This window comes from Phodopus roborovskii, unplaced genomic scaffold, assembly GCF_943737965.1.
Source record: "Phodopus roborovskii unplaced genomic scaffold, PHOROB, whole genome shotgun sequence".
NCBI lineage: Eukaryota > Metazoa > Chordata > Mammalia > Rodentia > Cricetidae > Phodopus > Phodopus roborovskii.
Window position 1 is genome coordinate 57,344,304 of NW_026126407.1, and position 254,231 is coordinate 57,598,534.

At 43.4% G+C, this 254,231-nt stretch overlaps 3 protein-coding genes and 3 pseudogenes across 4 annotated transcripts; 3 read left to right on the forward strand and 3 right to left on the reverse strand.

The window, feature by feature from the left end:
* Window positions 1-35,508: 35,508 nt before the first annotated feature.
* On the forward strand, window positions 35,509-36,205 carry LOC127218772 (40S ribosomal protein S2-like; annotated as a pseudogene).
* Window positions 36,206-71,601: 35,396 nt separating this feature from the next.
* On the forward strand, window positions 71,602-77,064 carry LOC127218773 (zinc finger CCCH domain-containing protein 15-like; annotated as a pseudogene).
* Window positions 77,065-103,979: 26,915 nt separating this feature from the next.
* Window positions 103,980-166,972, reverse strand: Txndc11 (thioredoxin domain containing 11). Its single transcript, XM_051181422.1, is given in 13 exon segments — window positions 103,980-104,163; window positions 104,166-104,701; window positions 109,381-109,461; window positions 113,882-113,991; window positions 114,350-114,492; window positions 117,344-118,136; window positions 121,892-122,092; window positions 124,196-124,308; window positions 146,276-146,369; window positions 153,357-153,486; window positions 158,536-158,633; window positions 161,869-162,085; window positions 166,588-166,972. Coding segments are annotated over 13 exon segments (2,832 nt in total). The 5' UTR covers window positions 166,836-166,972; the 3' UTR covers window positions 103,980-104,095.
* A 2,934-nt stretch (window positions 166,973-169,906) lies between these two features.
* On the reverse strand, window positions 169,907-208,266 carry Zc3h7a (zinc finger CCCH-type containing 7A). 2 transcript variants are annotated; one of them, XM_051181419.1, is made up of 23 exons: window positions 208,202-208,266; window positions 197,162-197,263; window positions 195,694-195,733; window positions 193,837-194,034; window positions 192,112-192,270; window positions 191,862-191,942; window positions 191,734-191,772; window positions 190,329-190,362; window positions 189,825-190,108; window positions 186,685-186,892; window positions 185,576-185,640; window positions 184,850-185,036; window positions 184,312-184,473; window positions 183,161-183,357; window positions 181,885-181,985; window positions 180,649-180,830; window positions 180,050-180,126; window positions 179,175-179,308; window positions 178,699-178,804; window positions 175,873-175,981; window positions 173,997-174,130; window positions 172,357-172,520; window positions 169,907-170,812 (listed from the first exon to the last, which is right to left on the reverse strand). In XM_051181419.1, exons 2-23 carry the CDS (start codon window positions 197,227-197,229, stop codon window positions 170,623-170,625), a joined length of 2,919 nt encoding a protein of 972 aa, XP_051037376.1. In that variant the 5' UTR covers window positions 197,230-197,263; window positions 208,202-208,266; the 3' UTR covers window positions 169,907-170,622. The 2 variants fall into 2 exon arrangements, with proteins under 2 accessions (XP_051037376.1, XP_051037378.1); XM_051181421.1 differs by lacking the exon at window positions 208,202-208,266 and adding an exon at window positions 207,449-207,592.
* A 5,257-nt stretch (window positions 208,267-213,523) lies between these two features.
* LOC127219916 (uncharacterized) lies at window positions 213,524-213,616 on the forward strand (annotated as a pseudogene).
* Window positions 213,617-221,164: 7,548 nt separating this feature from the next.
* Window positions 221,165-234,490, reverse strand: Rsl1d1 (ribosomal L1 domain containing 1). The gene is made up of 8 exons (XM_051181430.1): window positions 234,388-234,490; window positions 233,678-233,814; window positions 231,270-231,405; window positions 229,717-229,865; window positions 229,533-229,634; window positions 227,271-227,487; window positions 222,940-223,206; window positions 221,165-222,146 (listed from the first exon to the last, which is right to left on the reverse strand). The coding sequence occupies exons 1-8, from the start codon at window positions 234,460-234,462 to the stop codon at window positions 221,910-221,912; spliced, it is 1,320 nt and encodes a 439-aa protein (XP_051037387.1). The 5' UTR covers window positions 234,463-234,490; the 3' UTR covers window positions 221,165-221,909.
* Window positions 234,491-254,231: the final 19,741 nt, after the last annotated feature.

Genomic DNA, 254,231 nt, shown 5'->3' on the forward strand with positions numbered 1-254,231 from the left:
GGATGCTGTGGCCTTGTAGTCACAAGTTTATGGTCCTGCCTATTGTTTGCCTCACTGCACCTTGGCATGTAGACCAGGCTGTATCACATGGTATGAAGCTTGCCAACACCTCTGAAACAAAGTAATAGTCAGAAACCCCCTTTGTTCTCTAGATTTGAGGGGAAGTGTAGCTCTCTCCTCTGGGGGCCTCACTGTGGCTACCTACTCAGGAAGCTGTGTCTGACCTAATGAAGCCTGAAAGTTCACTCCGCCTCTTCCAGGTTCCGAGTCCTAAGTGTCTTTCTGAAGGGCGTTCTCATGACAGCTCCTTTCCATGAAATGCAACTTTATTCTAAGCAGAGGGAATTTGGAGAGTTCAGAGTGGCTAGAGGAGTAGAAGGCAGACACCCACAGGAGTCACAAGCCTTTTCAGTGGAAAGAGTCCCTGAGAAGCAAGGCCTAGCACCTGAAGCTGGCCTAGAAGGAGACTCCGCAGGCTGGAGGCATCACTTCCTCTGACTCCTGCACACAGAACTGTGGCTCTGAAAGACAGGCTCTAGTTCTCAGGGCCTGGAGCTATCAGCTACTGGGTTTAAAATTCCAGCAAGAAGCCCGTGACAGTAAGAGGTTAGGGAAACCATCTCTGGTTTCATTGGAAAGCAGAAGGCCCTGGGCAGCCTCTGCCCCTGCTTTGGTATTGATTTGAGATCTTCCTCCCCTCATGCAAACCAGAATATACACTCTTTAGGTCAGTTGGATGTTGTGTTGATTTTCAGCCAACTTGACACAAGCCAGAGTCACCTAGAAAGAGGTCAACTGAGAAAATGCTCCCATCTGGTTGTCCCTATGGGGAAGCCTGTGGGGCAGTTTCTTAATTGATGTGTGGGGGGGGTCTTGTTCAGAGGCTGAAGCCAGGTGAACTGAGACCAGAGGGAGACAGTGGCTCCCAGGGGTCCTGCCCTGGCCACAGAGGTTATGGGTGTGATTCTGTTTCTATTTAAAACACACACACACACACACACCATGATACAGGATACAGTGTGAGCTTCAAACAAGAGAAGCAATGGTGGCTGGGGGGAGGGAAGGACATGAGGAGAAGGAGGTGTGAGTTCTTCTCCTGGCAACAATGCCCCTTTATACAAATGAGAGAAAAGGAGGCCCAGAGAAGTTAAGCTCCATACAGGAAGGAGGTGGCTGGAGATTAGGCTTGAGCCAAGTGGGGTGGGGTGGTTCTTCAGGTCCTCTCTGTCTCTCTCTCTTTCCCTCCCTCCCTCCCTTCCTCTCCTTCCCCTGACCTCCAACTGTTTATTGCTTTGTGTGTGTGTGTGTGTGTGTGTGTGTGTGTGTGTGTGTGTGTGTGTGTTTGTGTGTGTGTGTCTTGGGCCCTGGCTCTATGTCTGGAACTAGGGTGAGGGGAACTGCCGATAATCTCCATCCTACAGCTGTCATAAGCACTCTGAGCAACAGCAGGCTGGGGAGGAAAGGGTTTGTTATAGCTTACATCAGGGCAGGAACTTGAGGCAGGACCCTGGGCAGGAGCAAAGAAGGATCACTGTGTACTGGCTTGCTTTCATGGCTTGTTCAGCCTGCTTTCCTATACAACCCAGGACCACCAGCTCGGGGACAGTACTGCCCTCGGTGGCCTAAGGCCCCCCACAGCAATCAAGAAAATGCTCCACAGCCTTCCCCATAGGGACAACATGATGGGAGCATTTTCTCAGTTGACATTCCCTTGTTATGAGCAGGTTTTCCCGCCGCCCTGGTCCCACAGCCACGCCAGCCCCACTGAGATGCTGTATTAGATATAAAGCTGTTGGCCTGGTACTAGTGTTTCTTATTGGCTAGCTCTGTCTTAAATATTAACCATTTCTATTAATCTAAGTACTTCCACGTGGTCTCAACTTATCGGAGAGAGGGTCTGGAGTTCTACTCCGTCCTCCATGTTGAATCTCCTCCCTACTACTTTGAATCTTCCTTGTCTCCTAGTCCCACCTCCTGTTTTCCTATTGGCCAGCAGTGCTTTATTCATTAACCAATAAGAGAAACACATTTACATAATGACATTTCCCATCACTCCCTCTTTCTAGGTGAGGAGGATCCCAAATCAATACCAAAGGAGAGCTGGGTGTGGCTCAACAGGGACCACTTGCCTTGCATGTGTGGGGCTCCATCTTGTACCCCTAACACAGCACAACATGAGCAAATAAGTAGATGAGAACTGTTGACTTTAGAGTCATCATCTGGTTCCTTCTGTAGCTTCCAGAAACCATGCATACCACAGTCCAGTTGAATCCCAATCTGAGTTCCAGACTAAAGAGGAGCAAGTTTGGGGGGGGGGCAGCAGGGCTGAAACATGACTCATGGGGCCATGTCTATGTCATAAACAGTCAAGTGGTCCACCCACACATGGCTGTCTCAACAACTCTACAAGGGAAACAGCTTACTTTTACAGGGTTAGCAATTGAAGCCCAAAGAGGTTTTGCAAACTGTCAAGAGCCACACAGCTACTAGAAGCTAGTAGTGGGATTTGAACCCAGGCTGTCTGGCTCCACATGGATACTTAGTAACCAGCTTGTGGAGTGTCATGGTGGAAGCTTCACCCTAGCACCTGGCACCCATACAACCAAAGAGTCTGGAATGCCGTTATGATGCAAGTTCCTCCCAAGACCCCTTCCATTATTATCTCCCTCCAAACCCTGCTGCATCTCAGAAAACCCAACAAATGATGGCCCCTCCCCCAGAGATGCTCAAGATCATTCCCACAGGATAATTAACCTGCTTCCCAGAAAATAGACTCATAGTTTTCCAGTCTCTCTCTCTCTCTCTCTCTCTCTCTCTCTCTCTCTCTCTCTCTCTCCTGTCTCCTGGGGGGGTGATGGAAGGCCATCCAGAAACATTGTATCCATTAAACACTGCCTTTCTATAATTTGGTTTGATTTGTTCTGATTTGGATTGCTACCTCAGCAGAGAGTCTTATCCAGGTGTAGAAACTTTGCATGGAGGGCTTGTTTATCAGAGCTTATGGATCCAGACCTGTGGCTGCTGGTGCCTGTGACCTCAGGACCTTTCCTTGCAATGTCATCTCACCCATTGTCCCAGCCTACAGAACAGAAGGAAGCTGTTGGGCACATGGGAGTCAAGAACTGACTAGCCCAGCTTCCTTACTTCACAGCTGGGGCCTAGAAAGGGGCCAGGTGTTGGGCTCCATGGCCAGCGCAGGAGTTGAAAACACACCTCAACACATGGGTCTTCATGGGCCCACAGTCTCTCCAGGGCCCGGGGCCTGTTTTGCTGTGGTACCCCCAAGCCAGACTAACAGAGGGTCATCATTCTATGGCTGTCTGTGGGATATACCTAGCTGGGGCATTTCAGCCCTATGCTTCTTGGAATTTGACCCTAAACATCAGTGTTTGTTCATGAACCCTAGGGCACCTGCAGCTGGAGGTTCAAGACCAGTTTCTATTTCAGAGACCAGAAGCACAGGTGTAGACAGGCCATGGAAACCCTCACATTGTCTAATCTCCTGGGGCAGGGCCAGGCTCCTGTGGATGTAGGAAGTGTCCCTAAAGTAAAAGTATCTCACTTTGTCTTTGAAGATGTCCTTCCACAACAAAATCCTGGGATTACAAGCATTTGCCACCACATACAGTTTGTGCTGTGCCGATAGAACCCAGGATTTGGTGCAGATTTGGGCAAGCAATCTACCAACAAGCACATCCTTGGGCCTAGAGACATTTTCTTATTAAATGCCTTACATAATTCCATTTCAAAATAAAAGATGACCCCAGGCAAGGAAGCCACCCCTCCCACCCCATCTCATGATTTAGTTTCTCTGTAGTGGGGGAGCTATGAGCTAGCACCTTCTTTCCACACCTCATCACTATAGACATAGTCACTCTGCTCTGCTGTGGGATTTTTTGGTTGCACTCTGACATTCCCGAGACTGCCAGGAAAGTTTACTTTGAATTAGAGGACAGAGACAGCTACTAGCTGACGAAAATTAGCCATAGAGGTTTGAAGGACTAAGGACAGATAAAAAGACTTAGGAAGTAGTAGGGAGGGGCTTAGAAAGATTATTAGCCCTTTTGGATCAAGGAAAGAGAGCGAGAGGTCACTGGTTGCTTCTCATCAATCAGGTTCTTACCTCAACATCTGACTCCTGAGTTTTTATTGATAATTAATAATTAGATAAATGCTTCATCTGGTATCCAACACAGGACATGAGATTACAAGGCAGCTGTTTTGCAGCTGACTTTCCCTCTCTGCCCGCCCCCCCCCACACACACACAGGGTCCTCTCTTTGCAGTCTCTCTACAGAAGCCGCTAGCTGCTGGCCAGCTCCTGCCCCAACACCACAGGTGGCTGGGCCCCAAATGTCCATGGAGTTAGTTGCTCATTGATGGGCTCCGTCATTCTGGTGGCCCCCATGCCCTTGCTTCCTGCCATGTGGGCTCCTTCTGCATGTCCTCCTGTATACAATTTTCAGAGGGCTCAATATTTCCCTGTGGGTTGCAGGCTTCCCCTGGGACCCCTCCTTAGGCCACTGCCATACCAGGTTGGCTGCCATGACACCCGCTCAGGCTTTACTGCTGCTGCCACCACCATATACTTTCAGTCCCCAGTTGCAACTGCCCTCAGCCAGGCCATGCACCATCTTCATTCTCTACCCAGGCATGCTACACAGCAACAGCCAAGCTCACCCTTTGCTGTCATCATCAGAAGATCTGGTAAAACATCTGGATTTTTTTTTCTTTCTGGGTTTTCTAGACAGCATTTCTCTGGTTTTGCTGTATAACTTTTGGGGCTGTCCTGGAAATTAATTTGTAGACCAGGCTGGCCTCAAACTCACACAGATCTGCTTCCCACATGCTGGGATTAAAAGCATGTATTGTGGGTTAATAAGGCTCAGGAGAAACAAATAGGCCAAATAGATGTTTATTCAGGGAGAAATAACTTACAACATATAGATGAACACCGGCAGTTTCCTCCCGATGCTCTCCTGTTACTGTGCTGCAAGCAAGAGGGTGCTCCCGGGCTCCTCCTCCGACCTAGTTCCCCCAGGTCACTTCTGTACCTCTCTCTACCCCCCAATGGGCGTAGTCAGTGCCACAGATGTGGACAAAGTGAATATCTCACTACAATTCCCCTTTTAGTCTAAAAAAAAAAAAAAAAAGATTTAGGCTTGATACAAAACTATATACAAAACAGTGAATAATAACAAGTGTGCTCTAAGAAAAGGAAAATCGAGAACATACAAACTTAGGACCTACATATCTAGTCCTAGGGTGAAGGCAAAACAGAGTTTACAATAGAGTTATCCTAAGCTAGAAAGCTTAAGTCTAGTACCCACTATATCTAACTAGGAAGAGAGAACAATAGTTGTGATAGTTTAATCTTCAACATCATCAAAGACCTGAGAAGGAAAATAACAATACTAGGGTAGACAGGAACTGCAGATGGGCAACTTCCAAAAGGTGCAGCAAGGACAGAAACAGCAGGCTACCTGGACAGTCACCCTAGGTCTCACAGCAACGTTGGTACACCCAGTTTTGGATAAGGCCAAGATTACCTGACAGACCACAACAACAGCAGGGAGATAGAAAGGCTATGTTACCATGAGTTACACAAAACAGTGGTGGAGGTGGGAGCAGTTCTTTGCCCCAGAGGCCATTAGCCGAATTGAGGACGGACTCCAGAAGGAGCGACAACAGTGTCCAACATTTTTTGGGAAAGTGCATGGTGCTGTCAGGAGCAACAGTGACTCATGTCAATGGAATACTAATATTAAAACATTTAAATGTCATGTTCTGCAGGTCTATGAAGTGACTGAAGATTAAGCATCTATGTCTGACTAATCTCATAGGTATAGGAAACAGAGGTAAAGATAATCTGTAATACTCAGGAACTTAGCTAAAAAAAAAAAAACTGATTGAAACTTCCCTGAGTAAAGCAGGGACAAATACCTAAGCAATATAACTATGTATATATGTAAATCCCTAAAACAGAGGTAGAGTAGAAATGTCTAGAGCAGAGGTAGAACTATAAAGTGTGAAGCATGATAAAAATATCCTAAATTGTATCCATATACAAAATGTCTTGAACATAAGTAAAAGTATACATACATAGAATATGTTAAGAATAATGTGCATAAAACATCATAAACAGAAAGATTTTACACAATGTGACAAAACATAATATACAATTCTTCCAGGAAGAGAATATAAACTTAATTTTACATAGGTTACCACATTTAAGAATCTATAACAATGTAAGCTGTATAATACTAATATCTCATTGTTACTAAAATAGTAAGAAGAAGATAGGCAAGTTTACCTATATCCCATCTAAACCATACCTTTCCCAACCATACCCTACCCCTGTCTAAAAGAGATACCCGAGTCTAAGCATCACCTTCCATACCCAACCCTAAGTAAGTAAAATCAACCCTAAGAAGATGAATATTATCCCTAAATGCCAAGAGTAGGGAAAGGGGGCATCGTTATCTTAAGATTACTTCCTGCTGAAATGGGATGGTAACTTCTCCATGGGATCCTGTAGGAAGAAAGTTTTTAGCAACCAAATTTCTCAACAGGGCTGGCTGTGACATATGTAGCTAGTCCCTGTGTGGCAGGAAATGCTTGACTGGAGTTCTATCTGAAATTCTGGCCAGGGTGTAATAAGAAGGTTCACCATTAAAGCTAGCTAGTCAGGAGTTGTCTTGAGCAAAACAGTCTCAAACTTGTTTTAGGGTGATGTTTGTAGTCTAGATGCATCAGGTTGAGTCAAGTGGAAATGACAAAGTCGGGACCCTTCTTCTTTCTGGAGAGTTCAAAGATTGCTGCTAGGAATTGTTATTATTCCTTGTAGAAAACTTAAACATCAATATCAAAGTAAAATTTTCAAGTTTTAAGGTATGCATAGAGAAAAAGTCAACAATAAGCATTAAAATGTATATGAGAAAATTAGGATTTTAGAAAGAAAATTGTGTATAAGCAAATGAGGCCCCAGATTTTGTTTTCTTCTGCCTTGCACCAATTGTCTTCTTGATATAAGGCAGAAACTGTGAATTCAATCTTAACAACATGCTTGAATTTAGGGAAGGAAAGCCAAATCCAACTCCAAAGCCAGCACTGGTTTACATGAATTGGGACTAGAAGAATACTAGATAGTAAAGAGAAATAGATTCCTGCATAGAAATAATTTACTAGAATTGAATTTTTTACCATAAATCAGATTCCTTTTCATTAAGTGATTCTTTCTGGAGAGATATCTTCTCTTCTGTAGGTACCTACATGTTCAGTGTCTCTAGGCTGTTTGAAGATGGGTGTTCTCTGTTTTCCTGTAAGGACAAGAACAGAACACTTCCCCTACCTTTGAGAGGAATTGGCACATCTCATGGGAACCAATTTGTTGGATGACTTGTCATTTCTCTTCATTAAGATGTTTCTCTTGTTCAAGTCAGAGCTTGATCAACTTAGATGGTATCCATAGCTTTTCTTCTCCTGTAGATACAAATCCCTACCGCAACGTAACACATATCCCTGTTTCCATACTGAGGTCAATACATCCTTGAAGTACACAGGCTGAATTAGTTCATAAGTTTTTTCTATTGTCCAGTGTCTTTCTGCAGCTGTTTTTCCTTTTTCATCAGCATTAAGAAAGTTTAATGTTACAGCGCCCCTTACCAGCAGGAAGTAGTTTGGAAAGAACAATGCCCAAATTCCCAAATATTGTCTATAAATGTTTGTTTTCATTTAAATGGACTTAGTTATATAAAATAAATTTAAAAAAGGTTATAAAAAAGAAAGTTTAATGTTAATAAAGCATTATGTAATCTGTGTTCGGGTGTCTTGGTTCCTCCTGCCTGTTTTTGGAACATTTCTTTTTAAGTATGATTGGATCTCTCAACTATTGCTTGTCCTGTAGTACTGTGTGGTATACCAGTTATGTGCTTTATGTTATAATACTCACAAAACTGTTTCAATTTGCTGGAGACATATGCTGGAGCATTGTCAGTTTTTATTTGTGCAGGTATGCCCATAATGGCCATTACCTCTAATAGGTGTGTGATAACAGATCAGCCTTTTCAGAGCTCAGAGCAGTGGCCCATTGAAACCCTGAAAATGTATCTATAGTGTAATGCATGTATTTTAATTTTCCAAATTCTGAAAAATGAAACACATCCATTTGCCATATTTCATTCATATTTATACCTTTAGGGTTACTGCCTGCTGGTAAACGAGTTTGGCTATACAATGAGAGAGTAGGACATTTCCTTACTATTTCCTTAGCTTGTTGCCAAGTGATGGAAAAATCCTTTTTTAAACCTTTGCTGTTCACGTGGTGTTTCTTATGAAATTCCGAGGCTTCTAGCATACTTCCTATTAATAACCAATCAATTTCATCACTACCTTGTGCTAGAGGACCTGGCAGACCCTTATGGGATCTGATGTGTGTTATATATATAGGATGAGTCCTATTTCTGATAGTATCTTCTAACTGTATAAGCAATAAAGTTAATTCTGTGTCATCAGGAATAAATTCTGCAGTCTCAATGTGTAAGACGACTCTGTCTGCATATTGAGAGTCAGTAACTATATTGAGGGGTTCTGTAAAATCCATAAGTACAGATTTGTAAGGGCTTTGAACTACTTTACTTATTTTTTCCTGATTTATATCCTGACTTACCAGGATACCAGGATTTGTTTGTATCAGTTTAGAATGTAGGAACTCCAGAGATAGGTGTTTTTCTTACAATGCATGGAAGGATCTTTATGAATTTGATTCTTTCATTTTGGGATAATTGTTGCTAATCATTTCCAAAAAATTACTGCATGCTTTCTGCCAATATTCATTATCTTTCCATAAGGAGGAAATTTCCTCATTAGTTAAAGGTACTATAATTTCTGCTGCATCCCTTCCTGTCAGTTGACAAAGTCTTAATTTACCTTTTATAATCAAGTCAGAGATCTTTTCCATATATGTTTTTAGTTTTTTATTCTGTTTATGTGGTAAAAATATCCATTGTAATATGATATCTTCCCTCTGCATCAAAATCCCTGAAGGATATTCTCTAGATGATAATATAGCCAGAATACAGTCTAGTTTTGGGTCCACACAGTCCACATGTGCTTCTAGTATCCTCTTTTCTACCCATTCTAATTCCTTTTCAGCTTCAGTTGATAGTATTGGTGGACTATTCATGTCCTTGTGCCCTTTTAGAGCCATTTTCAAGTTTTTCAAATCATGCCCTTCTACTCCAATAATGGTTTGCAGTTGAGAAATCTCTCCTAGTAATTTTTGAAGATCATTAAGAGTCTGATAGCACTCTCTCCTGGTCTGTACTTTTTGTGGTCTAATTTTCTATAGACCTATTTTATATCCTAAGTAGTTGATAGAATCTCCTTTTTGTATTTTTTTGGGTACAATTTGTAATCCTCAGCAAGGTAAAACTTCCTTTACTTTCTCAAACATTTTTTCTAATATTTCTACTTTAGAATCAGCTAACAATATATCATCCATGTAATGGTAAATTATGGATTGTGAAAACTGTTTATGAATTATTTCCTACGGTTTTTGCACAAAATATTGGCACAGGGTGGGGCTGTTTAGCATTCCCTGTGGCAAAACCTTCCATTGATATCTCTTCACCTGTTGAGAATTATTGTAATTAGGTACCGTGAAGGCAAATTTCTCTTTATCTTGTTTTTGTAAAGGTATAGTGAAGAAGCAATCCTTTAAGTCAATAACTATAATAGGCCATTCTTTAGGTATCAAAGAAGGCAAGGGCATTCCAGGCTGTAGAAAGCCCATTGGCTGGATAACTTTATTGATGGCTCTCAGGTCTGTAAGCATTCTCCATTTACCAGATTTCCTTTTGATAACAAATACAGGTGAGTACCAAGGGCTGGTAGATTCCTCCATATGTCTAGCATTTAGCTGTTCCTGAACCAGGTTTTCTAAAGCCTCTAACTTCTCAGAGGTCATAGGCCATTGCCCTACCCAGACAGGTTCATCTGTTAGCCATTTTAAGGGTAAGGCTTTGGTTTCCTCTGTTTGTTTGGCACTTGTATTCTGTTTTTGTACAGCCTGCATATTTGGTGTCTGTCTTGTATGGTACTTTATAATATTTTTTTTCACAATCATGAGGCCGTTTATGGTTCTTATCTAATACTGGAGGAATGTTAATCTGTGTATTCCATTACTGTAATAGATCACGACCCCATAAATTTGTTGCTATATCAGCCACATATGGTCTCAACCTTCCTCTCTGTCCTTCCGGTCCTATACATTCAATCCACCTCGTGCTCTGTTTTACCTGAGACAGGGTTCCAATGCCTAAGAATTGAACATTTAACTCTTGCAGGGGCCATCTTGGAGGCCAAGATTTATTAGTTATGATAGTTACATCGGCACCGGTGTCAACAATGCCTCCAAACATTCTTAGTCCTTTGACTGTTTATAAAGGTTTGCCAAAATATACGTTTTTTTTTTTTTTCCTTCTTTCATGCTTGATTCAACTTCCATCACTAGTTTTTCATCCACAGCGGCATGAGTTTTTACAACAGGCAGTGGATTTTCTAATCCTCCTGTGGGAGATTGTCCTCCACAGTGACTAGGAATGTCCTGACCACCTGTGGCATGGGGGCCTTCGAGAGGCTCCCCAAGCAGTTTCCCGATTGTAACAGTTTTCTTTGCTTGTCTCTGATCAATCTACCTTCATTCGTCCAGTGTCAGCCTTTGCCACACCTTCTATATAACCCTGGGAGTGTTTCTAGAAATGCTTTGCCTACAATTTCTTTTTAGATGTCCTCTTACCACAGTTAAAATATCTGACATTTTTATATCTTTTCAAATCTTTGGAGATGGCTTCTCCTACCCAAGCTTCTATGTCACCATAATTAAGATCTCTGTTACCTTGATGTCTTCTCAGACCTTTAGATATGGCTTCTCCTACCTAAGCTTCAGTGTTATTGTCATTATACTCAATGTTGACTGTATATAGGACCCATTCATCCAAAGGTGCTGATCTGATTTTTAAAGGCCAAAGTACTTGTTTGCATTGTGGATTTGCATTCTCATAAGCTAATGATTCTATGAGTATTCGCCTAGAATCTGTGTCTGCTACCTCTAATTGTACTGCCCTAGACAACCTTTCTAGGAATACACTAAAGCCTTCTCTCAGTCCTTACCTTAACTTGGTATAGGATTCTATCCTCTCCCCTAGTTCATGAACATTGTCCCAAGCATTCAAAGCTGCTGTACTGCATAGAGACAAGATGTGTTAGGAGTTACTGTGCCCATGATTCTATCAATTGCTTCATATATGGTTAGTGCATGCCATAAGAGACTACTGCTTCCTTTATTCCTTTTAAATCTTTCATACATATTGGTTCCCACTGATATGCAACGCCACCTTTTGGGTGTTTTTTTCATTGCTGGTTTTTCATTAATAGATATAGGGAAAGCTCCCCTGACCATAAACGGTGTAGAAAATTTTAAGTCTCTTTCATGCCCTGTTACCTGTAGTTCTTCTTCTGATGTATCAGATTGAAGGTCTTCTAAGACCTGAAATCTATTCACCATTTCTTCTTTGAGTGTCTGAACTTCTTGAATCATATAACTTTCTAGAGACTTCACTGAATCAGTCAGTTTCTTGCTTTCTCCAACTACGAATGATTCCATGTTTTTAATATTCTCATCCTTAGATATTATCTGAATGGCATGTAAACTGCCTTCCAGAAACAATGTTCTATTTGCTAGCTTGCCATTATCCTCAGACATGGAACAGATTCTATCTGCTAATCTTTCCATCTGATGTTCCAGTTTTTTAACCTTATTAGTAGCTTCTTGAAACCAGGAGCAAACTGTTTCTGCTAGCATGTTAATGCATTGCATTGTTTCTGTTTTGGTTTGATCATTTTTATGTTCCATGTTTTATGTTCTACCTGTCAGCTCTCTATTGCCATCTTCAATATTCTGAATCTTTTTTTTCTAAGCATTCTATGTTTTGTGTTCTAATTTTAAGCTCTCCATTGTCATTTTCGATATTCTGTGTTCTGTTTTGTAGCTCTCTATTGTCATTTTCAATATTTTGAATCCTTGTTACTAAGTCTCCTATGGTTTGTACAAGTTCCTTGTTGTTTGCTCTAATCTCAAACCATTTCTTTAAGAATATCATATTAATGATGAAACCCATTACCATTACAAAAAAAATGTATATATTGGTTAAATCATGATTGTCTTCTGCTAAAATTCCTCCTATATATGAAGTAAAAGAATTCCTAAAGTCCTGTATTGTAAGATTATCTGTCATAGGTATGGAACAATTGATCTCAGATATTTTATCAGCTTAAATTAGAAAGGATGTTGCAATTACCTTAGGTGTAATTCTGCTGTTCTGGAACTTGGATGCTTTTAGTTGTAGATCTCAACTTGTGCTACTTACGCCTGGAAGTGTACCACCAAATAGCGTCTGGCAGCAGAGGATCCTTCTGATACTGTTCCCTGTAGAATATCTCTTAACAAAGTAAGGCAAGTGAAATTTTGTTAAATGAAGAAGTGAAATGAGCCTTGTGCGAATTGCTGGGACCGCAGGCTAACAAGTGTCGCCTCCAACTGGCACCGCTGGGCAGCAGGAACACACAAGCAGGGCAGGCCCAGAGGACCGGCTGTGCGTGGGAAAACACAAGGCGGGTGGGAGCTGCAGAGCTCTGTGCGAATGCAATGTGGACAAAGTGAATATCTCACTACAATCATGTGCCGCCACCACCAGTCAACATCTGGGAATTCTAATTTATCCAGTTGCCATTCAAGAATGACCACCAAATGATAGGCACCCCCAAGGCTACTCAGAAGTTAACTGGAATTCTGTAGAAATCTTAGATTTAAAGAGATTTAAAGAAGCAATGGATTCATATTATATGCACTCACCTTTTGTGAAACAGATGTTAAATTCAAAAACAAAATTATTTCACAAGACTGGAAAGATTTAGACACATCAGTATTGGAATCTGGTCCTAAGTTACAAGGGAATACATGGTGGAGAGAAGAAGCTAGGGTCATAGAACAATGAAGTGGAGCTAGAGGTATGGAAATTTCCCAAGAACAACTTCTTGATGAGGCCCAGTTTGCTAATTTGCAAGGACAGATTACATTTGATGATCACACCTTGGCCCTATGCCATACAACAGCTTTGAATGCTTGGGACAGGGTTGAAGAATCAGGGCTGAGTCATTTACTAAAATTATAAAAAGGCCCCAAAGAAGCCATCACTGATTTTGTACAAAGATTGACTTCAGCTGTGAATAGAATGATATCAGATCCAGAAGACATATAAATATTAACTAAATCCATGGCCTTTAAAGGAAAGATCAGCACCCATAGATGAATGGATTAGAAATACAGCTGATAGTGGATTTCATACTTATGATAGTACTAGAATAGAAGTGATTTCTAGAAATTTTAAGAAAAATCAAAAGGTTAGATGTTATTATTGTAGCAAACCAGGTCATCTGGAAAGGGATTTTAGGCAAGACATTCCTAGGAATAATGTTTCTTCTAGAGATAATCCAAACAGAAGGACCCCAGCCTTCTGGAGTATGCAGAAGGTGCAGTGAAGGCTGACATTGAACTAATAAATACAGATCAACATGGGACAGGCAGGTAACCCTTTGCCATTTAGAAATACTCTATAGGGCCTCTCACAGACCCCTGTGTCAAATGTGGTTCAATCATTCCATGACAGCATTGGAGAAACTCCTCCACAGAGCAATTTAAAAAGCTTAAGGCCATACTATTCTGGATGACATAACAGCTTCATTAGACAAAACAAAATTTTCAGGAGAGACAATAAAACAAATATTTTGGCAAATTACTACAAATGATCAGACACCAAAGCTACAAATAGAATAAATGGCATTGAAATTGAGGGCTTGGTAGACACAGGTACAGACATAACAATCATTTCACCAAAATCTTGGCATCCAGATTGGCCTCTTCACTAGGTAAATATTCAGCTTATAGGGACTGGAACTTTATCTCAGGCAAAACAATATGCAAGGTGGGTCAAGTGTATAGGGCCAAGAGAACAAATAGAAAAAAAATAAAGCCATATGTGGTTAATATAGTCATGAATTTATGGGGACGTGATTTGCTACAACAATGGAAAACCCATAATAACATTCCTCCAATCTCAGAAACAACCCATAAAACAAATAATTCTTCTGAGAGAAATATTAAAAGGTATTATCAATAAAAGTCCCAGACTTCTCTGGTTGTACATAAACAAGGCACAAGAGCTATTGACCTTTTAAAGATACGAACAGCCCTACCTCTAAAATGGTTAACTGTCAAACCTGTCAGGGTGGACAATGGCCTTTGACATCAGAAAAATTACAGACACTAGAACAGCTGGTAAAGGAACAGTTAAATGTTCAATGTATTGAAGAACTGACCGTCCTTGGAATTCTTCTGTATTTATCATTAAATAAATCAGCAAAAAGGAGGATATTAACAAATTTAAGAACCATAAATAATTCAGTCAATGGTCTCTGTACAGCCTGGAATTCCCTTGTCTTCACTATTACCTAGAGAATGGTTTATTGATACTGATTGATTTAAAAGACTGTTTTTTCACACTACCTTTACACTTACCTTCACAGTGCCTACTTATAATAATTCCAAGCCTGTTAAAAGATATCAGAGGAAAGTCCTTCCACAAGAGATGTTAAACAGCCCCACCTTGTGTCAATATTTTGTACAACAGCCATTTGAAATAATTTGTAAACCGTTTCCTCAATCTCTAATTTACCATTTATATGAATTATATCTTACAAGCTGATTCAGGTGCAGATACCTTAGAGAAAATGTTTGAAGAGGTAAGAAAAATGTTGCCTCGTTGGGGATTACAAATTGCTCCTGAAAAAAATGCAAAGAGGAGATTCTAATAATTAGGTTTACAAAAAAATTCAACCACAGAAAGTGTAAATCAGGAGAGATCAATTATTAACTCTTAATAGTTTTTTTAAAAATTGCTGGGAGGTCCTAACTGGCTAAGGCCCACAATTGGATTGACAACTCACGAACTAAGCAATTTATTTCAAACCTTACAAGGTGCTATGGACTTAAATAGTCCAGGAAAATTATCAGATGAGGATGAGAGAGAATTGGTTTTAGTAGAAAATAAATTACAGTATACACATGTGGACCATTTGGATCCAGAGCTGGATTGTATTCCGGTTGTGTTACCTTCTACACATTCTCCTATAGGAATTCTTATGCAGAGGGAAGATAATACCTTAGAATGGATATTTTTTGCCACACAGACTAAAAAATAAGACCTATGTAGGAAAGGTTTCTTAGTTGATTCTAAAGGGAAAATTGAGACTTCATCAATTAGCAGGAATTAGACCAAGCAGAATTTGTTGTATCTTTTAGTAATGCTGAAACTTCCCCATTATGAAAAGAAAATGAACACTGGCAAAGAGCTTGCAGTAATTGGAGAGATTAGCTATAAATATCCCAAAGCAAGAAATTTCAGATTATAAAGAGAACTGATGTTATCCTTCCTCACATTGTATGGGGAACACCAATTTCCAAAGTCCCTACTATGTGACACAAACAAATCAGAAAAGGTGGGTTATAAGTCAGGATATTTAAGTGAAGTGGCTCAAAGCCCTTATGATTCTGTTCAAAAGTCAGAATTATATGCTAATATCATATTATTAGATTTTCCAGAAACTTAATATAGTAACTGATTCAATCTGCATAAAGAGCTGTTTTACATATTAAAGCTACTGAATTTATTTCAGATGATTCAGAATTAACAAAGTTATTTATTCAATTACAAGAAATAATCAGAAATAGAAATCACCCTGTGTATACAACACATATCATATTCATACTGGTCTACCAGGCCCCCTAACATAAGGTAATGATGAAATTAATCAGCCATTGGTAGAAAATATGTTAGAAGCCTCCAAATTTCATAAGAAACACCATGTTAACAACAAATGTTTGAAGAAAGATTTTTTTCTCTCACTTGTCAACAAGCCAAGGATGTTATAAGAAAATGTACTAGCCTGGCAGTGGTGGCGCACACTTTTAATCCCAGCACTTGGGAAGCAGAGGCAGGTGAGTTTGAGGCCAGCCTGGTCTACAGAGGAAATGTCCTACTTGTTTTTGTATAACCAAATTCCATTTGTTGTTCTTTTGTTACAGTTATAAGAATAAAGGCTGGAAAAGGTAGGTGGAGGGGGGTGGTCCCGAGTGAGGATCCCAAGTGAGTGGGGTCCCAGGGTAAGGGACCACGTGGGAGAGCATAGCAGGTTCCATAGCAGGTGAGGGTGACCAAGGCGGAGGGAATAACACGCCAGGCAGATAGAGCTTGAATGAGGAATTTATTTAGAAAGGGGAGTGAGAAGGAAGAGAAGAGACACAGAGACACCGGGAACAGAAGAGGAGGGGGGGAGGGGGAAAGAGAAAAAGAGGGGGTAGCTGGTGGCCAACCGAAGACAGGAGAGAGAGAGAGAGAGAGAGAGAGAGAGAGAGAGAGAGAGAGAGAGAGAGAGAGAGAGAGAACAAAAGCGAATGTAAGTGGGCAGAGGTCTGACTTTTAAAGGGGTCCTTTACACCTGCCTGCAAACTAGTACTCATGGAACCCTGGGCTGACCAGAGTACTGCCTGAGAGCATTCTGCCAGGTGACAGGGGGCAGGCCAGTGTAATGCCTGAATCCTTATACCATTACCAGCAGGAAGTAACACAAAAGGTACCCAAAGAAATAAAATTCAGCAAATGGATGTGTTTCATTTTGTGGAGTTTGTAAAATTAAAGTATGGCACTATACCATAAATATATATTCAGGAATTCAAAGGGCAGCTACTTTGATTTCTGAAAAGAATAATTCTATAATTACATATTTATTAGAAGTTAAGGCCATTAAAGGAATACCTTGTACAAATTAAGACTGACAATGCTCCAGTATATGTCCAAAATCTCTGTCTCATATCAGAAGAATCACTTGATATGAGACAGAAAAAAAAATTAAGGGACTATTCAATTACCAGTAATCTTATGATCTTTTGACTTTATTTTGACTCTTTAAAACTTTTCTTAATGTATAAATATTATCTCAAAATTTATAAGATCACTCTGTATGTGTGTGTATGTGCGTGTCTGTGTGTTCATCTGTGTGTATGTGAGTGTGTGTGCACGTGCATGCATGCATATGTGTGTATCTGTGTCTGTGTGTCTGTGTCTGAGTGTGTGTGCACGTGTGTGCATGAGTACATGCGTGTGCACGTGTGTGCATGAGTGCATGCGTGTGCACGTGTGTGTGTGTTTTATAATGATATTAATGGTCATATAGAGCACGAACTAATTCTAGAAATAGGCTTCATCTAGCTTCCTGTACATGATTTCTGACTTGAGTCTGAAGCAGGTAACTAGGAATTAAGTTCATGTACCTGGGTTGCATTTAACAAATTGTGGTCCTTTAACCTCTCCAAGATCTGCTGCATATGACATTTAAAATGTTTAAGCTTTCTGCAGTAAACTGTGGCCATTCTTAATAGTGCCCTTTGAAGTATCCAAAAAGATGAGCAGGCACCACAATGACAATTCCACCTGGCTTGTGGTAATGCCACTTGGCTGACATGCCACTGAAATATCAATTTCAGACTACAAACTGCTCAGAAAAACTTCAAAGCTACTAGCTGAGAGCACAGACTACCCCAGCTGGCTTCAGATAAGTTCCTCACTTTCCCATTACACAGAGACTGAACAACAAATATTGCAGCTAGTTTTCCCATGACTTGAGCATTACTCAATTTCCTCAGGGTCCCTAAAGATGCCGTTGTCCCCAGGCAACAGGAAGTAATTTTAAGAGCATAATGCCCACATTCCCAAGAGGTGGGATGGGTGTTTTTGGAAAAGTTCCTCTACAATACAGATGTGTGTTACCACATTTGGTTTGTGCAGTGTGGAGCATCAGACCTAGACTTTGTTCATGCTGAGTGAGCATCTACCCACTAAATAACTTCTCTAACCCCCTTGGAGTTTGTTTTGGTATTTGGTTTTTTGAAACAGGGCTTCTCTATATAGCCCTGGCTGTCCTGGAACTCACTATGTAGAAAAAGCTAAACTAAACTTGGCAATCCACCTGCCTCAGCCTCCCAAGTGCTGGGATTAAAGGCATGCACCACCACCTCCCGGCACCCTCTTGTTTTTATTGAAGAAATGTCACTATGTAGCCCAGGCTAGCCTTCAACTTGCCATCTTCCTGCCTTGATCTCTCAAATGCTGGGATTACAGGTACACTTCACACCTGGCTTCTTCTGACCCCTTCCATATGCCTCATTCACAGGTGCTTAAACCTTGTAGGGGTGGAGAACAGTGGTAGAGACATTGCGAGGCATGCACAAAGCCCTGATTTCCACTCTCAGTATTTCAGTTAAGAGCATTGTCTGTTCTTCCAGAGGACAAGGGTTCAATTCCCAGGGTGCACACTATCTATCACTCCCTCTAAGAGAATCTAACACCCTCTCCTGGCCTTGTAGGTATTACACACACCTGGTACAAAGATGTACAGGCAGGCAAAACACCCACACCCATTTAAAAAAATTAACAATAAGTGGGCAGTGGTGGCCAACACCTTTAATCCCAGAACTCAGGAGGTAAAGACAGGTGGATCTCTGTGAGTGAGCTCAAGGCCAGTCTGTTCTTCAGAGTGAGTTTCAGCACAGCCAGGACTGTTACATAGAGAAAACCCTGTTTTGAGTAAACCAGGAAAAAAGAAAGAAAGAAAGAAAAGAAAGAAAGGAAAGAGAGAGGGAAAGGAAAAAGAAAAAATTATTTATAAATGACTCTGGGGCTGCATATTTGCTCCAAATACTTATTTTAAAAAATAATAATATGGGCTGGAGAGAAGGCTCAACAGTTAAGAGCAGTTGCTGATCGTGCAGAACACGCACATGGTGGTCAATGACCATCTATAACTCCAGTTCCAGAAGATCTGTACTATGTTCCGACCCACCTTGGGCACACGTGGTGCACATGCATACCTGCAAGCAAACACTCCTACACATAAGTAAGAAGAAATTAAATGTTTAAAATAACAATGGCTGCAAACACAAGCCAATGTTCAGCCTCATACCCCACTAACTTGCTTAGTTGCCACAAGAAAGCTGAGGTGGGAGCTATCATTACTATACCTGTCTGAGGCAATCAAAACTCAGAGAAGTCAAAGTATTTGCCCACAGTCACACAGCTAGTCAGTTCAAAGGCAAGGCTAGAGCCAAGATAGGTTCTTGCCTGAGCTTCCCCATAAAAATACTGCTTATATATGAGGACCAGGCTTTGAAATCAAGAGAACCCCAGGCAAAGTGTCTACTCATTTCCTGCCACTTCTGGGCCCCTGTCTACCCCAGTGCATGAACATTAGACGCCACTTCTGCTCTCTGCTGGGAAAGGTCTGCTACCAAGGGTCACTTCACCAAAACCCTAAAGTGACATAATAGGAAATGAGAGAAGAAAGGAGAAATGATGGGGGATGTTTTTCTGTATCTATTTCAACTCTTGTTTAGGTATTGTGTTTATACAGCACATTTAAAATGTATAATTAAATACAGATTATAGATAGTCATCTACAATAGTCAAAACTTATGTTAGTTAGGTTTTCTAGATATATAGAGAAAAATTTCAAATGGATAGATATTCTCCAAACATTTCAAAGACCTACAGAATATGGTATTTAAAATGGTGTATTAGGGTGTTCCATGATAAAGAGATACAACTGCTCCTGGCAACATCAATTATGTCAGAAAGGAAGATGAGCATCAAAGAAACTCGTTATGGAGTTTGCCTTCAACATGGCAGAAATAGTCATTTGGGTAAGAAACTGCTCTTGTCTGGACTGTTTGATTGTATGCTGTATAAACTGGACATGCAGGACCCACAGGAAAGTGACTGCTGAACATGCCAAAACAAGAAGTACAGTCCTGCATATTCCTACTTTATGGAGGAGTCTTCCAGACAGTCTGCAGGACACAGAGAAAAGTGACTGACAAACTGACAATACAGGCAGACAGTTTAAAGTTTCCTGTTTCACTAAGAAGTCTTCCAGACACACTATGCCTATGGGCTGAAGATGGATGCTCTAATGTTACAGAGGAACTTTGAGTGACTAACCAGGCAGTAAAATATTTCTGTCAATTCTAGAGTTTACACATTATCCTTCTGTGGTCTTTGATAGAGTTGAAGACAGATAGTTATGATTATAGCTTTCCTTAATTAGGATTAAAGATAATTTACATATAGAACTTTAGACTCACAAAAATAAGGTAGATCACAGAATATTTTCTTCAAATTTTGCCAAATGTTAATGGACTACTGTTAACTATACTTCTTGCTGGATAACTGTTTTACTATGATAAAGTTAAAACTTTTCTTTTTATTTAGACAGAAAAGAGGAGATGATGGGGGATGCTCTTCTGCATATATGTTTTTCTTATTGGATGATGAATAAAACACTGATTTGTGGGACCAGGCAGGACAAGAAATTCCATCTTCAGAGAAATGGCCTGTGTCCGTCCAAAACCAGGATAGGCAGTTCTCAGCACCACAGCAGAGTCCTGGGGTCAGTCTGGGGCGTTGGGAGCCATGAGTAAGGAAGCCCAGGTGACTGGAGATGGGCCAAGGGTCTTGTTTTCTGGTGTGTGTGTGTGTGTGTGTGTGTGTGTGTGTGTGTGTGCACTGAAGACTTGAATTTAGTGTGTAACTGAGGATGACCTTCTTCCTTCACGCTTCCTTTTTCTGAAAGCTGGGATTACAGGAGTGTGCTACCATGCCCAGTTTATATGGTAATGGGCATTGAACCCAGGGCAAAGCAATCATTCTACCAACTGAGCCATATCCCTAGCCCTGTGTGAGGTGTGGTTGCTCTTATTTGTGTGTGTGCATGTGCGTGCGTGCCTGTGTGTGGTGTGTGTGTGTGTGTGTGTGTGTGTGTGTGTGTGTGTGTGTGTTACAGGTCAAATCATGGGGAAGTCTGTGAATAATTTTTGGTGAGGAGACAGAGGTGGAGAAGGGAGGCTGCTCCTGCTCACCACCACCACCATCCCCCTCCAACACCACACCCTGCCACCCTGCTCCCCATGAGATGTTCTGTTCCCCTGGGAGGAGGAAAGGGCCTGCCCAGGCCGTCCATGGAAATTCTAGGAAAAGTGGCTGTCTGGTAAGTCCCACATGCAAAGCTTAGTTGCAGAAAAAGGAACAGAGAGCCAACCTTGTGTGTCAGCACCAAGCAGCTATCTCTACAGGTCACACAGTGATGGGTCATGACATCAGCAGGCCCTGCTGAAAAGCAACTCCCCACCCCCACCCTAGACAATGTTTCTCTGTGTAGCCCTGCTGTCCTGGCCTGCTATCCTGACCAGGCTGGCCTTGAACTCACAGATCTGCCTGCCTCTGCCTTCTTGCTTCAGTTAAGGGCCTGTGCTACCACTGCCTGGTACAGCACCTTTCTTTTTAAACAGAAAGAAACAAGAGAATGGCAGCTGGGCACTGATGTCCAGAGTATCACCACTTCCTAAAATTTCTGCTTTAGTTACATGCAAAGCTGTGTGTACTGGGTTACAATGTAAAATCCGTTCTTTATTGGGTGGCTTGTAGCTTAAGAACACAAATTTAGTTTAGAAAATTTGGATGCAAAATATCTAAAAGAGAAAGCACAAATAGTCCAAAGATGGTTCCCTGGGATGGGAAGAAAGTGTCAGGCAATGGACTTCCCAGAATTATGTATAGTTTTGTTTTCAAGGAATGTACATGTGTTGCTTTTGCAGGGGAGGAAGCCTGTTTTCAAGGCTTTTAGGACAAATGAACAGTCTTCCATCCTTGGAAAGAACTGTGCACGGGGCTTTTGGCTGTGAAAAATGTTGACTGCACCCCTTGCCAACACTGCCCCCAGGGATCTGCACAGCCTCCTGGCTTTTCTTCTGCATCCTCTGCTTCACTCTCCAGGAGTCACTCAGAAAATTCTCCTTCATTCTCAAAAACAGACCTAGCCCCCTGGAAATTCCACCAGGTCTCAATGCGGTGGAATCATAGCGTAGACCTCCCAGCCTGATTGAGCTTGGCACCAGGGAAACTGCTATCCATACAGCATTGCCATGATTACCAGTCACACACAAGTGCGTTGTTAGACTTTGTTTTCTCTGGTTATTTTGCTTTTGGTTTGTTTGGAATTTGTTGTTTTGTTTTTGAGACATGGTCTCATGTTGCCCAGGCTACCCTCAAACTGCATCTGTAGCTGAGGAGAAAGTCGATCTCCTATTCCTCCTGTCTTCACCTAGGGAGTGTTGGCAGTCCATACTGAGATGCCTGCAGTGTGATGCGGCTAGGGACTCAAAAGGGCTTTGTGTGCATAAGGCAGTGCTCTCCCAGCTGAGCCCCAGTCCCGGCCCTACTTTTTAAAAAGTTTGTTGTTTTGTTTTGGGTTTGTTTCTTTAGTTTTTATTTTTTATTTATTTTGAGAAAGTCTCATTGTATAACCAAGCTGGCCTTGAACTTGAGATCCTCCTGCCTCAACTTCCCAATTGCTGAGTTCACAAATGTGTGCCACCACATACACACACACACACACACACACACACACACACACACACACACACACACTTTTCTTCATTTCTACATTTGCTGTGTTTGTTTTTTGTTTTGTTCAAAGTCTCATTCTACAACTCAGGCTGGCCTGAAGACATTCAGATTGTGGCCCAGATTGTTTGCCTCAGCCTCCCAGGTCCAGAACAGCAGTGTGCTCCATGCCTGACTTTTCTGTTTTTAGGACCCTGTCTTTAGGCAAATTCCCCGAAGTGTAACTGCTGAGAAGCTCTGCCAGCCTGCTGGGAAAGGGGCGGGGCATTTGCCTTTCCAAGGACTGCCACGCCCAGCAGCTGTAAGATGTCCTCCGTCATGGGATCTGAGACGTCTGTTCTCTGTGTCAGGAACCAGAGTGGAGCAGGAAACAGAAGGACTTTCCCTCCCTCTTCAGAAACTGGCCACTGGACATGAATGACGGCAGGAGCTGGCCAAAGGCCCTTGTTGCAAGGAGGAAACCTTTCTCTCCCTACACAGCTCCTGATCTTGGCCCTCCACACCCACTTGTGGGAAGATTGATGTTTCTTCCTGTACTGACTGATCCACGAAACTTCTGAGGAATGCCTTTAACGTCACTGGCCTCCCATGTTCCCTTAATAACGTGGCCACAGCATGTGGTATGTGCCCTACAGCTGGGTGGGGCTGGTCTGGTATCTTTGTACTCTCTGAGATCTTAGGGACACCTTCCACCCTCTAACCCCCAACCCAGGCCAGGTCCCTGGGCAATCACACTGCTTCTTGCTCCCAGGCAGGGCCTTGCCCCTCTCCTGAAAGGACAGCAAGAGAAGGAAGTCATCAACTTCCTGTGTCCCCAGCCAGAGACTGTCTTGACTTCTCCCCAGCCCTGGGTCCCTACAGTTCAGTGGGGCAGGAAGTGGATCCTGGGGTTAAGAGAGTTGAAAAGATAGTGGAGGAAGGAAAGGAAGCCACCGCAACAGCAAGCAAGACAGAAAAAGAGGAACCAAGGAGGGTCAGGACCTGAAGGAGAGGCTGGCAGAGAGGAAAGGCAAGCACAGGCATCGCGAGCACCCTAGTGGGTAGGCAGTGGAATGCCCACATCTGAGGGCTTTCAACGCATCTCATAGCCCTCTGAGGCAGAGACCCTTGTCCCACAGCAAGCCACCAGCAGCTGCCCCTTAAGGATAAAGCCCATGCAGTCATAGACTGACTCTACGCGGGTCTACCCAGTTGGTAATGTTGTGTTTTGCTTGCTATGGAGTGTCACAGATACACACAGAGAACAGTAAGCCTGTCCGATACTCACTGTTCACTGCCCGTGCGTCTCATGGTTTATCCCATACAGCTACTAACCCCAAGTTTAGGACTTAGCAGCAGAAGAGTACCTTGGCTGATGGGGCCAAGGAATGCTGCAGAAATTATACCATGCAACAGATCTCATACAAGTGATAATGAGGGGGGTACCTCTGAGTGGGGACAAGAGAGAGACCTTTTAAAGGGTAGGAGGGTCTCATTTGGTGTCTGGTAATGGAGCAGTTGCTGGTGCTGAGTGGCTGAAGGCAGGTTGCTAATATTCCTCCCTTCTGTTTATTATAAAAAGTGAGGAACTAGGAAGGGGTGATGGTGAGGCAGGGGTGGGAACACCATGCTTTTTAGATGGCTTCCTCTTGTCTGGGGACATCAACATCTTTGGGGACCCAAGAAATCTGGAGTGCTGACCAAGTCCCACAGAGCCTGACAGCTGTGGGACTTGGTCAGCTGAGGCTGTCAGGCGCTGTGGGACTATGGATGGCTAGGGATGTGCAGGCAGCAGTTGGAGCAGTTTGTGAAGCTGGGGATAGTCACATTGAAGTTGTCTGAGGTGCAGATTTTGAGGGAACATCTGGGGCTGGGGCTGCAGCAGTTTGTAGTTGATTTGGGATCTCCTGGGGCAGATAGAATAAGAACAGAAGGTAATGTTAAGGAGTTTAGGGGAAATTTCTTTTCTTAGGTGTGTACATTTGAAACTTTTAGGTCTTGGTTGTTGGAGGAGGGGACTTCCAAGACCAGGGAAAGGGGGGGTTAATTCCCACCCTCAGGAATAAGTAGAATAGGAAGGTGAGGAAACAGGCTGTTGATTGACCATACTTAACTGGAATCTATTTGACCCATGAGAGGTATATTCAAGCCAATTTCTTGAAACTTACAAGAAAAATTTTAAGTTTACAGAAAGGGGCAAGTTTCACGTATGTTAGCATTTCCACTGTCTGTAATGTGTACTGAAAAGCCACACTGTAGACTCACATGTCCAAGTCATAGTAGAAAGCTAGGGATCCAAATGATTGGGCTAGAAGTGTGAGACTCTTTACTCTGTCCAGAACACTGGGTGGACAAAGATAGGACAGAGAAGCACTTCTAAGTCTGTGCCTAGAAGAATTTAAAATCTTGAGCTTGTGGCTATGATAATAGTAGTCAGTGCTCCAGACCTAGATCAATAGCTGTTGTCACTTTCTCATACTTTTAGAAATTACATCTACACACTTTAAACTTTACACTTTTTCTATCCAATCATTTACTGTGAGACATGGGTGATTGGTTACTGAGAGTAGTCATTGTAAAACAAGTTCCTTTTAAAAATGGAATAGTGAAGTTATACTGAAATCTGTTTTATGCATATATCTCTCTTTTGGAGTCTGGTATTAAGGCAAACTGTGTCTAGACCTAGTAGTAGCTCTAGTAGTGAGTCCTGTGGCCTGATTATTGAATAAGAAGAGAACTGAGAAGCCAGCTGAGGCCTTGGTTGCTACTGTTAAACTGACAAAGCTATCACTTGCCTAGTCTCAACACCATCAGAGATCTGAGAAGGATGAATTTCACCTGAATAAGCAGGAAGTAGACACCAAGCAGCTTCTGAATCTACTAAAAATTATATTTAAATTTGTAGTTTAAAATTTAAATTCTGAATCTATAAAAAAAAATCTATTAAAAATAGAGACTTACTGGCTACCTAAACAATCACCCTAGTTCTTCCGTGGTCACTGGGGGCTGAGGTCCCAGGACAGGGTCAGTCTTTGGCCATCAGGCCCAGAAAATCCAAGAGACTTTCCTGTGAAAGAGGAACTTGGAGGTTCAGCCTACCTTGCTTAGGCAAAGTGGGAAAATCCACTCCCCAGTGTCCTGCTCCATAGTTTGGACAGGGTCCTGGCAGCATTTGAGGTGGAGGGCAGTTTAGGTGGTTACCTAGCAACCAGCTTTGCCACCTTTAAAGCAGGCTCTGGGTGGAGCTCTTCTGTGTCCAGGGTCTCTTTGGAGAAGATCTTAGGGCTCTGCTGCTCTCTATCATGGGAAGCTTTTATATTAAACATTTTAAAGCTATACTCAGCAGATCTCTGAATAGTTTGAGAACCTTCTGTCTATTGAATATATCTGAGTAGACCTTTAAACCTTAAAACTGTATCATCATATACAGTATATTCTAAAGCAGAGCTGAATTATATATATATATATCTTTAAATTGTTATTGAACTTCTTCCAGTGTCGTAGAAGCCATGAGAGTGCAGGGGCACTGCAGAACTTAGCAGGCAGCTTCTGGAGGAGGCTAGGAAATTTGCAAAGTAAGGGCACAGGAAGACTCAGAGAGATAGAGTAGGTAGCTCCGTGTGGAGGGGAAGGAAGAAAAGGAAGGAGTCTTAGGCCGCTGCAGATGGGGCTGCAGCTCCTGGGGAAAGGGATAGAGGGGAGAGAGCAGGAGAGAAGGGAGCTGTCCACATGGGTGCAGCAGGCCTGAGGCTGCAGTAGGCTGCAGGAGCCAGAGAAGAGCATGGGTGCCCACACGGAGGGCACAGCAGGCCAGACGGAAGCAGCAACTGAAGAACTGGACTCTAAAACTTGAACTCAAATTCATAATCAAACAATTAGTTCATACCTTTGGAGAGTTCGACCAGCAGCTTGGTTCAGTGCAGAGAACAGGTGTGTGCTGGGTGTGTGCATGCTGCAGCAGAGAACAGGTGTGTGCTGGGTGTGTGCATGCTGCAGCAGAGAACAGGTATGTGCTGGGTGTGTGCACACTGCAGCTGGCCTGCTCCTTTGTCTTTTCCCTTCCTACTATCTCTGGGCTCCCAGTTTGCAATAATAATAACTTAAGCCAATAAATTTAGAGCCCTTTAGGTCAGGTGCCAGGAGAGGCTGAAGGTTTTCCTATGAATGACACTGTTCCTATAGGTGAGGAAGAGGGGAAGGTCCAAGGCCCAAAGTCCAAGGCAACCTCAGGACTCAAGGAGATGTAAAGAGAAGACACAGCCTTTCAGTGGGTCTTCATCTCACCAGACAGGGGTTGGAGCTAAAAGTCCAAGGAGACATGGTGCCAGGACTTTCGAATGAAACCAAAAGGCAAAAACCACCCTCCAAAACAAAGCCTCACTCAAGAGAAAGGATCAGAGGTGGGTACCTCTGCCTCTAAGAATACCAGAGATTCAAGGAAGCATTTATGCCACTGAGCAGGATCACTGATTGCTAGTGGTGGATGGAGGGCCAAGCGCTCAGTGGGTCAGAAGGTGGATCTGTTGTGGGTGAACTAGATGTAATAGAGTTCTAGTGTGGCTTAGAACTCCCCCCCCATGGGGAACACAGGCACAGGATGTCCTACCTGGGTCCCGCACAGCACCGTTGTTTAGGGGTTAGCAGCAGGAAAGTACTTTGGAGGACCAGGGCCAAGGAATGCCTCAAAAATCACACCACAAAACAGATCTCACAAGAGATTTATTGGGGTGGGGGTGAGGATGAAAAAGGGAGAGAGAAGGAGGGAGGAAGGGAGGAAGAGGGACGGAGAGACAACAGGCAGTGATGGCAGGGAACTTTTAAATGGTAGGAGTGTCACATTTGATGGCTGGTGATAGTCACTGAAGTTATGCTGGGAAGGGCAGGGGTGGGGTGGGAGGCACCTGGTTCCTAGCACCAAGGACCTCAGATCTTGATTTTATTTTGTTTATTTTTATTTGTTTTGTTTTTGAGACACGGTGTCACTATTTATCCCTGATAAGCCTGGAACTTTCTATATAGACCAGGCAGGCTTCCAAATCACAGAGCCACCTGCCTCTGTCTGCAAGTGCTGGAATTATAGGGATGTGCAACCACAACCAGCCTGGTTTTTAGATTTCTCTTGATTACTATTAGTAGTAGTAGTCTGTGTGTGTGAGAAGGAGGAGGGCACATATTAGTGCTACACTATCTGTGTAGCAGTTAGAGGACAGCTTTCAGGAGGCAGTTCTCCCTGCTACTGTGGGATCCAGGGATTGAACTTGGGGTGTCAGAGCCACTATCTGAGACAAGGTCTTGATCCCCTGGCCTCTACCTCCCTAGTACCAGGATGACAGCTATGGGGCACTTGGGACAGAACCCAGACCTTTGTGCACACTAGGCAAGCACTCTGCCTGACTGAGGTACTCAAACTCTATTAATCTTCATATACATAATGGACGGGTGCTATTATCAGCTCAGAGAGGTTTCTGGGACAGTCCCCAACACACAGCTACTAGGGAATAAGCCCAGGTCTTGGCCTAGGCATCTGGCTCCAGAGCCTCTGCTCAGTCACTCTTCTGAGCTGCCTATAGTATGACCTGCTTTCTGTAATTAACTGGGACAGTGACACCCACACTAGGGCAGGTGATCCATGTACAGCTCCCCTTAGCCTAGATGGCCTCTGCTTCCACCTCAGGCCTCTACCTTTGCCATGCTTGCCCTACTGTGTCCCCTGCCTGGCTGCTGTTGAGAACAGTGATGTCAGCTCCAGCCTGTTACTCTGACCCACAGGAGAACTCAGGCCTGAGTCCTGTAGGCCTTTGAGAGCTCTGCTGTTTCTAACATTAAGATGGTGGTGGGGGGGGATATCTCAAAAATGATCATGTTTCTCTTTTTGCTCTGGCTGCTAGGAAGCTCAAAGTCCATTGCAAATCCTACCCCTGCACATCCCAGTGTGTTTTAAACTGTTTGTCATTTATGTTTGGTTTAATTTCCTTGCCTTGTGTTAATTTTAACCACAATTTCCTCATTTCCCATTTGTTTTGTTAGCATCTTTATAAATTACTTCAAATTCATGCCAGAAAGTGGCAAAATATAGATGCACAAGCCGTGGATACATTACAAGCTCCCCAACTGGGCACAGTTCACAGCTGGGACTGTCAGGTGACCTGTGTGTTGTGAAGTGTTTGTTCCCTGGCCCCTACTTAATAGTTGCCATGCATATACATACCACATACTACAATAGTGACCCAAGATATTTCTGGGTGATGCCAAGGAACCTCTAGAGACAAAAACCTGGGCTTCTTGAAGACAAGCTAAAGGACTTACAGCAACATTGGTGGGGCCCAGCATGGGTGGACCCTGAGCAGGGACCTCCCACTGAAGCCATAGCCAGTGTCTCTATACAACCCTCAGGTTTCTCAGTCACAGAATTCTTATGTCCATAACTCTCAGTGCAACCCCAGGGATATAACAGGGTCCTTGCTTCTTAAATGTTCTTCAGTAGAGTTCATAGAGGCCAAACCTGTGGCTAACCACTCTGCAAGTAGACAACACCAAGGAAGAAAAAGTTGTTTGGGGGCAGTAATCCCTAAATCAAACTTGTCTGTGTGTGTGATAAAGTCTCATGTCCAGGCTGGCCTTGAAGTGGTTTACCTGCCTCACTCAACCTTCCAAGCTAGGAAGGTAGGCATGTGATCACATCCATCCAGCAACAACCAGATTCACCTAGAGCATCCTGGGTAAGATGGCCATTGTGTGAATAGGAATCTGAGCAGCCAGCTGGAGTGGAGAGTCCAGAGATAGTGAAGACACCTTCTACCATCCACACTAGAACCTGTGCATTTCTTACAGCAACCTGATCATCAAAAGCCCAGGCTCCCATTACCACAGAGACACACCAAGTGATGCACTGATGTGTGCCATGTGGCATCTGAAACCCTAAAACTTTGGAAGAAGAACAGACCCGGAAGACTCAGAGCAATATGCCCATGAGGACCACAGAGAGCAGAAGGAGCCAGCTAAGAGAATCAAGGGTTGGGTTGGAGAGATGGCTCAGAGGTTAAGAGCATTGGCTGCTCTTCCAGAGGTCCTGAGTTCAATTCCCAGCAACCACATGGTAGCTCACAAACATCTGTAATGACATCTGATGTCCTTCCATTCTGGCATGCAGTTTCACATGCAGATAGGGCACTCATAGGCATAAAATAAATAAATCTTGAGAGAGAGAGAGAGAGAGAATCAAGGGTCTTTTGTGAGATGGAATGTTTTGGAATGGACCATGGGGCTGTGCAATCCTCAGTATATGAAAAGCTATTGACTGCCTATTTATCTTTGCAAAAGAAGAAAGACAATTTTTATTTGGAGTGAAGCAATCGTGCAAATTAAGGAAGACTGACAGCAGACCATGTGGGTAAGGATACTCAAGGGCTGGCTGTCATTTTAAGTAGGTGAACTGTATCTCAGTAAAGCTATAAGGCAGGGAAAGATTCATTCCAAGGCACTGGCTGGAGTGGAAGAAGAGGGAAGAAAGGGAAGTGTCCAACTTCTGGGTGTGTCTCCTTTCCACACCTTTCTTTGCCAGAATTCTCTGAAGGCTGGTTCCAGGAGCAGACGAGACCCTACAATCAGTAGACACCACTAGAAAGGACATTGAAGCCTTCCCTGTGTCCAAGTTTGAGTCCCTCATCCACACCCAATCCATCCTCCCCAAACCCGTTGTAGCCTGCCATTTCTGGTTTTAAGAAGTGTTTAGGCATTGTGAGACATGTATGTAAATCCAGCACTCAGGAGACTGAGACCAAAAGATTGCTGTGAGTTTGAGGGAAGCTGGGACGCAAAGTGAGTTCTAGACCAGCTAGGGCTTGTCTCTAACAAACTACCTAATTAACTGACTAGATAAAATGAGTGAGTGAGTGAGTGAGTGAGTGAGTGAGTGAGTGAGTGAGTGAATGATGGCAAGTGGCCCTATGGCCATCAGCATCTTGGTCCTCAAGTCTATTCCCACTGATATGTTAGCTTTGGGGACCTTGAGAAAGACTACTAACAACTGTCACTAATCCTGCATGGTCATCCAGGCTGACAGGGCAGTGTGGCTGGGAGCCACAAAGAGGTAACTGTGCAAGAAGCTGTCCTCATACAATGGCCCTTCAGAAGGCAGTCCCAGGGGAAGAGGATCTCAATCAACAAGGCTGAAGAAAGAACTGTCTGTCTCCTTTTGGGACCCACCCCCACAGGCACAGGGCCAAGAATGCAGCCAACATCTATTAAGTTTCTAAAATTATGCCTAGGCTGGGGGTGGGCATGGGTGAGGTTGAAAGAGGATGTAGGTGGACGGGTGGACAGGCAGGAAATTGCAGCCCTGCCCCGCCAGTGTTAGCTGAGTGCTGGGTAGTGGGCAGAGAGCACCTCCTGCAGATGTCACATGGGCACAGAGAATTAGAAGCCTTCTGTGTGTGGCAGCTGGGTGCTGAACTCTGCCCAGACATTGCCACTGTGCCGTCTCAGGTTACTGGGCTTTCAGGAGAATGAAGGAGGAATGGAATGGTGACCTTTGGCCGCTCTGTTTAAGAAGTATTTGAAGACAGATCTCAGTGTCAAAACCAGAAAGTGGAAGCAGGGTCAGAGTTCCACAGGGTAAAACCTACAGACCTGTTCCAAGTGGCCCATAATACCCTAGGAGGTACCAGGAGCCCTGTGTAGCCAGGTCCTCACTCTTCCATGGGTCTGTGAGCATGTGCTTCAGTGGCCAACAGGCATGTAGAAGACAGAACAAAGCCTAGCCACAAACAAGAGTCCTCATTGAGTACCACACCCCTCTGCATCTAAGGTGGGGGTGGGCAAATTCAGGGGAGGTCCTCAAAATGCAGGGCAGTTCTGCTCTTTGGGCATGTTGCCTGTTTCAGTTTGTCTGGTGGTGATGGTGGTGGTGTACATGCAATCACTCCTCCTTTGGGTAATTTTTTGAGGGTGCATATGGAACGAGGGGCTTCACCTCTGAGTGTTACCACACTTTCTTCTCATTTGTCCCCCCCCTCGCTGCCCTCTTCATCCATACCCTCTGAGTCCCTTCCTTCTACAAGTGCCTTCTCTACCCTCCTGCCACATGAGTCCCATTACCCCTCCCTCAAGCTCAAGACCCTCTTTCTCATTTTCCAGCCAGCAAACACGCATGTAGACACATACATGCACATATATAGATAGGAATACATTCATGCATATAGGTAGGCATATGTACACTCATATAAAAATAAATATATGCATAATATGTAAATAGATACATATGTATACACATACAAGTAGAGAAATGCATGCATACATGTATATAATTTGCACATATATAGATATATACACATATAGATAAAGATATACATGTTCATATATAGATACATATATATGCACACATATGTAAATAGAGGCATATATGCACACAAATACAATAGAGGCATACATACATGCATATATAATTTTAAGTTTAGGTTCAGTGTATAAGAGAAAACAGGGGGTGTTTGTCACTCTGAATCTGGTTTAGAATTCCACTATGTGCATGTACACATTGTTTGTCCATTCCTGTGGTGTAAGGCAGAAGAAAACAAAATCTGGGGACTCATATCTTATATGCAATTTTCTCTCTGAAATCCTAATTTTCTCACATACTTTTAATGCTTATTGTTGTCTTTCCCTAATGCATACCTTAAAACTTGAAAATTTTACTCTAATATTGATGTGTAACTTTTCCACAAGGAATAATAACGATTCCTAACAGCAGTCTTTGAACTCTCCGGAAAGAAGATGGAGCCCCACATCATCGTTTCCACTTGACTCAACCTGATGCATCAGAACTACAAACATCACCCTAAAACCGGTTTGAGACTGTTTTGCTCGAGACAACTCATGACTAGCTAGCTGTAATGGTGCACCTTTTTATTACACCCTGGCCAGAGTTTCAAATAGAACTACAGTCAAGAATTTTCTGCCACACAGTGACTAACTACATATGTCACAGCCAGTTCTGTTGAGAAATTTGGTTGCTAAAAATTTTCTTCCTACAGGATCCATTGGAGCAATCATCGTCCCATTTCAGCAGGAAGTAATCTTAATATGACTATGCCCCCTTTCCCTACCCTTGGAATTTTGGGATAATAGTCATCGTCTTTGGGTTGGTTTTAGTTATTTGGGATTGGGTGATGCTTACACTCAGGTTTATCTTTTAGACAGGAATAGGGAATGGTTGGGAAATGTATGGTTTAGATGGGATATAGGTAGATTAGCCTATTTTCTTGAGAATTTGAGTAAGAATGAGATAGTATTTTACAGCTTACATTGTTGTGTATTCTTATGTGGTAAGCTATGTAAAATTAAGTTTATATTTTGTTATATTGTGTTAAATATTTCCACTTACAATGTTTTATGCACATTATTTTTTACCATATTCTATGTCTGTATACTTTTCTTGTATTCAAGACATTTTGTATATTGATACAATTTGGGATATTTATCTTGCTGCCCTTTATAGTTCTACCTCTTGTCTTGACACTTATACTCTACCTCTATTTTAGGGATTTACATGTATGTATATGTAAATAGTTATATTGTTTAGGTATTTGTTCCTGCTTTACTCAGGAAAGTTTTAATCAGTCTTTTAGCTAAGTTCCCAAGTATTACAGATTATCTTCACTCACATTTCCTGTACCTATGAGATTAGTCAGATATAGATGCTTAATCTTCAATCACTTCATAGACATGCAGAACATGGCATTTAAACGTTTTAATATTAGTACTCCTTTGACATGAGACACTGTTGCTCCTGACAGCACCGTGCACTTTCCCGAAAATATGTTGGACACTGTTGTTGCTCCTGCTGGAGTTCAATCTCGCCTCAGCTAATGGCCTGTTGGGCATAGAATTGCCCCCACCTTGACCACTGATTTGGACATGCAGTCCTATGTGCTTGCAGGAGACAAATATAGAAGACTGCTTGACCTTGCCAAGTCAGGGTAAGACAGCCATTCTATTTCCCTGCTGTTGTTGTGGTCTGTCAAGTTCTCTTGGCCTTAGCCAAATCTGGGTGTACCAACGTCGCTGTGAGACCTAGGGTGACTGTTCAGGTGGCTTGCTGTTTCTGTCCTTGCTGCACCTTTTGGAAGTTGTCCATCCGCATTTCCTGTCTACTCTAGTATTGTTAATTTCCTTCTCAGGTCTTGATGAGGTTGAAGATTAAACTATCACAACTATTATTCTCTCTTCCTAGTTAGATATATTAGGTACTAGACTTACGTTTTCCAGCTTAGGACAACTCTATTGTAAACTCCATTATGCCCTCACCCTAGGACTAGATATGTAGGTCATTTTGTTCTCGATTTTCCTTTTCTTAGAGCACACTTGTTATTCACTGTTTTGTATATAGTTTTGTATTAAGCCTAAATCTTTTCTTTAGACTAAAAGGGGAATTGTAGTGAGATAGTCCTTCTGTAGCACTGACCACGCCCATTGGGGGTGGAGCCATGGGCGGAAGTGACCTGTGGAAGGAGGTCGGAGGGGGCCAGGAAAGGCTCTCTCTTTCTGGCGTGACTCGGACAGGAGAGGATCGGGTTGAATTTCCTGGTGTTCATCTGTCTAGGTTGTAAGTTATTTCTCCCTGAATAAACATCTATTCGGCCTATTTGTTTATCCTGATCCTTATTACCGCAATAGATGGGCACATTGGCTGCTTCTGCTTCCTGTCAGTTGTGGCTAGAGTAACTGTAAACATTGATAGGAAGCATCACTTTGGTAGTTCTTCCAGTATCCACCCAGGATACTGCCAGTACAGCAACAGGCCATGAGGTTGTGTGCTTCCCCCCACTGGTGTGTGTGGGGAGGGGGGGACAGAGTCCTGTTAGAGCAGCAATAAATGCCCATAACTGCTTCTGGTCAAGAGAATAGAATCTCTGTCCTGAGTGAGGAACTTCCAATAGGGCCATGTCAGTCACTTGGCTAAGGGACCATATTAATCCCATGGACCAAGAATAAGACCACTACCACAATTTAAAGCCAATTTTGAAGCAAGCTTTAATTAGACACTGCCCAGGTAGGTGGGCTCTGGCTAGGTCTATACCCAGATTCCCAGGAAATGGCCCAGGATCAAGTATGGCAAGTGCTTAAGAAGGAAAACCCATAATTCATTACATTTCCCATCAGGTCCAATCAGGGGCAAGCATACATCCTGAGGTATTTCCTGCCTATGAACCTCTCAGTCACATGTGACCAAGCACATCTGGTGTAGATGGGTCAAACAAACTTGTTTAGGGGAGTGAAAAACATGTGACTAGTAATCTCACATAAAAAATAGCCTCCAGCATTTCAGAAACTACCTGTTCTTGGGCAAGGGGCTTGAAGATCAGAGGCATTTTTGTTTCACAGATCCCTAAGGTATAGTAATTAAATATAACTTTGTGTCTCACAACCACCCCTGAGGAGGGTGGGCTCACTCCTCACCTTAGTCATGCTAAAGAAATAGGTGTAATTTCCTCTTCTTTGGAAAAACACCAAATGGCAAATGACACCGGTGCAGCTGGAGGACCCAGGCTTCCTTGGAGGGCTCCACAGCAGTTTGGTTGTGGTTGAGGCTGTGACTGTTGTTGTGAAACAATTCTTTTCTATGCTATGAATATGTATTACTCTCATTGGTTAATAAAAAGCTGGGCACATAGTCAAGGGGGGGAAGCCAAACTGAGAATGATGGGAAGAAGGAGGGAAGAATCAAGAGAGATGCCAGCCAACCATTGCCCAGGAAGCAAGACATGCTAGAGAACAGGTAAATCCACAAGCCACATGGCAACACATAGATTAATAGAAATGGGTTGATTTATGTGAAAGAGTTGGCTAGTAACAAGCCTGAGCTATTGGCTGAGCATTTATAATGCATATAAAGCCTCTGACAGGAAATGTCCCATTATAGACCATGGTGGAGGCTACAGGCTCATGGAGGTAAAGTCAAAGACAAGGGATGGGTACCCATCACCAAGTGGGGCAAAGACATGAAGAACATACCTGTTCTCCCTGCCCATTAAGGAATCTGAGATTATTGACTTTTTCCTGGGTAAATCCCTAAAGGATGAGGTTCTAAAGGTCATGTCAGTGTAGTATCAGACTCAGGCTGGCCACCAGATCCAGTTCAAGGCTTTTGTCTACTGGGACAATGGTCATGTTGGTCCAAGGAGGTAGCCACTGCCATCCGAGGAGCCATCATTTTAGCCAAGCTTTCCATCGGCCCTGTGTAGAGAGGCTACTGGGGGAACAAGATTGGCAAGCACACACTGTTCTAAGCAAGATGACAGGCCACTGTAGCTCTATGTTGGTGCGTCTCATTCCTCTAATCCCAGGCACTGGCACCGTCTCTGCTCCTGTCCCCAAGAAGCTGCTGCCGATGGCCAATATTGATTACTGCTACATATCAGCCAGAGGCACTGCCAACTTGGGCAACTTTGCCAAGGCCACCTTTGGTACCATCTCCAAGACCTGCAGCTTCCTGGTCCCTGACCTCTGGCAAGAGACTATTTCACCAAGACTCCTCATCAGGAATTCAGTGACCATTTTGTAAAAACTCACACCGAAGTCTTTGATCAGGGAACCACCACATAAGGGTTTTTATACAAGAAAAATAAAGTGAATTAAGTCTGAAAGAGGGGGGTACAATATGAATAAGGCAGTTTTCCTTTCCAGAATCCCTGACTCCCAGCACACTCCTACACAGGGCAGCCATGTAGCTGTGACTCAGCCTGCTTTTCTGAATCACCGGGAGAGTGTAGCTTCCTTCTCTTCCGGCTCCTCTCTAAGCATTCCTTCCCTAGCACTCTGGGCTTCCTTGCTGTGATCTGTGACTGTTACTTTTGTCAACCTGACACAAGCTCAGACCATCTGGGAAGAGGAACCTCAACTGAGGAAATGCCTCCATTAGATGGGCCTGTGACTGAGTCTGAGGGGCATTTTGTTAATGATGGATGTGGGAAGGCCCAGTCCACTGTGGGTGAGGCCATTACAGGGCAGGTGGGCCTGGGTGATGTCAGAAAGCAGATTGAGTAAGCCTCGAGAATCAAGTCCTGTGGCCTCTGCTTTGGCTCCTGCCCCCGGGTTCCTGCACTGACTTCCCTGGGTGGTGAAGTGTGACCTGAGACCTCTGAGATGAAGTAAACCCGTCTTCTCTGAGTTGCCTTAGGTCAGTGTTTTACCACAGCATTAGGAAGCAAACAGAGAATATTGTTTTTCGAATATTGTTTTTCTCTGAAGCACCCTCCCTGACACGAGGCTGCTTGTCTGCCATGTGGCTGACCTCTATGCCAGTTTAAATCAAGCAGAAGGGCCTTTTCCCCATCTCTCCCCTCTCTGCCTTCCAGCAGCTGCTAAGGTTTGCAGTTAGCCAGCACTGGAGGGTTTTCTCTGCACTCTAATAAAGTAGTCCTCCAGCTTCCTTTTGAGACCATTCTTAATTCTCTTATTAATGAAACTAAGAACCCCAAAGTCCCTCTTACTATATAGGCCGGGTTGGCCTGGAACTCACTATGTAGCCAAGGCTGGCTTTGAACTCAGGGCAATCCTCTGCTTTGACCTCTCAAGTGCTGGGATTATAGGCATGTGACAGGGTGTCACGCATGATACCCAGATCAATTTGAATGCCAGGTTAACAATGATTAATTTCTAGTACCAAGGTTGCCTCAGTGTGACACACTTAAAAAGCCATTCGTGGGGCTGGAGAGATGGTTCAGCAGCTAAGAGCACTGGCTGCTCTTCCAAAGGACCCAGGTTCAATTCCCAGCAACCACATGGCATACTGTCTGTAACTTCTTTTCCATGGAATCCAACATCCTCACACAGACATATACGCATACAAAACACGATTGTATATAAAATACAAATTATATATATACATACACATGTGTGTGTGTGTGTGTGTGTGTGCGTGTGTGTGTGTTGTGTGTATATTCCTTAAACCCATTTTTTGCTGTCAGGCATAGCTGGAGGTCCTGTGTTTTCATTAATCCTAGCACCCCCAGGGCCAGGCCTGTGAGGAGTTGCCAGGAAATACCAGTAAACCTACAGCTAATTAAGAGCAAATTCTCCCCCCCCCCCCCCCCCCCCGGCATCCCACCTTTTGAGAACAGCAAATCTCTCTCTCTCTCTCTCTCTCTCTCTCTCTCTCTCTGTGTGTGTGTGTGTGTGTGTGTGTGTGTGTGTGTGTGTGTGTGTCACACACACCTTAGTGGGCTCTTTCTTTCCCTTGGTGATTGCTGATGCCTGGCTCCAACTGGTTCATGGGGACCAAAGTGTTTGCAAACCAATCTTTTAAAGTCCTGCCCAGACTTCCACCCAGGGCTGCTTCTGAAAGTCATGTCAGGTGACCTACCAGGACAGTGCCATGGGCATTCTGGGGCCTGAACCTGGGACAGGGCTGTGGGGTCCACTGAAGAGGAAAGGCTCCTCCCTTTCTGGACATATGGGATAGAGGAGGAAGGAACCGCTCAGGTAACTCCAGAGCTGTTTCCATGGCAATGGCTACTGACTTGGGTGGGAACACCTGTGGTCAGAGGACACTACATACTTGTGGCCAGGAAACTCAGCTGGACAACTACACAAGGCTATTTCCTGGGTGGAAACAACCCCAGCCTGCCCCCCACTGCCCCAACCTCTGTGGGGCATCTGCCTGTTCCAGCTCCAGGCCGTCTGGCTTCCCTTTGTACCACTCCCAAATCTCTTTGAGCTTGACTCTGAGAGGACAAAGGGACAGAGGATGTGTTTAGAACATGACTCAGCTACTCAGGATTCCTCTGCAGGTCAGGCTGGACCCAAGTGAGCACTCAGCTGATACCTCTGACCTAGTGGCTTCTCAAGCCCTTTGAGTCCCTTGCTATCATCCCAGAATTCTGATCTCTGGGGACACACTGGGACACTTTGTGTTGGGCTACAAAAGTGACTGTCCTGTGTTGGGCAGTCAAAGCCTAGGGTGCTCTCCTCCAAGGGGACCCTGTACCATCCTGACAGGAGCCAAGCAAGACACGGTGTCCCTCCCTGCTCCCTTTGGCTGTCAGACCATTGAAACAATGTCCCCAAGAAACTACAGCTCCCAGGGACCTCATGCTAGAGGACAGGAAGGGCTGAAGCCAGACACATTCAAAGGAACTTGTCTCCCAGGAAGAGATTTTACATAGTTGTGAACTTGCCATTCCACCTTCAGGAAGGACTAGGGCCCAGACAATGAAAATGGGCAGGACTGCCCTGGATTTAAACTTCATGTCAGGATCCTGAAGATGACTTGCCACAGGACCTCTCTGACCTTCTTCCTGTCTCTGCTTTTCACCCTCACTTGTCTGTTTAATTGTCCTATTGAGGATGGGAAGTCCTGGCCCAGGCTCTGGCCCTGGAGCTGTAATACCTACACCAGCCCATCTAATGCTCAGCTGTTTGAATTTTTTTCAGTGCTGGGGCTGGAACCCAGAACCTTCTCCAGGCCAGGCATCAGCTCTGCAGTAAGCAATACCCAGGGAGGAACAATCTAGCTGGATGGTGGGTCCCAGGCACCCTCTCCTGATGGTGGAGCTCCAGATGCCCCTGTGGACTGGCAGTCAGGGAAGGCTTTCTGGAGGAGGCTATTCTTGAAGTGTCAACCTTCGTGACTATTGCCACTGGGGCCAAATGGCATGTGAGGTAGGCACAGGTCACATTCCTGGCAGTGCAGACAGTGAGACCCATCACAGAGTGGTGGTCAAGGAACCAAACAGGATCACAAACAGAGAGCTGGCCATGCCCTGCCCACGCTGTGCCATGACAGGCAAGCCACTCCCTGAGCCTCAGCTTCTTCATCCCATTCACTATCACCACTAGCTAGTGGATGAGATGGGTCAGTTGGACAGACTGATGATGAGGGCAAAGGTTGAGAAACCTGCCTTGGGATGAAGGTGCCAGCCTGCCCACCCCTCCAGGAGACAAGCAGCGGCTCCCTGCACCATCCATGGGCCCAGCCGCATAAACAAGCAGGCTGAGCTCAGGGCTGTTGTCTTGCTGGCAGATAACAAGTGGGACATTTAAATCACCCAGCATTTGGGAGGTTGTGAGTTGTGGACCAGCCTGGATTGCAAAGTGAGACCTGTGGTGGTTTGAAGGAAAATGGCTCCCAAAGGAAAAGTCACTTAATAGTGGGCAAAATTGTGTCACTGTGGAGGTAGGTTTTGAGGCCTCATATGTGCTCAAGCCACACCCAGTTTCTCAGCTCACTTCCTGTTGCCTGTGGGATCAAGATGTAGCTTCATCTCTGCTCACCACTCCTCCAGCACCATGTCCAGCCATGATGATAATGGACTGAATCTCTGAACTGTAAGCCATCCCAATTAAATGTTTTCCTTTATAAGAGTTACCATGGTCATAGTGTCTCTTTATAGCAATAGAAACCCTAAGATAGACCCTATCTCAAAAGACACAGGTCAGGGCTGAAAAGAGGGCTTAGTGGTTGAATGCTTGCTGTATATCCATGAGAGCCTGGATTCAGATCCCAGCAACCACTTAACAAACCAGGAATGTCTCCTGCTCACCTGCAACCCAGGGCTGTGAAGGCAGAGATGTCAGCATCACTGGGGCTTGCTGGTTACCAGCCTAGCTAGGGGGAAACAAAATGTGAGCTCAAGATTCAGATGGAGACCTACCTCAAAGGAACAGGTTAAGGAGAGTGGCAAAGGAGAACCCAGACACTCTCCTCTGGTCTCTACACATGCACACACAGACACACCTGCATACATGTGCATATACCACACACATACACCACACAGACATTCACCAAAAACCATAACTACAAAAATAAAAGTCAGATGTGGTAGCACATATTTGCAATCCCAGTTCTTTAGAGGAAGATCCAAGAGTATCAAGAGTTCAAAGCCAGCATGGGCTACACAAAGCCCTTTCTCAAAACAAGACAAAATGTGTTGTGGAATAATCTTTTTGTACACTGTGAAGATGTGTCTCTCAAACTGGTTTAATAAAAAGCTGAATGGGCAATAGCTAGGCAGGATTATGGGGGGCAGAGTGGATGCTGGAAGGAGAAGGGAGGAGTCACAGCCAGATATAGAGGAAGCAGGACATGCACGAGATGAGCCAACAAGCCACAAGCCACATAGCAGGAAGTAAATAGACAGACATGGGTTAACTTAAGTTATAAGAACTAGCTAGAAGCAAGCCTAAGCTATAGGACAAGCTCTCATAACTAATAAGAAGTCTCCATGTGGTTATTTGGGAGCTGGCAGGCAGGACAGAAAAAGTCCATCACAGAAGTGTAGGAGGCAGGAGTCCTCAGTAAATGTGTGCTGTTGACATGGGCATAGACTCATGGGAAAATGGCAAAGCTTTTATTCTGGTCCTGTGTGAAGAAAATGACCACTATAGCACCACCCCGGTGTTTACAGCCTGAAGACTGCTCTCCCACAGTGAGTGTTCCTACCATGACTAGCTAAAGCTGTCTCCTTGATTCAGCTGTATAGCATAAACCCTGCCTCCTGTTTGCCGGTGTGTAATAGTCCTGCCTACTGTTTACTTGTGTGTAATAACCCTGCTTCCTTTCACCCAACTCCAGCTTTCCTGTGTCTGCCTGTGTTTGTCATTTCTTCATATCCTCATGAAGCCCAGTCAGGGCAAGTCCCAGAAGTGGTAGTGGATGCAGCAACCAAAGGCCAGTTTTCTTCCAAAGGACCATGTTGGGTGGCTCATAGCCACCTTGTAACTTCAGCTCCAGAGGACCTGTTGTCTCGCACCTGCACTCGGGTGCACAGATACATACATACACAAGATTTAAGGTAATGAAAACAACCAAATCTTTTCAAACCAGATGTGGTGGTACGCACCTATAATCCCAGCAGTGGGGAGGCAGAGGTAGGTAGACTGCTTGATGCTACTGTCTCCACTCTTCGAGTGCTGGGATTGCAGCTGTGTACCACCAGACCTGGCTCAGCTTTCGCCTTCCCTGCCTCTCCTCCCACCCCCCACTGGGGCTTTCTAGGACCCAGTCTAGCCCTATAAACCAAATGTCCCAGATTCTGATAGGTCCTCTCAGGCTTACCTGGGGGCTGGGAGGGGAAATTGAAGAGTCAATAGCTTCAGATATACTTATTCTGGGTAGGAAAGTTGGTGAGCCTCTCTGATTTTTTTTTCCAAGAGAGACCAAAAGGTAGAGAGAGGTTTCCTGCAAAATCCTCCAATTTTTAAAATCTTTATGAGCTGTCTGTGGTGGTGTTCACCTTTAATACCAGCACAGGCAGGTGGATCTCTATGAGTTCCAGGCTGGTCAAGGGAGATCTAATAAAAACAAACAAACAAAACAACAACAACAAAATAAAAAACCAGCAAACAAAAATATATTATTCCTTTAGCATGTTTGTGGTACACCTCTCTCTCTCCTCCCCACCCCCCTCTGTGTGTGTGTGAGATGGAATACATGTTGAGGTCAGAGGACAATTTGTAGGAGTCTGTTCTCTTCTTCCACCATGTGGGTCCCAAGGATCAAACTCAGGCCATCAGGCGTGGCAGCAAGCACCTTTACCCACTGACACATCTAACTGGTCCCCAACTCCTCTAAATTTTAATTGCCAGTTCAAATTAAACAATATAAAATGAAATAAGACAGAGCCAAACAAACACATCTGTTGGAGGCTTGCTAGCACTCTGGCAGGATGCAGGGGGGCTAGAAGTGTCAGGATGTAGTAAGAGGGACAGTTTGGGAACCTCAATGCAACCACGGGAGGTTCTGGGTACACCGAGCACCAAAGCCTGGTCACTGGCCCAGCTGGAAGTTTTTGTAGGGAACAGCATGGCCACCACTGGCCCCTGGAGACCTAGAGTAAACAGTCAGCTGCAAAGCTTTCACACATGTGCACTCCATGCTGTGCCATCAAACCCTGCTTCCTGGGTGGGAGACCCTGGTTCATCTAACTTCCAAGCTTAAGCCCAAGAAAAACAAGCACGGGCAGCCAGGGCTTCAGGCAAGCACAGGGCATGAAAGAGTTACTGCCAAGCTGTACCAGCTCCTGTGAAAATGGAGATGACTATCCCTTCTTTACCACACCTCAGGTCAGATGCCATTCCATCCAATACTATAGATACTAGTACCCGCTGGAGGACAGCCCTGGAAGATTAGAAATCTTGACTTTAGATTTATGGGGGAAGGCAGAAAGTAAAGATCTTAATAGGTTTGTCATAGATAGATCTTTTTAAAGTAATTCATTGTTTTGAGTATTATTAAAACCATGTTATGTAGTACCGGGAGGATGATACTCAAAAGCCTAAAATAGCCCACTATACTTTCACTTTGAGCTGGCAACATTCTAACTCTTCACACTTGATGCTATCCACCCCAGAAGCTTTAACAAAGCAGGTGAAACTTGCTGAAGGTCCAGCATGGATGTGGCTTCCCTTTCAAAGCCTGATCTTTGTGGCAGCCCATATGCCTATGACCAGGAGCTTATCCTTGAATCTAAAAAGACTGAACTATCAGGAAGGTAGATCAGCAAGACAGAGAAATAATTACCTAAAATCACTGAGGAAGACACTTCTGGAATGAATTGTCTATTAGCCACATAGTAATGAAGGTTCTAATGGCTGTAAGATTGCAGGGAAATAGGTCTGATCTTCCTAGCTCAAACTGAACCCTTCCCTCTTTTCCCCTCTCCTCTCCTCCCCTCCCCTACCTGTTCTCCTTCCCTCCCCTCTCTTCCCTCTCCTCCCCTTTCTTCTCCGCTATCGCCTTCCCTCCCTTCCCCTCTCTCTTCCCCAAAGACAACAAAATAGGAGCATCTTTCAGGATTGGTCATTTAAAATTGTCACTTTTCTGTGGGCTCTTCAGAATGCCTAATCCAAATGTGAGAAGTTGGACCCTGTATGGTAGCACACACCAGCATTTCCAGCTCTCTCCAACTCTTGACTGCTTTCTGCTGTGACCATCTCATCCTCATTAGGCCTTTCCCCTGTGACTGCCAAAATTGTCCCTCATAGCCCCAGAATTCCCAGTGAGCTGAGCATTCCCATAGAAAGAACCTTTATTTCCCAACTATCCCAGCAAAAGTCATATTGGTCCTATGTGGGCCGTGGGCCTATATTCTCTACAGTGACAGGGACCAAATTCCTGATCACATGCCTCTCTTGAATTTGAAAGGGTCAACCCACTATAATGCAGGGGGACACAGGTAGCTATAGTCCCAGAAAGGATGCTGGACATTCAAAAATAACAGATTGCAACTGGATGGTGGTGCCATAGGCCTTTAATTCCAGCACCAGGAGGCAGAGGCAGGCAGATCTCTGAGTTCAAGGCCAACCAGGTCTACAGAGTGAGTTCCAGGACAGCCAGAGCTACACAGTAAGACCTTATCTTGAAAACCAATAATAATAACAACAACAATAATATGAACAAAAGATTGCCACTACAGTGCAGCATTTGAGAACAGGGACCCACATGGCAGGTTGTACACAGTACTTACCCAGAGTTCCTCTTACATTCACTGCCACTTAACATTTACTTACACAACTGCCCCACATATGACAGGGTCTTTCCTAAGGAAGGAAAATGTGACAGATTGAAAAACATGACAACAGTATTTGGCAACCCTTCCCATCAAGGCCAGCATCAATTTCCTCACACCCAAGCTGGTTTAGTGACCCACATGCAAACTCTATGGAATAGAACCCATGCTTGAGACACTGCAGATGAGCCTGAAGCAGCCAGTGGTGGTACACATTGATCATCTGAGCACTCAGGAAGCCAAAGCAGGAGGGTTGCTGTCAGTTCAAAGCCAGTTTAAGTAACAGGAAGGCTGTTTCCTGCCTCAGAAAACCAAAAGAAATATGGGTATGGCCATGGGTAGAGTGCTTGTCAGGCATGAATAATACCCAAGGCTTAATCCCAGCATTTTATAAACCAGGCATGGCGGTGCACATCTGTAATCCCTGCACTGTATAAACCAGGCATGGCGGTGCACATCTGTAATCCCTGCACTGTATAAACCAGGCATGGTGGTGCACATCTGTAATCCCTGCACTGTATAAACCATGTGTGGCGGTGGACATCTGTAATCCCTGCACTGTATAAACCAGGCATGGCGGTGCACATCTGTAATCCCTGCACTGTATAAACCAGGCATGGTGGTGCACATCTGTAATCCCTGCACTGTATAAACCAGGCATGGTGGTGGACATCTGTAATCCCTGCACTGTATAAACCAGGCATGGCAGTGCACATCTGTTACCAAATACTTGGTACTTGGTTCAAGGTCTTTCATGGCTACATAGTGAATTCTAAAGTGATCTGGGCCACAGGAGATCCCTGCCTCAGAAGAAGGAAGAGGAAGAAGCTAGGGAATGGAAAAGAGGAAGTGAGAGTGAGGGAAGGAGGGGAAGAGGAGGAGAGAGGATGGAGAGGAATAGAGGAGAAGAAAGGAGGGTAGGAGGGGAGGGGGAAGGGGCAGTGGTAGAGGCAGCAGCTCCGTTCCAGCCGGTCAGGATCCCATGGACCTGTAATTCCAGCCCTTAGAAAAAGAAGCAGGAGAATCATGAATCAAGGACCAGCCTGGGATAATAGGAATATCCTGTGTCAAAACCCAGCTCAAAATAAATGAGTCTGGGTCCCACTGTGACCCTCTGCACATGCACACTGAGAGCAGCATTCAAAGAACAAAGCTGTAGCAGATGAGAAGCAGAGGGAAAGCCAAGGGGCACAGCAGCCCAGCTGTGGACAAAAGGACCAGGAAGGGGGCAGACTACTGGGTGAGCTGTGCCATACTGCATCATATAGCACATTGCATTTCCAAATTGTCCTTGTATGGTGCCCAGTCAGAGCTGACAAGGAGAAACAGGAGCAGTACAAGTCTTTGGAGGTCACAGCAACCAGGCACCACAATAGTGTGTCACAGCCTGTCACCCAGAACTGAGTCTGGGACAGAAGCCCCAAGCTGCCCCTTGTAGAAGGGAGTCCTCACCGGTGCAGAGACGGCATCAGCCTTCCCTTCTAACTGTTCATGAATCCATCCATTCATTCACACATTCATTCACTCAACAAGCTCCTTGCCCGCCAAGGATAGTGAGCCCAGAGCTGTGAGTTGGCCAAGCTGGAACTCAGCCTCAACATACACACAGGTCACTTAGCTCCGAGAGCCTCACTGCATCCTTGCAATGGTCACAGGAGGCAGGAAATCTCAGAGTCCCCCCTCCTCCTTTTTTCATATAAAAAAAACCACAGGCACAGAGAGTCTGATGAACAAGCCCAGGGCTCCACAGGTCTTTAGGGCAGAGGTGGGATTTAAACTCGAGACTGCCCCCAGCTACCAGGTTCCTAATCAAGTCCACAGTAGTTTCTGAGACAAGGACAACAGAGGACAGTCCCAGATGGAGAATTCTCCCCACAAATGGTGTGAACTGGTTTCTTGGCATTTGGGAGAGAAATGACTTTTCCAGACAGGTGAAATTAAGATTTGAGACCATCTTCTAGGGAACAGGCCTTGACCACTTAGAAGCCGCCCACCTCTGCCCTCCTGGAAACCTGGCCTTAGCTATGAAATGAAGTGTTTTTCTTCCTGGGCCCAACCCAGGATCACTTGCTGCAACCAGGCTGAACTTTCACAGTAGCCTCTCCTGGGACCTCTTCAAGAGCTCTAGGCATGCCACACAGTGCCAAGCCTCGGCTGCCCTCCATGATCCCTTCATGCCTTCAAAACCAACAGCACCTGGGTGACTCTTACACTGCCAAGTTCAGCTGCCAGCAAGAGGTACAGCCTTGGTCTCCTCTAGAACCCACTTGTGTGTGCTAACTCTGATGAAACATGACCCACATTTCTTCTCAATGATGCTGGTCTCCTCTTAGTCACAGCTATTTCCCAGCTTCAGCAGACCACCATCAGTTGTCCTGGTAAAGCACTTTAATGGTAATAGTTGCTTGTTAATCACAGCCAAATCTTTAGCCCTATTTTTAATTCAAAATATGCAACCCAGGCTCTCCAGTCACACCCTGAATGCAGCTATGTCTGATGATGGCATGGCCTTCACTCTCCATGCAGCCACAGCTGGCTGATGCTGGCATGGCTTTCTGGATCACCTAATCCAAGGGCATGGGATCCAAATCCCACTGGTGAGACTGGACCCTGAGTCTCTTCTCACCTGAGCCCCTGATCAAGGACATTCTCCCCTAGGCCAGTAGGAGGCTATCTTGGAATGTAAAAGAACACACTCACCCAGCAAGTGAGACAGGCCCCTTGAGGAAGTACAGATTTTTATTGTTTGTTTTTATTTTGATTTGTTTTTTTTTTTTTTTTTTTTTTTTTTTTTTGAGACAGGGTTTGGAAGTACAGGTTTTACTGTTGCTGCCGGAACCCTGGATCCAGTCATGCATCAAGATAGCCCATCGCCAACTCCCCATGATATACAAGATACATTGTGTTTTCACACAAGACACAAGCATGTTGGTTCTTCACCAGCCCAAAGCTAACACAGCTGCTGAGAATGTTTCCCATTCTTCTGGGATGAATCAGCAGATAAAAGTAGCGCCTGCTGGTTTCCCAGCCAGGTCATCTTGCCTGAGAACCCATGTCAGCCCCAAGCAGTAGGGAGGGGCCAAATGCTGGCACACTCAGAGCCTTCCCAGGACTTCCACACTCTGCCTGCCCTAGACTCAGCTCCCAGCCTCAGGAGCTGAGTTACGTTTTAGTTTCTCTGTTTTATTTTACTTTGTTTTGAGACAAGGCCTCATGTAGCCCAGACTGACTTCAAACTCTATGTAGTCAAGGATGACCTTGAACTTCTATTCATCCTGTCTCCATGTCTCATTTACTAGAGTTGCATGTGTGTCATCATGCCTAGTTTATGTGGTACTGGGGATGGAACACAGGGCTAGGGCTTTGTGTATGCCAAGCAAATGTTCTCCTGCCAGCTACATCTCCAGCACAGCAGTGGATTTAAAGCTTCCAGAACACATCTTGCTTGTTGTCTTAGTTAAATTTCCATTGTTATAATGGAACACTATAACCAAAAGCAAACTGGGAAGGAAAGAGCTTATCTGGGTTACACTTCCATGTCATGGTTAGTTAGTGATGGAAGCAGGGATTCAAGGTGGCAATGGTAGACTTGAGGAGAAAAACCATTTCCACGGCTATCTGATTAGAGCAAGCTGTATCCAGAAGTGCGCAATTGTCTGGTCAGACAATTGCCTCCCCCTGGGTTGGGATTTCAGAGAGCAGCCCCTCACTGGCTTTTGAGTTTCCTTTTATGGGGAAGGGTTAGGGTTCATAGAAAACAGCTGTCAAGACAATTGGCTGTTACATGGGGCAGACTTAGGGTTCAAGGCTGCCTGGGGGTAGATAACAAGAACACATCTTTGAAAGGGAGTCATCAAGGCATCTGGGAAGACACATTTCATAAGGGAAAAGGGATGGGCCTATATCACGGGGTTACAAATTCAGAATTGGTTGAAAACGTGGTTTTCAGGGTACATTTGGCTTAGGAAACAGAAACTTACTCTTGTAAGTTATGGAGCCTTAATGACAATGTACAACAATACAGATCCTATTTTGGTTTCACAGCAAAGGGAGCAGAAGCTATGGAGGAATGCTGTGTACTGGCTTGCTCTCCTCACTTGCTCAACCTGCTTTCTTGTACATTTCAGGACCACCCGCCCAGGGATGCACTGCCTTCGCATCAGTGATAGATGATCCTACAGTCTTGCCTGCCCTTCAGCCTGTGGAAGCAGAAGCATTTTCTCTGCTGAGGTTCCCTCTTCTCAAATGCCTGTAGGTGGTGTCAAGCTGACAAAAACAAACAAACAAACAAAAACAAAAACACCCAGTCTAGGCTGAATAGAGACTGGAGATGCCCATACTGTACAGAAGGGCCAACAGGACTTCTACGGGAAGTTCTGGTACCAAAGAACAGGCAGACGTTGGCCTTCCCCTTCCCATCAAGACTGGGCTCCCATCAAAGCCCCAGAAAACCTGAAATCAGACAAGAAGGGACAGTTTCTGGAGGCCTCTGAGAACGTTTAATAAAACACAAGGCTGGGGACATCAGACATGATGTCATTTTATGCTGGTTCTCAAGGGAACATGAGGGTGGGAGCCAGGAACTCAGTGGGGGCCAGCCCAGGAGGATCTCACTTGATCTGATTCCAGGTTGGATCTGCAAGAGACTTTGTCCAGCCATCCACTGGAGGAAGGGTTCAGGGCCAGAAGTATGAGAAGCGAGGGAGCCTAGGTAAGCTGACTATTGACTATTCCTCCTCCCCTCTGCCTGCTCACCTGCTTCCAGGAATTTTCTGGTCAAGAAGGGTGCAAATAAGGCTGAGAAATGAGTGCCTGTGTGGCCATGCTTTGGGGCACACAGAGGTGGGTCCTAATACTGCCTCTGGGCTACCTGCTTCTGGAGCTGGGGCAGGAGGTATGGCTCAGGGCAAGGAATGTGGGGTAAATGGTTTTTTGCCCAGAGCCTATGCAGGAAGCACCTGAATGTTTCCGCTTTACCTGTCTTCAGGTATAACAGGCCTGGGCCCCAGGGGAAATTCCAACCTCAGTTAGTAGTTCTGCAGGAGGGTGAGGTCTCTTCTTGGTCTATCCCAGCATCCACAGAGCCTGACAGGCTTCCATGTAAGCCAATTCTTGGCTCTGCTTTCCAGGACTATGGGATTCCAGAAGCAGGGAGGTCAGCATCAGGCAAATGTCATCCAGACACAAGCCTCTGGATGCCAGGCTCTCCCAGTTGGAGAGTCCTGGCCCTACTTCTCTTCTCACCTGCAAGCCAAGGGATGGAAAACACCCCAAGTGGGGTGCTGATTAAAGAATAACTCATTAATTGGGGGTGCTAATATGAATATGCTTCAAACCACATACTTGTGAAGTAAAGGGAGAGGATCAGAAGCTCAAGGTTATCCCAGATACACACTGGGAGTTCGATAACAGTCTGGGATACTTGAAATTCTGTCTCAAATGGCAACTGTACCACCAGCACCTCCCAATGGTGCCCTCAGACCCAAGTTCATGTTCTAGAGCAAGGAATCCCTGCCCTGTAGAGACCTCTTGGTCCCCAGCACAAACCATTCTGTCTCCTAGCTTGTCAAACAGACCACACCTGTACTGGTCCTTTGTAGCTACTGTTCTTACAGTCTAGAATGCCTTCTCCTATCTTCTCCTGTTCCTTCTCTCTTGGCCTCAGACCTCCTCTGACCTAAGAAAGCGTTTCTGGACCCAAGCACCTCTAGTGGGCTCTTCCTTTTTACTCCATGTCTCCCCATCTTGTGCAGGGCTTTGCTGTGCTCATCTGCTCCCACCAACACACCCTCACTGAGATGGCAAGCTCTTCCAGAAAGCCCTTAGGCTTGGGGTTATGAAGATCTGGCACCTACTTCTGCTCCAGACCGAAGAAGTAACAGTTGGGTTCCTAGCAGCCATTTCTCTTTAAGCCCAGCTTGGCAGTGTACTGTCCAAATATTTTTTTGATGTTACTCTCTGCGCTGGTTAGTTTTTTGTCAACTTGACACAAATGAGAGTTCTTTAGGAAGAGGGACTCTCACCAGATTGTCCTGTGGCTGGAGCATTTGCTGATTAATGATTGATGTGGATGGGTCAATCCCACAGAGTGGATAGAGGGGTGTCCCCCCCCCAGTCAGATGGTTCTGAGTTGTATAAAAAAGCAAGCTAAGCCAGCCACAAAGAGCAAGCCAATCAACAGTGTTCACTGATGGCCTCTGCTTCCAGGTTCCTGATTTGAGTTCCTGCCCTGACTTCCTTCAGTGATGAAGTGGGATGTGTAAGCATAAGATGAACTAAACCTTTTTCTCCCCAAGTTGCTTTTGGTCTGGGTGTTTATCACAACAGTAAACTCTAAATAAGACATTGTCCCTTTCTTACATTTGTGGAAACTTGACTTTAACATGGGCAGGGCTCTAGCACATAGCACATAGTAGAATTAGAATTTGAACTGAAGGCTGCAGAAAACAAATAACCTGGCTGATGATTATATCACAAGAGGCCTGGGTACAGGGTGGTGTGGTCTATTTGACAAGCTAGGATACAGGATGGTTTGTGCTGAATACCAAGAGATCACCCAATACACAGGAATTTCCTGCTCTAGAATGACCTTGGGGGCCAGACAGAGGTGGCGCAGCCCTTTAATCCCAGCATTCAGAGACACACTGTGAAACCCTGTTTCATAAAGGGGGGATAGCTACAGTGCTGTAATTGTCCTAAGGCTGCTATGGTAAATGATCAGTGTGGGATGCCTAAGAGAAGCAGTTCTCAACCTTCCTAAAGCTGTGACCCTTTAAAACAGTTCTTGTCGTGGTGATCTCCCAACCGTAAAATTATTTTCTTTGCTATTTCATAACTGTAATTTGGCTACTGTTACGAATTACAATGTAAATATCTGTGTTTTCCTATGGTCTCTGGTGATCCCTGTGAAAGGGTCATTTGACCTCCCCAAAGGGGTCTCGAACCACAGTTTAAGAACCACTAGCTTAGCACAACCACAATGTAGCAGGGTGTGGTGGTGCATGCAGCAATCCCAGCACTCAGGAAGCAGAGACAGGAGGCCCTAAGTCTGAAGCCAATGAGAGCTGCATAGTGAGACATGTCAAAAAGGGAGCTGGCCCTAGTTTGATTACTTCTGCAAAAGCTGTTTTTTGTTTTGTTTCCACACAGTCTCCTGCAGACCCTGCTCAGATTTGACCATGAACTTCTGATCCCTCTCCTGCCACTACCTCCAGAGCACTGATTTATGTGGTGGCAGGGTCCAACCAGAGCTTCCCACTTGCTAGACAAGCATTCTATCCACCAGACAATACCCTATCCAAATTCAAGTCATCTCCAGCTACCAGAATAGAAGGGCACTGTACAGCTGGGACAGTTGAGAGCAGGGTTAAGCAGTCCCCTCTCCAGGTTAACTCTTCACCATAGAGCATGCAAGAGGCTGGGGAGAGCAGTGGCATGATGTCCCCTACTTCACAGAGAAGGAAGCTGCTCCCAGCTCCCTCAGCATCCAAGTGCTGAGGTGCCTGATGCCCCGGGCCAGCACTACTTGTTGCCAGTGGCTGTGTGGGATCTGCTGGCCTGGGAGCCCTGCTGTGTGGGAGGGACCCTTGGCTTGGTCTGAAGGAAGCCCCACTGAGCCAGGCTCCAGGCCCACAGATCCATGTGGGCTCTGAAAACACCACCAGCCCCACTTACTCTGAGAATGGAAAGCTAACTACACATAGCCCTCAGGCTGAGCCACATTTTCAAGTTTTCTCTGGGTTTCCTCCCCCTTGAAAGGACAGATGCCTAGAATTCCACAGGCCTGCCCATTCTAGACCCCTAGTAACGGAAACAAAAGCCACCCTAAGGAGGTCTGAGTTGAGCTGCCAAGAGCCACCCAGGCTGCCATTACGTGATCCCTCTGCAGCTCTCTGCCATTGAACAGAGGACAAAGAAAGCCCTGACCTATCCTCAGTGTACTACCCACACAGGGGCGGATGGACTCTCTCTCTCTCTCTCTATCTCTCCCTCTCTCTCTCTTTCTCTCTCTCTCTCTCTCTCTCTCTCACACACACACACAGAGAGAGGGAGAGAAAGAGAGAGAGAGAGAAAGAGAGAGAGAGAGAGAGAATCATGGATATGTGGACACAAACACAGGAGCCCTGATTAAGCCTCTACATTCTTGACCATATAAGCATGGGGATTCCTGCCCCATGCACACATCCCTCAGAGAGGTGATATGGGCCATGTTCCTAGAGAGAATGGACATAAGTCACACAGGGCCTCTGCATAGGAAGGCAGTAAGTCAGTTCAAATCTGTACTCTGCAGCATTAGGCTAGTTACTCAACCTCTCTGTGCCTCAGTTTCTTCATCTGCAAACTGAAATAATGGTACTTGCCAAGCTTGGAAGATTGACAACAAGCCAGTGATGCAAATAAATTATCAAAAAGGCCCAAAAATATGGAAGAGTTTATTATACATATTTTGGTGCAATAACAGTCACCAGTAGCTTCAGGAGGTAGGATCTTGAGGCAATGTGCTAATCTTTTGTAGCAATTGAAGGGGGTTACTTAGTCTCACAGGTGACTCAGGCTGACTTCTCACTATCTTGTTAGGAAGTAACTCTTACAGTACCAGTTGCCTCTCTTGAGACTGGTCACTTGGGAAGAGGCTCCATGGATAACTGGGAGATGAGTGCTACATTTTATATAGTTGGGCTCAGCTCCAGGCAATCAGGCTAATTGTACAGGATGAGTATTTGTCTTGGGCACCAGTGTTGCTGTGAAGGCTGACCTGATCCTTGGAAAGCACTTGTTTGACACACAGCAAATGCTGACATCTGCTACAAATAGTAGCATGAACACCAGACATGTGTGAGGCTGTTTACCAACAGCCGTATGTAAACTCCAGTAGAGGCTCATATGCAGGGCTGAAAGTTGGCTCAGCAGTTAAGAGCAGTTAAGGTCCTGCCGAGGACCTGAATTTGGTTCCCAAAACTGCCTATAACTCAAGCTCCAGGGAATCTGACACCTTCTTCTGGTCTATGGGAGTAACTAATTGTACTCATGTGTACACACACACACACACACACAGAGAGAGAGAGAGAGAGAGAGAGAGAGAGAGAGAGAGAGAGAGAGAGAGAAGAGAGAGAGAGGTTTTTTTGTTTTGTTTTTTAAAGGCTGGGCATGGTAACATGTGCCTGTCATCCTACCTCTCAGGAGGTAAGGACAAAAGACCAGGAGCTAAAGATCATCCTTGTGAGTTTTGGGGCCAGCATCATGGGCTACATGAGATCCTGTCTCAAAAAATAAACAAAAACGGGCTTAGTAAAATGTTGGTCACACAAGCATGTGGACCTGAGTTCAATTCCTAGAACACAAGTAAGAAAAGAAAGCTACCCTGTGGGGCATGTTTATGACAAGGCAGAGACAGGAAGGTCTTGGGTTCAATGTCCAGTTAGTTGATAAAACGAGCAACAGGCCAGTGAGGTACATGTTCAAAATACCTAAGGAAATGGCACCCAAGGAATGACTCCTGAGGTTGTCTTCTGACCTACACATATACCCAGATCACATACATTCATCCACCTCTGCCTCCCAAGTGCTGGGATTAAAGGTGTGGTCACCACTGCTTGTCTTCTGTGGTTAACTAGTGGCTTATATGTGTGGCTAACTAGTGGCTTAGGTTTGTGGCTAACTTGTGGCTTACATCTGCATTCCGGTCTTCAGGCAAACTTTATTTGTTAAATTACAAAGTATCACAACATTTCCCTTTTTTGTCTAAAATAAAAAAGAAAGCTATAACAAATATAAGAAAAACTATACATACAACAAGTACAATAACTATATACAATATATATAGGCAATAAGTACATCAGCAATGTTTAGTCCATTTGAATTTGACAAATTCAGAGAAAATACTCCATTATCTATCCTATCTTGATGAGTTCAAAGTCTTGTACCTAATTTACTTTCTATCATAACTTGCATTACCATACAAAACTAATTTTTTATATCATTATACACTTTATACCTTTCTAGTTTCTTTTCTGCATCTGGTAAATAAGGGAAACTATAACTATCTAGCCTTCAACTCCCTCAGATCCCCAAGAAGGTAATAGTATTAACTGAGTGAGCAGGGCCAGTGAGCAAGTGACTTCCAAAAAATGTGAGAAATGACAGAAACAACTGGCTGCCTAGACAGTCACCCAAGATTCCTCTGCAACATTGGGGCATCCATCTTTGTCTTATAGGCCCAGCATAACTGACAGACTTTTTGTGAAGCAAGATTTTTGAAGAACTGTCCCCTCTTGTCTTGGCAAAGTTTTGCAGTCACTCTCTTTTGTGTCCTGTTTGTCCCATTTAGACAGCATACTGACAGCAGTTGAGGCAAGGGCACTTTCTTGCCCAGAGACTTACTTTTGCTACAAAGAAAGTAAACTCCATGTGGAGACTCTTCAATGCCCATCATCTTCTCTGAAGTAGATTGGTACTGCCAGGAGCAGACATGTCTCATTGTTATTAAAAAAAAAGAAACTTATGTTATTAAAACATCTTAAATACCATATTTTATAGATCTCTGAAGTGTTTGATCTAAAATACATCTGTTTGATCTTGTAAAATTTGGTTGTAATAAGTGACTAATTACTAATCTGCATTTCCTTATTTTCCTATTTAGTGGACTATAAATTTGCCTTACATTGTTAAATGATCTGAATAGGTACAATAGTTTGAACAAGATTAGAAACCTATGTACAGTAGGTTTTAATAAAATTAATCTCAAATTTGTGTCCGTATACAAAATTTGAATACAATATACAAAAGTCCAATCCAATGTCAAATATTTAAAACTAGTAGTTGCTTTTTAGAAGTCAATTCAATAATCTACCTTTTAATCTCATCATATCTATATCCTCCCTTTTTTCTTTTCAGAGTAGATTCAATAATCTACCCCTTTATCCTATCATACCTGTATCTCACTTTCTCCTTTTCAAAACAAGAACCCTGAATCTAATCTCCCTTGTTTAGCTTTTTTTTCCTGACCATTTCCAATAACAATTTGTAACCAATCTCCCTAAATAATGACAAATATCATAACCTATTGAATGACTAAAAACCATCCACACCACCTCTTGGGAATGTGGGAGTCATACTCTTAAAGTTACTTCCTGCTGTCTGAGGATGGCAGCATCTGTAGGGTATCCTGAAAAGAAAAATATGGGTTAATTGTCAAGCCCTAGGAGAGGTAGCTGTATCATTTGTTGTCCAGACTCTGTGTAATGGTCAAGTGCAAGGCTTGTCTCAAATCCTGGCTAGAGTAGTCTGAGAAGTTTGTAGTCCAAAGCTGATCTTTAGTTTGTGTTATTCAGCTTAGTGGAGTTATCATAGTCCTGATGGAATTGTTGTTTTGGGGTTCCATCATCTTTTTGGAGACCAGAGATCGCATTAGGTCAGATTATCCCTTCTCTTGGTAATTTTTTCTGGGTAGTTCTCCTTTCTTCTTTAAGACCTTTGTCCAAAGATCTTAAATTCCTCAAGATTTTTGATCTTATTTTTTCAAAAAGACAAAAACAAAACCCTTCCCCAAAACTAACTTTGGGGAGGTTCTTAATCTAACCTTTATCAATTTTGCTTTATGGTTTCCCCTGAATTTTTTGTTCTCTCCTCTACAGCTGTTCTATTATCCAGAGTAGTATGATTTTTTTTTTTTTTTTTTACCATAGGCATTAGATTCTTTAATTGTTCTGGGAAGGAGTTTCCTCTCCGATGACAGGAAACCACTGAACTGAATGTGGCATGGGGGCCTCCTCAAGGCTCCTCAAGGAGTTCACACACACACACACACACACACACACACACACACACACACACACACACACACACACACACCCCAAAGGGTTACCTTGAATATCTCTTGTTGATCTACATTCATTAGTCCAATGCCTGTCTTTGCCGAGCCTTCTGTATAATCCAGAAGGGAGGGCATTATATTTTGGTTATGCTTAGAAAAAAACATTGTTTCTAGGAATGCCCTGTTTGCAATCTCTTTTAAAGTTACCTTGTTTGCCACATTTGAAACATGTAACATTTCTATTTTTCTTCAAACTTCTGGAAATCCCCTCTCCTATCCATGCATTATCATGGCCATGATATTCAATATTGATTGTATCTTGGACCCATTCCTCCAAAGGTGCTGATCTTTCCTCTAATGGACTAATTATCCTTTTGCATTGAGAATTAGCATTTTCAAAAATCAGAGATCCAATTATTATTTGGTAATAATTGGTACATCTAGTACCAATTATTTGGTACATCTAGTACCATTCTATTTACTGTTAGTGTCAATCTTTATAAGAAATGGATATAAAGGATTCCTTTGTACCCCAAATAACTTTAGTAAAAGACACAATTTTTCTTTCCTATTTCTCCAATTCTGTCCCAAGCATTCAAAGCTGCTGCATGGTATAAAGCCAGGGCATGGTCATCATATAGAGATTGCCTTTCTATAGTATCATAATCTCCTTCTCCAAAAAGTTGACCTTCAGAGATTTCCATACCCCAGCTCTACACAATTATCCAATGGTCTTAGCCTCTTCTCTGAACCAGGTTCTCCATTGTAGTGGAACAGGCTCTAAAACAGCTTTAAGCACATCTATCCAGTCTTTAGGGATAATTCTATTACAAGCTGACCATGAGTTTAACATCTGTTTCACAATGGTGAATGCATGCCATATGAGACTGTTGCTTCCTTGAATCTTCTTACATCTAACATTGGCACAGGAGTCCAATCAGCTCTTAAAGCTCTATCATCTGGCAATTTCTGTAAGGTTATTAGATAAATTAAGGTTGGTGGTTTGAAAACCTTAGGCTGTTCCTCACTAACCTTATAATGCAATGCTGAAATTGGTTCTCCTTTAAATTCTTTTGTCGGGCTTGAATCTCTCTATGATCTGCTTTAATAAGTTTTTCTAAGGCCTGCATCTTGGCACTCATATCAACCAACCATTTTAGAGATTAACCAAGAAATATCAACAGACAACAAAATTATCAAAATGATAATTAACAGTATGTCAATCCCAGTTAAGCTTATTATCCCTTCATTTAATTGTTCTAATTTTAAATCATACACAGACCTAACTCTCTCCATTGTAATATTGTTTCCCATTTTTTTATTATTTTATTTTATTTTATATAACAAAGTCCAATTAAATGAAAACAAACATTTATACACAATATTTGGGAATTTGGGCGTCGTTCTTTCCAAACTACTCCCTGCTGGTAAGAGGCGCTGTCATGGGGGATTCGAAGAAGATTCAGATATCCTGCCTGTAGTCTGTAGGGCTGTTTTGTCCAGCTGTTTTGAATGTAGGATCAGCTTGTACTCTGTTTCAGGTGGTCTGGTGTGATCAAACCACATTAGTCTGGAAGGAATCCCCACCTTTTCATTTTATGTTGTTTCCCATTTTTTTAATGCAGAAAAAAAAAAAACCTCTCTTCTCTTTTACCTAATTCCTTCCTTTAAGAATTCCCAGTTGTCTTACCAAATCTGCAGACACTGTGAGGCACAGCACATCTGATTGGAGAACTAGCATATGGCTGTGAGTTGAAAGTGGCAGCCTGAGGAGAGGGACTGTAGCAAAAGCCCACAACCCACTGTGAGTTGGGAGAAGAGAAGGAGAAAGAGAGAGCTGGCTGTCTGAAAAACCACACACAGACTTGTATGGAAAAAACACGTGTGGCAGAGCAGCCTAAAGGCAGAGCCAGCCAGTCTAAGGCAGGCAAGTCCTATGGCATTTGCAGCCCAGGTGCTTCTGGAGTTTGTGTGTCAGCTGGAGACTGTATAGAGAGGCTACAACAGGAAAATTCCAAACTTGCTCAGTGGCTTGGGGAAAAAGAAAAGAAAACCTAGTGACTCTGGTGGGAGCCCCTTTGCAGCTCCAGCCTGAGACAGTTGGCTGCAAAGCCACAGGCAAATGGCTTTTTCAGGAATTTATACCTTAAAGTTGGGCACCAATGTGTAGCACTAATAATAAAAACACTGAGACAGTATTGGGGTTCAAGATGAAGATCAGATAAGCAAAGCAGCCAGCCACTAGAGAGTTCTCACCTCTACCAATGCTCAGACCAAAGGGTTGACTATGTCCTTTGCTTGCATCTCCAAACTGCACTACTCTTCAGACTGCCTAGACTGCCATGAGTTCCTGTCTTGTCCTGCCTTATATTCCTCTCTATGCCCAGCAATATCACTCCTGTCTCCACCTCCCTAGTGATGGGTTTAAATGTGTAAGCTCTGTTCCTTTTAGACTAATTCACTCTCATGTAGCTCAGGATGGCCTTGAACTCACAGAGATTCATCTGGTGCTGTCTCCTGAGTGCTGGAATAAAGGTGGGTACCACCACTGCCTGGCCTCTATGGTTGTGGCTAGCTTTGCACTCTGAACTTCAGGCAGGCTTTATTAGATCATAAACAAAATAACACTACAGGGGGGGAACAGAACCCTCACAAACTGTATGCCAATGAATTTTATTGGGATTACTTACAGGAATACGGGTGAGAGATTCCTCACAATGCTGGGAACATTGAACAGGCAGCTCAACAGGCTGGAGAGTATCCTTTCAGGTGCCTCAGCTGGTTGAAACCTGTTCTTCCAGGCAGTTGGTTTGGTCTCAGAGTCTTTGTGGCTTGGCTCTGCTCTTGAGGGAACTCAGTTTATATTGCTTACTCTGGCTGGTAAGGGTCTAGTGGAGCTGATGAGTTTCAGAGACTTCCTGAAGCTCTTTTGAAGGATGGAATGTAATGGGAAATGTCATTCTGTAAATATGTTTCTCATACTGGCTTATGAATAAAACACTGTTAGCCAATAAGAAAGGAAGATATGAGGGACTAGGAGACAAGGAGGAAACAGGAAGTAGTAAGAAGGAGTCAAGATGGAGAGACTGGAGAGAACAGAGGTCTGGGTCCACTCCCGGGGAAAATGAGACCACGTGGAAATATTAGATTAACAGAAATGGGTTAATAATTAAGACAGAGCTAGCCTATAAGAAACTAGTACCTGGCCAACAGCATTATATCAAATACAGAGTCTCTGTGCGTTATTTGGGGCTGGCGCGGCGGGACCAGACCGGTGGCGGGGGGTGGGGGGGTGGGGGGGGGAAATCCTACTCCTTACAGGAATGTTTCAGGCTTGGAGGGAACTGTTAACACAACAGAGTGATGGAGTGGGAATAAAGAGTCATGCAGAAGTTTGCAGAGGGCTACTCACGGGGACCTACAATTGCTGTAACTGTCTCAAGCCTACTAAACCAAGGTCGTGATGTACTCACATCTCTAGGACAGTGTGACGAACCTTCCACAATGATCTTAGCATTGTCTCTCAGCATTGCCCTTTTTGATGTCATGGCTGGCTGGTGCACAATAGGATGTGTAATCTTGACTCCCACCCACTGAATGCTAATGACACCCAAAATCTAATGACAGACCACCAAAAATGCCTACAGACATTGTAAACTTCATCTGAGAATAAAATGGCCCCAGGCTGAAGCCCTGTCAGAACATAGCAGGAAGCAGTGGTTCAGTAATACTGGGGAGCAATGGCAGCATCCTTGTGAGCCTGCCTTGTGCTAGTACTAAGCCTTGGGCTTCTCGAGTATAGTTTCAAGTCCTAACCACTACCATACAAGCAGATGGCTCTACATCCCTCAAGACATGCCACAGGTAGGCTGCCCAGGCCACCTGACTCCAACCCAACCCCTCTGTGAGCTGAGATGGATTTCACCGACGCATTACAGTAAACAGGCAGCAAACTGCATCCCACCCATAGGTCAGTCATTACAAGCTAACCTCATGTGGCTTTGCTGGATTCAAGGAGTCCCTCCTATCTTTGCCCTGACCCGTACAGTTTTGCAGACATTAGGTTTGCAACCTGATGGGCACCTTAGCCAAAATCTTACTGGGTCTCTTTGAGTAGGTGATATGATCAAACAATGTAGACATCTGTCAAGGAAAGTCTAAAGCTGGTAGCTAGTATACCCTTGGGGTATCCCAGAGTCAACCTCTGTGGCACCTGATGGGTAACTGAGGCCCAAAAAAGAAGATCCCTTTACCTTAGCTTTATAGGAAGCTGGACAGAGCTGAACTTGATCTTGGGGCTGCCACTTGAATATTTTTTCTTATCAAACAAGATTAGGAAAAATTTTTAAAAAGATATCAATTAAGATAAGATTCACACAGTGCAGTTTATCATGCAAGGTGGGTCATTCCACAGCTTTTAGTCTGTGCGTAGATAATCATGACCATTTCCAGGAGCAATTTTAGACATTTTATTATCACTTGTAAAAAAAAAATCAATATTCAACCTGGTGGTGGTAGTACATGCCTTTAATCCCAGAACTCAGGAGGCAGAAGCAGGTGATCTCTGAGTTCAAGACCAGCCTGGTCTACAGAGCTAGTTCCAGGACAGCCAGGGCTACATGAAGAAACCCTGCTGATTGGAGATGTCATTCTGTAAATATGTTTCTCTTATTGGTTAATGAATAAAGCACTGCTGGCAAATAGGAAGACAAGATAGGCAGGACTAGGAGACAAGAAGAGTCAAAATGTAAGACCAAGAGGAGTAAGAGGTCCTGATCCTTTATCCAGTAAGCCCAGACCATGCAGAAATACTTAGATAGAAATGGGTTAATATTTAAGACAGAGCTAGCCAATAAGAAATGCTAGTAACAGGCCAACAGCTTTATATCTAATACAGTGTCTCTGTGTGTTATTTGGGGCTGATGCAGCTGTGGGACCAGGCTGGCAGTGGGAAAACTGATCAGAACAATATGGTGCCCAACGTGGGGCCCAAAAACTTTCACTTAAAACTTAACAAAAGCTTAAAAAGGGATTTTAGAAACAAACAAACAAAAAAAAGAGACAAACAAGGCTTCTTACACCAAAAAACCTTGTCTTGATAAATAAAAAAATAAAAATTTAAAAAATAGAGTAATAAAAAGACACGTAAAGATAAAAAGTACACTTAGTCTAAATACTATATAATATTGTGTTGTCTTTGTATTATTTGAATACTAAGGAAATAGCAACAACTGTTAAAAAATGCTACTAAATTAATCCAATTTATATACTTTAAAAATGCTTTAACTTCAAAATTTAAGTCTAAGGACAGGTTACTGGGAAAAATATTGTATTTTTCTTTCCACAGAAAATAAAAAGTTGTAGATTCCTTCCAAACTAACATGGTTTAATCAAACAAGACCCCTAAAACAGTGTCCCAAATGAGCCAACATTCAAAACAATTGGGACAAGACAACCTTACAGACCACTACAGCCAAGATTTCTACATCTTCTTAAGATTGCCATAACAGCGCCCCCTACCACAAAAATGTTTTAAAACAACGACTCCCAAATTCCCAAATACTGTCTACAAATATTTGTTTTCATTTAAATGGAGTTGGTTATAAATAGTTAATAATCACAACCAATCTCTTTTTAAAAGTAAAAGGGATTATGGCATAAAATAAATACTTTGTTTTAGAATAGATTTTCATTTATTTATACAAATTTATCAATTTTATGATATGTATATTTTTCTTCTTATTTAGGTATTGTGTTTATGTAGCTCATTTAAAAATGTAATGTATAATTTAGTACAGATTATAGGTAGTTACCTATGATAGTCAAAGCTTATAATTAGGTTGGTTAGGTTTTCTAGATATATAGAGATATATTTCAATTGGATAGACATTCTTCAAACCTTTCAAAGACCTACAGAATATGCCATTTAAAATGGTTTATGGTTTTTCTTAACAGTAAGACACAACTGCTCCTGGCAACACCACCCTCGTCAAAAAGGAAGATGGACATTGAAGAAACTCATTATGGAGTTTACTCCCAATATGGCAAGACTAGCCATTTGGGCAAGATACTGTTCTTGTCTGGACTGTTTGACTTTATGCTATATAAACTGGACATGCAGGACTCACAGAAAAGTAACTGCTAAAACAAAATGAACATTGCTGTATGGTTCCTGCTTCATGAATTTCCTACTTTGCTGAAAAGTCTGCCAGACACATTATGATCTATAAGCTAAAGATAAAACATTACAAAAGAACTTCAGGTGACTGAACAGGTAGTAAGATGTCTCTGTCATTTCTAGAGTTTATATACTATCCTTCTGTGGCCTTTGATGGAGTTAAAGATAGTTAAAAATAGTTGTGGTTATATTTTCCTTAGTTAAGATAAAAGATAAATCATATATAAAACTTTAAACTCACAAAGGTAGGATAGATGATGAAATAATTTCCTTAAATCTTGATAATGTTAATAGACTAAATATTATAATTATAGTTCTTGCTTAATAACTGCTTTGTTATATGTAATTTTACTATGTTAAAGTTAAAACCCTTCTTTTTACTTTCTACAGAAAAAAGGAGATGTCATTCTGTAAATATGTTTCTCTTGTTGGTTAATGAATAAAGCACTGTTGGCAAATAGGAAGACAAGATAGGCAGAACTAGGAGACAAGGAGGATTCTGGGAGATGTACTTTGAGAGTCAAAATGTAGGACCAAGAGGAGTAAGAGGTCGTGACCCTTTCTCAGGTAAGCAGAGACCATGTGAAAACACTTAGAAACACTAGTAACAGGCCAACAGCTTTATATCTAATACAGTGTCTCGCTGTGTGTTATTAGGGGCTGGCGCAGCTGTGGGACCAGGCTGGTGGTGGAAAAACTGATTGTATCACCCTGCCTCAAACAAACAAACAAAAACAAAAGCCAATGCTTACAAATGCTGGTATCTTCATCCCTTCATTTCCCCCCCAACCTCCCAAGTCCTCACAGTTTTGAAATCACTACTGTTTCATTGGAGCCACCTTTCTTACTGCATTTGTTTAGTGTGTGTGTGTGTGTGTGTGCCTGTACACATGTACATACATGCACATATATGTACATGCCATAGTATATATGTATGTAGAACACAGAGGATAACTTGTCGGAGTTGGTTCTCTCCTACCATGTGGTATCTGGGAATGAAACAGGTTGTATGTAGGCTTGGCAGCAGGCTCCCTTAACCCTGAGCTATCTTGACAGCCCCTGGAAATTTCTCATGAGAGGAATAGAAGGGTGTGGGATGTGGGGTTCTTGGTGCCAGCCACCCTTCTCTGGAAGCAATGCAGTAGCATATGACAGTTCTTCCTCCTTTTTTATGGCTGAATGATATTCAAGTTTATCTACTGCTCCACGGGTGGATAGTCCATTTTCTTTTTAACTCCTGTTGAGTGATGGCTTCCTATACATAAGCTTGACATGGTGGCAGACCACAAGGCCCACAGAGTGAGCAAGACTGTTTCCATGTCACAGTCATGGAAAGGGGATTATGTAGATTTTACAAGTTACACCTACTCCCAAAGGTCTCAAACTGACAGACTGGGTGCTAAGATAGCAATTAACTGTGTCTGATTTGACATGAGAATTTTGCAGTTGTTTAGGACTTTGTGGTTTCGCTCCAGTTGTGAGCACACAGAGACCAGAAGCTGAGATCTGTGTCTTGCTATAATAACTACATAATAACTTGCTCTGATAGCTCTCCACTATAGTTTTGAGACAGGGTCTCCCACTGAACCTGGGGCTCACAGAAAGCCGGGGGATTCTCCTGTCTCTGCCTTCCCAGCATTAGGACCACAGATGTTGGAGATCTGAAGCAGAGGTTATGGAGGAACATTGCTTTACTGACCTGTGCCTCACAGCTTGCTCCGCCTGCTTTTAGACACAGTCCAGGACCACCATCAGTGGGCTGGGACCACCATCAGCCATTAAGCAGGAAAATGTCCCCACATTCTTGCCTACAGGTCATTTGATGAAGGCGTGTTCTTAATTGTGGGATCTCTCTCCCCAGATGACTCTAGCTTGTGTCAAGGTGACCAAAAATCTAAGCATCACCCATCAGCTTAGTTAGCTTTCCAGGTCTGCCAAGTTTCAAAACTGAAAATAGTACCAGAAAAACCGGTCATCCTCTTGTCCCCAGGTACCCCACCTGCCATTATGTCCCACTTCCCCCAACACCTGGCACTCCAGATCTCCAAGGAGAGCTCAGGTCTCTGTCAACCATCTAGAGGACCACACTTAATCTTTATCCATCTCTTCCCCCCCCCGCCCATATTCTCTAGGGCTAAAGGATCTGGAACCCCAACTCCAACATCTCCCGATTTCTCGGTTGGTTGAGACATACAAGGAATCTGAGGAGCTCATTGGCTAGGTATGCCCTGCTTCCTGTATTTTGTTCCCAGAGAAGCAGCTGCGATTCCCAACAGCTCTTTATTGGGCCCTGGAGAAGCAGCTTGCTGAGGTGTGCCAGCCTGTGTCCTCCCTCAATGAGTTAGATGAACTTTCACTATAGTCCTAAGTTCACATCCCAGTTGGGAAGTCAGTGGATCTAGCACAGTTTTGTGCAGTATCCTGAATATCACTGTCTTCTATAACATCAACAATGCTAGGATGTAGAAACAGTTACCTGCTAGGGTCTCTGCAGGAGACACTGGGCTGGGCCTCAGCAGTGTCCCTCTGGCCAGCTCTCCTACTTCCCTTCTACCACCAAGGCCAGAAGAACTCAAACTCATCTCCAAGGCGCTGGAGATCCCTGTAGCAGCCAGCTGTCCATGTTGTTTGTCTGGTCATAAGAGATATGACCCTTATTCCACAGGGACCCTGCACTACCTCCCATGGGAAGGAATCCACAGGGAGAGGCCAGAGGCATCTGAGCAGACAGGCTTCCTGCAGCCACCCACTTTGGCCCCCTCCTGCTTCTACAGTTGTCCTAGCTTTGTGGAGTGTGATTTCTGTAAGGGAGCCTGTCTTTGTTACAAGAGTGTCTGCCTTGGTGTTTATGACTAGAGGGGGGAATAGATGGCATCTCAACCCACCGTGTGTGTGTGTGTGTGTGTGTGTGTGTGTGTGTGTGTGTGTGTGTGTGGTTCCAGAAGAGGGCGTCAAATCCTTTGATGCTGGAGTTGCATGGGGCTGGTTGCAAGCACAGTGACTCATTCTTCTGTCTCTGCCTCCCATTCCAATCCAGGAGTGCAGCTACTAATCAGGTTTTTACATGGGTTACAGAGATCAGACTCAGGCCGTCAGGCTTGTGTGACAAGTGCTTCTATGAGTTGAGCCATCTCCCCAACCCCTCTGAAGACATTTTTAGCTTATTTCCTTATTTTTGAGGTACTGGGGATCAAACTCAAATGCTTGTATACTCTGCACATGCTCTCCTCTGAGCCACAGCCGGCATCTGAGTTACATTTATTTGCCCTGTTTCTCTGGGCTCCTCTAGGCTGACAGTGCATTGGATTCTTCTGGTCTTTGCTCTCTTCACAGTCCTGATGACTGCTTCCAGGATACTGTCTAAGTGTTCCTCATTGTGGGTTGCCTCCTGTTGACTCAAGTCAGTCTAGCGGTGGAGGATGGGTGGTGGAGGGTGGGAGGAAGATGTCCTCTTCATCCTGTAATACTAAGGGTGTTTGCTGTGTCAGAAACTCATTGGTGAGGCTGGTGAGCTCAGTTGCCTAGCTGAGCAAGGTGAATTGTTTGGCAATCTTCTGCTTGTGGGGGTCACTCTATTCCAAATACAAGATCAATCAATTGGGGTGGGAGCCCTGGCATTGCCTGTTAGCAGTTAGCACCCAGGTTCTATATGAGTCTGCCTAAGGACAGAAGAGCCTCTGTGTGGTGAAATTGGGTCACATGAGGCTGCTGTTTCTGCTTCTACAGAGTTGGGTTCAGACTCCCCTGTGTGCAGAAGAGGCTCATAGAGCCAAAGTGCCAAGCCCTGGTCACAAGGCAGGCATCCCCTCCTCCACATTCAGCTCTAAACTATGTTGGTTGAAGCTGACAACAGGCCAGATGACATGTCCAGACCCTTGTACCTGCATTGCAGTTGCCAGCCCTCAGAGAATACTGGGGTGCAAGAGTCCAGAGAGCTCCTGCTTGCTACTGCTCAGGGACCTTGCTTACAAAATGCAGAATGGGGCTGCATCAATGGTTCATTTGGTAAAATGCTTGCTATTTCAAGCACAGGGCGCTGAATTCAGTCCCAGCACAATGTAAGAAGTGGGGCACGGTGGGATGCACCTGTAATCCCAATGATGTTGAGGTGGAGGCATGATGATCTCTGGGGCTCTCTGTCTTGTCTAATCCATGAGCTCCAGGACCCAGTGAGAGACACTGTATTAAAAACAAAGGTGATAAGAGATTGAAAAAGATATCCAGTGTCAGCCTCTGGCCTTCATACATACATGCATGTATGTACATGCACAGAGAGAGAAGGAGGAAGGGAGGGAAGGAGGGAGGGAGGGAGGGAGGGAGGGAAGGAAGGAGAACCTAACTTGCAAAAAGTTCAAGATGGGATGCAAGATGCCTTAGCCTGAGCTGGCTATGGTGGTGCATGCCCTTAATCCCAGCACTTGAAGGCAGATCTCTTGATTTTGAGGTCAGCCTGTCTACATAGCTAGCTCCAGGACAGCTGGGGCTACATAGTAATACCCTTCAAACAGAGACAGGCAGATCTAGCAGGCAGATCTGAGCTCAAGGCCAGCCTAGTTTACAGAGCTAGTTCCAGATAACCTGGGCTATACAGAGAAACCCTGCCTTGAAAACATCAACAAAGATGTGATAGCCTGGAAGGAAGGTACCACATGTGGCTGCCACCCTCTATACAAAGCAGGTGGTGCTCAACCCACCTTGTCCCTTCCCTTGGTTTGCAGAGTTCCCAGCAGGAATGCTGGTGCAGGGGAGGTCTGAGATGTTGAGTCACCCTGGGACAGCCCTTTTCTCCTTTCTTGCTCTTTAGGACCAGGACTCCTCTGTAAAATGGGGAGTGATTCTAGTTTGTGTCCCCAACCTCTCAGCAGCTGCCCCTGGCTCTCAGCTGGCCCAGATACCCAGGGTTCTCTTGTTGCCAAAGGCTACTGCACCCCCTGCTGGCCCGTGCCGCCGGGTGCTCTCTAGGCACCTCAGCTCTCTGACTTCCCTGCAGGCTGTTTGGGGAAGGGCAGCTTGGTTGACCTCCACAGGAAAGCTGCAGCCAACATAGGTTCCTATTTCAGATTAAGAAAGGGTCTGAAGGGGTTTCCGTGAAGTTGCTCAAAACCCAGACCAATGATTCTATCCATAGTATGCCTAACCTTTGTGTTTTTTAAAAAAAATATGTATTCATAAAAACATGTATTCATTTTTAGCTTATATATGTGCTTGTTTGTCTACATGTATATGTCATGTATGCTTCTTGTGTCTGAAAGGATCAGATGTCAGATTCCCAGAACTGCAGTTAGAGAGAATTGTGAGCTGCCTTGTGGATGCTGGGAACATAACTTGGGTCCTCTGTGAGAACAACAAGCACTCTTAACCATTTGTCATCTCTTCCAGCCTTGCCCATTTTTGTTTGTCTGCTTGTTTTGTTTTGCTTTTGAGGCAAAGTCTCACTGTGTAGCCCCAGCTGGCCTGGAACTCAATATGTAGACTAGACTGACCTTGAACTCACAGAGATTCACTTCTTCTGCAACCTGTTAGGATTACAGGTGTGAACCATCATGCCCTGCATGCTTTTGTATGTCCTGTGTCATGCTCTCCCCAGTCGTGTGTATGCCCATGTGCAAGATACTGCAAGTGTGGAGGTCAGAGGATTTATCTGCTAAGCCATCTTGTTGAGCCACCCTTTTATTCTTTTTCTTTTTGACAGAGGTTTAAAACCGCTGAGGGGGCAGGTCCCTATCTCAAGTGCCTGACTCAGAAAACACACACACACACACCACTGTGAAACTCCCCAGTGTGAGAAGAGAAAACACCTCAATACTCACTCATGACCTGTCACCCCAGTACATCCAGGATTTCCAACTCCTATCATTGTTTGCTCTCTTCTCTGGAGGTTACTAGTGAGGATACAAAAAAAAGACTCTCAGCAACACCAAACTATTGGCGGGGGGAGAGTATTACTAATCCCAGCATGGAGGATCATGAGTTGCAGGTTCTTGGCCCCTGATGGCATCACCACAGTCTCTGTCTATGACTTCATATGACTTTCTCTCTGAGCTTTTTGTTGAGCTACCCTTCAGGTATCTGTTTCTTCTTCTTCAGAGGACTACAGACACTGCTGGGGACCTTGATCTATCATCTTCCATTTATTTCTATTTGATCATGTTGCCAATTTCCAAATAAGGTCTTATCCTGGGTTCCGGGCCTGGCTTATGTTGGAGGGACTCATGGAATCCCTACCCAAGGCCAGATCCTCTCAGGGGAGCCATCCTTGAGGATGAAGAGGGAAGGGGATTCTCTGCCAACAGGGCTGTCCTCCAGAAGGTGTTCAGTCACACCACAAGTGCCCAGCTCCATGCTAGGCACAGCCACACCTGCCCCTATCTGAAGCCAAGCACCCAAACCTGCCTGCTACCCAAAGACAGGCTTGGAGATGGCCAGGCCCACAGGTGCCATGGACTGACCCAGTCAGGGGAGAACAAGGGCTCCAGTAATCAGGTTGGTAAGGATTCGGCGAGTGACAGACAGACACAACACAAAGAGATGCAGTTGGAATCGGCTGCAAGTTTACTTCAGTGAGAGCATTAGATATATACACATGATTTAGGAACTAAGATTTGACCCCATGCCAGGTTATACATAGTCACATCTGATGAGTGGTTACATGTTGACAACTTATCTTGAAACTAAAAGAACAGAGCAGGAAGTACCCTCTGAGTACCATCTGGCCTCTAGATAGTTGTTAAGAGTCTCAGACCTGAGGTCAATTTTATTCTTAGAATTCTGCCGAGCTGACTCCTATGTAAAAATGCAGAAATTTGCAAAGCGTAATATATTTATGGCCAGTCAGGCCAATTTTATGTGCTGCTAAAAGTCTAACCTGCGTCTTAAGTTGTCTTCATACCATTCTCTACTCAGATGCCAATGGCCATGCTAAGCACAAGAAAGATAATAATCAAAAAGACACTATGCAAAACCCATAACCCAGGAAGCAAAGCATCTTTGGAAAACATCCAGAACTCTTTGGAGTCCAGAACTGGGCACTCTGCCAGAGGCCTCCAGGGAGCTTAGCCCCGAGGGGGCACGTATCTCCTGTCCAGCATCACGACATAAGTCATGTCACACAGACGACTCTGGAGTTGATGTGGCACACAGGGCTCCAGGTCCCAATTCCAGGCTTCCTCTGTCAACTTCTGTGGTTGACAGAGGAATGAACAAAGACTCAAAGAGCGACACAGACTTCTAAAGTCACATAGGTGACTTAGGACAAGAGCTAGACCTGCACCTGGAACTCCTGAGCCCTTCAGCCAGTATCTCATAGCCCTAGAGCATTGGGAGGGGATGGCCTATCCAACCCTCCATCTGTGGCACATTGTACGCTTACACATGCACACACACACACACACACACACACTCAGATGCACACTGAACACGATCTCACTTCACCAACTTCCCTACCACTTAAGCCCACCACTTAGGGTCTGGAGGAAGCGGAGGCAGCTGCTCACCCGCTGTGTTAATTTCCTGAAGCTCTGCCAATAATCGAGCACAAGCTCAGGGGCTTGCACCATTCACAAATCCTTTTAAAGCCCTCGAGAAGTAGAAGTGCGCAGTGGTTTTCTTGTGGCTGAAAGCCTTTGGGAGGGAGGCTCTTCCAGCTTCCTGAGGCTGCTGCCCCCCTTGGTTTATGGCTCTTTGATTATGGTCTCTTCTGTAGCTCCTGCCACTGGCACCCACCCTCCCTATGCTTGCCTTTTAGGAGTGTCTCTGACTGCAGTGGACTCACCTGGCTCCTTTGTCAGCCCTCAAAGTCCTTTTTGACAAATAGTGAACAGTGGCAGGATTGGGGACATAGAAGTTCTCAGGGGCCATTCATCATGTCTCATTTTATGGGGGGATTGTTTGTTTAAATTTTAAAATAATTTGCTTGTTGTTTTGTATAAAATGAACACATTAGTGATTAACTCTGAGTCACCAATAATGCAACAGTATTGCATTAAGGAAAGAAATCAGGGCCCTTCTCCTTGGTGTCATTTAACCAAGAGTGAGCCCAGAATCAAACTCTCTACTTCCTTCTCCCTGTGTTTCTGTCCTTTTGTCAGCCCATTGTATGAGTCTGAATCTGAGCCTGCCTGAAGGCTCTCTTGTAAGTGTGACCCTGTATGTCCACGTCTGTCTGTCTGAAAGTGTCTGTCTCTAACAAAGGGCTTTGCCGCAGTTGTTTTACTGCACAGCACAAGGAAGGAATGGCATACCTTACAGAAATCTTTAACAATTTTACAAAGGATGATATCACTGACTGCAACTGACCCAGATAGCAAACAGAACTACAAACGTTATTTATTAAGTAATATCCAAATATTGTGTTCAACATTTATGGTGGGTATTTATTTTATACTGTTACTTTTGACCTCTACTTTTGCTGTTTTCAGCACATGATTATCAGGACACAAATGCATTCTCTGGGTCCAGGCATGGAAGAATGCATAATTTAAGTAGCTTTGGGTCATAAAGGTTAGTTACATGGGAAATCTAAGGTAAGTAATATTGTTTGTTACATTGTTGTTCTCTTGAAGGCATTAAGCCTGTGAGCTAAGTATACCTCAAGGTGCATAAACAACTCTAGCTGTGAAGTCCAGTAGAAGTTCCAGTCTCTTAGAATGTGCTTCACCACAATTTTGTTGTTGTTTTGTTTGATTTGTTTTAAAGACAGATTCTCACTATGCAGCTCTGGCTGTCCTAGAACTCACTATGCAGACTAGGCTGACTTCAAACTGAAACTAGATATCCACTGCCTCTGCCTCCTAAGTGCTGGGATTAAAGGCGTGTGCCACCATCCCTGCTCAGCATCACCACAAAGTGTATGTGTATGAGAGTTTTGCCTGTATGTATGTTTGTGCTACTTGCAGTACCCGAGGAGGCCAGAAGAAGGTGTCCAATCCTCTGGAACTGAAATTGTAATTGTTAGTTTCCAGGTAGGGACTAGAACCTGAACCCAGATCTTCTGCAAGTCCTTAAAGCAGCTGAGCCACCTCTCCAGTCCCTTATTCATGTTTCACAGTTCTGGGGATGACATCATGGCCTTGTGCATTCTAGGCAAGTGCTCTGCCCTCAGAGAGCATCATTAGCCTCCCACTCATCTATCACACTCTCTCTCAGTCTCTCCCAGGAACTCCTGTGCACATCTATGCACCAGGTCCTGTTGACCACTGTTGCTCCAAATGAAAAGGGGAAACTGTCACCCTTACAGAAAAGGACACAGAAGCTGCAAGAGAAGTGACTTGGACAAAGCCACATGACAAAGAAAAGAAAATCAAGCCAATTTCCCAACTCAGGAGAGTGTGGCCTCCCCATGGCTCCACATGGCCCTGCCAACCTGTGGCCTTCTTGACAGTATCAAAATTAAGGGTTCAGTGTGTGTCAGGTCCTTAAATACCCATGGTCTGAGGCACATACCAGCCTGTTCTTAGCAAGAATTCTCCAAGAAAGCAGAAGCAATGGTGTTTATTATGGACACATGGCCACAGAGGCCATGAAGTCCTGCATTCCTCCAGCCACAGGAAGATTACAGTAAGTGATCTCATCTAGTTAATGAGGTGCTAGGGACTGAACCCAGGGCTTTGTTAGGCAAGCACTCTGCCCACTAAGCCACACCCCCCAGCCCCTGACTTCGGAGGACCTGTCAAACACTTCCCCAATCTCTGATAGCTTGATCTTTTTGTTTTGTTTTGTTTAGTTTTTCAGATTTTGTTTTGTTTTGGTTTTTCAAGACAGGATTTCTCTGTGTAACAGCCCTGGCTGTCCTGGAACTAGCTCTGTAGACCAGGCTACCATGGAACTCAGAGATTTGCCTACTACTGCCTCCTGAGTACTGGGACTAAAGGCATGTGCCACTACCTCTGTCTCCTTTCAGCTCTCTTGATGGCTTTTTGAAGTATCCTTTGCTTAATAAATCTTATTTGCAAAAATAAATAAAATAAACAAGCAAATTCAAGCTTGCAAGGCAAGCATTTATTGACTGAGCTATTATCCCAGCCTCTATCTTTGTCTGTTTAAGACAGCATCTCATGAGCCCAGGCTGGTCTGAAGCTCACTGTGTAACCCACGCTGCCACTGAATTCATGACAAACAATGATGGCTGGGTCTGTCTGGGCCTCTTTGCTTGAGGGAACTACTGTCAGTGGCCAGCTGAATAGGCCAGTGACATGAAGGGTCTGGGGACAGGCTCGTGAGTGGTATTCAAGGATTGCTTTTCTCTTTGTTTTTGTCTCAAGCGCCAAGTTGTCAGGAGACCCCAGCCCCTTCAGCTACCTTATCAACATGTTTTTCACACATCCAACCCTCTGAGCACATTTCATCCTCCTAACATCCCCAAGTGACAGGTGATCCCATAACTTCCAACAAACAGAAGTTTAGGAGGAGAAAAGTGCAGAATAAGGATCTGAATCTCAGCAGGATGGGTTCCTCCATGCTAATGTGTTTTGTGGGAACTCCTAAGCCTAGCTTGCATGGACAGACAGAGGTCTGTCTAGAAGAAGTCTTCATTTGGAGCAAGTCCCTGTCACTTGTTTAACCAACTTCTCCAGCCACCCTTGCCTTCAAACAGCTCTGCACTGGGGGATGGCCAGCATGGCTGTCCAGCTCAGAGCCCTGATGCTGTCATACAAACTTCCTTAGCAATGGTTCTCGACCTTCCTAATGTGGTCTTTTATACAGTTCCTCATGTGTGGCAACCATAGAACTATTTTCATTGCTACTTCATAACTGTAATTTTGTTACTGTTGTGAATCTTAATGTAAATATCTGTGTTTTCCTATGGTCTTGGGTGAACCCAGTGAAAGTGTCATCCAACTCCCAAAGGGGTCATGACCCACAGGTTGAAAACCACCTCACCATAAAGTCAGGTCACACAGGGAGCTGACACTAAGGGACTTTAAGCAGCTTGTTCAGGGTCATATTGCACAGCTGGAATTTAGACCCAACCCAGTGTCTCTCAGGTCCCACCCAGACATGGGCTGCCTTCCCAGCCACTCTCAACCCAGCTAAGGCTCAGCAAAGGAAGATAATGGCTTCTTGATTCCTTCCTGCAGATGTAAGCCATGCCTATTACAGACAGCACAGTGCCAGCCCACTCCTATCCACTTCTCCAGAGTCATTTTGGGGTACCTTGTCTTCCCGATGAGCTGTAACTTGATTATATCTTGGCCTTAGTTCTTACTCTCTTCACCACATATAAAGGCCAGATCAGTAACTAGTGCAGATTAGAAAGAGACAGCCCATACTCCTGCCTCAGACAGCAGCACTTTTACCCAGTGTTTGCCAGCTGGAACCATGAAGAAACCCTTACTGCTCCCATTTCTTGCCCGAACCTCTTTCACATGCTCACAGTGGCAGGGAGTGCTGGTTGGCCCTGGGTACCCACACTCCCCTTCTTCCAGTACAGCAGAGCTTCTGAAATCTAGCTGAGCGTGCACCCAGATGAACGCTACATGCCCCAGCTTCCTGTTGTCCTTTTGCCTCGTTTCTTCCCTCCTTTTCTCCTGCCCCGGCAGCAGGAGTGCAGCTTCAGTCCTTAAGAACCAGGAAAAGGTGTAATTATGGAACAAGGTAGAGCGAGCCCGAGCCCCTCCTGGCACACTGCCAAACCAAACCAGAACCTTTGTTCACCAAGATTGTATGCCACAGGGGAAATCAGGCCAGTGGGATGGCTCCGTGGGTAAAAGCACTTGCCACCAAATGTCAAAGCTGATGGTCTGGGTTCAATTTTGATTTCCAGAAGTTATCCCTTGAGTACTACATGCATGAGTGTTCATGTGTTCACGTCACACACACACACACACACACACACACACACACACACACTAAACATAAAGAGAAAGGGGAAGCACGTCTGGGAGGAGCTCAGTGATATCTCTTTCTGGCATGATTAAAGCCCTATTTTCCATCCTCAGAATGAAAAACAGCAACAAAAACCAATAAGGTAAAAGCAGTCCTCTTTGTTTAAGCCAGCTATTTGGGGTCTCTAAAGTAACCGTAGATAATTGATCATAAACAGCAACCAGACAATAGTAACCAGTTCAAGGATCACCACATTCTATGTATTTTCCTCCTAATGATCATGCTACTTAAGCACTTTCTAAATTATTGCTCTTATTGTTTTTGTTAATTTGTTTTGAGATAGACAATAAAATTGTTTTATGATTTTTATTTTATAAATGCAAACTTTTTACAAAATAAAGTCAAAGATTTTTAGAAAGGCAATCTCTAAAATTAAAAATCAGTTAACAAAACCTGACTCCAAGTCATTGTGTCATAACAACACAAAGCATTATTAAAGTGACTATAAAAGAGTTTTTGTGTGTGTGTGTGTGTGTGTGTGTGTGTGTTTTAATTGTTTTATTTTGAGAGAGGGTCTCACCTAAGGATGACTTGGACTCACTGTGTAGCCAAGGCTGCCTCTGAACTCCAATCCTCCTACCTCTGCCTCCCAAGCTGGGATTACAGATATGTGCCAGCACACCTTGCTTAAAACAGTATTTTAAATTATTTAATTAAATTAGTTTATATTTTAACTGATTAATTAATCTTTTTAATAAATAAAAATAAGTAATAGCAATTAACTTATCATATGTATATGTGGTTTTGCTGTGTCTATATGTACACACTGTGTGCATGCCTGGTAACTTACATGGATCAGAAGAAAGTGTCAGAGTTCCTGAAAGTGTAGTTCCTATGAGCCAACATGTAGTTACTGGGAACCAAACCAGGGTCGTCTGTAAGAGAAACAAGTGCTCTTAACTGCTAAGCCAACTCTCAAACCCCAAGATTAATTTACTCTTATTTATGTGTATGGGTGTGTTTGTCTTCTTGTGTGCATGAGAACCACGTGTGCCTGGTGTTCACAGAGGCAAAGGAGGAGGAGTCAGATCCCCTGGGACTGGGGTTACAGATAGTTGTGACTGCCACGTGGGCACTAGGAACCAAACCCGGGTCCTCTGGAAGACCAGCCAGTGTTCTTAGTTGCTGAATCATCTCCAGCTCCTAAAACAGAATTTTGCTTGTACATCCCTGGTATACTCAACCCTAGGGGCCATGACTGTCCAAGAAAGAGAACCAAAGCAAAATTCCAAACTTCACTTAGATGTCTTGATAGTAAAGATGATCCTGGGATGCTCTGTTCACATTAGTAGCTTTTCTTTTCTTTTTCTTCAAGATAGGGTTCCTCTGTGTAGCCCTGGCTCTGTAGATCAGGCTAGCTTTGAATTCACAGAGATCTGCCTGCCTCTGCCTCCTGAGTGCTGGGATTAAAGGCATGTGCCACCACTGCCCAGCTTTGTAACACGGAATAAAGAGGATGAGAAGCAATAACCATAGCACTCAGGACAATGAAGGGGGGTGTCAGAGATAATGGGTTTGAAGCCAGCCAGGGTTACATAGCAAGATCCTATTTAAAACAAACCAACAAACAAAAACAAAGACAAAATAAAAACAGTCAAACAAGAAAAAAAAATGCCTTAAAGAGTAAGTTTTTCCAGCCTCAGGCTGGCAGTGAGAAGGCAGAGCAGATGGAGGAGATCATAGAGCACAGAAGCTTCAATCTAAGAACAGGAATGGAGCAAAGCAACGGGAACATGTAAAGACCGCCACTCAAGTGAAATCCGCTCAATCCACATCAGGAAACACAACGTGAAGCTGAAAACAGAACTGCAAGAACTAAATGCTGATGCACAGAAGTGGGTAAAGATGCAGATCCCAAATCTGTGGTGTGTGCATTCTTCAAACAAGGATGGTGAACTAAAGGAGGTAAATGTGAGTCCTCTCATGGCCTCACTTTGGAGAGAAGATGTGAACAACAGTGTTTTCACTGGTGTAAGACAAGAAGAACTGGAAATGTATACTACCCCTAACTAGGACAAGAAAAGTTGTAAAGAGAAACTGGTGAGATAGAAAATAAGAAAAGCAAAAACTCACAGAGTATGCAGACATTTCCTTCAGGCTATTAAAAATAACAAGTATGGCTGGTTTGGGTGACCTGGAGGTGGGGACAGTCACAATCATCACCATTCACCTCCTTGTGGATTTGTGCCGAAAGAAGACAAAAAGAAAAGAAAAAGAAGAAGGAATTTCACTTGAAGAGCTAATGAAAGAGCAATCTGCTCTCCCTCCACTGCTCCTCTGAAGAGGCAGGCAGGTCTTTGCCTCTCTCTTTTTCTCCTTCTCTCTTTATCTTTTCTCTCTTATCTCTCTCTTCTCTCTCCCTTCCCTTTCCCCTCTCCCTTCCCTTTCCCCAATAAAACTTTCCATGTTAAAAAGAGAGAGAGAGAAAGAGCAGTCTGCTGTATGTCCAAATGTTATCACAATCACTGGAGAATCTTTTATCAAATGGAAGAAAAGGGGGAAACAACAGGAAAAGATTGATACACTTGAACAAGATATGAGAGACAGAAAGCTGACTTCAAAGCAGGTAAAGCAGTGGTGACCAATGGTCATGAGGTATTTGAACTTGGTCAATGAGGAGGAAGCAGACGGTACCCACTACAGTCAGGGGGCAGGTGGTGAGGGTGATGAGTCTATGAATGTAAATGACACAGATTTAGGCCTGCACATCCCAAGAGATGTAGAAGAGACTGGTATTTCTTCAAAGATTCAGCACACAGGCTTCAGGTAAAGATGAGAACAGATGAAGTGGAGCATCTGGAGGTCGGGCTGAGAATGGTGAAAGAAGTGATTTGGACAGAGACAACTGAGGTGGGAGACAAGGAAAATGCAGAAAACAAGCAACAACAAAAACCAGGAATGGCACTGTTGCATTGATGAAAGTCTGTTCACTGGGGAAGACCAGAATGAACTAGAAGAATTAAACACACCAAACATGTCAAGGAGGAGAATTCGGTCAACGAAGCATGATCAACATGGACTGAGACTGACTGCATTAGTTGTTCTCACCCCTAGGATCAACAGGATGTTTGCTTCCCACTGAGGTTCTGGAGGGCTACTGCCCCTACTACGTCCTCTTCTGACCTTGACAACATCTCACAGTACATTCAGAGTAGTTGATAAACTGAAAATGGTCGTAAGCAGATGGTTGTAACTGTCCACTACCACAGGGTGTGTAACTGCTTCTCAGCTTTCACTGGGCATGGGTTATTTCCAGGAAGAACAAATTCATACTTAAAAACTTCCCATTTGATGCACTTTTTAGTAAGTGGCTTCCTTTCCTTTGTATTTATATGTTTTAAAGACTGCTTGATAAAGGAAACTGCATATGCAGGTTCAGTGTACTCAGCACATCTGGACAATTAGATGAACACAGAGAATGGGACGTGTCCAACCTGGTGGGTCAGCTGCAACGCTCTAGGTTAAAGCTGTTTAAAGTTCTGCCTTTTATTGCCAATAATGTTGTAAATAAAGACCTTTTCTTTATTTCTTTTTTTAAGTTTTTCTATGAAAAGTTTAACATTCCTTGCTTGTACTTCAATTAGATATTGTTTATACTGGTTGTAGGTGTCACAGAAGGCAAAAGTTTAATGGATTTTCTTAGTACATATTACATAACCATGGAGTACTGACAGTGTTAACAATTGTTAATTCATTTCCAAAAACACTAAGCACTATCGCTTTAAGTCCTGAACTGTTTGATCATCAACCTAATTAAATGCTACCTACAATTGAACAAACAAAAAAATTCTAGTTTCGAATCCACTTGCAATGAATGACAACACAGTGTCACTGAGCATTTTGGTGCTAATGATATGGTCCCTCAACTCCCTTGGGAAAAATGGCTGGTTCTGGATGGAAAAATGTGTAAGACATGCCTGTCATGTGTCATCATGCAGAGACCAAGGACATGGATGCCCAAAGAGGTTGTGTGAGCAGAGGAGACCCAGAGCAAGGAAGGAGCTCTAGACTGCTTGTGCAGGGCTCATAGGAGATATCATTCTGTAAATATATTTCTCTTATTGGTTAATAAATAAAGCACTGTTGGCCAATAGCAAAGCAAGATAGGTGGGACAAGGAGACAAGGAGAATTCAGGGGGAGGTAGGAGAGGGATTCAACATGTAGGACCAAGAGAGCAGAACTCCGGGCCCTCTCTCTGGTAAGATGAGACCATGTGGAAATACTTAAATTAATAGAAATGGGTTAATATTTAAGACAGAGCTAGCTGATAAGAAACTAGTAACTGGCCAACAGCATTATATCTAATACAGTGTCTCTGTGTATTATTTGGGGCTGGCGTGGCTATGAGAACAGGCGGACAGAAAAACTGCTCAGTACTGTCCTGAGCACTTCAAAGCCTGAACTCAGACTAGGAAAAGGGCTGCAGCTCCACCACGGGTCTGTGAAGAGTATGTTGTCTATACTGCTTTTATGGATGAGAAACCTGAATCACTGGGTGACAACTAAGAAAATTGCCCAGAGTCCTGCAGCTGGTGGGTGGTGGCTGAGATGGGGTTCAAATCCAGAAAGTGTGCCTCTGGGGTCTTGTAAGATGTCCTCACTAATGCAGGGTCTTCAGCAGTTAAGGGAGAAATGGAAAATCCAGGAAGCCCCCCAAGAGTGGCACCAGCAGTAAAAGTTGCTTCAGAACCACAGCATTCACCCAGGTCAGCTGTGTCTGCACCGGGGCATCAGAGGCCAGGACTAGTGGGAGCCCAGGAACTCAGGAGCTGCCTGGGTGCTTATCTTGGGCAGCTGCTGACAGAGCCCTCACTAACCCAGATTTCCTACCAGTCACACCTCAAGGCTCTGTTCTTCAAGACCATCCCTCAAGGAGCCATTGGAAGGACTCAGAGGTAGCCACCAAGCCTGACAATCCATTGGATCCCACATGGTGGGAAAAAAGAACCAACTCCTGAAATGTCCTCTGATTTCCACATATATACACCGTGACACTCACAATCCCCTACCCCACTCACCCAGATAAATAAATTAAAAAAAAAATAATGACCATTCCTCAATAGTGGTGATTGTCATTTAGTCCCTGGAAACAGCCAGAGAAGATTGTGTACCACTTCCCAAATAGGAACACTGAAGCTGAACAAAACACTAAACTGCTGGAGCTCATGTCTTTAACCCTGGCATCTGTGCCCTTGGGGCATTTCATCTCTTTCTGCCAGATGGATCACCCTTCTAGGGAGGATAGGAGTGCTAGGGGTCTACAAGAAGAGTGAGTCACCCTCATTTTGTATTTGTCACCCCCCTCACAACAGCTGGAAAGAACAGTGGCAGGATGAGCTACAAATGAGAGGAGAAGGGTGTAGGCTCTCTAGATTACCCTGGGGCCTCTTGTCCACTGCCTCACCCCACTAGAGCCTCTGACCTTGTCTACCTCCAGGACATTTCAATCCTGGAGTGCTGGGCCACTGTGGGTGAGCAGATTGCCCCATCCCTATTTCCTCCCTCATGTCCCTCAGTCCACTTTCTACAAGGAATGCAGGCAGAGCCCAGACATGCTTTGAACACACAGGGCTTTTGACAAAATGGAGAAATGACCAACTTAGCTGCTAGAAAGAATTTATGCAAGTCTCTTTTCTGTCCAGGTGTAGCTTTCTTGCTGATTTTGAAAATGCAATGCCTGTCCCACATTCAAGCTGGGGAAACCTTGCTGACTTCAGCTGGAGCCCATTTAGGGGCAGTGAATCAGTGATTCTGAAAGAAATTCTGCAGGGAACAAAGGCAAGAAACTAGAGGTGAGACTCATACCAGACTAAAAGGAATGTGAGAAACATAGCAACTAAACACTTTTGTCTCTGTACTTGAACCAACCAACCAACCAACCAACAAAACATACTTAGTAAACCAGATATGTAGTACATGCCATTAACTGCACCATTCAGGAGGCTGAGGCACGAGGATTGTGAGTTCTGGCCACATCCATAATTCTAGGCCAGCCTGAGCTACATAGTGACAACTTGTGCCAAAAACAAAAGATTTGCTTCATATGACCACAGTGAATAGACAATGTCTAGGACTTGGGCCAGTCCTGGTAGTGGCTTTACTGGTGGCAGTGAAGAAGATGCTGGGGCTGGTGAGAGGTCACACTGGTAAAGATGCCTGCCACACCCAGTTTGATCCCTGGGGCCCACATGGTAGAAGAAAAGAACTGATTCCTGAAAGCTGTCCTCCAACTTCCTCAGGAAGTCATGGTACTTGTACCCCTTCCCATGCTATACAAGCTCCCTATGCCTTATGTTAAACACCCCATGCTATATGTCCTCCTCATGCTATACACCCTCCCTAAGCAAGCACTCCCATGTTATATACCCTCCCTATGCTATATACCCCATGTTATACATCCTTCCCATGCTATACATCATGCTAACACCCCTCCCCAAGTAAGCAGCCCCATATTACATACTCTTCTCCAGTAAGCACCCTGGCCCCACATTACACATTTAGAACAAGGCCCAGCATGACCCAGACATTCAGGAACTTCAGTTCTGATTACTGTGATTGAGGTCATTATTTTTGAAGCAGGGAGGCTGTATGGTTTTACTTTCTGTTTTGAGGGAAAGGTGTAGGGTCTGGGGTATTCCTTTAGTGTTTGCTTGTTTTGCTACAAGGCCCTGCAAATTACTTTATTTACTTATTTATTTTGTTTTTTCCAGACAGGGTTTCTCTATATAACAGTCTTGGCTGTCCTGGAACTTGCTTTGTAGACCAGGCTGGCCTCAAACTCCCAGAGATCCACCTGACTCTGCCTCTTGAGTGCTAAGATTAAAGGCATGGCCCACTATACTTGAACTCTGGATAAGTTCCCTGCATTAACCTCCTGAGTGCCACCACACCTGTGTGTTTATTGTTGTTTGCTTGTGATAAATGTCTTACTATGTAGCTGTAGTAGTTAGCAGTAGTGGACTTGACACAGTCTAGAACCACCTGAGAGGAAAGCCTAAAGAACAGCCTGGATCAGATTGTCCTGAAGGCCTGTCTAGGAGGGACTGTCTTGATTGCTGATTGCTGTAAGAGGCCCCACCAACTGTGGGTGGCCCCATCCTTGGGCAGGTGGCCCTGGGTTGTGTAAGGAAAGGAGGTTGAGCCTGAGCCAAAGAGCACCATTTCTTAGTGGAGTCTTCTTCAAGTTCCTGAACCGACTCCTTCAATGATGGATTGTAACCCATTGATGTATTATAAACTCTTTCCTCCTTACAGCTGCTTTTATCAGTATTTATCACAGCAACAAAAAGAAAACTAGAACAGTATCCTAAGTTCACATGAAATTAACAAGCTCTGAGTCAGTGTTCCAAGTGCTGGAAGTATGGCTGTCTCACTACACTCTATTCAGGGTGTTCAATAGGCCTAGTTAGATATGATTGACTTCCCAGAGGATTCACCCATTTGAAGTGTACAGTTTGATGAATGTTTTAGCACAGCTGGTGACTATGACTACACCAAAGTCTGGACCCGTTATTCACACTCAGGACAAGGTTAGAAGGGCCTGATCCTGTTTCCCTTAATAAAAAAAAAAAGTCTGCCAATGGGGGCTGCTGCCTTTCCACTGCTCCACAAAAGGTGGGGTGACAAGCAGCCCTGAGGTGTCACTGGCACCGTAAGGCCCCAGCTGCCCCAGCTTCCAGACACTGCATCATGGGAAGTATGCCTTTAGACAGTGGCACCCACAGGGCTCATTGTGGCTCTCTCAGCTCAACCTGTCAGTTGAATGCCCTCCTTCCACTCCCCCAGAGGGAGGGAATATTGGGTGTGTATATATGGCTGTTGTGACGAGGCCTGGGGAGAAAAGAATAGTTCTAGGGTATCAGGCTCAGCTTCAAGGAGCTGAACTGGAGCAGGCAGGAAAGGGACTAATGACCCCCTCGCGTCCCTCCCACTTTGTGAGGCATAACAAGGCTTGGCAAACTCTGGGAATGCAACTATGCTGGGCCCACCCTGCCTCCCAAGCCCTGCAGTTTCAATTGGCTTGCTCTGGCCCCAATCCCCTGATCTGTATGATATACTGGTAGAGGCTAGCTGCAATAGATGGGCTGTGTGGGTCTGATGACTGAGGTCACCTTCAGTATCTAGTGGGTACACAGCAGGTAGGAATCTCACTCATGAACCTTTTGAAATGCAAGCCCCCTGGGCCATCACCCATAGGGAAATGGAACCTCAAACTGAGAGGAAAGGAAAGGAAAGGAAAGGAAAGGAAAGGAAAGGAAAGGAAAGGAAAAAGGAAAGGAAAACCCTTGAGAGGGGAAAGGATGAAGCAGGGTGGCATGGGTGAGAGGCTTCCTAGCTGTATGGAGAAGAAAGACTTTGGTAGTGGAGGGAAAGAAAAGAACACAGTTCTCAAGCTGGAAACCCAGACTCCTCTTGGGCCACATTCTCTAGGAGCTTTTTCACTCACGGGCCTAGCCTGCTATGATTCCCTTGCTCCAACTCTTTCTCCCATACCCTTAGATTCCTCCAAACTTTTGCACTGGTGGTTCCTTCACTTGGGGGGTTTGAAGACTCCCTTCTTGGAATTTATTAGTCCTGAGCTGTGTGCCTAGAAGGTGCCCTGATCTAATTCAGTCTCCCTGCCACTTCATAATCACTTTATTCCTGAGATTCAGTTGGAACCTTGCTGTGTCTGGGCTTGGCTTATTGGGAGGAGGTCTCACGAGGGCTCTGGGGGTCTGGACAGATGTTCCTCAGGCACTGCAAAGAACAGGGAAGGTCACTGTCCAGAAGGGAGCTTGACACTTGCTGTAATGTATTCTTGTGTTCATACTCTGTTGTCCCCAGCTCCTGGATTCAGCTGCTTACGGGTGACCTGGTTCCTGACTGACACTTCCCAAAGCAGGACACAGGATGGGTGAGGTTTCCTGATGACTGGAGACTAGAGGTGAAGGTGCACAGCAGAAATGGTTGAGCCAAGAGAGAAGAGAGCCAAGGCCTACAGAAGCTGAGAGCGTGTGTCCTGTCCTGTCCACTAACACATATTCTCCCTGGGCTTGTGCACTCATCCACTGCTCAGAATCCTGCCTGCCCCAGTGCCTTTTGGAAGAACTCCCCATGTCCAATAGTCCAGTCACATCACAGGGAGGGGACTATGCCTTCATGGGTGTGATCAGGCCAGATTGCTACACATCAAGTCCACACATGTTGGAGGCAGTACATCCTCTCTCAGCCTTCTGAGAGTGAGGCTTAGTGGGGTCTTGCTTGTTCTTTCATTTCCCTAGTCCTGTTTGGCTGCTGACCTGTATCCATTCATTTGCACATGATAAACACTTACAGAGCTTCTACTGTCCCTGATCACCCAGACGGAACTCACAGGCTCCTGTTCCTCAGAGGTTCCAGCATCTTGCGGGGACCATCGGTAAGGTAAGACTTGGCAGGGCACATCAAAGTGTGGTGTAAGGGCAGGGGTGTGGACATGCTTCCCAGAGCAGAGCCTTGAATGGAAGGGTGGAGAGAATAGTATCCCAGACACAGCTCATGTAAGGATAGGAAAATTGAAGAAGACAGAAATTAGAGGAGATATGGCTGCAGTGGAGGGATGGGGGGCAGGGGACATCAGCGCCGATGGTGGTGCTGAGGCTGAGCTCTGTGACTCCTGTAGTTTGAGGAAGAGCTGGAGGCCTAGGGCTGAAACCTGCTCCCACTATTCAATCTTCTCCCCTAAAAGGCAGAGCAGCAGTAAAGACAGGCTTGGAGGAAGCAGCACAGGCATCCCTGGTTTCTTTATTTCCATGTGTGATGTATTAATATGGTCATGTGTGTGCACATGCATGTGGAGGCCTGAGGTCAACAGGGCTGTCTTCCACTATCCCTCTCCACCTTGTTTTTTAAAACAGGGTCTCTCCCTGAAGCTGAATCTCAACCTGTTCACCAAAACTAGCTGGCCAATAAGCCCCAGGGAATCCTGTCTCTGCCACCGCATCTGGGTTTTTATACAAATGACAAGTACTTCCTGACTACACCCTTATCCCTCGGCACCCTGCTGTTCCTGTTATAGGCACCACTAGGGCGGGACTCTAAGCAATTACCCAGTCTGCCAGTGTCCCACACCCACACTATACATGGAGAAACTAGGCTCAGAAAAACTGTGCTCCACCAGTATCTTGCAGGGGCCTCCCCAGCTGGGCAGTCTGGCCTCAGACACAGGCTGCTCTATAGGATTCCCAGGACCTCTAAGGGCATAAGAGGCAGCAGCAGATGTGGGACCTGACCTAGCACTTCACATGTGCTCTAGTGATCTCCCCTGGGCAGATGAAGCAGGCATTTCTGTGACCCCATCCAGCTACTGCACAGTCCTAGCTGTCCATCATCCAGGCTGCCAGGAACCCAGCAGCAGCAGAACACTGAACCCCACACATAGGAGGAAGCATCTGCCTGGAATGTGGAGGGTTCTGGGGCTCAGGGCTGGGGTACACTGTCACAGAAATGTACCACATCACGCTTCACAGGCACCTAGGCCAGCAGGAAGGCTCCACCTTCATTTCAGACACGACTTTACTTCTGGAAGCTTCTTTCTGCCTGAGATCAGATACTGCCAGATCCCCAAACCAGTACCCTGTCCACACCCTTGTCCTGCACTGAGACCTGCTGCCTCACCCTTCAGTGTCTGATTGAGGAAGCTCTTAGCTCTGCCCAGTTTGGCTCTTTTCCCCAGTAATTTTCCTTAATTATTTAATTTCCTGGTATTTTATGATCTCACATATCTCCTATACTTATATAAATTAAATATTTATAACAAGAAATATTCTTAGCTCTAGCATATATGTTGTTATATATTAAATACATTATGTTAATATATTCTACTACATATTAATATGATACATTATAATAGTATATATTAGCCTTTTTATGACAAGGAGCTCTCTCAAACCCAACCATTTGCTAGTACCACAATCCTGAGCTTGCCATTTCTCTGCAGTTAGTAGTTGTGGTGGTTTGAAAGAAAATGGCTCCCATAGAAGGTGTGGCCTTGTTGGAAGAAGTGTGTCACTGTGGGGGTGGGCTTTGAGGTCTCCTTTGCTCAAGCTACTTTCAGTATGATACATAGTTCTCTTCCTGTTGTCTGTGGATCCTGATGCAGAACTCTGAGCTACCTCTCCAGCACTATGTCTGCTGGCATGCTGCCATGCTTCCCACCATGATGATAATAAACTAAACCTCTGAAACTATAAGCCAGACCCAATTAAAGGTTTTCCTTTATAAGGGTTGAAGATGGAGATTTCTGTCCCACTTGGTCCCACAGCTGTTTAGCCCCTAATAAACACATGGATACTATATTAATTATTAAACTGTTTGGCCGATGGCTTAGGTTTTCTTATTGGCTAGCTCTCTCTTTATTATTAACCCATTTCTACTAATCTATGTATTCTATTAATCTATGAGGCTGTGGCTTACCTATAATCTCCTTCAGCAGCATGTTGTCTCTTGGAGGCCTTCCCTCCCCCACCCCACCCCCCTGGATTCTCCTGGTCTGGTAGCCCCGCCTATCCTTCCTACCTGGCTACTGGACAATCAGTGTTTTATTCGTCAACCAATAAGACAAATATATATAAAGAAGAACATCCAGCATCAGATAGTTGTTGTGGTCATGCTGTCTCTTCACAGTTTTCAGACCTACTTGTTCACAAATGCCATCCATGTATCTCAGTTCCTTTTTTGGGAAGAGCACAGAGCCATAGTGAGAGTTGAACATGGGTGCCAAACACCAACTTCTATCATTCTACCTCAGTGTGGTGTGTCTTTATCTGTTTTCAAATGACCCATTAAGCTCTGAAATCCGGAGATTGAAGTGGTGGTTTAGAGCCATTTTCAAAAAATCTGAATCTGGTTCCCAGTGTCCAGGTTGGGCACACAATCACCTTTAACTGCAATGCCAGGGGATCTGATGCCTTCTTCTGGCCTCCTTGGGCACCTGCACACACATGGTGGTGCCCAAACAAGTACACCCATACCAATAAAGAAAAAATGCTTTGTAAAATGCAAAATCTAGGGCCATCAAAATGTCCAGAGAGCTTCAGAAGGGAATTTGCTGTCAAAGATAGTAACATGGCTTCTATCCCAGAGACCCACATGATAGGAAGAAATATCCAACTCCTGGAAGTTGCCCTCTGCCTTCCATACAAGGACAGTGGCATATGCTTGCCTCCTTAACATGCAAATAAATAATAAATATAAAAAATATTTTTCAAAGAGGAATAAGGGAGTAGGCCTGTCCAGCACTGGGGTTCAGACTAGCACCACATTCAAACTCAACTAAGCCATCTGCCCAGCCTCCTAAATAATTGTCTGTGATGGTAGGACTAGACCCCAGGACTTTCTCCATGCTAAATATCCACTCTACCACTGAGCTACATCCTGATATTCTCAATGAAACTTTACATTCTTTTTCATACTTTGTTTTCCAGGTCTGCCAAAACAAAATACCACAGACTGACTAGCCTAATTGATAGAAAATTATTTTCTCTGGCTTTCAGGGCTGGAAGTCCAAAGCTGAGGTGTAGACAAAATTTCAGCTTCAGAGACAGACTCTGCCTCTAAAAAGAATGTGGAAAGCAATGGAAAACACTGGTTCTCAAGCTCTGGCCTTCACATGTGTGTGTATGTGTGTGTGTGTGTGTGTGTGTGTGTGTGTGTGTGCTCAATAAATACATGCGCTAAGGGCTGAGGATAGAGTTTAGCACTAGGGCACTTCCCTATCCTTGCAGGACATGGGGCCCCAGCTCTAGCACTGAAAGACATAGAGATGAAGAGGGAGGAAGGGGAAGATGGAAGGGGTGAAGGAGCCAGTGAGCCGGGCCTGGAGGGGGGATACCTATAGTCTCAGCACTTAAGAGGCTGAAACAGGAGGATCAAGAACTTGAGAGGGACTCCTGTCTCCAAAATAAATTGGTTCATTAGCTAACAAAATACTTTCCTAATTCTTGCCATTTAAAAATGAAGTGGCAGTCTTTGGGAAATGACTGCAGGGCAGGAATGCTGTAGTCTTTGATTTCAATATGGATTGATTATACTCATCATAAGTATCTTCTTTCAAACAGAAAGATCTAAAACAAAAATACAATGAAGCACCCAAAGTAATGACTTAATATATTAAGACAAAATGATAACCCCACTCAGATTTAAAAGTCAGCTATCGTAAGTCTGAGCATAATAACCACCAGATTGCCTCAAATGTATGAGTGTGTCAGTCTGAGAACTGGCTATGCTGACTGACATCAGGGATGATCCTCCTCCATGCCCTAAGCATTGGTAGAGCAACAGGTCTGGTTTCTTAGTCCCCATGCAAGCTACTTCTCCAGAATGAACAAGCTGCAAAGTGGTCCAGGGACAGCACCTCAGTGTCTACAGCTTTGTATCTCCTGATCCTTGTGATCCTCTTATTCACTTCATAGAGATATTCCTGCCATAGTATAAAACTATGGGGAATCTCAAACCTACACAAAACACATAGAAGTCTCCATACACACGGTCCACCTCCCAAATCCCCAGCCAGCAACCATTAGTCTGTGGCCAGTCATTCTCTTTCGCAGATTCTATGCAGGTTATTTTGAAGTAAATTTCTAAAACCATTTCACTTCAAGTATAAATGTTTGAACAGATATCTCTAATAATGCCTGTCTTTTTTTAAAAAAAACTTGTATGTGTGTGTGTGCTTGCTTATATGTGTGTATGTGCACCCCATGCATGCCTAGTGCCCTCAGAAGTCAAAAGAGGGCGCTAGGTCCCCTGGGTGGAGCCACCATATGAGTGTGGGGGACAAGATCCTCAACAAGAGCAGTGGGTGTTCTTCTTAACTGCTGAGCCATCTCTCCAGCACCCCCAAAGGGCAACTTCAACCAATGCTTCTACTCTCTGTGGACAGCAACTGCACCTGTGCTGCCCCTGCTTCAAAAGCAGATGCACCTCCTGCACGAAGAGCTGTGCTCCTGATCTGTCACATGGGCCATGGGAACTGCAGCCGGGTTGCACATCTGACAAGTGCAGCTAGGGTATCTGATGTGGGGCATTTCTGGGTCCACATCTAAATGATGATGTGTAAAACCTGGAGTTTATTTATGACCCATTCTTTATACCTCTTACCTTGGTGTATTAACTGATATTAAAAGTCCTTGACTTGGTTAACTAAAAATAATGTGTGTGTGTGTGTGTGTGTGTGTGTGTGTGTGTGCGCGCGCGCGTGCACGCGCGCATGTGGGCTGGCTAGTTTTATGTCAACAACACAAGCTCAGTCATATGAGCTCAATTAAGAAAATGTTTCCAGATGCTGGAGAGATGCCTCAGCAGTTAAGAGCACTGGCAGTTCTTCCAGAGGACCCAGGTTCAATTCCCAGCACCCATATGGCAGTTCACAATTGTAAATCCAGTTCCAGGAGATATGACACCTTTGCGCCAATGGATATAAACTAAAAGTTAAATAAATTATTTTTTAAAAAAAGAAAAAGGAAATGCTTCCAGAAGATCAGGCTGCAGGTTAGCCTGTATGGCATTTTCTTAATTAGTGATTTATGGGGGAGGGTCTAACCCTTTGTGGGTGGTGCCCAGCCCTGGGCTGGTTGTCCTGCATTCTATAAGAAAGCAGGCTGAGCAAGCAATGATGATCAAGTCTGTAAGCAGCACCCCTCCATGGCCTCTGCACCAGCTCCTGCCTCCAGGTTCCTACCCTGCTTGAGTTCCTGTCCTGACTTCCTTCAATGATGGAATATGATATGGAAGGTAAGTCAAATAAACCCTTTCCTACCCAACTTGCTTTTGGTCATGATGTTTTATCACAGCAATAGTAACCCTGAATAAGACAGAATTTATATAAACATATGTGTATAATATATATGTATATATATACACACAATACATATACATGTATATACATAATACACACACAAATACATAATTAGTGTCCAAATCAGGCCTGCATCTTGAAATGGGTTTCCCAACTGTCTTTAGGATATTTCAGAAACTTCCCTTGCCACACTAATATCCACTATACTAGTTATCTATTCAATCCCAACATTCAAGAAGAAGAGGCAGGAAAATCATATGAGTTCAAGACCAGCCTGATCTACATTGGGAGTTCCAGGACAGCCGGGGATATACAGAGAACGTTGCAGAGACTGAAGAGATAGCTCTGCTTAAACAAGTGTAAGGATAGGAGTTTGCAGCCCCAGATGGGTGTGAACAGGAGGCAGGGACTGTGAGAGATCCTGCCTCAATATATAAAGTGGAGTGCAATGGAAGAAGACACTTGACATTAATGTCAGGCCTCCACTTACAGGTGCACACACGGTATGCATACAACACACACCTTTGCCCACACAGAAGGACATGTATCACACCACACACATACACACATACACACACACACACCAGAAAAAAAAAAAAGCAACTGAGCATTGCATTAGTTTTTGCCTATGTGGTTTGGTGCCTCACTTCTAAGCAATGGAATGGGGTGGAGATAATGTACTAGGTCATGAAAGGCATTCTTGTGTTCTGTGGTGAATGACCCTGGGGAAGCTACCCACTAAATAGTCAAGACACCAAAGCAGCCCTAAGACAGGTGCTCACAGCAAAGATCTGAGGCCCTGCCCACAGTCTAATGAATGAGTAACTTTGGAAGATGTCAGAGCATATGTCAGAAATGTGGGCACATGTCTATAATCAAAACACTCTGGACATAGAGACAGGAGGGTTAGAAGTTCAAGGCAAGTCTTGACTACATGAGACCATATCTCAAAAAAATTAAAAATATTTTTAAAACACATGAGTGTAAAACTCCTGTGACAAAGCCCAACACTGCTGCTCCAGATTCCTGTGTACAGTATGGCTAAAGATCTTGGCAAGCCAAGCAGATATTTATAGATAAGGAAATTCCAGCTCAGAGGAGGTAAGTGAAAATCCCAAGGCTGCATAGCTGACAAATGGCAATGCTAGGCTCTTATGCACTCCAAGCCCTTTGTCGGTGTGTCTTCAGTGGTCCACCAACGCTGGCTCCATCTGGCTTCATCATTCCCTCTCTGATGGAGGCCCCAGGCTTGGATCCAGAGAACAGGACATTCTGTGCTGGGCTCAGTCACAGATAAAAGCCCTGAGAAGGGCCTGGGAACAGTTCCTGCCAGACCCCAAAGACCGATAGCAGGGTGGCGTGAACAGTGCATGACTGAGCAATGTCTACTTGCCTCAGACAGGGCACAGAACAGACTGATTCCACCCAGGTCTAACTTACGCACCAGTGGCTTAACTTATTGACAGAGCTTAGAAGAATTACCTACAGGAGCAAAGGTGATCACGATTCCCAAACAATTATGTCATAGGAAAGTCTCAGGCCAGCATGGATGACAAACGCCCTGCGGCTGCTCAGCTGAGATTCCCCTTTCAAGCAAACTTCCATCTTCTATACACTCTCACACCTCCTCTGGAGGATCAGGAATAGTTGGGGCAGAATTGCTCATGCCTGGGGGAAAGGAGCAGGACAGAGTGGTTGGGATCTCAGGTGAGGGCCTTCCCATCCCTTCCATCTATAAAAGGTCATAGACTCCTTCTTAAAGGTCTCTTGTGCACAGTAACAACTGGTGTGATAAAGGTGGCGATGGCTACCATCTTGGAGGATAGCAGTCCACCACACCCAGGGACCCTGGGACTCACCTCACTGTAAATGGACAGCTGCCCAAGAATGAGGAGTCTTCTTTTCTGTTCTGTTCTTCCTTTCCCTCCCTCCTTCCCCTCTTTCCACTTCTTTTCCTTGAGGCAGAGTCTTATGTTCGCCCAGAATGATCCAGAACTCCCAATCCTCCTGGCCTCTGTCTCCTAAGAGCAAGGATGGCAGGTATGGGCAAGGATGCTAAGCAAGACTATTCCTCCTGCTATGGTTCTGGACTATAGAAGACAAATGCAGGACTTGATATCTTTTGTGAAAAACATAAGTGAATATAGGCTGGGGCTGCAGTGTAGTCAGTAGAGGCCCACCTAAAATGCACAAAACCCTGGGTTCCATCTATGTTGAGTGTCATAGAAACTAGCCCTGTGGTACATGCCTGTCATCCCAGCATTTGAGCAAGGAGGAAAGTAACTCATACATGTTTGAACATTCAATTTCCTCCCTGATGGAAGATGTCATTCTGTAAATATGTTTCTCATACTGGTTAATGAATAAAGCACTGTTGGCCAATAGGAAAGCAAGATAGGCGGGACTAGGAGACAAGGAGGAAAGAAGTAGAAAGGAGGAGTCAACATGGAGACACTGGGGAGAGCACAACACCAGCCCATTCCCCAGTAAGATGAATCCATGTGGAAATACATAGATTAACAGAAATGGGCTAATACTTAAGACAGAGCTAGCTAATAAGAAACTAGTACCTGGCCAACAGCATTATATCAAATACAGAGTCTCGATGTGTTATTTGGGGCTGGCGTGGCGGCAGGACAAGACCTACTCCTTACACCCCCCCAAATAGTTCTATTTAAAAAGGAAGAGCCAAGCATAATGGTACACACCTTTAATTCCATCTCTTGGGAGGCAGAGGCAAGTGGGTCTCTGTGAGTTTGAGGCCAACCTGGTCTAGGACAGCTAGAGCTACACAGAGAAACCATGTCTTAAAAAAAGAAAGGAAGGAAGGAGGGAGGACAGAAGGAAGGGAAAGAAAAGAGTGTGTTACTATCAAAAATGCAAAAACAACATCTGGCTCATAAATTAAAGGCAACTGAGACATAAATGCATAGCAAACAACACATTTTAGCTCAGGAGTGTCAGCTACCTGAGATGGGCCAGCAAGTCTTCTCTCTGGCTCTAAGGGGTTGAACCAGTCATAGATAAGTCAGTAAAGCCATCAGCCAATGAGGCCCCCTCTCCCTGAGAGAGAAGCTGTGTTGCTCAGAGCAAAGAGAAACTTTGTGTTCCACTGAGACCTTTCTGTAGAATTCACCAGTGGTTCCCATCTCACCCATCAGGGAACTCCCCTGTGGTCAACTAATTTTCACTTTGTTTTTAAGTCTAAACCCCTCCTGGGAATGCCTGGGAAATAGCTGACTGGCTCAGACCGGTAACTGCTGGCTATACAGGGAGGCCCAGCTGCAGGGTGTCTCCTCTGAGGCTAGTTGAGGACACTGCTCCTAGCCCCAGCAAGCCCCTTCTTGTCCCAGTGCATCTGGCACACTGGAGAAGTAGGCACGAGGCCAGACTGGCCCACAGCAGGCCCAGCTGGGCCCCAGCAAGCCCTTAATTATCTTTCTTGTTAATGAAAACCCAAGAACCTCCAATCAGTCCCACTGGGAAGACCCTGGGCCAGATGTCACTGAGGAAGAAGGGACAAGAGGAAATGGGTTGCAGGAGCAGACCAAGACTTCCTGGCTGATTGTTGGGGAGAGAAAGCTAGGGCACAGAACAAGCAGTTAGGTTCACAGTTACAAGTACAGGGCTCCCAGATAACCATGTGGGCTCAACCACATGCAGATGCCTGCTGCCTCTGTCACCTTCCGCAGCTCAAAGTGCGGATCCACATGATCGACTCCTCCTGGGAGCTCATGAGAAAATCAGAGTATCAGCTGGGCAGTGGTGGCACACACTTTTAATCCCAGCACTCAGGAGACAGAGGCAGGTGGATCTCTGTGAATTCAAGGCCAGCCTGGTCTACAGAGTGAGTTCCAGGACAGCCAGAGCTATATAGAAAAAAAAAAAAAAAAAAAAATCTGTCTTCAAAACAAAACAAACACACAAAGCAGAATCTCAGGTTCAAATCAACTACTAAAAAAATCTACACCATGACACTCTCTCCTGGGCGACTTTCAGGCATGCACTTGTAAGTGCCTAGGTTTCCCCACCTGTGCAATGAGGGCTGAGTTTGGGAATCTGCAGTGCTTAGTAAAGCAGTCAGCTTGTGATAAGTGCTACCTACCTAAGTATATACCACTTTTTTTTTTTTTTTAGGCAGTGTTTCATGTAGCTGAGTATGATCCTGAGCCCTTGCCTCTACCTCCCAAATGCTGAGATTACAGGTGTGTGCTGCTGTGTTCTCTTTATGCAGTGCTGGGGATTGGACCCAGGCTTCTTACATGCTAGCCAAACACACTGCTAGTTGAGCTACATCCCCAGCCTGACACTTTAGTCTCATGTCTATTACTGTTGACATCAGTGAAGCATTCTGAGCAATTCTGGGCTACTGCTGGCCACTGCCCTTCTCACCATCTCCAGCATTGGAACTCATGAGGCCCACTGCCAAGGAAACCAAGGCTCAGAGAGGTACAGTTGCTGGCCCAAGATCCAAATGGGGACATCTGTGTCTTCCCTAACCCTAACCCTGTTACTAAGATGGCCAGTGAGCAAGTAGGAGTTCTTTCCTTGTTCCCATTACTTGATAAGCTTCCCAGGTCTGTGAGGCCTACCTTGCTGTTGTCCCAGTTTTTCAGATAAGGAAAAGTGAGGCACAGAGACCTTAGACTGCTTTTCCAAAGTCCTCCAGGAGGCACTCGAGATTTGAAGCAGGGAGGACCACATCATTTCTGTGTTACGCTGCTCACCTTTCAACATGTCCTTTCTGTCATGTCCCTGCCAGCCCCAACTCTGGAGTTCTGATCTTACCTCTTCCAGGCTGAGACCACTAATGAGCTCTTAGCCACCTGAGGCCAAAACCGCAGATGCTGGACTGGCTTGGAGGAAGTACTTGCTTCCTTCAATTCTGCACTCAAAGCCAGCCATGTGTCACATGGTTCACAGGGCAGAAGCTGAGGACAGTGATGGGGAGATCTGTAGACAGGAGTTGCTCAGAGCCACCTGGCTCTGGCCTATGGGCAGCTGGCCCAGAGCCCTGCTTCCCTCTGCCTCTGTGCCCCATTCTTGCTCAAATACAGCTCACCTTCTCAGCCTGGTCTCTTTCCCCAGGGCTAGTCCTGCCTTCCTTTTTTTTCCCCCGAGACAGGATTTCTCTGCTTATAACAGTCCTGGCTGTCCTGGAACTCGATTTGTAGACCAGGCTGGCCTCGAACTCCCGAGTGCTGTAATTGAGAGCCAGGTGATGGTGGTACATACCTTTAATCCTAGCACTCAGGAGATAGGAAGTCAGGTCTCTGAATTTGAGGCCTGCCTGTACCAGTGTGAGTTCCAGGACAGACCGAGCTACATAGTGAGACTCTGTCTCAGAAAAACAAAACAACAACAACAAAGAGATACTGTTCTATAGACTCATCAGTGGATGACCCAGTCTTAGTCCTGAAATAGAGACCCTTGGAAAACACAATTTCATAACGGACATGAGTGTCCACTGAGTGTAAAACCATGCCCCAGAGCAAGGGCATGGAAGCTGAGGTCTGGAAGAAGATGTAAAAAATTTTCAAGATAAAAGAAATGGCATGGGCCAAAGATGCAAGCTAGGAAACAGTTTGGTGACATTCTGCCTGGGTCTGGGAAAGAAAGTGAGCAGCCCCTGGACTCACTCCCAGCTCTCAGGAGATCCCAGCCTGGTCTGCCCCAACCAAATTGTCCCTTCCTGTCTGTGGGAGTACTTTGGGCCTCGGAAGTCTTGAGCCTCTTGGGAGTTCCAGGTGGCCACTACAGAGTGTCCTGTCCTCTTCCTGAACTCACTTGTTAGGGACAGCCACTATACCAGTTAGTGTCTCTATGTTCATTCCTAGCCAGTTATGCCTGGCCTCAAATCCTACCTCCACAAGAGAACAAAGGCAGTTAAGCTCTTTGCAGCCTTGGGTTCCTCGCATCAAATGGGATGATGCATTTTTATTTGGGGTTATTTTGATTTGCTGAGCACGCTGAACAGAGCGGGACACTTGGTGAAGTCTTAACCACGAGGTTATGTTAAAGTAATGCACCCCAGTCTGCAGATTTGGGGACAGGGACCTTGTTTGTCTGGCCTGTGGTTGATGTGTCTCAGCAAGATACAAGATGGGTGCAGAAGGGTGGGTGGATGGACATATGTATGAATGATGATGGAATTAACCAAAAAACGAACAGCCAGCTCCTTTCCAAAGCAGAATCATTCGACTCTGCCAATGTCTGCAACCTTGGGGCGATGTGCCACACTCTTACCTGTTGTGAGCCTCAGTTTCCCCTCTGTCGTTGAGCTGGGACTACCGACTACCCTCACAGAAAGAGGATGCCAGGAACAGGCCCAGTACCCCCAGCACCCAAAAGGAGCCCATAGAATTCCAGCCACCCACCGCCCGTCCCCCTCCCCAGCTCGCGGACCCGCCAGCCGCCCAGAACCCTCCCCAACCCCTCCGCCGCTTACGCTCCCCTCCCGGCTTTCCCCCGCCCACGCACCGCGGCCCCCACAACGCACGTGACTCCACCCTTCCTTCTAGCCCCGCCCTATTATCCCAACGCGTCCTCCCGTTGGCTGCATCGGAGCGCCTCGCCCCGGCCTGGGCGGAGCCGAAGCGCCCCGCCCGCCGCAGATCTGGCTCTGGTGTCTGGCTAGTACGCGGCGGCCCGACCCGGCCAGCGCGCGGGCGGAGCCGGGCAGCGAGGCTGCTGCTGGCAGGTTGTGCCGACTGCGGGCCACGACATGGTGAGCAAGACTGGGCAGGGCGGGCGGATGAGGGGGAAGGGACGAGCCGAATGGGCCGGGGTGCGGCGCTGGCGGGTCGGCGCCGCGGACGCCGCGCGCGGGCGGGGGCTCTTTGTCCTCCGCAGCGCGATTGGGACAAAGGAGGTGGGGGGCGGAGGCTGCTCGGCGGGGCGTCTTTCCCCTCTCCGCGACTCGCGTGTTCTGTGTCCTGCGCCGATCCTCCGGCCTGCCCAGAACATTCACTCCCTGCATCGACAGGATTGCTGGCAGCGTCCCAGCGTGGTCAAGATGGGATCAAGGGGGATGGGAGCCCAGGGAACATTTGGCGTCCGCTTCGGCGGTGGGGAAACTGAGGCCGAGCCGCAGCGTTTGGACCCAGGTCCGGTAGGCAGTGGGCTTGACTCCTGGTCTGCCGTGCCCCTCACCCCCACCAAAAAAAAAAAAAAAAAAAAAAAAACCTGGGTCAGGCGGACTTGATTTGTCGTCTTCTTCAGCTGTCGCTTCTTCTGCAGCTGTCGTCCCCTAAATGGGCCCCTGCTTCCCTCACGCCTCTCCTTGCTCACTCCTTCTTTAGAGTGGAGGAGACGCGGAGTCGCCTGGCACCGCGCCTGCACGCCGCCCGCGTGCAGTGCGGGAGCTAATGGTGCGCTTGTCATCAGTGTCTGGTCCTCAGCCCAGGTCACCTAGACTATCTCCTAGGAAGGGGTCAGACACGATTTACTGCACTCAGCTTCCAGGAGAGAGGAGACGGGTCAGGTAGATGACGTTTTAGAACCAACCAGGTTTGAAATCGGTTATTTAGGGTCCAGGCTGCCTGAATTGAATAGCCGCACTTTTAAGCTGTGTGACCTTGGGCAGCTGACTTAACTTCTCTGAGCCATATTTGTCGAGTGGGAAGAATAACAACTCTAGAATTGTTCTGAGGCAGAAATTTTGGAGAGATCTACATGAGATGTTGAGCTCAAGAGTGCGACACCAAGGAACTTTTTCAGCATCTGCTGTTGTATCACTACCGAAGTGGCATGGCTAAATAGGACTCTGAAGAGTGCTGGGCAAGTGATTTACACAGGAGGGGCAGGACACAGGCCTGGGCTATGAGACTGCAGCTGACCTTGGGACAGTCCCCAAACTTTTCAGCTCTAGTTTCCTCTCCTGCCATGAGATCTGGCAGTGGGGTGGCATCTGGAACAGGTTTCTAGAGGGGAAGGTGAAGGGTAGGGGGGGAGAGGAGGCACAGCCATGTTGGTTGTTAGCTCCTCCTTGATCTAAGCTCTTGAATGGCAGAAGCTGCTGGTGATGGTGCCTGTGCCTGATAGGGTTTGGCAGAACAAAACCTGGGGCAGGAAATACTTCTGGCATGGAGTCCCCGAAGAGGATACTTCCAGGTGGCTTTGTTGGAAGATTGGACAGTGCTGGAAGCTCCTGGGCATTAGCTGGCCCTGAAAACACGGCTATGTTTAGAGCTCCCTTGGAGTGCCCTAGGAGGTAGAGGCTTCAGGTGGGGTCAGAGTGGTTGGTGTCCAGCTGAGTTCAGCAGCCCTCATCATGTACCCAGTGAAGTGATCAGGTAGTGGGGTGTCCCTAGAGAAGAGGCTATTTGTGACATTGGATCCAGGCCAGGATCTGTGCCTTGGGAAAAGGGAGATCATCAGGGACAGTCTGCTGTGGGTACAGAGGGGACTCAGCTTGCCCTGTTGCCTGATGTACACTCTGGGCTGAACATGAATGGTGGGGTGAAGGGTGAGTTTAGGGATCCCATTAAGAGGTAAGGGTAACAGAGACCCTCACCAAGGAAAACCTAAGGAGAGTCTGAATTTTAGGAGACCCCTTCCCAAAGGTCATACTGTGTGTCATTTTGACATTTTGTGTGTATGCTCTGGGCCCAACAATTCTCAAGCATTGCAAACTGGAATGGCTGTGGAGTGCCAGGCCCGTGCTGACCAGTGCTTACCTGGAACTTGTCACTGATATTGCTTCCAACAAGGGATGTGGTATGACCTGTGCTCTACCTGACCCTGGGCCTCAGTTTCCTCATCTGCAGATTGGGATGATCAAGGCAAGTAAAGAGGAGATAAGGTGGATTGGGGTGTGACTGCTCTGAAGTGGTCCTGGGATTGTCCTTCACTGGGCTGTGTTATGCCCAGACCCATAGGCCTTGGTGGATGAAACGGGTCAGTGGTGTGCAGAGAGTTGCAGATGCAGAGCCAGATGCAGGGTGTCCCAGCTTCCTCTGGACTATGCTTCTCTATTATTGTCCCTGAGTTTGCTCAGCGGTTCTTAACCTGTGGGTGGTGACCTTTAGGAGTCAGATGACCCTTTTCACTGGGGTCACCTAAGACCACAAGAAAACACATATTTACATTACTCTTCATAACAGTGGCAAACTTCAGTTATAATTTTATGGTTGTTATCACTACAACCTGAGGAATTATATTAAAGGATCATAGCATTGGGAAGGTTGAGAACCACTAAGTTAGCTCAGACCTGTTAGAGACCACTGCCATGCCTAGTCCCTGCCTGAACTTGGCTCACATCCTCTTTCCCTAGAGGCTGCTGGGAGGCATGGGAGCCTGTGCTGAGGAATAGTCTGGAGTTAGGGGGCTAGCTTGGCACAAGGGTGCCCTGACTGATCCCCATGAGAGTCAGGTCTTTTTTAACTCATCACACACCCAGGCTTGGAACACTCAACCAGCCTTTACTGGGCACCCACTGTGTGTTAGTGGCAGGACAGTGGGGCATAGCTGTGAACATGAGGGACACTGGCCTTTTCTTAGACTCTCTGGAGGCCACAGGTCAGGAGAGAACAGCCAGGAAAATACTCCCTAACCAGGAAGCTGCAGACAGCAGAGAGCCTCAGGCAAGACTGGGGTGTGTGTGGGGTGCAGGCTGGGCAGCATGGGAAGAGGCAGCATCTGGAGTCCTGGAAGCAGCCCCAAGAGTCACCCTTGGGAAAGTTCCCAGTCCAGTACTAAGGAAGGGGGCAGCCACAGGACAGTTTAGGAGGCATGGGTAGTTGCCAGGCTTCCAGCAGAGGGTGAGATAACCTGAAGAGCTCTCCCTTTTAAGGTCACTGTGTCAGGCTGTGATCACTTCTCAGGAAACATTTGAAAATGAAAAAAGAAGAAGCCCATCAGGGCTCATCAGAGGCCACAGGCCAGGCTGGTTCAGGAATCTATGCTCAGAGGTCAGAGCCATATACCTGGCTATGTTTCCCTCCAGGCCTGGGGCAGGACAGTGGACAGGAGTTTGAGGTCATCCCTGCTCTCCTGAGGTCCCTCTGGCTGGAACTGTTTATGCCTCAGCTTCCTCATTAGTCCCAGGACAGCTGTTTCCCTCAGATCATGGTACCATTGTTTGATTTTCCACTTGCTGTCCCAGAGCCACCCCAGACCCAAAACACACACTTCCCCTTCCTGGCCAGAAGACAACGGGAGGAAAGGCAGGTGGAGGCAGAACCTTGGGTGTCCTATGTGGTCTGGCCGCGTGGACTGTGGGAACTGATGTTGACAGAGTAGGTGCCAGGCTACAGAGCAAGCAGAGCCACCATTCTTGAGACATGCAGCTTTGGGGGAAGGGGAAGGCCAGGGGCTAGGTGGCCTTGCCAGGGAGGGAGCTCCCCTGGCCTTTTGGTTGGAGAGGCTTCCCTCCTGGAGTTAGTGTAAACTAGGTCAGGGTTTTTTCCTCCACCTCCATGTGGGTGCCTTTTGGGGTCCGGCTATTCTGTGTTGAGATTTGGGAGTAGTCCTATACCTTAAAGGGTGTTGAGCAGAGTCACTGACCTCTGCTTACCAGGTGTGGTCAGGTGCACGATTGCCCCCAGTTGAGACCTAGTGATCAAGGTCAGGGAGTGGAGAACTGTGGGGTCAAAGGCCTGGACCCAGGAGGATATTGGAGGGCACAAGGTGGGGAGCTTGGGCCAGAATTGGAACACACTGTCAGTCACTATAAACACTTGGGCACATCCAGTGTGCTCTGATTGCAAGAGTGGACAGGGACCCACTCAAGTGGGACCCAGGCAGCTTAGACTCAGGTGATAAAGGTGGTACTGCTTGGGGCCTGGTTCCTGGGTTCCACACTTGGGGCATTGATTTGGCTGCCTGTGACCTCTGGTGGGGGGGGGGGCTGATCCTGGTAGCCTCTATGGTTGAATGGGTTGGGTGAATCATTTTTAAATAAGGAGATTATTGCTCAAGGATGCAGCACGTATGTTCTATCCTGTTTGGAGGGAGAATCTGTACTGTCTGCCCAGTATGTGGATGGGGAGACTTTAGACATTCAAGACTTGTTCAGCGGAGGTTGTGCCTGGCCTGTGCAGAACACTCCTCTGGCATCTTCATTCCTCTAAGCACACTGGTATCCATTACTGACTGGCATTAGTAATAAAGTGGGGGGCCTTGAGACACTGTAGCAGCCTGCTGGATTTGGAGGCTGTTGTAGCAAAGCCCTGATCCTGAGGGCCATGGCAGGCTGGCTTTGGGATAACAAGTAAGCCCTGGAGGTTTGAGAGGGAAACTGGAGTCCAGATTCTATAGGCCATGTGTATCCCACAGCTTAGTTCTCCTTTGCCACTCAAAACCTTGTCTACAGATGAGGACTGGGCTCTGTGATATGGAGTCATCTCAGCTATCTGCCCTAGTATACCTCAGCATACCTGAACCTAGTTGGCACTCACTTCCTGTTGCCACTCTTACAGGATGATGCCTTCCAAGCCCTAGCAGTACTGTTCCCCTGCCATGAATGCTGTCCCCTGCCAGTGTACACCAGAGCACCTGGTCCCCTGTGCTTCTGATGTGACCATACCTGGACAGACATTTGGGAGTGTTGACCTCTTGGTAATCTGACTCCTGTACTAGATACCAAGCTATGCACAAACAGGAGCCAGCTACCCCACCCTTCCTACCTTCCCTGAAGCTTTCCCCAGTACCTGTCTTTCAGGAGATGCTTTACTTTTGCTTGCCTGCTCTATATCCATGGGCTTCCTGAAAACCAGGGTCTTCACAGATCAGCCACAGCTCCAAAGGGCAAAAGCTGTTGGCTATTGTGATCTCTTGCCTGGGTCTGATAAGCTGAGACCCTAGAGACCTTAAAGGTTGAGACATTATGTGTTATCTGACCCCACACACACACACACACACAGGAACTGATGCTGTTTATCTACTTTTGGATCCTTCCTCTCTAGCTTCATGGTTCAGTAGTTACTAGACACATACTGGTACTGTCTTCTAAAGCTCCAGTTAGGCATGGTGGCTCAGGCCTGTGATCCTAAGGCTCAGAAGGCTAAGGCCAAAGAATCATGAGTATGAGATCGCCTGCGCTACAGAGTGAGACTGTGTTTTAAAGACAAACAAATAAACAAAAAAAAAAAAAAAAAAAAGTATACCTTCAACAGAAGAACCAAATTAGTGGCCAGTCCTCGTGGAGCCCCTTGCCTCAACTGTCATGGTGCCCATTTCCCTTCCCACAAGAATAACTTACTGACAGCGGAAACACCTGGATGTCAGAAGTAGCTGGGGGAAGTAGGCTGGGTGAGCATCTGGGCAGACACAGTGGAAAGGCAATCCCACAGTTGTCACAGGGTTGAAGGCCGAACCAGTTGAGTTCAAGAACTTAAAAACAGACCCCAGAAAGGGCCACTGGGTGGCTGAGTCCCCTGCAGAGCCCTGTATACTCTTTTCTGACTTTGTCTTTCAGGACCGTCTTGTGCAGCCTGAATTCCAGCCTCGTTGAGCCAGCCACACCAAGAATTTTGCACCAGAGAAGTCCCTCCAAGCACTAACCATGTCTATTATGGACCACAGCCCCACTACAGGGGTGGTCACAGTCATTGTCATCCTCATCGCCATTGCTGCCCTGGGGGCCTTGATCCTGGGCTGCTGGTGCTACCTGCGACTGCAGCGCATCAGCCAGTCAGAGGATGAGGAGAGCATCGTGGGTGATGGCGAGACAAAGGAGCCCTTTCTGCTGGTGCAGTACTCTGCCAAGGGGCCGTGCATGGAAAGAAAGGCCAAGTTGATGACCACCAGTGGCCCAGAAGTACATGGCTGAGCTGAGCTGTGAAGGACCTGGTTCCCTTTGCAGCCAGTCCAGAAGCACTGAGAGGGCAGAAGCGGACATGATGCTCTACGAGAGGGGTTGACATTTGCTGGCATGGTCTCTTCAGGCTTCATCATCGCATGCACTGACTGCGGATCCCAGCTGTCCTGGCCTTCCCCCCTCAGCCTCCTGGTGGGGCTGCCCATTGCAGGCAGTGGGCAGGCCTGACCTTGCTGGGATTCATGGCCCCTTAGTGCTTTTGTTACTTGAATGTTTTAGCTGAGCCTGTTTTTGATGGAGCTACTACTGTAATTCGTGAACTAATCAACCTGTGAACTGTAAATAGGCCCAGAAGCACGTGCTTAAGCCTTCTTGCTTATTTTTTAAAATACCACATAGAGCCCATGGGACTGGCTTGATGGCTGTATTCATGGTGGGCTTAGGCATGACCATGGAAGTCTTTGACTGGTCAGGCCCCAGGTGCCCTTGGCAGAGCTCACTAAGGTCTTGTATGTGTGTATAGAAAGGAAGTGAAAGGCTAAGTAGCTGGGGTGCTTGGGTGATTTCTTCTTGGTTAGTAATGGGTAGAAAGACCACACCCCTTCCCTTTGATCGCTTCAGCTTTGTTAAATAGCAGTGTGTGCAGATGGCAGTTACTGCAAGGAAGTTGCTGTACTTTGTTTGGAAGCCTGTGATGGACGAGTCCCCATGAGTCCTGAAGGCTGCCAGGCAGCTTAGCGGAGCAGTCTCTTGCCCTTTGTTCATGAGCATGCCCAGTACATCCCTTCGGCACAGGCCTTGCAGAAACTGTTCTAGTCCTCTGGAAACACCAGAACCTGTGGCGGCTACTTGAAGTCTGAAACCCAGTTGGCCCAAGCAAGCAACGTTTTGTTTTTGTATTTAATACTTTCTGCACTGGAGTGGGGGTAAGGGGTTGGGTCAACTCTTTGTCTTCCTCCCAACTTTTCACAAGCGAGCTTCCTTTCCTCTCCAGTGACTGCCCACTGGCTAGGTACTGGGTTTCACTTTGATCATCAGAGCTTTGTAGACTGAGCCCCCAACCCAGTTCTAAAGGCACTATGTGCCAAAGAAGATCATTTCTAGTTTGCATGTATGCATTTACAACAGAGCCACCAGGTGTTCAAATTCAGGGCCTGGCTCATAGGTCAGGGAGACAGCAGAATGTGTCTCCTAGATATCCTTTTGAGTCCATGCCTATAAGCTGTTGATCCACCACTCTAAGTCCATTCTAAACCATTCTGATTAAAACACGAGTGTGTTTACATCCTTGCTGATGACTAGGTACTGGCCCTGGAGAGCATGGGCAGGAAGCAGAGAGCTTCAGACCAGGCTGAACACAGCTTTAAAAAGCATGTGAGAACTAATCCATTCTCTGGAGCCCAAGGGAGGAGCTATAGGGAACACCTCTTTTCAGCAGTGTATGCCTACAAAGGGAGCTATGGGTCAAATGTTAAGGTGAGGAGAGACAGCCATAAGGAAGACCATTTGTAAAGGTAGGGATAAGACACTTCTGGTGGGCTGCTGTAGTAAAAACAGCTTAAGAAACTCTTGGACCCAGGTGAGATAGCTGAGTCATGGAAGAGGTAGTAACGGGTGGACTGGCCATCGGCAGAGGCTGCTTAGGCTGGCTTGGATTGGGGTTGGACCTGGAAGCAGTGAGGGTATGAAAGGGATCTGCCCTGGAGCTGGCAGAGGCTGAGGGTTTTGACCCATCCCCCCCCCCAACACTTCCAGCTTTCTACCTCTAATTCCACTTGCAGCCAGCAGCCTATACACTGCTGATCCTTTAGCTCCACTGTCCACTGATCTAAGAACAGCTTAGATCTACACTTTCATTGTGAGCCTGGCTCCTGAAAATGCTCAAATCAGTCCACTGTCAGACACAGGTTGCAGCTTTCACTATGCCAATGACATTTCTCTTTTTCAGACACCACATTCTCACAGTTATACTTTTGGGGTGCTTCCTGTCTTCTCCCCAGTTGCCAGGGATGTCTTTGGCTTTTGAGTCAGCCCATCAAGTGGGATGAATTGCCAATTAAGTTCAGGCACCGTGGAGCACTAGTAGAGGTCTTAGGGAGAAAAATTAAACACCTATAGCACCAATGAACTGTCCTTGTTTATCACTAACTATAAACCAGGGCATACACTCCAACCGTTAATAAGCTATGACCTCTCTTCTGATACTTTTGTGGCAAGATCTTCTGGTAAGAAGCCGGCCTTTCATCCTGGGGAGCAGGCAGGAACCCAGGGTCTCAGACATTGAAGCAAGGACTGACTTTTCTAGATAAATCTTCAAATGGACTGTGCTAATGTTGTGTCTCAAAGCTACCAAGTTTGTGCAATAAGTGGAAGGGAAGGGTTGCCATTCCTGAACAATAATGCTGAATGACATTCAAGTTCATTTTCTAGACCACTGAGAAAAATCTTTATTTACAATAAATTTCAATAAAATTTGCATAAATATATTCCCAATGTACAGTTTTCACCTCTGATTCCTTCATCTCATTCAAAAGTTACTCTGTCCTGTTCTCATGCTTCCTCTCTGGTGCCAGAGTGGAGCTGGTGGTAGAAGGTGGGGGGTGTCACCAGGTAACTTAGCGTGGTTGGGGTGAACCTTTTCCAGAGGGGCTGGTTCCTTAGCTTCACCCTGGCCCTCCAGCTCCCTCTCCATAGTGGCCACAAGGATCTTGAGCCATGTGTGCTCAGGGAGGGGGTTCTCTGAGGCACTGGCCAGCTCTTGAAGCTCACGGGCCTTCTGCACATATAGGGCCTGCAGTTTCTGGCTGTGGCGACGGAGCAACCTGTGCTGTTGCTCCAGAGCACGCTGCCGGCGTAGCAGGCGGTGCCCATCCCTGCGGGCACTAAAAAGCCGGCCCTCTACCTTCTCTTGTGTACGGCGTAGGCTGCTCATCTCAGATCTTAGCTTCTGCATGGCATTCTCCACGTGAGAGATGTGTTCCTGCTGCAGGACTGCCTCATTCTGAACACATTCTTGGGTAGGAGGGCTGATGTCAAAGTCCTGAGGGGCCAAGGCAGGGTCTGAGTGATGCAGAATGAACCTCAACAGATTTGGAAGGGTGATGGGGAGGTCTCCAGGGTATTTCACAGTTAGGTCCTTTCTGGAGAGGAAGGGAAAGTCAAAAGTGAAGGTCTCAATAAGCACAATGCAGAGACAAATGGGAAAGATGCTGAATTCTTAATGAAAAGAAGTGGTGCCCAGGCAAGCAGTTCTCTGTGGAGTGAGGTACCCCAGACTTGCACTGCAATTGTAATTTGACTTAAAGTGATTGTCTGTTCCTGAGGACAGAACTTAATTGTCTATACTTAGCCCAAAACCAGTGAATCACAGAGGTAGAAGAATGTGGCTACTCTGTCTGAGCTACATGGGTAGTGATCAAAGTTCCTGGACAGGGCTGCCCTCAGTTACCAGGGCTTTTAAAAGTGCTCAGTAAAACTGGAAAAAAAACAAACAAACAAACAAACAAAAAGCCAGTAACAGCACACAATTATTGCACAATATCTACAGCATAAAGTGTTCTTGACTAAGGGAGACTGTACCCTAAGCTGGGAACACTGGGCTTACACCTGGACAGATGCTACTGGTAAATGAACCAACCAAGGGACTAAGATGAATTATAGCCACTCAGTCCCGATAGCACAGACATGAGGATGGTGACATTCGAAGGAGTCTCTACGTCTTTGTTCCATGCTCTAATTCAGAAAGGTCCTTTTTTAGAACTTGTCATCTAATTGTCCACATAGCCACCAAAGTTTCTCTCACAGGTATGTTGACCTGTGCATATACAATCTAGCCAACATAACTCAAAATACCTCTCTCTACAGTTCTGCCTGAGGTTAGTCATCAGACAGGAATCAATACCCTCAGAGAATGAAGGAATGGAAGTGACAGGACCCCAAAGGCAGCATCCCACAATGCTTTACTCAGACAAGGGATGTGGGCTCTGTAAAATATGCCTCACAGGACTGTTGTAAGAGTTAAATAAGTTAAGTGGATGTTCAATATTAGCTTTTTCAAGATTGCATTTTTAACCAGGTATGGTGTCATACATTTGCAATCCCTCAGGCAGGAAGATAAAAAGTTTGAAGCAAGCCTAGGCTACATAGTGAGACTCTCAAAAATGAAAACAAACAAACAAAACCAAAACATGGTTCTTTAATGTACCATTAAGGGGCTGGAGAGATAGCTCAATGGTTAAGAGTGCTGGATGCTTTTTAGAGGAGCTAGTTTGAATTCCCGCACCAACATGATAGCTCATAATTGTCTGTAATTCCAGCCTCAGGGGGAATCTGAGGGCACTGCACACACATGCCGCATAGACATACATATAGGCAAAACACCCATTTACAGGGCTGGAGAGCAGAGGTTAAGAGCACTGACTGCTCTTCCAGAGGACCTAGGTTCAATTCCTAGCACCTATATAACAGCTCACAACTGTCTGTAATTTCAGTTCCAGGGGACCTGGCACCCTCACAGACATATATGCAGGCAAAACACCAATGAACATAAAAATCTTTAAAAAAAAAAAAAAAAAAGAAAGAAAAAAAAGAAAACTGTGAGCCTCAATGTGTCTCCTAGAGGCATTTACAGAGGCTGGGGAAATGCTATGGTTCCCTAATTGTCATGCTTTCATACCATTTAGTTAGTCAGTCAGTCAGTCAGTCAGTCAGTTTTTGGTTTTGGAGACTAGTTGCATTCTGTAGCCTTGGCTGGCCTGGAACTCACTACGTAGACCAGATTGGTCATATACTCAGCAATCTGCCTGCTTCTGCCTCTTGAGTATTTTTTAGAGAAAAATTCACTTTTGTAAAAAATTACATTTATTTTATGTTTGTATACAGCTGCAATGGTGATCCTGTGGGGATTAAGGAACAACTTTTAAGAGTTGGTTCTCTTCTTCCACCATTGGATTTTCAGAACTCTTACCGGCTGAGCCATTTTGTCAGCTGTTTGTTTTAGACAGAGTTTCATTCAATATGTAGTCCAGGCTGACCCTGAACTTGTGATCCTCATCTCTGTCCCCTGAGCTAGGATCATAAGAGTGTGACATGTGACATACTTGGCTACTTTTTTCTTCTTTTTTTGGTTTTGATTCAGGGTTTCTCTGTGTAGCCCTGGCTGTCTTAGAAATTATTTTGTAGACAAGGCTGGCCTCAAACTCAGAGATCTGCCTGCTTGTGCCTCCCAGTGCTGGGGTAAAGACATGTGCCATCCATTGCCTGGCATATACTTTTTTTTTTTTTTTAAGGTCACATGTTGCTGTTTTTGTTTCTTTCATACACAGAATATTTATAAACTGCTTCTAAAAAGTAGTCCTTTTAATCTGGGAATTGTGGCTCCCATCATTAATCTCAGCACTTGGAGTTACATACTAAGTTTCAGACCAGCATGAGAAATATGTTTCAGACCAGCATGAGAAATATGTGAGAATCTGGTCTAAAAGAACAGAAAACAAAAAGTTGTCCTCTTGAAAGCATGGTGGTAAGAGGTCCCACTGCTAGTTAGAGCTCCTCAGAAGCAATGAAGTTCTTCCTGTACAATACTGAAGTATCCTTCTGGTGCATGCACCAGAATCTTGGTCCAAATATCGGCAGTTTGCAATGTCCTCCATAGCAGCTTAGACTGCTTGCTGTCTTGGGGACTGGCTAAGACAGCCCTGTGTAAGAAAGTTAAGTTCCACATCCCAGCCTCTACTTTCAAAGAAGAGAGGTAAGACCACAGCAGAAGGAAGCTAGGCAGGTTGCACTATGGGTGGAGGGCAGGCATCTGACTGCAATAGGCACAGTTAATGTAGTTTGCAGGGATGTAAAAATCATACAAGCACTATCTTCCAATACGTGTAACCTTCACACCTCAGAAGCAACCTTAGCATTTAACACTTTAGCATTATCAACACCTCAGAATTCTCCTTCTGCACATCTCCACCTTGTATAGCATTTACATTTTCCTTAGTGCATGTATGGCTTTATACTTCACTAAAAATATCAGAAACAGTCTTATTACATGTCATCTAACAGTGTTTTTTCATTTCCCCTTCTGTGAGCCTTTGTACTTGATAGTTGATAGTCACAAGCCACTTTTAGCTCTTAGAGCTGTCTAGTGGCCCTCACAGTCCTTACTCAGATGATTGCTTCCTGCTGGGCCAGTGGATCTCTCTATCACCTGCCCTCTTTTATTTACTTATTTTTATACAGGTAATAGCCACATTACACTTTCCTCTTCCACCTTCTGGGTATACCAAATGCTCTCTGGACCAGCTACTGATGCACTACCTCCACTTGTGCCCACCATCGTATTTTAGGAAATGAGAAAAATCCCATTCCAAACAATAAAGGCTTTGATTCACCAGACTCTCTGTTTTTTTTTTTTTTTTTTTTTTTGGACACAGGGTCTCCCTTTATAACTCCTGATGACCTTCAACTCAAACAGCCCAGAGTCTTTCAAGCTGGAATTAAACATCCATACCTGGCCTGCACTCATTCTTTTAATATACAAGGCAGGGAGTGCTGGCTAAACATGTCCCTCTTGTGCACCTGTCCTCCAGGTGTCTTTCCTTCCATTTACACATGCTCATTAGTCCACCTGCTGAGAGCCTTTGCCTGCAAAGGCATTTACTGTGTGCTGTAACTTTAATACTTTTTTTTAAAGTATATTTGGAATTCAAAAATTACATATCACTATGTTACATGCCCAACTTATGTCCCACACAGATGAAATTGCTGGTGTTAGTGTCCATGATTTCTTGATTATATGGCAATTTAACACATCTTAGAAAGAAAATGGCAGAACCAGCAGTGGAACAGACTGAGTCACACTGTTTTTGGTGTGTGATCTGACAAGCCCCTGCTGCCACAGTAAGTATTCCAGCACACATTCTTTGAGATAAAGGGCAAAAACAGAGGCAACGATATGACAAAGTCCAAGGAAGTCCCTCCCAGAGAGGCTTGATGAGCATGACAGTGGTATAATGACTTTTAACAGTGACTATGACATGGGCCAGGACCCTCCCTAAGGGATCCTGCAAACACATTTCCCACAGGGGATGTGAATGAATTGCCATGTGGACCTGTTCTACAATCAAAGGGAAGTTGTGCGTGAGAAAGGGTCAGCATCCTTTTTTTTTTTTTTTTTTTTTTTTTTTTTTGGAAACATTTGGGCCTATGCTCATTGCCAAGCCTGGCTCTCTTTGCTAATGTCCCACTCCTGTTTACTGTAGCTCTCAGCACAGTTGGTAACAGACAACTTCCGAGTACACTGTACACATGCAGAGAGAGCTCCCTAAGAATAGAGTAGTGGGTAAGGGTAGTGGGTAGGGGACTGCTATATCCCCTTGGGTGATAGGGACCAGTGGGTATCATCGGGATTCATCCCACACAAACAGGAGCACTTTCTGTCAATTGTAGCATCACAGATGTATGAAAGCTAACGAGTTCTCATGGCCACATGAATGCTTCTGTAAGAAAGACTTAGGGAAGAGCAAGCATCAAAGGAAAACAGTCCATGCCAGGCATGGTAGTACATGCTTTTAATCCCAGCACTTGGGAGGCTGAGCTATATAGTGAGATCTTGTCTCCAAAAAACAAAAACAAACAAACAAGCGAAAAATCACTACACATGACACTCCAACACAAGTGCTCTTCTATTCTATATCCCTAATGGCATGATTTTAACAACAGTTTAGAACACAATGAAAGATTTACAGTGGAAGCCCATTTCATCATCTTCAGGCTCCAACAAGAAAATCCCACCTGCCCCATACTGAGAAAAAATCTGGCTTACCTATTGCAAGGAAAAAACAAAACAGTAGGAAGACGGTCAACCATGAATTCCCAAGGAAGATCATTCTGAGACACATCAATCCTGGCAAAGGGAAATGATTGGTAAGTGATTGGCCAAACCTGAAGAACTTGGAGTATTTCTATACCCCAGGCTGAACCAAACCCCTTACTACAGGTGTAAGTCAGGCACCTACATTTTCAAAACATGTGCCACTGTCTACCCTGGATAATACAGGAGCCCAAAACTAAACATAAATCTCCCAAGCTACCTCAGTGAAGGAGTACATCATCTGCCAACAGGACCTGGCAAGCATTTTAATTGGTATATTAGTTCTAGAAAAATAAAGTTGTTGAGCACAGCAAGTCTCTAAAGATTACACTTGACAGTCTACAAATCTGAAGGCCATACACTTTCTTAACGGAATGACAATTTCTTCTTTTTAAATCCGTATGTCCCCTATCATGGAGCCTCACTGCTGCAGCTAGTCAGGTTCTCACTATTTAGCCCAGGATGCCAGTAAACTCTCAGCAGCCATCTTGCCTCATCATCCCTAGTGCTGGGATTATTGGCATGTGCCACCACAGCAGACTAATTTATGAGTATAAAAAAATGACATCTACTAAATCACCCACCCTGTGGTCAGTTACTGTGGAATTATCTATAGCTGAGTGGCCCTCCAGCAACAGGCACTAGGCACTAGCTGGGCAGGGGCTGAGGATCCATGTGTACTGATTCATACATAGGGCTGATGGCATCCTTTAAGTGGAGGATATTCATGACAGCGCATACACCTATTAATTTGGTGGGGGTTTTCAAAAAGAATAAATGGTGAGATGATCAGGCAGTATAAACTAGTATCATGTATTTGCTCAAACTAGCATATGGGCAAGGAATGTAGCTGAGTTGGTGGAGTGCTCACTGAGCAAAATTTATAGCCAAGTCCTTCTTAAACCAGGCACAGTGGTGCACACCTACAGTCCCAGCATTCAGAAGACAAAAGCAAGAGGGTCACAAAGTCATCCTTGGCTGCAGCTTGTTGGAGGCCAGCCTGCCAAACAGGATACTCTGTCTCAAATATACACACAGAAAACTCCAAAATTGGCACAACCAAATGCAAATGCACCCCCCCACACACACACATCTTTTAACAAAATGCCATGTCTACTTCTGCCTGTAAAAACCTATCTAAAACACTAGAGCACCTTTTAGACAAGCGGTACTGGTCACCATATTTTATAATTGAATGCTTCTTCTCTCCTAATGTGCACGTCAACAATGAAGAGTCACTTGTGGGATGAAAATACTGTAAAAACCCATGGGAACTGCACTAGGCCCTGGAGACTTTCTTTTTGGGATCCTTTCAGGTATGGCTTATAAACTAACACAGGAGAAGTCATACAGCTCACACTTTATTCTTGGCAACTTAATTAAATGAAAGTACTGATTTAGCAATGGACAAAACTGTCCATTATACCAACACTACTGACACACACACATGGAATTTCTATTTTCTAAGTCTTAAAATGAAATTTACCGAGTCAGAAACATACAATTATTTTTTGTAACTTCTTGTAAATGTCAATTATATTAGCTATGTCTGACTGCAATAACTTTATCAATACAAGATCCTGTCACTTGGAAGCATTTATAAATTTAATAAGTGTAAATGACACTTTATTGGTGTTTCAATTTACATTTCTCGGGTTATAATTTTCTAGTTGTTTATTCTGTCATATGCCTGTATTCTTTGTCTACACGGGAGTTTACCTGTCCTAAAGCCTTTTTTTTTTTTTTTTCCAGATGTCATGGAATTCTCTGTAGATCAGGCTGGCCTCCAACTGAGAGAGATCTGTCTGGCTCTATCTCCCAAGTGCTGGGATTAAAGACGTGCACTGGCGCCACCACCTAGCCGAACTTTTTTATTATTTTAAAAATTTCTTTAAAAAAAAACTCCTTTACTATTTTAAGACAGGTATCTTGTAGTCCAGGCTGGCCTCTAATTTATTATACATTGAAATGGCCTTGAACTTCTGATCCCACCTCCTCTATCCTCTGAATGCTGGAATTTCCAGCATGAGTTACCACCTGGCTCACAAACGTGGTTTATGCAGAGCCGTGGACTGAACCAGGGCTTTGTGTATACTAGACAGTACTCTATCACCTAAGCTATAACCCCAACCCATTTTAAATGTGGCGTGTCTAAAGTATGAACTCCTGACTCTGAATACTGGACCCTAATAATTCTGAGCCAGCTGCCTAATATTTCTGTGCCTCAGATTAGTTAAAAGAAAATGATGGATAGACACAGCAGCTTTACTAGGTGTTCTGAGGTTTAAGCCTCTATGTATGTAACAATCTCTCAGCACAGTCACTTTTCAAATTTGGTTCTGATTATCACTGAGAATGCATAGCAAGCAGCACATAAAATATAAACATGCATGTGTTTATGACTACCTTTAAAACATGTTTTTATTAGGACTAGGATTTATAACTGAGAGGTAGAGCACTTGCTTTGCATGCATGAGGTCCCAGGTTCAATCCTACTACCAACAGAGAGACAGAGAGAGAGAGAGAGAGAGAGAGAGAGAGAGAGAGAGAGAGAGAGAGCATCAAGTAAGTTGGAATATAGTTTATCTTTTGTTATCTTTTCATCAGAAAGACTGTATTTCTATCTTCTGCTATCTTTTCCCCATGATTTTGTCTTTCACATTTAGTGGCAAGGATGGAGAAGCTATATCTTAAAGCTAAACTGCTTACTTCCCAACCTTATAAACTGGATTTAAAGGCTTGGAAATTGCTTATTATACAAGCATAAGAACCTGAGTTGGATCCCCAGAACACACACACAGCCATGTATGGTGGTGTACATTTGTAATTCCAGTGCTAAGAGGCAGACATAGTAGGATCCCATGACCCATTGGCTAGCCAGACTAGCCAACTGGTGAACTCCAGGTTCACTGAGAGACCCTACTTTAAAAAATAAGATATACTACCCCATCAGTTAGCCATGAGGTTCCAGAGACCCTCCAAACAGCACAGGCTATTGTTGTTGATTGTTTTTGGTTGCTGACCAGAATTAGATGGTAAGACCCTATTGCAGACACCACATACCCTGGGTACAGGACAGAGAAATCAAGCTGGAAAGGGAACAGAAGGGCTTCCTTTCTAACCATAAGATGCTACCAGGCAGCTGGGAGAGAAAAGTCATCAATAATGTTACTAAGTGGGTAGACCTTACATGCTATAATGCTGACCTCCATGCAAATTGTGCCCATAGGCACAACAATGGCAGAAGTATTTTCTGATTGGATTTGAGGGAGAGGAGGGAATTCATGCCTGGTACTGTAAAGTTCATCAAAAGACCAAACTTACTATTGTTGCTTTACTGAATGCACATAGTGTCAAACTGCCTCCTAAATATTTATGCTTATACTCATAGACAAATGCTGCTCTCAGCTCTTATCAGAAAAGCTTTTCTGTCTGTAGCCAACAGCTGTGAAGGCAGAAACTCGGGGAGATGGAAAGACAGGGTGGGATGGCCATTGCAATTATGAACTCACAACATTTAGTCATAAATAGGGGAAGGGTTCATGGGTCTATCCCTCCTGAGGATCCATTAGCTACTGATCACTAACGCTGAGGGAGAGTAAATATTGATCTTCAATAGGGTAGCCATTGGTATGTCCTCTATGCTCTGGTGTGTAGCTCCACAGTCATGAGCATGTGAGTGACTGGTTAAACTTGAATACAAAACAAAAAACAATATGCAATCAGGATGGGGAGAAAAGTGAGAAAACTGAACAAAGGTAGACAGTGAGTATAATTAGGATGCACTATATATACATATGAAACTGTCAAGGAGCTGGGTATGACAGTATACATCTTCCATTCCAGCACCCAAGAGGCAAAGTTAGGTGGATCTGAGTTCAAGGTCAATCTGGTTTACATAGTGAGTTCAAGGCCAGCCTAGGCTACATAGTAGACTCTTCTCAAAATAAAACAAAGCATGCATACCCACAAAAACAACTTTCAAGGAATAAATGTAACTAAAATGGTATTTGAAAGCAGGTATGGTAGCTTATAACTGTAAGCTCTTGGTAGACCAAGGCAGAAGGAATGCCAGGAATTAAAGGCCATAGTACATAGTAAGCTCAAGCCATCCTGAACTACAGAGAGAGTCTGTTGAAAAAAAAAAAAAAGGATTCAAAATGTGTTTACACAAAAGATCACATAAAGCATCCATGGAATCACAAAAGTAGACACATGGCTATTGACAAAGTCTTCCTCTGGATTCCACCAATGAAGAGGGAAACAAAAGCAAAACTGAGTCCCCAGGGCTGGGTGGTAATTCAGGGCATCCTCTTCCCAGGACCTTTAAGCAGCCAAGCATGCCTATGAATCTGATCAGCAATAAGCATCTTCATGATCATTGGATTCAAGCCCACCTACCATGGGTTAGGTAGCAAAGAGGACCCATGATGCTGTAGACTGGTGTCCTTACCTAGCCACAGTAAATGTATCTTCTGGCAGGAGTCGAGCTAGCTGGATGAAGATGTGATTGAGAGACGGGCAAAAGCCGCACCACTTTGTGTAATAGAGCAGTAGAACATCCTGTGGGAAGGGGAGATAGTTACTCATATCTGGTCCTGGACCTCATTTCCTGCTCTGCTAAATCCTGAAGGCATTGAGTCACTGACTGTGCAGGAATCATAGTGAGCATTTTTTTTTTCCACCTGTAATTGTAATTACGTGTTTCTTTACGGTCTTAGCAGTTAGAAAAGCACCATGCAATCTGCTCATGTCCCACCACTAGACTAATCTGCATATCAGAAATAGACAGTTTTCCCCTAAATGCCTACAGCTGTAGAATTTAACAGGAATGGATGGCTTGATTTTTGCTCCACTCTTGAACCCCTAAACCTCATATGCTCAAGTGCTCTACCATGAAGTCCCATCTCCAGCCCCGTACCTGTTTCCGAAGGGTTACTTCCCAGAAGGTATCAGTTGTCACTTCAGTGATTAAATGGGGAGACGGAAACTGGGCAGAATCACTTCCAGTAAGATGCCTTTTCAAGGGACTGTAGAGAACACTGAAGTTTTGAATAAAAGACTCTAAAAATGAAGAGAAAATGAGGTCATCTTTGCTCTAGGTACAAGTAGAATAGCCCATCTACTTTAAAACTGAAACAATGTCCCGTGCTTACTTTTTTTTTTTATTGTTGTTATTTTATTGGGGAGGGGGGTTGTTTTGTTTTGAGACAGTGTCTTACTTTGTTGCTCTGGCTGACCTGAACTTGTTCTGTAGACCAGGCTGGCCTTGAACTCAGACATCCACCTGCCTCTGCCTCTTCAAAGATTTGTGCCATCACACCTAGCTTCATGCTTATGTTTTTACCCCTGGCAAAAAGGTGCCCAGGCTGCCATTATGTTTAACTTTGGTAGTATCAACTCTCAGAGGACAGTCCTTTACTAACAAAACACCATGTAGGTGGGATGTTCAAATACAAATGGAGATTCCAGCCTGCTCTTTTCCAAAGAGACTGCCCCCACACACACACAGCATGAGAATGCACACAGCAATGCACACTGTACCTTTTGCAAGAGAGGCTGCTTGGACAGTAAGCTCTTTAAGCCTCACTATAAATGCAGCGACAGTACAAATGTGAAGGTGTTTAGTGCTCATTAATCTGCGGCCAAGTAGCTCTTTGGTTCCCTTTATTAAAGTTCTTCGATTATACATGGTGGAAAAAAGTATATAAATAAACCAAGTAATAAAAGCCCGAATTTAAGCAGCAATCTCACCCTTCCCACCAATGCCACCATCTCAGAATCCTCTGCCTCAGTGAAGCAACAACACTAGTCTCAACTTAGCTTCTTTCTTCCAACTCCCTCTAATGGAGGTCTTAACAGACAATAACTTGCTCTGCAAAAGGAGGAAGTGAAGTGTCATGTGAACACTTTAGACATGTCCTTAGCATAGCTGAAAAACTTAGATGGCTATAGTTTTGGACTGTGAAACCAAGACTTCCCAATCTGAATCTAAATTCTGAATTCTAGGATTTTCAAAACTGCTGGCCCAACAGATGAGATTGTCCCCACTTGATATAGAAGAGAAAAATGAAAGCCAAAGAGGGCTTATTTCAGGAAATCCTAAAATTCAAAGTAATGAGTCTGAACTTCTCTGAGCTGAGTATCACTCACAGAATCCAGAGAACCCAATCACTTTAAAATTTACATGCTCTCCTGAGTGTGGTGGTACACACCTTTAATTCCATGCCTGAAAGGCAGAGGCAGGTGGATCTCGGAGTTTAGGCCAGCATGGTCTATATAGTAAATTCTAGGCTAACCAAGGCTATATAGATAGAACCTATCTCGAAGGAGAAAAGCAAAACAACAGTAACAAAAACATGGTTGGGGGGCTATGCTATGGAAAGACAGCACCATATCGGTGAAGAACAATGGCTGCTCTTCCAGAGGACCTGGGTTCAGTTTTCATCACCTACATGGTAGCTCACAATTGCCTATAATTCCAGTTCCAGAAGATCCAACCCCTCTTCTGGCCTCTCTAGGTATCAGACATACATATAGGCAAAATATCATACACATACAAAAATAAAAATAAAATTTTAAACTACATGCCTGGGGAGCATTTAAGAGCAATTAAGAGCACTGACTGCTCTTCCAGAGGACACAGGTTTGATTCCTAGCGTCTACATGGTGGCTCAGAACCACCTGTAAGCAGTTCCAAGAGATCTGACATTCTGTTGTGGCCTCTGCAGATACCGCACAAGTGTTGGTATATAGACATACATGCAGCAAAACATCCATGTACATAAAATAAAAATAAATATCAAAACAAATTACACAGTAGTTTTAAGAGAACCCACTACACCAACATATCATGAATTGGGAATAACAGGACTCTGTATAGTGACTGATCGATCACAAGTTTGCTTTGAGCATCGAGGAGCTCTTCTAATTATAATGATATGACACAGAAAAACCAACATTGTATGAGTCCTTTCACAAAGGTAGCTAATGTGAATGCTTCACCTGAACTGATGAAAGGACAGCCAGAAGGACTAGTGCTTAGAGGATCTGTGCTTATCCTGCTTTCATATACTCTCAACCTGGAAATCAAGTCCCTTTCACTATCAAATTCTTCTTCTCTTCATTTGGCAAGCACTGGCTCTCCCTGCATTTCCAATGATGCTGAACTAACAAGGCTTTTCAATTCTCACTTTCCTGTGTTGTATGTCAGGGACTTCAGCAAAGCCTGGGAACAGGACAGCATGAGTCCATTTGCTGTTGCTGCTGCCAAGCCCCAGGAGCCAACTCTGTGAAACTTTCCCACGGTAAAGCCTTAGGTCAACCCAAGTGGATTTCACTGGTTTGCAACCTGCTCTCAACACTGGTATGTTACAGTGTAGGGACTGAGGATTTAGGCAGGCTTCCCCAACATGCCATAAACGTTAATAACACAAATGGGGCCCACTGGCTCTGACACTCATACATTCAACCCTGTGAAACAAGAATGAGCAAGAGAGTCTAAGCTCACTCCTTTCTGCTTTGGTCCCTTTCGATTGCTGGTACTATTAATGGCCATGTTCATCAGCCTCTACATGTCCCACTAAAAAGGCTCTCACCATTCTGTCTGGCATGGAAGTCAGGTTCCTGGGATTAGTGCTTGCTTGGTCTTGGAAATGTGACAGAAGTTGCCAGTCTAGGTCCCTTAGTTCCCATGGGTTAGAATTCGGTAGGTAGAAGCTACTCCTCTATTTACCAGACAAACTGGCTTCTTTTCAAAATGACCAAAGATAAAGACAACTTATCTGAAGACTTCAAAGGACCTATGAAGCTGGCATCACCCCATGATCAGCAATAATGAGACCATTAATGCAAGTTATGGCTCTTAAACTAAGCAAAGCTTATCATGCTCAGGGAGACAAACCACCTACAGTACCTAGAGTGAACTTCATGAGGGCTTGTTTGGGGTCCAAGATATAGTGCGATTCTTCTTTCACATCAACAATTGTGGCAAACTCCTTTACAGGAGCAGAGCTTGGCGCACCTAGTCTCTCTGCATATAACCAAAATAAATTGGAATCCAAAAGGTAGATATTCAGGGTCTTGTTGGTTCTGCAGCTCAGGCCTGTGAAGGTTGTGCTAGTGAGGCCCACTTCAGGGAGGTGGTACCCGTTCTCCTCAATGTGAGGAATGGAGCTTGGGGCAGCAGCCTCACAGTTCTTCTCAAGGGAAGAGAATGTGATAGCCGGGGCTGTAAAAACATCCTGTTCAGAGCCAGTGAAGCTTGCCATGCCCCGGGATATGGTCCTGCAACATGCAGAGCAGTAGCTGAAAGGGCTGTAGGAGGTTAAAAAATTGCTGCATTCTGTGCTGCCCGACACCATGTGATAAAAAGTCTGCTCCTTGAGGTAGAAAGAATCCAGAGCAGCTGCCATCTCGAAGAAGCTGCACTGTGGCACGCTCACTGAGCTTGGCTTGGTACCACCCACTGTCTGGTTGACACATAGCTCACAGACATTGTGGGTCCTGGAGAGGGCTGGCCCCTGTGGCAGCACCACTGTGTTGCAGCAGGGGGACGCTGCCATCAGCTGAACATCAGGCAATGGGGCTGGCAGCTCTGGTGCCAGGGATTGGAACACAGGTGCCTCCACCCGCCGAAGGTGCTGAAGGAGGCGCTCCACCACCTGGTCCCCATAACAGTTATTGTACTCCAAGGCCACTTCGGTGATCTGAAAGACAGGGCAGAGCTGGTAAGAGACACGGGTTATGGATATAGAGAAGGTGGCCTCTAAAGCATCCCTAAGTTACAGGCAGAAGCCCAGGCCAAGCCTGCCTCAAAGGAGAAGTGGTCATACCAAAACTCTCCACCTCTAACTGCCCTGGAACTCACTCTGTAGATCAGCCCGGCCTTGAACACACAGAGATCCACCAAGTACTGGAATTGAAGGTGTGTGCCACAAGTCTGTTTTTTACAACACTGCCCCTCTATCAGCAAGCACTGAACCATTGTTCTGAGTTAGAAGGTTATAGAAACGTCTGCCTACCATAGATAAATGAAGTCCAGCTCAGGGATGTGTCCAGACCATTAAAAGAATCAGAACAGACTCGCCTTCCAGGTGAGTGTACTTTCTTCACACTGTTAACATTTCCCTATGCTGTCATTTTTTTCTCCATCTTTAGTAACTCTGAAAACTATACAAACACATGTGTAGATTTAAGTAAATTTACAGCATCTATACTCCCAAATATATTCATACCTTCCAGGAGATCCCCAATCCAGCTTGCTCCCAACTGTCCATGCCCATCTTTCCTTTCTAGAGCACCTCTTCCCCCTCCCTGCACCACTGTGGCTAGAAACCAGCTCATTCACATCTCTGTTCATTCAGTCTCCTCAGGCCATCATCCCCTCTTCCTAACTTCTAAAGTACGAGCCTAAGCATAATGGATACTTCTTGGCCAAGTGATACTTGGTGGTTTCTATTACCTGTAGGATAAAGTTATACTCTGGCCCATTTGCCTTTCCAGGCTTATATCATCCCATTTAGAACAGAACAGAACCCTTTATTGATGCCTGGTCAAGGACCCTGCCTCCTCCTCCGGCTGTTCCTAAGACCCTCAAATTGGGAGGCTGCTCAGGTAACGGCAATCCCACTCTGAATGGTAAATGAACTAGCTTCTGCACTCCTAGTCCCTGACAAAATGTATTTACAGCTGGGCGTTGGTGGTGCATGCCTTTAATCCCAGCACTTGGGAGGCAGAGACAGGCAGATCTCTGTGAGTTCGAAGCCAGCCTGGTCTACAGAGTGAGTGTCAGGACAGGCTCCAAAACAATACAGAGAAACCCTGTCTCTCAAAAAAAAAAAAATGTATTTTCAGACTAGCTCTTGGAATAAAACATCACTTTAGGTGGTTAACTAGTGTCTTAAATTACCCCTCACACATACAAACATCATCCTCCTTTTTGGACAATATTCTTTTTGTTTTGTTTTGTTGTTTTTTTGTTTTGTTTTGTTTTTTGTTTGTTTGTTTTTTGAGACAGGGTTTCTCTGTATTGCTTTGGAGTGGACAAGATTCTTGACAGCAACAGGACAGACCCTGACAACCCAACCCACAAAGAACCCTGGAACCTTCCACTCTTCCTGGACTGGTTTATATTCAAGGATAAAGTAACAGATAACTACTTCCCAGGGCCCTGCACACCCCATAAAACTTTAAGATCCACTGCTGTATTTTATAAAATCTTCCCAAATATGAATATTCATTACAGAAAGATAACAATGTTCCTAGACCATTTTCTTTCCTTGTCTGGTTCCTAATACCTCACACAGCAGCCATGCTCTAGAGGGGTGAGGCCTCCTACTTCTCTCCTATCACAAGCCCATTACAGAAACAGTTTAGAAAACAAAATTCATGGTACATCCTGTTAATGTGTTTCAATTTATGTCATAATTAATATAAACAATTAAGAACTTGGTAAACAATTATAAATGCCTTCTGTGGTGTCAATATTTCTGTTGTCTTCAATTAAAGAAATCTCTTAAGTCCAGATGCCTCTGCTTACTTGACTCGTGCTGTGAATGCCTGAAAGATCACTCAGAGTGGAGAACAAGTCAAAAGGACACTGCAGGCTGAGACAGACATTTTCTTTGATTAGTGTGTTGCATAATATACAGCATGATGTCTCAAGAATGCTGTAGGAACACTAGGGAACAGTGTCCCTGGTGTCAGGATCTATGTTTTCTTTGTGTGTACACATGCAAGTGTGAGGTGTCCATGCTAGTGGCATATATGTAAAGGCAGTTGCCCACTCCTAGGCTTGGTACAGCCACCATTTGGTCACTTACAACCTACACAAAGCCCACAACCATCATAAGGGTCCTTGCCTACTATGCCCTCAATTGTCTGCCCAGATCTAGGCCCACAATGAAAAACAAAGCTGCCCTGAACTCTCTATTGAGCATTTAGCTCTCCTTACTAAAGTATGATGCTTTTCCCAAGCCCCTCCTCCCCTTCTGCTAGGATCCTGTTCTCTGGGATATCACTTCCCTCTTTTCCTTACTGACCAGGCCTGGCGGGAGCCTGATTGTCCTCTGACTAATGAGCAGGCTCTTAGTTCTCAACAGGACCAGTTTCTGAGACCAGACACCTGTAGTTACCACACACTTCTTTCCCTATGAGCTCCCAGTACCCAGTGAACACTGGCCAGACTGACACGGCACATGAAGGAAGGTGCTGGGTAGATGATGCTTGTCTCAGGAATGCACAATATTAAGAGGGGCCACCCTGCCCATATAGACTCCACCTACTATACAGCACCCTAGGAATCCTGTGAAGAGTCACAGGTGAAACTGATTTTTAAAAAGGCCTGCCAGCAGATGCTAGAAACAGAAGATGTGGGGAGATGCTCATCTGAGAACAAAAGCAAAGCCTCCCTCTGGTGCCAAATTCAACCTCAGCCCTCTGGAGTGAGGGTCTAGACCCACCTCTCTTCATGCCCAAGTCAAGGAAGACAATATCCCAAAAGTAAAAAGTCACAGCCATAGCTACCTTTCCTGCACACCTAGATGGCTTTTAATCTAGATGGCACAGAGGCCTGGGCATGGAAAAGAGACTTTTGGACCATAAAACATTCATGCAGTGCACATTTTCTAAAGAAATGAAGTCTTAAGACTAGTTCAGTGGAAGGAACAGAACTACTTCATTGCTCTCTCCTTTCTTCTTTTAAAGCCAGACTGTGGCATCAGTCAGAAGGTTCCCAGTGGGGATAACAACTTGGACCAAATGCTGAAGAACATCAGAGTGAGTCTTGGCTGGTGAAAAGTTCTGCCCCAGACTCCAGAGCACTATGTCTGCCTGGCCTGATCTCTGCTACACTGGCTGTCAGATTCTGGTTTGAGCCAATTAAGGGATTCTTGAGGGAAAGAAAAAAAATAAAAACCTAATAAATCCAATTTAGCAATCCTAGGCTCTCTCCTGCTGATTGTTATTGTTCCTCTAAGTGCTTCCAAATGATCCATGTATAAAATAAACTCACGCCTAGAAAGAATGGATGTTCCAGAAAGGAGAGAGGGTGGGAAGACTCCTGCAGCACCTGTCTCTGGAAATCTGTCTATCCATGCAACAAGAACCATCTAGAGAAAAAGGTACACAGCACCACTGCAGCTTCACCTGGCCACCGTGTTACTGACCCCAGGATGGCCAAAGCTGGCAGCCCCATGACAGTGGCACTTCCTAGGCCTTATCAGTTTGCTTGTGATCCTAATACCTTGTAAACAGGAACATTAGTGCAGTCACCTGGTCTATATCTGGGGAAGCAATTTCCCTTCCCTCCTAGTCACCCCTCACGAGATCAACAAATAACGATGGTCGGAGAATGTGGGAGAAATCCCTAACCCAGGCACAAACCACTGAGCCACAGCTACTATACCTGAAAGCCACTCTGAACTTGGAAGAAGAGCTATGAGAGGATCACCAGGACTCCTACCTCATCCAGGAGAGGATGCCTCTCAGCTAAGGGATCAAAAGGTATGAATAGGAAGAGTGCTGGTCCTTTCTTCAGCTCATTGTTCAACAGCAGACTCTTGCCTCCATGGGGCTGTAGCCATCGGAACAGGGTCTCCTGGTTTTCTGAGGCCCACTTATAGATGTTCTCAGCTGTGAAGTTCATTACTTCCCTGGGGAAGACCTGCCAAGGACAAATTCAAAAGAATAAAACAGGTGAGTAAGACACAGCAGAGCCAAAGTGCCAGCACTGTCCTCCAGAGGCCTGGTCAAGCTGCACTGTGAGGGAGAAAAAAGCACCCAGAAAAGGCACCACTGCTGGCTGTAAAGCCAACACTCAGCCCACCACTCCACACAGTCTCACGAGTGTCCTCAACAAGTGGGGAGAAAGTCACCATGGGAGCAGGATGTCGCTTTCACATCACTGGGTTTGCCTTTTGCTGAGATAGACTCACCTATCCACAAGTACTCTCCCTGCCTTTAGGTAGCTGTAATGACCTCTAGTCCCCCAGTCTAAGGAGAGTTACAGAGCACCACGAGGTACTTATAAAAGAATCTAGTCCTACCGTCCTTGGTGACGGGATGTTAGAGCTTAACCTTAGCTTATCAAGTCCTGTCCTAGAGGTCAGAATGGAGTTTCCACTACGCAGAGGCTACACAGGCTTTGGTGATGGTCACACCAGTAACTGGGTAAATTAGTGAGTAACCTAAGCTTACGCAAGGCCCAGGTCACACTTTGTGTGTAGTGGTATTATTGCTTTGTTCTTCTGTAATATGAAAGTACTTTTGAAAGTCCAATGACAATAAACCAGAGCTTCAAGTAATTTCCAGAGTGAAAGGTCTCACAAGATGAAGCATGTGGTGACCACCAGAATGGAGACTGGAATGCGACCACATGATGACCGTGCCACTACCTCTGCTTTTTAAGATACTTCACTTGATAAAAGGCATCAGCTGATAAACAAATGAAAGCACCCAACTGAGGCAGCAAGCCTGGACAGTTTCAGAATGACTTCACAGTTCTCCTTTTCTCCATTTACTCTTCCTTGAAGCCCTGTGCTATAAATATATACAGGCAAAAACAATGGTGTAAGAAAATGAGAGCTAGCAAAGCAGATGAGGTGAAAAGCTATATGGGCACAAGGAAAGTGAGCAGGCAGTGGGAGAGGCAACCACAGCGGTGATGCTCAGAGTACGACAATGAGGGTTTAAAACACATCATGAACACTTCCATTTGGAAAACACAAAAATACATTTAGGAATATAAATAGCAAGAAGAAAAGCACAATATCTGAGATATGAGAGTTAGGCAGATGCTAAAATGACTGGCAAACAAGGGACACTCTGTGGTGGGGGCTCAATAGCATTTGGAAAGATCCATGACCCTGAGCTAAGGGCAGAAATCGTCATTGGATCTCAAAGCCAATGATCCTGTTGAAAGCCAGCAATCTTGTCAACAATGAAAACACCTCAGAGGGCCAGCAAGAAGGCTCAATGGATAAAGGCACTCCTATGACATATATGATGAAAGGAGAAAATCAACTTCTGCAAATTGTCCTTGGACCTCCGTGTGTGTGTGTGTGTGTGTGTGTGTGTGTGTGTGTGTGTGTCTGTGTGTGTCTGTGTGTGTGTGTCTCTGTGTGTAACAAAATTAATAATATGACTAAATATAAAATACTTCAGAAAACCTGTCAGCAATGACTGTGGAAGTTGCAAGGACACAGATGTGAAGCTTAAGGCTCAGAAGTAGGTAAGTGGCAGCAATCCCAGCAAAGTAGCAAATAAAATCAGGGAACAAAGGAGAAATGAGAACTTAGAATCTCTGAGGTGAGAAGCTACCCACTTCTCCCTATCTCTTGACAAGAACTTGGACACTCCACTGTTACTGTAGGAGAAAAGCCCCCTCACATCCCTGCTCTTCATATAAGAACAAATGAACAACACTGCCCAGTGGAAGCTAATCTCAGAGAATGTGGGCCTAGAGTAAGAAATCACCAACTGAGTAACCACAGTTTCACTCAGGAAGGGCAACTAACAAAGCTGTATCACAATTTAAGTACTAAGCAAACACGGTCTAAATAGCACATTTAAGACCCTCTAATGCACAGATTCTTACCAGGGGCTGGGCTCTAGGGTGGGCTTATAGGAATTCTCAATTTGCACATAAAATCACTTGCTCTTTCCTAGGGAGAGGTCCATACATTTCATCCAGTTCTCATTGAGTCTGTGACCTACAATAAGGTTAAGAACCACTGCACTAATACAAATGTGATTTTAAAATACTTACAAGTGATGTGTTGAAATGTCTATGTAAATACACACTTCCAGAGTGTACTAAGGATACCAGTTTCGCAAGATGTTTATTTGTGATAACCCCAAATCGTACTGTTCCTAGGTAATCTGAAACAGAAAATTTTCCTTTATTAAAGAGGAGGCCTAGGCCTTAAAACAATCACAAACCCATTGATCCAGTCCTAAAGTGCCTGTCCCCTCAGGCAAGGTTGTTGCTAACCTGGCCTGGCCCCAGGAGGACCAGCTGTAGGAGTTGGACTCATCACTCTAGTCACTTAGGCTGAGGAGACTACAGCCACTTGCAACAAACTGGCCTGTCTGCTTTGCCACCCTGTTCCCCTTGCTCAGACAAGCCTACCTCTGAAGGTACAAGGTACAAGCTGGTGTCTTTGGACATGGCCAGCTCCTTCTTATCAATCATCTTGTTCTCCCCTTCCCTGACTAACCACCTAATAGCAAGTACCCAAGAGACAGACGCTCTGGGGAGATGTTGGGACTCTATCCTATCTTGATGGCACTTTAAGTACCTATATTATTGTCTTATTTATTTAGATTTTTCTTCATCCAAATTCCTCCTAAGAATTCATGCTCTTATTTATTGCTGGTACCCTAGCAATAAATGACTCTGAACTTCTGATCTTTCCAGTACTGGAATTATAGAGATGTGTTACCACAAGCAGTTTATGGGGTGCTAGGGATCAAACCCAGGGTTTTATCCATGCTAGGCAAGCATTCTACCAACTGAGTGGCACTGCATGACACTAAATATATGTGAAATAAATGAACCTAGCATATACAAAGAACTCACACAAACTGACATATAAAAATGATTAAAATGGTCACACCACAGAAAAGAAATGGAACTGGCTAATTCCTACATTGAAAAATGATCAATCTCACTTGGAGTAAAACAAAACAATTCCACTTTTGCCAAACTACCTAAAATTTAGGCTTAGGAAATAGAGAGTATCAATGGCCAGCAGAGCAATGGTAGCTCTGATAACAATGCCAGCAGAGAAGGTAAAATCTAGGACTTGAGGGAGAAGTTACTGGACTGTTAGGACCAAGAAGGGATACCAGTAGCAATCTCATGTGTGTCCTAGGAGTCACATTCAGGGACACTAGCTAGCAGACACCATTCAGCTGGAAGGGATGAGGAGGCAGAACTATCATAAAGTACAGAAACATCTCCAAGACAGCAGCAGAACTGCTGTCTAAAGAAAACAAAACAAAAAGCTCTTAGTTGGAAAACAGTATTCTTTTCTTATGGGCACATGGGAGTAAATGTGTATAAAGAACACAATAGCCCAGACACTCTGAAGACTGAAGCAAGAGGAATGCTTGAGCCTAGGAAGAGCTTAAGACCAAGCTGGGCAGAATATGGAGACCCATCTCTAAGGAAAGTAAAACTGGTTTGGTGTTGGGACACAAAGAGAGTTATATCCTCATCTATGATGCTTCTGTTACTAAAAATAAACAAATAACTAAATTTAAATGTACTGTGTGTAGACCTGCCACATCACCAGTACAGAGGTTAAAGGACCACCTTTGGTATAGGTTCTGGGATAGAACTCAGGCTGTCAGGTTGGTAGCAAGAGCACTTACCTGTTTAGTCTTCGCTATTTTTCAAGGAACATGCAATGTGGTGTTTGAAAATTCTAAAATATAGGGGTGAGTAAGACAGTAGAGGGAAGAGTGTGTCCTTTCCCTGCCTTATTACAGATGTTACATAAGATCTTAAACTTTGAATGCTACCAACTCATAACCAAGGAGACAAAGTATAAAAGTATGAAGGCATCAACACACAAAAGTGTCATCCTCAACCAGGTGTGGTGGCACATATCTTTAGTTCCAGCACTTGGAGGCAGAGATAAGTGAATCTCTGTGTGTCTGAGGCCAGGCTGGTCTACAGAGCGAATTCCAGGACAGCTAGAGATCCCGTCTCAAAAATAACAAAGAAAGTGTTCTTCAATCCTGTACCCTTCCTTCCAGCATTGCCAGGTGAGGAGCAGCTGAGAATAGTGGGAATGCCTTTTCTACCATGGTAAACAATTCTAAACACAAACCTGACAAGTTTAAAGTGACACAAGAGAAATACAGGAAGAATAAACCAAAAAGTAAAAAGAGTAGTTTGTAAGGAGGCCTGCATATCCCTGAGCAGGGCTGTCTGCACTTGACTCAGAGGCACAGTTATGTTTCACATAATCCAAAAACTAAATCAAGGGAAATGGAGAGAACCTACTGTAGACTGCTGGTTCTAGCAAATAAACTTAACTGCAAATGATTAATACCATAGTGAGGAGTGAAGGAGAAAGAGCCCACCTCAGTTACTAAAAGACATAAAAGTAAGAGCAAAGAGAAATGAACCAAGTCCATAAACATCATTAAGAAATATGTTTCCCACCTAGATACCCCTCAATCAAAGAATGGATAAAGAAAATGTGGTACATTTACACAATGGAGTATTACTCAGTAGTGAGAAGCAATATCTTTAAATTTGCAAGCCAATGGACAGAACTAGGGGGAAAAAAAAACCATACTGGGTAAGGTAACCCAGACCCAGAAAGACAAATATAGTATGTACTCACTCGTAAGTTAATACCAGACATAAAGCAAAGCCTACAATCCAAAACCCCAGAGAAGCTAGATCCCTCTTCCAGAAACAGATGGAAGCAGATGCAAAGTTATATAACTAACCATTGCACAGACCTCCTGGAGTATAATCAAAGTGAGGGAGGAGCAATAATATGAACAAAGGAGTCAAGACCATGATGGGAAAACAATAGAATCAGCTAACCAGAGCTAGTGAAAGATCACTGACTTTGCACTGTCAACTGTGGAACCAGCATAGGAATGAACTAGGCCCCCTGAATACAGGCTTGGACAGCATATGAAGCCCCTGGCAGTGGGTCCAAGATCTAACTATAGTGTATAAACTGACTTAGTGGAGCCCATTCTCTATGGAGAGACACCTTGCTCAGCTAGACATGGAAAGGGGGGGTGCCTTGGTCCTGCCTCAAGGAGGAGATGGGACAGACTTAGCTGATATCCTAGGGCCTTACCCTCTCTGAGGAGCAGATGGGAGGTGGGATGGGAGGAAGGGGAGAACGGGAGGAAAGGGGGGAAGAGGGAACTGGGATTGGAAGGTAAAAGGAAGGAAGGAAGGAAGGAAGGAAGGAAGGAAGGAAGGAAGGAAAGAAGATGTTTTCCATAAGGCTATAAACTAGCAATTCTGAAACTACTACTAATATTTCTTTGTATGTAAATATACTATCACCTTGGACACCAGGATATTTACTAGTAGGGTAAGAAGTTGTAGGAGGGGAGACTAAAGTGTGCTATACTGGAATCAGAGAACACTGTATAAGTTGGCTTTTAATTTACACATTATGTATGCAACATAAAAATGTGGATGCTTTAGCATCACAAGGGCATAAACACACGTGCTTCCTATTCTATCTGCTAGATCTTGAAGTGAGGTCTCCCTGATACTGTCAAAGAGTACACCCAGCACTCAGATCTTCATCTCCAAGTATCAATCTACACTGAAAGGCACCAGGCTCTTACAGAAGAAGCTGATAGATAGAAGGGGAAAGAAATGTGTGTTACAGTCCTAGGGATGGACCTTGGGCCTTCCACATGCTAACAAACACTCTATCATTGAGCCATTCCCAAAGTCCCTTTAAAAATTTAAATTGTAAACATATTAAGTTCAGATAATGAAAATATCAGGGGGAAAAAAGCAGCACTTAAGATAAAGTATGATGAACTGCCAGTGCCTAAATGACACTGCACATAGAAAGGAAAATGCTGAATCCTGTCGAACAGCTGTAGTTAGAACAAGAAAATTAGCCAATAAGGACACTGATTTGGTAGACTGTCAAAGTGACCAGCATGATACGCAGCAACAGAAGAATCAAAAGTGACAGCGTGACCCAGAAGCTGAATGGGCCCATTCAAAGGCCAGTTTGCATCAGTATCAATGGACAGGTTGCCTGAACAAAGCAGAGCCTAACAATTCCAACATATTGCAATTCTAAAACTTTACTTTTTACACATACAGACGTTTATAAAAATCATACTGGTGGTATTTTACAGGAAGAAGTATATCAAGTTTGCAATTAATACTTATATCAACATAAGAAGTTTAAAGCAAGCACCAGAATGGTCTACAACAGTAGTCTCTGTCACTTGTAACCCCTCCTTCAGAAAGAGACATCAAACTCTTAACTACAAACTTAGCTTATACAATTTAACTGTCTCAGAGGCCTACAGTGTTTGGTATGCTGGGAGTACTATACCCAAGGATCCCCCCCCCCCCCCCCCCCCAAAAAAAAAAAACAAGCCAGAAATGAGCAAGGCAGAACTCTTAGACCTCCAGGAGACTTCTGTGTGAGCTAATCCCTAGGGATCTGAACAAAAAAGGAATACTGACTGGGTCAAGAGACATAGCATACAGACACCTAAAGATAAGTATGTCATGGTCTACTTCATAATAAGTATCACCAGATTAAGCTACATGGCATTTAGTCAGTATGACTAAGACATAATTTACCTCTAGGGAAATTTCTCTTCTGGGTAAATTTTTCTTATTTATATTGGAAAACAGTAACATTCCAATAGGCAAATCAGTGTGGCCTAGAAACAACCCTTATTTTATTCTCATTAGCTTCTAATTTCTCTCCCTGCCCCCCCCCCAGAATTTTTGATGAATTGGGAAAAGGAGAATAAGAGGATTGTGTTAAAAGAGGGTGACAACTCTTTCAATGTAGCTGGTGACTCCCTCCCCAGCGTACTTATGATGATGACCTCAGACTCCAATGACAAACATGTCTACTAAATGAAAGTCCTTCACAGAAATGGACACACATTTGCTACACAAATGCTTATTTCCTATGCATAAACTATTGCCAGTCCTCCCATGTTCCCCTAGAAATGTAACTTTGAGGTTTGTGTATGTTTCATGAGTCTTCACATAAAACTAAAGCAACTGTACAGGAAGACATCTGACACTTGGGCACCACAGATATGTTCCAGTGCTTGCTAAGATACTGCTCAAGTAAACAGGGAACATCCTTTCTTGGGAGCTGGACAAGAGGGAAGAGCAATGTATCCAAATCAGATACAGACTATACACTACAGAGCTAAATGGGCATTGTCACATATCTTCATGGCAGTAAAATATACATACACCTGCACAGCAGCAGTCCTGCTTTTTAAATCCCAAAGCACAGTGTTAAATGCTCAAACACTTCCTTTTAAATGTTGCCCTTTCCACCCTCAGAGAAGGAAGAGTCTTCCAGGCTGAACATCTGCCTACAAGCCCACCTCCATCTATTTTAGGATGTACTATGTGCTAGCTTAGTCAGCTATGTGAGGTGTTTCTTTCCCTCAAGACAAGCCTTTATAAATGTGAAGACTATCCTTACCTCACAGGCTTATGATTACTGATATTTCTTTTTCTTTCTTTTTGGTTTTTCAAGATGGGTTTCTCTGTGTAGCCCTGGCTATCCTGGAACTCACTCTATAGACCAGTCTGGCCTCTAACTCATAGAGATCCATCTGTCTCTGCCTCCCTAGTACTGAGATTAAAGGCTTGTACCACCGCCTGGCAGATCATGGAATTTTCAAAAGGAAAAATTCCTTTATACTTCCAATGAGAAACTGAATATCAGTGAGAAGGGAGTGCCTGGGCCATGAATGATTTTCACTAGAGTGACTTGTTCTCTGTGCACAGCGTTCCTTGTTAGAAAGCTATTACTAAAGTCCAAGAGAAAATTAAGATAAAGGCTGTCTATGAATACAATAGGAGTTCCAAGAAGGGAGCAGGACTGGAAGGGTGAGCTCTTCACCATGGATCTGGGCTCCTAGCTCAGCTTCCATATTTACAGTTGTATTCTAACAAATTACCAGATATTTAATGATGTTGGGACTATAAGGGTAAGGTATTTAAAATGAGCTGAACTAGACTACAATCAACCTTGTGTGTCAGCAGAACATGTTCCTTTCATAGGCTCTAAAGTATAGGTTCTCAACCTGTGGGTCATGGCCCCTTAGGAGTTGGATGACTTTTCACAGAGGTTACCTAAGACTATTGGAAAATACAGATATTTACATTGCAACTCATAATAGTATCAAAATTACAGTTATGAAATAACAATGGAAATAATTATATGGTTGGGGGTCACCACAACATAAGGAACTGAATTAAAAGGCCACAGCATTAGGAAGGTTAAGAACCACTGCTCTAGAGGGAATCCTTCTAGCTCCTGGCAGCTATCCACACTGCTTGGCTGCAGCCCCTTCACCAGCCGTCAAGCTAGTGACGGCCAGTCAACTACTTCTCATAACACACTAATACTGACTACTGTTCTGCATTTCAATCAATACTTAAGATTGATTACATCATCAGAATACACTACCCAGATACCAGGATAACATCCCATCTCAAGATCACCTGATTAGCAATGTCATTTCACTTGCTCTTCATCATGTGACATCAACAATCAGCAGTCCTAAAGTAGACTTTAGACATTAACCACTCCCTCAGAACTTCAGCTTCCAAATGTTTTAAACTGAGTTAAGAACAGTTTGTATCTCAAAAGCTGGTAGTAAAGAATGCATCACTCAGGGAAAGCCTGGTCCAAAGTAATGTTCAAAAATCAGCTTACCATATTCGGTTCTGTTAACAGTGTCTCATGTACAGACCCAAACTGGAGCGGATCTTATACAAATGTACAACCGTAAGCCTCTGATTTTATTCTGTGAACCCTTAGATTTCTTTCAAATTTTCAATGCTTTTGGTTCTTTGTTTAGGAGCGTATTTCAACTTCTAAATATTGGAAAGGAAAAAAAATACAAACATGAAGAAAGAACAACAAACATACCCCAAAAATAAGACAAAAGACCACCACAAAACAACTAGAAAGTGAAAATAGGGTCATTTTCTAAGCCCACAAGCTCAAGAATGGAAATAGCTACATTCAATTTAATTCAGATCCTCCTTGAGCTGAGGTGACAATGCCCCAGAGAGTCTGGCTTTCCCCCAGCAGAGTCCTGCTGAGCCTTTTGTCCTGCAGGAAAACAGAGGCTTACCAGACAAACCTGTGCCCCTCACTATAGAGATGCATACCTATTCCACATGAGTTGGTACTGAGTACAAAGAATATACGGTTCCATGAAAGTTCATCTGTAGCCCACAAAGAACTATTAAGCCCAAAGTCTCAAGAATCAGACCTATTACCAAGAAACGTACATAATACAACCTCCAATTTGGCCTGGCTAGGCAGGCCTTTATATTCCAAAACTTTCAAAAAAAGAAAAAGGGAAAAAAATGTAGTGGAGGGTAGAGGTTTCCTTACCTGCCTGTGATTATTGTTTGTTTGCTTGTTTGCTTGTTTCGTTTTGTTTCAAGACAGGGTTTCTCTGTATAGCCCTGGCTGTCCTGGAACTTGCTCTGTAGACCAGATCAAGAGATCTGGCTGCTTCTGCAGAAGTGTACCATCACTGCCTGGATTCTGCACAAGTGTTTTTTCCTTGTTTTGTGACAGGGTCTCCTGGCCTAGTGAGGTGGCTCAGCAGTAAAGAGCACTTGTTCCCTCTTCCAAAGGGCCAGGGTTCTGTTCCCAGCACCCACATTAGTTAGCTCACAACTAACCCTACACATACAGTTTCAAGGGACCCTACACATACTTCTGGCCTCTGTGAGTACCAGGCACATTTGTATACATAAAATAAAAAAGAAACTGTCTTATATAGTCCAGGCTAGCCTCAAGCTAGCTAAGGATGACCTTGAACTCCTGCCCACACTTCCAAAGTGCTGAGATTACACGAGTGCACCATTACACAAGGTTTCTACAGTGCTAAGGATTGAAGCCAAAGCTTTGTGCATGTGAAACAAGCTTTCTGCCAACTGAACTCTATCTTAGCCCCCTCTAAAAGTAATCAAGAGAAGCTTTATTTACAAAGTAAGCACATGGAAATGTCTTTTTCCTGTGCAAAAACTCACTTTTACCAGCAAATCATGGTTCCCCACTACTCAGTTCTACCAGATACCACCAGATAGAGCAGAGTACCTGTACTGCAACCAGAAGATACTCCTCTGTTTCTTATTAAAAAAAAAAAAAAAAAAAAAAAAAAAAAACCCAAAAAAACAAAAAACTAGCCATTAAAACACTACAGCTGCCTGATCTCTCAGGATTTGGAGAAACTGGAGGAAAAAAAGAACAGTACAGTCGTGATATCTGGGAAAGAGATGAATCCCAAAACTCCTGAGGAGACCGACAACTAAAGTGTCCAGAGTTCCTTATATAAAATGGCATGGCATTTGCATATTACCTTTTCATCTACCTGTGCGCTTTGAATTCACTTCAGATAATACAGCTCTTATGCTATACTCTTTAAGGAATGGTCATTTAAAAATCTGTACACATGGGGCTGGAGAGATGGCCCAGGGGTTAAGAGCACTTGCTGCTCTTGCACAGGACCAGAGCTCAGTTCCCAGCACCCAAATAGGGAAGCTCACAGCTGCTTATAAGTACAATTCCAGGGGATTTGATACTCTCTTCTGGCTTCTGTGGATACCTGAACGAACACACACACACATACACACACACACACACACACACACTTTAAAAATCTGTATGTGTTCAACAAAGACACTTTTTTTTTTAAAGAGAAAAACGTATATTGCCTTAAACTCCTAGGCTCAGGCAATTCTCCTATCTCAGCTTATGAATAGACTATTCTTAATACTCAACTGAATCTGCAGATCAATAAAACTAATGCCACAAAGCAAGGTAACGGAAAAGGATGGAGACTATTGTCATTAATTAATAATTCAGTGTATCTTCAAGGTGACATATAGGAACCATGTAAATTTTAATTCGGTTCCTCAGGTTCTTGTGTGGGACAGTTAGAAACCAGGAGAGAAAGTAGGAAGGAACAGAAAAGGGTCTTCAGGGAGGCTATCACAGTGACTGCTGTACACTAAGATACATCTGAAGGACAGGCAGGAGAAACTGATGGGACAAGAGTCACAGGACTTTCAAACCTTTCTTCGTCTGAGGAGATAGCTTGGTCAGTAAAGTATCTCATGCACAAGCATGACAAGCTGAGTTCAGATCCCAAGCACCCACATAAAAAAGCCAACCATGGTTACATGTGTCTGTAATCCTAGGTGGTAGGTATAATGGATCCCTAGAGTTCACTGGCCAGCCAGTCTAGCCAATTGGTAAGTACCAGGTTGAGAGATAAACCCTATTTCAAAAGATAGAGAGCAATTGAGGAAGGTATGATACCAACTCCTAGCTTCCATAAGCAGATGTACACCCAGGTGGACACACATAAGGCCAGTCAAGTGACAGAATTCCTTCTGCAGACGGGGTCTTTCAAAAGCACAAACTGCTTATCTGGGCACTTCTAAGTAGGGATGCAGTTCCTGAAGAACTATAGACTTCAAGGCTACTGTTTATTTACACACAAATTAACCTAGACATATAAAACAGGCACCAGACCTCCATCTCCAACTTCCAAATTTCTACACAGATGAACTCAATCAAAGAAAAATTAATGATCTTATTCTAGAGTCAGACACTGTCAGCTTCCAGTTTGCTGCATCCCCTTTTGTCAATCAGATGAAAAGAAAAACCAAAATTTGCTGCAAGGGGTAAGGACTCTTGTCTAAGCATTTGTGAGGTTCATATGGGAGGTTCTCCCTGTATTTTATGCTAATCTGGACTACAGAGTGAGAAGAACTTAAAAAATAAATAAATAAATACAAATTTTCTTTTTTCTTTTGAAAAAGCTGGAAATGTATCCCTCAATGGCAGAGCTCTAGCCTAGTACACAGAAGGCCCTGATTCCCATCTCTAGCACTAGAAAAACAAGACAAAAACCATCACATACCTCTTTTTAAAAAGCTACCAAAATTGGGTGGTGGCAGTGGCGGCAGCAGCAAATGACTTTAGTCCTAGCACTCCAGAGGCGGAGGCAGATGGATCTCTGACTTTGAGGCCAGCCTGGTCTACATAGGGAGTTCCAGGACAGCCAGGGCTACACAGAGAAACCCTGTCTCAGAAAAACCAACCAACCAACCAACCAACAAGCCCTACCAAATTTATCAGAATGTAGTATTTTATCAGACCACAGTAAATTTTTTCTGGAAAATAATTAAATTAAATAATTACAAGACAAAAAAGAAAAGAAAACAGGTCTCTCTCTGTAATCTAGGCTGGTCTCAACTCATAGGAAACCCCCTGCTTGCCTCTGCCTCCCAAGTGATAGGATTACAATCATGAGGCACCATGGTCAGCTATTAGATTCTTTAAACAAAGAACAATAAAGACTGCTGACATTAAATGGCTCTAAGAATAAGTCTCTGCTGTCTGGAATAGTAAGGACAAGAACTGTTCCTTTAGGTCCTAGAAGCACACAGGGTAAAGGCCTATAGTTAAATACTTAACACCTGGAAATGACCAAGTATTAATGTGAGCCTTCCGAGACCTACACTGAAGAACCAAAAGGAAGCTTTAATTAATTGAATAACTGTTCTATGACCAAGAAAGGGAAGGTAAGCATTATGATCCTATGAACTGACTTCAAGTCAATTCTCACATTTAATATAATTCTAACACTAATCCAGCAAAGGCATGGATATATTTAAAAACATACCAAAACAAAAATACAAGAACTAGAGTCCATGCTTTACCAAGTAGTAACAGCTTATAAAGCCATAAATTCATCAATTTACTCTGGTCATCTCAGAGTGTAGATGGTAAGAATCTGTAATCTATATTTGGGAAGTAGAGGCAGAGTATTAAGAGCTGGAGGCCAGACTTATCTACAAAGGAAGTTTTAGGCCAACATGAGATATACACCGTGACTGCATGTCAAAACTGATGGACCAAACAATCAAACAATAGCACAAAGTAGAAATCTAGACTAAAAGAAAAACACCAAAACAGACTCATAAGCACTACAAACTGTAGTCTGTGCTAATGCAGACACTACCATGACAGAGAAAAGTTGTAAATGGTACACTTGATTAGCCAAAAAAAAAAAAAGGGGGGGGGAATATCAACATTTAGGCCAAAGTAAAACCAAATAGTGAAAAACAAATGCTAAATTTAAAGAAAAATCACTAATAGGATTTTCAGAAAGAAATAAATCAAGAAAAAGAGCAGTTGGGTATTTGTTTGAGACAAGATTTTGTAATACAGCCTAAGCTGACTTCGAATATAGTATATTTCTTTCTGCCTCTCCCTCCCAAATGCTGATATTGTAGGTGTGCAACACTATACTGGCTCAGAACCCAACGATTTAAATACATCAAAAATAATGCTAGTGGGGCTAGAGAGATGGCTTGGCAGTTAAAAGCATGCATTATTACTTGTCCAGAGGACTCACTTTAGATGGCTCACAGCTACCCCTAACTCCAGCTCCATGGGCTCCAACACCCAAGGCCTCTGTTGGCATTGCACACACATGGCACGCGCGCACACACACACACACACACACACACACACACACACACACACGTACGTTGTGGAATATTATTTTAAGATGTGCTACATTTGTTTATGCTATGGAACACTTGTTTTAATGATGCAAAGATGTGTTATATTCTTTTATGTTACATTTGTTTAACTCTGTGAAGCTGTGATTCTTTGCCTATCTAAAACACCTGATGTTCTAAAAATAAGCTGAAGAGCCAGTATCGAAGCAGGAGAAAGGATAGGTGGGACTAGCAGGCAGAGAGGATAAATAGGAGAAGAGGAAGGAACAAGATAGAACAAGGAGAAGAGGATGTCAGGGGCCAGCCACCCAGCCAACCACAGAGTAAAAGTGAAAGTAAGATATATAGAAGAAAAAGAAAAAGCCCAAAGGCAAAAGGTACTTGGGATAATTTAAGAAAACCTGGCAAGAAATAAGCCAAGCTAAGGCTGGGCATTTATAATTAAAAATAACCTCCTCAAGAATAAACCTCCATATGAGATTAATTTGGGAGCTGGGTGGCAGGCCTCCCAAAAGAGCAAAGAACAAAAGAGTAGTAAAACAATCAACAACATATACATACACAAACATACACATAAATATCAAATAGATAAGTAACACTAATGCTAGCATTATTTCCTAGCAGTAAGGAGGCTGGGGAAATAACAGGCAGAAAGACAATAAGGGGACCCTGGCTGTACCTGCTAGTAGGCAAATTACACCAGCTGACACAGTAGCACCAAGGCTGAGCATGCCTCAGGAAAACAGAACATGCAACCAAGCAAAAAGAGAAAGTTCAACCAGTAAAGAGGAATAACAGACAAAATTACAGGACTAAGACAGCATACAAGTTTCTCCTAATTTCCTTTATCCTAATGTATAAAGATGACATCAAACAACAGCTGTTTGGCAGTGGTAAAGCTGACCTTGCAATTCCACCCTCACACCCCCAAAGGCAACTATGAGCTCTCCTCGCAGCAACAAGACAGAACTCAGTATCCCATTTCTAAACCATTTATTTATTTTTATTTGGTTGCATTTGTTTATATTTTGAGACAGGATCTCTCTATGTAGCCCTGGCTGTCCTGAAGCTTGATATATAGTCCAGACTGACCTCAAACTCAGAGAGATCCTGCTGCCTCTGCCTTGAGAGTGTGGGTTAGAGCTGTGAACCACCATACCCGACTTCTAAGACTATCATTAAGTCCAGGGACTCCCCCCACTCCCGCCCACCCCAAAAAAGCCACCGAGGAATTGAGAAGACATGCATTTAGCTAGAGCATCTGCTCCCTACACAACAGTCTAAACACTTCAACTCAACTGATCCAGTCAACTGTTTCCCAGACCTCAATTTATGTATACAGTCTAAACAGGATAGTAACCTACAATTTACATTTGAAACTGTCCCATTAAAAAAGTAAGCACATGTTTCTCTTATGTGCTTCTGCTCCAGATACTCAAGGCAAGACTCATCTTAAGCAATCCTTCAGAATATATTCCAAATGTATCTTTTTCTTATGAAAATGGCTCATTGGACTAGAAAAATGGCTCAAAGTATAAGAGCACTGACTTCCAGAGGTACTGAGTTCAATTCCCAGCAACCACATGATGGCTCACAACCATCTACAATGAGATCTGGTGCCCTCTTCTGGCATGCAAGCAGACAGAATTTTAAAAATGGTATATTAAGCTTAAGTGGGAACTTAGTCACAAAAAGCAGGGTAAATGAGGATTAATTAGCATCAATCTCAGCTTCCACCTTTGCATATGCAGCAGGATCTTAAGACCTTGCTAGAATCACAACACTATAGGGGAACACAAAAAAAGATAAAACAGACCATACACATCAGGAAAAGTCTTTCAAAACACCAAACACACTTATTTTGTTGTGAATTCAGTTCTGGGTGGTTTTTTGTTTGTTTGTTTGCTTGCTTTTGATGTACTGACAATAGAACCAGGACCCCTGTGCATACTAAGGGAAGGCTCTACTACCAAGCTATACTTTCAGGTTTTTGTATCCTTTTTGTACTGGGAAGTGGGTCCTGCTATGTTTTCCATGACTGGCCTCAAAAGGTCATCTTCCCTTAGCTTTGTGAGTAGCCAGAACTGTAAGTGCTACCAACATGACTGACTAGAGTAAATTTTAGCCTTCTATTACTCTCTTGAGCAGCCCCATGTTATTTATTTATGTCTGCTTTGCCCTCTTCTAGCTTTAAGAAAGGAAGAAGAGGGAAAGAAGGCTGCTGTCCTGTATCTAGAACGGATTTTCCATCTGCAAAACTCCAAAGGAAAGATCAGGTTAAGATGAATGGCTCATTTCACTAACATGGCATAGCAGCATCTAATGTAAACAACCAAACAACCTTTCATGATCCCGAAATATCCCCTTCAGCTAACATGAATGCTGCCTTCATTTTAGGGGTCACTCGGTTCTTTCATATATAACTTTACTTACGGCCTTCCACAAAGAGCTTTGAATGTATGTTTCTTAAACTTATTTAAGTTGTTTTTTGTTTTGAAAGTTCAAGCCTGGAGCCAGACCTAGTGTACAGCCCTGCAACCTCAGCTGTCTGGCAGGCTCAGGCAGGAGAACTGCCAAGTTCAAAGCCAGCCTGAACAACTTAGTGAGACTTAGTCTCCAAATGAAAAGAGAGGTTTGGGAGGTAGCTCAGTGCAAGAGCATAAGGCAGTGGGTCCAGTCCCTAGTGCAGGGAAAATTTACTAAGCCACTTAAGGCTATGAAACTCTGTCTTTCAAGTAGTAAGTTTTGTTTTTCTCTCCCATTAGCTCCCAGACAAGAGAATGTGAGCATAACCAATTCTCTGCACAAACTCCAAGACAATGGTCAGTAATATAATTGTTTGATATAATAATGACATGCTGTTAATAAGCTTTTAAAATTGAAGTAAACGGGGACGGGGGGGAGCATGGTTAAACTGGGCACATGGCTTTAATCCTAGCACTCAGGAGGCAGAGGCAGGTGGATCTCTGAGTTTGAGGCCAGCCTGGTCTATACAATGATTTCCAGGATAGCCAGAGCTACATACTAAGAGCCTGTATCAAAAACCAAACAAACAATCAAACCAGATGGTTAATCTACCAGGGTAACATGGTAGATTAATTAATGTGATCACTCACTTGGCAAATACCCTGCACTACATGCTAGCCACTGGAGAAAAACACATGTTCCCTACCCCCAGAAACCTAAGTCTGGGAAAGATGAAAGACATTAAACAGATTACTTTATAATTACATTCATAAATGCATCCATCGTGTGTTAAGTAGAGAGAAATAACAAAGAACTCAATTTAGATTGGGGGAGGGGCTCGTTAGTCTCTGAATTATAAGAGTGATATTTGAGCTAGACCATGAATAGGAGTTTGAGAAGTGGAGGACTTGAGCACTTTACCTTTTAGACAAAACTATCATTTAAAAAGGTATCATGTGAGGAGGAAGGTAGAGGCTGGGAACAGCTAAGTGTCCACTGTCTAGTCCAGGTATGGGTGAAACTTCAGTGGTAACTAAAGAATGTTGCACAAGTACAGAGATGAATGCAGCCAGTAGAACTGACAGACAGACTCAGTCATGACCTTGAGAGAACACAAAACAACACAGAAAGAGGAGGATATGGAATTCATACACACAACACGGCCCTGAGAATCGTGAAACTAGCATACCTGCCACCTTTGGAAACCACCCTGTGAAGGAAGGGTCCTGCTAAGCTTTGGCTTAGCATAGCTAGCTAGTAGAACAGGTAAGCAGAGTCAGACCAAACCTGTCAACTTCACACTAAAAGATGACAACATAACAAAATTTAAAACACAAAATATAGTTTTGTCATCAGAGGGTCAAACAATTCTTATAATGTTAAAAATAATAAAGAAAATATCTGATTTTATTAATTAATTAATTTTTAGGCAGGGTCTCACATGTAGACAAGACTGACCTAGAATTCACAGAGATTCACTTGCCTCTGTGCCTCCCAAGTGCTAGGATTAAAGGCATGCACCACTATGCCCAGCAAGAGAATATATCTGGAATAGTACAATGCTTTGTTAATAGAAATTAAACCAGTGATGCGCCTATCTCCGCGGGTCCACTCTGAGTTCCCGTCAGCAAGAACCCTGACCCCCAAAGCAGGGCCTCTGCTAAAGAAAGAGGCCTCAGCTGGAGAGTTCCAGTTTCCAGTGAGATCCAACTATCCTACAAAAACTTCCCAAGTTACAGCTCAGCCTTTGTCCTCTTCCACCAGCCATTGGCTAGAGGTGAGTTTGGGCCCAATTGGAGAGGCCTCTCCCCTACAACCTCTCCTCCCCCCCCCCAACTCCCTGAGTTGGCCCCTGATCCCTCTGCTCCTGTGTCCTGTCCCCATCGAGAGCACCCTTGGAGCTCTGATACACCCCCACCCATCCCCACCGTGAGCCCACTGTTCTGCCTCTCTGGTTGAGCACTGGGGCAGAGGGTGGAGCCAACAGTCCACCCTACTTCGGAGACTTCTCCGAGCAACTCTGAACAAAGGAGACCTGCCTATCCACATGGAACCACCCATAATTTCCACCTGCTTGGTCTCTGACCCCACCTCCAGTCCTCTGCTGGAGTCCTGGGCCCCCTCCCATAGATCCGCCTATCTCCCCGAGTCCACTGAGGTTCCCACCAGCAAGATCCCTGACCCCCAAAGCAGGGCCTCTGCTAAAGAAAGAGCTGGAGAGTTCCAGTTTCCAGTGAGATCCTACTATCCTGCAAAAACTTCCCAAGTTACAGCTCAGCCTTTGTCCTCTTCTGCCAGCCATTGGCTAGAGCCATTGGCTAGAGGCATCTTCTACTGGATCCTCAGCCCTGACCCCATCGCTGGGTCCCTGTCTGCGGAGAGACCTCCTATAGAGCTTTGACCACCCAGAGCTACAGGTATTGAATCTCTGACCCACATAAGCCCACCGGTGAAGTACCATAGAGAGAGGGGGAGACCCCACCAACACCTACTGGAAGAAGCTATGGGAAGACAGCAATACAAGAAAACACCGAATAACAGAAAGACAAGCATGACACAACTAGAATCTAGGGAATCTACACCAACTAGAATCTACAACAACAAAGCAGAGGAAGAAGAAGGGAACGACTTAAAAATTACCTTCATAAAAATAATAGAGGCCCTCAAAGAAGATGTGAGAAAATCCCTTTAAAGAAATGGAGGAAAAAACAAACAAACAAAGTGGAAGAAATGAACAAATTCCTTAAGGAAAGTAAAGAAAGTACAGAAAACCAAGAAAAAAAACAATTAAGCAGGTGAAGGAAACGGTTCAAGACTTGAAAACTGAAATAGAGAAAATAAAGGCAACACAAACCGAAAGAATGCTGGAAATAGAAAGACTGGGCAAAAAATTGGGAACTACAGACGCAAGCATAACCAACAGAATTCAAGAGATGGAAGAGAGAATCTCAGGCGCAGAAGATAAACTAGAAGAAATAGATTCATCATCCAAAGAAAATCATAAATCCAACAAATCCTTAACACAAAACATCCAGGAAATGTGGGACACCGTGAAAAGGCCAAACCTAAGAATAATAGGCATAGAGGAAGGTGAGGAAGCCCAGCTCAAAGGTGCCGAAAATATATTCAACAAAATCATCGAGGAAAACTTTCCAAATCTGAAGAAGGACATGCCCATGAAAGGACAAGAAGCATACCGAACCCCAAATAGGCTGGACCAAAGAAAAAAGACCCCTCAACATATAATAATCAAAACACCTAGCATACAGAATAAAGAAAGAATATTAAGAGCAGTGAAGGAAAAAGGAGAGGTAACATATAAAGGCAGACCTATCAAAATTACACCAAACTTCTCCATGGAAACCCTCAAGGCCAGAAGGTCCTGGATAGACGTTCTACAAGTATTAAAAGAACACGGATGCCAGCCTAGGCTACTATATCCAGCAAAACTCTCAATCACTATACAAGGAGAAAACAAGATATTTAATGACAAAACCAGATTTTCCTAATACGTATCTACAAATCCAGCCCTACAGAAAGTATTGGAAGGAAAACTCCAACCCAAGGAAGGTAACTATGCCCACAAAAATGTAGGCAACAGATAATCCAACTACACCAGAAACCAAGGGTAAAGCAGAACAAATATATTCACAATACCACTGCCAACAACAAACCTAAAATAAACAAGCATCAACAATCAATGGTCCTTACTCACCCTCAACATTAATGGTCTTAACTCACCTATAAAAAGACACAGGCTAACAGAATGGATACGAAGACAGAATCCATCCTTCTGCTGCATACAAGAAACACATCTAAGCTTCAAAGATAGGCATTACCTCAGGGTAAAGGGTTGGGAAAAGATTTTCCAATCAAATGGAACCAAGAAGCAAGCAGGCGTGGCTATCCTAATATCTAACAAGTTAGACTTCAAACCAAAGTTAATCAAAAGAGATAGAGGGTCATTTCGTATTTATCACAGGAGAAATCCATCAACACAAAGTCTCAGTTCTGAACATCTATGCCCCTAATACAAAGGCACCCACATTTGTAAAAGAAACGCTACTAAAACTCAAAGCTCATATAAAACCTCACACACTTATAGTGGGAGACTTCAATACACCACTCTCAACACTAGACAGGACCACAAATCAGAAACTCAACAAAGAAACAAAAGAACAGAAGTTATGTCTCAACTGTGGTTAACAGACATCTATAGAACATTCCATCCAAAGACAAAAGAATATACCTTCTTCCCTGCTCCACATGGAACCTTCTCTAAAATCGACCACATACTAGGTGGCATAACAAACCTCAACAGATACAAGAGACTAGGAATAGTCCCCTGTATCTTATCGGACCACCATGCTTTAAAATTGGAATTCAACAACAACACAAATAGCAGAAAACCTGCAAACTCATGGAAACTGAACAATGTGCAATTGCACCACACCTGGGTCAAAGAAGAAATAAAGAAATTAAGAACTTTCTAATATTCAACGAGAATGAGGACACAACATACCCGAACTTATGGGACACCTTGAAAGCAGTGCTACAAGGGAAGTTCATTGCACTAAGTGCCCATATGAAGAAAACAGAGAATAGTCCCATAAGAGAATTAACAGTGCAACTGAAAGCCTTAGAACAGAGAGAAGCGAACTCACCCCATAGGAGTAGATGCCAGAAAATAATCAACTTGAGGGCTGAAATCAATAAAATAGAAACCATAAAAATAGAAACAATAAAAAAAAAAAAAAAAAAACAATGCAAGGAAGAGTTGGTTGTTTGAGAAAAGGTTTGTCTATCTTGTTTGTCAACAAGATAGACAAACCTTTATCCAAATTAACGAAAAAGCAGAGAGAGAGAGAACATGCAAATTAACAAAATCAGAAATGAAAAGGGGAACATAACAATGGACACAGAGGAAATCCAGACAATTTTCAGGTCATACCATTGAAAATCTGTATTCCACAGAAATTAAAAATTCAAAGGAAATGGACAAATTTCTGAATAACTATCACCTACCAAAATTAAATCAAGAACAGAAAAACAACTTAAATAGACCTATAACCCACAATGAAATAGATGCAGTCATCAAAAACCTTCCAACCAAAAAAAGTCCAAGGCCAGATGGATTCAGTGCAGAATTCTACCAGACATTCAAGGAAGAACTAATACCACTACTTCTCAAACTCTTCCACAAAATAGAAACAAAGTTCATTGCCAAACTCTTTTTATGAGGCCACAATAACCTTGGTACCCAAGCCTCACAAAGACACAACTAAGAAAGAAAACTACAGACCAATATCCCTCATGAACATCGATACAAAAATAATCAATAAAATACTGGCAAACCGAATTCAAGAATACATCAGAGAAATCATCCACCATGACCAAGTAGGCTTCATCCCTGGAAAGCAGAGATGGTTTAACATACAAAAATCTATCAACATGATCCACCATATAAACAAACTGAAAAAGAAAAACCATGATTATCTCCTTAGATGCTGAAAAGGCCTTGACAAAATTCAACACCCTTTCATGATAAAGGTCTTGGAGAGGTCAGGGGTAACAGGAACATACCCAAACATAATTAAGAGCAATATACAGCAAACCAACTGCCAACATCAAACTGAATGGAGAGAAACTTGAGCCAATTCCTCTAAAATCACGAACAAGACAAGGCTGCCCTCTCTCTCCATATCTCTTCAATATCGTACTAGAAATTCTAGCTAAAGCTATAAGACAACAAAAGGAGATCAAGGGGATCCAAATTGGAAAGGAGGAAGTCAAACTGTCTCTATTTGCAGATGATATGATAGTTTACATAAGCGACCCAATAAACTCTACCAGGGAACTCCTACAGCTGATAAACACCTTCAGCAAACTAGCAGGATACAAGATAAACTCAAAAAAATCAGTAGCCCTACTTTTTTCAGATGAGAAAGAGACAGAGAAAGAAATCAGAGAAACATTACCCTTTACAATAGCCACAAGCAACATAAAGTACCTTGGGGTAACACTTACCAAACAACTAAAAGACTTATATAATAAGACCATTGTGGCTCTAAAGAAAGAAATTAAAGAAGATAACAGAAAATGGAAAGATCTCCCATGCTCTTGGATAGGTAGGATAAACATAGTAAAAATGGCAATCTTGCCAAAAGCAATCTACAGATTCAATGCAATCCCCATTAAAATCCCACCACAATTCTTCACTGACCTTGAAAGGATAATAATCAACTTTACATGGAAAAACAAAAGACCCAGGATAGCCAAAACAAAAGACCCAGGATAGCCAATAAAAGAACTTCAGGAGGCATCACCATTCCTGACTTTAAGCTCTACTACAGAGCTATAGTTCTGAAAACAGCCTGGTACTGGCATAAAAATAGACAGGTAGACCAAAGGAATCAAATTGAAAATACTGGTATTAACCCACACACCTATGAACACCTGATTTTCAACAAAACAGCTAAAATTATACAATGCGGCGAAGACAGCATCTTCAACAAATGGTGCTGGCACAATTGGATGAGGATGTGTAGAAGACTTGCAGATAGACCCATGTCTGTCGCCATGCATAAAATTCAAGTCCAAATGGATTTTAGACCTAGATCAAAGGATCACCAGCCTATAATTCACACCACCAGAGGAACTAGGATACAAGGTGTATTCTAAAAGATTCATATAAAGTCCCTCACAGAACCGGGAAGGGACATGTCCCCCAGAGCACAGGGGAAGTGGGGGGGAGGGCAGCAAATGGAGAGAGAAGGAGGAGAAAATGAGGGAGAGGAAAGGAAAACACGTGCAACCAGGAAGACTGAGCCCGGGTAGGAATAGAAGACAGGAAAGAGAAAGAGAGAGAGAGAGAGCATAAAAGAAGGAGCCAATATTGGTTTGAAGATAAAATTGAACTCAAAGAAAGGTCTAGAGAACTACAAGACTGCCGCCAACTAACAATCTGAGCTTCCGTGGAAAGGCTACCATAAAAGCCCTTCCTGGATAGTGAGATCAACAACTAACTTATCCATGGAGCCCTCAACTAATGCCTGTTGGAAACAAGAGCAAACACCCATACAAAAACACTGAGTCGAAGTAGAACCCAGATGCAGATGGAGAAGACAAGACCAGGCGACAGAAACACACACAGACAGCTTACCTGAACAAGGAGGAGCTAACGGGCCACCAGACTGATAGCTGGGAAGCCAGCATGGGACTGACTCAGGCCCCCCTGAATATGAGTCTCAGCCAGAAGGACTGAGCAGTCTAAGAGACCTCAGACAGTGGAGCCAGGATGTATCCCTGGTGCACAAAAGGACCTTGCGAACACATCCCCCATGGAGAGATAACTGCCTTAATCTAGAGACAGGAGAGAAGCCCTAGTCCCTACTTCACATGACCTGTCAGATATACATGACCCCAACTGGATGACATTCCCCTACATATGGAATTGGGGTGTGGGGATGGGAGGGGAGGGTGGTTAGAGTGCATGTGAGGGGGCAGAGAGGGTAAAAGGGAGGGAAGAAGGGAGGGATGGGAGGAGGGAGGGAGAGGGAACTGGGATCGACATGTAAAATAATAAATTAAATTAAAAAAAATGCTTTGACTCCAAAATTTAAGTTCAAGGACAAGTTACTGGGGAAATGGATTTTTATTTTTGTTTCCACAGAAAATGAAAAGATGTGGATTCCTTCCAGACTAATGTGGTTTGATCAAGCCAGACCGCCTGAAACAGAGTACCAGGTGATCCTACATTCAAAACAACTGGACAAGGCAGCCTTACAGATTACAGCCAGGATTTCTGCATCTTCTTAGAATCCCCCATGACAGTGCCCCTTACCAGCTGGAAGTAGTTTGGAAAGAACGACGCCCAAGTTCCCAAATATTGTCTATAAATGTTTGTTTTCATTAAATGGACTTGGTTATAAAAAATAAATTAATTAATTAATTAAACAAGATAGTTATTAAAAGTACATTGAGAAAAGGAACCTAGCAAATTAGAAAATAAAATCATAAAGATACTATAGGCCAACACACATCAAAATAGTACACCTCTACTACAGTGCCCATGTCTGAACACATCAGTTTTACCTTTCTTTAAAGAGTGCAGTGCTGAGGTGAAGAAGGTCAAGTAACCAGGGGGCTGAGGGGAGCCACTGAACTCAAAGTAGCCGAGTACTCCAGGCTGAAGGAAGAAGAGCACACAATTAGGAGACAGAGGTATTGTCAGCTTTGTGATTAACAGCTGATATCTTCCATCTATGAAAACATGACCCCAGGCATGGATAGGGAATATATTGCTGCATTTCACTTTCTAACCCTGACCACCTGAGGAAGGCTGTAGGCTCCAGTTAACTTCTCCATTTCTTTTGGCAGCATGGAACCCTGGCACCAAACCTCACCACGCTCACAATTTCATTCTTGTAGTTTCGGAGTAAACTATATCAGCAACATCACTGTACCTTTCTTGGGTTTCTCTTGCAATCACTTCCTCTCCAAATTCACCTCCCCCTTTGGTAGACATCAGGTTGTATCTGGCTGGCTTTGCCTTAGCCAGGTCTCTTCTTTTTCCCCACATCTAACACCTCCAAGTGGCAAGGCTCCTTTCTGGTCAGGTTAGTGACAGAGACCCAACTGGGGACCTCTTTCCCCAACATCCTCAAACTGCTGCTTAATCTACTCCTCAAAGCTTGCAGAACAGCCCTTCAATACGCCAAACTAAAATTAACTGCTCCCCACAATACATCTGCTTTGCTTGCTCCCTCTTTGAAGGTCTCATGGGACCCCTGTCTGGCCTCCATGCTACATCTTTAAAAATAAAAAAACACTTGAATTATTTGCAGCTCCCTTTGAGAACAATTAAATACAAAGTTTATTTTCACTGTAGCGATTTTTAGTTTTTGCCAGTGGTGGGGAATCAAACTCGGGGCTTTTGTGTGTACTAGACAAATCCTCTAACTCACACCAACACCCCCAGCCCACTGCTGTACCACATACTGTGTGGATGAAGGAGAGTTTGTCTTCAAAGAAACTGGTTGAAGCTGTCAAACATTTTGAGCTACTTGTTCATCAGAGTGGAACTGCTAACTTCCGCATACCCCACAATATGTGTCTCACAGAATATAAGAAATTCACCAACCAGACAGTAAGACACAAAACACAGCAAAATCATTTTCATTCTTCACCACCAAAGGAGTGGAGAACAGAAGCTTCACACTGACTGTACAGAACTTCTCCTGGTACCATACAACAGGCCAAAGCTGATGACCCACAGCAGTCATGTAGGGCTTGGATGGATGAGAGATGCTGCTGCTGAGCTGGTGCCTCCTGCAGCTTTGGCTGTCAGTCCATCAACTGCCATTGAGGAGCTGAGGCACTGAAGGGTATGGGAGCAATGCAGGAGAATGCAGCTACAGCAAAAAACATGACATTAGCCAATGGAGCCAGCATGCAGCGCAGAACCTCTGTTGCAGCCCACACTACTTGCCCTGCTGGGAGGAGGAGAGCTGGGGACAGAAGTGCTCCTGGCAGGTTGCAAGCACAACTCAGGGTGGCCAGAACCATGGGTGGAGAGATATGCAGTCACCTGCAGCTCACACAGATCCTGCCCCCAGATGCCCTGCCTAGATCACCCTGACTCTGGGTAACAGTGGGATATCCAAGAGGAGCCACAGTAATGGTCCACCACTTACAGTGCATTAGAAACAGGAAACCCTGAACCAGATCAATGAATATTATTGCATGTAAAGCTGTTTGAGGAAAAAAAAATACTGTGTGACAAATTGTAGTTTGCAAAGCTACTCGGATGAACAAGTATGTGCTGGAGAGGTGGAACAATGGAGGAATGGAGCAGCACATGCACGGTGGAGGGGGTGAACTAGACTAGACCTGACAGGGGTGACAGGTGTGGGAGAAGGCTGAGGTGGGGGGGGTGCGCACGCCTGGAGCAACCGTTGCATAGCTGCACGATCATCCAGGCACTGAGCCATGACAGCATGTCCACGATGAAGAATGGTGCGTTTTCTTGATTGGGCCTCCTTGAAAGACCTCCAGGGTTTGTGCTGCTCCTAGAGGCCACCTAAATATCTCTGATCTGTGCTACAGCCAGGGGATGTGCTGATGTCCATGGTCTGTGCTGCCTGCCACCAGAGGCCATGTTGATGTCTGTGGCCTGTGCTGCTGCTGCAAGCCATGATTATAACCATGGTCCTGCTATGGTATGGAGTAGTGTTGATGCCTGGCTTGTGCTGCCACTGAGGGCCATGATGGTGTCCATGGCCTGTGCTACAGATGAGGGTCATGTTGACGTCTGTGATCTGTAATGCTGCCAGAGACTATGTTGATGCTGATGTCTGTGGCCTGTGCTACTACTGAGGGCCGTGTTGATTTTGCAGTCTGTACTGCCATAAGAAACCATGAAGTCCGTGGTCTGTGTTGTGGCCAGAAACCATGTGGAAGTCCATGACCCTGACTGTAAAGGGCAAGGAAGCTTCTTTTGCAATGGTACTGATGGCTGCAGACCCACAATTGAGAATGAGAGACATACAAGGTTCTGTGACAACTTCTCCTCAACCACCCACAAAAAAGAAACAGTTTAAAAAGGAAGCCATTAAAAAGAACTCTTAAAAACTATGATAGGGACCCTGAAGTGTAACTAGCTCTTCACAGTTAATGGTTTCTGGTGGGGATGGGAAAGGACTCCATTTTCTTTCTTTCTTTTCTTTTTTTTTTTTTTTTTTTTTTTTTTTTTTCCTTTGAGAGAGGGTTTCTCTGTATTGCTTTGGAGCCTGTCCTGAAACTTGCTCTGTAGAACAGGCTGGCTTCGAACTCACAGAGATCTGCCTGCCTCTGCCTCCCAAGTGCTAAGATTAAAGGCATGTGCCATCAACATCCATCTAGGACTCAGTTTTCTTAAAAGGGCTGACCATGGGAGTTTGAGCATAAGCCAGTAACTATGTAGGCAACAAAAATTGAACTTTTTATTGTTGTTGTTTTTCTGTTCTTTTTCTTGGGGGAAGTTGTAAGGATGGGGATGTGGACCTGGGAGGATTGGGAAGTGAGTGTGATGGGGTTTCACTGTGTGAAACTCCCAAACAGTCAACAAAAATATTATGTTAGAGGAGAAAGTTGTATAAACTGTAAAAGTACTACCTATTTGAAACACAACAAGGGGGACTAGAAAGACTGCTCAGCAGTGAAGAGTATATACTGCTCTTACAGAGGACCCGAGTTCAGTTCCCAGCAACCATACAGAACAGTCCTAAACCTCATCTCCTCCCACTGCCCTCTTCCCTCATCTTGAACAATCCAACTCTTCCTTGGGGGCTCTGTACTTTCTCAGGTCTGGTCAGATCACACAGGCTTCATCTTGTTTAGGTTTTTGTTCAAATATTGTTTCCTAATGAGGACTTCCTGCCTTCCAAATTAGCTATGCTCTTCCTCTGTCCCCAGATCACTACTCTCAATCACAGCACTTAATCTGAAACTGCCTCATTCCCTAGGGTTGTTCTGACAAATTATCACAGACAGAATCATTCTCTCTACTCTCTGGAGAATTGGGGGGAGAGGGAGATGACAGGAGTCTTCCTGCTTCTTCCAAATTCAGATAGCTCCAGGCCTGGCCTGCTTTGAGACTGCACTGTTCCAGTGGCTGCAACCTTCAGTCCCTTTCCATATCAGCTGCTGTTCTGACAACACACCAGTAAGGGGATTTAGGATTTAATCACAAGACCCTTGATAAATTATGTCTGCAAAGACCCTTTTGCTTTTTTTGGGCATGTGGGGGGGGAGTAGCCTTAGTTGCCCTAAAACTTGCTATATATAGTCCAGGCTAGCCTAGAACTCATAAAGAGTCACCTATCTTTATCATTCCAAAAACCCTATTTTCAAATAAGGTTACATTCTAAAGTTTCACGCAGACATACATCTCAGGAAGACAATAGTCTAGTGCCTCTTGTTCATTTATTTCCTGAGGCTTGCTTAGCATACCCCCATTTGCTGTCAACGTATAAAACAGTCTCTCTTGTTCATAATTACACTTCCATCTCTGACTGCCTGGCACAGAGCAAACAATACTTGTAGCACAAATAATAAAAACCCAGAAACAGATATTAGGGTTCAAGCTGAAGATCCGAAAAGTAATGCAGCCACAAGAGAGATCTTACCTCTACCAAGGCTGAGACAATCCTGTCCTCAACATGGCTGGAGATTAATTTCCCAAGACTGAATGCTGAGGTTTGGTGGATTGGCCCTTCAATTTGAGCATTGGTAGAAATGAGAGCTCTCTGGTGGCTTGGTCAATTTGCTTCTCTAATCTTTAGGTTGAACCCCAATATCTGTCTCTGAGTTTTTATTATTTGTGCTAAGTCCTGGGATTAAAGGTGTATGCCACCACTGCTCAGTTTCTATGGCTAACTAGTATGGCCAACTTTGCATTCTGATCTCCAGGCAAGCTTTATTAGATCATAAATAATGTATCACCACATATATGCATTTGACAAAGCTTCATCAACTTTATAATTTAGCAAAACAAGATACAATTGAGTGGCCAGTTATCCCTTGACCTATTCTGTGTGATATAACTCCAGTCCATGATGTATAGACTGTTAGTAACTGTTTTAGCAAGAAGGCAGAAACCAGCTACTTACAGATGACCAGCAAACCCTTAATACCTCCTATAACACCTTAATACCTCAACATCTGTTGAGGAAGCATAAGCCATTTGCAGAATAGTTTGGCAGATGGCACACACCCTCTAGTGGCCTTATGAACAATTACCTTGATGTGCATCTTTAAAAGTCTTAACCTTTTTCCCCTTTCTTTTTTAAACTTACATATATCTGTTAAGTGTCTACATGTATGTAGGCAAACTATATACATGCCTGGTACCTGAGGAGATTGGACCCCCTGAAACTGGTACCATACAGATGGGTTGTGAACCACCACATGGTCCCTAAGAATGGAACCTGGGTCCTCAAGAAGAATAGCCAGTGCTTTTAACCTCTGAGCCATCTCTCCAGCTGCTCCCTCACCCCCCACCTCGATTTTACTCACTGGCACTGGAACCATTTCTGCCTTAGCGTTAATTCATTGTAAAACTCTCTTATTCACAGTAGTATAAAAATGATGAACCAACAGATATGCTACATACTTGCTCAACACTCAGATTTGTGCTTAAAAAACAGCATGATATTAGGAGCTGGGCATTCAAACTTTTCTGCAAAATGATTAGTTTTTCTCCCATCTAGCAATTTGTCAACAAACTACCCACAAACACCCCCAAAGAACCCTAGATCTTTTATTATACAACTTAATTTTTAAAAAATTTAGTTTATTGAACTTCTAAGTATAAATTAATAGACATGCTAAATAAATCATCTTAAGTAAATTACAGAAATTCACAAAAAGTTTTAGAAGATTATTTTGGGACAAATACAACATAAAAGTTGTAAATAACAATATTCTTGGTATTTGGTAGGTAGGGTATGAAGGTAAGATCAAATGGTTTTGTTCATTCAGACGCTCTAAAAGTAAAGCACTTGATATGTAAGGTATCAACACCAGAGAGATGATAGTTTAAAAAAACTAAAATTAGAAAATATAAAACCAGTGGAAACTTCATCCCACATACTCAGTCCTACTCCTTTTTCAATCCACTTCAAGGCCACCAAAATAACTATGACCCACATTCTGTTTGACTGTGTTGTCCATAGTAATAAACTACATCTTCCTGTCTATAAAAAGAGGCAAGAAGAACCATCTGAAAAGTAGAATAACTGCAGGAAGCACAATCTAATAGGCTTGCAAGGACACGACTAAAGCTCTTACATTCCTCAGCAGTTTCCCTGGGCAAGTTCACTGCAGCTTCTAGCTACACACAAGAGGTGTAAGTTAGTATTGTGCTGGGATTTATCTAGGAAGAAAATCCTAGATCCTATCATCTCATTCTTATGACTCTCATACATGGGCCACGCTCTATTCTGGAGAATAAATACTGATAACTCAGTGGGACAGTTTGAATGAAAATGGCCCCCATAGGTCCATAAGAAGTGGGACTATTAGGAAGTATAGACTTGTTGAAGTAGGTGTGGCCTTGTTGGAGGAAGTATGTCACTGAGGATGGGCTTTGAGGTTTCAGAAGTTCAAATCAGGCCCAGTGTCTCATTCTCTTCCTGCTGCCTGGGGATCCAAATGTAGAACTCTCAGCTCCTCTTCAGTAACATGACTGCCTGTATGCTGCTATGCTTCCTGCCATGATAGCAGACTAAACCTCTGAAACTATAAGCCAGCTCCAATTAAATGTTTTCTTTTGTTTTGTTATGTCAAGACAGTGTTTCTTTATGTAGCCCTTGCTGTCCTGGAACTCACTCTGTAAACCAGGCTGGCCTCAAACTCAAGAGATCCATCTGCCTCTCTGCCTCTCTGCCTCTGCCTCCTGGGTGCTGGGATTAAAGGTGTGCACCACCACCACCACTTGGCAATATTTACATTTTTTTTTAAAATGGCTAAACAACAGACAAGAAAAGCCAGGTACCTCACTGTGCAATACTATAGGATCAAAGAATATTCTTAGAAATGAATAGCTGTATAGATCCTATGAACTAATTCTATATTTGAGTTAACTATGAGACAAGGTCAACATTTGTTTAAAATTCCCAAATAAAACACAGACAAGATTTTGCAAGTATTCTAGTCTTTTAAAGCTCTCCTGGCAATCACCCTTATAACTAGCATCTCAAGGAGAACTTAACTGGGGCTTCTCCATAAGGTGATTTTTAAAAATTATGTTTAATGGGGGAGGGAGGGGTACATGAATGTGTATGCAATTGCTAAGGAGTCCAGAAGCATAGGATCTCCTGGAACTGGAGTTACAGGTAATTTTCAGCCACCTGATGAGGCCGCAGGAAATTAAACTTAGTTTCCTCTGAAAGGACAGTATTACATGCTCTTAATCCCTAAGCCAGCTCTCTAGCTACCAATGTAGATTTTTTTTAATTGCTGAAATCCAGGAGACTTTTTTTTAAAAGTGTGAAAATGTCATAATGAAACCCACTATCTTGTACATTTAATATACACCAAAATAAAACAAAAACTAAAAACCACTTAATATAAACAATCCAGTTCAAACTTAGAAGAAGGTCTTAGGAACAGAGGAGATAAGAAAGATAGGTACCTCATAGTTCGAGAGGAAATCTAGCAATTCTGATTGAGATGGGATGTAGAGAAGTGGTTTCATCACCCGGCGAACAAACTTCTCAATATAAACAGCACTCATGGGGCCTTTGTATTCGATTGGTCCAAAACTAGTATCAAAAAATAAAATAAAAATAAATAAAAACAATACATCATGCATTAAGCCTGTAATGTGTAACAAAAAACATCCACACCACGCAATGAAAACATCTTTGCTTTAACAACTGGTTCAGAGGTAAGCAGCCTGCTTTGCACAGGAGGTGAACAGTGAACCAGCTTGGAACAGAGAACCAGGTTGGAAGACACAAACAATTCGGAGATCGATCTTAATCCAGCTGCAAATTAAGATCATTCTATTCTCCAAAAGAAAAATTTAGTTTCTACTAAAAAAAAGAAAAAGGTGGCCTTGGAAACTAACCACATAATAAAGAATTCCAGAATCTTTTCTGTAACACTCAACACATGTAGGCAGATTTTTTTTTCCCATGAAACTATGAAATAAGAAACGTTGGACAGTGACCCTTTGCCTACTAAAAAGTAATTATTAGCATTCCCAAAGGCACACACACAAAGGGTCACTAAGTAAGCCTGACATCTGTTTAAAGTTTCATTACAATGGGAACAAAATGGCAAGGGGGTGAAGTCAGGAGGTGGCCCTTATGGCTATACTTTGGTATGCACAGGGACCTGACCCAGCTCTTGAAACAGTAACACCACTCATGTATCCTCCTGAACTAATCAGATTTTTACCTGGCTGCCTCAATATCCTCACAATCTCATCAAAAATCTTAAGTCTCAATGGGTGGTTGTGGCACATGACCTTAATCCTAGCATTCAGGAGGCAGAGACAGGTGGATCTCTGTGAGTTCGAGGTCAGCCTGGTCTACAGATCAAGTTCCAGGACAGGCTCCAAAGCTACACAGAGAAACCCTGTCTCAAAATAAAAACAAAAACAAAAAACAAGAAAAATTCCACCAACTCAAGAGGCCAGACATGGTGGAACACACCTTTAATCCCAGTACTCAGGAGACAGGGGCAGAGGCAGGCAGATCTGAGTTTGAGACTAGCCTAGTCTACCGAGTTCCAGGGCAGGCTCCAAAGCAATACAGAAAAACCCTATCTTGAAAAACCAAAAACTAAAAATAAATAAAAAATGAATTAGCACCATCAATTATCAACAAATTCTAATTTAAAGGAAAAAAATATAAGATTAGGTATGGTAGTCTTTAATCCCAGGATTCAGTAAGTGGAGGAATGCAAGGTGATCCTCAGACATATTTATATATGTGTATCAAATTTGAGGCCAGCTTGAGCTATATTAGAACCTGTCTCAAACAGGTTCTAATGAAAATGAATGAATGAAAAACTTCAAAAAAAAAAGCATCTGATAACATGTTTTGTCGAGCAAAAAGGAGTCAATCTGCCAGGAGCTTGTGGTACACACCTTTAATTCCAGAACTTGGGAAGTTGGAAGTAGGCAGATCTCTGTGCATTTAAGCCAACCTTGTCTACAAAGGATCCAGGACAGCAAGAACTTTCACAGAGAAACCCTATCTCATAAAACAAACAAACAAAAAATAAATAAAAGGAAAAAGAAAAAAAGAGCCAATTCATGAAGAAATCTCATGTTTTCTAGGCAGAAGGCTTTGCTGAGTTTTCCTAGTGTCCTAGTGAACTATAAAAGTAAACAGATCTCAAGGTGCAGGATACCGAAGTATATGAACTACAACCATCAGTGTAGAATGAGTTCAGCTACAGCTCCTGTGCTAGCAGGATGGTGAGAACAATTCCACTCTCCAAAATCTGTTTCATCAACTTTGGAATGGCACTAGTACAAACTCCAAAACCTGTCCCACAAAGCAGAAAGCCATTATTAGTTTAAGTAGCTACAAGATAATGCATTACAGAAAATGAGAGCAGCAGCAGCATCTGCTCAGCCAGGGGACCCAGCAGCATCATGTGTAAGCACTGTAAGCAGGGAAAGCTTGGGATTACCAGGAGTGACCAGGAGCATTCAGCTGATGGCACAATCCCATGCATATGCACATGTATAAAACCGAGATCTCTGGACTCTCAGAACACCAAAAAAATAAATAAATAAAAAATAAAATAAAAAATAATAATAATAATAATTTTGGAAGGCAAAGCAGCAGGCTAAGATGAAGGGTGGGCATTTCAAAGCCACTATGCATAAAATCAAGGTACTGGGGTAGGTACCCACCTTTTTACACAGAATCTCACATAGTAGCTCAGGCTAGCTTCAGACTCAGCAATCTGCCTACCCTCAGCTTAAATAGTTCTGGCTTGGATTATTTGATTCTAAAGTCTACAGAAGCCAAGGACACAAACAGCTGATGTGTATTCCCATGCATCTCAAAATGACAATCCCAATTCAAGAGAATGCTCATTTTAATGTTACATCAAGTTAAATCACCTCCAGCACCCTGCAAGTTTTAACCACCCCAGTGAGCATCTGTGTTCTTTTTCCAAATTCAGAGAGTAACATAGGGACCTAAGTAGAATAAGTGTACAATCCCCTACAGCACAATGGCTCTTGCTGATCTCTACAAAGAAAGAATTTGGCCTGAGTTGGTCACTAGGAGTGTACCTTATATTTAAGAAGCCTGCACTTAAGCCATCAAAGCAGGGGGGAAAACTTACTGGATAAGAAGCAGAGTGGGGAGATCTGAAACCAATCTAAATGGCTACCAAGAGAAGCTAGCTTGTTCCTTTGGAGAATATTAAAACAACATTTCATATACAGCGGAAAATTTGAAGATGGAAAAGGTAGTCTTGCCTAAAATAGCATCAATTGTTCCAGTAAAATCCTGTGCAACAACAGCTTATACTAGAAGAATAGAACTGGGAAGGAATGGGACAGAGACCCTGTCACTAACAGTCTGCTGATGATTGCTTTGAGATCTACCGAGACCAGTAGGTACATGAGGAAGGGTAGGAATCCCTAAAAGTACAGCTCTTATTAGTCAAGTTTTTATCCATTTAGCCTTTCACAGACTTTAAGTCAATCACACTGAATGAAGCCTAAATTCCATCTTCTGCCCTAGGAAGCTAAGGCTGAAAGACCATCAGTTCAAGAGTAGCCTGAGATACAGAATGAGACCATCTCAAAAATAACTAGGTGTGACACACACCTTTAAACTCAGCATTTGAGAGGCAGAAGCAGGCTGATCTTTAAATTCAAGGCCAGCCTGGTCTACATAGTGAGTTTATTTAGCTGCTCTAAATAAACAGCCCAAAGTCAGACTTTTCAAACCTCCATATTAGGATCTGAGCATGTATGCAAAATGAAACATTAACATATATATGGTAAAAGCAAATAGCTTAAAGCCAAATGTGGTGACACAACATGCCTATTATCCAGCACTTATGAGAAGTTGAGGCAGGTCACTAAGTTTGGGCCAGCCTGGGTTATACAGTGACTATAAAGCCAGCCTCGGCTATAGCATGAGGCTCCCTTATCCAACAAAGCAAGGCATAGTGGTACACATGTTTAACCCCGGCACTAGAGAGGCAGAGGCAGGCAGATCTCTGAGTTTCAGGCAACCCTGGCCTACATGAGTTCCAAGCCAGCCAGGACTGTATAATGAGATCCTGTCACCAGCCCACAAATGAATGAATGGAGGGAGGGAGGGGGGGAGAGAGGGAGGGAGGGATGGATGGAAGGAAGGAGGGATGGGTGGATGGGCTAGAGAGGTAGATGAATGGTTAAGAACACAGTCTACTCTTCCAGAAGGCCTGGATTTTATTCCCAGCACCAACATGGTGGCCCAGAATCCCCTGAAGTTCCAGGGGATCTGACATTTTCCTTTTGACCTCCTTGAGCTCCTATATGCACATGACACATATACATATACTCAAACAAACACAGAGAGAGAGAGGGAGACAGAGAGACAGAGAGAGAGAAAGAGAACAAGTCAATAAATAAATAAATAAGTAAATCTTAGGCCTAAAGAGATGGTTCTGCAACTAAGATGAAACTGCTTTTACAAAGGACTAGAGCTTGGTTTCCAGCACCCATGTCTGGCAGCTTATAATTCTCTATTAACTCTAGATCCAGAGGATAAGACACCCTCTTCCATTCTAGATGGGCACCTGCACTTACATATGCTCATACCAACACATAGGCACACACATAAATACATAACAAAAACAAAGATTAAAAAACAACAAGAAAGCTTAAAATAAAAACCATAGGTAGCATGTCACTTTTGGCAAAATGAATGTAACTGGAGAACAGAAAATCATAAAATTTTAGTATTTCCACCCTTTGTCATTTCAGAACTATGGACATAAAATTATGGACCACAAGTAATTTTCTTCCTAATTGAAATGCAGTACTAGGGATTGAACCCAGGATCTCAGACTGACCTTAGGAAATCAATTTACTACTGAATTAATATTCCCAGCCATTTGGATGGCCAATTGAGATGGGGTCTAAGCTGGCTTCAAATAATCCTTCTGCCTCAGCCTTGCAACCAGCCTAGATTATAGGCATGTGCCACCACAGTTGGCACAAGCTTTATCTTAGCATACTACACTACTGGGTTAACAGGATAAGGGGCAGGGTATACTTCTGTATTGCATAACATTTTTGAGTAGCGAAAATGCACAAGCATACAAGGGAGTAAGTAATACTCTTTTTTTTTTTTTTTTTTTTTTTTTTGGTTTTTCAAGACAGAGTTTCTCTGCATTGTTTTAGAGCCTGTCCTAGAACTCTGTAGACAAGGCCTTGAACTCACAGAGATCCCGAGTGCTGGGATTAAAGGCATGTGCCACCAATGCCCGGCTGTAATCGTACTTTTAAGAACAATGTTATAACATACACTGATGTAAGCATACACTCATGCTCATAGAAGTGTGAAAGAACAATTTAGGAAGTAACAGTACTGTATAAGCCCATCTCTAGTTTACAACTAGAGGGACAACATATACATTCACAGAAAAACACAAAACACACTGGTTGCTCATGGCTGACACAACCATCAAATTCAAATTCCTTTACTTTTTTTTTAATTTAATTTTGTCTATCTGTATTTTCTCAATTTTCTCCATTGGCTAATAATTTTGTATTAAAAAAAGGTTTCACTGATAAACTGATGAATATAGATGGAACTGGAAATACCATTGCAAGTCCTTACCTCCGATGATACAGATGTATTACAGGAAAATAAAAGAAATGCCTCTGTTTTCTGCATTTTCCCTGGTTCCACCAACAGTTAATTGCCACAAACAACACCTGCAGAGGCAAAGAGGGTTTCATATGACTATAAATAGCAACTCAACAGTTACCAAGACTTACAATTGTAGAAACAGAACTAGCCCCACCCCCAAAAGAACAAAAAGTATTAAACAAAAAACAAACCAACCCTGTCTCAAGCTCTTGTTTTGTTCTGGAGACAGGATTTTTCTGTATAGCCCTGGCTATCCTGAACTCACTTTGTATAGACCAGGCTAGATTAGAATTCACAGAGATTTGACTGCCTCTGCCTCTACCTCCCAAGTGCTGGGATTAAAGGTGTGCGCCACCACCCGGCTATTTCAAGCTTCTTTCTTCCTTCCTTCCTTCCTTCCTTCCTTCCTTCCTTCCTTCCTTCCTTCCTTCCTTTCTTTCTTTCTTTTTTTGGTTCAACAGAATTTACTTGTATATTTTCTATACTATTTGAAGGTATAGGATAGCTGTGTATTAGCTGTCTACAATACTGTGTTTTAAATCTATCCAGTAAACTAAGATGCAGTACAATTTGTATACAACTGAGGAGGTGAGAAGCAACTCAGCAGGCCCTGGTGATGAACAGTTCCAGAATAAACAGGTAGCACACAGCTGCATCGTAGTTTGCAAATATTCAAGTTACACCAAAATTCCTTCAAATCTCTACCTTGCTGAAACCAACACAACCGGCCATTGCTAATACTGCGGCACGGCGTTTGGGAAATGGTGATGGTTTTACTTTCTTCTTAATCAAAAGCCTGTGAAGGTGCTGCCACACAACAGTCAATCAGCTCTGCTCGTGGCCTAGGTACCAATTCTGAAATCACAATAGGTACAGTTTGACGGGAGAAACGCACATTAACAAGTAGCCCAAATATAGAGCTGGACAGAATTACACTAGTAAGTCTATAATTACTCAACTGAACTAACATAAATACATTCAAAATAAAGCCAGAGATCAGAATTAGTTTTAGACTCAAATTTGCAGACTTTCTTGATAAAGTAGAAGTATGATCTTCTGCAGTTGGAAATGAAGCTCTCAACTGGTGGAGAGCTAGAGACTTCTCAGTCCCTCCTGCACAGATAAGGAAATAGTGACAAAGTCTCTTGCACTGAAGTTATGTATTTTAACAGCTTTACATGTTATATTCATATATAAAAAACCTTAAGTGCTTTTCTCCAATTTAAAATCTAAAGAATTCAAAAATAAGGCATTCAATATTTGAAAAAAGTACAGATTTACAAAATTTGTATAAATTGTCATGAAAACTCCACACCAACATTATACACTTGGAAATACAAACAGGATATATTTATTTCAAATTTATGCAGCAATAACTTAGTTCATACCATGCAATAAAAAGTACATTAATCAAGATACACAAACTTTTGTAGTTCTAAACTGCAGAATCCTTAAAACCCGTGGCACTTAAAACTTGCTAGCCTTTCTACTGGGAGGTAAATTATACACAACAATGATGAAAAGATGAACAGGCCAGGTGTCTATTATGAATCATTCCAACTTTGCTCAACAATGACCGAAACTCTCCTCTCATACTCCCATTTGTTTTCCTGATAAAGCTGTGCTGCTGGCTATTTGCTGGAGTGTTTGGATTCGGTTAATCCAACAGAGACTGAATTGAAGTTAAGATGGAAGAGACATCATATGTGGGACTCCACCGATTCTGCAGGCTATCTAAACATATGCTACCATCAGCATACACATTTGGATGAAATATTTTGGATAAGAACCTAACGGTTGGTGATTTATTTGGATATTCTTCAGAAAATTCTATTACTAGTTTGAAAGTACCATCTTCAAAGGGTGTCCCTTCTGGTCCAAATATAACTGGGTTCCACTGCATAATGTTGTTTTCAGATGGTACTCCAATGACCCCACAGGTGGGTCCTCTTGTGGACAGTCAGTCATCATGCCAATGTGGGGTCTGAGATCACAGGTCTACATCTATTAACTGTCCCATTCACAGTGGCTCCACATAAAGCATAACGCTTTGTCCATGTGTTCACAACTACAATATGTAAGATTTATCTACAAGTTACTTGCCCATTTTCCCATTACCTTTATTACAATTAGTACATGAAAGAATTTTGAAATTATATGCATAGGGAAACTTTGTCAAATATGAGCTGCCTCACAAGCAGAAAAGGAGCATTCTAAAACCGTCATCTTCAGGTCTGTGTGCAGTGGTGCATGCCTCTAATCCTAGCACTTGGGAGAATGAGGCAGATGTATCAGGAATTCAAAGCCAGCCTTTACCACATAAAATACTATCTCAAAAATTAACTGGGGCTGGCAAATAACTCAGCAGTTAGGAGCACTTGCTGCCCTTTCAGAGGATGGGGGTTCAGATCCCAGCACCCACCTGGTGGCTCAGCCATCCATCTGTAACTCCAGTTACAGGAGATATGACACTATTTTCTGACCTCCAAAGGCACCAGGCATAAATGTGGTGCACATACATACATCAGACTAAACACTCATATACATAAAATTTTATATACCTGTGTGTGTGCACACACATAACCACACATTTTTTTTAATTAACCAAGGGGCCAGTGAGATGGATCAGATAAAGGCACTTGCCACAAAACTTGGTGACTTGTGTTTAATCCCTAGAAACCAAGGAAAGGCAGAAGGAAAGAACTGACTCCACAAAGAGTTGAGCTCAGGTCATCAGGTTTGGTGGAAAGTACCTTTAGTCTTTTTTGTTTGTGTGTTTTTGTTTCTGAAGGTATGGTTTCTCTGTGCAGCTCTTGTTCTATAGACCACTGACAGATCTGCCTGCTTCTCCCTCCCAAGTGCTGGGATTAAAAGTGTGTGTCACCACACTCAGCAACTGTTAGTCTTTGCTACAAAGTAGAAGAGAGAACTAACTCCTGCAAGTTGTCCTCTTAACTCCACATTTGTACCATGGCCTTACACCACTTACAACATAAAAAAAATAACAAGTCACATAAGCTGGTCATGAGAGAGCTAGCATTCTTGGTCTCTACCATCTTCAGCGCTATAACATGCACTATGGTATTGTAGGTGAGCACACAACTTCTGAAGCCAAAGAACTGGATTCCATTCTTGCCACTCTGACCATCATAACAGGACCCTCACAGGCTTTGAGACTGACAAATTCTGCTGGAGTTGACCTGGACAACGCTGCTAGTCTGGCACAATTTCTCTGAGGGGTCATCCTCTGATACACAGACTCAACAGTCACTTTCCACTTGGGTAGAAAGTGTGCATTACCTGATCTGAAAGCCGGCTGGCTGCCTGCTCAATTTCTGCCCTGGCAGCGATGGACTGGCCACACCACGGGGCATAGAAGAAGAGCAGCACTACCTCGGAATCCCGGCGAACATGCTCCACAGTGTCTAGCTGCCCCTGGAAAAGGTCAAGGACTGGAGACCTCGAAGAGAAAAAGCTGACAGGTGGCTTTGCTGGTATTATCACATCTTTTGCTCGACTGAAAAAGAATAAATACAAACAAGATTTCTCAGCTTATTTTTCTTCTTCCATTACAGTTTGTGTGGAAGAACAGAGAAGATTTGTTTTGTTTTGTCAGGGTAGGTTCTGAGACAGGGTTTCCCTGTGTAACTCTGGCTGTCCTGGAACTCACTCTGTAAACCAGGTTGACCTTGAACTCAGAGATCTGCCTGTCTCTACCTTCCCAGGGCTGGGATTAAAGGAATGCACCACCACCAGCAACTTTTTTTTCCTTAGAGACCTCTTTTGAGTTAGAAAATAAAAGTTTGAAAGTCACTGTCCTGAAACAAAAAGCAATACACTGTGCTAAGGTAACACCTGGCTGGGACAATGCAGATGTTGGGTATTGTCCCTGAAGGTGTGGACTAAGAGAACAGTAAAGAATGGCATGATCCATGGTCTCAATGCCCACAAACCCAAATTCCAGCCTCACCTCTTTGTAGACTGACTCTCCACAGAAGTCACTGATCTCCAGGCATTGCTGCTACCTGCTCTAATGCTCAAAAGTGAGGAAACCATACAGGTCACCACTAGTCAATTCCTACAGGAGACATTTACAGATGACTCCACTTTTAGAAAGCATCATTTATTTTCCAAAGCATTCAGGGAAAAGCAACAATAACAAACTTCTACATACAAATAAGAAAGATGAAAAACAAAGCAAGAGCCTTAACTAAAAAGGTTCCCCACTATCAGAGGGCTACAACTCTCCCATTAGGCACTGAGCACAGTGCCCTAAAACAATACATTAACCCAAAAGAAAAAGACCAAAGGAGGAATAAAACACAGAAGGGACAATGAAAACCAGTAGCAAGAAAACTCAACTTAATCAATAATCATAATTAATTATAAAAGACTAAGCCACTCAACAAAGAAGAGACTGTCTGTACAAAATAAACCCCTAAAAGAGATACTTTTTAAAGTATAAAGATACAGAGGCCAGTGCTCATGAAACAGTGACAGGATCAAATGCCAGCCTGGGCTACATAAGAATACCTTATTTTAAAAACCAAGTAAATGAATGTCAGTAGTAAGCATAAAGACTGACATGAGTAAGAATATTCACAAAATTAAATATTACTAAAAATTGAGGAAAATTACAAGACAAGGGCCAGCAAATGGCTTAGCAGGTAAAGGTACCTGTCACACAGGCTGAGTGAGGTCCTGGGTTCAATCCCAGAGGTTCACATGGTAGGACAAACAACTTCTGGCAAGTTGTTCTCTGACAACCATATATTGTCCACATAAATAAATAAATGTTGCAATAAAATACAAGACGGGGCTGGAGAGATGGCTCCATGGTAAAGAGTACTGGCTGCTATTGCAAAAGATCCAGGTTCAGTTCCCAGCACCCACATGAAGGCTTACAACCATATGAAGCTCCACTCCCAGGGAATCCAATGCCTTTTTCTGGCTTCTGCAGGTACCACATACACACAGTACACTTATGTACATGCAGTAAAACACATACATAAAATAAAAACAAGTGTTTTTGAAAAAGCAAACAAAAACCTAAAACATAACCTACTAAATCTCAAAATAATTATGCCAAGTGAAAAAGAGCTAACCCTAACCCTGAATGCCAAACATTAAAAAAAAAAAAAAAAAAAAAAAAGAGTTCAAAGGAACAAACTTCCTGAAACATTTCCCCACTGTGGACTTTGCAGAGCTTTCTGCCTGTAGAGGATACTTTCCTAACCTGAAAAGTGCAATCTCTTGCAAAACTATTCAAAAATCTGCCTGATCTTGTGCTTCTAACATAGGCAGAGGCTACTGTCAAGGAGGTTTCTTCCTAAAAGAGGAAGATGGCAAAGAAACAGGCATATACGCAATTAGCAAAGCTACATAAAATGAGCGCTGTTGTGGGAGAACTCAGTATGAAAATATGGACACAGCAGCGTCTGACAAGGGGGTAATCTAGTACTTCTCAAGCTAAAGCCTGAATGACAAGCAGATAAGATGGCTAAGCACAGAGGTGGTGAGGTTCTGTGAAGAAAAACTGGCACATTCTGAAGAGATTCTAAAAGCTGCTGCTCAGTGGTGGATATTCCTATCATTCAAATGCATGATTCATCAGGTGATGAATGAGGCATGATGCCACACACTTATAATTCCAGCATTCAGATGGCTACGCAGGAGGACAGTAAGTTTCAGGCCAGCCTGGGTTAAAGTGAGACTGTTTCAAATACAAGGCTTATAATTCCAGCATTCAGATGGCTACGCAGGAGGACAGTAAGTTTCAGGCCAGCCTGGGTTAAAGTGAGACTGTTTCAAATACAGAGCTCTGCAGTTAAGAGTGGGCACTGCTCTTACAGAGGACCCAAGTCAGGTGGTTGAGAACCACCTGTAACTCAGTTACAGCGTAGCCAATGCCTCTGGGCTCTGTGGCCACTTGCTCTCATGTGTACACAACCATACAGATGCACACATATACACATACACATAATTTAGATTTTTTTTTTTGAAACCAGGCATGGTTATACACACCTGAAATCCCAGCACTTAAGGTAAGGGGTAAAAGTAATTTGAAATCATTCTGAACTACATGAGATCCAGTCTCAAAAACAAACAAAAGAAGAAAAACTGTATGCTAAGTTTAAGCATAAAATAATGCAATCTGAAGGAAATATATGTGACATCAACTTAATATTTTTTACAGGTGTAAAAGAGTTCTTAAAAGCCTGATAAAACACAAGCCAAACCAAAAAAAAAAAAAAACAGGAGAGACATGGTCCCTCTATCACAGTCCCTCTAGAGTTTTCATGTATCTCTCAAATTTTGTTTTACATTTTTTTAAAAATTTCATGTTAATCAGAGATTTCCTACAGCTTTCCTACACTTATGAAGCACATACAAATAAATAAATAAACAAGCAAACAAGAGTTGGTTGTGAATAATAAAGGTCTGTTTAAAGCATGCAGCTGTAGTCCTTATATACATACACATTTCCCCCTTCAAGTCAGGGTGCAAAGCAGAGTCAGTGCATGGACACTGAATGCCTGTAAACAGATGTATGCAAAGATTAGATGCCCAGAAATGGACAATAACTCATTGTTTCAACTCCAAGTCTACCTTCTTATATACCATCTACTCTGAATTCAGCAAAGCCACAGACACTTAAGAAGCCATTTATATCAGACCTGAATTATGAATAAAATTATATTAAAAAACAGACCCTATTTAGTCTTCCTTAAGTCCCTGTGTTCATTGAAGAGCATTAAAGTCGTATGTTGCTGTCTCAGATCAGACACAGCACTGTCTCCACAGCTGGACAAACTGAAGTGAGTCACCTCCTTGAAGCTGGAGAAGGGCTGTTTTCTTAATCTGAATCCAAGTGCCAAATTGCAATATTTCACCTTATAAAATATTTTCTCTATTTTCTCTGTGAAAACAATAAAATATCTGGTTGCTCAAGATAAAAAAAAAATTCAAACTCCAGGCCAGGCACAGTAACACAAGCCTTTAATTCCAGAGTACCTAGAACAAGGCAAACACTAAAAAATTAGTCTCTTTCCACTAAAACCCCCAACCTTTGACCCATTTTCACCACAGGGACCTCATATTGTGTTCATTACATTCAATATGGGCCCAGATAAATTTCCCTCTGGACAGAAGAGTCACGAGAATATGTTAAGTGACAACATTCTACAAACTGAAATCTCAAATGATCTAAGGCAATCATCACTGATGATCTGAGTCGAGAAACATAATTGAAAAATAAATTTTGTATTTATGCATTTCCTGAAAAGAGGCACAAGATCTTCCATTCTTCCTACATTAAATTCCAGCCTATTCCGGCCTTTCCCAAATTTCAAAAAACAAAAGCAAAACAAAACCTTGTCCAGATTCCAGATCTTTGCACTTAACTGCTCTGTAGTAGGAACTTTATCCCAGATCTTCCAGCACTGACACCTTCCTTTCCTTGTGTAAGCTTCTAATGCTAATTTCTTATGAAGCCTTTCTGCCTTCCCATCCTCGTCCTTCTATTTCCTGCATAGCAATTATTAAGGTCTCTAAAATGGAACAGATTTTTTTTGTCTTCAGCATTAACAAGTGCTAGGTACAAGTGAGCACTGGCTTTGCATCAAATGAGTGCGTGGATCCCCCAAAAACGATTAAGACTCCTCAATGGCTAGCAAATCACTACACTGCAAGCATTAAGGAAACTGCTTAAAAAAAAAAAAAAAAAAAAAACGTATAGCCCGGGCAAAAATTGATATGTGCACCCCTAGAAATCCCAACTGCTGAGATGCAGCTCAGAAACAGGGCCACACACCCTCGGTACGAAACTGGTAAGGGACAGCACCCTGAAAGCTCTCTGGGTGGAACAGGGACAGCGGGGGACTGCGGTCCACAGGGAGAGTCAAATCTGTCACCGAAGACAAGGTCAGGCCCGACTTCCCCACGGGAGACACACGATCCCTGACCCCGGAGGCCCCGAGCTGACCCCGCGCAGCACTGGCGGAGAACCCGCAGCCTCACCTGCAGGTGAACTTGAGGGCGAAGAGTAGGGCGCAGCCAAGAGCCACGGCCCCGCACAGCAGCTCCGGCCGCCGGCGCGCCATGAGCGAAGCGCCGCGCAATCCGCGGCGGAACCGGCCCTCCGAGGACGCCGCCGCCCCTACCGGGCTGACGAAGCCGGAGCCCTTGGGGCCGCCGCCACCCTCGTCCTCGGCGTAGTCGCTGTTGTTGCTCCCGCCGCCGCCGCCGCGGCCTCGGCATTCCGACATTACATGCTCCCTGTCGCCGGCTTTATACCGTGGTGCCGCTGCCTCGGGCCCGGGAACCGGCCCCGCACGTCGCTCTCAGACCTCGCAGGCAGCAGCGCCCGCTAACCCGGACCCTCCACGTCAGCGTCACTTCAAAGACGCCCCGCCCATCATCCCCAGAGTCTGCGCTAATGCAAGCGTCCCCCGAAAGCCACGCCCCTGGGAGGTCACGCCCCCCCCCGGGCCTAAGGAGTCTGCGCGGTTGCTGGCAGCACTCGCGGCCGCGTCATCCTTTCACAGGTCCCCTCCCCTCTTGTATGGACTGCGCAGGCTTCCAGTCACTCACGCTCGGCTCCGCCCCTCATAAGGCGACTGCGCAGGCGCTGCGTCCTCGTGCCCGGAAGCTAGTTGGTGTTGCGTCCGTCCTAGCAGGCTCTTCGGTTGGTCAGTTGTTCTGTGTACTATTGGTGCACAACTTTTCCCTCGCTGAGACTTCGGAACCGAGATTGTCGCCAGTTGTTCTGACCTACAGACCCTGCTGAGCATACGTGCAATTCTGTATTACGGTTTTTAGAATGTGGATTGGGGAAGATAGAGGAAAGACGGAAGCCTGCAGTCATAGCGCTTCCGCTCAGAATTAGATGAGGCGACTCACAGAAATGAATTCATTTTAGTACGTTCCAGGGTTCGAATCCACCGGGAAAACACCACAGACTCACCCAAATTATAATTAAATGAGTTTATTAGTTGCTGCTAGCAGACCTATAGCCTTAAAGCCTTAACACCAAATCGAAGGCGTGTCGCACAGAAGTGCCTAGAGGGTGGTTTTTTTTTTTAAGTGGAGACCACAATTAGCACGTTTTTCTGTAATGTACAGGTGAATAAGAAACTGCTTCACTCTCCTCAGCTACTGAAGAGCTGTCCCTCTTACTCCCGTTACCAATAGTTAAGTGAGTTTACAAAAGCCAAAACAAGCAGTTAATTATCTCACAGCAGTTTACAGTTCTGGCAAGGAGGACAAGGAGCCTCCTGAAGCTTATCTTTTAGGAATTTAGAATGGGTGTCTATCAAAAAAATTGAGCTTACCTTGGCGGCTAACTGCAGTGTGTCCAGGTACTGCCTCTCTTGACTATAGTCCTACACCTGGTCCATACTCCGTGTAGAAAACTCACTTGACCGAAGTCAAGAAGTTAGGGTCTCACCATGAACTTGAAGCTGGATCCCATCCCCACCCCTGGACACCGAAGTCACAGGGTAGGAGCAACTGGGCAGAAGGGGAGTCCCTAAAGGGAAGGAGGGACTCAACCTGCAACCACCTCAGACTACTCCAGATGGAAAGGTTCCATGCAACCAACGAAACTAGAGGCATAAAAGTAATGTACACAAGCATGATAGCCAAGCAAGTGGAAACAACCACATGTCCATTAGCATGTAGGTGAATAAACAAAATATAGTATGTCTGCACAATAAGATACTATTTGGCCACAAGAAGGAATGAAGTACTGTTCTGATAAGGCTTTTTTTGTCAACTTGACACAACTAGAGTTACCTGAGAGGAGGAATCCTCAATTGAGAAAATGTCTGCCTAAGATCTAGCTGTTGAAAAGCCTATGGGGCATTCTCTTGATTAGAGATTAATGTGTGAGAACCCACAAAGGGGTGGTGCCACCCCTACCAGGTGGTCTTGGGTTCTACAAGAAAACAAAACCAAGCAAGCCAAGAGCCCAATAGCCACTCTCCTGTTTGACTTTTGCTTCAGTTCCCGTTTCCAGTCTCCTACCTTGACTTCCTTCAATGATGGATTGTGATGAGAAAGTGTAAGCAAAATAAACCCTTTTCTCCCAAAGTAGCTTTTGTTCATTTTTTTTTTATCACAGCAGTAGAAACACTAAGTACAGATAAATGGCAAAATAATTACATTCAGCAAAAGAACCCAGCCATCAATATGAGTTCACGTCTATGAAATATGTTTGATGGGCAAATTCACAAGATATGAAAAGCAGGTTGTGCTCACAGCTTGGGAGGTAAAGGGGGTCAGTAGTTTTGGAAAATACTAGGCAAAAGGTGTCTTAGGTAAGTAAAATATTACAAAATTTGGATATGGTATCTAGTTCACACCTATCAATCATCCCAGCACTAAAACTGCTGAGGACAGCCTAGGCTACAGAGTGAATTATCTTAATTTTACCCCCAGTAAGTGAGGGTTTTTTTATTATTATGAAGTGTGTAAGTAATTTTCTAAGCCATTCCTGGTGACACACAACTGTGATCCCAACTACTCTGGAGAAAAGACAGGATGGCCACATGTTCCAAAACTACAGAGTTCAAGGCCAACCTGGGAAATTTAGTAAGGTTCTATTTCAAAATAAAAAAGGTCCTGGTTGAGGCTGAAAACATGGCTCAGTAGAGTTCTACTCTTGCAGAAAACCCAAATTTGGTACCCAACACTGGTAGTTCACAACTACCTTTAATTCCAGCTCCAGTGCCCTCTAAGGCTACTAAATGTACTTGTACACACCCACAGGTGCATACACATAACTAAAACCCTTTTGTAAATATGGTGGGGAAGTGGAACTAGTCTGGTACGTTTGAGGCCCTTCCCTTGGTTCCATCCCCAATACTGAAATTTTTTGTTATTTAAAAAAAAGGTAAATGCTGCCAAGCATGATGGTGTATACCTTTAATCCCAGCACCACTTGAGGCAGGAGGATCTGTGGTGAGTCAAGTCTGGTCTACATATTGAGTCCAGCCAGCATTACAGTGAAATTCAGAAAAAAAAAAAAAATTCAAATGTTATTTAAAAACCACCTCATTGGGGGCTGGAGAGATGGCTTAGTGGTTAATGGCAGTGGCACAGGACTTTAATCCCAGCACTTAGGAAGCAGAAACACGTGGATCTCTGTGAGTTTGAGGCCAGACTAGTCTATAGAGCTCTAGGACAGCCAGAGCTATACAGAAAAACTCTACCTCAAAAAAAACACAAAGTGCTGGGCTCAAGCCACAGCACACCACACATCAAAAGAACAAAACCTCTGTAAAACCTTGTTCCAATAATTCTCTATGGAGAAAAGACCACACCAAAACTATAAAAGTCATCTCTATATAAAATATTTTATTACAGGCAATATTGGTCCATACACTACACAATACAGTACAAGTTTAATCTTTCAAAAATCATCATTAAACAGCAAAAGACCAAGAAATAAAATTTGTGTCAATTGATTATTTTCAAAATATTCTTGATGTGCATGATCATCGTTTCCCTTATCACAGTGAAACATACAAATACAGAAAATATCCCATTTAACAAATACTAATGTTAAATGGTTATTTGGCTTAAAAATCTGAGTTAAAACCCTTTTTAGCAACCTACATACAAGATAAGTAGCAAACTTTATTATATTAAATAAATTCGTTCCACTAAAACATGTAAAGAATTTCATCCATTATATATTCTGATCCCAGTGTACATTTATTCTCTCATGGTCTTGGTTCTTATCTGATGGACCAACTCAAGAGAGTCATCCTAGATGTAAACCTTATACTCTTCCCAACACACCTCATCCAAAAGTCTTTCCAACAGACAGCAACTGGCAGCAAGTTACTTTGCCATCTGATGCCAGTGGCTCCGTGAGAGCTTGGCCAGGCCTGTCAAACAGCCATTCTCCTATCTACTGTGGTTGCTGCTCAGGAGGGACAATAGATGCCAATCAAGCAGAAAATCTGCGGCTCCTCTGCTATGTGCTTTTCAACACTTCCAATTTTTTCTGGTCAGTGCTCCTGATTGGGTTATATAAAAGCCAGCATGTTAGTTTAAATCTTTAAACAAAAAACTATATTTTCCAAAGTCATTATCATTTGGAGCAATTAAGTGATCTTTTCGTGCTTTGCTGAGTTTCATTTCTAGGGCCTTTTTTCTTTCTTTCCATTCATGAAGTTCTGCACTTCCATGTGCAAATTTACAGCTGCTTCCTTCTGTACAGGACCCATTCATATACCTGTTAGGAGATAGTGTGGTTAGCATACATGAGGCAATTAGAGGAAGTGTCATGACCCTTGAAAACACATTTTTCCCTAGCTGTATGACCTACCTACACACACCTTCTGCAGTCACAAAAGTTATCATTTTTTCCTTTTTTGCTGCTGGGGGTAAAATAGTCTACTAAGTACATGTTCCTTCTAAGCATTGAGTGCATCCCAGAACCAGTTAAGAAGATTAAACCTGGGAAATAAATCTTGTATAGGCACAATATGCACAACAGAGAAATTAATACTGCAAATTTATTTAAAAGAATCAGGAAGTACAGATGAGGGTTAGGGGTAAATGCTTGCTTTGTATGTGGATAGCAGAGGAGGATCATTGGGTGCCCTGCTCTACCACTCTCCATCCAATTTCCTTAAAGGACCTCTCACTGAACCTAAGCTAAGCTGGTAGTAAGCAAGCTCCAGCAATGCTCCTGTCCCTGTCCTTCCTACCGGCAAACATATCTGGCTTTTTACATAGGTTCTGGAGGTTTGAATTCATGTTGTCACGCTTGGGCAGTAAGCAGTGCTCAAACCTACTGTACCATCTTCCCAGTCTCAGGTTGGGGATGGGGTACATGAAAGAATAAATAAAATAAAAATAAGAAAAATCTTCTTTGTTTTTTGTTTGTTTGCTTGCTTGCTTTTTTTGAGATAAGATTTCTTTGTGTAGCTCTTGCTGTCCTGAAACTTATACTCTGTAGACCAAGCTGGCTCTGAACTCACAGGGATCAGCCTGCCTCTACTTCCTGAATGCTGGGATTAAAGGTGTGTACACCATGACCAGCTGCCAAACAGTAATTAAAAAAAAAAAAAGTTATTCAAAAGTCAAAATTTTTTCACTGAATTTTTGTCATTGAGACATTCAGTAGCTTAGGCTAGCCTCAAACTTACAGCAATTCCCTGTCATGGCTTCCTGCTGCTGGGATTACTGACATGAGTCCTCATTACCACTTTTTATCTGAATTTTTTTCTTAGACATAAAAGTGATGCAGGTATGCTCCTTCCTTCCTTCCTTCCTTCCTTCCTTCCTTCCTTCCTTCCTTCCTTCCTTCCAGTATTTGTTTTCTATTTTATGTGGACATGCCTGAGTATGTATGTGTACCACATGCATGTAAGCACCTGCAGAGACCAGAAGAGCATGTCAGATCCTTTGGAACTCAAGTTACAGGTGACTGTGAGCCAGGTGGTGTGGGTACTGAAAAGCAGACCTGAGTCCTCTCCAAAAGCAGCAAGTGCTCATAACTGCTGAGCCATCGCTCCAAAGGCCATGTCTAATTTGATGAACATTTATTGTGAGCATATATTGTGACAAAAAGATCAGAGAACCAGAGCTAAGAATCCAAAGGTGCTAAGGGTAAGTGTGGATAGGTACACCTGCATATCCTCCCAAGGCCTCAGAGGGCAGAGCACTATAATGAGACCTGACCACCCACATCTTACTCTGCAGACCTCGTGCCTACCGAAGGCCCATGAGGTCAGCTGTTTTCACAGAGACAAGCTGCACAGGCCTACATACCTCTCACAAATACTGAAGTTGCCACTGGGGAAGCGGTGCTGCCAGCAGTACTGGTCATCCTCAGTGTGGAAAACCTTCTCTTTGTGCTTCTCGGAGGAGATATGGCCTTGCCATTGCTTCTCACTGTTACAGTTCTTCCCACACATCCAGCAGTGGAAGTCCACCTAAAGCATGCAGGAAGATGTATTGCCTGAGAGCCTGCACCTCCCAATGCTGCCTGAGCTCAGCCCAGGCTCTACTCTGGGGAAACCAAGCAAGGGACATATAACCCAAAATCAGAGGTAGTGTCAGCTCAGGAAAAACAACAGTATGGAACATAAAGCTCATCTAGTTAGTTCTAGCAAGACCAGAGAAGCTGTTGAACAAACAAAGCCATCAGCGAGGCAGTTAAGTGTTCTGGGAAGAAGTTAAAGTTACACCCTCAGGAAAAGCAGGATCTGCTTAAAAGGTCAAAGTGGGCCTGCTCTAGAATAACCAGTAGCAATTCTACACATAAGCCCCAACTATGTCAGCTTTACACCAAGCACCCAGAAAGTAAATATGCTGGCCCTCCATCACAGAGAGGTTTAAGTACTGAAGAGATTCAAATTCAATGTGTCCTGAGCAGACACACAAAAGACCAGGACAGACACAGCTCTGCAGTGGTGATGGACATGAGTGAGATGCAACAAAGAAAGCAAAAATCGTGACAGTAGGATGCACAAACTCCTGCCAGATGTAAACATGCCAGACCAACCACAAAGGAAGAATAACTACATAATAATGGCCAGGTGTGTTTGCTAACTCCTCTAATCCTAATACTCTAGAGACTGGTCAAGAAGACTGCTCAAATTCAAGATCAGCCTGGTCTGTAGAATGAACCCCTGCCTTTCATTTCAAATAAATGAATGAATGAATGAATGAATGAATGAATGAAGGAATGAATAAGTGTCATATCACTGCTTATAAACATTAGAGAAATACACCCACTGGGTCTGGTTCCTCTGGGAAGAACAGATACACTTCCAGCTTTATCTTTAGTACCTTCATTTATTTTACACAAAGCATTAACATCAGTTAACTTGGAAATGGTAGACTCAAGATATTCATGTTTTCTTTACTTTCTGCACAGGTCTCACTGTGGAACACTGGATGGCCTGGAACTTCCTATATAGACCAGGCTGGCCTTGAACTCAAAAGATCACCTGCCTCTGCCTCCTGAGTGCTGAGATTAAAGGTGTATGCACCCAAATGTAGCAACTTTGGTTTTTGACAAAGGTTCTCATGGAGACCAGATGGCCTCCAATTTGCCAGGTAGCCAAAAATGGCCATAGACTTGTGCTACTTCTGTTTCATCTTCCCAAGAATGCTGGGATTACAGGCGTGTAACACCACACCCTGTTTCTGTGATGCTGGGGATTGAACCCAGGGGTATTATTGCATGCTTGGCAAGGACTCTACTACTGGGGCTACATCCCAACCAAGCTTCTTTATGTTTTTGAAATTAAGAATTCAAGCAAAAATGTTTCAGTACAGGAGACCTAAGCTAATGGCAAAAAAAGCACAGAAGAAAAAAGACACCAGAGGCTTTGGAGAAGCAGGGACAGGAGAAGGCTACAGAAACAGCTCCAAAACACAAGTGAGTTAGCAACGTTACTTACAGTAATTTCAGCATAATCTGTTGGCATGTGGATCTGTTTCCCATTTTCTTTGTTAGAGTGACTGGCTACATCATCACTTTTTTCACTTTTCTGATTCTTCAGCCAGAGTTCATAAAATTGCTCTATATCATGTACTGAGGAAAAAGGAATTGTATTCAGCAACAATCACAAAATGCCATCCAAATACACAAACAAGCATGTGTATTTCCTATCATTCAGTACTTTTTCAAAACAGACATGTCATGGTGGTGCCTGCCTTTAATCCCAGCACTTGGGAGACAGAGGCAGGAGGATTTCTGAGTTTGAGTTCTAGAATAGCCAGGGCTACGCACAGAGAAACTGTCTCAAAAAAAAAAAAAAAAAAAAAAAAAAAAAAGTAAAATTAATAAAACAGTCCAGCTTACAGGTTGGACTCTGTGAGTTCGAGGCCAGCCTGATGTACAGAGCTTGTTCCAGGACAGGCTCCAAAGCCACAGAGAAACCCTGTCTCAAAAAGCCAAAAAAAAAAAAAAAAAAGAAGAACAGAACAGTCCAGTCAAAGAAACAGATCAACTCTCATGCTTCTGCAAAATTAGCTTCATTATTAACTCCTTCCACATCTGCAAGACACTTTGGGATTGTTTACAACTCAGGAATATCACAAGGCTGTCCACAAAAGGATTCAGCATTGCTTCATGTCACCCTATGCTACACACTCTGCTAGTGCTGTAACCGCAGGTGATGCCTACAGGAAGAGAACAGTTGCAGCTGAGACACATCCTGGTCATTGAGAAAGATGGGAAACCCCAGTAGAGCAAGGCTTGACTTGCTGGGAGCCCACCAATCAGGCCACAATCCTAGAGCATCAACATGCTGGGGTGCAATGTACAAATCACCATGACCAGGTTCTGGACAGTGGTTGAGGCTGGCTCCTGGGTAAAAATAGGTACATTCTGCATTACTGTCAAGCCTAAGGCCAGGGTTTCTCAAGTCAGCTCTGCTCCTTTCTGGCTGGATAGGATAATGAACACACTTCTAGTCCACTACAGAATATTCAGCTGCATACCTGGACTCTGTTAGAACTCAGTAGCACATCTTCCCTAGTCATGACTATGACAATGTCTCCAGATAAAGCCAAATGTTCCCAAGGAAGGAAGGCTATACAGCAAAATGTGTTCCCAATTGAGAATCAGTATTAAAAACTCTGGTAGTGAGATCTAGTCTAAATTTGGCCTTGAAATTTTCCAACATTCAATCATCAAGCAGAGATGAGGCATAAAACTGGAGATTCTTCTTCCTTCAGAGTGTGGCAGGAGTCATGGAAGAACCCTGACAAAGCAGGAAAAGCCTCAGCAAGGCTTACTTCAAGTAGAACAATAAGAGGGCATCCCCTCCACACAAACCACATGGCAGGTGAGCCTTAATTCTAGCTGATGGGCCACCACTGAAGTGATCTTGTTAAAAGTCACAGAACTGGGGCTGGAGTGGTTAAGAGCACTGACTGCTCTTCCAGAGGACCCGAGTTCAATTCCCAGCAACCAACCACATTGCAGCTCACAATTATCTAACTCTGAGATCTGACCCCCCTCACACAGACTACATGCAGGACAAAAACAACAATGCACATAAAATAAAATGTTTAAAAAGAGTCACAGGAACTGAGTGATCCTGGACCACTCATAAGGAGGATGAGGAACCATAGATTCCCACCCAGATGTGGCCTAACCACACCCACATCACAAGTCAGCTTCCACACCAAGGAGGCCGAGGTCACTGTTCTGCACGGTAGCAGCAGCAGCACAGCTACAGTTGCAACCAAAACCATGCAAGCTGCTTGTTATGCTCACGGGGAACTGAGCTTCACTGAAGTCAAAGGACACAGAGAACATGAACTTACTTCTGTTATCCTTCATGTAAGTCCACACTTCCCGTTCCTCAGGACTATGAGCAAAGGAACAGTTGCCAACATACTGACATTTTTTTCCAGAAGCAATATGGTTGCATAGCTGTGTAAAAAATAAATAAATAAATATGTATATATGCATAAACACACACATATACATATATACATATATACACATGCACACACATACACTTTTAAGACAGGTCATTGCTTAGTATAACTAATTATTACATTTCAACAAAGTAAGTCTTACTATCAGTGCTAATGTTTAGCAGTACAACTTTAAGGTTAATTCCACTCAAATGGACCATAAGCCCAAAATACTTGAGATAGAGATAGCAAACATTTCTATTTCAGAGTTTTCCAAAGAAAGTGAAGCACAGATTTCCTACAAAGTCACATACTGGGGATCTCTGCAGAGAACATCCACATCCTCACTGTTAGGTGGCTATTGCCATCTTCCTATAATACTCAGATGCCTCCAAGTCAGTGCTGGAAACAGAAGGAGACTGCAGCTTGCCCAGGTTACGGGACACTACCAGGAAAGTGCTAATGACACCACTGACAGCTAACCTCGGCCACACTCACTAAACACTGTGTATATGAAGATAGCTACACAAATCAGGCCAGGGAGTTAAGAGGCTCTCTTTCAAACAGCATTCCTCTAGTGATGTGGAATTTTGATTAGCAATGGAAATAGGTGGACAATAGTAAAAAAAAAAAAAAAATGAAGTGACAGCAATCATCAGAGAAGTTTTCCCTAAGAATCATTAGTCTCCAAGAACAAGGAAAACCTCCCATCACCTCATGCCTAGTCTCACCAGCTGGCTGGTTGTGATGCAGCATAAACCCATTAATTGCTAACTTTGCTACATTTGCTATTCATCAGGAACTGGCCCTTCCCACTACTCATCTTACAGAATAGGGAATGCTCAGCACCTGCTTTTGCAAAACCGCCAATACATTTTCTCCCTAGATGAAAATCAGTAATCCCACATGAAAACCTACATGAGGTCAACAGCCTATCCAATAAGTCAGTGTAATCATTAGCTAGGACACATACTTTACATTTTTTATTTTTCCCTCGTTTGAGACTTTGAGACAGGGTCTGCTTATGTAGCCCTGGCTGACATGAACTTGCTTGCTAGGTATACCAGGCTGGCTTTAAACTTATGGTGACTTTCCTGCCTCTGCATTCTGCGTGCTGGAGTTGCTGGAGTTCCAAGTGTGAGCTGCCACTCCTGGCTTACCCACAGTCTTTCAAAGATAAAAACAGGGAATGCAAAGGACAAGACCAGGCCCTGTGCTGGGTTTCAAGAACACCCATGAGATGTTACTATCTCTATGGCATAATGATCCCAATTTATCAGGTGGGCACATAAAGCCAAATAAAGAACAGGGCCTTCTAAAAAATTATTTTCTACTTCACCATAGTCTCTACAACACACACATACACACACACACTTATCTGTTCTAAGAAAAGGGCCCCTAAGCAACATCTGAAATGTTATGTAATAAAGCTCACCACATTCAAGATCAAAGGAAAATCAACAGCTGACTCAGGAATTACAGTAAGAGTCATCAACCTGTTTTGACAGCACTGGGCATTGAAATCAGGACCTCACACATGCTAGACAAGAACTCACATATGCTAGACAAGAACAGAGCTAAAACCTAGCCCAGTTGCATGCTCTGGTACACACACATGCTTATCCTTTAAGGGCTAAGATATCAAGGTTCCAATCTCTTTCCTTTCCATATAAAACCCATCTAATTCCACTTTAGACAAACAGCCAGATCACTGCCTTGTAAAGACTGCACTTGTGACTACATTTACAAAGCTACAAGGCACACAGGTGATACAAAATTCCTCCCCTTTTCTTGGACATTTGGAGGGCAGCTCACTACATGCAAGCCATGTGCCTTGCTTCTCTGTGATGCTTCCATTTTGGGGGCAAGAAGTACAATGCTTGTCAATACTCCACCTGTCTCTTTCTGTTAGATCACACCATCCCGTGAAAAGCAAAGTCCACAACTGACTTGCCTGGTTATTGTTACTGCCATGGCCACTCAAGGCCCTCCCAAAACAAGAAGGGTCTCTGCATGAGTGAAATACTATCCCTATGCCACGCTGGCCTGGTGTTCTTGTCCCCAGAGGTGTGGAGAACATGTGTGTGCATCTCTAGTACTGATAGTTTCTTCTGAGTCACCTTAGGAAGTCTTATGTCTTTGAGTGTCTTTCAGCTTGTATCCCTTGTTGCAGTGAAAACAACCAAGTTACAATAAGAAAAATGAGCTGGGTGATGATGGCACATGCCTGTAATCCGAAGGACTCAGGAGACAGAAGCAGGTGGATCTCTATCAATTCCAGTCCAGCCTAGTCTACCCAGTGAGTTCCACGACAGCCAAGGCAGTTACACAGAAAAACTCTGTCTCGAACACCCCCAAAAAAGAAAGGAAAATGAAAGACTATATAGAAGGCCCTGGGCTTCACCTCAAACTGAGACAATATAAAAGGAAATCCTCATTCCCTCCCAAAGATAAATTCTTTGAAAAATTAATTAAATAATGACCATAACTTTTTCTCAACTCTGGTTATCATTTTACTCTGTGCAAGGAACCTATGAATTACCAATCAATATGAAAACTATTGAGTCACACACATACACCATAGGGCAAACAAAAAACCAAACAGCTTCAATTTCATTACAACATAAGAGCAGCACTTAAAGGGCTTTGAGCTTCAATCTGAATTAGCACTACTTTCTAATAATTGGAAATGCCTAATTTTAAAAAGTGGCTTAAAAATTACGTATGTACATCAAACTGTAAAGGCATTTGTTTCTTTGTAGGGAGAGGACGGATGTTCATCCACTTCTTACGTTCAAAAGACATCGCTCTCATTGCACGACGCTCTTTGGTCCACCTAAAAAAGATGGAGGTCAGAAAAAACAACACTCTGGCAAAAACATAACATACAAGGAGAGGCACAGCATGGGCACCCAAAGGACCAGAGATTTCTTCTTTTCAACCCTATGAGATGCCTTAGGGGTCTATGGTTTAACTTTCTCTTGACATTTGTCAGCATTCACTATGAATTCTAAACAAAGAAAAGTGGTTAAAAAAAAAAAATACCCCTTATGAAATATCAGCTAGTATATCCTAAAAATCTCTCTCTTCCCTTTCACTTTCTTATCATATCTAATTATTGACTTTTCCAAGTCCCGGCTCCTTTCTGACACACATGTCTGCACCCTGTGGAGTGCAGGGACTGACACGCAGACACACATACTTACGAGTGCTGTGCTTTGGCACTGCAGTACTTCCTGTTCTTGTCTGGTTCAATGACTTGGCCATTTCTCAGACACTGAGCACATACAAACTTTATCTCCATATTAAGTAATCCAGGCATTATCTGATTGCCAAGTACCTTAAACAATGAAAGACTAATTATAATAGAAACGACTTTTCTAAAAACAGCATATTAAATTGCCATGCATTTTGTACCATCATAGCTTAGTTGTCTGGCTCCATGACTTAACAAATAAATATATGCTGATAAATAATCTAAACTGTCTCACATCTGCAAAAGAATCTGATAAAAACAGTATAAACACTACATCACACCTGACAAAAAAAGGCTAGTCTGAAGCCAGGCAGTGGTGGCTCATGTCTTTAATCCTAGCACTTGGGAGGCAAAGACAAGTGGAGCTGAGTTTGAGGACAGCGTGGTCTACAGTAGAGAAAAATGTAAAAAAGCAAAAACAAAAAAGCTAGTTTTGGAACTGACTACAGGAACTGAATGGCTTTTGGGTGGGTTGAAGACAATGATGGATTAATAAGTCAAACCAAATAGGACACAAAACTCCAAAACAGAGCCCATCTCACTTATCCTAGAACTGCCAAAGCCCAAGACCCACTGTTTTACCAAGTGAACGGAAAGAAAAAGAACAAAAACAAACAAACAAACAAAAAAAAAAAAAACAGTATCATACATCATTAGCAAATATTACAGGATGCCATTTTCTTTTTTATGGTGATCAAACAAAATGCAAATAATTTTTCACAAATACTAAGAACTATAAGCATGAACCTGAACTTACTGTAAACCCAACACCAACCAGGTAACTCCAAAAAGACACCCAACTCACAAGGACATGAAAGAGAGTACCTGAGCTCCCGGCATACTTGCTTCCAAACTTCTCCAGTATTGTTTGGATTCTTGAGCAATAACATCATGAGAGATACCTAGGGAGTATAGAAGTTTCTCTTAAGAACATGTCACAGTAAGTCACCCATCTGGTGTCAGTCAGACTAAAAGAACTAACTCCCTAGTTCTCAGGAAACCTGATCAATCAAGAATAAATGTACACTGCATCACATTTTTCAAAATAGAATATTCTTTTTGGCTTCTGAGGAATCTCTCCCTCCCCCTCCCGCCACTCTTAATCCATGCTACATGAACTATCAATAATTAGTTGCATGAAACCACATCCAAAATAGGTTTCTCTAGGTAACAACACACTTACATTTTTTATTACAAGTCGTTTAGTTGTTTATTTATTCTGTGTCTGTGCACATGAGTAGAAATCAGAGGACAAAGTGCAGGGGTCAGTTCTCTCATTTTAACACATGGATCCCAGGGATCCAACTAACAGTACCAGATTTGACAAGTGCCTTTGCCCACTGTTATCAAATGAGCTTGCTGAGAAGGGTGGCTCTCCTTACTACACTTCTCGTACAGGCACAGTAACTAGCCAACACACACACCTCTTTCATTTTGCATTATCCAGACTTTCAACTCAATAAGACTGTGGGCATAGAAGCACTCATCCTCCCGTAAGCAGCCGTAGCGGACCTCATGTCGACACAGATCAAGCTGACACTGGCTATGAAAAGAGCGTATTTTGGAATATTTTACTGTGCTCTCTCTCAAAATGTGGACAAGGCACCTAAGAAGAGAAAAGTAATGCTTTAGTGCTTCTCTGCCAACCCTGAAAAACTACACATATACACATACATACACACATACAATGTCAACTTCTAGTCAGAAAAGCCATTTTTAAAAATTAGTGTCAGAAAAAATTAACTGTTCATGTTTAATTACAGTTTAAACAAGAAAAAACTAAATGCATGTCACAAGCTAATGTGCTTTTCTATATTAATCTAGTAATTCAAGTAATTCAGTGCCTAATTCTTTGACAAATGGGCCAAAAAAAAGCATTTTTTTAAAAAATTTTGCCTTTTTCATTACATTTATTTAACATGTGTGCATGCACGTGTACATACCCAATGACCAGAAGACAACTTGAAACAGGTTCTGTTTTTTCTACCATGTGGGTCCTAGAGACGGAACTCAGGTCATCAGACTAGGTAAAAGCACCTTTGCCTGCTAAGCCATTATACTGGTTTACTATTTTGTTTCTGAGGTTGGTTTCTCATTAGGACCAGCTGCCCTAGCCTACTATGTAGGCCAGGCTAGACTCAAATTTGTGATCCCCATGCCTCTGCCTCCTGAGTGCTAAGATTGCAGGCATGTGCCATAACACCCAGCTAAAAGACATTTTAAAATAGTTATTATTTCTCAAAAGAAAAGAAGGGGGGGGGGCTGGAGAGATGGCTCAGAGGTTAAGAGGCTATTCTTCCAGAGGACCTGAGTTCAATTCCCAGCAACCACATGGTGGCTCCCAACCATCTATAATGAGATCTGTTGCCCTCTTCTGGTGTGCAAGCATGCATGCAGACAACTATATACATAATAAACAAATAAAGTCTTTAAAAGGGCAAGAGGAATGCCTTCTACTGCTTTTTTTTTTTTTTTTTTTTTGAGGCAATACGGTCTTGCTATGGAGCCCTAGCTGGCCTGAAGCTCTGAGGCCTACCAGTGTTTGCCTCCTCTGCTATGTTAACCGTATACACCCCTAGTTACCTAGTCTACTACTGCCTTTATTGAATCTAAGAAAATCTATTTTTTGATATTATAAAAATTAAAAATCACAAACATACTTATTGTCCTCAAATTCATGCTTTGTAACAGGGTGAGAACAAGCAGTGGAGTTGTCTTTATTTCTTTTACTTATCATTCTAGGTTTATGATCAAAACATTTCTGAAAGAGAGAAAAGGATTATCACACAAATCAATAAACACAAGTCTGAGTTAGTTTTCAATACTGCCTTAGTTTCAAGCTTTTATACACGTATGCATCTATAATTTGTGCTAATTGATAATCATCATGGAGCCTTGCTACACTCATTCTTCTCTGCTTGTTCTGAGACATGATCTGGCCTTGAACTTATAGTGATCCTCCTGCCTCAAACTCCTGAGCACTGAGATTACAGGCATGTAACACCAGGCCAAGTTTCTTCTTCTTTTTCTCCTTTTTTTTTTTTTTTTTCATATGTCAGTAGCTACTGATTGCTGAATGAATACTATGTGACAGGATCTGCTGAGCACTTTATACAATGAGGTTTACACATCAGACATTTCTACACATTTGGGGGATTTTATTGTTGTTTTTTGTTTTGCTTCTCAAGACAGGGCTTCTCTGTGTCACAGCACTGACTGTCCTGGAACTCACTTTGTAAACCAAGCTGGCCTCAAACTCACAGAAATCTGCCTGCCTCTGCCTCCCAAGTGCTAGGACTAAAAGGCATGTGCCACCACCACCTGGTGATTTTTGTTTTCTTGAAAGGCCTCACTCTGTAGCTCTAGCTGGCCTACTATGTAGACAAGAATGGCCTAAAATTCATAAAGATCTACCTGCCTTTGCCTTCCAAGGGTGCTGGGTTAGGGCTGAAGAGTGGCTCAGCAGTTAAAAGCACTGGCTGCTCTTCCAGAGATCCTGAGTTCAATCCCCAGCAACCAGATGGTGGCTCACAACCATCTAAAATAGGATCTGATGCCTTCTTTTGGCATGCAGAGATACAAGCAGACCACTCATATATAAAATATAAACAAAGAGTGCTGGGTTAAAGGTGTATGTCACCATACCTGAAAACAATTTGTTTTGTTTTGGTTTTTGTTGAGACCAGAGTCTCACTAAGTAGCTCTGCCTGACCTGGAGCTCTCTCTGTAGATCAGGCTGGCCTCAAACACATAGATATCAGTCTGCTTCTACTCCTCAAGTGCTGGGGTTAAAGACATATGCCACAGTACCTGACCACAATTTAAAAACAAAAAACAGTGCTGAGATCTCTATGCATGCTGGGCAAGTGCTCTCCAAAAAGTCTCTCCCATCACTATTACCAAATTTTACAGCAGAATGAGTCATGGAGAAATCACCTCACAAAGAAATGTAAACTCTCCAAGATGCTCTTGGAGAAGTTTGACCACAGTAAGACTAATCTTTCCATTGCCGCCAAAGAAAGCCTCTCGACTGAAAGCCCCTTTTCTTTCCAGGGTCCATACATCTATCTCTTCTTGGCAATAAGCAAATGTACAGTGTCCAGAATATCGACATTCATCCTCTGCAGCAACATCTGGAAAGGCAGGAGAGTCAGTGACATCTGTTCCAGGACCAACAAATAGCAAGCACAGTGACATCATCATCTGAACATCCCAATAATTCAGAGAGCTTCAAGCATCTCTGGACAGTCATCTCTATGTAGGACTGGTGGGATTCAGTCTTCAAGCCAAAATGTTTTTGACTGCAATGAGAGAAAATGCTTCAATATTTGCACATGCCCCATCAAAGTCAAAAACCATGAGAGGGTAATGGGGATGAACTCAACAAAAGCACATGTTACATATGTATGAAAATGTCATTTTGAACAATGAATACTCTCATTTAAAAAAATCAGGGTAGGAAGATGGCCAGCAGTTAAGAGCACTGACTGTTCTTCCAGAGGATCCAGGTTCCATCAAACCACATGGTGGTTCACCCTTTTGTACTACAATTCCAAGAGAATGGACTTCTGAACTCTGCAGACCCTGAACTTATGTGGTGCACAGACATGCACTCAGGCAAAATATGCATATACATAAAATAAATAAGTAAAATGAAGACTGCAAAAAAAAATAATAAATCATCTTAGAGGTTTTCTTAGTGGCTTTCAAAGGTCACTTGGATGAAGCTTAAACCAAAAGGAGAGTGCAAGTCTTCTCAGAAACACATTCAGAACTTTATTACAGGGCCATGATTCTTTGGAGATGAAACTGAGTTCTCCATTTAAAAGCCAATCTAGGACTTGTCTCCACAAACTATAAAATATACACAAAATGTTAAAAACCAAAACAAAAGCAGCAAAAATAGCAGAATATGAACCGACTGATTCAAGACACTGCTTTTCTCCTAGCCTAAGCATTTTTAACAACAGGAAGTATTGACAAAAATGTACCCAACAGGTACAGAGGATGAGGCTTGGTGGTTAGCACAGAGACTTTCCAAAGGTTGATTAGTCATATAGCATACCTTAAGTAATTATATTAAATACCTTTACATATATAATATGGTCCTTCATAATTTGTTTTTGTTGGTCTTGGACGTATTTTTTTCCATGATTTATCTTCAACATTTTTTATCCTACCAATTAAAATATCTTTCTTACATTTGTGGTCTAGATTAGCATGGTAAGTGAAATCCATTAATTTGGGGCCTGAAAAAGACATAAAGAAGATTGCTTATAGGCAGAACAAATACCTTTTAATTTTATAGGCAGTTTGTAAACAGTCATGAGCTGGTGACAATGCCTATCATGGGCCCCAAATCTCAGCAGTAGGCAGCTTATGCCTCTGTCAGGAAGGACAACAGCCCTTCCAAGGCACCTCACTAGGGAAATGATTAGGACAGGAATTCTATCACTCACACACTAAAAGCAGTCTACACTTTGAATCACTTTTGGACCACACTGTCTGCTTCTTTCACTACTCACTTCCTAACATTTCAAAGTAGACAGACAGTCGCCAGGGCTGCTTCCATCCAGTCACAAGCTCCACAGCCCACATCCTGCAGCCCACTAGTTTGGTGCTGACCTGATTTTACAAAGCAGATCTGGCAAGCTTGTCTCAGCTCGTGGGTTCTTTCCAGGGGGTGCCTAGGAGTTTCTGGTGAAAATGGTTTAGAAATCACACTTCCAAATAAGTTTCCAAAGTCATTTCTAGGCTGACTTGCAATTCCCAGGAAATTTTCAGAGGGAAATAAACTACCTGGTCCATTCATCTGCAAAAAGAGTAAGAAAACAAAAAAACAAAACAAAAAAAACCAACAAAACAAAACAAAAACAGGCAACAAATATTGTACTATCACTAAAGAAAGCACTAGACTCCTGTGGAGAGTAGGGTGAGGCTGGTATCATTCCTTTCCAGTGTGCTTCTCTATGACAAACTGTCAGTTTCTGTGTTTTCCTCTTTAGACTCTGGGCCCCTTTAGTGATCCTCTATGAGCTGTTACTATCACACAACTGGTCTACTTCCACAGGACACGCATCTTACACGCTCTGCTCTTATGTTTCCTTGCTCTGTTAAACTTCGCTAAAGCTTGCACCATCTGTAACAGTGATCAATTTGCTTCAACAGATCCAATCACACACTCAAAACATTTATTATTGGATGTTCTGGATGAGTTTTACAATACTATTCCCCACAGCACACAGAGAATTCAAAGGAGAATTTCATTTTCATTCACATAATTCAGTCATTTAAGTATAGGCCTATGTTCAATCTAAGCGATGCATTCACAAAAGAGGAAGAGACACTTACAAGTAAAAGGGAGGAATTACTGTTGTTAAGCGTTGTTCCCTCTCTAGCAGTTGAGGTGGACAGATCTAAAATAATAAAAAGACTTCAACAGACCTTTTCAATCTACATGGAATCAGCACACAAAGGCTCTGCAGCTGACTGCCTATGGCTTCCCACAACTTTCCCATCCCAGTTATATACGCTTTCTTACTAATGACAAAAGGGGTTGTAGGATCTTCCTTCTAGAAGTCAAGGGCATAAGTAACCCTTAGCCATTATTGAAGAAATTATAGCAGGGCCTACTATTTGGGACTAAGACATCCCTAAGAAAATAATATCCACATTCCAGCTGAGAAAGGCATCTCCTCTCTGACAATGAGTGGAGGAGGCTCGGGACTGTCTCATCTTAGTCCACCATTTGGTTACTTCCCCATCTGCCATTCTCTGTTTCATGCTTTCAATCCCTTCGCTGTAAATTTCTGAAATGGTAATGTGACTTTTACCCTTTAATTATTTAACAATGTGAGGACTTTTCTCACTACTTATAGTACGTATTAAAGGCCTGGGGTGTAGCTCAGTGGTAGAGCACTTTATGTAGTATGTGTAGGCCCTGGATTCCATCTCTAGCACCCCAGAAAAACAAAAGGTAACAACAACAACCAAAAAAAAAAAAAAAATCAAAACCAAGTATTCAACCTACTATTGACCAGACTAAGACCTCTGTATTCCATGATAAAATGAGGGCATAGGTTGCTGAGCTCAACAGATGAAGCCCCAACCAGGTCTAAATGTTTTCATACTAAACCCAGATGTAAAGCTAGTTTTAATGTTTTGCTAGTTCACATCCTTCAAAATGGGACAAACTTTTACTGCAGAAAACACTGCAAGACAATTACCCCAAAACAGTGAACACCAGCATAGCCAATCGCATCATCCAAGCCGACCTCTCAGAATATCAGGTAAATCAAGTCAAGTGCGAACCTTAGCAATCCCTCTTTATAGTTTAACCACAATGAGAACAATTCAAGAAACTTAACACCTAAAACTGCTTTACAAAAATTACCATATACATTTTCATTTTTAGAAAACTGATTGATGATAGCTGTTTATAATTTAGGAGAAAGTCTTACCTCGTTTGGATTCAGTCACTGAAAATGAATTTAAAGAAGAACAAAAGTCTTCCAAGGTTGTAGTCAGAGGTGGATACAACTCTGCAAAGGAGGGCGGAGGAGCATACCTCGCACCAATGGGCAAGGTTCCAAGCAGGGATGTTGTCCTGAAAGGCAAGCTAGGAGCCACATTGGCTGTCGGAAGGGATCCTCTGCCCAGGAGGGAGGGCTAAAGAGAAGAAATGAAGAGATTCATGAACCTCTCATTGGCTTAGCTCCCTGCTTTTATCACCAGCGCAACAAAATAGACCCCCAAACTGAGGGGCTGTGCTCCATTACCACAGTCTTAGAGCAGTTCTGTGCAAACCTTTCTCTGCCCACCATGCTACATTATGCCCTGCCAGGATGGACTGAATCTTCTAAAATATAATTCACAACTAAAAGATAAAGTCTTGGTGGAGACTTTTTTTTTTTCCTGGTTTTCTGAGCCAGGGTTTCTCTGTGTAACAGCCCTGGCTGTTCTGGAACTTGCTTTGTAGACCAGGCTAGTCTCAAATATCACAAATATCTGCCTGCCTCTGCCTCCCGAGCACTGGGATTAAAGGTGTGTGCCACCAAGCCTGGCTTTGACTTTTTTTTCCCTAAAGACAGGGTCTGATGTAAATCAAGTTGGCCTCAAACTCACTGTTACTATAGATGACCTTGAACTTCTGATCTTCCTACCTCTACCTCCCAAGTGGTAGTATTACAGATGTGTACCGCCACTCAGTACTGAGGATGTAACCCAATGCTTCATGTATGCTAGCAAATCATCAGCTACATTCTTAGCCCTCGACTCACAATTTATTTTATATTTATTTTTAAACTTTTAAAATTTGCTTAAAAGGGGGATGGGGCAGCAAGATGGCTCAGAGGTTAAGGCACTTGCTGTCAAACCCAAAATTCTGAGTTTGATCCCAGGACTTGCAGGGGAAGAGGAAGACTGACTCCTGCAAACTGTCGGCTCACCTCCCCCACTCCCCCACACACATATACACATGCACAAATAAGTATATTTGTGTGACATGGGTGGAGGCCAGGCTGGTATTAGAATATCCTCGATTGTTTCACTGTATTCTGAGACAGGGCACCTTCTCTAAAGCAAGGGCTTGTTTCAGCCACTCGGAACCTGCATTCCCTAGCTCCAGGTTACAGGCAGGGACCACCATGCCTACTGCTCATGTGTATGCCAGGGATCCCAACGCAGGATCTCACACTTGCACAGCAACTACTTTACCCACTGAGTAAACTAAAGACTTAAAAAAAATTTATTTTAAAAAGTGATTTAGTTGTTTATATGTGTGAGTGTTTTGTCTGCCAGAAGGATCATCAGGTCCTCTGAACTGAAGTTACAGGCATTTGTGAGCCACCATGTGTGTGCTGGGACTCAAACCTGGGTCCACTAGAAGAGCCATTTCTCTAGTTCGTGTGTATGTGTGTGTATGTGTGTGCACATAGATTTATACACACAAATATGTGTGTTATTATCTGGTATGTGTGTATATGTATATACGTATATGTTTAGTGTGAGAGTGAGTCTGTGTGCTATTACATATATATTATCTGGAAAGTATGTATGTGTGTTTTGAGAAAGGGTCTCATTATGTAGACATGGCTGGACTGAAATTATTGATATAGACCTGTTAGCCTGAAACTCATAGAGATCTCCCTGCTTCTGCCTCACAAGTGCTGGGATTAAAGGCATGTGCCACCATGCCTGGCTAAAGATTTAATTTTAAGAGTCTGTGTGCGTTTGTACATGTGTGTGTTCCTGAGTATACTTATCTGGTGTTTTTTTGTTTTTTTTTTTTTTTGTGTTTTTTTTTCCTTTTTTTGGTTGTCCCCCACCCCGAGTATATTTATACATGAAGCCAGAAATCAAAGCTCAACCTCAGGTGTCATTTCTGAGGAACCCCCCCCCATCTTGTCTTTTGGGACCTGGGGCTCACCAGAGGCTATGCAAACTGTCAGAGAGCCCCAGAAATCTGCAGTGTCCATTTCTGCAGCTCTGGGATTACAAGCTGGTGCTACCACACCTGTCTTTTTTCACTGGTGCTAAGATCAAACTCAGGTCCTTATGCTTTTACAGCAAGCGCTTTACTCACTGAGCCATCTCCTGAGCCCTCAAGTGCCTATTCTCTATCCAAAAACCCTTCCATTCCAGAAAGATTAATCAACTTCTGGACAGAATACACCTTTCTTTTATTTCAGCAATGACCATGTTATCCAGGTATCTGTTACCTTCTCAGAAGAAGCAAAGAAAATGTCAAAGAAAGAAAGCATAAGTGGCCAGTTGGTGGTGGTGCACACTTTTAATCTCAGCACTTGGGAGGCAGAGGCAGGAGAATCTCAGTGAGTTCAAGGCCAGCCTGATCTACAGAGGGAGTTCCAGGACAGCCAGGACTACGTGTTGCTAGAGTTTCTTGTTTCCTGCCAGGTTCTGACATATACACAGAAGTACATCCCCCATCACTACACAGAGAAACCCTGTCTCGAATAACAAAAAAAAAAAAAAGGGAAAGTAAAGTAAATCCTAGAAGCAATACAAATTATCAGTCATGTTACATTATACATTAACCATTAACAGGAGGTAGCTATGTCCTTGAGAAGACAAAGTAGGACAGGAGAGATGGCTTGCCTTATAAGCATGAGGCCATGAATTCAATCCCTAGAACCTTTATTAAAAGGTTAAAAATAAAAACTTTATAAGAGAGGAGAAACTAAATTGAGGAGGAGAGAGAACTCAGCAGTTAAGATCACTTATCTTCCAAAAGACCTGAGTTCTGTTTCCGGCACCCACATGGGGTGGCTTACAACTACCTGTAACCCCAGCTCCACGGGATCTAATACCCTCTAATACCCTCTTCAGGCCTCCACAGGTACCTGCAACACATCACAAACCTCTCTCTCTCTCACACACACACACACACACACACACACACACACACACACACACACACACACACCCTCTTCAGGCCTCCACAGGTACCTGCAACACATCACAAACCTCTCTCTCTCTCTCTCTCTCTCTCTCACACACACACACACACACACACACACACACACACCAGTACCACCACCACACACCATTTTTCAATGGGAAACTAAACAGTAAAACTCACCATGACAGCATCATTTGTTTCTGGAGCAGAATCAAGGAGATCATCTATGTCATCCCCAAGGACAATGTCTCCATCATCTACCAAGGCATCTGGCAGCATGAAGGGGATCTTCCCTCCATTTGCAAACACTGTGGATGGTAGTGGGCTCTCATCTACTTGCAGTTGTAAAGCAGAAGTTACAGGCATACCAGAAACTGAGGTCAGCTCACTCCCAATGTCGTGAGAAAAACTGGATGTAGGGAGGGAGACAACCGGAAGTGCTTCTTGTCTTGGGGTTAATAAATCTGTAACATACGTAGAAATTTACTCACTCCGAGCCACTGTATTTACAAAATAGGAGTGTTAATGGCCAGAGAATGTGAAGGCTAGGTGAAAATATGAAAGCAGTCAGTTTTATTTTCATCACACAGCAATCTTGCTTGAAAATACTATATAAAATACGGTTTAAAACTGGCAAAATATTAGGCATATTCCAGAGGGTTAAGATGATAAGTAAAAACATACCTGGCTCAATATCTTCCACAGAATAGTTCACAGCCTGGAAATTAAATCAATAGTGATCATGTTTTTAGGATTCTAAACACTAAAGCAGTCTGTAAAACACATCCTGAAAGAGTGATATAGATTTGCAAAGACATTTGACTAAGACACAAGAAATCAAAACAACATTCAAACCACTTATCTCCTACTCGTTTTGTTTGTTGTTTTGAGATAGGATCTCTTTATATAGCCCTGGCTGGCTTGGAACTCACAGAGATCTGCCTGACTCTGCCTCCCAAGTACTGAGATTAAAAGGTTTGCACAACCATACCCTGTTTCTTCTTTTGAAACAATCATTGTGTAGCCCAGGCTGGCCTCAAACTCAGGATGTAGCTGAGAATGACCTTGGTCCTCTTGTCTCCATATCTGGGATTACCAGGCATCATCAGACCTGGCTTTTTACTTTCTCTTAAAGACAGATCTATACTGTCCTTGCCTGGGATCACAGGCACACACAGCCCCACTGGGAAACACTGTACACTTCTAGCATACACACATTTCTCAAAGGGTATTTAGAGAGGAATAGGGGCTAAGCTGGTCACCAGCCCTCACAATGGGTAGTGTCATCCCAACAGCCACAAGATTTTAAAGTTAGAGAGAGAGAGAGGGAGAAAGGAGGAGAGGGAGACGGAGAGGGAGAAAGGAGGAGAGGGAGAGGGAAAGAGGGAAAGGGAGACGGGAAGAGGAAAGGAAGAGAGAACATGTGCTAGGGTTTTACTATGTAGTCCTGGCTGGCCTGGAATTCTATGTAGACCAGGTGGGTATTGAACTCACAGAGATTCTCCTGCCCCTCCCTTCTGAGACCTAAAACTAACAAATCTGCATTCCTGAAAAAAATTTCTTTATTAATTTTGAAAATTAGAACTATTCATTTCATAATATCTATGTTTTTGCTTGTGTCTATCTATGTATACCACATGTGTGCTTGGTACCCTGGAAGATCACAAGATAGCATCAGATCCCCTGGATCTGGAGTTATGAATGGTTATAAACCACTATATAGCTGCTGAGAACTAAACCTGGGTCCAGGTCCTCTGCAAGAGCAACAAGTGCTTTTAAGTGCTAAGCCATCTCTCCAGCCTTTTTTTAAACCCCAATGTCTCTCAAAATTATTATCTGGCCTCTATCCATGATTTTCAAAGAAAACTGAGCATCTGTTCACATCCTGTTACATGCTCTAGTGCCAGGAAAAGCTGGCCAAGACTAAAAGGTTCTTAAACTGTTTTGTTCTCTAAAGTGACAGGAAGCTAGGGCCAGTTTCATGTCTGAAGCATCAAAAAGACATACATTAAAACTACAAAAAGCACAGCCACTAAGACTGCAGCCTCCTTTCTCAGAAGCATGGCTCTTGCACAGGGAATAACCATACCTTGGTAGCCCCAGCTCCAGTAACTGGCTTCAAAGACAGCTGAAATAAAATGAAAATGCAATTTCAAAACAGAACTGACTCAAGATTATAAAACCAAATGAAAAAACCCTGAAAGAAGCTGGACTTACCTCGGCTCTAACATATGCTTTTCTTATTTTAAATCCCAATTTCTGAGCTAATTCTTGAGTTAGTTTTATTACATATTCATCCTAAAAAAAAAAAAGCCAACATTCATGAATGTATCTGCAGTGAAACAAGCAAATAGGGCTGTGAAATTCCCCATCTAAACACTGGATTTATTAGCTGTTACACTGAACTGAAGCAGGTTGAAGGCTGCATGAAAACTTGACTCTTCCACTAAAGCACCCAATTCCATACCTGAGGTACTGCTAAGGAACACTTTGCTACAGCATCATAGGCCTCTTTGTAGCGCCCTAAGTCACTCAAAGCCTTGGACTTCCGGTACAGAGCCTTGCAGTTTCTAGCATTGATACTGAGGACAGCATCACAATCTTCTAAAACTTTATCATGGAATCCCTGTGGGAAAGGCCAAGGGAAAAAGCCAGAAATACACATTAATATCTCACTCTAATGTCTGTTCCATACATGAAAACCAAATGTGTGACTCCATTCTATGACATCAACTTGAACTTGGAGTTCACATACACAAAAATAGAAAATTATCATGAATATCTACATATTCCTTTATCCTGTATCAGACAAATATGAGTACTTGGTCACAGAGCCCTATATCTCCAAGGTATAAAGCTTCTGGGACAGAGCTGGTGCCCCACTGTCATAATGTGGAGGCTAGGGAGATGGATCAGCAGTTATGAGCACTAGCCATTCTTCCAGAAGACCTAGGTTCAATTCCTAGCACACATATGGAGGTTCACAATTGCCTAAAACTCCAATCCCAGGGGATCTGACATCCTCTTCTGGCTGTACAGGCACCAGGCAAACACAGTAGTGCACAAACACACAGGCAAAACACTCTGCATATACAGGGTACACATACATGCATGTTGTCACAGCATTTGCTGTATAACCCTGATGACCCACTGTGAAAGGAAAGAACCAAAAGTTGCCCTCAGACTGTTATGCTCTCATCTCTCTGCTCTCATCATATAATAAATGAATGAATGAGTACATAAATAAATAAATTTAAATGCCATGTGAGTAACTACAGTAATGGTAGCGTAATATATAGGTATGTGTGCATATAATATATGTATACACACACACACACACACACACACACACACACACACACACACACACACACATTTTGTTGTTTTTGGGACAGGGATTCAATGCGTAGCCCTAGCTGCTTTGGAACTCCCTCTGTAGACCAGGCTGGTCTCAAACTCACAGAGATTCACTTATTCCTTAGAGGTGTGTGCCACCACCACCTGGCAGTATATTATTTCTTTAAAGTGAGCTTAGAAAGGGGTTGGGGAGCTCAATAATGGAATGCTTGCCTAGCATATGCAGGCCCTAGATTCCATCCTAAACCCTGGGAGAAATCAAATAAAACCTCTTATTAAAACAACAACAGAAATACTGCAGAATAATCTTGCAAGAGATTGCTCTTATCTGCACCTGGAAGCCCTCCAAAATTATAGACTTGTAACAACTGTTTTATGTAAAAAGAAAATTAAAAAATAGAAAAAGAAGGGATTATCCATGTCCATACCATAAACAAGTGGTCTAACCCTGATTTCAACACTGTACAGTACACACACACACACACACACACACACACACACATACACACACCACTAAACATCACATGGTATCCCACAGACCTGCAATGCTGATGTCAATTTTAAAAGTAAAATGTAATGTAACTGCTAAATAGCTTATTGATCAGGAACACATTTTAGAAAGCAAAGGCAGCCATCCATGAGTACACAGGAACAGTGCTAGAGGGCCAAAGTGCAGCTCAGTGGTAGATGCCCCTGTATCATTGCCAGGGCCTTGAAAGCACAGGTGCTGAGCTCCATATCTAGTTCAGGGCAAAACTCAGGAAAATGACTTTTTATTAATGTACTACATCACTGAAGAACATGCTCTAGAATTAATTTTAAAAATCCAACTCACCATATTAGAATAACAGGCAATACGATTTATATGAAGTTTTTCAATGATTTCTTGAGGCATTAAAATTTCTTCAGACTTTGCATAATCAGCTATACTCAACGCTTCTGAGTACTGACTTAGAGAACTACTCCAATCACATTCCCGATAAATATCATTTCCTTCATTAAAAAGATTTCTCACGAGAGCATGCAAATATACCTAAAAGGAGAAAATTACTTCTTGAAGCCAGGACAAGGTAAGACAGAAATAAATATGTTTATGCCTAAAACTTCAGAAAACATTGCTGACAGCAGGTGAGAACTACTGTAAGAAAGCCTGTCACTGTTGCCTTGCTAGGAAGTCCATCTTGCCTACTTCTGCAAGAGAAGGCACTCTCCGTACAAGAAAAAAAGGGGTACAAAGCACTTTGAAAATGTTACGTATGTGCCTCTGATTCTGCACAGGGAAAACACTTGGTGCAAGTCCTCTTATGGCTTCAAATGTACTGTCATCCTCCTGCCTCTGCTTCTCAAGAGCTGAGATTACAGGTATGAGCTGTAACAGGTATGAAACCCAGTTTCAGGTGAAGCCTCTAACTTGTATTTCTGATTAGGCAATAGTAATAATGCTTTCATGTGCTGCTGGCAGCACACTTGGGAGTGTGTGCATGTAGGTATGCACAATGCTCTTTTGTATGTGTCTTAATCAGTATGATCAAACCTCTCCACATTTTTACAGGCCATTTCTTCTTTTAAAAAAATCTGTTATTTGTGGGGAACTCAGGAGTGGTTTTATGCATGCCACTGTGCATGTGTGGGGGGGGTTAAAGAATCTGGGAAAGTCAGATCTCTCTTTCTACCATATGGGACCCACAGAAGAAATTGAGGGCATTAAGCTTGGAGCATGGGGGCTTTACTCGCTAAGCCATCTCTCTGGACCTGTATTTCTTCTTTTATAAGCTATTTGCTTAGATCATTTCCTGTCTTAGGGGGAGGAGATGAGGCTAAGTAATTTGCTTATTGAGTGATTATATCCTTTTTGATATGTACAAAAAATGCTTTAATAGTTTAAAAGACCTTTTCTACCACAGGATCTGATAACTTTTTGGTCCTAATACACACACATTTAAGCTGACTAGACTAAGAACAAACCAGGCATTAATGCCTGACGTGGCTTGTGATGTTCCACTCTGTGGACCCCCGTTCCACATGTGAAAAAAAAAAAAAAAAAACCAAAGGGTTTGTCCAGGTGTTTCAGTTCAAATACTTTAAGATTTCCCTCAGAGAGGAGAGGAAGAGAAGCAACATAGGGAAAAGAAGAATGTGGACATTTGGAAACACACACCCTCAGAGATTCGAAGCCACAGTGCTGTAGTCCAAGGCCCATGAGGAAGGAGTGGCCTTCTTCTCCCTGTGTCTGGCCAGGTCATCCCAGCCCTTCCTCCTGCTCTCTAGACAACCTCTTTCAGTGCTGTCAGGACTTATCAAAGACGAAAATGATGATGCCCACATTCTCTGTTCAATTCCATCCCACTTATCTTTCATAAAATAGTAGTTAATTGCCAGAAGGCTCAAAATCCACAAAATCCACATTACACTAACACAGAAAAGAAAATAAAGGACAACTGTCCAAAAAAGAGAGGTTGGCCAGCTTTTTCTATAAATACCAAGAAGTGAGCATTTAAAGCACTGAGGGACATTTAAGTTCTGTCCCGTGTCATATAAGTGAATATATAAACAGAGAATATATAAACAAATGGCTGCAAGAGGGCAGCTGGTCAGGTCAGGTATGACACACAAGGCCAGCTTGCCAAATCCTGCTGCTGATTATAGTTCTTGAGCTACCGTGACTACCCACAACCCTTCCCAAGGTCATTACCGCATATTGCTCCTGGGTCCCTGGATATGACAGTGGAGACCTAAGAAGAAGAAATAAATCTATTGTAATTACCAAGATCTACTAGTTTTCTCCCTTTGTTCTGAGACAGTGTCCCTGACCAACATAAAAATTCACTGACATCAGCCTGCCTCCACAGCCGACGTGTTGAGAGAACACAAAGGGAGCCCAACAGGCTCCCTATCAGCATTATTTAGTCAAAAGTTATCTTAAATCACTTTTTTAGGGGCTGCAAAGATGACTCAGTGGTTAAAAGTACTTGCTGCTCCTGCAGAGGACACTGATTCAGTCCTAATACCCACATGGTGGCTCAAAGATCCAACATTCTCTTCTGGCTTCTGAGTGCAGGAATTACAAGTGCTGAGATATTTCAGGCATGGGCCACCATGGCAGCTACTGTGTTCCTTAAGTACAACATCTCTTGCAAATCTATTCCTTTTCAAAAAAGACCTAATTCTTCAAATACTAAAAATTGACACTTTCTGCTCTCATTTATTATAGATCAGAGTCTCCTCCCCAGAAAGAACAAAGAGACCCTTCTGCCTGGACATGTCCCCAAGCAAAACACTTGTACTGTTCCTAACAGCAAAGCTCAACAGAAAAGCCTTCTGTGCTGCAGATGTTCATTCCAGATGTTTAATTCTCCAGAATGCTTCTTATTGGAACACATCCCAATTCTTCAGTCTAATTTGCAGGAAAGGGCTACAACATCAGGGCTTTAGCCCCAAAAATAAGCAATAAGAAGAGTGTAAGAAGGGACTAGAGAAATGGCTCAGAGGTTAAGAGCACTGACTGCTCTTCCAGAGGTCCTGAGTTCAATTCCCAAAAATTACATGGTGGTGCACAGAATCTGATGCCCTCTTCTGGCCTGCAGGCAAACATGGAGGCAGAACACTGTACACATAATAAATTTTAAAAAAAAAAAATCTTAAAAATAATACAGGCATCACATCTAAGGAAAAAATTAAGTAACATAAAATAAAAACAAACCAAAAAAGGACAAAACAAACTTTAAAAAAAAAAAAAAGGATATCCAAAAGGTGCATGCCTTTAATCACAACATTTAGAAGGCAGAGAAATGTGGAACTGCAAATTCAAAGCCAGTCTGGTCTACAGAGTGAGTTCCAAGACAGCCAGGGCTACAGAGAAACCTTGTCTTGAAAAACAACAACAAAAAGAAAAAGAATATCCAAAAAGACAAGTGCTCAAATGAAAATGTCATTTCTACCCCAACCTGAGCACTGTGACATTTCTCAACCTTGCTCAAGCTTCTAATCAAGTTCTTATAAGGTTGAAGCAGGAGGACTGCTAGGAGTTTGAAGCTTTCTTGGGCTACACTGTGAGATTCTATTTCAAAACAGAACACAAGCCTTGAAAAATGCCAAGAGATCTCTGACTTTCTAAATGTGGACTCAACACAGGGGTGGGCCATGAAGGGTCAAGTTCTTACTGGATGAACTGTAGACCTTCCTTAATGTTGTGCTGCCTTTTTCTTCTCTCCTCGGACACACTGGACATGTTACCCCGCACATCCACTTGCTAACTGAGCAATCTGCAAAGAAACAAGGCACAAAATTACTGCACCTGCCAGCAATTCTGGATTTCCCACTAACATCATTACTGTAAATACTCAGGACGCAGAGGCAAGCAGATCTCTGTGAGCTCAAGGTCAGCCTGGTCTACAAAGGAGTTCTAGGACAGCCAAGGCTATACAGAGAACCCCTCTCTCAAAAAAATAAAAAACAAACAAATCTATGGCTCTAGGTTCTCACTCAGTACAAAACACACCCTTCTCTAATGGTCCTGAACACTGAGGAGCCCATTAGGCCTTCCTTTGGGATCCCTGTGGTCTTGTGTCCACAACATGCTATTTTTAGACCATTTAGGGTACAGAGCCATTCCAGTATGTCTCCTAAATAGTCTCCACTCAAAGGCATCTCCCTCCCTCACACAGGTTTTGTTTCTTCCCGGCCAACCCACATGCATGAGCTGCAACAAGAACAATCTCAGCCTTGTTTGGCTTCTGGAAGATCTCCGGAAGTGAAAATTTTACCTCCGCCTGACTCGGGGGGAACTTGATACCTAGTAAGCAGAGCCAGAGCTTCTGAACTTACTGTATAACAGTATATATCTACACACAGTGACTTCATGCCATTGCTGCCCATCCCCCTGACCAACCTTCACCGAACAGTTCCCAGCAAGTTAAATAGAACCCCTGAGAAGGGACTGAGATAATGGACAGATTTCCAGAGGCTGGTGAGATGGCCCAGTGGGTAAGAGTACTGGCTGCTCTTCCAGGACTCTTCAATTCCCAGCACACACATTGACAGTTCCCAACCATCTGTGACTCCTGTTCCAAGGAATCTGACACCTTTTTCTAGCCCCTCTCAGGCACTGCATGCATGTGGTACACAGACACTCAGGGGCACAACACCCCCTACACACAATTTTAAAATATGGATTCCCTTATCCCAATGCTAGATTCCCACCCTCAGCATCTGATAACTGGTCACTTGTGGAATATCCTCCACTGCTAGAGGTTGGCAGTCTCTATAGCTATCAAGTGTGTCGATCAAAGGTATCTCCAGATAGTGTCAAACATCCCTGGGAGCCAGCAGCATAAGGGGCATCTAGTCACCCGTGGCTGAGAACTGAGACCTACAATGAACAAGGTATCTTAACACATAACTCGTGTTCAGACCTGGAGGCAGAGGGGAAATCCCACCCCAACCTCAAGCAGGCAGCTGAAATGTTCTAGTTTCACTACTGCTTGCCCGGTAAAGTCATTTTGAAATACACAGGACTGGATGTCCAGAGGCTAAATGGCATGCATCTTCTTTTTGGTCTTTCTGACACTGTTAAATGTTAAGAATTTGTATTTGATTCTACAAAGGTGATCACTTGCTTTCAAATATTCCCCAGGTGTAGTAGCATACACCTTTAATCACAAAATGAGTTCCAGGACATCCAGGCTACACTGTCTCAAAAAACTAAAAATAAATAAAATTCAAATACTCCCCCAACTTGTAAGAGGGGTCTGGGAATGAAAAGGCAGAGTGCGTAACTAACTCTGGGTGGTAAGGACAAGAATTCACTTTCATGTCTTTGAAATGTCCAGAATGAGTTTAGAAAGCTGTAACTCAGGGGTGGAGAGATGGCTCAAAGGTTAGAGCACTGGCTGCTCTTCCAGGACCCAGGCTCAAGTTCCAACACCCACATGGTAGCTCATAACTGTAACTCCTGTCCCAAGAGATCTGACACCCTCTTCTGGCACCAGGCAGGCAAGTGGTGCATATACATGTGTGCAGGCAACATACCCATACAAACAACATAGTTCTGACACTGAAGTACAATGGCTCTATTTCTAGAATTTTTAAACAGCTTTTGTACAGTTTAGTCAAGAAGCAGGCGGGGCAGTGGTGATGCACACCTTTAATCCTAGCACTTGGGAGACATAGGCAGGTGATTCTCTGTGAGGCCAGCCTGGTCTACAGAGCAAGTTCCAGGACAGCCAGGGCTACAGAAAGACCCTGTCTCTTGGGACGGGCTGGGAAGTGGGAGTGCCTGGGCAATAATAACTGGTCAGGTTAATAGCCTTAGGACTATTTCCCTAGAAAATGCTGAAACACCTTGAACCCTCACCTCTTACAAAAGGGCACAGGGCAAAGAGCTAAAAATTCACAAATATAATTAGTAGGAAATAAGGTGGACATGGTGGTGCACACCTTTAATTTCAGCCCTTGAGAGGCAGAGGCAGGTGAGTCTGAGGCCACCCTGGTCTACAGATTGAGTTCCATAAGAACCTTGCCTCGAAAAACAATAAAGAAAGGAAAAAATCCTCTTTAAAACTGAGGCCAGAGCCTCGGCGTCTCCACTTTGTCTTTCTAAGAAAGAGTCTCACCCTTGTAGCCCTGACTGGATGGAAACTCCAGATGTAGCTCAGACTGACCTTGAGCTTTTCAACCTCCTGACTCCACCTCCTCCCTAAATACTGGAATTATATGCCCCGCCCAAAATGTTGTCTATCTGTCATGCTCAGGAACTGAACCAAGGACCTCACATACATTTGGCAGGCATGGCAGCCATTCTCCACCGCTGAACTACATCTCCCATCTCAAGTGCCCACAATTTTGATTAATATTGAAGGCAATATTTAAACACAGTGTGCAGAGCTAGAGAGATGGCTGAGAGGCTAAGTAAACCTACATGGCAGCTCACAATTGTCTAACTCCACTGCCAAGGAATCTGACACTCTTTTCTGACCTCTATGGGCACCAGGCACTCACATGGTAAACAGACATACATGCCGGAAAAATATTCATATACATAAAATAAATTAAATAAATCTAAACAACAGTGTAATAGCATTTCAATTTCAATAATTTTTAAGTCTTTCTCAAAACCTTAGTGAATAATTCCTCAAGGCCAGCCTGGTCTACAAATTGAGTTCCAGGGCAGGTTCCAAAGCTACAGAGAATCCCTGTCTCAAAAAAAAAAAAATAAAATAAAAAAAAAAATCCAAGTATACTGTAAACAACTTTTATAATGAAGACCATGTATGTATATACTACCTAGATTCTACAAATATTTTTCAGTATTTATCACATCTTTAGAAACCTGCCTTTACGTCTAGAGAACTACAAGACTGCTGCCAACTAACAATTTGAGCTTCCATGGAAAGGCTACCATAAAAGCCCTTCCTGGATAGTGAGATCAACAACTAACTTATCCATGGAGCCCTCAACTAATGCCTGTTGGAAACAGGAACAAACACCCATAAACACTGAGTTGAAGTAGAACCCAGATACAGATGGAGAAGACAAGACCAGGTGGCAGAAACACACAGAGACAGCTTACCTGAACAAGGAGGAGCTAACGGGCCACCAGACTGATAGCTGGGAAGCCAGCATGGGACTGACTCAGGCCCCCCTGAATATGAGTCTCAGCCAGAAGGACTGAACAGTCTAAGGGACCTCAGACAGTGGAGCCAGGATGTATCCCTGGTGCACAAAAGGACCTTGCGAACACATCCCCCATGGAGGGATAACTGCCTTAATCTAGAGACAGGAGAGAAGCCCTAGTCCCTACTTCATAGGACCTGTCAGATATACATGACCCCAACTGTATGGCATTCCCCTACATATGGACTTGGGGTGGGGGGATGGGAGGGTGGTTAGAGTGCATGTGAGAGGGCAGAGAGGGTAAAAGGGAGAGAAGAAGGGAAGGAGGAAGGGAGGGAGGGAGAGGGAACTGGGATCGACATGTAAAATAATAAATTAAATTAAAAAAAAAAATGCTTTGACTCCAAAATTTAAGTTGAAGGACAAGTTACTGGGGAAAGGATTTCTATTTTTGTTTCCACAGAAAATGAAAAGATGTGGATTCCTTCCAGACTAATGTGGTTTGATCAAGCCAGACCCCCTGAAACAGAGGACCAGGTGATCCTACATTCAAAACAGCTGGACAAAGCAGCCTGACAGACTACAGCCAGGATTTCTGCATCTTCTTAGAATTCCCCCATGACAGCACCCCTTATCAGCAGGAAGTAGTTTGGAAAGAACGACACCCAAATTCCCAAATATTGTCTATAAATGTTTGTTTTCATTTAAATGGACTTGGTTATATAAAATTTAAAAAAAAAGAAACCTGCCTTTACTATCTTAACATCAACTCAGTTTATATGATAAATTTAAAGTAAGTCACAGAGACAATGAGACGGCTCAGCTGGTAAAAAAAAAAAAAAAAAAAAAAAAAAAATGCCACCACCACTAACAATCTATGTTTGCTGAGTTTGTTGTTGTTGTTTTTTTTTTTTTTTTTTTTTTTTTTTTTTTTTTTTGGATATAGGGTTTCTCCTTCTAGAACTCACTCAGTAGACCAGGCTGGTCTCGAACTCACAGAGATTTGCCTGCCTCTTGTTTGCTGAGTTTGATCCCAGAAAACTATGATAGGAAAGAACCATTCCTACAAGGTGTCTTCTGGATAGACACACACACACACACACACACACACACACACACACACACACCGGGTAGCATGACATACATACATATATACAGACACACACACACACACATACCAAGTGGCATGACATAAATTACAATTCATTCCTAAGCACTTCAGCAGCATACATAACATGATCCCCCAACCCCTTTTCTCTGAGACAGGATCTCACTGTGTAGCCCAAGAGGGCCTGGAACTCACTATGTGTAGGTAGCCAGACATAATGGTAAACTCCTTTAACCCCAGCACTCAGGAGGCAGAGGCAGGTGAATCTCAGCGAGTACCTTGTAAAGACAGACTACCAGGTTTAGGCTATTCCCAGCCAAGCTCATGCCAATCCCACCCCATTCATGCAAATACTGTTCTACCACACATTTAACTTTATGTAGAAAATAATCCCACCTCCATTTTTAAAGAAAGAAAACTATTTTATTTTAACCATTATTTATCTGCAGTGCTGGGAACTAAACCCCAAAGTCCCTGATTATTAGTCAGCATGGTGACAACTGCCTGCCCACCACACCCAGCTCACCTTGCTCTTCAATCTGAAAAGTCTGACCTCAGTTTTGTTTTTTTATCTTTTTTATTTGTTGGTTTTGATTTTGGTTAGGTTTTTGTTTTCCAAAACAGGGTTTTTCTGTGTAGCCCTGGCTGTCCTGGAACTCACTCTGTAGCCCAAGCTGGCCTAGAACTCAGAGACCCACCACCTGCCTCTGCCTACCAAGGACTGGGATTAGAGGTATACACTACCATGTCCAACTGAAAATACTGTTTTCTTTATATATGAGAGCACAAATGCAAACCCCACTAACACAAATTATTCAGTTGTGTTTCCTGCATTTCAGGAAATTAAAATAAAAAAGTCATCACACAGGGGTGTGTGTGTGTGTGTGTGTGTGTGTGTGTGTGTGTGTGTAGAAGACACGTTGTAGGAATGATTCTTTCCTATCATAGTTTTCTGGGATCAAACTCAGCAAACAAGAGGCAGGCAAATCTCTGTGAGTTCGAGACCAGCCTGGTCTACTGAGTGAATTCTAGAAGGAGAAACCCTGTATCAAAAAAAAAAAAAAAAAAAAAAAAAGGGGGGGGGGGCATCGGTTGAGCATCACTGGAAAAATACCTTCCACCACAGTCTCTCCCCTACCAAGTAAGCATGAAAATTCTTTAAAGAAAATCTAGTCACTTCTCTCACACAGAGCAAAAGCTCCTTTCCATTTAGTCTTGGCTTAAATGACACATTTTGGGATCTTCCCTTATCACCTTAAATTGCCACATTCCTGCCTTGACCTCTACTGGTCACTTAAACAGGGACGTTGTCTCTTGGTCCTGACTATATAAACAACATATGGAACTAGTTGACTAAATATCTGGATGGAAGATAAAACAAATTAGTCAAGTATAAAGATAAATTTTAATGAAAAGTCCAGAGATCAGTTAGAACTCTATAGAACTAACTGTTCACAAAACAAACTACAATGAGCTGACATTTGAACCCCAGCACCTAGGAGGCAGGCAGAAAGATGGAGAGCTCCAGGCTAGTCTGGGCTACAGAAGGAGATCCTGTCTCAAAACAAGCAATCAAGGAAACAAGCGAATGAAGCAACATAAGAGGGGATGGAGCCAGGCAGTGGTGGCACACACCTTTAGTCCCAGAACTCAGGGAGACAGAAGCAGGTGGGTCTCTGAGTTCTAGGCCAGTCTTGTCTACAGAGTGAGTTCCAGGACAGCCAGGGCTCCACAAAGAAACCCTGTCTCAGAAAGAAAATAAAGAAGTGGGGAGAGTCCAAACAGGAAATGACTGGTGAAAACACCCTCAATAAGCAAAATAGGGATTAAAGCACTAGAGTGAGAGAAAAATACAGACAGCCAAAAAGAACCTAAAACCATAAGGAGTATGACAATGCATCAGCTGTATAAAATGCGTTACTTCCCTGGAAGTTCCATGAGGAGGAAGAAAGCACTCTGAATCATTCTAATTCCCTGTTCAGTCAGTGTCTGTTAGGTGAACGGCATTGTATGGTGAAATTCATGACCTTTCACTTTTCCACTGCATGGAGAGACACCAGCTCCCATAAGCAGATCCCAAGAAGTGAGATGTCACTATAACATACTGAGACAGAGCCAGCAGCTGCCACCCTCTGGTGCCACAAGCAGTGCTGAGAGCGTCACCTGTTATAAATCACCTGATCTCGATGAACTAAGACAGGTGTGTGTGTGTGGGGGGGGGTAACAAAGATGTGACCCTGGACAGAGAACTGGCTACAGACCACAGAGATAGATTCCAGCCTGACATCTGTGAGACTCACTATTCTGCACCAACCAAATGCCCCAGGCTCAGACACAGGTGGACACTTCCAGGTCACTCAAGAGGAATGGAATAAACATGCTTGTGCACACATGTGTACACACAGACAGGCTCATGGGAATTGTTCAAAGTAGCTTCACTCAAGCTGAGGAGCCAGGAAGCATGCCCAAGAAAACCTCCATAGACTATGGTTTGGCCAGAACATACTTAGACATAAATACTTCATATGAAGAGCTGGAGATGCTTCAGTTGTTAAGATCATTAGCAGCTCTTCCAGAAGACCTGAGTTCAATTTCCAGCAACCAAATGGTGACTCACAGCTCACTATAATGGGATCTGGTGCCCTCTTCTGGCAGGCAGGCATACTTGCAGATAGAGCACCATATACATTAAGAAAATCTAAAACACACACACACAAAAAAAAAAAAAAAAAAACAAAGCCGGGTGGTGGTGGCGCACACCTATAACCCCAGCACTCGGGAGGGAGAGGCAGGCGGACCTCTGTGAGTTAGAAGCCAGCCTGATATACAGAGCAAGTTTTAGGACAGCCAAGGCTCCACAGAGGAAGTCCTGTCTTGAGAAAAAAACAACAACAACAAAACTACCAAGTGGATCAAGTAATGTTACTGTGAACTTTTCTTGAAACAGTGTACACTGTACACTGATTCTTCAAACACTTATCCAGCCCTGGGCAAGAGGGCAAAATGCCACACCCTGCCTGCTGCAATTCTGGTACAGAAACCCTGCTACACAGCTTCTCCTTTCCTGAAAACCGGAGGAGGCTAGGCCAAACAACATTGGGAAGGTAACTCCTTATTTCGGCTAAGTCCTCCTATGGGAACTGTTCACTTGAAACTGCCAAGATTCCAGAGTGTATAAACTTGGGAAGCAGCTTCCAAGCAGGGCAGCTCACAGGGAGCGAGGTATCTTCAACAAAAAAATATTCATTGAGATAATCTGCCTGAGTCACCGAAGCCATGATGTGCCTCAGGCTCCCAGGAGGCCCTCCTGCCCAAGGGCTGACATTTCTTGTCCCCTCACCAGACATGTCCTAGCAACCCCCTGCTACAAAATCATGTTTTTTCTTACTCAGTAAACAGAAAGATTGACTCTCACCGATGAGTCCATAGCTCAGAAGCTTCATGATTTAAAGACGTTAACTAGACCACACATTGCTAAACTTGTAAAATTAAAAAGCAAATTTACAAATTTCTTGTTGGAGCAAAATCTGAAAAGGTTGATACCTCATTTTTTTTAAATTATCATCGATGAAATCACTTAGAAAGCCATGAGAGGGTGGCAAGATAGCTCAGCATGTAAAGTCGCTACTGTCAACCCAATTTGATGCCCAGATGACATGGTGGAAGGTGTTTTTAAAAAACGTGTGTGTGTGTGTGTGTGTGTGAGAGAGAGAGAGAGAGAGAGAGAGAGAGAGAGAGAGAGAGAGAGAGAGCTGGGTATTGGTTACACATGCCTTTAATTCCAGCACTTGGGAGGCAGAGGCAGGCGGATCTCTGTGAGTTCCAGGCCAGCCTGGTCTATAGAGCGAGTTACAGGACAGGCTCCAAAACAATACAGAGAAACCCTGTCTCAAAAAACAAAAAAAATAAAAAGTGTGTGTGTATGTGTGTGTGGGAAAAGAGAGAGAGAGAGAGAGAGAGAGAGAGAAACTGAGAAAGAGACAGAGTGCACAAACAACTTTGTATGGTCTTGTTGTTTACTGTTTGAGATAAGACCTCACTCTGATGCCCAGGCTGGTCTGGAACTCCTGGACTCAAAGGCTTCCCACTTAACTATGACAATTGGCTGAGACTATAGCACCCACCCAACACTACACACTGGAAGATTATGAGAAAAATGTGGGTTTGCTGAGACAAACACACCCAGGTATTATCTAGAAGACAAAAGCTTCCTCACATGGCATTCAGTCTAGAAAGCCCATTCTAAAGTATTTGTGATAATAGACCAGAGGCATGTTTTTATTTCTATCTCTTAACTACCTATCCAAACGTTTTCCACAGTTAACAGTCTAACAATTGATTTCTTCACTTACAGTTAAATGCACGAATTCTAATTGGTCTTACTAATAAAAACTTGGAGTCAGCTATCAGGGGGTGAAAGCTGAAGGATCAGAGAAGCAGAGCAGCCAGTCACCAAAGACTTCTTACCTCTACCAATGCCCAGACCAAAGGGCTGATCCTGTCCTCAGACTTCACTGCCCCTCAGACTGACTGCTCAGACTCTAAGAGCTCCTGTCTCCTCCCACTTTATATTCCTCTATCCACCCAGCCACATCACTCCCATCTCCACCTCCCTAGTGCTGGGATTCAAGACATGTTTTCTCAAGTGCTGGGATCACCTTTGTGTGAACTCTGTTTCTCTTTTAGACAGATTCAATCTCATGTAGCCCAAGGTGGCCTTGAACTCAGAGATCTGTGTCTGCCTCTGTCTCCTGTGTGCTGGGATTAAAGATGTGTACCACCACTACCTGCCTGGCCTCCAGCTAACTAGTGACTTAGCTCTGCACTATGATCTTCAGGCAAGCTTTATTATAGCGTAAACAAAACATCACCACATTAACACACCCAAATCAGCAGGTTTCAAAATCAGTCACTATTAACAACTGCAAGGTCTTACAGCTGACAAATTAACATTGCTACCAATAGATCTGGGAATGACAAAGGAAGAGGGTGCAGGTCAGAACAGAACCCCCAACCAAAAGTCACAAGAACACAGAGCAGCGAAGTAGTGTCCCAGTTCAACTGGAGGACACTAAATCAACTAGCTCTTTGCACAACACCCCTCTGCAAATATTGACAATATTCAACCTCAATAACTCAATCTGATTTCCAACTGAGGTTCATCTTGCTGATCCAACAAAGCAGAACAGGGAAATTTTCAACAGCGAAAATTGTCCAAGCCCTTGATTTAGTTCACAGATGAAGAATAAAAAGAACTTTCGAATCCTTGAGGACCTCCAGGAAAGGCAGCCACTTCCAGAGACACAGAAGGAGCCTATGGCAGGGGCTCCAAGCCCCTCCCCCATTCCGAGGCTCCTGTTGAGTGCTGTCCAATCGAAATACGATGCCAGCAGTACAATCCATTTTAAATTACCAAGTGGCCACACTAAAAAAAAAAGTAAAAAGAAACCGGCAAGACTGTTTATTATAACATGGCCACAACAAGTATCACCTCAATTAGCTACTTAACACATTGCTAAACACCTACTGATTTAAGTATAGGAACTTGCCAAGATCTTTTTCCTTCTTCCCCCCCCCCCACCAAATCAGACTTAAAATTGAAACCAGAGCCAGACGGTTGACAGAGGCAGGTGATCTCTGAGCTCCAGGTCAGCCTGTCTATAGAGTGAGTTCCAGGACAGATAAACACAGAAAAAGAAACCAAAAGTGTAACTCAATTAAGTCTTACCATACTCGAGTGCTCAACAGCCCCACATCACCAGTGGCCTCCTTAGTGGACAACGCAGGTCTAGTTTCACCAGACTCCTGGGGTCTTAAATACCCCACACCTTTTTACCCTCTTTGATCCTTTAACATCTGGGGACCCGAAAACCCCAGATGCCCAACCCCGGAATAAACACACCCAATCAGAGCACAGGCACCTCCCGTTGGGCCCAGCCAGGACGTTCCAGCCTGACCACACCCCTGCGCTGACCACCCCTAACCGGAAATTCCCGCTAACGGGAACTGACAGATCTCCATTCTTTAAGGGTGGGTAAAGAAAAATCGAGAACCCCCGTTCAGTCCCCGCATCTTTGCTGAACACTGGAAACCGGTTGCCACCCATATGCAGGAAGCACCGCGCGCAAAACCCGCAGGGACAAACCCGACACCAGCGAGTGTGCACAGTGCGTGTTCCCAAACCGAGACACTTATTATCCAGGGCCACCCACGACCACCTAGCACCCGGAAATAACGCAATGTGAAACCTCCAAAAGCGACTGCGCGGATGTCAGTCAAGCTATCCGGGTGGCAGGGCCCGCCGCGCCCCCCCTCCCCCCGCTTGCGACCCCGGAGGATTCCCAGTACCGCCGGCTTCCGGGGCCCGCGCCCCTCCCCCGCCTGGAGTCCGTTAACGGCCGCGCGTGAGCACGAGGCGGCGGCGCGCGCAACTAGGAGAGCGCGACCCTCCCCGAGATGCCTGCGCGTCCCCTTTCCTCACCTGCGGGGCAGCACCCGGGACGCGGACTGCGCGGAGCTCAGAGGCGACTGCCAGACCGGCGCTTGCCCGCTTTCGCTCTCACTGTCTCGCAGCTTCCCTGGGTGACCCAAGGCGGCTGCGAGGCCGCGACTCTCGGGGCGGCGCCCTCTGGCGGCCGGAGGCCTCGCGCTCCGCCCCGCAAACGCCGCCATTGGCTGCGCCGTTAGCGTCAGACCCGGGATGCAGGCGCCACGTCGGGGCCGCGGGGCTGCGGAAGCGGCTGCGATGGGCGGATGCCAGGACGGCTACACGGAAGAGGGTGAGCGGACACAGAGCCGCGAATCCAGTGCCCCCCGCTTCTCCCTCGTGGCTTGGGAACCAGAGTGGGACTGGGAGGCGACCTAGATTCATCCGGATACCAGGATGTCACTCACCCTGCAATCTGTTCCCTTCTGTAACTTATCTCGTGCGTCCTGCTCTGCGCTCCGTCACTGTTGGCATCACCTTGAAAACAACCATATGTCGTGTCCTTTCAAATGAATGGCAGGCCTAGGGACCTGGCGCTGGAGTGTCACTCCCTTGAGAACCTCTTCTCATCAGCTGAGTTCTGCCCTACACGCAGTCACTATTTGTATCATTGAAAACAAGATGCTTAGGTCTTGGCATGGGTCTTGGAGACAACTCTGGCTCCATAGTTAGTCTCCCTGGCCTTCAGGCCTCAACTTAGATGTCTCTCTATTCACCTGTGTTTCAGTGGCCAAATGATTATAGGGGCCAGCATTGTGCTCAGGCACAGCAGTGTGTAAGGTGTAAGGTGGATCCACCACCAAAAACAAAACTGAACCCTAGAGCAGAGTGTCTGAGAGCACTCTTTAAAGGGAAAGAATCTGGGAACCATTCTGAGAAGTGATGCCCATTCAAAGTAAGAGGGAGAATGCTCCCAGACACGAGGGAAGCAAAGATCCTGATATTGGACTTGGGTAGCTGAGGGACAGGGTGTGTGTAGAAAGCTCGAAGAGAGTGAGCCACTACATAAAATTTGAAATTCGTTCTCTGGGATGAGAATTCCAAGGTGTAATTTACAGTGTTAGAAAGTTTATTTAAACTCCTGTGCACACGATACACCGAAGGGACTTGCAGAAAACTGAAAAGGACTGAGGATGGAGCTCAGTTGGCAAAGTGCTTGCCTGTCATGCACAAATCTTGGGTTTGATTCCCAGCACCAAAGATTGGTGGCACACCCTTGTAATAGCAGCAGCAGGTAGGAGGGGGATGGAGAGTTTCAGGACTTGTTTGCTATGAAGCTGGAGGGTATAGGCAACAGGGAGGAGGAAAGAACTTACATTAGAAGACTCTAACATACATGCTGACTGGACCCAGAGTGTTGGTGAAGGCCAGGAAGTTGGCAATACTTGATATACAAGAGAAACTTGATGAGATTGTATGAATTTCCCATGGCTTTTGTAAATAAGGATTATATTTTTGTTGTCTTAAGAGTTCTAGAGGACCAGAGTCTGCAGTGGGTGTTTTACTGGGCTGAAGTCAGGGTGCTGTTATGGAAAGAGTCCTAACCCCTTATCAGCTCTGAGAGGCCTATTGCACTCCTGGATCAAGCCCTTCCTCCATCTCCAGAGCAGCCATCTCTTTCCCTTCCACATCTCTTGGACTGAAGTCCATAGCCACTCCTGCTCTGACTCCTTCATGAGAGCCATGGAGACTGCATTTGAACCAGGTGAACAATCCAAGGTGGTCTTCAGTCATGGTCTTCAGTCACACTCAGAGATTATCAGTGGTTTTCCAGGGAGATGGCAATAGTCACAGGTTCCTGGGGATAAAGAGTAGATATATTTGGGAGCCCACCATTATACCTACTTCAGGGAGAAAGGGAAAGAAAGTGGGAGGGGGTGCTGAGCATGGATGGACCTTCTGTTGTGTTGGAATGTACTATGTGATCGAAGAGTTTCTGCTTCCTTTAGCTTCTACAATAGTGATGAAAAGTTTTTGGTTTTTTCCCCGGGGTACTGCACCAGACATGTACATCTGCTGAGGAACTGTTTTATGTCCCTGCTTCCCAAGTGCCAGGATTAAAAGCATGCACCACCATACCCAGACCTTATTCAGTTTTCTATCCTCTGGTACCTTGCATAGGTCTGAGGCACATACTGTCATATGATTATGAATTTCCAGCCAGCCTGGCCTATGTAGAGAGTTCTAGTAAGAGCAAGAATAAGACCCTGTCTCAAAATAACATGACCTGCCACATGCTGACAGCCTGAACATCAATTTATACCTGTAACTAAATGCAAACTATCCTTTAGTCAATACGTTAAAAAAAAAAAGAAAGAAAGAAAGAAAGAAAATCTGCTGCCAGTGGTAGCACATCTTTAGTCCCAGCACTCAGGAGGCAGAGGCAGGTGAATCTCTGAGTTTGAAGCCAGCTTGGTCTACGGGGTGAGTTACAGGACAGACAAGGCTACACAAAGAAATACTGTTTTGAAAATAACAAAAAAATTATTTTATATAAATGTTTTTGCCTGCATGTATGTCTGTGCACCACATGTGTGCCATGCCCATGAAAACCAGAAGAGGGCATCAGACCTACAACTGGTTGTGGTTGTGAGCTGTCATCAAATGGACCCTCTGCAAAATCAACACATGCCCTTAACTGCTAAGCCATCTCTTGCCCTTTTCTGGTGTTTTGTTTGGCATTACTGTGTAACCCTGCTTGGCCTGGAATTCACTAAATAGATCAGACTGGTTTCAGATATATAGAGGGTCTGGAAGGGTGGTGGGACATGCCTTTAATCTCAGCACTCAGTACACCGAGGCAAGCAGATGTCTTTGAGTTCTAGGTCAGAGACAGGCCTCCAGGCTGTGCCCCCACCCCTGCCACACACTGGACTCTGTCCCTCCAAGATCCACTCTGCCACCCAACCTCACGGACTTGGACATCCTCCCCTATGGCCAGCCTTCCTAAGCAGCACCAGCAGACTACATAGGCATAAGGGAAAATCACACCAGTTGGAAAAACAGTAGACTACAATAGGCACAGGTAAAAAAACCACAATACTTAGAAGAGGGCACAAGCCACACCAGTTGGAAGAACAGATGAGTAAATGCTTGTGTAAGAATTCACTCAACAACTAAAAGAGCAATATGGCACCACCAGAGCCCAGTGACCTGACATTTTACAGACATTTCACAGACACTTAAGGGACCACGGATGCCAGCCCAGACCACCATACCCTGATGGGGGATGGATGTCCTTCTGTATGCTGTGAATATATGTTTACCTCATTGGTTGATGAATAAAGCTGTTTCAGCCAATGGATAGGATGTAGCCAGCCAGGAAGTGTAGGTGGGGCTACCAGACTGGGAGAAGGTAAGGAAGAGTAACACAAAGGGTAAATTGCTAGAGAGATGCCATGTAGCTGCAGAGACGAAAGGACATTCTCTGGTAAGCCAAGACCATGTGGAGATACACAGATGAATAGAAATGGGTTAATAAGAGACAGCTAGCCAATAAGAAGCCTGAGCCATTGGCCAAAAAAATTATAATTTTATTTGGGACTAAAAGGCTGCAGGACCCAGTGGGACAGAAACTTCCATCTATAATAACCCAGCAACACTTTCAATCAACACAGATGGAGGAAACAAGATATTTCATGACATAAACCAGATTTAAACAATACCTATCCAGAAATCCAGCCCTACAGAAAGTACTAGAAGGAAAACTCCAACCCAAGGAACTCAGTTACATCCACAAAAACAGGCAATAGAATCTCACAACAGCAAATCCAAAGAAGGAAAGCGCACACACTACCATCACCACGAAAACCAAAAAATAACAGGAATTAACAGTCACTGGTCAATAACATCAGTGAACTCAATTAGTCAATAAAAGACACAGGCTAACAGAATGGATACAAAAATAGGACCCATCCTTCTGCTGCATACAAGAAACACACCTCAACTTCAAAGACAGATATTACCTCAGAGTAAAGAGTTAGGGAAAGATTTTCCAATCAAATGAACCTAAGAAGCAGATACTAATATCTAACAAATTAGGATTCAAACTAAAAAGAGATGGAGAAGGACATTTCATATTCAACAAAGGAAAAAAATCCATCAAGATAAAGTCTCAGTTCTGGATATCTATGTCCCAAATACAAATGCACCCACATTTGTAAAAGAAACATCACTAAAGCTTAAATCACACATCAAAACCCACATATTAATAGTGCGAGACTGCAATACCCCACTCTCACCACTGGACAGATCAGCCAGACAGAAACTGAAGAGAGGGAGGAGGGATTATATGAACAAGGTGGGGTTCAAGATCATGACAGAGAAACCCACAGATATAGCTGACCCAAGCATGTGGGAGCTCATGGACTCTAGACAGATTGAAATGGGACTGATCTAGGTTAACTGCATGTGGGTGACAGTTATATAAGTTGGTCTTTTGTGGAGCCCTAGCAGTGGGACCAGGACCTGCCCCTGATCCATGAGCTGGCTCTTTGGAACCTATTCCCTATGGTGGGATGCCCTGACCAGCCTTGATGCAAGGGAGAGGAGCTTGGTCCTAATTTTTAAAAATTGCAAAAGAAAAAGGAGAAGGAGAAGAAGAATTAACTAGTGGGGTGGTGACTCACCCCTTTAATCCCAAGACCCAGCAGTTTCAGTCCAGCCTTATCTACAGAGAACTCCAGGTCAGCCAGGGCTACACAGACAAACCCTGTGTCAAAAAATTAAAAGAACCAAAAAAGAGAGAATAAAAAGCAAAAATCTTAGAAAATGAGGTCAGTGTGAGAAGTGGCCAGCCCATGAGGAAGTACACCAGAAAGGAGTAGGGTGTGAGAAAAGCCAGGGACGATGACCACAAGAAAAGAGTTAAAGTCAACATTGCAGAAAGAAACCATCCAGGAAACCAAAGCCTAGCACACAGTTCAGCCTGCTTACACCCAAAAGTAGCCAGTCAGTCCAGCAGTGAACTTTTTCCACATGTGAAGGAAAAGGAGCAGTTTCAGAAAGTACTAGCTTCCTGATGGCAATTAAGAGTAAGCAATGGAAGAGTAAGCAGTAGAACAACTGTACACACCCAGGAGCTGTGTTTTATGCACAGACCCCTTCTAAAAGTGTTTTGTTTTTCTGAGACAGGGTCTCTTTTTCTGTTGCTTTGACCGGTCTATAATTCAGTCTGTAGAAAATTCTGACCTCAAACTCACAGACATTCTCTGCCTCTGCCTCCCAAGTAACACTGCATGATACTTGCACACCCAGCCAAAAAATTGTTTTATTTGATTAAATAATTTTTTAGAATTTAATAAGAATATATTTTTGGTTCACTTGGCAGCACATATACTAAAATTGGAACGATTAGCATGGCCCCTGTGCAAGGATGACATGCAAATTTGTGAATAAAATATATATTTTACTTTTTCATAAAAGTTCTAACAAATATTTTTTCAACCTAAAAATGCAATTTCAGAGGCTGGATGGTGGTGGCACATGCCTTTAATCCCAACACTCAGGAGGCAGAGACAGGGGGATCTCTGTGAGTTCAAGGACAGCCAGGGCTATACAGAGAAACCCTGTCTCCAAAAAATAAAATAAAAATTTCAGAAAGCAAAATGTGAGTTGCTATAATATAATAATATAATATAATATAATTTTCTTCTTCTTCTTCTTCTTCTTCTTCTTCTTCCTTCTTCCTTCTTCCTTCTTCTTTTTTGGGTTTTCGAGACAGGGTTTCTCTGTAGCTTTGGAGGCTGTCCTTGAACTCACTCTGTAGACTGGGCTGTTCTCAAACTCACAGAGATCTTCCTGATTCTGCCTCCTGAGCACTGAGACTAAAGGTGTGCGCCACCACCACCCATCAGATAATTTATTCTTGCTAATGTTTGTGATTTGGGCCTACAATTCCAGCATTCTGAATGCCACGGCAGGAGGATAATGATTGCCACACCAGCCTGAGAAACATATGGATGTCCTATCTCAATAAACAAAAAAGTGGCTGAGCTGAGTGCTTACTTAGTATCCAGGAAGCACCGGGTTTAATTCCCATCACCACATAAAAACAGATATGGTGGTACATGACTGTAATCTTAGCACTTGGGAGGTAGAGGCTTGAGGATCAGGAATCCAATATAATCCTTAGTTTCATAAAATTTGAGGTCAACCTAGGCTGCAACAGACCTTCAAGGAAGAAAGAGAGGTGGGCTGAGAGAGAGTCACTATTGAGGGCAGAAGACACAAGTGGAATATTGCAGATCGAATGTAAAGTTAAGGATACAGGAAAGGAGGACATCAAGAAAAGAAGTGAACTAAGCAAATTCAACATCAAAACATCAACGAGTGTTCGGTGGAAAATATTTCTTCATTAAACTCTGAAAGCTTTTTACAGAGTTTTCCAGGAGTGCCCTGGTAGCTTCTGATATTTACAGATTGTCCAGCTATGTACCTCAGTTTGCCTTCAAACTCACAATTCTCCTGCTTCAGCCTTGAAAATGCTAGCTCATAAGATTGTGATAATTTTTCTCCATTACTTGTTCTGGGAATTGAACTTAGGGTCCACATACGAGGCAAGTAACCAGTCACTAAGCTATATCCTGAGCCAGCTTTTTGGTTGTTTCTGGGTACCAAACTCAGGTCATCAGTCGTGTGAAGCAATTGTTTTCATTTTACTATTGGCTAGCTCATAGTGATTTTTTAAAAAAAGATATTATGTGTATGATTATTTTGCCTAAATATGCAAATGTGCCGTGTGTGTGCAGTGCCCCAGGAGGTCAGAAGAGGATCACCTGGAACTTAAGTTACATATACTTATGAGCTACCATGTGGGTGCTGGGAATTGGACCTGGGTCCCTTGCAAGAGCAGCAAATGTTTTTAGCCACTAAGTCATCTCTCCAGCTCCATATTGATATTTTTCAAATGTATGTGTCTGTATACGTAAATGTGGGTGCCCACAGAAGCCAGAAGACAGCACTAGGTCCCCTGAAGTTGAAGTTAAAGTGACTTCTGAACAACCACTATGTGGATGCTGGGGCAGATGGTCCTCTGGAAGAGCGATAATCACTTTCAGCTGCCGAGCCATCTGTATGGCCCTAAACTATCTTTTATTTCTGTGTATGTGTGTGTATATGTGTGTATGCATATGTATGGGAGTGTCAGTGGAGGCCAGAAGAGGTTGCCATAGCCCCTGGAGCCCCATAACAACTACATATAGTTGTTATGGAAAATGGAGGAAGTTCTGAGCATGTGAAGTCCGGAGTGAATGTGACTTGCTTAGATGAGCCAGCCATGACAAGGTCCCTGAGATTCATGGGAAAATGACAAAGCCCCCACCTGGGGTGTGAGTCTCAGGGGCAAGGTAAATCCTTCTTCTTGTCCATGTGTGGACGTAGATAATGTGTGTAGATATTGTCTGCCATAGAGTCCACAACTCCTGGATATTACAGCCTGAAGACTGCTCCCCTACAGAGTCCAGTCCTACCAAGATTAACTACATCTGACTCCTTGTTCAACGGTATGCAATAAACATGCTGAATTTTCAGGATGTTAAGGTTCTTCTGTCAGAGAGCCTAGACTATGTGATCCTACCTTTCCTGTGTGATTAGGTGTTTGTCTCTTCTGCATTCCCTCCATGCCCCAGTAGGGCCCACCTCTGGATGTAGTAGGTTCTGGTCCACCTGGCATGGGTCTTGAAGACTGAACTCAAGTCCTCTGGAAGAGCAATAAGAGCTCCTAACAGCTGAATCATCTCTAGCACCCCATTGTTGAGATAGGACCTTATGCATCCCAAGTTAATCTCAAACTTGCTACAAAGCCAAAGATGACCTGGATTTCTCAGCCTGCTGCTTCAGTCTCCCAAGTGCTAGGATTACTGGAATGTACCACTATGTCTTACACACTGCCCGCCCAATTTTATATTCTTCGATCATTAAGATGGTTATTTTTGTCAAAAGTGATAACATAGTGCTCTCAGAGCTCCTAAGCTTGTGGGAATTAGTCAGGAGGTGATGTTGCACACCTTTAATCCTAGCACTCAGAAGGCAGAGGCAGACAGATCTCTGTGAGATTGAGTTCAGCCTCAACAGAGCGAATTCCCAGACAGCTAGGGATGTTACAGAGAAATTCTGTCTTGAAAGACCAAACCAAACAAACAAACAAAAGAGTGTGGGAATTGCAGGAGTCAATGTGAAGAGGCAGAAAGAGTAGCTAGGCCTTCACCGATGGCAGAGAGTGAGAGTGGTAGTCAGCTGCTGAAGACTTGAGCCCCCTGACACGAACTTAAGAAAATCACAGCTTCCTCAGAGGGAGTCTAGTGTGTCACAGAGAATAGGAACAAACTCAGGTGAAAGGCTCTTACATGTGGATATTCTTGCTTTTGTGCTTTACTAGGAAACAGGCTATTAAGAGACAACTTTTATTTGTATTTTTATAAGGTTCAGATTTAAAAGTTCAGGGGATCTAGGATATCAAGTTCAGTGTAGAGTCACATTCTGGTGCTGGCCAATACCAAAGTCTGGGAGGTGCATAAGTAACTCTCTGTCCTCCTTCCTGCCTCTGGTCCTTCCATCAAATTCTCATTGCTGTTAGACACAACTTGCACCTGACTGAGGACAACAAGAACAAGTCTTGCAACTGTCATGTATATTCCAACAGAGAAAGCTACTTGGTAGGAGTTGTAAATAATGAGAATGAGTCCCAGAGTCAGAACCAGCACTCCCATAATGGAGACAAATGTGTGCCACCAAGAACATTCCAAGAGGGACTGACAGCAAACAGGCTTCTCCTCCCTACATAGAAGGCTGCTAGTCACATCCATTTGGACAGGTCGGTACATTGTGCTTATTTTTCTTCAGTGATTGAAGGAGAAAGAGTATAGGTTAGAAACAACTCAAGTTTGTGTAGAGCTGTGTGGTTGGGATATGCTTGTAACCTAGTACTTGAGGCTGAGGCAGAATTCCCAGAAAGTTCATAGTGAGCTCAGGGCCAAGGCTTATTCAGTAAGGATGGACTTCAAAGGATGATCTACACAAGGCACTAAGAGTGTCTTTCAAGGGGGCTGAAGAGATTGCTCAATGGTTAAGAGCATGTGTTGTTCTCACAGGCAACCAAGTTTGATTCTCAGCACCCACACTGTGGCTCATATCCCTCTGTAACTCCAGTCTTGGTGGATTAAATTCCCCTCTATCCAAGGGCACCAGGCTCACAGATGATTCACACACATGCAGGCAAAACAGTTACACACATAAACATAAATTAATCTTAAAAAATAATATTTTAGGATAGGCATAGTGGAGTACACCTTTAATCCCAGAGCTTGGGAGGCAGAGTCAGGCAGGTCTCTGTGAGTTCAATTCTAGCCTGTCTAAATAGTGAGTACCAGGATAGCCAAGGCTATATAGAGAGACCCTTTCTCAAAGAGAGTTCCTTCCAAGAAGGCCAGACTTGAATACTTCCTACAGTGAGGAGGGTGGGGTGTAGGGGTGGAGTAGAAACATAACTAATGGCTTCACACATGGTAAAAAGCCCTTTACTTTTGAGATACACCCACAGCTCCATTGTGATTCTCAGTGGTAATAAAAGATACCACATATCCAGGTATGTTGGCACATGCCTTTCATCCCTGTATTCCTGAGGCAAAGATAGGTGAATTTCTGTGAGGGCAGCCTGAAATAAATATAGAGTTCTATAACAGCCAGGGTTACATGGTGAGATCCTGTCTCATGAAAAAAAAAAAAAAGATATTGTTTATAGGTGTGTGTTAGCAGGCCATTTCAAGACATCTGGGAGGGCTACTAAGAAATGGAATACTAGACTCAGGGCAATGAAATAAGTAGGCTCTGTTTCTCCCTAAAGTATTTTTGTTATATTTCATACAAGAAGTGAAATTCAAAGATGAACGTAGACTAAACTGAAGTGATAGTATGAGCCTGTAATCCCAGAACTTGAAAGCTGAGGCAGGACACATTTGAATTCCAGGCCAAACTCAGAACATGTTGAAACATTTCTCAAAAACTAAAATAAAAAAAACAAAACAAAACAAAAAACCTTTAAACACCAAAAAGAGAAGGAAGGAAAAGGAAAAAAAAAAAAAAAAAAAAAAAAAAAACACACAGAGAAACAACCTAAGTAGGTTGTGTTGTTCTTTAGTTACAGTTATAAAGCCGGAGAAGGGGTGGGGGTGAGTGGTCCCTGGTGAGGGTCCCAAGGTAAGGGCCCACGTGGGAGAGCATAGCAGGTTCCTTACCAGGTGAGCGTGACCAAGGCGGAGGGAATAACACGCCAGGCAGATAGAGCTTGAATGAGGAGTGAGGAAGAAGAGGAGAGAGAGAGGAAGAGAGAGAACGAGCAAAAGAGACAGCAAAACAGAGCATAAGTGGTCAGAGGTCTGACTTTTAAAGTGGTCCTTTACACTTAACCTGCAGACTAGTCCTCATGGAACCCTGGGCTGACCAGAGTACTGCCTGAGTACATTCTGTCATGTGACTGGGGCAGGCCAGCGTAATGCCTGAATCCTTACAGGTTGTGCCTTTAATCCCAGCACTTGGGAGGCAGAGGCAAGCAGATTTCTGAGTTCAGGACCAGCCTGGTTCCAGTATAGCCAGGGCTTCTTAGTAAGAACATGTCTCAAAAAAACCCAAAGAAAGAAAACAATCCAGTTATAAAAAAAGGTTTGCTTATTTTCTGTGTATGAGTATTTTGTTGTTTGCATGTATTTTGGCATACTACATGCGTGTTTTGTGTCCTCAGAGTTCAGAGTAGGGCATCAGATCCCCTAAAATTGGAATTATGGAAGGTTGTATTGTGAACAGCCACGTGGGTGCTGGGAACAGAATGTGCGTCCTCTAAAAGAACAAGTGTTCTTAACCGTTGAGCCATCTCTTCAGTCCCTGAAATCCAAAATCTTAGTATCTTCAGAAAAATAGCCCAGGGATATCGATAAGAACACCGCTCCTCCGCAGAAGTGCTGATTGTAACTTAATACGCATAAAGCTGTGAGTTTAGTACCTTCAGGTAAGACTAGCAGAGTACAGATTGTTTTATGAAAGAAATGACTTTTCTCACCTGGTACAACGGTAGCTTTTAAATAAGCCAACAAAGGCCAGAAGTTGTTTCTTCCAAAGCAGCAAGGACTTTAAAGAGGAAGTGTTCTTAAGTGAAGTCAGCATGGCTGTGTCTTGTTCTTATGCATTAGGCCCTTGATTGCAGAATTGAAGCATGGACTCACATAGCGGGAGGGGAGGGGGGTCCATACAATACAGTATTTCCTTCATTCACCCACTGATATGAACTCCTCAACTGTTCAGAACAAAGTTCTAACAAGCAGTGCACACATAAGAGCCTTCACTAGACTATCCTATGTAAAGGGATGCTAAAATTGGAAGAGGTTTTACACTGATGGCTTTTATGCTTGTCTTCACCTGCTGAGAATTTGGTGAAGATGTTGCAATTTTGACTTGTTTTTTTCAGGCAGGGTTCCACTGTGTAGCCTGAAACTTACAAAGGAGCACCTGCCTCTGCCTCTAGACTGGAACTGAAGGCTACAGCCTTGCCTTTTTTTTTTTTAATTTCTTGGTTTTTTTGAGACAAGGTTTCTCTGTATTGCTTTGGAGTTTGTCCTGCACCTAGCTCTGTAGAATAGACTAGACTCAACGCAGAGATTGGCCTGCCTCTGCTTCCCAAGTGTTGGGATCAAAGGCGTGTGCTACCAATGCCTGGCTTTTTTTTAATTTTTTTTTTTTTTTTTTTTTTTTTAAGATAGGGTCTTTGTAGCCCTGGCTGTCCTGGAACTCTGGAACTTGCTAGGTAGACCAGTCTATTATGAAGTTCAAGAAATCCTCCTTCCTCCACTTCCTGAGTGCTGGAATTAAATGCCTGTATCATGACTCCCAGCCCAGGATGTTATTAATAAGCATAGGTGATTTGCAGCTAACACACAACTTCACCATTTCCCAGGCCTATCTGAGCACAGGAGTCATCTGGCAGCTCCCAACTCTGCCAGGCAGTGTTGGAATTACAGGTGTGTCATCACAGAAAGTTGTGTAACCAAAGACCATTTCTAAAGGTGTTGTGTATGCTATTTATTCAACCAGAGTTTTGTTACTATTAACTAGAAATTTTGTCAAATGAGAAATATTTTAAACCTTTTAGAGCATACATCAAGAATTACGTTTTAACTTTTAGAAAATTCCATGTTTGAAGGCTTCCCCATCCCCCACCTGGCTTTTTGAAACAGCTTTTTTTATGTAGCACTGGCTGTTCCTGAAGTCCTGTTCATGTTAGCCTGAACTCAGAGACCTGTCTGCCTCCTGAGAGATGGGATTAAAGATGTGCCTGGCTCAAAGGAATAATTTTTTTTAAAATTAAAACCATTTTATTCTGCCAAGTGATGGTGACACAGGCTTTAAATGTGTGAAAACAGTAAGGCTTAAGATATATAATTTCCAATCACAGAATTTATTTAGTGCCCTTGTTTAAGTGCATCTATATTTTTTTTGACAGCATCTCCTATGAAGCAAGGCTGGTTCCCTGCCTTAGACTCCCAAGATTAAGCACAGCACTACACAGAGGTACTCTATAGTATGTGTTAGCCAAGTAGCTAGTTCATTTTTTCAAGTTTTTTTTTTTTTTTTTTTTTAAGGTTTGGGTGCTCATCTTCTGTGCTGGTGTCTGAGATCAGAAGGCCTCGGATCCCTGGGTTATACTTGTGAGCCATCATGAGGCTGCTGGGAAGTGAACCCTTGTCTTTTGGAGAGTAGCCAGTGTTCCTAACCTGAGCCATCATTTCTCTAGCCCTGTTATAGTTGATTCTTATCCATTAACCCCCCTTACCGGCTACTTACTGTTTACACAAGCTAGTTTAACAGTCCAAGTGACTAGACAGAAGGCTGCTGCTACATGTCTTCAAATTAGTCAGGTGAGATGTGACACCACAGTACAATGCCATTTGCACAGAAGCAGATATTATACTTTAATTTTAAAAACCACAAACATACAAAGCACTCTTATCAGCAAATACACTGAACAATAACATTTTTTTTGGCCTCAAACCACTAGTTTTTACAAATAGGAACATTAATTCAGAACCACCCTTGGGAACTTTACAAAAACATTATAGGACTCACTGAAAAGGGCTGCAATTATGCTGGGTCATGGCGGTGACACACACCTTTAAACCCAGCACTCTGGAAGCAGAGGCAGTTGGATATCTGAGGCCAGCCTGGTCTACCAAGTTCTAGAACAGCTTCCAAAGCTACAACAAAGAAACCCTGTTTGGGAAAACAAAAACAAACAAAAAGGTCTTCAATAGGGTACCTTTTGCTATGTGCAGGTGTGTGGTATTTTTCAAAGTTCTGGGCTCTGAACCCAGGACCTTGCTTATGCTAGTAAAGTGTCATACCAAGCCCAGGACTGAAGTTCTTCCTTTGAGGACAGATTCTTGCTGAACTCCAGACTTCCCTCATGGCTTCTTGGGTGTTAGGAATGCAAGTGTGCACACAACCAATCTTGGCCAAGTTTGTCTGTCTGCTGAGACATTTCACTATGTAGTCTTGCTGGCCTAAACTACCAGGTAGACAACCAGGCTGGCCTCAAATCCATACAAACCTGCCTATCTATGTCCCACAGTACGTGCAACCATACCCTGCCTAAGCATTCTTGAAAAGCTCTTAGGTTTAGCTCTGATAGTTCCTTCAGGCTGAGGAACCTGATTATAGTCTAATGGCCCACTTGGGGTTTTTTGTCTTTGGGTGTGTTGGAAGCTTTCCTGGGAGAAAAGAACTTGGCTCCGGGCTTTCTGATTTCCCGAACATCTTTTTTTTGTTTCTTCCCTGAGGTCTCAGGCTCTGCTCCTGGGGTCTCTGTAGCTGGTAGGGCCTTCCTTTTTTTGCCCCGAAGTTTATTTGGATCAGGCCTCTTTTTTGGAGATTTTTTCCCTGTGACATTTTCTTGCATCTAGCAAAACAAACAAACAAACAAAAACAACAAGAAAAGAAGAAATTAAGTCTAGAATAACAAAATTTCACAATCAAATTTAAGGAGCCAGAATTTTGATGGTAATCCTGTAAGTATAACCTCGGCACATCGGCACAGTGAAATGAGGAGTAACCCTTTCTACTGTCAGACATTTCTTTTCTTTTTTAGACAGATTCTCACCTGGCTAGAACTTATTATGCAATCCAGGCTGGGTTCAGCTTCTGCTTCAGCCTGGGGTTACAGGCACATATTTATCATTCTTTGGGATTAAAGGTGTGGTCCACCACCACCCAGCCAGTTTTTATTTTAGAATATACCCATATATACCCATTTTAGAATATACCCATATATGTAGTATACATACATACATACATACATACATACATACATACAAATAAATAAAAGGTTGCCTGGTATGGTAACACAAATCTATGATCCTAACACCCTGGAGGGAATCCTGAGCCAACATAGCAAGACCCTAGCTCTAAAACAAAAACTTTTCACTAGTATGTTGTACTGTGCTGGCAGTAGACATATCCTGTGCACTGAGGGGCTTGATGTACCCGCTACAATGAATACCCAAAATGTGAGACGTCCTTCTAGAAGATACCCTGTCATAAAGTAACACAGGCCTTTTAACATTACTCAAGGTGTTCCATCCAGGATAAAGTAAGTCAGTGTCTGCCTTCCTGATTCTGGAGCTAACTCTAAAGCTTTCATCACTTGACACTTTTTGCCCAATACATACCAGCTACTAATATCAATAAAATACCTTCATGTTTTCTTTATTTGGTATTTCTCCTATTGGTACTAGTTGTGGAATTGTTTCTTCACACTCGTCTGTCCCTTTAGGTTGTGCTTTTTCTTTGCTGGTCTTTTTCTTCTGGGACCTTGGGGTCTTCACTGGAGTACTGTTGGTTTCACATGCTAAATCATCACCTTGAGTTAGAAGGGACGCATCCTTCTTGGACATTTTCCTTAACATTTTGCTTTTCTTCTTCAACTTTTCTTTTTCATGCTTCATTTTTTTCTTTAGTTCCTACCAAAATACCAGATAAAAGTTTAGTAGGAAAAACAGCCACAGAAAAGAGATGACAGATTGAGAAGTGCAGTTCTTATTATTCAAAAGCTCCCTAAAATATCTGTAACCCATGCAAATAGATTACCCCATCTCCAAGCACATAAACCTCAGCTCTACTTATTTGGGATGACAGGTGTTTCAATGTGTAGCCCAAGCTGGTGGGCCTTAAACTTGAACCTCTCCCTCTCTTACCTACCTACCATGTGATGAAATTGCTGACATGCTCTATCACAACTGTCTATCTTGACTTTTAGCTGCAAACCCACACCCACCCAGATGATAGTTGAAAGCTGAAACAATAACATCAGAATGTTAGTACATGCTTATAATCTTAGCTACCTGGGAAGCTGAGGCAGGAAGATAGTAAACTCAAAGGCCAACTTGATTTACACAGTGAAATTTAGACTCTTATTTCCAAGAAAAAGAATTGGGGGCTTAATTTAGCTATACAGTACATGTCTACCATACCAAAGGCCCTTCAAGGGTTCAGCACCCACTGTCAGAATGCATGTATGTGACTGAGGGGTGGAGGCTAAAGAAGAAATCAGACCTTAGCACCTACACTAAGGAAACAGAACTCATGTCCACGAAGGCTTGGTTTGTTTTAATTATTACCGATCCACCCATCTTTGTGTAAGTGTGCATGTGCACAACACAGGTCAACTGAGACTCTTCAGGAGCCACCTACTTTCTTAATACAGGATCTCTTATGGTATCTGGGGCTTGACAATTAGACTATACTAGGCTGACAGGCCAGAATCCTAGGGATTCATCATCTTTCTCTACCTCCCCAGAATTGGGATCACACTCAGATACCTTGGTTACATGGAGGATACTTTTACTAACCCAGTCATCTCCCCAGCCTTGAACCTCCAGTCTTCAATGTACTTTAGGGTAGTCATGGATTCAGAGTACTTCCAAAGTTCCTGCCTCACAGGTAAAATACCAACCGCTCCTGTGTCCCCACCCCCATCTCTCTTTCTCTCTGTTTTTCCAGATAAGAGTTTCTCTGTACGGTCCTGGATGCCCTGGAACTCACTATATAGACCAGGCTGGCCTTGAATTCAGAGATCCACCTGCCTCTGCCTCCTGAGTGCTGGGATTAAAGGAGTGCGCTACTATGGCCCAGTCTGTTTCTTTACAGATTCTGAACTACAGTGATAAATAACTGGGATGTTCCAAACATCACCTGAGCAGGGACCCTCAACTGAGAGTGTCAGGTTCCTTTAATGGATATGCGAATACCCACGCTAAATTTAGATAGTACATTCTAGCTGCAGCCCAGGCAATACAGAACATGCGTGTCAGAAGGATGAGCAAAGATCATCTGCAGAGCTGATTCACCCAGTTGCTATCAGGACCAGATCGGGAGTACTAAAGTATGAAGAAGAGTGACCCAAGCAAGTGTGAGATAACTTGTTACTGTTTCAGTGTTAGCCGACTATAGCATCAAAGGCTTGCCCTTTATATTGTATAAGTTTTAAAGAATTAAAGACCACTAGATGAGGACCCAAGCATAGTGATGTACACCTTTTATCCCAGCACCACCAAAGGAAGATGGATCTCTGAGTTCAAGGTCAATCTGGTCTACATAGTGACAAGCAGGCAGTGGTGGCACACACCTTTAATCCTAGCACTTGGGAGGCAGAAGCAGGTAGATCTCAGTGAGTTGGAGGCCAGCCTTGTCCATAAAGTGACTTCTAGTTCAGCTAGGACTATTATACAGAGAAACCCTGTCTCGAAAAACCAAAGCCCCCACCAAAGTCCATGAGGCTGGAGAGATAGCTCAGTGGTTAAGAAAACTAGCTGGTCTTACTCAGAGGTTAAGTTCAATTCCCAGCAACCACCCAGTAATGAGATCTAGTGCCCTTTTCTGGTCTGCAAGGATACTAGCAGACAGAACACTGTATAAATAAACAACTCCACAGAAAAAACAAAGACAACAAAAAACATAAAAACAAAGGGCCTATAGAAATTTTAGCAGGGTGGGCGGTTACAGGTGATCTGTGAGTTCAAGGCCAGCTTGGTCTACATAGCAAGTTTCAAGTTAGTGAAGGCTACATAGTGTGACCTTGTTTAAATAAAACAAAACAAAAAGTGGTGGAGAGATGGCTCAGTGGTTAAAGAGCATATGTTCTTGAAGACCTGGTTGGATTCCCAGAATCAACATGGTGGCTCACAATAACTCATTGGAGAACAATTTCAGAGATTCTAACATCCTCTTCTGACTTTCTTGGGACACAGATGGACACACACATATGGTATAGAATATACAGAAATTAGTGAAACATTCATATACATAAAACAAAGAATTCTAAACAAAAAAAGACCAAAGAAAAACGGAATCCCCCTTGCCACGATATGACTTAGTATTCCAAAAAGTGAGATTAACTGTTTTTCTGTCGACACAGAAGCTACACTTTAATCTGCTGCTGTTTTAACCGCAAATGCAGCTCTGCAGTTACTATCCTGCTTCTCTGGCAGTGCCTTGGCTGGTTTATGCCTTGGCCTAGCAGGAATTCTGTTGGCTATGTTGCTGCCGCCAAATATAGCTTTTATTAAATCTCTATTTTACTTATCAATAAGACCAGGGAATCAAAAGGCTGGGGTGAAAACATGATAGCTCAGAGAGGTGGACTAGCAACTAACATCTCTGGCAGGATCTCTTAAAGTACACTTCCACTATACCAAAAGAACTCACACTCTACTAAGTCCTTCCCTACTACTTTCCTGTGTGTCTCTATTATTTCAGAGACACCCCTGAACTCTCCATAATTACTTTGTCAACTTAAGTTGGCCTTCCCTCCCCTTCGCTTAGTTAATAAAAATGCAAATTTGGGGGTCACAGAGTGATTGAGTATCCCACAACAGACAACTTAGAAAAGGATGAAACTGTGTGGTAGGTTCTTGTATTTGAACTTACTTATTAGGGAGTGGCCCTATTTGAAAGGGTTAGGCCTTGTTGGAGGAAATGTACCATTAGAGTGGGCTTTGAGGTTTCAAAAGCCCAAACCAGGCCCAGTGTCTTTTCCTGCTGCAGGTGGATTTGGATGTAGATAGAACTTTCAACTCCTCTAGCACCACATCTGTCTGCATTTGGGCAATGCTCCCCACCATGCAGACAATGTACTAAACCTCTGAACTGTAAGCCAGGCCCAATTAACCAACAAAAAGAGATGGCTTAGTGCTTTTCTAAATAGACCTAGATTCAATTCCTAGCACCAACATGGCAGCTTACAACTGTCTGTAACTCCAGTTCCAGGTGATCCTAACACTCTCAAAACAACAATTAAACCCTACCCCCCCCCCCCCCCCCCCCGCCAACTATTGAACGCATATACTAAGAACATGCCTTACCACTGAGCTATAGTCTTACCACTTTAGCTTCAGTCTTAAATGTATTTAAAACAGGGCCTTATAGCCCAACTGAACTTGCTAAGTTCAGAATAAAACTCTGAACTTGCAATGATCTCTCCTGGCTACATTTTAACGATGATTATTATGTTTTTTGAGACAGGGATTCTGTGTAGCCTTGTCTGTCCTGGTATTAACTCAGTAGATCAGGCTAGCCTTGAATTCAGTGATTCAGTTATTCAGTGTCTACCTCTCCCTCTGGAGAGCTGGATTAAAAGAGTGCCCCACTACTGTTAGGAACTAGCAGCCAGCTGACCCCCACCCCCGATGATGGGCGGGACGCTCATGGCAGTATCATCGCTACATCAGCCTTACCTGGCAGCTCAAGCTTTACCTGGCTGCCAGAGGACTCAGTTACGCATGCGCAAGCCTCCCTTTTAAAGCAAGCGCACCTCTCTCTCTTGCCCCCTCTTGCTCTCTCTCTCTCTCTCTCTCTCCTGCTTTCGGTTGGCCACCAGCTATCCCTTCTCTCCCTTCTCTCAATAAACTACACATGGGCGCTGAGTCTTGTGTTTTATAGGCATTAGCTTCAGCATAAGAACAACAACCATTGCCTGGCTCACACTTTTTGATTATTATGCCCACCCAATACTTCAATTTATACTAACCTTTCTCCTCATGCTACGGAAGGATAAGGTGTTTTCATCCTGACATGTGACAAATGAGGAAAAGATGGGAAGGGAAACGGACTTGTCAGTTTTCAGGAACAAGAGCTTCACACTTTGCCATTTCTGGGGCAATTTCTCTGAAAGTACTTCTGAAACAGCCAGGATATTTTCAACGATGTGCTCAGTCTCCATTCCAATGTGACCAATACGCACAGTACTAGAATTTAATGAATAGAGATAACTTTTGAATTTCAGAACTCTATTCCCCGAAGTAAAACATCACCGTGCTAAAACAAACACACAGCTTGAACCATGCTTAGAAAGCTCAGCTGGTAAAGGAACTAACCACACAAACCTGACACCTGAGCTCAAGCCATGGAGCCTGAGGATGGGAGTTCAATCCAGTGAACTCAGTAGAGAACTGACCCCAAAAATGCCCTGACACCCACAAGCAAAATGGTGACCCTGAAACTGTCCTGAGCAGAATCATCCGAAAAGGTCATTGCTACCTTCAAGTTCTCATCTGCTTCTAGATGGATCCTTCTCAATAAAGAGTATCTGCCTCTCACAACTAATGTGCTTTTTAGAGATCAAGACCATCCCTGCAGCACTGGGCCTGCCTGCCAGTCTACCCCCTCACCAGAGGCTCACTGTGGTGGCATTTTGTGAAGTGTCAACTGGACAGCAGCTTTTTTTCTAGCTCATTTTTTTCTAGTGAGCCCCTGGCTGGCTGTGTACTCTGTGTATGTGTACAGAGCTGTTTGTGCAGTGAAGCAAAGGAGGGGAAGAGAGAAGTTGCTAGGCAAAGAGAACACAAACGAAAGAAACTCAACACACTATGCCATACAGGGGACCCTCAAAGCACAGGCCCTTTGGCTCAAGCACCTCCAGTAGTAGGATCATGTGAGCCATTATACTTGGTATCTCAACCTTTGTGACTCTCAACATTAGCCTATAACCAAGGAAGGAACAAACCAGGCCCAATGACAACTCTTAGTTACTACCTCCCCCCCCCCCCCCCCCCCGTTTTGCTCTCTCTGTGTGTGTGTGAAGGCTTTTACCCTAACATAGAATGTAGAGGTCAGAGGATCTCTGAGTTCCAGGCTAGCTAGAATTATACAGTGACACCCTATGTTTAAAAAAAAAAAGAGAGAGAGAGAACGAAAATGGTAAAAAAAATAAATAAATAAAAGCATTTTACTTCATTTAAAAAGATTTTTTTTTTTTTTAATTTATTTTGAGACTGGGTTTCATTATGAAGCCCTAACTGGCCTGGAATTCTCTGTGTAGATCATATTTGCCTGTGACTCAGAGACTTCTGCCTCCCCAGTGCTAAGATTAAAGGAATGTGCCACCATGCCTGGCTTTCAGTGTGTATCTGTGTGTGAATTTTAGCCCTGAAGCATTGAATCCCCTAGAGGTAGAATTACAGGTGGTTGTAAGCCACATCTAACATGGATGCATACCTGAGTCTTTATTTTTCTTATGTATGTGCTTTGTGTGAATGTTGGAGTGTCAGTGTAACAGTGTATGGAGGTCAGAAGACAACATGCAGGTACTGATTCTCTCATTCTGCCACGTGAGTCCTGGGGATCAAAAACAAGTTGCCATGCTTGGTGGCCTAAACCTTCTTGTTGACTCCAAAGATCTTTCCCTTAGCCTAGATGTAAGGCTGCATCTAGTTCAGGACCCAGCAGAAACATGCCTCAGAACAGGGATGGCAGCATGTTTGAACAGGTACAAGAATAAAAAAGCTTCTCCCTAAAGCTACGTAAGCAGTAGACACTTTGCATGGAGTTGCCCATAGCCAGCTGGACAAAGAACTCCCGCGGTACAGCTGCTTAAATCATACATGTTTATGTAAGTAATGTCACCTTTACAGCTCTAAGTTATTCAAGAATCATCTCTTTATGGTTTATGGTTGGTGTCCTACCTGAGGCGAATACTGAATACACATTTGTTCACATCTCTCCAGGAAAATCAGACAACAATAACAATCAACTTGTTAATAGGGGACTAAAGCTACTTCTAAGAAAATTTTTCCTAGAAGTCTTTTTTTTTGAGACATGATTTCTCTGTGTGGCCTTGGCTGTCCTAGAACTCAAAGATCCACCAAAAGGCATGCACCACCACTATCTGGCATTTATTAAGGTTTTAACAGAAGGGTAAGGTTTCATTAACACTAACCTTTAAAGAAAAAAATGAATTCAATCACCATGACATGTCAAGTTTTAAAAGGTACACATATGTTTTTCTTGTTACCTGCAAGAACCATGCTTAGAGATGTTTAAGACGGTCCCTGTGATACATCGGTCAATCTCTTTGGACAGATTCTTGGCCAGAAGGTTCACAGGTACTGGAACTCTATGAAAACCACATAGATATCAGAACATCACACCCATAAAATCCCCTACCACAAAAGTCCAATCATTGCAAAAAAACTTACTTCTTCCTCTGATAGAAATGCCTTCCTATGTGCGTGGGCAAACGCCTTCGAATTCTTTCATCCGTAATAAAGATGTCAAAACTACCCAGGAGGCGGAGCTTGGCTTCATAGGCTTTATATTCTGTTTTTAAAGTTTTAAAAGGAATAATCTAGAAAACAGAAACAAGAACAAAACCATAAAACCTTAAGAACCGGAAACAAGAAGAAATATGGGACACTTCCTATTCAGGTCAATCCTAGTGCCACAGTTTAATGAATTCCTGAATATCTAAAACATGCCACACTCTGTGCTAAATGCTGGGGACACTGAGGATGATCAAGAACCCAGGACAAAAACCCAGTATGTAGGCCAGGCCCTGAAAGAGATGACATAACCTGTTTCTTAGAAGCCTCAGGTTAGAGAGTGCTAACTTTGAGGTTAACTCAGGCAATTGAGCAAGATGCTACCTCAAAACAAAGTAAAACGGGCTGGAGAGATAGCTTAGTGGTTAAAAGCACTGGCTGCTCTTACAGAGGACCTGTGTTTAATTCTCAGTACCCATAAAGTAGCTGACAGCCATGTATATCTCCCTCTAGCTTCAGGGAATCCAATACTCTGTTCTGGCCTTCATGGGTACATACCAGGTGTAGGCACACACAACACCCAGACACATTTTTTAAAAGCAAATGTAATGGAGATGGGGGGAGGGGCAGCATCTGGCACAACCTTTAATCCCAACCTGGGATCATTTATTCCCTCTAATAAAGGAGGATCTCTGAGTAAGAGGCTAGCCTGATCTACACTGCAAATTTGGAGCAGAACATTAGCCTAGCATGTTTAAGGCTCTGGATTCAATTCCTAGTACCAGAAGAAATAAAAACATTCAGAGAATAAAATATACAAACAATCACAAAGCAAAGCCAGAGGCAGACACAGGGTGCTCTGTAAGTACAGAAGGACTAACACAAATGTCAAGTTTCTAAATAATCTCCAATGGGACTACAGATGGCTCAGTGGTTCAGAGCTGACTGCCCTTAGAGGACATGAATCTAATTTCTATCACCTATGGAAACAACTTCCAACTCCAGTTGCAGGGAATCCCATGTCTGCCTACCACCCCCCCCCAGCCTCCTTAGGCAATACACTATAAACAGTTAAAATTAAGATACAAAATCTGACATGCAATTAGCTTTTCAGCCACAAGTCAGAATAGCACCTTCACCACAAGCAAAGATTAGATTAAAAAGGAAAAAACAGGCTGGAGAGATAGCTCAGGAGTTAAGGGAACTGGACGCTCTTTTTTGAAGGACCTGGGTTTTATTTCTCAGCATCCACCAGGCAGCTCACAATCACTTGTAACTCTAGCTCCAGGAGATTTGATACCCTCTTTTGACCTCTAAGGACACCTGCACCAACATGTTACACATACATAAGCTTAGGAATTTAGGCACATACCACAAAGAAATTAACTGAAGAGAAAAATAGATCTAAAAGCCAAAAAATATAGCAGTGTATCATATTTCATTTCAATAAGATCTGTGAAAGGACTTCAAAGCAGTAACATGATTCCTACCCGAGAGATGTTGTTAACGCCATGCTTTTTCAAATGCTTTTTATAGAAACATTCTGTTTGTTCAGGTGACTCACAGTCATCTTTGGTAAACAAACAGACTTCTGATGAATCTGATAGGATACTATGAGGCAAAGACCTGTAAAACATGACAAAAGATAAGAAGCAAACCATTATTCCAGAGAATGTGTACTGTCCAAAACACATACTTAATCTCATTTAAAGCAATCTGTGTGTGAATGTGTGTGTGTGTGGTGTTAGCCATGGCGCATATGTGGGTTCAGAGAACAACTTTTTAAGACCTGGTTCTCTCCTTCCACTATGTGTACCAAGCAAGAGATTTGAACTCAGGTCATCAAGTCTGGTGGCAAGTATCTTTAATGCAACCACCCTGTCAGCCCCAGTCAACCATATTTTGATTTTTTTCCCACTTAAGTAAATACTACTCTGAGTAAAAGCAAGTTAGGTGTGCTGATGCCTGTAATTCCAGTTTTAAAGCCTCTAATAAGGAATGTCAAAATTGCCAGACCAGAACATAAAAACACACGAAAAAAACAAAAAGTCAATTAAGACAGGCGGGTAAGGAACAGACAGGGAGAGAAAGGACTTCCCACAAGTGACATAAATCATCAAGGTGAAAAACTGAGCAAAAAACAGGGGAAGAAAGAATGCAGAGGGCCAGATAGTGGTAGCACTGGCCTTTAAACCCAGCACTCAGGAGGCAGAGGCAGGCAGATCTCTGTGAGTTCAAGGCCAGCCTGGTCTACAGAGTTCCAGGACAGGCTTCAAAGCTACAGAGAAGCCCTGTCTTAGGGGAGGGGAAAAAAAAAAAAAAAAAAAAAAAAAAAAAAAAGAGGGCTGGGAAAGTAGCTCACTGTAGAGCAGTTAAGACCCAGGTTCCACAGCCCAGGGAGGGCACTTCAAGCATTCACTGTAAAAACAAGGATCCATGTTCATCCCCTTTGTCAAAGAGGTTGGTGATAAGCACTAGTAATCTCATGGGAAAATGAAATCACGAGGATCTGTGGGACTTGGTGGCCAACTAGTCCAAGAGCTCCAAGCAAACACGACCTGCCTAAAAAGGGGATGGATGATGCTACTACCAAGGATGTCCTCTGGCCTCCATGCTCATGTACTCACATATCTGAAAACAAGTCTACAGACACATGTTAAAATAATGTGTGTGTGTGTGGGGGGGGAGGTTGTCGGCTTTGGTGGCACACGCCCCTAATTCCAGCACGCAGGATGAAGATGGATCTCAGTAAATTTCGAAGCCAGCATGGCCTACAGAGTTCTAGAACTGGCTCCAAAGCAACACAGAGAAACCCTGTCTCAAAAAAACAAATGACCCAGCATTTAAAAATACTGGCTGCTCTTTCAGAGTGCCCTAGTTTGGTTCCCAGCACCCACATTACTGTTTATAACTACCTGTAATTTCAATTCCAGGGGATCTGATCTTTTCCGACTCCCATAGGCACAAACAAAATTTTGGAAATCAAGTCTTTTCTCTCTAAACCTCCCCAAGCCCTCATTTTTGGGGAAAAACAAGCTATACCCCCACATACTGGTGTGATATGCAGAGCAAGCAAGTTATCACGTAACATGTAAGGTTCATCAAGTAAGAGTTTGAGAGTGACCACAAATTATTTTCTCTAAGGTTTTCCAATCCTGCACAGGACCAACATACACTAACATGATTATTCTTTTATTTTTTTTTCCTGCTAAATCTATGAACTCTATATCAGAAGACTCACCCAAGATAACTAACAAGAATATAAATAGATACAGGCAGGTTGGATGAATCAGTGGGTAAAGACACATGCTTAATGCCAAGCATGACAACCACAGCTTAATTCCAGGACCAACATGGTAAGAGGAAATTGTATTTATCCTCTGATCTCCACATGAGCACACCTAACTTCCCACACATACAAATTAATTTAAAGAAATGGTTTCTGTGTAGCCCTAGATGTCTTCTAACTAGCTCTGTAGATTAGAATGGCTTTGAACTCAGAGATCTGCCTGTCTTTGCCACAGCTGGCTCTAAAATACCTCATTAAAAAAAATATGGGGGTTAAGAGAGGGCTCCCAAGCAGGATCCAAGGTACTCAGCAGTTAAGACCATCGGCTGCTTTCCCAGATGATCTGATTTCTGTTTACTGTACCCACACTGGGCTGCTCAAAACCTTTTTCTCCAGTTCCAGCTGATCTGATACCTTTTTGTCCTCTGGACACATGCGCCATATATTGTGTACTAGAACACAGGTACCTTAAGTTTCAGAAATTTAAAGGCTGAGCATATTGGCGAACACCCTTAACCCCAGCCAGGCAAGTCTTTGTAATAAGACCGTTAAAAAAAAAAAATCAAAACAAAACAAACCTGAACAGATAAATTAGAACTTAGAACTTACACTCGGACACGAAGTTCTTTCGCTGGAATTTTCCATAATATCACCATCAAAAATAAATTCTCATTCCCATTCAAAAGTAAGTTATTTTTTTTCCTTGACTTGGAGTGTGCAAACAGAACTTCTACCGCCTTTTTAATCTGCACAGACACAGAAATAAGTTAATTTTCTCAATGTAATCGTTGCTCCCATATACATGAACACAAACATTTGTTTCCTTAGTTATTACTCTTTCTTCTTTTGTGGGGGGGCATATTTCAATCAGCATATTGGTTTCTTAGAATTTGTGCCCAGTGAAACATAAGATTTCATCAAGAACACCCAAGTACCTGCTTCCGGGATTTGTTTACAAGGTGCCCTTTCTACTTATGAGAGCAGGCTATACCGAAGCTTCTCCTGCCCTCCACGAGCGAGGGAACAATCAGGAAAAGCGCAGTTATTGAGCTTAACGTTCCCGGCCCTGAGCACGCTACTTTTCGCACGTGCAAATGTCTTGGAATCCTGAAGAATGGAGCGCAGAAAAGCACACTTCCAACAGGATGCCATAAGCCTGAGGGAAGAGAACTCGCAGGTGTGCGTTTCAGCGACCTCCTTCGGGTTCCGGGACGTCCACGCAGTCTCAGGCCCGCTCAGGATTTCCAGGCCTATCGCTGCACACCCCACGCGGGCCGTAACTACCCCGCTGGAGAACCGTTGTCCTCCAAATCACTCGCCTGCTCTCGGTCCAGATATTCCAGAGCGGGCGGGGCCGCCTGAATCGCCGCCGCTGTGTTGGCTGTGGCCTCCATAATTCTTCGCCTCGTGCTGATCCCGGGAGCTAGGAAGAATTGCACACGCGCAGGCCCGAGGCCCGGAACCGGAAAGCAGAGGGTAGGATCCCGCTGGGGACCTCATGCGTCATTTCCGCGAGGGCGCGTAATCCGAGACCGGGGCTTCCCTCCGGGGTAGTTGGCGGCCAGTCTTCGCTGACCTGGAAACTCTCCTTGCGTCCGGCTCTTCCTTAGTCGCCAGGCCTCGCAAGCCCTGTCGCTCTCCACGGACAGCGGGAGAGCGTCCTGAGGAGAAACTAGAACCCTGTTTTCAACCCCGTGCGGTCGGTCCTCTGAAGAGCAGAAAGCCGTGGCTCTTCCACCGTGTTGTGACTTAGGGAGTCACTTTCCCAAAATTGGTGGTGTTCCAATGAAATAATAAGGAACCGCCAATGCCAGGCGCGTGAAGCTGCGTGAGAAACAAAAAGATGAGTTGGTCTCTCAGTAGCGTCGGCTTAGGTAAGCCCTTTGACTACCAATAAGTGTAAAGGTGGGGTAATGCGTAGGGGAAAACCTACCTGGATTGGCTGTAAGCAGGTTTTGGGTACCTTTTTTTACTACTGAGGAAAGGGACTGGATTATGAGTGAGGCTAGGAAGGCTGTGATGGCTCCAGAGTCTACAGGGTTCAACAGAGAAAAGAGCTGATATGCTTTTGCCCTCAACCTTACCAAACTGGAATTCCAACATGGTCAAAGTAGCAGGGCTCTTGACACCTATCACTAGGCCCTGCTGACCAGAATGAGAGTGGTGGCTAGAAAGCCATTTAATCCTTCAAAAGTAGCTGAGGTAATTTGAGGAAATCAGGATTCTCCCTCTGGGTTCCTGGAGCTTTTCCAAGAGGTTTGCCAGGATTTGAACGTCCCAGAACACCAGGGGTTATTAATTAGCATTGCTTTCCCTATGCAATCAGCCCCAAATATTTGCAGAAGTTAGAGGGGTTGAAGGAGTGGATAGGTCCCAAGCTGTGAGAGATAATTCAAAAGACTTAACAGTGGAGATCCAGATGAGAAGAAAGACATAAAGCTGGCCAGGATAATGATAGCCACGGTCAGAGAAAGGGCTTCAGGGAGGCCAAGAGTACCCAGGCAACCAAATCAGTTCTGAGACAGGGTAGAGAAGGACCAGTGGAGAAAAAAAAAGAAAAGAAAAAGACACTGGAAGAACAAGTGCCCAAAAATTCATAGACATGAAAAAGAGGATTGATCCTCAGTCTAACTGGATCAGATTGATGGAGCCAGGGCACCATACCAATGAGCCCTCAGGACCCCACGGCCACAGGAAAATGGAGGGTAAAACTCTCTGGATCCTGGTAAGCATGAATACAGTCCATTCAGTGCTGACCCAGCCCTTGGGCCCCATCACTTAAGAGAGAACCACCATCCAATGACCACGGGAACTGTCATCTACTCCTGGACCACCAACCAAGAAGTGAACCTTGGATAAGGTACTGCAGCTCATTCTTTTCTTGTTATGTCAGATTGTCCATTTCACCTGAGATTTGAGAAAAATTGGTGCCACCACCATCACATTCAATGAGATGGGGACCTGGGGAGTTCATACTCAGCAGTTTTGGTAGATTGCCCCTTCTCAGAAGTATATAAAATGACAGAAAACTGGGAGTTGATGAACCATTCCTAACAAAATTAGTGCTAAAGTGTTTTGCAGTATGTATAGAGACCAATTCTCCCACACTGGACTCATAGTGGCTGCCAACTACTGTTCAACTCTTAAGCTCAGCCTCATCTGTAAAGGTTAAATACCCAGTCTCAAAAGAAGCCAAAGCAGGCATTAGAAAGCATATCAACTACTTTAGAGATGCAGGAATTTTGGTTCCCTGCAGTTCACTACTCCCTGCTCTTATGCCAGGCTCCATAGACTACCAATACTTAAGAGAAGTAAATAAAAGAGTAGAAACTTAATCCTAAAGTGCACAACCCTTATGCTTTACTCAACCTATTGGCTCCAGGAAAAACTGTATATACTATCTTAGACCTAAAGGACACCCTTTTCTCTCTTCCTCTGGAGCCTGTGAACCAATATATATTTGCTTTTGAATGGACAGACCCCAAATCAGGGTTCAGTGGTTTATTGAACTGGACTCAATTACTGCAGGGATTTAAGAGCTACCCTGTTTCAAAACTGGGTGTGGTGGTACACACCTTTGATCTTGGGGGCAGAGGCAGGTGGATTTCTGTGAGTTTGAGGCTAGCCTGGTCTACAGAGCTAGTCCCAGGACAATTAGAGCTGTTATAAAAAGAAATCCTGTCTCAAAAAAAAACAAAAAACAAAAACTCCCCCACTCTGTTTGATGAGGCTCTTAGTGCATACCTCCTTGAATACCATTAAACAGCTCCTCATTGTTGCATGCACCCTGAAAGAATGCCAACAAACTACTGAGGGATTACTTGAAACACTCCAGCTGCTGGGCTTCCGAGTGTCTGACAAAAAAGGCCCAATTATGCTCCAATAAGGTAACTTATCTGGGGGGGGGGGATTATTGCTTGGAGGGAGGTAGCAGGACCCTGTTCCCCAACAAGATCTATGCTATTGTGAATGTTCATAAGCAACAGGATAAAAGGCAGGCAAGAATTCCTGGTTGTAGACTATAGATACCTAACTTTGCAGAAATTATAAAACCATTGTACTAGAGCCCAAGAGGAAATGTCCCCCTGACATTGCTAAACCTTTCCACTTGTTTGTGGATAAATGGAATTGGGTTGTGAAAGGCATGGGTGTATTGACTTTGGGACCGTGAAAAAGGCCTATGGCCTATTTGTGTAAACACCTAGACCCATTTGCAGCAGGATGGCCAGCTTGTATCCAAGCCATTGCTGCCACCACATTATTGATAAAGGAAACTGATCAATGGACTATAAGAAGGAGTTGGTTGTTAGCACTCCATTGAAATGTTCCTTTGGGGAGCCTCTGAGCACTAGATGTCAAACACATGCCTACCCAGTCTCATGTTCTCATTTTAGATGCACCCAGCATCAAATTCTCACCTTCTGCAATACTTAAGCACAGCATTCCTTCTGCCTATCCCTGAAGAATAGCTAGTCCATGGCCATGTCTAGGTTATTGACCATGTGCCAAATGGATGACTAGACCTCCAACACCAGCTTTAGGAAGGCAGGTGCAACCCTGTTCACCAGTGGAAGCAGCCAGGGGCCAGGTGTGTAAGTACGGCTCCAGTGACACTCATTGAAGTAACTTGGCCCCAATGTCTACCTCAAGGGATATCAGCCCAAAAGGCAGAACTAATCTTCTTGACTCATGCTATACTAAGGTGGGGAAATAGCCACACTGTCAACATCTATACTGATAGCTGGTATGCCTTTGCTATTGCACATATCCATGGTACTTTGTACCAGGAATGAGGCCTGCTAACCCTGAAGGAAAGGAGGTTAAAAATCAAAGAGGAAATCTTAGCTTTTCTAGCAGCTATTTGGCTGCCAGAAAAGCTTGCTATTATCCATCATCCAGTATACCAGAAAGACACTCCGTTGAAGGATGAGACAACGTATTTGCTGATGTCATGGCAAAAGGAATGGCTACAGCCAGTGGGGCCACTGCAGATATTAGGCTGCCCCTCTATTTTCACACCACTTACTGATCCCATCCTGCTAGGATGTCCTATGTGTACTGTCCAAGAAGAGAATTGGACCAAACAATAAGGGTTCACTAAGACAGAAGACTGGTGGGTTCTTTTAGATGGATACCCTATCCTGCCAGAGCCATGGGGCCATCCGTTCTCACAGATGCACCAGAGCACACACCTGGGATGGACCAAATTAAAAGTTAGTGAGGGATGGGTACTTTCTGCACATCCAAGTGAGTCTGAGAGAAGGAAACCAACGTATGTGCAAAAGGGGACTTAACCTGGTGAACACTGGGAATTGAACTTTATTAAAGCTGCTCTGATGAGCTTTGGCTACTGGTATTTGCTAGTTTTTATAGACACTTGTTCAGGATAGGTAAGAAGCCTTTCCCACTGGCTAATGTAGTTACTATTGGAGATCCTTCTCCAATTCGGCCTTCCCTCCTTTTTGGAGTCTATTAAAGGCTTGGTCTTCATGTCTGAAGTGTCTCAACAAGTAGTTACAACTCTAGGAATACATGGAAATTATACTGAGCCTATGGTCACAGTTTAAGACAGGTAGGAAGAAGTAACAAAACTATTAAAGAAACAGTTAATTGTGGGCAGAAAATGGCAAAGGGGTGGGCAGAATTTCTCCCTACTGTTCTTTTTAGGATCAGGTGCTCCCCTACCAGGACAAGCTGACACCATTTGAAATGTTTGGGCAACCACCTCCTCCACTTATTTCTGTCAAGGGATAGCCACAGATTATTAAACTGTCTAATCGTTCCTTCCTCAAGTCCTTAAAAGTGCCACAGCAGACAACTAGAGACATCCAGAGTCATCTATCATGTTCACCGCCTGTGTCACCCTTGACTGAACCAGCATCCAGGTTCCAACCTGGGGACTTGGTATGGGTCCTCCGCTTACCCAGCAAGACTCCAGAACCTACCTGGAGGGAACTGACCGTATCCTGTGATCCTGACAATGTCAAGGGCAGTCAAGGTAGTGGGGACTGAAGTTTGGATCCACCATTCCCATCTAAAGGTGAACACAGCCAGCTAGGAGAAAGACAACAAATGGAGGGTAATGCAAAACCCCTAGTGTCCTGTAAATGTGCAGCTATCTGTGCCTTGAACTCAGACTGACACTAATATTGGGAGTCTTGGTAAGTAACTTCCATATATGGCCAACTGAGAGTGTTGACGTCTGGGACTGGGAACTGTCTGGAACTGCAGATAGGAAAATAATAGGCATTTTCCAGAATGCCACCTCTCAGCCTGTGTTTAGATTTGACCTGTGCGATTTCTTTGATAACAATGAACTTATGGCCGAATGAGGAAGTTATGCTCCAGTTCATCCCAGGTGTGGAACAAAGATGAGGGAAATATCCTTCTGGTCGTTACCATTTTATGCATGCCCACATTGTCATAAGTGGGAAAGAGATTATCATTGCTCCACCCCAGGTTGCGAGACTGAGTCTGACCATTCATATACATCCTTCTCTGGATTGCAAACCTAGGACCTGCAACCCCTTCACTTTAAAGATTATGACCTGGAATGAATTGAACTCCAAATACTGGCTTGCAGGCCAGACCTGGGGATTTGTGCTTAAATTTAAGAATTATGGGAACAGTCCCGGTGTAGAATTCACTATACGGAAAAGGGTGTCATCCCACCTAGCCAGTCCTGTAGGTCCTGGAAGGAACTGGCTGCCTCAACCACGGATTAGGGTGTCTCTTTTCTCCGTCCTTCCTTCTCAGGCCACTCCATCCATGGTAGTAAATCCACAGTCAAAATCAAGGGGCTACAGTAACAGACTCACAGACTCAGCCTTTACCCTTCTGCAGAATGGACTTTAAAAGTTTTATTTCCTGATGATGCCCCTGAGCTTGAAACTTTGAATTGGAAGTTACTGCAGCTTGGGAAGAGATTGTTGGCACTGTCTAGGTGCCAAGCCTCCCTTTTGTATGGGTTAGGGGTCAATCTCTACCCCACCAGTAAATTTAAATTGTAAACTGGAAGAAAGTAAACTCACCCTGAGATATTTCCAAGGAACGGGTACTTCGTTAATCTCTCCCACTTATAATTACCCAGCTTCCCTTTATAGACAAGCCTGTAATACTCACTTGTGCATACCATCTGGTCTGAACTTATTAGAATGCACTTCCCATCCCCTTTAAGAACATGGTGGGCCTATACATTTGAGCCTATATCCAAGTAGACATGTATACCAGAATGGAGGGTAGAAAACTTTTGCCTGCATATAAAGGACATTTCCATTAGAAAAAAGAGAATAGCAATCGTAACTATGAAGCAAGAATCACAGGGAGAATCAACCCTAGTTATTGAAGACCAGAGTTTTAAAACACTAAGTAATAAAGTAGACCGTGACATACAGCACCTAAGGGCTCTGTTGGACAGCTTGAAAAACAAGTCGTTTTCCTAGCAGAAATGGTTTTACAGAACCATTGAGGACTGGATTTGTTACTCTTGAAGGAAGTACGTTTTTGTGTAATCTTAAGTGAAAAATATTTCTATGCCAATAACTCAGGAGTTATATGGGAAACATTAGATAAAGTTAAGAAAAACTTAGATACAAAGGCAAAGGAATGAACTGTGGCTTCTAATTGCTACAGACTCTTTTCTCTTGGTCCCCATGACTTACCACCCTTTTAATGACCACAGTTGGGCCCAATCTTTTTATTTCTTGGCATCACAGTTGGCCTCTGCATTTTAAGCTGGTTACTGACATTAAGAGTAGACTCTCGTCTGTTGTTAAATATGAGCCCTACAGGCTCAGTATCAACCTGTACTTCAACATGAATTGATTTGACTCATATGAGCTAGAGCCAGTAGGGAATGTGATGGCTAAGGAAACTCCATTTTGTACTAGGCACCCATTTTAGTAGGCTTTTTCCTCTGATGTAAATTTCTGAAAGGTAAGTTCCTGACATCTTACTCCCTTTCCAAAATGGTAGAACTGTTATGAAATAATTAGCAGCTTGCTCTGGCTTTTATAATTCACTTACTGATGTATGCAAGGGGAGTGAGGCAGTTTCTCACAAAGCTGCAAATTTGCAGAAAAATTAAGTAATTGTGGTTTTGCCTTTAAACCCCCCCCAACCTCTTTTTTGGGTGGTATGCCTTTGATTTGCCTTTAAGGCTGTCACTTTGCTAGCAATTTTAATAAATACATGTAATTATAATCTGGATTGAGTCTGTGGTTCTTTCCTGGTGGTCTCAAACTCTCTTAACAGCCCAGCCTGAATTCTTAGGTCTTAATTCTTGTGTGGCAACAGTTTTAAATTTTTGGTCTTTCTGTAGTGGAATTCTTTAAAATGATTTCAGTTTTTCCTGGCCCCTCATAATCTGGTTCTATTTTTTTGTGTTGGGGTCCCAGTTGTTAAGTTTTATGTAATCCAGCTAGCTCAGAGTTCAGTCTGGGTTTCCTGAGGCTAACCTTCATCTTCTGGCTGCTTCCACCTTCCAAGTACTAAGATAGGGGCTTATGGCACTATGTCCAGAGATCTGTTGAATCTGAAACTGTTCTCATGGTTTTCCAAGGAATTTTTAATGTACTCACAGAGATCTACCTGCCTCTGCCTCTCAAGTGCTGGAATTAAGGCATATTCCACCGCTGCCTGACTAGTCCCTTAAATTTCTGTGTTTGTTAGGAGGACTAGTGGGGAGTGGGTTTTGTTGTGGTAATTTTTTTTTTTTTTCTTTTTTGGCTTTTTGAGACAGGATTTCTCTGTATTGTTTTGGAGCCTGTCCTGGAATCACTCTGTAGACCAGACTGGCCTCAAACTCACAGAGATATGCCTGCTTCTGCTTCCCGAGTGGTGGAACTAAATGTGTGCACCACCACTGCCCAGCCCATAGTTTTTGTTTTTTTGAGACTTAATCTGTATAGCCATGGCTGTCCTGGAATTATTCACTCTGAGATCTGCCTGCCTCTGCCTACTGAGTGTTTGAACTAAAGATGTGCACCACCACTGACTCACTAGATAACTAGTTTTCTTCCCTTCTCTTTTTTAAAGATTTATTTATATATTTTATGCATATGAGTGCTCTATTTGCTTGTATGACTTTATGACAGAAGAGGGCATCAGAGCCACTAGAGATGGCTGTGAGCCACTATGTGGGCGATGGGAATTGAACTCAGGACCTCCAGAAGAGCCCTTAACTGTTGAGCCATTTCTCCAGCCCTGGGAGAATTAGTTTTAAATCTGGGCAATAATCCTTAGGGTTTTGTTGTTGTTGGAGCTCATTCTATAGACCAGACTGGCCTCAAACTCACAGAGATCCGCCTGCCTTTGCCTCCTGAGTGCTGGGATTAAAGGCATGAACCACTATGCCTGACCTCTGCAGGGAGCTTTTAAAGGCAAAAAAATATACCCTGGCTGGCAGCTGCAGATGTAGAGAAAGCAAGCATTTTAATAGACACAAAATGCAGCAGTTAACTGGGCTGCAGGGACAGGGTTGGGTAATTTTCTAAGGGATTTTACCATGGGAAGGGGAACATAACTGGAGAGGTGGAGGGTGGGGTAGGGTGGTCAATTCTGAGTCAGGCCTTAGATGGCTGCAGTGGAGAAAAGGCCGAAGAACCTTGTCTACATCATAGCTGTAGCCCTAACATTCATTCTCATTCTTTCTCTCTCCTTTGCTCCCACTCCCTCCTTTCCTCCTCCTCTCAAGACAGTGTCTTACTATGTATTCCTAGCTGGCCTGGAAATTACCATGTAGACAAGGTTGGCCTCAAACTCAGATTTGCCTGCCTCTCGAGTGCCTCGGATTAACCAGCCATAAAATTTTCTTAAATTGATGTTGATTCTACCTTTTCTTTCAGAAGTTTTCATTTAGTTCCAGTACTTGGTAGGTGGAGGTAGGAGGATCACTACATAAGCAAATAAAACGTAAGACTTTGCCTCCAAAATCCAAAAAACGTATCTGGGTGTGGTGGTCCTGTGGTACACTGTAAAGATTTGTCACTTGAATTGGTTTACTAAAATGCTGATTGGCTAGTAGCAAGGCAGGAGGTGTAGGCAGGGTGACCAAACTAAAGAGAATGGGAAGGAGAAGGGCAGAGTCAGGAGACACAGCCAGATGTGGAACAAGCAAGTTGGGCATGCCACAGTTGGCAGAGTGTAAATAAGGAATATGAGCTAACTTGAAAATGTAAGAACTAGCCGGAAATTGGTGGCACACACCTTTAGTCCCAGCACTCGGGTGGCAAAGGCAGGCCTGCCTGGTCTACAGAGCTAGTTCTAGGACAGGCACCAAAGTAATACAGAGAAACTCTGTCTTAAAAAAACAAACAAACAAACAAACAAAAAAAAAAAGGTAAGAACTAGTCAGTAATAAGCCTGAGCTTATTGGTCAAGCATTTATAAATAATATTAAGCCTCTGTGTGGTACTTTGGAAGCAGCTGCCAGGTTGGGGAGCAGGTGGTTGGGACAGGCAGGAAATGTCCGTTTACATGGTGGTACATGTGGTTAATTCCAGCACTCGGAAGACAGATGTAGGCAGATCTTGACAAGTTCAATTCTAGCCTGGTCTTCATAGTGAGTTCCATAGCTACGTGGTAAGCTCAAGAAAGCAAAACAAAAATAAACTATCAAGCACTAGGTACTATTTGAGCATACACAAGATTAATATCTACACAAACTCTTTTCATACAATATGGTATTATTTGTACTACTGGAAATAATGAAGTTTGGACCAGTGATATGGGTAAGTGTACCCACTCGCTACCTCTTCTGGTGGCGAGTTCAGTGCCTGGGTTCCACATACTAGGAGGAGAAAATCATTAGCAAGCTGCCTTCTGACCTCCACATTTGTGCCATGACATGTTTATCAACTTCCCTTGTGCCCAGATCTCCTCAGGATCTTCCAGAAACCACCACAAAGTCTGTACTCATATGTAAAAGCAAAGTTTTATTCAAGCTTGAGCTTGGACTCTGTCCAGCGCAGCAGTTGAGAGCCCAAATGGGGTAGGATTTTTGTCATAGTAGAGGGGATTTTCAGGGTTCAAGATCCTGATTGGCTGATATTTGTCTAGGGGTGCTTGGTGAAGGGGTGAGTGTGTGCTTAGTCTAAGGGATATCAGGTGATCCTACCTATAATGGTGGGAACATTAGGAATTTCCCTTGGAATGTTAGGTATTAGCCCCAGGGTAAACTGAAACTTCAGGGTTACTTTCTGGTTGTTCTCCACTGAGCCTTGCCCTGGCAGCAGTATAGCCAAACGGTGGGTGTGTACCAAGTTGCTCTGTACCCCACACCTTCTCATATAAAACATAATTTAAAAAGAAGATAATGCAGTTTTAAAACTAAAATAGTAATTGAGTTCCAAATTAAACATTTATTAAAAGCTACTATAGACTATCTCTATCTGTGTGTCCTTTCACTGCATCTCCAAGTAAAATTTAAGTGGATTTTTTCCTTTAAAAAAAAAAAAAAAAAAAGCTACTATAGCCAGGTGGTGTTGGTGCATACCTTTAATTGCAGGCAGACCTCTGTGAGTTCAAGGCCATTCTGATCTACAGAGTGAGTTCCAGGACAGCCAGGACTACACAGAGAAACCCTGCCTTGAAAAAAAAAAAAAAAAAAAAAAAACAAAAAGAATATTATAATAGTGATAGTAGAGGTGCATGCATGCTCAGTGTTTATTTTTTAAGGATTTATTTATTATGTACATAGTGTTCTGCCTGCATGTCTGTCTGCTGGCCAGAAGAGGGCACCAGATCTCATTACAGATGGTTGTGAGGCACCATTTGGTTGCTGAATTGAACTTAGGGCCTCTGGAAGAGCAACCAGTGCTCTTCTGAACCATTTCTCCAGTTCCATGCTCAGTTATATAAATGCCTCAGGTTTCATATTTGTGAAATACATGAATTTTTAAAAAATACAGGGACATGAATATAATTGTGGTAGAGCACCTACAAGTCCTGGCAATACTTAGTCTGCACTGAAAAATACAGACTATAAAATATTTTGGGAAGAAATCATTCCAATTAGGGTTGATCTGGAAGAGCTGTGTGGTGGTATGTGTCTGTAGGCCTGATATTTGAGACTCCCTCCCTCTCTCTCTGCCTCCCTCTTCCCTCCCTTCATTCCTCTCTCTTCTCTCTTCTCTCTCTCCTCCCTCCCCTTCCTCATTTATTGGTTTTGGTTTTGAGACAGGGTTTGTGTAACAGTCCTGGAACTCACTTTGTAGACCAGGCTGGCTGGCCTCGAACTCAGAGATCCACCTGCCTCTCCCTTCGAAGGGCTGGGACTAAAGGTGTGTGCCACCACTGCCCAGCTATGGAAGCCCTTTAAAAAAGACCTAACACAGTGGTTCTCGACCTTCCTAATGCTTCAACCCTTTAATACAGTTAATGTTAGGGTGACTCCCAACCATAAAATTGTTCTTTGTTATTATTTCATAACTGATTTTGCTATTGCTGTGAATCATAAATATCTGATGTGTGATACCCATTAAGGGTCATTTGACCCATGGTTTGAGAATAGATTTCAAAAGAGTTTTTAAAACAGCCTTTAACAGGTTTTTAGGCATTCTACCCCAACTCAACCTTGCTCCTATTTGTGGATGACATGCTGGTCTCTGACTCTCCAACTCCACCAGCTGCTTGAAAGACACCAAGGTCCTACTCTAGTTACTCCAGGTATTGTATCCCAGAGAGAAAGCTTCAGCTTTGTAAAACAGAGGTGTCATATCTGGGATATGGACCTACCTAAAGTCAAAACCTTCATTACTTCCCAGAAAGAGGCTGTCCTCTGGATCTCCACATCTCAGGCCAAGAAGCAGGTATGTGAAGTCGTGAGAGCAGCAGGCTACTGCCAGCTGTGGATTCCAGGATTTGCTAAAATGCCCTGGCCCCTCTATTAAGTCATGGTGTGTACCAACCCTTCAGTTAGACAAAGGTGGAGGAATGGGCTTTCCAAGACTTAAAAGTGGCCTTAAGTCCCAAGCCTTGGTTTTACCAGATATCATTAAGCCATTCCACTGTTTCATCTGGCCTTCCTCAGGGCTAGATGGCTCTCATAAGACAGGGTTACCCCATACGAGACTATGTTTGGGATGCCACCTCCTCTGCTTCCCAATTTGAGGAACCCCATTACTGAGGAAATCACTAACCAGTCTCTTTTAAAGAATCTTTAGTCTTGTCTCTTCAGCACATTCAGGCTTCAGTCCACTCTTAAGATTCAAGACATCTTTCTAGCTCCCTTCTCAGTACCCTACTATTCACTTTTAGTATACATCAGAAAGTTCCAAGAAGGGGGCTGGAGAGATAGATGGTTCAACAATTAGGAGCACTGGCTGCTCTTACAGAGGACCTGGGTTCAATTCCCAGCACCCACATGGCAGTTAACAACTGTCTGTAACTCCAGTTCCAGGAGATCTGGCATCCTTACAGACAGACATACATACAGGCTAACCACCAATGCATGTTAAAAAAAAAAAAAAGTAAATTACTTTTCAAAAATTTCCAAAGAAAGGCTTCTGTATGGAAAAGACCTGTTGTCATCTGACTGCATTGAAGAGATTCCTGCCTTGAATTCACTATTTTTATATTAATCTTGCACCAGATCAGACCCAGAGATTGATTGCTATGCCAGAAACCAGACCCTAAAGCTAAGACTCCAACAAGTAGGACTTTTACTTGGAACTGTATGTTCACTCTGTCCAACCCCCTCTCCTTTTCCTTTTCTACTGGGGAAGTTACGGATTAGGCCATCTGAACATGAACATTACCTTTTAATGGTTCTAGGAGGGATACCTGCTCATGTCCCATATGATTGCTGGTACATTAAAGGGATTTGACATATAGTTGTCCCAGAGAATGAAAGTAACCTGGAACTGGAAGGGACAATCTAGATGAAGAGAAATCTTTTTTGTTTTTCAAGATAAGCTTTCTCTGTGTAGTCCAGGCTGTGCTGAAACTAGCTTTGTAGACCAGATTGTCCTTGAATTCAGAGATCCACCTGCCTCTGCCTCCAGAGTGCTGGGATTAAAGGCATGTGCCACCACTAACTGGCTGAGGACAAGCCTTGATACAACCAAGAAGTCTTTTGCACTTACTAGAAATGCCTAACTGTTGCCACTCACTCAGGGAGCCAAGTGATACCTCCCTTTTGTCCTTCTGAAACCTACCTGCTAGCAACCCCTTGCACTTACAAGTAAACAACACTCAACATAATACTTGGGGAATCAGACTGTGTATGTCAGGGAATGATGGAGGCAGTTTTCACTATCCATCATATATCCCTTATATTTCACTGGCCTGATAGTACAACTAGACAAGCTCCTAGTTTTTTTCCTCTCCTAAATATCAGGCTACAACTGAGCACCCTCACTACCTAGGCCTTCAATGATTGACCAATTGAGAAGACCCCTGCAGTCCCTAGCCTTTTCTTTATGCTCCAGGGGATACAATATCTTCTAAATTACAGTCTGAGCTGGCCCAGGATTGTTGGCTTTGTTTGAAGTCTGAACCCTTTTATTATGTTGGATTAGGGGCACAAGTACCAATTATTGGCCCCTCCAATTAGCTTGTCCTTCCTGGAAACTTGAGTTACTCTGGAAGATGTGACTGGAAAGGCCTCTTGCCTTGTCACATACTATTCTCCACTACTTGTCAGACTAGCTTCAGGCTCACACTAGGTTCACATGTGTATTTTGCTCCTCCAGGAAACTGGTTTGTCTGTATGACTCCACTCATTGTATGACCTCAAAATTTAACCCCCGTTTTATGTCCGATTGTTTATGTTCTCCCAAATATTTATGTATACTCAGACCCAAAGGGAGCCTTATGTTTCCTCTTGGGCCACCCCACCATCACAAATGAGGGGCTATACCCTTTGTTGTGATACTAGTGGGACCAGCTGCTTTAAACACCAGGTTCATTTCCCAGCATCCACATGTTCATAATTCTAACTCCAGTTCCAGGAGAGTCAGTGATCTTTCATGAGTACTAGGCAAATACATGGTAAACATACACATATGCAGGCAAAACTCCCATACACATAAAAAGAAAGAGACCATTAGTCTACACCCAGTGTTATGTACTTGTTTTGTCTTTATAAATCTGTCAGGAATTCTTTTGTGACAGAATCTTGGCCTTGGTCAGCAGTTTGAATAAAAGGGACTATTGATTCATGGTGGGCTATAGCTTTCTCAGGTGGAACAGACAGACCACTTGGATTTGATTCTCAGCACCCACATGACAACTCATAACCACCCACTAACTCCTGACCCAAGGCAGCTGATGCCCTCATCTAACCCTCGTAGGCACTAGGCATACACACAGTATACATAAAAACATGCAGCCAAGGCCAGGTGGATCTCTGTGAGTTCGAGGTCAGCTTGGTCTACAGTTTTTAATTATTAAGAATATAGGGGTTAGTACTGAAGATCACAGAAGCAAGGCAGCTGGCCACTAGAGTTCTCACCACCACCAGTGCTCAGACCAAAGGGACCGCCCTGTCCTCAGATCACATCCTCCTACTGCTTAGATTGCATTGTTCCTCAGACTGCCATCTCTCAGCTCCTCACACTTAACATTCCTCTCTCCGCACAGCTATCACTCCTGTCTCCACCTCCTTAGTGTTGGGATTGAAGACTTATCACTCCAAGTGCTGGATCTCCTTTGTGAGCTGTTTCTCTTTCAGACTGATCAATTTTGTGTACCTGGGGGGGCCCAAGTGCTAGGATTAAAGGTGTTTACCACCACTGCCTGGCCTCTATAGTTAACTAGTGTGGCTAGCTTTGCACTCTGAGATTCAGATAACCTTTATGACCACAGGTGATGGCACACACCTTTAGTCTCAGCATTTAGGAGGCAGAGGCAGGAGAAACTGAGGCCAGTCTGGTCTACAGTTCAAGTTCTAGGACAGCTAAGGCTACACAGAGAAACCCTGTCTCAAAAAACCAAATAAAAAAACCAACTAAACAAAAACAAAAACTCCTACTTAACTACAGAATGATTTCTCATTTCAGGGAGTATCTTGTAGAAAATGAGCAAATGAATGCATCAGACTCTAAATGGAATACTATATCCACAATAGTAAATTCTTCACATTTAGGGCTGGCAAGTTGAGTTTAGTTCTATAAAGGGAAATGCACAGAAACAAAGGATGTCAGTACAACTTGTAAAATTCTTCTTGAATCATTAAAATGGTGACAAACTCTTAAAATACTCTGGAGGACAAATGATTTTTAGCTGGACAGTGGTGATGCACACCTTTAATCCCAGCACTTGGGAGGCAGAAGCAGGTGGTTTGAGGCCAGCCTGGTCTCAGGCTGTTCCAGGACAGGCTTCAACAGCTAGAGAAACTCGAAAAACCAAAAAAAAAGTTTGATTTTTCATATAACCAAAGATGTTAAACTGTTATTCTTTTAAAAAGTTAAAAGTTCCAGAAACGTTAAAACTATATTTTATTTTCATCACTTGGCAGATCTACAATCCTTCACCATAAAATTATGTTTAATACAACTCGTGCTATTGAGTAGACAAATCTGTGAGTTCAAGGGCAGCCTGAACAAGTTCCAGCTAGGAATGTATGAGACCCTATCCCCAAAACAAAAGCAATGTAAAAATTGTTGGGAAATGTCAAAAAATGGTGTCTTCAGAACTTTCTAATCATTTGTGTGTGCCACATGCCTGAGGCCACAAGTGGCATTAGATCCTTTGGGGCTGGCGTTAGGCTGTTGTTGACAGTCTTACTTGGTAGGAAAAACACGTGCTCTTAATTGATGAGCAATCTCTTCAGCCCTTACTTAGAATTTTCAGGAACCCTAGTTTACCATATTCTTGCTCAAAATTTTGTTTAAGCTAGAGTTTAATGCCAGTCTCATGACCAAAAGTCTGACCTTTCACATAAGGATGCTGAAGTAGGAACTCACTGTGTCTCATGAAATGAAGTATGTGTATGAATTCCACCAATTAGGAAGCAGAAGCTGGAAGGTTGAGGTTAGCAAGTTGAGGTTAGCTTCTTCTACATAGTGAGTTTCGGTCTCACCCTTTCCTCATCAAAGATGAGTGTACAAACATATTCCTGTCATTCAGTTAGCCATTGTGTAAACCAGTTCAATTACCCTTGCACAATAAAGAAGGGCACATGCCATTTGGTCTCTTGGTCTTTATTAAAAATCCTGAATGTGTAGATCATTGGTGTTTTTCCAGTTCTATTGTTCACATAAAACCACACAATGTGATGTTATTATGAAGTACCTCTATAACACTTCTTGAGGGCTGTTTTTGTTCTGTAAGGTTGTCATATAACCATACAAAAGCCTCACACACCAAAAACAAACATGTTCTTAAATTCCAAGATAACAGCCTGTTAGACCCATCCAGTAAGTCTGTTAGATGTGTCCAATACTTTATACAAAAATATTATAGAGAAAGTAGCACAGAGTACAGCACAGGTGATTATAAACAGACAGACGAGCACATCAAAAGGGAAGATGACAATTTTTATTGTTACAAAACAAAATTTTTAAACTTCAGTCATTTGAGTAATTGCAAGAGCAGACTAAGGGCTTAATCCTCACACAGGCACCAAGTCAGGCACAATAGGTAGCTACAAATGATAAGAAAAGGGTTTCTTTCCTACCTAGAACACTCATTCATGCTTTGGAATTAGGCTAAACCCATCAAACTTAGCCAGTTCTCATTAATGTTTTCTTTTAAAATGGGCTCTAGGTATTAACCACTTTAGTGGTTAATTTAGTCACTAAATCCTGGCCTGAGATATCCACATTTCCTTTAAAGCAAACTGAAGAAACTAGTTAAGTGTGTACATTTCTGAGAGCCCAACATGTCCCTTCAAGTGCAGACTTACAGGCTCAAACTTCAGTTTCACAAGTGAGAGAAATGGAGGCGAAGACCATCACCTGAGGAGGGCCAGAGCACCAGCTCCAGCACAGACACTCTTCCCCAGCAGCAGAGAAGGAGGTAGCAAGGACTCAGGCTGACATTTGAAGCACTAAGCTAATGTGCCTAGAAGAGGGGAGCCTCGGGAAGCACAAAATGCCATCTACCTGTGCAATCCACAAACCTGAGGTTCCCATGTCAACATTTAAAGGGCACAGTGGCATGTGTGACAAGGCAGAAAAAAAGCAATACTGTTCTGGGGCTGCTTAAGAAATCCATGTTTTCTGCCTAATCAGGCTTAGTGCCTACATACTTTTCCCTTGCACTGGAAAACAAGTTTAAATTTCTACCCCCATAACTCCACGCCCTCATAGTAATCCTTAGTAAACAACTTGGCTAGCATATTATTGTTTCAAGGAAGCATAGGATTAGAGGTATGTGAGAAGTGTATTTATTGAAGGGAAGACTCATTAAGTTCTAGGATTCTAAAAATTAAGAGTATCCCAGAACCCAAACCATCAAGTATCACTCTACCCTATCTGAATTCTGGCAATACATTGATTCAAATGCAATAGACAGAATTACTACTGGAAAATAACACTTTCTATTCCACATACTATGAAGCCTAATTTAACCAACTGCTAATTTAAACCTATTGTCATGAGTTGTGCATCTGTAATTATATGTATTTAACAAGTTGATGCTGTGGCAAGATTTCTAAACAAACAAGATTATGAATAATTAGATGGCATCTGTTAGAATCACTGAAAAATCAGTTGAAGAAATAAATACAGTGTTGGGAAGTAATACTCCCCCAAATCCAGTTGAATATCTATCTACTTTACATATAGATCTGTGAGAGGATTAATTGCCATTTATTCTAATAAGGTAGGCCAACAATGGAATATAACATCTACTCATTCTACAGTCAGAGCTATAGTACTGTAACCAGAATTTTCACAAATGATTTAAAGATTGGAAGTTTCTAACATTCAAAGCTACAGCTTTAGCTTTGTCCCTTGACTACCTAAATCTCTACCCAAAGCAATGAAGCTATCATTCATGAAGCAGCAGTCAGTGAGCAAGAACATGCCAGTAAGCAAAGGTGCTAGAGTGCTGTCATGTGTAAACAGTTGTCCAAGATCATAAAGGAATGACTAGTGTTCCTGGAGATGGTCGAGGTGTTAGAGCTGACTTTTGTTTAACCTTCCCCCACAATGTTCATCTTAGATTCTTAAGTTATAGAACTGCATCTGGTTCCAAGTATGAGCCAAAATATTTGTAGCACTTCAATTGATTAATAGGAAGTGTTCAACCAATAACTTTCAAAGTCCCACACTGTAAAGTAGATCTGAGCAGTTTTCATAAATAGCAGACATGATGAATTAATAACCTTCTTACAGTGAATAGCTTGTACTTCATACAAAGTTTTTACATGTAATTACCATGTACTTCCAAGATTTTTAATAAAAACAAGGAGGAAAAATTGTGTTTAATCATTTACAAACAGTTACTTTCTCACTAAATTTCAGGCAGTTTACACTCAGCCCAACTTGTGGTTTGGATTCATAGAGATTTTTATGTATAAACAAAAAAAATGTATTTCCTCTTCCACAGAAAAAGATGACAGTTAAGATGTTCTTAAACACTATCTCTTAAAATTCTGTATATTCACTTAAAAGATTAAAGTAAGTGACCTAGCATAAAAGTTGTGTGATGACCATTAATGTAAAATGGGGAAAACCAAATCATGATGTTTATGTTAAATACAGCTGAAAAAATGCTAAGATATTTAATATCCAGAATGTGTAATGTTATCCTATTTTGCATTGTCAACCACATACACTTACACTTGCAACAGACAGAATGATAGCATACAACTGTATTGCTCTTTAAAAATCCAACATCTGCACACATTCCAAGCTTATTTCAGACATTTTATCTCCTTATTCAAATGACAATCTAATATATAACTATTTTAAATTGTGTCAAGTGTAAATAGAAATACTTCTTTCAAACTTCGAAGTCCCTAAAATGTATGGTGTTGGTTAATTCTGTTGACATAATATAATCCCAATAAAATGTTTATGATCCCCTTTGTACTTTTATAGCTTGTAGAGGTAGGCCTTTCACAAGTGCTGTCCAAGTAATTTCACTTAGGGTTCTTGGCAACACGCACATAGCATTCTTAACAGTGTTTTAATAGCAGACATACTTTTTTTTTTTTTTTTAAAGTGTTTAATTTCAAAAGGGAAATCTTTGGAAACAATTTCAGTAACTCAAAGGTTCTAAAGATTCATTAAGTTCATTTTGTCACTGCATTTGCTAATATTTTATAAGCATGGAAATATATAAAAAGAACCATTTTGTTCTCATTAGAGCTCCCAAATGTCACAGAAAAATAAAAGCCCAGATATCTTCAGCCATCATAAAAATCTAAATTTTATGCAATTTAATGACCTGGAGGGCTCTCTATTCCATAGCCCTGTCCATAAGATAGCAACTCGTTCATTTCTACAACTGGCATCTCACTGTTAAGAAAATACTTTTGTTTGTTTTGTTTTGTAACAGGAAATACAGTTGTCTAGGCTTTTCTTTTCTGGGGAGCAAGATTACAGGGATGGGTCACACCAATAAACAGTTAAAAAGTATCTAGGAGTCACGATGTAAAAGGCCGAATCTCATAAATGGAAGCACACATTCAACATAAAGGAGGCTTCTGACAAACCCAGAAACTGTCTCTTCTACCTCCCATTTATTCTCACTAAAAATTTCAGGCATGACAGCTGTAGTAGAAAGTCATCCTTTGAACTAAACCACCACACCACAATGCTGCACTGTGGCTCATCCAAATTAGCACTAGCAAATTGCAGCTTATATCTAAGAAAACTCAAATTGAGCTAAAACTGTGCTTGGTTCTATTTGTTACTGTTCATTTTAGCGTTAAGTTTGTGACGATTGAGAATTGGCATGAAGAAGCAAGGCTCTGCCACCCTTTCAATTTACAACAACGTGAGTAACTTGTGGAGCTAGCATGTGTAACTGATATGGTTTCTTACTAGATGCATGCAGCTCTCAGAAAAACTAAAGGGTGTTCACCAGTCTCCACATGCGTTCTTTACTTTGAATTCCATTAATATAACAAGCTAATAGAATTGTCTGCAGGGGTACAGTTTAAGTTTGTACTTAGAAAGATGACAGTAATGCTGTTTGTTCATTTCTAAACTTACTGTGTTTAAGAAATCATATTAAAATGTAAACTGGCAGGAAATAACCAATGAAC

What these genes read in the sequence shown, in the direction of transcription:
- Rsl1d1 (XM_051181430.1), bottom strand. Translation starts at nt 234,462, where the DNA reads ATGGAGGCCACAGCCAACACAGCGGCGGCGATTCAGGCGGCCCCGCCC. An exon ending in GCGTTAACAACATCTCTCGG is followed by an intron (nt 229,866 to 231,269) that starts GTAGGAATCATG and finishes TCTGTTTTCTAG; the next exon opens with ATTATTCCTTTTAAAACTTT. An exon ending in TCCGTAGCATGAGGAGAAAG is followed by an intron (nt 223,207 to 227,270) that starts GTTAGTATAAAT and finishes GTATTTTGGTAG; the next exon opens with GAACTAAAGAAAAAAATGAA.
- Zc3h7a (XM_051181419.1), bottom strand. Translation starts at nt 197,229, where the DNA reads ATGTCCAGTGTGTCCGAGGAGAGAAGAAAAAGGCAGCACAACATTAAG. An exon ending in GTAATTCCTCCCTTTTACTT is followed by an intron (nt 185,037 to 185,575) that starts GTAAGTGTCTCT and finishes CTCTTTTTGCAG; the next exon opens with ATGAATGGACCAGGTAGTTT. An exon ending in GATCTGCTTTGTAAAATCAG is followed by an intron (nt 184,474 to 184,849) that starts GTCAGCACCAAA and finishes TGTCTTTTTCAG; the next exon opens with GCCCCAAATTAATGGATTTC.